General features: G+C 39.6%; 9 protein-coding genes and 2 long non-coding RNA genes across 48 annotated transcripts in view; 6 read left to right on the plus strand and 5 right to left on the minus strand.

The window, feature by feature from the left end:
• The window catches only part of dst (dystonin), a 108,242-nt gene extending 28,768 nt beyond the window's left edge, over positions 1-79,474 (plus strand). For 4 of the 29 annotated variants that reach the window (XM_035992703.1, XM_035992719.1, XM_035992718.1 and 1 more), the window contains 99 exons: positions 1,619-1,726; positions 2,957-3,034; positions 4,321-4,413; positions 10,770-10,936; positions 11,076-11,188; positions 11,372-11,478; positions 11,576-11,695; positions 12,073-12,168; positions 12,263-12,390; positions 13,790-13,883; positions 13,988-14,142; positions 14,231-14,696; positions 14,934-15,062; positions 15,237-15,314; positions 15,422-15,583; positions 15,857-15,961; positions 16,146-16,241; positions 16,328-16,453; positions 16,552-16,704; positions 16,807-16,961; positions 17,088-17,214; positions 17,322-17,505; positions 18,183-18,340; positions 18,433-18,611; positions 18,723-18,861; positions 18,948-19,141; positions 19,266-19,428; positions 19,509-19,592; positions 19,764-19,871; positions 19,958-20,056; positions 26,353-26,499; positions 27,759-27,847; positions 27,934-28,042; positions 28,658-32,851; positions 32,952-33,098; positions 33,202-33,417; positions 33,497-33,640; positions 33,728-33,961; positions 34,989-35,141; positions 35,254-35,487; positions 35,610-35,894; positions 36,512-37,060; positions 37,333-37,509; positions 38,407-38,530; positions 39,144-39,352; positions 39,502-39,819; positions 39,948-40,114; positions 40,243-40,399; positions 40,895-41,021; positions 41,204-41,254; positions 42,198-42,433; positions 42,567-42,696; positions 43,049-43,248; positions 43,363-43,861; positions 44,223-45,691; positions 52,883-53,044; positions 53,248-53,418; positions 53,669-53,835; positions 54,283-54,442; positions 54,670-54,996; positions 55,157-55,241; positions 55,776-56,017; positions 56,177-56,383; positions 56,547-56,666; positions 56,806-56,913; positions 56,999-57,217; positions 57,300-57,503; positions 58,356-58,587; positions 59,123-59,349; positions 59,449-59,571; positions 59,686-59,787; positions 60,461-60,562; positions 60,894-61,067; positions 61,299-61,454; positions 61,676-61,873; positions 62,381-62,509; positions 63,038-63,208; positions 64,385-64,540; positions 64,940-65,146; positions 65,396-65,515; positions 66,275-66,444; positions 66,558-66,717; positions 67,642-67,836; positions 67,927-68,055; positions 68,412-68,555; positions 68,773-68,961; positions 69,066-69,195; positions 69,389-69,552; positions 69,656-69,818; positions 69,911-70,065; positions 70,158-70,232; positions 70,413-70,430; positions 71,281-71,397; positions 72,938-73,055; positions 74,560-74,673; positions 75,991-76,181; positions 76,409-76,519; positions 77,137-77,263; positions 78,416-79,474. In XM_035992703.1, the coding sequence (XP_035848596.1) occupies positions 1,619-1,726; positions 2,957-3,034; positions 4,321-4,413; positions 10,770-10,936; positions 11,076-11,188; positions 11,372-11,478; positions 11,576-11,695; positions 12,073-12,168; positions 12,263-12,390; positions 13,790-13,883; positions 13,988-14,142; positions 14,231-14,696; positions 14,934-15,062; positions 15,237-15,314; positions 15,422-15,583; positions 15,857-15,961; positions 16,146-16,241; positions 16,328-16,453; positions 16,552-16,704; positions 16,807-16,961; positions 17,088-17,214; positions 17,322-17,505; positions 18,183-18,340; positions 18,433-18,611; positions 18,723-18,861; positions 18,948-19,141; positions 19,266-19,428; positions 19,509-19,592; positions 19,764-19,871; positions 19,958-20,056; positions 26,353-26,499; positions 27,759-27,847; positions 27,934-28,042; positions 28,658-32,851; positions 32,952-33,098; positions 33,202-33,417; positions 33,497-33,640; positions 33,728-33,961; positions 34,989-35,141; positions 35,254-35,487; positions 35,610-35,894; positions 36,512-37,060; positions 37,333-37,509; positions 38,407-38,530; positions 39,144-39,352; positions 39,502-39,819; positions 39,948-40,114; positions 40,243-40,399; positions 40,895-41,021; positions 41,204-41,254; positions 42,198-42,433; positions 42,567-42,696; positions 43,049-43,248; positions 43,363-43,861; positions 44,223-45,691; positions 52,883-53,044; positions 53,248-53,418; positions 53,669-53,835; positions 54,283-54,442; positions 54,670-54,996; positions 55,157-55,241; positions 55,776-56,017; positions 56,177-56,383; positions 56,547-56,666; positions 56,806-56,913; positions 56,999-57,217; positions 57,300-57,503; positions 58,356-58,587; positions 59,123-59,349; positions 59,449-59,571; positions 59,686-59,787; positions 60,461-60,562; positions 60,894-61,067; positions 61,299-61,454; positions 61,676-61,873; positions 62,381-62,509; positions 63,038-63,208; positions 64,385-64,540; positions 64,940-65,146; positions 65,396-65,515; positions 66,275-66,444; positions 66,558-66,717; positions 67,642-67,836; positions 67,927-68,055; positions 68,412-68,555; positions 68,773-68,961; positions 69,066-69,195; positions 69,389-69,552; positions 69,656-69,818; positions 69,911-70,065; positions 70,158-70,232; positions 70,413-70,430; positions 71,281-71,397; positions 72,938-73,055; positions 74,560-74,673; positions 75,991-76,181; positions 76,409-76,519; positions 77,137-77,263; positions 78,416-78,672 (21,525 nt within the window). In that variant the 3' untranslated portion in view covers positions 78,673-79,474. The other 25 variants (XM_035992708.1, XM_035992720.1, XM_035992704.1 and 22 more) reach the window with 24 other exon arrangements.
• On the plus strand, positions 20,063-26,299 carry LOC118493266 (desmoplakin-like). The gene is made up of 2 exons (XM_035992732.1): positions 20,063-23,782; positions 23,975-26,299. Exons 1-2 carry the CDS (start codon positions 20,975-20,977, stop codon positions 26,048-26,050), a joined length of 4,884 nt encoding a protein of 1,627 aa, XP_035848625.1. The 5' UTR covers positions 20,063-20,974; the 3' UTR covers positions 26,051-26,299.
• LOC116052652 lies at positions 73,853-74,517 on the minus strand. The gene is made up of 2 exons (XR_004105626.2): positions 74,398-74,517; positions 73,853-73,942 (listed from the first exon to the last, which is right to left on the minus strand). It is a non-coding gene; the product is annotated as an uncharacterized LOC116052652 (long non-coding RNA).
• Positions 79,475-79,716: 242 nt separating the features above from the next.
• On the plus strand, positions 79,717-94,654 carry zmp:0000000760 (collagen alpha-1(IX) chain). The gene is made up of 27 exons (XM_031303474.1): positions 79,717-80,701; positions 81,204-81,315; positions 82,409-82,532; positions 83,669-84,062; positions 84,224-84,301; positions 84,408-84,503; positions 84,586-84,639; positions 88,061-88,114; positions 88,207-88,260; positions 88,342-88,395; positions 88,555-88,608; positions 88,688-88,741; positions 88,822-88,875; positions 89,252-89,305; positions 89,451-89,495; positions 89,583-89,636; positions 89,722-89,775; positions 89,861-89,914; positions 90,043-90,114; positions 90,200-90,235; positions 90,566-90,610; positions 90,714-90,746; positions 91,468-91,614; positions 92,090-92,266; positions 92,925-93,015; positions 93,783-93,860; positions 94,125-94,654. The coding sequence occupies exons 2-27, from the start codon at positions 81,237-81,239 to the stop codon at positions 94,325-94,327; spliced, it is 2,292 nt and encodes a 763-aa protein (XP_031159334.1). The 5' UTR covers positions 79,717-80,701; positions 81,204-81,236; the 3' UTR covers positions 94,328-94,654.
• A 7,098-nt stretch (positions 94,655-101,752) lies between these two features.
• On the plus strand, positions 101,753-131,659 carry col21a1 (collagen, type XXI, alpha 1). 4 transcript variants are annotated; one of them, XM_031303482.2, is made up of 29 exons: positions 101,753-101,984; positions 109,125-109,252; positions 109,457-110,017; positions 110,195-110,360; positions 110,441-110,669; positions 112,319-112,492; positions 113,901-113,978; positions 115,032-115,115; positions 117,236-117,298; positions 117,711-117,764; positions 117,848-117,901; positions 118,012-118,065; positions 123,503-123,556; positions 123,640-123,693; positions 123,774-123,827; positions 124,151-124,204; positions 125,525-125,569; positions 125,683-125,736; positions 125,843-125,896; positions 126,933-126,986; positions 127,186-127,257; positions 127,790-127,825; positions 128,508-128,552; positions 129,509-129,541; positions 129,632-129,778; positions 129,905-129,959; positions 130,040-130,231; positions 130,307-130,384; positions 130,494-131,659. In XM_031303482.2, the coding sequence occupies exons 2-29, from the start codon at positions 109,156-109,158 to the stop codon at positions 130,679-130,681; spliced, it is 2,883 nt and encodes a 960-aa protein (XP_031159342.1). In that variant the 5' UTR covers positions 101,753-101,984; positions 109,125-109,155; the 3' UTR covers positions 130,682-131,659. The 4 variants fall into 4 exon arrangements, 3 of the variants coding, with proteins under 3 accessions (XP_031159342.1, XP_031159347.1, XP_031159353.1); XM_031303487.2 differs by having other exon boundaries at positions 112,322-112,492; XR_004895269.1 differs by lacking the exon at positions 130,494-131,659 and having other exon boundaries at positions 129,636-129,778; positions 130,307-130,386.
• A 1,206-nt stretch (positions 131,660-132,865) lies between these two features.
• bmp5 (bone morphogenetic protein 5) lies at positions 132,866-142,583 on the plus strand. Its single transcript, XM_031303509.2, has 7 exons — positions 132,866-134,129; positions 136,510-136,702; positions 139,945-140,093; positions 140,447-140,644; positions 141,105-141,181; positions 141,292-141,402; positions 141,540-142,583. Exons 1-7 carry the CDS (start codon positions 133,634-133,636, stop codon positions 141,687-141,689), a joined length of 1,374 nt encoding a protein of 457 aa, XP_031159369.1. The 5' UTR covers positions 132,866-133,633; the 3' UTR covers positions 141,690-142,583.
• On the minus strand, positions 136,938-152,033 carry LOC116052735. Its single transcript, XR_004105632.2, has 5 exons — positions 151,726-152,033; positions 148,901-149,007; positions 140,429-140,566; positions 139,939-140,084; positions 136,938-137,410 (listed from the first exon to the last, which is right to left on the minus strand). It is a non-coding gene; the product is annotated as an uncharacterized LOC116052735 (long non-coding RNA).
• On the plus strand, positions 147,409-163,995 carry hmgcll1 (3-hydroxymethyl-3-methylglutaryl-CoA lyase-like 1). 6 transcript variants are annotated; one of them, XM_035992750.1, is made up of 11 exons: positions 147,409-147,531; positions 150,441-150,606; positions 152,722-152,799; positions 153,294-153,401; positions 153,780-153,875; positions 154,060-154,208; positions 155,032-155,145; positions 155,371-155,434; positions 155,660-155,848; positions 162,547-162,672; positions 163,476-163,995. In XM_035992750.1, the coding sequence occupies exons 2-11, from the start codon at positions 150,511-150,513 to the stop codon at positions 163,605-163,607; spliced, it is 1,152 nt and encodes a 383-aa protein (XP_035848643.1). In that variant the 5' UTR covers positions 147,409-147,531; positions 150,441-150,510; the 3' UTR covers positions 163,608-163,995. The 6 variants fall into 6 exon arrangements, with proteins under 6 accessions (XP_035848643.1, XP_031159377.1, XP_031159385.1 ...); XM_031303517.2 differs by lacking the exon at positions 147,409-147,531 and having other exon boundaries at positions 150,288-150,606; XM_035992751.1 differs by lacking the exons at positions 147,409-147,531; positions 150,441-150,606 and adding an exon at positions 151,355-151,734 and having other exon boundaries at positions 153,310-153,401.
• Positions 163,996-169,568: 5,573 nt separating this feature from the next.
• Positions 169,569-175,153, minus strand: gfral (GDNF family receptor alpha like). Its single transcript, XM_031303555.2, has 9 exons — positions 175,061-175,153; positions 174,633-174,764; positions 174,027-174,182; positions 173,793-173,852; positions 173,358-173,673; positions 172,187-172,446; positions 172,017-172,097; positions 171,495-171,576; positions 169,569-171,400 (listed from the first exon to the last, which is right to left on the minus strand). The coding sequence occupies exons 1-9, from the start codon at positions 175,095-175,097 to the stop codon at positions 171,337-171,339; spliced, it is 1,188 nt and encodes a 395-aa protein (XP_031159415.1). The 5' UTR covers positions 175,098-175,153; the 3' UTR covers positions 169,569-171,336.
• A 1,519-nt stretch (positions 175,154-176,672) lies between these two features.
• hcrtr2 (hypocretin (orexin) receptor 2) lies at positions 176,673-194,626 on the minus strand. Of its 2 annotated transcripts, XM_035992748.1 has the most exons (8): positions 194,281-194,626; positions 185,317-185,495; positions 182,420-182,663; positions 179,028-179,143; positions 178,709-178,929; positions 178,340-178,461; positions 177,784-177,988; positions 176,673-177,677 (listed from the first exon to the last, which is right to left on the minus strand). In XM_035992748.1, exons 1-7 carry the CDS (start codon positions 194,489-194,491, stop codon positions 177,822-177,824), a joined length of 1,260 nt encoding a protein of 419 aa, XP_035848641.1. In that variant the 5' UTR covers positions 194,492-194,626; the 3' UTR covers positions 176,673-177,677; positions 177,784-177,821. The 2 variants fall into 2 exon arrangements, with proteins under 2 accessions (XP_035848641.1, XP_031156992.1); XM_031301132.2 differs by having other exon boundaries at positions 176,673-177,988.
• A 22,887-nt stretch (positions 194,627-217,513) lies between these two features.
• fam83b (family with sequence similarity 83 member B) lies at positions 217,514-225,182 on the minus strand. Its single transcript, XM_031303563.2, has 5 exons — positions 225,003-225,182; positions 223,045-223,524; positions 221,646-221,810; positions 220,911-221,035; positions 217,514-220,549 (listed from the first exon to the last, which is right to left on the minus strand). The coding sequence occupies exons 2-5, from the start codon at positions 223,501-223,503 to the stop codon at positions 218,500-218,502; spliced, it is 2,799 nt and encodes a 932-aa protein (XP_031159423.2). The 5' UTR covers positions 223,504-223,524; positions 225,003-225,182; the 3' UTR covers positions 217,514-218,499.
• Between the last annotated feature and the right edge of the window lie 2,927 nt (positions 225,183-228,109).

Raw genomic sequence — 228,109 nt, forward strand, 5'->3', positions numbered from 1 at the left:
ATTAGAATAAGTAACGTAAACTGCAAGCGTGGAATATTCCATCCAGGCTACATGGATACAGTATGTAGAAACGGCACCAATGTATCGGTCTGTACAAGAAATTAAAAGCAAATTACTACAGACATTCCTGTGCTTGTTTCCACAGGTGAAATTTATTTAAATACCACCATTACATGAGCAGTTATTTAAACCTCTGTATGTAAAATCCCTGTGGGATCTCTGCTGGTCGTGACTGTGTCCTGAACTCTTTGTACTCTTGACCTTTTAGGGGACCAACATTGCTGCACTTCTGTGCATAAAAATTCACGTCCGGTCTTATCGAGAATGCCCTTTTGCAAATATTAACGCACAATAACTGCACCTGATAGTAATAAAGTAATATTACAATGAGCAGCGTTTCTTCTGAGTGCAGGAAGCTGTGCAGTTATGGTGATTAAAACACAGCTGGAATGATTGTTCTGTCAAAACTTGAAGTTGATCGTCTCTAGGTGTGGAACACTTTTCAAATGCTAAGTAACCAAAACTTTTCACAAATATGAAAGTGTACTTGTACTGTGTTAATCCAGGTGCCCAATAGGTTACTTTGCATCTGTTATTTAACCAAATGGTTAAAAGGATTGTGGAAATTGTCATCTTATACAATAGTCTAATTATATCTGTAGAAATGTAGAAATAAACTAAATTGAAAGTAAATTTTTTTTTTTTTAAAGATTATTTTTTGGGCACTTTTAGGCCTTTATTGACAGGACAGCTGAAGAAATGAAAGGGAAGAGAGGGGGGAACGACATGCAGCAAAGGGTCGCGGGTCGGAGTTGAACCTGGGCCCGCTGCGTCGAGGAGTAAACCTCTATATATGGGCGCCTGTCCTACCAACTGAGCTATCTGGGCGCCAGAAAGTACATTTTTATAAAAATGAAATACAGCAATAGATTCTTGATGGACCACATTTTTCTTGCAAACTGTAATTCAAAATTGTCAGGTATACACTGTAATATTGTTAGCAAACAATGTCCATATTACATGTAATTTTAACCAAAAATAGGAAACTGTCATGATGTCCAATCTTTGGTTTGTGGCCTTGTTCTAGCAGTATGGGGCCTTTTTTTACTTTGTTCGTGAGAAATCATAAGGGCATAAATTCTATATAGTTCAGTATTATGTATGAGTCTAATCCCTCACATATAGAACACATAGCTGCACAGTGTATGTAGCAGTATTACTCTGGCCTAAGACGGGAGCTACTGCATGTTAACCAGCAGGCTATTTGCAGTATTATTTCATTTCTATGTTAACATGTCATTATTTTATCTTATATTAAAGTATGTTAATACAGTCTTTGTGCAGTCCTGAGCTCCATAATGTTATCATGCTGTGATATCCCTTACTGTATTCCTATGCAAGGAGCCCCAGCAGTTACTCCCTCCTTCAGTGTGACTAACTTTCATCCTCTATAAGCTATCTATTTTCTGTTTACATCCTGTTTCCCTTCTACTTTCCCCCTCTTCTGTTCTCCACTCTATGATTGGTTTCTGTCCATTGTCTAACTTCCTTTTGATTTGGCCGCCGTGTGTGTCCATGTCTTCCTTTCTTTCCCATGTGTTGCCTTTTCGGTGATAAGCCAAGGGAGCGTGATTTTCTGAAGACATTGCGGTTGGTGAGTGGGACAGAAGCATGTGCAGTTGAGCAGCATGGAGACACGGTGGATGATGATGATGATGATAAGGGGGTACGTGTGGCTTGCCCCTCCACCCCCTTTTAACAAACTAATTTAGAGTTGTGTTGTGGCCAGTTAACAGGAGTGTAGAAACAATCCCACTGTATGATTTGTCTTTTTGTAGTTTTGCATAATTGCGCTAGGAGATATTGTAGTTCTTCTTTTTGCTTTCAGAGCATTGTTTCCTTTTTCCCAATTTAGCTAAATTTGTGATTTCTATGTTTCCTAATGCCACTTCTTCTGATCAGGAAATAATGTCCGAATCCTTGTATACATGACCAGATGATACTGATGATGCAGATAAATGTGCACATGATCTAAAGACCCAGGCATCTTCATGCTCAAATTTTCTTTTTGAGCATGCATCAACAATACATTTGGCATACTGACCTTGCAAAGCCATTGAAGAGATGCAATAAATGATTAAGGGAATTGCCCATAATGCTTGGGTCTTTATATCCATCTCACTAGCTTTGCCCATCATTGAGCCATACAATCAAAGCGCTCCAAACCTTCGAGAGCATCAGGACATTTTTCATCTGCATGCTTTTGGGTATCTTAAAGCCTCAAGAGCTCTTCATAAGTGTATGAGATTCACAGAATGAAAGCTATGGGAGATGGGTTTATTAAATATTGTTGCTTTGCTATTGAGATGAGCGGGATTCCTCTCTCAGCTATCATTAACTTAGTAAATATGGCTGAATGCAGCACTAGTCTTTTGCTGCTGCTGTTGCTGCTGCATCCTGGCTTCAACGCATTTTCCATTTCATTACCTCATGCTGTGGCCCTTTACTGTCAGCGTGTATTTGTCACAAGAGATTGGATACTTGTTCGAACAATGCAGCATTCTATCATTTTTAAGATTTACATTTAGTGTCTACAGCACAGCGAACCAAATGTATTACTGTGTTTTTTGTACACTTTAGCTGTGAGAGTGTGTTAACTAGCAGGTTTACTTGGTTTGTTATTACACGTTAAGAGCAAAATTTCTAGAAATGCAAATGGTGGAAAATGTTCTGTACATGCACAGATTTTGAGTGGGACTGCAGAAATGTCTACTCTTTTTTTTGGGTAGAGCTTATTGTGTGTTCTTTGAAGTTTTACCTCACCAGATCAGCGGGTAAGAACCTGGAAGCATGTCCTGTGTCCACCATGTTACTAATCATTGTTTAAATGTGTCCTCTGATATTGAGAAGAAGCTGATTACCATGCATGGCCCCTCATCCCTCTTTATGTCCACAGCCTCGGGAGAGAGGGAGGATGCGCTTCCACAGACTCCAGAATGTACAAATAGCACTGGATTATTTGAAGAGGCGGCAGGTAAGGATCAATCCAAGCACACTCTGAAACTCTTGTTCTGTCACACTTTTGATTGGAATAAATTTGAGCCAACATTTTCATAAACCTTTAAAAGTTTAGACTGCAGGTCAAATAAATGTTTCTGCCTTTCCTGTCCTCTCAACGAATCATAGCAGTATTCAACTGAAAGTCCACATAATTAAATAGGAATTTTCACACTTTGAGGAAGCAATTATACAAAAGGTTACAGCTGAATAGCACACTAAAATAGAATAAAAGTACATGTAGTAGTTCATAGTGTATCTTAGGAGTTGCATCATATTATGAGAGATTTGTTTACACGTTAACCACCAAGGCAGGCAAATGCAAGCAAAGGTACACATAATTGAACTGGGAATGCAAGTGGCACACTGTGTCTGAATATCTGTGTTCAGACACACAGTGCCACATTGTGTGGGACAGCCCCATTCAGTGGTGATTACCTAGACACTGCCTATTCTCCAACACTGTTGGACTCGTGGCATTTTCCATGTTCCTTGATTAAAATTAAAATTCAGTTTCCACAAATAGTAATGGCAGCATTTAAGGAGCGCCGACTACAAATCCCATCAGTGGGGTTTTAAGAGAGCTTTGATTGCCCTCCCCTCCCCCACCACTCAGGATGTCATGAAGAACACAGCCTGGCTGAGCCGTAGCCAGATGTGACGTAAGGCTTGAGACAAAGGAATCATAGATGGTCACAAATGAGTTGTTCTATTGTTTTATCTGCAGTACATATCAGACACATTCATGCACCTTCTGTAATCAGTAAATGTGTAACAATCTAACTGTTTAAACTTCCTTGAATCTCCTCCTGCAGTTTATTGATTGCAATTATTACAGATGATCAGGCTGGCACTGGAGGGATAAATGAACTGCTCCATTAAAACAAGAATGTGTTTAGACGCTGATTTTCTCCATTAAGTTTTTTGCGAATTCATTAAATGCACATACGTTTTCACTCCGACATGATAAAACAGTCCTAGCAGGTTTATAGCATTTAATTAGTAGCAAGCATTCATTCTCTCTGTCATCTCAGACCCACAGTGTTCCCTGACATAATATAATGACTGTTGTGCCACCTTGTGGTGCTTGATAAAAGATATATGAGTCAAAATAGACAAAACACAGTTATACTCATACTTTGTAATAATACACAAATAAATGTAAAGAATTGCCATATTGTAAAAACTCAAGAGCAGGGTTTGCACACTTTGAGATTTTGTAAATATGCGATATGTGAATGATGATGCGTTTCCTGTCATCAGGTCAAACTTGTAAACATCAGGAATGACGACATCACAGACGGCAACCCAAAACTGACCCTGGGATTGATCTGGACCATTATTCTGCACTTTCAGGTCAGCATTGTCATCTCATGGTTTGGTAATTATGATTTTAATAGCCAAGAAAGTAAGATTATTTATTACTCAGATACTGGATAATTACTTACTTTCATTTTCCCTTGTATTATATGTTAGTAAGTGATGAGTTCATACTACTAACAAGGTGTTCATCTTAAACTTGTGTGTATCTTTACTTCCTACTCCATGTTGATATGTTGGAAGTATCTTCATGCACATGAACTTCAAATTAGCAATATTTCTTTCTCTCAAACATCTGATTTGACAGAAACTACCATGCAGATACTTTTGGTTTTACATTAGGGCTATTTTTTACGAAAAAGCCTATCTGAGATACCTTTGTCTTAGAGTTTTACAGATATTTCAGTGCAACATAAATACTGGCATGCTTTGGGATTGAGTTGCATAATATCAAATGCCCTCCAGATTAATGCATTTCAAATGATTCTACTTTTGACCATAAGGTGTCAAAGCTGTGCAGCATAGATTATGCTGAATGGTATTATTGCTGTGTTACTCACTGAGGATTACAGTGTAATATATGATGTTAGTGTTTACCTGGCTTACTTTAATTAATGTTTGATTTAGCTTGAGTTGTAACACGTTTGAATGCAGCGGGAAATGGCTTGGAAATTTAAAACAACAGAGAAGTATTGTACTCTGTGTAGTCCGTTATTTCCCAGAATCAACTTGGTTTACTGTTTTTTTTTTTTACTCTGTGAACATCTGTACACAAATCAGTACAACCAAGCTTTGCAGTTTGGAGAGTTGCGATGGTTTTCAAGATTGTGCTCTAGGCTGAGTTTATATTTCTCCCTCAATGTTCTGAAAAATGTTGAATGCCAAGAGAATCCAGGTGTCCACCGAAGTGTCTATCCAAACTCCAATAGCATGCAGAAACTCCATACTTTAACTACTTCTCACTCACACTCTCGCTTCCCTTCTCTCCCTCTCTCTGACTGTCTTGCATTAGATTACTAATATCTTTGGCACATGCCACATTGACTCAGTGGTTGGTTAGGGACAGGAATATTGTACTAGTCTTTCACACTTGCAGCTTTGATCGAGATGGCGCTGAGTTAGTATATTATATTAGAACAAGAATGCATCTGTCTGACCAACGCCCTCGATGAAATAATGGGGGATAAAGTAGGTAATATAATTTTGCCTGGACTTGCTGACAGGTTGCGTCGGTGATGATGCCAACACCTGCTGCTGTCAGTTTCACGCAAGCCCTTGAGCAGCAATGGGCCTGTTTCTTCTTGATTTAGCAGGGTAGAGAAAATGTTTCACTTCAGTCACAGTATACACCTTTGGCTTTATTATATAATCACAGCTGACAGCAGATTGGCATGTATGAACTGTTTCTATATTACATGTTTTTATATGACTGGCTCTGCTTGAAGTACAGGGTTTGTTTTTGGGACATATTTTATGAGCTTTTCTTAGTGCTGCAGGCTATTTTTTTATACTAACTTATATAAACTAAGAGTACTGACAGGGTGTGTGCCATGTAATGTTTGACCTCAATCCTCTACCTCGTAGCTGGTTCACTGTTTCACTGCTGAAGTTCTGTTAGGGTGTTTCAGACTCTTCAGACTTGTTTGATCATGTCTGTACAGATAAGTTGATTTCATCACACAACGCTGCCACTATTCTTCACAATGGTGACCACGCTGTATTTTGACCTGGACATGGTTTTGAATGAAATGTTTATTTTAGTATAGCTGGTGACATTGCACTGTAGTCAGGTATTTCTATGCTTGTTTATCTCCTTTGTTTGTCACCGTCTCTGTGATGTCTACTGCTCTGTACGCAAATAGAGAGTCATGATTCATTTATTTCATTTATTCACTGATGGGGGGGAAAAGAACCCTGTACTAAGCAAGTATGTAAATAATATTAAATGCTATAAACCATAATATTATTGAAATATAACATTTACAAACATAATCTAATGCTGCAGTAATACCAGTATTTGATGGTTTTGCCATAAGCTGCCCATAAGTAGCAGTGTGAGTAATCAGTACACTGTAGTTTGAACTGGGTTTGCTGTCAGGTGACTTTGACCTTCAGGGTCCAAATATTGTAAGCTGACTGTAGCACCGTGTTATTTTTAGTTGAGCTGTGTGGTGGCATTATATTTTACCCTTTCACACACTACTTATTTCTCTTGTTGCCATGTAATAAAAGTATTGATTGATTCCCCTACAGTGAACCTTTCCCCCATGCTGTCAGGCAATGTTATCTTATAATTGCCGCAATGGTTTTTATGTATTGAATCACTTCCTGGTCAGAGCATTTGCCCCCCTGTGAACTGCGGTGGTGGTGATCTGTTCAGATAATAGTGTTTGTTTAAACCATTGGATTTAAGCCCCACCTCTGGCTCCGCTATTGTACGTAGCTTGATTAATAGACAAAGTGAAAGCACTTTGTTGTCCAGCTCGGATTTGACTCTGCTTCTGCTGCTCTCTATGCTGTTCTGTTTTTCAAAGCCTTTCTGACTGGCTGGAACTCTGTCTGGTTCACGCAGCCAAACTTGCTGAGCCAAATTTTCTCACAGCATAATAGGTGGCCATCAGCTGGCATCCATTTGCAGTTTAAACCTTGTCCCCTCCATCCGTCATTACAGACACAAATATTAGGAAACCTAAGAGGCGTCTGTGACGTGCGCGTTTACTGTGTAGACGAAGCAGACTAGTCGGCACAAAACAGGTCTATCCACAAGTCTTCCGCTCTTGCTCAGCTGAGAACTATAAGCACATGAGCCACGTCTGCGTATGCATTTATGGTGTTTGTGCTGGATTAGTAAAGCCAGATAAATGTTTCAAAGGTCAGAAAGGATTCCAGTGTCAGAGGAGAGACTCAAGAGTGAGCTCGCAGGCAAGATAGAAATGCAGTGAGAGTGAGCGAGAGAGAGAGAGAGAGAGAGAGAGAGAGAGATAGAGAGAGAGTCAGGCTGACCAGTTCTCAGCTGTGAGTCAACGAAAGGAAAAAAGTCAACTCTGCTTTGAGTGAAGGGAACTTTTTGTCTGGCTGCCGGGTTGTTTGTCACTGTTTGTGTGCTAGTTGCACAGTGTGAACATGGCTTTCTGTCAGTGGGATAGTGGCTCTTCAGATTAAGCGGAGCTCACCGGATACTTTGCCTGAAAACAGCTCAGTGTAAATGGGTAAGAGACTGTATGACTTTCAGCCATGGGAAACATCTGTGGCTGTGTTCGAGGCCCTAAAGAGGAATGCTATGTTGATCCCAAGAAAGCTCCACTGAGCTTAGAATCTAAAGAACGCAAAGGGCGCCGCTATTTTCAGAGGAAGAAGAGGAAATCAGAAGACTTTCAGCCTGCTGGATCTCTCAGGAGTCCTGGAAGTGAGGCAACTGAGGCCATCTGCAGTAGTGCAGAGGCTCAAGATGGCCCAGATGGGAATGCAGAGGAGTCCCAAGCAGAGCTGGATAAACCATCAAAGGTGGAGACACATCTATCCAGGCAGGACAGCATCAGTACAGGCATCTATGTTGGAGAGGTACCAGTTTTCATCCTTAGAGATCCCTGTAATCAATCAACTAAGAGGTTAGTTTACAGGTCGGGAAGGTTTTGCACAGAGCAGACAGATGATGACAGAAACAGGTCCATTGTAAAAGGAAAGCTTCGCTGTATTAACACAACGTCCAGAGGCTTCTCAGCTAAGGATGGTCTGCTAGTGAAGAAGCTGCTGCAGCGCCAGTTAAGGAGGGCTGTTAGCTTTGGAGCAGTGGAGCACATGCTACAGACTCTGAGGGGTAATGACAGACCTGGGAGTGAGGAAACGTTTGCCAAGATTATATGGGGCTCTCAAGCACACAGGAGGAGGAGACGGAGGGCCTACACCTGCTCTGGTTACGTAGAACATCTTCCAGCTCCTGCCAAATGTATTTCCACCCAACACGAGGTAAACTTAGAGCGTGTTATTTAAAGCCATTATTGGTGTGATTCATAGTAGATTAATAAGGGGTTTGATTGGGGTATAATGTAATGTGAAAATTGCAAGGTTGGTGTTGACATCATGGGAGTTAAGCACTGCGGTGAAAATATATGCTTAATAAAATCGTATCGCCAGTTCACTATTACACTAATTTTCTCGTCATTACATCATTTTATAAGCCATCAGCATGGTCCATTGTGCAGATAGAGCATTATGTCATCATTGTGGTGTCTTTTCTGTCTGTGTTCCCAGTCATTCTCATGAATCATACGTTATAGAATGTATTTACACCACAGGCACCACCTGTGCAGAAGATTATGCACTTTGGCTGCATCATTTTGCATAATCTACCTGAAACCTGTGTTCAAATATTTATGCTGCGCATCTATATGTAGAGACAGGAAGAGTATGTTGACATAGATTTTTTTTGTTAAAGCCCAACCAGTAGTGTTATACAGCATCAGGAAAAAATAGTAACTTAGATTTTAGACCTCATTGTAAGATCCGTCAATCACCTTTGGAGTGATAGCAGGCTGTGTTTTTCAGTTTTATTGGTGGGGCTTTGATTTTGTTGAGTACATTCAGAACAAAAAATTATGTCATATTGTATTCGTTATCTTAATTAGTGCTCTCACTAGAACAGTTCGTTTTGTATATTAAAGTGATTACTGTGGGTTAATAAGGAGGCTGAAGTGCGGCAACCCTGCTATTTGTCCCCTCTTCTTTATATTTTGTACAATAATGGCTGCCAGAGTTTGTATGAAAATTGGCACATTATAAAATCTGATGATGATGCAGTGATAGTGATTGTCAGTCTTCTGCAGGACAAGGAACAGGGTCATGGTGCTATAGTTTATTAGTTTGTATCATGGTGTTGTTCCTTCATATGTATGTTAACAAAACAAAGGACATTATTGTTGATTTTAGGCAATCTCTCTCCCTCGTTCGACATCAACTGTTATACAGCACTCTGAAATCACCCTGGTAGATAATTACAAATGTCCTGGGACAGTTATTGACAGTAAAATATGTTCTGGGTCTAATGTTAATTTTGTTTGTAAGAGAGAAAGCACAGCAGTGTCTTTATTTTCTTGGAAAAATTAATTATTTTGATGCTTGTGGATCCTTGATGACTCTTGCAGTCTTATTGAATTTGTTTTATCCTTTTGCATCATGGTGTACTATGAAAACCACAGCATGTCCAGTAGAAAGAGACTCAACAGTCAGTAAAATCCAGCTCTTTGATATTTATACTTAACACATTTTTAGGAAGACTGAGGCTATCCTGGCTTGTCCATATCATACTTTGTTCAGGAAGTTTGACTACAGACTAAAAAGACTAGATTAACCTTTGTTTTGGTGGCCATAGGCCTGTTAAACTCCTGTCATACGCTTTCTTAAGTAGACTCTACACATGTTTCAGGCTTTGGAAGTTATAGCATCTGGATAGTCTTGTCTGTGGCGATTCTTCCATGTCTTTTTTTCTTCAGGATGGTGCTATTTTGTCTGTGCTAATCTTGTTTCAGCTGTAGTGTGTCGCTACTGTTTCTGTTTTTCACTGTTGTATCTATGATTGATGTCACCTGGCTACAAATTCCCCCCTTGTGGGACAATTGATGATGATTGATTGATTGATTGATTGATTGATTGATTGAATCTACGTTGTGTTTCTCTGCTTGTTTTTTGTTTAAACCATGTGTTGTGACGTAACATTGTCTAGAAAATAGAAACAAACTTTTCGATATGTATCCCATGTGGCTTTCATAGCAAAATCAATTACAGTATTGCTGACACATGGTGTTTCCATAAGTTGGTTGTTTGGGATGCGTGTTACAGGAAAACAAAGTCTACAAAGGCTTGAATCAACATTACTAAATGTGGTGTGAACTGTAGATAGAAACTCTTGTTCAGATGTCATAAATGTGCTTTAAACCCAGTGCCAACAACACTGTGGAACTCGACCTGTGAAGTGGCGCTGTTTGTTTGAGGTCATCTTAATCTTCAGTACAACACCTTGTAAAACTATTGGGTAATTTATTCATATTTTTAACTCTATTTCACACTGACCTGCTGACATTTTCCATGTTTCAAGTGCAAACAGAAACTATTATCTCATTTACACGTAATTCACACTTGTGCAATAAGTACTATCTTTGTGACGGTAATTTTTTTCAGTGGTATTTTTAAGGCTGTCGCTTGTGTTATCACATTTGATTGCATCATATTTCAAGGTGCTGCTCTGATTGTTGCCACTCAGTAATGGTGAACTAATCTCACAGGGTTATTATTCACAGGTTTGTGGATTAGATTTTGTGTGTGTGTGTGTGTGTGTGTGTGTGTGTGTGTGTGTGTGTGTGTTTTTCTGCACATTTAACGTCATGGCATCTTGACAGATATCGGAGATCCATGTGACAGGAGAGTCCGAGGACATGACCGCCAAGGAAAGGCTACTGTTCTGGTCCAGGCAGATAACAGATGGCTACGTAGGTGTACGATGTGACAACTTCACAACCTCCTGGAGGGATGGGAGACTATTTAACGCCATCATTCATAAATACAGGTACAGTAACACTGAAGAAACTGCAGGCTATATAATGCATTTAGTGGGTTTAGTGGTCTTCTGTCTGCGTCCTCTTTCTTTTACTTGGTATGCCTTGTTTTTTTCTCGCCTTACTGGTCTATCCTTCTCCCTATTGCAGGCCAGACCTGGTTGACATGAGCCGTGTGTCGACACAGGCCAACCGATCAAATTTAGAGCACGCATTTTGTGTAGCTGAACAGCTGGGGGTGGCCAGACTGCTGGACCCCGAGGGTGAGATCCATACCCACTGTCATGTTTGTTTTAATTTAGGAAACACTCTTAAAAACATTTTAACACCTTTTGTGCTATACATCTTGTGAAGTGAAGCTTGGAGATTTTGGCTTGGGGAATAAGTCCAAAGCTCATTGACATGTGTTGCATTTGTGACCTTTTGGTTTTGACTTCCCTCATCAGACGTAGACGTTCAGTCACCCGATGAAAAATCTGTCATCACATACGTCTCAACACTGTATGATGCTTTCCCGAAAGTACCCGATGGTGTTGATGGAATCAGTCCTAATGTAAGTTGATGGCATCAGTCCACAAGTAACTCCACCCAAATCCAAGTGGAAGTGATAAAAAGTGCTTTATTTCTGATGATCCGTTTTCTTTGAACAGGATGTTGATATCAAATGGGTGGAGTACCAGAACATGATCAAATACCTCAGCCAGTGGATCAAACACAATGTGGCCATAATGTCAGATAGATCATTCCCCAACAACCCTGTGGAAATCAAGGTATTCAATATTTTTGAATCTTTATTAGCTTTATTTGCACATGTTGAACTTTAGCTGTCTCATTTTACAGTGTGCTTAGATCCTGCATGTGCAGTAGGTGAAGGATAATTGTCTTCTTCAAATAGCCCACATGCAACGTCTGCCTGCTGTAACTGAGACTTAAAGTGATATTGATGGATATGAGAGAGCAGCAGCATCCATTTGCCGCAAGAAGCCGATACCTTTTAACAGTAAAGGCACTTTTATGCAGTTGTTTTAAAGACAAGGGGAGAGTACGGACAACTGCTTGAGATCTGTCTCCTGGTTAATATCTCTTCTGATGATATGTGGTACAAGTGTATAAACATTTTTAAAGCAATCTTTGCTTTCTTTTACAGGCACTTTATACGCAGTATTTGCAGTTTAAAGAACACGAAATCCCACTGAAAGAGAACGAGAAGACAAAAATCAAGAATCTCTATAAAATGCTTGAGGTATAGGCTACAAATCCAAAATAGAGGAACATGTTGCTTTGATCACACATTGCAGTGTTTGTAGTGATACCAAATCTGTGTCTGTCCCTGACAGATGTGGATCGAGTTTGGACGTATTCAGTTACCCCAGGGACATCACCCAAATGATGTGGAGAAGGAATGGGGTAAATTAATTGTTGCCATGCTAGAAAGGGAGAAGAGCCTGAGGCCTGAGGTGGAAAGGTATGTGCAGGCACTGAGCGTATTAGTACTTAATGTCTCCTGGCTCAACATAATGTGATTTAAGGGTCTAATCTTTATAGTCTTTATAACCTAATATTATGGGTTACTTGTCAGTCAAGTCACCATTTAACTAACACACACAAAATGTGTAACTGTTTTAGGCAAAATACAAGTGTTACAAGCAAGAGATAGATAGATAGATAGATAGATAGATAGATAGATAGATAGATGTGTTTCTAAATGAAAAGCTTTTCGTACACTGTATAGATGAAAGAGCAAATACGCTAAATGAGTCAGCATAACATTTTCTGAGTTCGGTGTATTTGGTGCTATAGCATTATATTACAAGCCATACAAAATATGATTTCTATCAACATATTCATGAGCTGTTATACACAATATATCTAAATCAGATTTACTGCAGCCAAAGTAATAAAGTTTGCATATGATAAGGTTGAGTTTTGTGCTGCTTTAACAGATGATCGAGTGATTTGCAAAATAAGTACCAAACATAATAATCTTGTGTAATAGAATAGTGGTAAAAAAAAATGTCAGTCCAGGAACAAAATCATGACTGATCTAGTATGTAGTTACATTAAAAAAAGCAGAAATGTGCAAATTCTAAGAACACAAAGAGTTACTTCTTCCTTATGGCATGCTCAGTCAGGTTTCTGAGCTCTATCTGGTGCTCTGTTTCCATCAATGTTTTTTTGCAGAGTAGATCTTATTTCTATGGAAACGTAATGCCAAGTCCAAAGACTTGCAAGTTCTCCATTGGCAATAGTTTAAACAAGTTTACATCTCCATCCCTGCCTTCGTTGTCTGTAAACACGACATATTGTATTTACAGCATTCATTTTGGGTGTGGTGAAAACTAGCAGAAACAGTAATCACAGCAGTTTGGCAGGACTTTACAGTCGCAGTTTGAATAAAGGCGTACTGCCTCAACCTGCTCTTTAATATTTATCTCCTGAGGGCTGCACAGTATTTCAGCATGGGAGTCTCTTTACACGCTCAGCACCTGGCTGTGGGACTATAAATATGAGCAAGTTGAAAGCCGCTCCGTCAGTTGGGTATGTCATGGCTAGGTCGAGGCTGGGTTCCTTTCAGAGGGATGATTAGGATGAGAAATGTTACGGTAATTGTTTGATGGGCTGCAGTGGTTTACCATGTAAAGTAAGATGGCCTATTTAAGTGGGCTCTCGTCTGTTAGCAACAGTAGCTTCACCAGTTTCGGCTCTGATGACACCACTCTTACTGAACCACTACAAATTAACAGCTCTGTCTTTCTCAATAACAACATTGTCTATGGATCCAGGTGAGATTACAGTGTGCACTGTGAATGTTTTATTTGTTTGTATTAAAGTGATAATAACTGTTGATCTTTTTGTTTTTGTAGGCTTGAGATGTTGCAGCAGATTGCCAACAGGGTCCAGCGGGACTGTGTTAACGGAGAGGACAAGCTGGCGTTGGCAAGAATTGCCCTGCAGTCTGTAAGTTATGTGCAATCTCTGGTTGAATCTGTTTGTAAGTTGTGATAAAAAAGCACTGTGTGCACAGTCTTGAGTTTTGAGTCTCTTTTTTTTCCTCTGCTCAGGATGCAAAACGCCTTGAGTCTGGTATTCAGTTCCTACATGAAGCTGAGATCGCTGGCTACCTTTTGGAGTGTGAGAATATCCTCAGACAACAAGTGGTGGACATCCAAATTCTTCTGGATGGGAAATTCCCCTTTGCAGATCAACTTGTCCAAAGGTACAATGTATATCCTCCTGCAAAAATAACACACTGAATATTCTTATACATGAATACATCTCATATTGTTGTTCCTTTTTAAATACAGGGTGTCAAAACTCCGGGATGACCTTCTAGCCCTGAGAGCAGAGTGTTCTTCTGTGTACAGCAAAGGTCGCACCCTGACGACAGAACAAACCAAAATGATGATCTCAGGCATCACTCAAAGCCTGAACTCTGGCTACTCTCAGAACTTCAACACAAGCCTGACACCCGCCCTTACTCCTGCACCCCCCCCAGGGGGGTTAGGTACCCCTGGGTCCACATTCACCTCTAGCCTTACACCGTGCCTGACCCCGTCCTTAACCCCTGCCTTGACCCCCGGTCTGCAGCCCGCTTCAGTCCACAGCTACATGGGTGGTGGCGGCATGGACCCAGGCAGCCTCAGGCATTTGAAACACATGCAGATCCGCAAACCCTTACTGAAATCCTCACTGGCAGACCCCAACATGACAGAAGAGGAGGTCAACATGAAATTTGTTCAGGACCTCCTGAGCTGGGTGGAGGAGATGCAGGTGAGTAGTCACCATGTTCAATTCATTTTATTTATGAAAGGGGACAGTGCAAATCAATAAAACGCATGATTTTACATAAAAATGCCAGAATTAGCCAAAAGGCTATTTTTCATCTGTAGTCCCCTGCACTCGATGTTAAAAAAAACATCAAGGTTTTTTTCAGTTTGTTTATAATGTACTGTAGCTTTAATTGTTAAATAAGATACTGATTATTTGATTTTTTTTTCTGTGTTAAAGTTGCAGCTGGATCGGTCGGAGTGGGGATCTGATTTGCCAAGTGTGGAAATGCATTTAGAGAACCACAAAAGTGTACACAGAGCCATTGAAGAATTTCAAATGAGTCTTAAAGATGCCAAACTGAGTGAAGTAAGCGTTTTGGTGTTTCTCTCTGTCTTGCTTATAATCTTAATAGGAACATCAGCACTCCTACATAAGCTGTAACCTAAGTGTTAGTCATAAATGGAGCTGCTGTTGCCTGCCATAACTCTTAGTGTCTGCACAGGAAACTAAAAGAAACCAAAACATGTTTTTCTTTGTCAGATTCAGATGACAATCCCCCTGAAACTAACTTATTCAGACAAACTGAACAAACTAGAAAAGCAGTATGAAACACTATTGGTAAGTGATCTGTTGAGCTCAACAGCCATTATCTAAAATCTGTGCTGCTATAAATTGTGTATGTGCTTTTTTTGTAGTCTGAATTAATGGATGCCTGTTCCTTTCAGAGCTGTTCAAGAGAGAGACAAAGCCATCTGGAAAGCCTGCATGACTTTGTGTCACAGGCAACTCAGGAGCTCATCTGGCTGAATGAGAAGGAGGAGGAGGAAGTGGCCTTTGACTGGAGTGATCGCAATGACAACATCTCCAAGAAAAGAGACTACCATGCTGTAAGTTTTTTTTTGTTTAAATAGTCTTTTTAATTAACTGCAATTTAATCTGTGAAATCGTATATGCAGAGAGAATGACATGGGCTTGTTCAGACAGTTTGTCTACGTTACAGCTGCGTTCATTAAATAGAACAATAATCTCAGTGAAGGGATTTGTGTATTGTGGCCTGAATGGTCTGTGAGACAGGATATGGGATTGTGTAAGAGGATGGAGTGACTGGGTCTTTGCTGCGGCTGGATCCCCGAGATACTCAGCTTAATGTCTTCATACAGGACCTAATGAGGGAGCTGGATGAAAAGGAGGAAGTGATCAAGTCTGTGCAGGACAAGGCAGAACGCCTTATGCTCAAGAACCACCCGGCCAGGCTCACTATTGAAGTAAGTCCTATGTGGTTTTTCTTTTCTGCTTACTCAGCTCTGCGGTCAAGTATGGCAGTAGCGTCTCCACCCTGCATACTGCTCCCACAGTAATTAAAAGATTGTAAAGTATTTGTATCTTGTAATTTTCTACCTATTATATCTGGATATTGTGTATCTTATTTCTAAGTTGTTTTTCTTCCAGGCGTACAGGGCTGCCATGCAGACGCAGTGGAGCTGGATTTTACAGCTCTGCTCATGTGTAGAACAGCATCTCAAGGAGAATGCTGTTTATTTTGAGGTGAGATGCCGCCTGTTTTTTTTTGTCAGTACAGCAAAGTGCATGTTTTTGTCACATCTAATTTCTCCTTCTTTTCCCTCTTGCAGTTTTTCAGTGATGCCAAAGAGTCCATGGACTACCTTAAGAGCCTGCAAGATGCCATTCAAAGAAAATACAGCTGTGATCGAACAAGCAGCCTACACAGAATGGAGGATCTCATTCAGGAGTCCATGGTAAACTGATGAAAGATGCGGGAAGTGTGTGCGCATGTTGAGATAGTTGCAAATAAAAAATAATGTAAACATTTTTTTTTGTTTTGGTGTTTCCATAGGATGAGAAAGAGCAGCTTCTTCAGTACCGCAGCTCTGTAGCTGGGTTAGTGGGCAGGGCCAAGAATATTGTGCAGCTCAGGCCCAGGAACCCTGAAAGCCCCGTGAGATCCTCCATCCCTGTCAAAGCCATCTGTGATTATCGTCAGATTGAGGTATACAGTGGTTCTCTACACCATATTACACCACTTTTAATCTTTATTACAAAGTTTTATAGTAAATATATGTATGCTGTGTCTTTATCACAACTCTTTCAGATTACTATTTATAAAGAGGATGAGTGCGTATTGGCCAGTAACTCTCACCGGGCCAAGTGGAAAGTCATCAACCCAGCAGGGAATGAGGCCATGGTGCCCTCTGTGTGTTTCACTGTGCCTCCACCTAACAAAGAGGCTGTTGATATGGCTACCAGGTGAGATGCTAGGCTTCGTTTTGTGTCTGCATTATGCTATATTTTAAAATAAAGTTTCTGAATGCGTAAATGCTGCTGACCTGACTTTGGTGGGATAAATAATTTGTCTTTTGTTTTTCCCTGCAGAATTGAGCAGTTATACCAGAACGTCCTGGCACTGTGGCACCACTCCCACATCAACATGAAGAGTGTGGTGTCTTGGCATTATCTAATGGCTGATATACGAGCCATCCGCAACTGGAATGTTGCCTCAGTATGTTTGAATTATTATGTTTTATACATCCCAATTTTCAATGATGATCATTCTAGGAAAAATGCAAAGTGCATGTTTGTCTCATTCCCACTTTTATTTCTCTGCAGATAAAGACCATGTTACAAGGTGAGCATCAGCAGGTCTTGAGCAACCTGCAGTCCCACTTCGACGAGTTCCTGGAAGACAGCGAGGAGTCCGAGGTATTCACAGTGGCAGACTGTGCTCAGCTAGAGAGAGACGTTGCGGCCTGCAAGGAGTACTACCAGGAGCTACTCAGATCTGCAGAAAGAGGCGAGGCCCAGATTCCCTTCTTGTCCCTCCCAACAAGGAGTTGCTGGTGTACATTGAACTCAACGCGCAAGGGAAATACGTGGCTCTTTAAGCCTTTTAAGCCTTAAGTTAATGACTGTTTGTTTTTTTACTGAATTAAGAAGAATTTCTAAAGAGATGGTTAGCTTTGCTGTTAATGAAAAGCAAACACTGGTATGTTGGTAATGTGCAGTCATGGTTTTTAAATAGGGTGGAATTTCTGGAGAAATAAAAATGCAAAATAGCAATGTTATGTTGTGATGTTACATAGGAGACAAATATACGTCTATATAAAATTATTTTACATATATTCCCCTTCCCCTTTTAAATAATAAGTTCTCATCTTATTAAAGCCATTTTCCTAATTTGTGTATGACTTCACCTTAGCAGTGCACAAAATGTCATTGATTTAGCTGAATTGCAACAGGTCCTACTCAACCTGGCACTGTGATAATGATGCCACCTAGAGGTGCTTTTGTGTCCTATCACTTGATGTGTGCGAGACCTTATGCAGATTTAACATTAACTTTGTTTTATTGTGGTATTGTGAACTTTTAAAATTACTTTTTTTTATATACATCAAAACTGTCCTGTCACAGTTTGAAACTCAAAACATATTTTATGCTCTTACGTGATTATTTATATTTCCCGGTAAACAGAGGAACACGAGGAGTCGGTGTACAATCATTACATCTCAGAAATACGCAACTTCCGGATGCATCTGGAGGCCCATGAAGAACACCTGATCAGGCAACTCCGCACACCGCTGGAGAGAGACGACCTGGAGCAGAGTCTGCAGCGCATCACAGATCATGAGGTACACGTCTGGGTACCAATAATCATTCAACACATTCAAGAACTTACTGGTGTTGTTATTTGAATCCTGATTTTCTACATGCCACTTTGTAGAAGAAGACAGCGGAGCTGAATAGACTGAAGGAGGACCTTGACGTGATGAAGGAGAAGTGTGAGCTGTTCCTCAGACAGGCTGCAGGTTCTCCTTCTGTGCCAACACTTTCCTCTGAACTCACCGTCATTGTTCAGAGCATGAGCCAAGTGTACTCCATGTCTTCCATTTATATGGACAAGTAAGAGACTCCCTTCATTGTCTAGAAGTAATCATGGTTTCAATATTTTACCCAGATAGATATTTGCCTTAAAAGTAGTTTAATGGAAGGCATGCTCCCTTTGTGTCGCAGACTGAAAACAGTGAGCTTAGTGGTGAGGCACAGCCAGAGTGCAGAGGCGCTAGTTAAGGCCTACGAATCCAAACTCTACGAGGAAGATGCTATGAACTCTGACGTCAAGTCCATTGAGACAGTCATTTCAACACTGAAGGTAATACAATTTTGAAATTTAACATTTCACCAACATTGGCTACATTTTAGTTCATTTTGAGTAACCATTCCTCTTTTTGATTATAGCAATGGCGGACAGAGATTGATGAGAAGCAGGGAGTGTTCCATGACATGGAGGATGAGCTGCAGAAAGCCCGAGCCATCAGCGACCGCATGTTTAAGGCACACAATGAGCGTGACTTTGATCTGGACTGGCACAAGGAGAAAGCTGATCAGCTGAGCGAGAGATGGCAGAACATTCACTCCCAGATTGATAGCAGGTTAGTGTTAATATTTCTTATAGTTTTCTTTTTTGCATTGCATCATAAGAAGTCATTCACAACATTTGTGTGCAAGTATTATAAGTTTAAGTATTGCTCATTCACGTTAACTGTTCAATTTCAGGCTGCGGGACCTGGATGGTATTAGCAAATCTCTCAAACACTACAGAGACTCCTACAGCTGTCTGGATGAATGGGTTAGAGAAATGGAAGCAGCACAGCTAAAGGCCCAAGAAAACAAACCTGAAGATAGCAAGGCACTGGCTGAGCTGTTGAACAAACACAAGGTAGGACAAGAGTTAACTTCTTCTTCACAATAAGATAAAGACAGTATGGATGTATATATTTTAAATGGAATGTCTTTCAGGTCCTTGTTGCTGAAATTGAACAAAAACAGAGCAGAATTGATGAGTGTCAGAAGTACTCAGAGCAGTACTCATCTGCCATTAAGGTCAGCTAATTTATCTTACATGTTCTCATTGTCTCTCTGATATATGAAATTAGCAGTTTGTGACATTCTCATTCCAGCTTTGTTGGGCAACGACCAAGATATGATCCAAACTGAAAATTGTTGTAGTTAAGAAATAAAACATTGTAAACTTACACATAAATCTCTTTTTAGGATTATGAACTTCAGCTGATGACTTTCAGAGCGATGGTTGACTCCCAACACAAATCCCCTCTCAAGAAACGGAGGATGCAGAGCTCTTCTGATGCCATTCAGCAGGAGGTAAAACTATTATTTAACTTTGGTAGGACAGGAACTGTGTAGAGTACATCTCAATGACATACTTGTTTTTTTTAAATTTTGCACAGTTTATGGATCTCCGAACCCGCTACACTGCTCTTGTGACTCTCATGACACAGTATGTGAAGTTTGCCAGTGAAACACTGAAGAGAACTGAAGACGAGGAGGTGAGAGATCCATATTTTCAATACTTCCTGGCTTTCTACATTTGCAGTAGCTTATGCATCACATTTTAGACTTTTTGGGGCTATTTGGACGCTTAAACTTATAATGCCCGTTTAGCTTTACCTTCTTATCATTGCATGATTCCTAGGTCTTCTGTTTTGCATCAACATATTTCACTGCCTCACTAAGAAGTAGTGAACCGTAAAATATTGCAGCAAACTGTATCACCTTCCTCCGAGGGTTGTTGTATTATCATATATATTCAGCTCATCACTAGTGAAGACATTTGCCTCATTGTGCAAAAGAAGCAAAGGAAATGTGGTGCATGTCTGCATGTATAGTAACTCCTTTTTACTGGTGATGGTGACTTGCTGGAAGGAAAGAGCTTTTTCATGTTTTCTCATATTGCCTTTCTGTGGGAAAATAAAGCCTCTCCAGGAGTTTGTGTAGTTTTGTTGCGTAGTTGATTAGTTTTGTAAGTATTGGTACTGACAAAGATGCAGTGATTAAATCAGTGACAAGTGCTAGTAAGAACATCTTAAATAAATCTAACATCTTGTTGTTAAATATGATTTCTAACCCTCCACAATATTTCTGGATAACTAAAAAAACTATGCAAATTGCAAATTCCTGGAGAGAGTGTTTAATATGGCTGCAGCACTGGTAAGAAGAGTTTTTCTACAATTTCTAAACAAACATGAAACAGTGGATGACTTATTTTGTTTGCATTATAGAACAGAAGGGCTTTTGAGAGAGCAGAGAATACAAAAAGGACAGAGAGTGTGGAGCTCCAAAAAGCTGCAGGGGAAATAGAGATTAGTCAACTTAAGCAACGGGTCCAGGAACAGGAGGTTTTGCTGGTTGAAAGACAAGCACAGCTGGAAAAGTTGGAAGGAGAAGTAGCCACACAACAGAAGACAATGGATGATCTAAGCTTTCAGAAATCACAGCTGGAGCATGACGTTAATCAGTATTGCACCAAGTTAGAAATAGCGTTAAAAGACAAAGCTGCCAGTGAGCAAGAATTAAGTAACACAAAACAGTTAATTGAGCAGTCAGAGGCCAAGTGGTCTTTGGCTCAGAAGAACCTAGAGGACCTCTTAAAGAAAAGTAATGATGGCCAAGATCTTAAGAAACAGAGCCCCACACTTCAGAGAAAAATAAACATGGAGGAAAGTACTGAGGAGCAGGTGCAAAGTCAAGTAAAGGCTAAAGAAAATTATCTGGCTCAGCAGCCTTTGTCATCTGACAGTCAGTCGACAGTCGAAAGTGAGCCTGAGTCATCTGCAGTCAGACAAAATAACACCATGATGGCGGATGTTCTGCAGCAGAAAGTAGAGAAACTAGTCCTGATCCAGAAAAGAGCAGAAATAGCTGAGGAGAAAGCACAAAGTTATAAAAAGCTGTTGGATGACAGCAATAACAGACTGAAGAAACTTCAGATGGACATGGAAACTGAAAGGCTCAACATGAGACAAAAATCAGAGGATCTCCAACAGGAAGCACAGAACATGAAGAAATCCATCAATGGACTTCAAGAGGAAATCAGATCTCTCCAAAGAGCAAAATCCTCATTGGAACAAAATATGTTTTTCCAAAGCACTGAAGTTGAAGGCCTTAAAGAGCAGTTGAAGATCACCCAAGCAGAACTGCATAAGAAAGGCTCCATGGAGCAGGAAAATATTCACAAGATTAACAACTTAGAAGAAGAGATAGCTTCCAAGCAGGCAGTAGTAGATCAGCTGAAGTTTAAATGCAATGAGTTGGCACGTATGAATGTCTCATCTGACAGTGATATTAGAGGTCTTCAGATCCAAACAGAGTCATTGGAAAAAGACAGATTATTTTCTGACAAGAAGATCAAGTCTTTAAAGAGTGAGCTAGAGAGCTGGAAACAGCAGCTTCAAACAGCTAAGGAAGAAAACAACTTAATGAAGAGATCTGAGCAGGCGTCACAGCTCAAATGTAAAAACCTCGAATCAGAACTTAAAACAAGTGAATTAGTTGTTTCTCAGTTGCAGCAAAAGGTAGATGAGTTCAAACAGATAAATATGGAGATGGAAAAGAATCTGAAGAACTTAAGAGCTAAACTCGATCAGGTGACAATGGAAATTGAGAGCAAGGATCAGCAAATTAAAATATTCAAGTCTCAGGTGGAGGGCACCAAATCACAGGTTAGAATTATTGAGGAGGAACTAAATAAGAAATCTCAGACCTCCCATGAGCTTCAAATGAAACTTCAAGATTACAGTGAGGAAGTGAAGCAAATGACTGAACTGCAACAGAAAATCCACACACTTAATTCAAAAATTGACAACTGTGAGAAGGAAATAACAACTCTGAAATCAGAGCTGGAGTCAGTGTATGCTGAGAAGAATTCTGCTAATCAAAAGATCCACATGCAAAATGCTGAAATCAATGATTTGGACATGATGCTAAAGAACAGAAATGCAGAACTGCAAAAAGAATCTGCAGAGTGTCAAAAACATCTCAATAAAGTCAAGGCATTAGAACACGAACTTTTCAAACATAAGCACAGTACTAAAGGGTTAACTAGCAGCTCAGAGAAAATGACAGAAAACCTAAAGCAGGAGATATATGCTCTTCAAAACGACAAGAGAGCATCAGACAGAAATGTAGAGAACTTGAATATTAAACTCTTAGAGCTCAGCACTTCCCTACAAAGAACTAAAGATGAGTTGTTGAAAGAGACCAGAGAAAGAAAAGTCAAAGAATCAAAAATATTGCAGATGGAGAGTGAGCTTCAGAAAAATAAAGTGACAATGAAAGAAGTAATGTTGAGTTCTGACAAATCTCAGTTAAATCTACAACATGAAAATACTATCCTTAAGAAGGAGAAAGCTGAGGCGCTAGAGAAAAGCATTTCATTGGGATCTGAAGTCAGAATGCTGAAAGAAAAGCTGCAGCGCACCCAAACAGAAGCTGAACAAAAGCAAAATGAAAACTCTGTCCTTCAGCTGAGGTCACAGAAGATGGAAGAACAACTTGAAAAGTGCAAGAAAATGCTAGATGACTTGAAAAGTAAACTAGAACTTCAGAAAGAGGGCTATGAGAGGCAGTTGTTGCTAGTGCAGACTGAAATAGAGAAAAAACTTATTTTACTTCAATCTGAAATCTCAAGTGGGAGCGGGAGTTCAAAACAGCAGTCACATAGCGCAGATTTAGCAGAGATGCTAAACAAGTATTTCAAACAGGATGTCAAACAGATAAAAACAGTGCATCAAACCATTGCAAAAACAAAGCAACAATCGGACCAACAGCTGCAACTGCAGATCAAAATAGACAAACTGCAGCAAGAAAGAACACAGCTCGGACAAGACCTCTCAAATGCAAAATCACAAATTGCCCAACTTGAGGAAGACAGACTTAAACTGAACTCAAAAGTAAGTGCTTTACAAAGCCTTTGCAATGAACAGTCAAATGAGTCAGCTAAGATAACAGACAGTGAGTGGAAACTGACACGGAAGGAAAATGAAGCGAGATCTCTTCAGGAACAAATGGAGTCGTTGACGCTCGGGGTCTGGATGAAGACTGATAACCAAAGGATAAACAAACAGGAAATCATTGAAGCCAGTTACTATGTGAAAGACAACGAGGCTGCTTTGTTGAAGACAGAACATACAATGAGGCAGAAGATGGTGCCCTCGTCTGAAAGTGCTCAATGCAACCTGGAGGACGAGATTCTCAAAATGAAAGTGTCCTCAGAGGTATGGATGAAGTTAGTTTAGCAATACTGCAGCACAATATGATAGATATAAGAATATTTAAATGTAATACAGTTCCACGAATTATTTATTTTTTGCTATTTATTACAATATTTATTAAGCAATTGTAGTTATCTGTAACAGTGAACTGTAGTCCTCTGTAACTTAAAAGTTCTTCCAATGTCACATCTACAGATGGCAACAATGGAGAAAGAAAATATTCTTGAAGGACTGACACAAGTCAAACAAGATAAAATGGAAGTCACTCACAGCCAAAGCCTTTATGATTCACCAACAAAGAAAACCGTAAATCGCTCTACTTATCAAACTCCGACTCTCCCACAAAAACACAGCACGCAAGATGTGACCTACAAGAGCCAAATCAAGCCTGATGAGCCCATGACTGTGACAACACATGGATACATGGCTCTGTGTGGACTAACAGACAAATGCCCAATTGAAACACCTAGCATCACTAAGACAAGAATGTATCAGATCAAAGAAACATGTGAAAGTGTAAACACATCAGACAGTGAGGAGAAACTGAGTGTGATATATTCAACTTCCCAAAAGCTCCCAGAACTCAAAGGCAGCCCAAGTATTCAAAACTTAATCAAGTTTAAACTCTTGGATGAAGAGGTTTTGCGTAGGTTTGAGATGGGTCTCATCACAATGGAAGAGGTGCAAGCATCGCTCGCTAAGTACACTGTTAAACCAACTACTATTGCTGGAGTTTATGTGGAGTCAAGTAAGAAAAAGATATCCTTCATAGAAGCTGCTGAGAAGGGCTTCTTAGCAAAGACGTACGCTCTTGAGTTCCTGGAGGCTCAGGCTGTAACAGGAAGCCTCACAGATCTGGCCACAGGGCAAACACACTCAGTTGTTGAGGCTTTAGAGAGAGGTATTATAGAGACAGGGCTGAAAGATAAACTGATGGAGGCTCAGAAAGCTGTTAGTGGCTACATCCATGCTGGCAAAAAGCTGTCTGTATTTCAGGCAATGGAGGAAAGGATTCTCGATAGATACAAAGGCAAGAAGATCCTTGAGGTCCAGGTAGCTACTGGAGGACTGATCAACCCAGAGATTGGTGTCAGGGTGCCGGCTAGCATTGCTGTTGATCAGGGTCTTTTAAACAAGGAGACTCTACAGAGTCTGTATGATCCAGTCAGTAACCCCAAAGGTTTCCACAACCCTGACAGTGGACAGAAAGCATACTACTCTGAAATACTGAAGACATGCCTTTATGACACCGATGGTGGTGTGTTTCTCTTCCCATTTGGTGAGAAACATCTAACAAACACCTCTCCCACGAGTTCTCATAGAGTGTCTGTTGTCAGCACCAGCTGCGGCATCGAAATGTCCGCTTACGAAGCATTCAAGGGGAGACACATTGACAAGAGGACGTATCTGTTTCTGTCACAGCAGGAAAGTGAATGGCAGGAAAAGTCCATAGTTGACCAAAATGGAAGCCCACTTCACATCATAACTGATGTCAAAAGTGGCCGACAACTTTGTCTAGAGTCCGCTCTAAGTCAGAGGTTTCTTGAAATATCTGAGATTGAAAACTATCGCATTGGGCTTCTTAGCATCTATGAGATTGCGGATATCATATTTTCAAGAATGGTTGTTGTGGAAGATGTTAACAGCCCCATTGCTGGTCTCTGGGACATCACTCAGAGGAAGAGGCTGTCAGTTCTTCAGGGTTTTCAACAGGGCTTTACTGATAGAGCCACTGCTTTAAGGCTGTTGGAGGCCCAGGCCTGCACTGGAGGTATTTGCGACCCCTCTTCAGGGGAGAAAGTTACTCTCTCGGAGGCTCTCAAAAGAGGTCTTTTAGATGAGGCATTGAATCAGCAGCTCCAACAGTTTGAGCAAGCGTTTAATGGCATTGTTCACCCCAAGACTTTAAAGACTTTGTCCATCACCCAGGCTGTTCAGGAAATTCTCATCCCAAAGGATGCCGGTTTTCGCTGTATTGAATTCCAGCTCCTGACTGGAGGATTGATAAACTCTGACACTCGTGATAGAGTCTCACTTGAAGAAGTCATTCAGAGTGGCCTTATTGACAAAGTTACAGCTGCTGTACTCAAAGATGAGAAGTTCCACACTAAAAGCCTCACCTGTCCAAAGACCAAGAGAAGAATAACGTTCAGGGAGGCACTTGAAAGAAGTGTGTACGACTGCCACACGGGGTTAAGGTTACTGGATGCTACAAAAATTCATGGTTTTGGAGCCAAATCAACATTTCATTATGTTTGGGCGTATAAGTAATAAACATTGGTAAATATATGCTTGTCCATTGCATAAAAGCAGTATGCAAAAGTTGCAAATATGGTTTCCTTTGTGTTTGACTGTGAAGTTAAAATGACTTCACTGATGAATGTTCTTTTTTTGGTTTACACACACATTTAAATACAGTGGTTGATACTACTGACAATGGTTCTTAAGCTTTGGTGTTTTTAGTCTGACTATGCATGTATTTCCCTCCCTTTTAGGATTCCCTCCTCTAGTGTTTTTTGTTTTTTGTAACAAAGTTAACAATCTTGTCAAAAACCAATCTGTTTCAATTGTAGAGATCTGTTGATGAGGAGAAGAGAGAGCATGGCGATAAAGTTAGCAAACTATTGCACTGGATGTCCAATGTGAAACAGACCCCGAACAATGATGGAAATGCCCAGAAAGATAGCAATGCCAACACAGATGCTTCTAGTAAGCCCCAGGTAAATAATGTGTGTTGTTTTCTGGCGTGTCCTTTTTTAATATCCTGCCACATATTTGTTGTACATGAGAGAATGCTTTGGTTTAACGGGGAAGAGTATTTTTCTAATCAAAATGATATTTCAGCCTTTTTTGCTGTCAGTGTATGATTTCAAATAAAAAGACACTGTTTACTTTCTGATTCATGTAATCCATATGTTTTACACTATAGGTAGTGGTTGTAATTACTTTATCATATCCTCTGTACACAAAAGGATGGCTAATATTATGGATTTCCTAATATATTTGATTATTTCAATCACCCCCAACTGATTCAATAACAACAAAAGTTGCACAAGCACTCACATTTCAGAACAACCTCAGTGACTAATAAATGATATCAGTCCAACAGGATATTGAAATATATAAACACCTTTCAGAGTTTTATCCCTGTGTTACAGGAAAAAATGCATTATACACACGATCCAAAGCTGACATTATTCAAGTGAAATTGAAAAAAGAAATTTGAAATTCCCCTTGTGTGTACTTTATTAGTTTGGTGATCCTGAAGCGATGGGTTGTCTTTGATGGTTTGACAGAATTCATTCTATGCATATAATAGAATAGAAATAGAATTGATAGATTCATTATTCGACTAGCATTGCAGTAATGTAAAATGTAGTAATATTAATGAAATGTTTGATTCTTACTATTAATTGTTTTTAGGATTTAGGTACACAAAAATATGTCCGTAAGGTTTATTTAATAAAAATTTTTTTTTTTATTATTTAGGTTTTTTGTACATTATGTACACAAAAATATAAATACAATTACAATGTAATAATGACAGCTTTGGACTTCCTGTTTTATGTTTTATTTTATTTTGTCATAGGATGAAACAATTACTAAGAAACAGTTACTCATATTCTGTCCCACCAAAACAAAATGACCTCGAAAATAAATCTACTCCTTTTTGACACATTCTGAACATTTTAAATTTAACAAAGTTCATATTTATTGCATAGCTGTTCAATTGAATTGCATTATTTTGTGCAGGGGTTAATATTTAATCTAGTCACGGGGGTGTACAGTATGTCTTCATTCATTAATTATTATTATTTTTATATAAGAATTGAAAAATGTAATTCATTGTGTGCTTTGTGTCCCTAGGATCACCATATTGGTGACTACAATATTATTTGAAAAGAGTAGTCATACAAAAGTAAAGAGGAGACATTGTACTGCATATAAATTATTAATACGCCAGTGTTTGATGTTCTAGGTGTCAGTCGAGGAAATGGTCACTAAGAAGGAACAAATTGCAGAAGCACTAAGGGCCACACAGATGATGCTGATCAAACACAGTGACAAGTAGGTCGAGTGACTGTGACCCACATGCACAATACTTAGTCCACTGTTTACAGTCTCAGCCTCACTCTTTGTGTTTTGTTTTACAGAATGACCGAAGAGGAAAGAGAAAAGGCCCAGGAGCAGCTGACGGCGCTCAATCAGGCCTACAGTGAACTCTCCCAACATTGTTCAGATCAGACAACCTCTGCAGAAGAGGTTGGACACAAGGCTGTTTCTTCTATTAAGTGGTTTGGATGTGTGTCTTATAATGGGTTAGAAAACAGTGCCACCTGATGTTCAGCTGCATGACTAACCTTCTTCCTCTTCTCCCTAGTACAGTGTGAGCAGTTGTCTTTTGCATCTTTCTCTCTTTTTTATTCTCTTACATTAGGAACATAAAATAAGATTTCTTCAATTGAAGCCCAAAAAAATCTGAGTATGCTGTGAACATGCTTAGTTGCGCCCGGCTTTGGTCTGACATTTCACCTTTATTAATGTGCTTGACTTAAGAAGTCAACAGGATAACAGATATGACCCTTTACCTACAGTATGTGATGTGACTAACTACCCTCTTTTTGCAAGATGCTGGATACTGCATACCCAGATGCATGATAGCTTTAAATGTATTATCCATCGCTCTCCTGTTGCAACCCTGATGCAGTCTTGCACTTGTGCACATGGTGTTTTAACATGCCCATATTTGTCTGGTGGTGAGTATACATTTTTGTCTTGCTTTTGAATACTTTAATTGCAAATTTGACTCATAATAGATAATACATATTTTGATGCTGAAAGCAGTTCTGTAATTTGTTAAATTTTCAATTTCTTTAGGATTTAAAACCCAGTGATGCAGGGTTTGGGACCAGATCCATGAGTGGCCCGATCAATTGGATAACTGGGGTCACCCTCCCAGAGGCCCAACCGGTAAACTCCAACCTTTTTCAGTCTGAGCCGCATGTCTGTCTAGACCCGGACGATGCTTTCAAACAAGATCTCGTTTATAAATCCACCCTGAACCACTTGCCAAAGTTCAACGAAGCAAGCAAGTGCATACATAGTTCACATGTTTCTTCTGTGTCGCTCTCTGACATAGCAGCAGCTAGGGAAGGGGCCACGTGTGAAGACCCGATCATCAAGATGATAGAGGTGAAGGAAGTCAGTGATGGATTGAAGGTGTGCTACACGGGGGACACACTGACCCTGGAGAGGGCTTTTCAGTGTGGTTTGATACCTGCTTCTGTCTATGTAGAAATTCTGCAGAGGCAAAAGACCTGTCCGGATATAATGAATCCCAGTGCTGCTGAAGATGTGCCACTCTTAGAGCCTGTGCAGGAGGTTGAACCTTGTGAGGTCAATAGACTGATATTGAAGTGCCTCAGCAGAAATAAATCACTGACCTCAGGGAGGGATATTAACACTTTGAGGTATTTTTGTGATGGTGTAAGTGATCAGGAGACCATGTCAGAGGATGGTATGGGTGATGGGCTAAAAGTGGATGCAGCCGTTCAGTGTGATTTGATGAGCTCTAGCAGCACACTCATTGTGCTTGAAAATCAGCAGCGGTTTATGGGACTCGTGTTGCCTTCTTCTGGGGAAATCCAAACCATGTCTACCTCATTCCAGTATGACCGACAAATCACCACTGATGAGTTTACCAGCATACTCTTAAGTAATCGGGAGAAAATAGCAGCTTTTTACATTCCAGAAAATTCAGAGGTGGTCGACATCACCGGCGCCATTCAGAATGGTTTCATTGACATTCATACAGCAGAGGTTTTAAAATCCGTAGGGATTCCTGATGTGTTTCCTGATGTTGATCACCTTAATGAAAAGTTTTCATCTTGGCTTATGTACAGAAAACTCACGGTTGATGGATGCTGTCATGCTGCAGATTGCTTAAAAGTTGATAATATCCCTACTCAAACAGAGGCAAAGCAGCTATTCATCTCCTACCTAATGTTGAACAGTTACATAGATCCCGAATCCGGGCAGCGGGTCCTAATACTCGATAGACAGCTGAGTAAAATGGTAGAAATTTTTCTTGACAATTCAATATTTTCTGAAAACACTGAGAAAAATGTTACTTCTCTGACTTTAAATGTTGGTGATCTTCCAGAACAGGTAGATTTAGAGATACCGCTGCACATAAATGAGGAAACGGAGGAGTTAATTAAAAACACACAACACACATTTGATCCTCGTGATTTTGTTTCCTCAGTCAATGGAAGAATTAGCTTCGATAAAAAAACATACACAGATGAAGAGGCTCTAAAACAGGAATTGTTAGTAGATGATGATGACATTGACATGGATACCATAGAGCCTGGTGTAGCGGAGGAAACCAGAAACACAAATTGGACCAAGTCAGATCAATTTCCAGATTGTGGAAATAGTTTCCAAATTGATGATGGAGGTGCTGACAGTGAATGTCTTGATATTCCAGGGACCTCAGTTCTTCAAACTTTATGCTTTGTAAACAGAACAAATGTTGGCTCACCGTCAATGTTTGACTCTGAGGGTTTAGTAGAATCGTGCCGTCAGACACTACCATACTTAAATGCTGAGTCACTTTGTAGTGAATCAGAAGGTACGGATATTATCCAAGATGAGTTTTTATGCTCTCAGGACGTGTTAGTTGACAAAGAGCAAGACTATGCTACTCATCTCCTGAAAGCACAAATGGAGGAGGGAGACATTTTAGATGTCACCTCTGGGAGGCGTTATGACCTGGAGGCAGCTCTCAGTCAGGGCCCAGTTGACCAGACGACAGTTTTGAAACTGCTTGACCTACAGTCAGATGAAAAAGGAAGTGTTGTAGGAGATGAGAATGACACAATGTTTGTTTTAAAACAGCCAGTGTCAGATGGATCCATATCCTCAAATACTGCTCTTCGTAAAATGGAAGAGCAGAGCCTGTTGAGGTCTGGTTGCACCGTTAGTGCCAGTGAGTCTGGATTAGTTAAAGATGACTGTGTTGACTTATACCTTGAGGAAGACAGCAGTTACGCAGAGGAAAACTGCACTCACTCCATCCCTGATGATCATAATCTGCATTTAAATTATGATAATGAAGCTGGAAACACGCAGACTGAGAGGAAGGTTGCTGTCATGATGCTTGATCTGACTAATTATGAGGCTGATAACAAAGAGCTAGAGAGTGAAAAAGGAGGTGCAGAGGTAGATTGTGAGACAACAGGAAATGTAGGAGAGCTGAGTAATTATCTCCATCATTCCCCTCTCTCAGTTAGTGGTCACGAGTCTCTGATGATCTCACCCGCCTCATGGAGTCAGGTTTCTGCAGAGTGTATTCATCACTTTGACAAATCGCCTTTACCGGCTGAAGACAGTGACTCACAGGGTGTAATCAATAACCAACTGACAGATATGGCTGTTGTGATAGAAAACGCTGCTCCAACTACCCAGTCACGTCCATCTAGTCTGAGTGACAGAACTGAGACTAGCACTGATCCAGAAAGCCAGACTCATTATGCCACTTCTATTGATCACTCTAAATTGGACAGCTCACCCATTGATAATGTTTTTTTCATTGCGGGATATGATGCCCAGGTGGAAAATCAGACAGTTAGTGAGAGTGTATTATACACGTCTTCATCACACTGCAATGTGTTGTCTGAGGAAAGTAGAATGGAGAATGTCACAAGCGCAGTTCAGTCACCTTCGGACGGCGAGCCAACTCCAAGTATAGATTACTCACCGCCCAGAGATTTGGTTGAAAGTGCAGTCATCTCAGAGTCAAGGGGTAATGGTAACTATGACTACAACATCACAGAAGATGGCAACAGAATCACATTACATCAGCAAGCAGCATTTCGTTCAGAAAGCGATTTTAGTGTTGGATCTGAGCCCAGCTGCTCTCAAAATGGTCAGAGTGTGCTTGTCGGGGAGAGCTCTCCACAGTCACCCGTTGTTTCCGATGAAGTCACCGCAGCAAATGCTATCAATCTTAAGTGTTTTGATGCTGAAGATTCAGAGCATTACACTCCAACTGGCACCAGAGTTTCTCTTGAAACAGGACTGGCTGATGAAGATTTGTCAGGTTCACAGCACAGTGATGCAGAAGATGTTGAGTTAAGCACAGGCAGTTTTTCCCCAGAGAGGCAACATGAGGACATTTTCACAGGCATTGATATGGAACAGATCTCTGTGTTGAGAAATGCACAGACAGGAGAGACAAGTGATAAAGAAAACGCAGGTATTAGTGGAAATGCGTCAGAACTTAACTTAGGACAGTCTGAAGCTATAATGGGAGTAGGGTTAGGATTGGATATTCTGACAGAGGAAAAAAGGTTAGATGTGTGTTCTTCTGAGCATCCCCAGGTAGATACAGATTACATGTCAGACAGCTGTGTTACATCTGATGCTTCCTCTTCAGCTCCATCAGTGTTTTCTAATGCTGTATGGGCACATGTAGATGTAGAGGAGGAAATTATTACAAAGGGGACTGATGTCAGTGATTCGCAAAAGGCACAAACTCGAGACACTGAAAGCGCTATCGCTGTAGTTCAGTATGCTCCGCAACCTTTAGACGAAGGTGGTTTTCACAAGAAAGACACACCTCATGGACTTTTAGAGAGCAGTCATCCAGACCTTCTCGTGGATTTGCTGAAACAAAACGCCCTCCGATTTAACAACAAAGAAATAGAAAACTCAGAACAGATACTGCAGGAAGAGAAAGACAGTGAAAAGACACAGCAGTCTGATGCTCCAAATATCCAGCTGCAACTGCTGCAGGTTCTCAAGACTGTTTCCTCAAGCCAAGACCTTTCAGTGCTTCAGGAAGTGATGGACACTCTAAACAGTGCCCTGGGGGGTGACTCTCTGCGGGGTGACTCTCTGGAGGAACGGCGGCACACGCTGGAGAGCATCAAGGAGGAGAGCTCAGAGGGAGAAGATGAGGGCTCAGCAGACTCGGGTGTCTGCCGCTCTGCTGCAGGCAGTCGCCAACCGTCTCCTCAGTCGTGTGGCAGCTCAGACGCCTGCAAAGTCGAGATGGTTAAAAATAAGGTACATTTCATGTTGTTTCAGTGATAAACTAATCTCTGCCGTCGTTTTTTTGGCCTAAGTACATCTGCTTCTCTTTTGTTTTGTGTTTTTTTTTCCTCAGCTGTTCTCCATCCAGGATTATTTGGAGTGTGTTGGGAGACTGCAGGACCACGCTGATGTTTTGGAAGATGTCAGAAAAGACCTTTTAATCCAGGCACCCGTTGGGAACAACATGGAAGAACTGCAGATTCAAATAGAGGATTTTCAGGTTAGAAATGACCAATAGCAAACAATATTATATGTTCATAATTTTTCGCTTGTGTATATAGATTTATGCATTAGCTCCTGACCAAATGTCCCTTTTTATCCAGTCTCTGGAGTCCCAATTTTCTAGGCTGGCTAGTGTTTTAACAGCAGATATGGAAAAAGCCAAACACCTCGTGAATTCTGCTGATGAGGATATTCCCATACAAATCCACCAAGATTTAGCCTCGACATATCAGGATTTAAAGCCAAATTTTACTGCTGTTTCCCAAATGTGTGCAGAAAGGAGTCACTCCCTAATTCAAGCAATGGAAACTGGAAAGGTCAGTGTTCATTGCTAGTGATTAAAATACAGTGATGTAACAGTTGCATCAGCTATTGACTACGTAAATGTGATTTTAGGTACACTTGGAATCAACGTACCAGAAACATCTAGGTGATCTTGATGAACTCACAGGCCTCATCCGAAACAACTCAAAAATGTGTGACGTGGATCTTAACCCATGTGATGTGGACACACTGAAACATTTGATACAACAGAACAGGGTATCTTTAAATATATGTAATTAAAAACATCCAATATTCACAGTAACTACAGAAACTTACTCTGCATATTTCCATCTTTTCTTCCAGGACTTTAGCAGTCTGCTAAAAGAAGCCAGGATCAAGCTAGAGGATGTCACATTTGATATCCAGTGCTTTATTTCTGAGCACGCTCAGTTTCTGAGTCCAACTCAGAGCAGCTTCCTCCTCAAGTTCCTCAGCACCACTCAACGAGCGTTCAGGGATCAGACAGAGAGGCTTGTTACCCAGAGGAGCGCCTTAGATGTCCTACTGGACACCAGGGAGAGGGAGAGCCAGGACAAGGTCTGCCTGTAGATATACTACAAAATATCACAGATGTTTACCTAAAAAACAACAACTGTACATGCTTGGTGTGCTTGATAATGAATGCTTACCTTGCATGTAGAGTGGGCTGTATAAGCCATGTTACTGGTCAGATTTAAGCATAGGAATATATAGGTCAACTCTAACACATTGAATGAGCACATGCAGAACTGTGAGAGCTAACAACAATGACGTGTTATTCAGACAAGTAAGTTACAACAAGGAATTTCACATATGTGGTTTCACATTATTGGTACACAACTTTTTATATTGGAATGAGCTGCCTGAACCTCAGACTTCAGAACAAAAATGATTAATCAGTTCAAAAAACTGTGTACAGATATTGAACTTTTTTTTAAAACTTTTTCCAAGTAATGAGTATATAACAATATCCCAGGGTTTAATGTTTTTACCATAGTATTTCACTGTTTCGTTGATAAATGTATTCTGAAGTGAATTATTGGCTTTTGTTTCCAGAATTCAGATTTGGGTGGTTCTACTGTGAATGCCTTAATTGTTTAAAAAAAAGTAACAACATTGCATGCTCACATGCTTGATCGCTCCTGCAGACTAACTCTTTGTGCTGGTTGTATCCTACAGGCCTTCAAGACACCAGTCAACAATTAACAGTGGACACAATGCACCTTCTCTGTTGGAACACTTTCAACCACAACAAACCCATTAACACACCGGACATAATGTGCTTATTACCCTTACAAGACCAAAGTGGCGAATGGCGAAATAGCATGTTTACAGCATACTAGATTTTTACACTATTATGATGAAGGAAAATATTTGCATGTTAAATTTAAGTGCTTGAATATTTTCTCCTCTCTTGTTTTGCTATTTGTGTTCCCAGACCATAGGAACAAGCTTTTATGTGAACACTGTCGGGTTTTGGGGTTTGTTTTATATGAATGTTTTTGAGTGTGGATATGTTTAATGGCAGCCTTTTGATGTCAAAGTATGATATTTACTTGGTGTTTTTTTTATTCTTGTTTGACAGTCTTTGTTGGAGAAACACAAGGAGTTTACAGAGAAGTTGGAGGAAGTGTGTGATAATCTCACCCTGACAGAAAACCATCTGATTGGTCATCAGCAGCAGGCTGAAAATGCTGAGTGTGTCACAGACCTGCAGCAGTACCAGCAGGAGCACCAGGTTTGAAATAAGTTCTCTTTGATTTTTAAGAAGCACAGTATGTGTTTTATAAGTTTATAAGTTATAATCGGTTCATTCCGTAACCCCACTATTCCTCCTGTCTGATCTCAAGGCCCTGCAAAAAGATGTGTTGACAAACGCCAGTGCCTTGAATGAGGTCATCACAAGTACTAAAAAGTTTCTGGAGGAAAACCGGAGCAAGCTAATGCCAGATCAAATCGCCGTTATTGAGAGCAAGTTGGAAGAGGCCAAAAGCAAGGCCAAGCTCATCAACCAGCGGGCTGAGGAGTCCAGGAAAGATTTGGAGAAGGTTGTTACCACAGCCATAAAACAGGAGAGTGAAAAGGTCAGAGTTCAGATTACCTCCACATGTGTGTGTTAAATTATTGCTTAACTAAATGGCAACATAGTATATTGATTTTTCACTATTCAGTATTTTGTTAATATGTAATCCATGTGTCTTTTCAGGCAGCAGCTGTTGAGCGTCTTGAAGAAAGTAAGAACAAAATCGAAGGTCTCCTGGACTGGATATCCAACATAGGGAATGAAAACGAGAGCCGTCTGGATCAAACTGACCATATAAGTAAAGAGAATGGAAACCTGCCTAAAGAAACCTCAGCCACGGGACTGATAGGAGAGGATGACGATGCCAATGGAAACGCTTTACAGACCACTGAAAAGGATTTTGGCACAGAGACCAGCGGCAAGAACGACGGCTCCTTTGACCTGGATAAGCAGTATGACAGGGTCAAGGTACAATTGGTTTGTTGCAAAAATGTAGAGAATGGATTTTCTAAAGTTTGTTCCACAGCAGTTCATACTTAACACGGGGGAGTGTTTACAGGCACAGACTTTGTTTCTCAACAGTGCACAAGTTAATTAAGATCCCAGTGCATTACTTGAGGCAGATCATCATGCTTATGCATCTAAAGTTGAAAGACACAAGTAGCAAAGACATTTTCAAAGTTCAATGTTATAATCAATTTCTAAGTATGGTGAAATGAGTAAAATGCCAACAATTATAAAAGCTCCAAAATTTTATTTTATTAGAAATTTTAAGAGTTAACTACATCTTGTTATCTGAAAATAGGTTGTAATTAGAATATGATTTGCCATTAGAAAAGAATGAAGGTGATAAGATGTGTTACATGGGTGAAAAAATAGATAACAATTTAGTTTAATAGTATTTAGCAGACTTGAAATTTGAGTTGAAGAGAAACAGATGAAGCCAATAAAGCCAAAAAGTAAGAAATATTAAAGAAAAAAATAGTAGTATAAATCATGTTATAATGTTTAAGAAATGTAAATAAAGATATAATTGCAGCTGTATGTATTGGTATGGTGTCCTCAAGGCTTTATTGTTCTCACAGGCCCGTCATCAGGAGATTCTGTCCCAGCAGCAGGATCTGATCATGGCCACTCAGTCAGCTCAGGCTCTGCTTGACAAGCAGGCCAACGTGTTGTCTCCGGAGGAGAAGGAGAAGCTGCAGAAGAACATCCAGGAGCTGAAGGGGCGCTACGAGGCCTCGCTGACGCAGGCTGAACAGCAGATGAAGCAGGTGCAGTGTGTCCAGGAGGAGCTGAAGAAGTTCCAGGGTGACTGTGAGGAGTTTGAGGGCTGGTTAGACCAGGCAGAGGGAGAGATAGAGGAGTTGGGCTCTCCTGCAAGCTCCCTCAATATCCTCAGTGATAAACACCAGCGACAGAAAAGCTTCTCAGAAGATGTGATTTCCCACAAAGGTGACCTTCGCTTCATCACCATGTCAGGACAGAAAGTGCTGGATGTGGCTAACGCCTGTGGACTGGCTGACTCTGCGGCTAAGAACGCTCTGCTGGACGTGGATACTTCAGGAACCTGTTCTGCTGTCAAGGACAAGTTGGCTTCAGCAGCCAGCAGATACAAAACACTACATTCACAGGTACCAAGTCTGCAGTTGATCAAATGGATCTTGACAGGTTGTAGTTACTTATTCTTGCCACTAGGTGGGAGCATTTCTCTTCATTAAAAACTAAGGTGTCACACTATTTTCTGTAAGCACTGTGAAAAGGTCGGATGGAAAACTGCTACTTTCTCTGACACACACTGAACATTGTTCATTGTTATCTTCATGTTTTGAGCCTGTGTACTTAATTATGTGTTTCCTGAATATCTTATCACACATACAGTATAATTTAATTTCCTTTGTTTCAGTGCAATCAGCTTGGCAACAACCTGAAAGATGTGGTTGACAAATACAAGAAATATGACGACTCGAGCGCTGGTCTTTTGAAGTGGCTGAACAGCTCAGAGGAGGAAGCGAGAAAGCAGCAATCAGAGGCCATAGCAGCTGACCCACAAACACTACAGAAACAGCTGGAGGAGACCAAGGCAAGAAAAAGTGCAAGCCAGGGCTGTCAAGCTTTGACCTCGTCTTGGTATCGAGTCCAAAGCTCAGATTTATCTCAGATTGTGGTCTTTTTTAACTTGTTATACATTTCTTTCATATTTCTGTGAGGCCTCTCTAATTTTTGAGGCTAACACAAGAGTCAGATGAAAAAGAAAACTTTTGATCTTTCCTCCCATGTGATTTCATTTTGGTGAATTGGAATTTTTACAGTTACAGTTAAGAAGGCTGTGAAAAGATGTCTTTAAGATAAGATAAAAGGAATCTAAGTGATCTTTAATGGATATTAGGTTATGAATAATCCAAGTAAAGAAATAAAGAATTGCTTTGTTAAGAAGTAACGTGCAGAACTTGGAGCGTTGGCAGGGTTATAAGGTCATGGCTCAGTAGACCTGCCTTACCATATACAGTGTTTCCACTGACTGTAGTGCAACATAGTTATTTTTAGCTCTGTGTTCAAATTCAAACCCACATGTGAATAGTTTAACTCTGGTTATTCAAAGCCTACATACTCCTACAAGAGGATAAGAAACGATGCTGTCTCTGTCAAAGCTTTTGGCAGCAGTTAGCTTGAACATTTCTCTGTAGGGAGGTAGTGGCTTACAGCATAGATATGCCCAGATAAGAGGCGCCTGCGGGCCAACCAAGGAACACTGTTTGTCTTTGGTTACAAATCACTGCAAAGAATCCTAAGCCTTTCTGTAATTCTAACAGTCGAGGCAGAAGGGTACATCCAACCATATCTGTGGAATGATGGAAAGATATTTATTATCCAGACGTTAAATGCATAATCTGTACAGTATAAAAGCAGGCCGAGGACATTTATTTTATGAGGATACAGTTTTATTTTCTCTGACCTCCTCTTACTTATTGATCCACAGGCCCTACAAGGTCAGATGACAGGACATCAGACTGCTATTGAAACACTACGCAAAGCAGCTGAGTCTTTGATAACATCTGAAGGAGACCTGCTGAGCAACTCGGACGATATCCAGGAGACAGTAGGTGAGGGAAAAATCCAAGTAGAGATCCTAGTTTCGCACCCTCTACAGAATACAGTATATGAGACTTTAAATGATTGTATGTGTCATCATTGACACTTAAATAGTGGAATTAGGATTCCAGCCTTTAAATGTGCAAATTGAAAGATGCCAGATATTGAAATAACTCTGAAATGCTTGGGAAAGGTTAAAAATAAAGTATTTCAAAGTACAGCTTAAAGTTCATAAATCTCAGCCCTGCAAAATGTTACCTTGTAACTTGTAAGTAGGTAGGTTGTTAATCAAACAGACTGTCCAAAAATGTCATCATACCCCAAAGTATCCACCATCCCTTTTCTAAAATGTACAAAAGTTATGAGTTTGAAATATGGCTCTTGGAGTGTCTCATTTGTATTTCTTCTCTCCAGTCATTAGGTTCTTGGCATACACTTAAAAATGCTTTTACTCTACCAAAATCTTAGTGAATGTTATCCCTTGCCACACTTAACGCCTTAAGAAAATCATAAATTCCAAATACGTTCCTGCTCGGGTTTGAAATGTTTATCTCACAATGTGTCCCTAACAATGAGAAACTGTTCAGTTTTAAACATAACCTGATTTGTTTACTTGCATTGTAGATGACATAGTTGAACGCTATGACAACCTGTCCAAGTCTGTGAGTGATCGAAATGAGAAACTGCAGATCACCCTGACTCGCTCCATGAGTGTGCAGGACGGTTTGGATGAGATGATGGGATGGATGGAGGGAGTGGAGGCCAGTGTAAAAGAGAGAGGACAAATTCCCCTGGACTCTGCATCCATTGGAGATATCCTCAGCAAAGAAGTAGTATGTATTCTTGTCATCATTTCAGCAGTCCAATAACTAGATACTGTATTGTGTTGTGCTGACAGCAGTTGATTTTTTTTTTTTTTTTTTTTACCAGTTATATTTACTTTATTTAGCCATTAAAACTGTTCCATCCTGTATTTTTTAAGGCATTAGAGCAGGACATAGCAAGTCGCCAGAGCAGCATCTCAACCATGAAAGCCAAGGTGAAGAAGTTTGTGGAGACAGCAGATCCCCCTGCTGCTGCACTTCTGCAATCTAAGATGGATGCTCTCTCCCAGCGTTTCTCTAACGCCTGTGACAAGCATAAGCAAAAGGTTTCCCAGCTGGAGCAGCTAAAGGAAAAGGTGGAACAGTTTGAGAAGGTCGCAGATAAAGTTCAGCAGTTTGTTGTGAAACGTTCGCAAGATCTACACGACACAGACGGGCCAGGAAAAACCTTCAATGAACTTTCTCAGCTAATGCAGGTAACTATACCACTGACGCTGTTCATGACAATAAATGGATAACTTTTTTGTACACTTTCAGTAATGTTACATCTTCATCAAGAAATTATTTTATACGGCAAAGAATGACATTTATAATTTCACTGTAGAACACCAAAGCTGAGATGGCTGAACATGCCAGTGATTTGGAGAAGCTGCAGACTCTGTCCATGGAGCTGTCTGAAATAAGCCCCGATGGAAACAAAGCCCAGATCCAGAGCAAGATGGACGATCTCTCAAATATTTTCAGCACCTTCAAAGACGCTGTCAAAGAAAAGTAAGATGGGACAGGGGAGGGGAAAAAAGGTCTTTGTCTTTACACTTTTAACAAAAATAACATCCTTTTATAATGTTTGTATAATGTACAGATGGATGCGTGATATGACTGATTCTTGTCTATTACAGGGAAGAGGAGGTATCATCCTGTCAGGACCAGCTGGGAGAGTTTAGATCTGCAGCTAGCGCTCTCACCAAGTGGCTGGAGCAGACAAATGAGAAAGTACCTGCAGTCCAGCTAAGCAGCAGTGTGAACAGTCTAGAGAAGGACCTGCAGATAGTCACTGTGAGTCAGAAGATAAATAAAAAGTCTACTATAGAGACAAGAGTTATTCCCGTATATATTTTGTCTAACTTAACTTTAAGTGCTGTAACAGAAGCAATTCATGTATCACTTTGCATCTGGCACAGTAGAGGAGTGTGTTTTGCAATAGATATACTGTATGTTAAGTGTGTTTTAATAGATTATAGTCCTGTCCTCCCTGTACTCTCCACCATCCTATCCTGCTTTCTCTGCCAACTAATGACAGATGGATGGTATGTGTTTACACAGGATAGATCTGCGAGTGAAACACTATGTTGTCCAGCAGAGAGACTATTTGCTTCACAAGATGTTAGAGAAAAGATCACAAAAGTAGATCCTGAAATAGCACAAAAAATAAAAACCCACAGAGGCGAAATCATCTATTTTTTCTTGTTTATCCCGTTTCTCACTTGCATTTTCAGACATCAGCTTTTGCTTTTATGTGATATGATGACATGTGTCTGTCTGATTAATCAGGGATTGTTAGATGAGTGGACATCCAAAGACCCTGCTGTCCAAGACCTGAACAGTAAAGGATCAGCGCTATGCAGCCTCATGACTTTCCTCACATCTCCCGCCAAGACAAAGGCCCCTAACAAGTCAGGTAATCATCAGCACACCTCACATGTTTGAATCAATCCCTGGAATGGGAAGCATGGTATTTGGGTGCACTTCTGAGTACTGTATACTCCCTAACCATTAGAGACCATGGAAAGATCTTGTGCCAACAATCCTAGATAGTCTGCCTGCCCTTTACACAAGCTTTGTCTTATGTCTTTGCATCAGCTCTTACTAATGGTGGCGGTCCAGCGAGCCATTCCTACCTAACCAATAAAGGTAATCAAGTGTGTACAGTATGTGGATGCTGCTCTGTAAATACATTGTTTGTGGTGTGCTGTGTAGGTATTATGGCTGGTTTTCAAAACACTGCTGTGGCTGTGGGGGCTCTATGCCAAACAAATAGCAACTTTTGAAGATCACTGTAACAGTATGTTCAGATTATGATAAAGTTAAAGCAACTTAGACACTTAGACAGAGGGAGTTTGTTGCTTTTTGAATGTCCCAATTGAGCAATTAAGCCTCAGCCAAACTCCATAGGGATTGAGTTATTTCATTATTTTTCATCATATCATATCAGTTCAGTTCATCAGTTGATAGTAAGTTAATCGACATTTAAAGACCCAAACATTAATTTACACACAGAGGGAGGACAACTGATAAGATAAGAGCTACATTCATTGGTCCTCATGCAATAACATGTTTGTATTCTTATCTATGACTCTCTTACTGTTTTTTGTGAGGGTTGTTGTCAAGCCAAAATACATAGCAATAAAATATAAACAAAAGGAAAAAGCCTTTATACACATCATACTGACACACACAATATTAATTTCACATAATTTTGTATTTATTTTATTTATATATATATATATAACTGTGCATGACTCGTACGACTCGTATTGGTAAATGCACAAGTTCTCTTAAATCACTTGAATGTGCCACTCCAGAACAAACCTGTTCATATTAGTGGTTCTTGCATGGGGCCCAATTTGTAATTGAATTCATCATTTATTGGGATAAGAGCCACTGATTTCCACAAATGCTTCAATTCAATTTGCTGTGAGTGGGTGTTACTTAATTAACTCATATTCTGAACATACTGGACCATAAGGCTACTATATTAATGGTGCCTCACTGTTATCATGACCTCATGATGATGACACTTTGTCTATAAACTCCTGGTAAGGAAACTTGATAGAATTCTTTTTGACTTCCACAGAGCTGATGTTAATTCAGCAGAACATGTCATTCGTCAAAGAGGGATACGCAAGCCTCGGGGAAACGCTGGAGAGTCGGGCAGCAGAGCTGAGTAGTTCGGTGCAGGAGCTGAAAGAGGCCCAAAAGGAGACAGACAACATGATGACATGGCTGAAGGACATGAAAAAGACTGCAGCATCCTGGAACAAAGCAGCTACAGAGAAAGATTCAGTGAAAACACAGCTTGAACAGCAGAAGGTACAGAGAGTCTTGTTGTCGCTCAGCAAATGGTTTAATTATGTTCTCAAACTGCACACAGTCCTCATTGTTTGTTTTGCTTTGAATGAGATCACAGGATTCAAGCAGTTATGCCTTTTTTTTATTATCTTAGGCATTTGAAGATGACATGAAACAAAAGCAGGAGCAGCTCCAGAAGCTAAGAGAGACGCTTCTCAACTTGATTAAGACTCATCCGAACTCCCCCGAGGCAGCAAAATGGAAGCAGATGCTGGCAGATATAGGTATGCACCAAGGTGTTGTCTCCAGATGGCCTTCGGTAATTTATGTCACTGAAACTGTCAGATGTATGTTGGATCCCACTGATCTCATTACAGCACTGGTCTTTGAATAAAGTCTTTAACAAAATGACATATACATGTATGAGATGTTAGACCAGCTATATTACTAGTATTCATCTAGTCACATGCATACAGAAAGCGTCTCACTACCTGCTCTCTGCCACAGCAGTTAATTTAACACATTCGTAGTGCCAAGTCCTGCGCAGTGGGAGCTTTGCTACGAGAACAGTGGGTAGAAAGGTGATGTTATGCTGACTAATGCAGACTGGTGTGAATGTTCTGCCCTCCTGTTCAGATGCTGCTTGGGCAGATATCAGTGGCTCTGTAGAGGAGAGGAAGCAGCACCTGGAGCAATCCAACAAGAACCTGGACATCTTCCAAACAACTGAGCTGCAGCTTGGTCAGTGGCTTTCAGAGAAAGAGCTGATGATGAGTGTCCTCGGACCCCTCTCGATAGACCCGAACATGCTTAAAATGCAGAAGCAACAAGTTCAGGTAAGCATGGTGCATGTTGTTGGGAATAACTTGAGGCTTATGCATCTCTAAAGAACCAGAATGTTATGTGGTTTTCTGAAGGAATGTTCATCTTGACTGATTTTTGTCATCCAGATCCTCCAGAATGAATTTAAGAGCCGAAAACCTCAATATGAGCAACTGGAGGAAGCTGCCTCTGCCATCCTGAGCTCCTTAGGCAACCAGGACCCCTCAAGTGGGAAGCTGGTGAGGGAGCAGCTCGCTGGCGTCACCCAGAAGTGGCAAGGCCTCACAGGAAAGCTGGACCAGCGAGACAGCCTCATCGACCAGGCTGTGGTAAAGACAGGGCAGTTTCAGAATTTACTGAGGAGTGTCAGTCAGACTGCCACTCAGCTGGAGAATCAACTCACCAACCATCAGGGCCACAGCACCCAGCCCGATGCTGTGAAGAAGCAATTGGAGGATGTCCATAACATCTCAGCACAGCTGAGAGACGAGAGGAAGAAACTGAAGGAGGCTGAGGCCATCAACGCAGAGCTAACAGCGATGGTGACTGAGGACTATCTCAAAGCTGACTTGGTCAGGCAGCTGGAGAATGTCAGCAAGCCTTTCAAACAGCTGGAAGAGAAAGCAGGTCCGCCTTTTAACCTAACCTAATAATGTAATGTAATGTTTGGAAAGAAAGAAACATTCTATTTGTGTTGAGTCACACTAAAATATATGTATTCTATGACAACAACTTCCCAACAGGCTAAATTGTAGTAATCACAATCGCTCTTGTAAAGTATTCAAACTCGGGCTTTTTGACAACTGTTTTTATTATTAATTTTATATTTGGCTTGTATCGTTTACCATGACTGCCCACTAAAGTATATCAGAAATGTGGAATAAAAAAGTCATATGCAACAATATTCCTAGCTACGTTTTGGTTCCACTTTTTGCACAAGAGGTGTTGCAGCCTTTAACTCACTAATTGCCACATTTCTCTGTTGTAGCAAAACGGATTGAGCAGCTCAACTCAACCTTTGCCAGCTCTCAGCAGTTCCATCAGACCTCCAAAGACTTCCAGTCATGGCTGGGTGAGAAGCTCCAGGAACAGTCTAAGCCCCAGCCCATCTCTGCCAAAGTGGACATCCTGCAACAAACCCTTGAGGAGCACACTAAACTCCAAAAAGCTCTCAGTGAACATGAGAAAGCTTATAACACAATCACCGGTGAAGGGGAGACGCTTCTGCAGAACACTGATGGTGCAGAAAAGTTGGCACTACAAGGGCAGCTGACTACGCTCTCTTCCAACTGGGAGGAGGTGAAGAAGAGCTGTGTGGAGCAAGCTGACAAACTTCAGACTGCTCTGCAAAAATCTTTGAAGTATCGGGAGCATGCAGAGAAGCTCAGCTCTTGGATCCAAGAGTGTGAAGCTAGTGAGGGCCGAGTTAAACTCACTGTTGATCCGATCGCTGTGGAGAGCTCAATTTCTCAGGTTAAAGCTCTCCAGAAGGATGTCGACAAGCACAGAGGGATGGTGGAGCAGCTCAACACGGTTGCAGATGGCCTTCTTGAGGTGGCCAACACAGACACTGAAGCTGTCAAAGAGGAGAAAGCTAGCATTGGCAAAAGAGTGGACAATATAGTGGAAAGTCTGCAGAGCAAAAGGGAGTCTCTGGAGAAGGTTTCACACACAGTTAAGGAATTTAATGATGCCTATAAAGAAGCAAAGGGTCAGCTTGAGGGGGCTAAGAAGCAGGTGGATGCCTATGAGTCACAGGGAGTGCAGGCACACAGCAACAAGAACCTGACCAACATGAAAGCCCAGCAGAAGAGTTTAGAGGGAGTGCAGAACCAAGTAGAGCACCTAAAGACCTTGGCCAAGGAGCTTGTGGTTGATGTCCCTGATGCTGATGGAGTTACAGACCTCTTACTGCAGGCTGACAGCGTGGAAAAAGACTACAGCACCCTTAACAAGAAACTGGAGGAGACGTGCCAAGTCATGGAGGGTAAACTGCAGGGTATTGGGCAGTTCCAAAACCGTATCCGTGAGATGTTTACCCGATTCACAGACCTGGATGATGAACTGGACAGCATGGCTCCTGTGGATCTTGACTTGGGCACTCTTAAAGAACAGCAGGACAGCATTCAGAGCTTTGTGGTTAAGCTGCAAGAGCTGATGGCCAACACGGCCAATGCTGGAGACAGCTGTAAGAAGATGCTAGAGACTGAAACCTCACCCGACCTGTTAGGCCTGAAGAGGGATCTGGATGCTCTGAGTAAGCAGTGTGGAAAACTGTTGGACAGGGCTAAAGGCCGAGAGCTGCAGGTGCAGAGCACTCTCACCAAACTGGAGGAGTTGTATGGTAAACTCCGCCAAGTGGAAGATAAACTTTGCAGTGCTGTGGGCAAGGAGGCGTCGCAGGAGGCAGTCGGCATGGAGACAGATGTCATCAACCAACAGCTGGAGGCCTTTAAGGTATGGTATCCTCAATTTAACATTTATTTTGTTATTTAGGCCTAAACATGGAATTTCATTGAATTCAATTGGTTAAATAATGATAAGTGATTGTGTTGGATGATAGACTATTTGTAAAATCACAGCAGCAGTTACCCTTGTTTTTGTCTTTTTTGCATAAACTTTATTTCCGATATAGATTAGGGCTGCCACTAATGATTATTTTAAACCAGGTTCTTCAATGTTTTTTAAGCCAAGGACCCCTTAACTGAAAGAAAGACGGAGCAGGGACCCCCTACTACTAATATTGTAAAAAATGAAGTTGCATATTAAACTGGGCCTACAATAAAGTGTAGGGCGGCCTAAAGCCTTTACATACCTTTTTTGTGCATAGTATACTAAGCTATTGAAGTAATAATTGTCAGCATGATTTTATAAATCATCTTTTAATGTTAACCGTACATGTGGCACAGTGAATCCTTGTTAACTGTCATCAATGGGGATTTATATTTGCTAATAATATGTTGGATTCATGTTAAGACTTTTTGATTTTTGAAAAAAATTTCAAATATTAACAATAATTTGGAGGCCCCCCTGTAGTAACTCTGAGGACCCCCTAGGGGTCCCGGACCCCCTGTTGAAGATCTCTATTTTAAACAATTGATTAATCTGCTGATTATTTTCACAATTATCTTATATAACATAAAAAGGGGATGTCATCAAATGTCTTGTTTTGTCCGACCTACAAAATATTCAATTTACTATAATGACAAGACAAGGAAAAGCATCACATTTTCACATTTAAGAAGCTTAAACAAGAGTTTAGATTGTTTTTACTTAAAAATTACTCAAACGATAAATCAGTTATTAAAATAGTTTCTGAATAATGTTCTGTTGATTAATTGACTAATCGTTTTAGCTAACATAGATGTCAACTGAATTACAGCTATGTAACATTGAATCAGAGAGAGGTTTAAAATAATTTGCAGTCTTTTGGGGTTAGTAAGAATAATGAGGGAACAAATTCCGAATTAGACCCAACATATTGCACAAACATTATTATCAACTCATGTGCTCTTACAATTTGTTCACATATAGTTAAACTGAAACTAATTTGAGAAAAGCCTTTCTTTTAAAATCAGATAATAGAAATCTGAACATGCATACATTTGATTGGTTGATGGAATTCAGTATTTAAATGTAATATTATCTTTCCTTTTATCCAACGATTGTGGACACTTAGACAAAAGTCCTTTTTGGTATTCAAACACGCAGTTATTGACAAATGCTCTTTATATTGTTACTTTGAACACAGCATTTGTCAGCCTGTTAAATAATGAATTCATAGTATATGAATTAATCTCTGCTTTCATTTATATATTTGAAAATGTAAATGTTTTAGATGCTGTCTGTCTAGCCACAAAACCTTGCATCGGGGCAGATTACCAGCAGGCTCTTCACTGAGCACACTTGCTATATACATGGCAATCCTCTGGGGCGGCTGGTTCATTAAGGGCATCTGGTGTTAACAAAAGAGCTGCGGCCCATATGCAGTGATGGTGCAGGAGGGATGGACCGTCACAGCCAGGTGGTCACCAGCAGGGCGTCACTTGATTCAATGGTCCCAATAATGAAGCTGGGCCTGCATCCTGATCTCTTAACATCGATATTGTTGTTCTTTGACGCCTGAACCTTCACCGCCTGACATTATCTTGGGCTCTAAACTTGTTATAGCCTGGTGTTAATTTGACTATGTTGACATAGACACCAGCTAGTAAAGTGATGGTTCCAGTATTTACTGCTGGGCTGAGCAACCATCAAGGCTTGTGGTAATATGAAGACACACACTTGTAGTAGATTTTATAGCTGGTGCAAAGCAGCCCAAATGCCAGTGAACAATATAATCCCAGATTATATAGATTATTGTTTAGGCTTTTGTGTATTGTAGTATGAATGTTTGGACTAAACATGTACAGTTACTAAAGGTAATCATATATGCAGTACTACAAGCATACCACACAGCTTCCTAATTGTCGTAATGGTCTGTTTTCAATTCCTCTGACTCTCCATATTGTCTATAAATGGAGGTATTTGTTGTTATCAGTGAGGGATAAAACAAGGGGCCATTAGCAAGATTTACAGACAGATGCAAAATATTTTCAAAGCCTAAAAAATTCCTGTGGAGTTTTCCAAAAGAGGATTAACCTATATTTAGAGGTGACGTTATGACACACTTCTTCATTTATCGTATTAGATAGCCATTACTATGGAACAATGTAAACAGCCGAGTATAGGCAAATGACACAGATCTGTCCTAAAATGTAGGTCAAGGGATTTTTTTTTTAATTACGAGGGGTGCTGCACTTATGCAGGAGGGCTACATCCAAGAGATACATGGATTGAAATATCATGGGGGTAGCGGGGGTGTCAGCTTGTTGTGTGGAGTTTGGTTTAAACGCCTTGCAGGGAAACTATTAAAAGAAGTGATTGATTCAAATAGTTGCTGAGCAGCGTTGTCATGGTGCATGTTTTACCCCCTCTTTGTCAGTCTGGGTTGAGAGGGCATATACGGCCCTTAGTCGCTGGTGGAAAAACCCCTTTGTACTCATTCGTACCAATACATCAGGAGGAGAATTGCCAAAGCCAAGCAGTATCAGGACTTGATTTGTTTCTTTATTCAGTTGCAGCATGAAAACATTAGATGATTGTGTCATATTCTGTTTTATGTTCAGTGGATCAGACTCTTGTTTCTGTAGGTAAGTGGGCTTTATTGGCAGCTGTTGCGAAAGAAATAAACAGAGAAAGACAGCGCTTGGATTGGTCTCTTTTATGTGCTGTTACCATTTTAGGTCAAGTTTTGAAAGAGACATGCCTGACTTCATGTGTTTACTCTTGTTTTTCACTTGAGATTTGCATGAGCTTGGCTGAGGGAGTCCTGGTGTGTGTATATCTTAATGTGTACCTTAAAGGGCAGCTCTAGTGATTCAACACCACTGGGGGTTGGCGTGGGTGTCTTTTCTCTCAGACATTACATCAGTGTCTCTTACAAATTCGGGAAGGAGTTTCTACCATCTGAATCATACTGTAGCTAACCCGGTCCATTGAAGTTAATGAGGGCAAAAAGTGTCATTGTGAGCACGCGGTGTCGCTGACTCACTGCCACATAGAAATGATACACTCTTCAAGTGAAACATGAGACTTCTGTGGGATAGTTGCTATACAGGTCAGGTGATTATGTTTTCCCACGGTTGTTGCTTCTAGCAAAAGTGTATATTTGCTGATTTTCATAGCAAAATATCTTTTGGTCAGACAAAACAAGCTATTTAAATATGTCAACCTGACATATGTCACTTTTTTTCAGATCAAATTATTTACTGATTACTAAAGAAAAAAATTAGCACATTTAATTGATTATGAACATTTTTGTAGTTAACTATTAATGCAAACAAGTCAGTTAACAAGTCAGTTAATAATCCAGGAAGCTCTCCTCCTTGAGTTTTCCTTCATTGTATTGCATTGTAAGAGTTACAGCTTAATACAAATAAAAAGAACAAAAGCAAAAGATCTGATTTAAAGATAATATTAATTATCACTTTTCCATAGAAAGCACGTTTCTCCCTGTGTGACTCAAGTTTGGCTCTTAGCTGCCTTTGCGCTGTTGTGTGCAGTGCTTAAATAAAATGCAGCATTCACAATTTCTGTAAAGTTCACAAAGCATAAAATATATTTATGGTATATAGATATATGGGATAGGGGGGACAAAGGACTTGCAGCAGCCAGGAAAAAGCCTGATTATTTAAAAAGTATGCAGGTTTCAGTGGCTGAACATCCTTTTTAAAATCCCACTAGATCCTAACTGTTTATTTATCTCTGCCAGCGTCCTCTTTCCATCTCCTCATGCATGCAGATCAGGACAAAGAAGTTAGGATTGTTCAGCTCCTTACCGAGCCACTGTGGTGTAGACAATCCAGGAAACAAAAATAAATTCCTTTCATTATCTCCCCTATTCTCCTTTCTTCTCCTACCCCGGTCACTGGACATAAAAAACGCCTTCATGCATTTGGCAGAGCCGTCAGTGTTAAATTACCTGCGACCTATGCCTCCCTCAGCATTCCACAGTAATTAAGAATATCTGCAGGGTCCACAGCAACCGTCCACAAGAAGAAAACAGAGGGCAAAGAGAGAAAAAAGGAAAAGTGTGTATCTATTTCAGAATAGTGTGATGTCATCAGAGTGCGAGCTGCCTGCTGGTCTAGGTTTTTTTTTGTGAAGTATAAAAGCTGGTGCGTATCGCTTCCCCTCTCCATTCCCTGAGTCACTGAAATAAAAGAAGAAAAAAAACGAAAAGTGAGTGATTGTGTCAGGATGCAGAAGATGGCTTAGAAGTGAAGTCATATGGGCCATGCTGACATAAGGGAGAATTAGAAAGGAGGGGGGGGGGGGGTGGGGGGGGGTCATGTGTCCACCAATCAACATGTGCCGGAGCAGCTCTCAGCACAAATGGAGTTGTGGCAGATGTTGTCTGAATAATGAGCGGGGGCGGGGCATGAAACCCTCTGCCAGGAGGGTGTCTGTCATTGCAAGGGAGCGATGAGAGAGAAAGGGCAGGCTTTTTTGTTTATCCAGGAGTACCAGCTCTCCTCAGAACTGCCCACAGCTTTTGGTAGAGCCTGCTGGATTTGCCTGTGGATATTTTCACTTTGCACTGAAGATTTTCCTTTAGCTCGCATGGATGCTGCGAAGATTTCAGGGGAAAAGAAGCACTTTGGACCAGAGGAATAGGGATTAAGTTTTGGCAACGTACAGAGAAGAACCTAGAGGAATATTTTTTGGATAGGTGACTGTATTGAATGACTGGATTTTCATTCCTACTACAGAATATGAAGCTGTTATACAGTCTTAGCATTTGTTTGAGATTTTTATATTGTTTGCCATATCTGTATTTCTAAAGCCTTTATTTTTTTTAACTAGTTCGACTTAATCCATTATATGTCCATCATTTTTAAAAGAACATTTTAAATTGTGGATTTTATTTTTAGTATTTATTTGTTAACTCCTCATTTTAAAGAGGAGAACATTTTTGATTTTAGACACGATTGCTCCTCATGTCAAGGGGTCAAATTGTGCTCCTTTTTAAATTACTCCGCGTGCACTAAAGCAACATATACCTCAAAGGATTTCACTACATCCTTAATGTTTTCTTTGTAGTGAGTATTGACAATTGTTTTAGCATGGGCAAACCGCTGAGCAGACCAGATTGCCTCAGACAAAACCCTTCCTGTGTGGGGAAGGGGGAGGAGGAGGACTTGAACATTGATGACTGCTATGTGCCCCAGAGGTCCATTTATGACACCGTCCGGCTCAACGAGCAGATAGACTCGGGCTCTAAAGGCAGCCTTTCATCCCGGCACTTCACAAGCACCTTACCTTACACTCACCGCACGTTAGACCTCAGCAGCATGTGTGGAAATGGAGCTCTCTCAACTTCCAGTTCATTTGAGCTCCGAACCCGGAAACCTGTCATGCTGGACGGACGTGTCGTCTTTGATAGACTTAAGCTCAATGGGCACATAATCAGGGCTACTGATACAGTGCTGCCCAAGTCACGTCTCCAGGGAGGAGAGAAAAAGGATCATCCACATCATCGTCGTTCATGGCGGACTTTTGCCCCAACTAACATGGGCGAGTATGCGAGCCGCAGTGGTACCTTATGTTCTGGGAGTGTGGAGAGGCCGGGGTTGATCAATGGCAGGAAAGGGCAGAGTATGACTAGCTCACTGACATCTGAAGAGGACTCGGGTCTGTACAGTCCGACTGTGGAGAAGGAGCGACATGCTCATAGATCCCACAAAAGAGTAGGCCCCAGTACAAGGAGCCTCTCGTCTTCAGAGGCGATGCATATGTCCGGGGACCTGAGAACTGGGCGATCGCTCAGCTCAGGGCAGGAGGAGTTCCCCTTCTCACCTGAGAGGGACAACCGCTCTCTTTACCACAGCAGCAGCTTGGTCCAGGAGCTGCGACAAACAGAATCGGGTGTGGTGGATCTAAATGAAAAGGATACCCTCAGCAATGGAGAATACAAATACTCCACAGGGAGGTTATCTTCAGGGTCAGCCTCCAGGTCTCAAAACGAAAAATCGGGGTGGCGTTCCAGGACTTTAACAGACTATGATGAGCTTTCCACTGCTGAGCTGTTAGAGGATGTGTCATCTCAGGACGACTGTGAGTTGGTCAGTGTGGTGGTGACACAGCCTGAGACATATGGAAACTCTGTAACTCTACCCATAGACAGCCGCCAGCAAACAGAAACGTGTACTGTCCAACAAGAGGCGTCCAAATACAACATGGAGGAGCTGGAGGAGTTTCTGCAATCAGTGGAGGCCTGTCTGCCGAAAAGTTTACAGACGTTCCAGCATGCAGGAGAGCAGGAGATAGAGGCCTTACTGAATGCCATCGCTGCATGTCCTGAAATGGACCCTATAGGCTATTTCTCCCCACAGGTGCCCAACAATAGCTTCTTCCTTCATTTCTGAGTTTTGTTCATATATGGTCCAGCACATGTTTCACTATCATACGTCTCTGTGGATGAGTTTTTCCCAGTTGCTGGCTTGGTGTTTTACTTATGTCTGATTACATGATATGATATAGGTTTTGCCCACTAGCTCAGCCTGTGATTGTGCACAGCTGTGTGTTAAATGTTAACTATGCTTTCCTAGAAACTGCTGCCTGGTTAGAGAGTTGTTTATGTCAGCTGGATTTTTAACACCAAACCTGAGGTGATGTCGTGGCAATCGTTTCTCTGGATTCGGGATGACTTCCTGGTATAATTTTGGACTTTCTGTCCTATAAAAACTAGATCTTGATCATTCTATTTCATTTATTCATGTATTATTGTTACATTTTTGATATGTTTCAGATTTCCAGATGTTATGGGTTTGTGTAAAGCTCAGTAACACAAAATTATTTGAAGACAGTCGTGACAGGGAGCAACATTGTAATCAAACTCTTACTGTCAAAGAGGAATTATTCAGAATTAATTACAACTTTAATTTGGTCTAGTTCCGAACAATGTAATAAAAAAATGAATGCATTATGAAATCTCTGGTCTTTACAATTGGAACAGAAATCCAGTCTGTTAAATGAACCTCCAAATAAAACGTATGGCATTGTAATGTGAGCACTTATGAAATATTTATTCTGATTTGTCTTTAGGCTTTCCAGAAAGAGGACATTGATCCGTTGCAGACTCAGCTTCAAGACATCAGCTCCCTTGGCCATGGTCTGATCCAAAACGCTGCCAAAGGTACCAGCACCAAGAAGCTTGAGGATGACGTGGAGGAAGTCAACACAAAGTGGAATACCCTCAATAAAAAGGTTTTGTTTTATACTACCGGTCCGACTGGTTGATCTTTGCTTTTGAATATTGGTCTTTAGTGAAAGTTTAAAGAAATATTGTCAGTGTGATGAGTCATCCGTTCTTACTATCCGATATAGTGTTATCCTTTGATGAGTTACTGGGTGCAGTTTGTAGTTGGCTTTAAAACAGGTGACATCTATATTTACCATGTGGTCTGCAGATTGCTGAGCGTTCAGCCCAGCTGCACGAAGCCCTGTTGCATTGTGGGAGGTTCCAGGATGCTCTGGAGTCACTGCTCAGCTGGTTGACTGACACAGAGGAACTCGTGGCCAATCAAAAACCTCCATCTGCAGAGTTCAAAGTGGTCAAGGCACAGATACAAGAGCAGAAAGTAAGCCGGTTATCACGTATACAAACATATTAAAACACACTAACTGTTTAATCTTTCCACTTCAAAACGCCATTCGTTTTATTTAATTGACATCCATTGTTAAACACGAGTGTGGTACACAAAGCTTTTAGTTTAATGGACACTTTATTTGTGCCTGTTAGATTTACTGTTTTTCACCATCAAGCAATGCTCGCGGTCAGAACATGTTAAAGGCGCCTAATAACTCTCCTCCTTTGTTTGCCTTTGACAGCTCTTACAGAGACTGCTGGATGACAGAAAGCCAACAGTGGAGCTGATAAAAAAAGAGGGAGAGAAGGTTGCAGAACGGGCAGAGTCTGTGGATAAAGAGAAGCTTGCAAAAGAGATCGGATGCCTGGGGCAGAGGTGGGACACTCTGCTCAAGAAGGCTGAAAACAGGTCTGTATAAACCTGCAATGTTAAAAGTCCTTCTAAATGCAGTGCTTCAGTGTGCTTCAGAGTTAAAACTTGCAAATGAAAAGTTTTCCTAAGATATAAAGTGTTTTTTATCCCTTAATTGAATTTGTGTTTTTGCCTGGATTTGGATCTGGGAATATTCAAAACCTATAAAGAATGTCAAACTCCTAAATTCACATTTCCTTCCCTCCTACTGAAGCTTAAAGGAATAGTAATAGCAACAGAAAAATGCACTTATTTGCTTTCTTGCAAAGAGTTAGATGCGAAGATTGTTACCACTCTGAGACATAAGAGTGGTATCGATCTACTCATCTGACTCTCAGAATAACTGTATTTCTAGAAATGTCCATACATTTGTCACTTTGACTATGTCCATTACTGTACTTTGCTCCTAATCCACTGTTGTTACTATCTACATAAATGTGTCAGGCACAAGCAACTGGAGAGCATCTTAGTGATCACTCAGCAGTTCCACGAGACCCTAGAGCCCCTGAGCGAGTGGCTGGCCGCTACAGAGAAACACCTAACCAACTCTGAACCCATCGGCACTGAGACGTCTAAGCTGGAAGATCAGATCTCTCAGCATAAGGTAATATCCATCTTTTTACTTCATTACCATATGTTTTGGTATTTGTATGACCCAATCAGTTATGTCCATCTGAATTGAGTTTCATTTATTTTGCTAGTTACTTTTAAGTTTGTGCATTTCATTATTTCCTATTCCGTTTGTCATTCATTTCAGTTTTTATATTTTTGTTTGTGTGTTTGGTGTTTGTGTCACATTTCCTTGGTTTGTTTCCCATTCCCTGTGGTCAGGCCTTAGAGGAGGAGATTATGAATCACAGTAAAGACCTGTTACATGCCGTCAGTCTGGGTCACATGCTCAAAACTGTGAGCTCAGTTGACGAAAAGGAGTTTGTTCAGTCCAAACTGGACGCCACCCAGGCCAGTTACATAGAGCTCCAGGAGCGATGCAGAAGAAAAGCTGAGATGCTGCAACAGGCTCTGGCAAACGCCCAGGTTTTTGGAGAGGACGAAGTGGCCCTCATGAACTGGCTCAACGAGGTGCACGCGAGGCTGAGCGAAGTGTCTGTGGAGGACTACAAAATAGATGTTCTTGAAAAGCAGCTGGCAGAACAACGGGTATACACTCCTCCTCAGGCCACACATTATGTTGTGCTTTCATTTCAGTTGCATTATTCACGTTTCAGTTGATTTTATTGATTTGTGGGCCATGCATTGTTTACAGTGGGAAGTTTGTTTTCACTCTCAATGACTTTCTAAGGTTGTGGTTTCCTTTTAGGCACTACAAAGTGATATTGAGTTGAGGAAGAAGAATGTTGACCAAGCCATCTCTAATGGGATGGAGCTTCTGAAGCAAACAACAGGCATGTCTGACATCGCAGTTCATACAGTTAAATCTCAGCAAACAATTCTGTCTTTGTAATACAGATCATAAGGTTTCTGTTCTTATTTTAGGAGCAGTTTAACAGTAGACAAAGTGTTTTTGACAAAATTAGTTAAAATCTAATTTTTGGAAAGCACTGGTAGTGTCATCTCTGCCAGCTTATTTTAAGAAATATTTCAACATTTTATGAAGTTATTTGCTTTTTTGCTGAGAATTACAGAGAAGATATCACCACCAGTCTTCTCTTATCCAGCATTCCCAAAATGTCGAACTATTCTTTTACTTATCAGAATTGTGTATGTAATTTCTTTTTAACATGCGTTCTTTCTTTGAAATATGTGGCTTCAAACACCATTTTGTCATTAAAACATCAGAATTTGTGCAGAATGCTGCTTATATGACTCTTGCTTCTGTTCTCTGTGTTCAGCCAAGCTAGCAGCTCACTGTACTTCCTTACACTAAAGCAATAATATGAAACTCCTTCAATATATAATATTTTACTTTCTATTTATAGGTGATGAGGTGGTTGTTATCCAAGGCAAACTGGACGGAATAAAAACAAAGTACGCTGAGATCAACTCTTTGAGTGACAGCAGTTTAAAGACATTGGAGCGGGTTTGGAGTCTCTCTACTAAGCTGCAGCATACCCATGAGGACCTGAGCTCCTGGCTCGAGAAAGTAGAGGCTGAGGTCAGCGCTTTTGCTGATCAGAAGCCAGTGGGTGAGCAGCTCATTCATGCACAAAGCAGGCAGAAGGTAAGAGTTTCTACAATAAAAGTTTGAGAACTAAATTAATACCAAATGTGATCATTAACATGAAATACCTCTAACACTCAGTGAGCCACTTTACAAAAACACATCTGTACATTCACTATGCTTAAGTTGGTGTTCTGTCTGTCATGTAATCTTGTCCAGGCGTTGTTGAAGGAAAGTAAGGACCAAAAACCTGTGATGGACAAGCTGAATGAGTTAAGCAGCTCTCTCTTGGATCTGATCCCCTGGCACGCTCGTGAGGGTCTGGACAAGCTGGTGACTGAGGATAATGAGCGGTACAGAGCCGTCTGCGACACCGTCAGCCAGCAGGTCGACCAGATCAACGCTGATATACTCAAGTCACAGCAGGTAAACCAGAGAAACTGATTAACCGCTTTTTTTATTCGTTTTCTCTTTCAGTTTTTTTGTTTTCATTTAATTGTTCATCTTCTACTTTAATTTCCGTATTTAATTAGGAGTTTAAACATTTTCAGCAATGGAAAATGTCAATGATTTTTTTGTCTGTTTCCAGTTTGAACAGGCAGCAGACGCTGAACTCTCCTGGCTGACTGAAGCTGAGAGGAAGTTGCTGTCGATGGGCGAGATCAGGCTGGAGAAGGACCAAACCACAGCCCAGCTCCAAGCACAGAAGGTCAGCGTGTGTGTGTGTGTGTGTGTGTGTGTGTGTGTGTGTGTGTGTGTTGACACAGGCCTTCCTTTGAACAAAATACAGTAAACACAGCGGTTTTGTTTTGTAAAGTCCAGCCAAACTCACTCTACCGGTTTTCCAGATCTTCTCCATGGACATTATGAGGCACAAAGATGCTGTGGACGATATTGTGAAAACAGGAAAGGCCATCATGAACACCAAAAACCCAGAGGAGAAAGAAATCTTGAAGGTGAAAAGAATTAATTTATAATTTGAAAGAAGTATTCATTAAGATGATGTACATAAGTTAATGCATCTTCTTGGTTTTCAATCAGGCCAGGACCCAGACACTCTTGGATCAGTACGGCATTGTCAGTCAGCTGAACTCGGAGCGCTATCTGCAGCTGGAACGAGCCCAGTCTCTGGCCAGTCAGTTCTGGGAGACATGTGAGGAGATGTGGCCGTGGCTTCAGGAAACCTTGGGCGCCTTCAGCCAGCTGCCTCCACCCTCCATCGAGTATGAAACACTCAGGCAGCAGCAAGAGGAGCTGAGGGTAAGATGCCAACAGAGGCAGATGTTCAGTACAACACTTTTATTTAAGCAATGAAAAACTTAATGTGTCATATCCTCTCCAGCAAATGCGTGAGCTGATTGCCGAGCACAAGCCCCACATCGACAAGATGAATAAGACCGGACCTCAGTTACTTGAAATCAGCCCAGTGGAGGGAGTGCCCATCAGAGAGAAGTACACAGCTACAGACCAACTTTACACCAAACTCAAGGCTGATGTCAAGCAGAGAGCTGCTACTCTGGATGAGGCCATCTCCAAATCCACCCAGGTGAGGAGCAGTTGTTCCCATTTTACATATTCAATTTGATGTCATAACAAAGTTTCAAGAAATTGCTGCTCACAGTGTTTCCATGGGCCCTGTCCAGCCATCCAACAATTTAAAGAAATTCCTTGTTTAAATGTTAACAATCTGCCATTAAGCTAACATTGTCTAATATAATAAAGCCATTTTGCTGTTTGAAAATAAATAACTATACTATTGGGTTCAAATAGAGTCGATAAGTAGTTATAACATAGTAGCTTTTTACATGATGACCATGTTTTACCATCTAAAGCTTTATGAATCATGATCATTTTGTATGAGGGCTGCAACAAATTAATATTTTTAATTAATCTCATTCATTGATTACTAATGACAGTATTTTCTTGAATTATCGATTAATTCTATGAAATTTCAGAAAATAGTGGAACATTTCCATCACAATTTTCCAGAACTCAGGTTGACGTCCTCAAATATCTTGTTTTGTCAATCCAACACTCTACTCGTCACACATTTTTTAGTTTTACAAATAATATCAGTTTTCAATTACAGAGAACTTGTCTTGTTTAGTACATACAGTAAACATACTAAAATGAAATTAACAATAAAGCAAACTACTGCAACAGTCAAGGACATAAATGTATAATACATATTACATTAAATATATAAAAGACTAAGAAATATGTACAATATAACTGATTATATAACTGAATAACAAATAGGTTTTACAGGATTGTTTCTTGTTATAGTGCAGTGTCTTTCTGTAACACGAGTTAAACATGTTCCCAGCTTTCTTTACTGATATTACTATATGAAGTATAAAAACAAACTAAGGTGTTTCCTCTCCTCGTTCTCCACCAGTTCCATGATAAAATTGACCCGATGCTGGAATCCCTGGAACGGATTGCTGAACGCCTGCGGCAGCCTCCGTCCATCTCAGTGGAGGTTGACAAGATCAGGGAGCAGATTACTGAAAATAAATCTGTCTCTGTGGATTTGGAGAAGCTTCAGCCCTCTTATGAGACACTGAGGCAGCGAGGCGAGGAGATGATTGCACGATCTGTAGGAGCAGACAAGGACATGTCTGCCAAAGGTATGGTACATATTATATTATCTTATTTTTTTAAATTTAATTGTATTCCCTTTCTTTTTTATTTAATTGAATCCAGTTAGAATGGTTACACCATAATATGGCTGTGGGATAATTATAAGACCCAATTAGACAAATAACATAACAAAGGTTAACAGTAGGAAAAATATCAGAGGCATACTAAACACAATCACTGGCCAAACCTTTAGTTCTTCCCCTATCAAAACATGTGCAAACATTCTTAAAATTCTTGGCTGAAAATCTAAGTTTGAGTTTTGGATCAGACGTTTTTGTTCGATGGATTCCAAAAGCTTTCCTCCAGGTGTGGCTTTAAAGGGAATGCTATTCTTGTTTTAGGTACAAAGCAAGACCAAGAGACCAAGCAGTTTCTCATTAAAACCTGTGAATGTGTTAGATGTTTTCCCCATCACTCACAGCTGATGAATACATGCTGATATTTGTGGTCTTCTGTTTGTATTTCACATTTTATGTTGTTAATTGATTTATTGTATATTCATGTTTTGTTTACCCCCTCAAGTTGTACAAGACAAACTGGACCAGATGGTGTTCCTCTGGAACGACATCCAGGCCTTACTGGAGGAGCGCGAGGCAAAGCTGCTGGATGTGATGGACCTGGCAGACAAGTTCTGGTGCGACCACTGCGCTCTCATCGTCACCATCAAAGACAGCCAGGACTTGCTAAGAGAGCTGGAGGAGCCCGGAGTTGATCCTTCAGTCGTCAAACAGCAGCAGGAGTTTGTCGAGGTAGACAGATGCCCAAAATTAAATTATGAATTCAACCAATGGGTAATTAAAACTTAAGGAGCCTTTCTTTGTTTTAACAACTGCCTTTTGTTTCTACAGGGATTTAAGGAGGAGATTGATGGGCTGCAGGAAGAGCTGGATGTGGTTCAAACCCAGGGTGCAGAGCTTATGACTGCCTGCGGGGAACCTGATAAACCTGTGATAAAGAAAAGCATTGATGAGGTAATAAATAACATTTAAAACTATCTTTACAGAGACATAGTTTTTCTATTTTAATTGCTGGTACTCTGGAGTTTCCATATGGCTTGTGGTGAAGTACTTGTGTTATTTTTCCAGGTGAATTCAGCATGGGAAAATCTCAATAAGACTTGGAAGGAGAGAGTAGAGAGGCTGGAAGAAGCCATGCAGGCTGCTGTGCAGTTCCAGGATGGCCTGCAGGTACTTTGATCATAGCTTCATTGTATTTGAAAGGAATAATCTGAAGTAATTCTCTGAATGCAGTGTGACACAGTAATATGTTTTCAAAGCTTCTGAAACCTACCCCAAATCCTAATGTTACTGATGCAACAGACTTTTTTCATTAGTTGATTTTTGTTTGTCTTTATTGTATAACTTATTCTAAAATGAAATTGTTCATGGAGACATGTACATGCATTTAAAAGTTAAACACAACTTTTAAGGCCCTCAGATGAAACCACAGATTACAGGGCTTTTTTATTGCACACGATTGAAGTGATACAATATTTTATGAGGGACCTATTCATTTGGAAACAATAAACACCAACCACAGTGCTGCACTAAATTTGGCTCAAACTTGAACTTGTGTATAAAGTTCTTCTAAGATCTTTTCATAGTAGGAAAGTAGGAGTCCTCTTCACGGCTGATTTCATTTGACCAACTTTAAGGATCACACTTCATAAGATGATAGTATTTAAGTTTAAGGCTTATTTTTCATTTTTTTTGTGTGTTTTTATGTGTTTACCTAATATGTCAACTATATAGACCAACCGTGAGATTTGGTGCATAACATGACACTAGATGTGAAACATGACTCCCTGTGCACTAAGCTTTGTTTCCTCTTAGTAACAATGGTTACCCACCTTGTACGCAGGGTATGTTTGACTGGGTGGATATTCTGGAGAACAAACTGGATTCAATGTCACCTGTAGGCACAGACCTGGAAACTGTCAAGCAGCAGATGGTAGAACTCAAGGTAAAGTGTTGTATTTGCATAACAGCAGAATATTCTTATAATTCACTTATGCTCTTATTAATGTACTTCTTTAACTTTACTGCAGTGCTACAAAGGCTCTGTAACATACCAGCTGTGTTTGTGTTCAGTGCTTGATTCATATAACTTGTCCCAGTTGGTACAAAAGCTCTGTAAAAGCAGCTTGATAAAGTAGTCACATTGTCTTGGATGTACAGTAAGACAAATCTTGTGCTGAAAAGGCATAGTCAGTAGGTCCAGATGTATTGTCCACAAAGCTTTGTACTTGTGTTGACTGATTGGGTTGTACCACTGTATGTGCTGTATGTATCAGGAGTTCAAAGGAGAGGCGTACCAGCTGCAGATTGAGATGGAGCGCCTGAACCACCAGGCAGGCCTCTTGCTGAAAAAGGTGACGGAGGAGGCCGATCGCGGCGCCATCCAGGAGCCAATGTCTGAGCTCAAGATGCTCTGGGAAAACCTGGATGAGAAGATCATCAGCCGACAGGTCAGAAAAGGGAAACATGTAGAGGGAAAGCCTCATTCACACTATTCAATGTGGCACTATGCTGTTTAAATACAGTATGTAATAACGCTCTATGAATTTAAATAGTTCCTTATGGACTATAAAAAAGACTCAACAATGGATCAAACAGGCTGTGGAATATTATGTGTGTTATGCATGTCAAGTGCTTTCACACGCTGCAATATCTAATGGTTTAATATGTCCTTAATCCAGCACAAACTGGAGGGAGGCCTTCTGGCACTGGGCCAGTTCCAGCACGCACTGGACGAGGTTCTGGCCTGGATGAGCCACACCGAGGAGCTGCTCAATGACCAGAGGAAGGCTGGAGGAGACCCCAAAGCTGTCGAGATAGAGCTCGCCAAGCATCATGTACGACAAAAGTAGTTTTTTTTCTCCATGCAAATTCAAATAAAAAGGTACCTTTAAATAACCATGGGTTTAGCAAATGAGCTTTAGAAAAAGAACAAGGAGGCAGTAGATTCATCATCCTGAATTGTTGCACTTTTACACATGCAGACTTAGTTTTGTCCTTCGTGCTTCAGATCCATCCGCCCAACATCTCGCCATTTCTGGCTGCTTTAACTCTACAGGTTCTCCAGAATGATGTGTTGGCTCATAAGGCGACAGTTGAGACAGTCAATAAGGCCGGTAATGATCTGGTGGAGAGCAGCGCTGGAGAGGAAGCTTCTGGTCTGCAGAGCAAACTGGAGAACCTGAACCAGCGGTGGAAAGCCATCCTGGAGAAGTCAGGGCAGAGGAAGCAACAGCTAGAGAGCGCTCTGCTTCAGGTACTGTATGAAAAATTATTTTCATCACAATGTAGTAGGCTCTCCTAGGGGAGCAAGTAAGTTATGTCAAAGTCATGAATTGTTTTGGGTGATCTCCATCTCTGCCCCCCCACCTCATTCCTTTTCTATTCATAACTTTGACCTTCTTCCTGGATTTAGATTTTTATTCAAAACAAAATTGAAAAGTTCCTTTAAAACACATAATCCATCCCAGGATGAGAGTATTCACCATAAAAAAATGCCAAAAAAATCCAATCAAAGAAGATTTCATTTGGAACCCAGTTAACTTACAACATTTTAACAGCAACACTTTATTTGTGATCAGCGGCTTTATTTTGTTAAATTTTTTGGCTTTTTAATTTATACTGCTGAATACCAAATATAGACACTTTTGGTTGCTAAATGAATGAATTAATAACTCCGACATCCTCCTCTCTGAGCAATAGGTTGCTAACAATGAGTGTGTATGACACCTTTTGTCCTGACTTAGGTTGTATTGTGTTGTAGGCCCAAGGTTTCCATGGTGAGATAGAAGATATGCAGCAATGGCTGAAAGACACGGAACGTCAGCTGTTGGCATCAAAGGCTGTGGGAGGCTTACCAGACACGGCCCGGGAGCAGCTTAACACCCATCTGGTATGTATTTAACAATATGAAAGGCTGTATACAGATGGCAGGCTGGTAAGGAGACGGCGATGTCTTTTCTGTGTTTTATCTGAAGTGTGAAAATTAAATGACATTGCAAAATACACTACTTGCACCCCCCTGCAGAAGAAGACAAAAAGCCTTTTAAAGCGTTTCAAATTGATTCAGCCATGTCTGACTATAATGAATTTAGGAATGTCTCCCTTTTTTGTTTTCCTTTTCTCTAATGGAGAAACACGAGACATTTTCACAACAAACTCTGCCTGAAGAAGCATTAGTATTGAAATTTTATGGAACCAAAAACAGAGGGATCACTCGTGGGAACATGCCTCTGAGAGTCTAATTCTTCACCATTTTTAGAGTGGATTTAGACTAACATAAAAATAAAGTGCACTAACAAATTCATTACACACACTTCAGACTCTCATATTGTTATCCCAAACTAAAGCAGAGCTGTAATGTAGTCTCTTTGACGAAAGCACCGCTCCCCTCATGTCATTGTGTCTTGTTGTCTTGCAGGAGTTGTGTTCTGCCTTCGAGGTAAAGGAGGAGCTGTACCAGGAGCTGATGAACAAGGGTCAACAACTGCTCGCCATAACACCCGAGGGTCCAGACAGCAACACGGAGCAGGACCTCGCCAACCTGAAGGACAAATGGGAAACCGTGCAGGGGAAGGTTGTGGAGAGAAAGGTATGCAGTTAAGAGTTGTGGTGAGGACGGTAGACTTACACTGCTCTCGGCTTGATGATTCACAACTTTAGCTTTAGGTCCCAGTGAGAGATCGCTGACATACACTTGAGCCATGCCTGTAAGCCTCTAATCCCAGTGCCGATAATGAATGGTGTAAGGACGGCATGCTGGCAGTGACACACAGGATGTGGTTACACTGTAGATCACAGCAGGCGAGTTACTGTCTGAGTCAGCGTGGAACAACTGCGGTCTTCTCTCGTATGTTGCCACAGTGAACACTTGACAAGTGCATAAAATAAATAAATCTAAAAAAAAAAGCTAATATTTGAGCCAAAATAGAGACTCATCAATTACTATGTTGTTCTTTCGGAAATCTTATTTATGTTATTCCTTTGGGACAACATTTTATTCACTTTTGTTGCTACAATAAATAAACATCATCATTTAACATGGCAAAAAAGATCAATCTTCTCTCCCTCATTACTCTCACCCCAGATATGGAGCTTCTCATTCTGGCTGCTTGAGAGTTTGCTGTACCATTTTGCTTTTGCATCCTATTTACTTTGGTCCTGTTCCCAGGAATTCAAAGTCTGGTAAATCTTAGAGCCGCACAGAGTTTCAGCTGCTGGCCAAACTCTCTCAAGCAATGTGACACTTAAGCAATGTCGAGTGAGTCGGGCACATTTTCCAAGCAGAAAAGAGTTTATTCAAATAATACAATAAGTAGTGACTGTTAAATTACAAGTCTTTATTTAACAAGACTCTCAACATGACCCACAGTATATGAGAGGAACACGGTATTACCCATAACTCTCATCAGGTTTGTAATGTCATTAACTATAGCATTGATGATGCTGTAGCAAATGGATGTTTTCCAGCAATGAAGTCACTGTGGATGTTTCGCTCATTCAATTAAAAGCTCATCATTCCATTTCTGCTTCCCCATCAGCCTCTCCAGAGATGTTAACTTCCTCCGTTTAAACGGAGGTCATTTTCGGCACAATTGAAGTGTAATTGTTTTTTTCCCCTTCTCTTTATCTAGTGTTATGGCAACCAAGCGGTTTGTTTTCAGCAGCAGGGTACAGGTCATAATAGTGCTCTGTTTAGAGAGAAAAGACAACAGGATTATTTCCGTCACTATGTATGGTGGAGCCTAATGATGTGTTGTGTCTACAGGTGAAACTAGAAGAAGCCTTGACCCTGGCCACGGATTTCCACAATTCTCTGCAGGACTTCATCAACTGGCTCACCCAAGCAGAGCAGACGCTGAACATGGTTTCCCCTGCCTCCCTCATACTGGACACCATCATGTTTCAGATTGATGAACATAAGGTAATGTTTGTACAGAGAGGAGGGTTACACAGCCTCTGAAGTCAAATAAAAGTGCTAATGACACGATTGCTTTTTTTCCTGAAGCTAAGTTGGAGCGTTTTTAAGCAGTTCTCAGCTTTTATCCAGCTGCTATGATAGTGCGTCATTTCTTTAGCCAGTGAAAAAGTATAAGTTATATCAGTGTCATATATAAAATAGCACTTATGTTAACTTAATCATCATTCAGCTTTGCCATCAAGCCAACATTGACTTAATGACTCCATCTGTTTTATTATCATTCAGAACAAAGCTCATTAGCACACATGAATAACATTACTTCCTCTGTCAATTTAAAAGCCTGTACTCCCTTTTGATATTATAACACCTGACCTAAACCTCTCTCCTCTCTGGGCTGTGCAGATGTTTGTGACAGAGGTGAACTCCCACAGGGAACACATCATTGAACTGGACAAGACAGGAACCCATTTGAAGTACTTCAGCCAGAAACAGGATGTGGTCCTGATCAAGAACCTGCTGCTCAGCGTGCAAGGCCGCTGGGAGAAGCTGGTGCAGCGGTCTGTTGAGCGAGGTCGTCTGCTGGATGATGCCAGGAAGAGGGCCAAACAGGTATGGACTAAATGGACTTTGTTTCACTTCTCTAAGGACTTTTTTTCATTGGAAAGCTCTGGAAATAGTATATCAAGCATGTTTCTTATTCTGTCTTCAGCTTATTACAGCACAGTCATTAGTGTGGGCCTTTTCTGTTCCTTGGGCCTGAAAAGCTAATCATCTGAACATGTAACATGACTCTGCCATAAATCAAGTGAAATCATACCTTTTTCAAAATGCTTTATTTGTTTCTTTATCCTTCATTAGTTCCATGAAACTTGGAATAAACTGATGGAGTGGTTGGACGAATCTGAGAAGACTCTGGATTCAGAAGTGGAAATTGCCAACGATCCAGACAAAATCAAGACGCAGCTGGCGCAGCACAAGGTGACTGAGCATTGTCTTATCACGCTTTACCGGGGAAGAGAATGAAAGTTAAAATAGCCAGGCACCTTTGGCAGCAGAGTTTCATCTATTTAACAGAAACACCATCTGCATCCAAACCATTTTATTTTTTTACAAGTCAGAATAATGAGACTGTTTAAGTACCATGTTTAATGTGCGATATATGAGCGTTGGAAGCAAACGATTCCTACAGCAAAAGCTATTTATGGGATTCACAGGATCTACAGAATGCGTTAGTCGTGCATGTGCTTGCGATACAGACTACCCAATCCCCTCTGTTTGTCTCTGCAGTGTTATGTGGGGATATTGTGCTAATCCTATCATAATCCCGGGAAGGACCAAATGTATCAGGAGTGATCTTGCTTTTGGATCATCTCTGTGGGGCAGTGGCTCTTGAGTTTTAACCCCTTTTTTTGTTTCCCTCAAAGAATACTGTCTTCTTTATCACAAAACACACACACACACACACACACACACACACACACACACACACACACACACACACACACACACACACACACATTGGATTGGACATTAGGATACTATCTGACATGCCAACAGTAGCAGGAAAGAGAAGGTTCACTCTAACCCTGTGCATCTATATCATAAGACTTAAAACAATCCATTAAAATTGACTTTTGTCTGCTTGTTCATTTTCTAAATACAGTAAAAAAAACAGGAAAAAATTACTTAATTGTTTGGAGGTTGGAGCTTTTTGATGACAGTGTTTCTCATACACAGGAGTTCCAAAGAGCTGTGGGCAGCAAACACTCCGTGTACGATACCACCACTCGAACAGGGCGTGCCTTGAAAGACAAGACCTCCCTTCGGGATGATAATCAGAAGTTGGACGACATGCTGAGTGAACTGAGGGATAAATGGGACACCGTTTGTGGCAAATCAGTAGAAAGGTGAGGATACATCTTCCCAAATCGTTTGCTGTATTCGATCCCCATCAACTACTAGTCAAACTATTTGCAGTAAGATTTTTCATTCACTGTTAATGATTCGTGCTCTCACGCAGACAAAACAAGCTTGAGGAGGCCCTGTTGTTCTCCGGCCAGTTTACAGACGCTCTCCAGGCTCTCATTGACTGGCTGTACAGAGTGGAACCTCAGCTGGCTGAGGACCAGCCCGTACACGGAGACATAGACCTGGTTCTCAACCTGATAGACAACCACAAGGTAGGAAACAACACCAGACCACATCTAGAGCTGCTCGGTTATGGAAAAAAACCATAATGACAATTATCTTTGGTCAATATTGAAATCAAGATTATTTAACAAGATTACTCATTGACTATTGGAAAGGTGTTGCATTTATTTAACTTAAAAAACAGTGAAACAAATCAACAGTGAAAACACCTTGAACTGTGAAATTTCCCTTAATACTTTCCCATTTAAACATTTTTTTTTCATTCAGAACACAAGATAAAATAGGAGTTTACTTGCAAAAAGTAATTCGCAAAATATTTTTTTTTTCTCGATTACGTTGTTTTTGTGATCGCTAGGAGCCGAAATCAAAATAGCGTTCAAAGTTTGATTAATTGCACTGCCCTAACCACATCACAGCATGACCCAAAAGCTTGTGTTGATCTGCTGGCTGAACGTCATAAAAAGTCTTCAGTTGCAGCATCGAAACCCAACTTCCGAAGCATAAAGGTTTTCACTGCCGCATTAACACCACCCTTTCCTTTCATCACTGATTGTTTCTCATCACAAAAGACAACAAAGGACACTTAAACCATGCCAGGGTTGGACTTTAAATTCAAACAACAAAAGGGCAGTACCTTTTCATTGAGAGTCCCCATTCTGTAAAGTATTCTGTCTAGCAAAGATGTCTGGAAAACTGATGTTATGTTTGGACACTCCCAATCTTATTATTATTAATAACTGCACTACATCAGCAGCAGAAGTCGTTCTTTTTTTGTTGCACCAGCAGCTGTGACTCTGTTGAAGTGTAATATTGTAATTAACAAGTACAATTTCCCTCTGTACTTTTTCATTTAATTTATAAATGAATTGAATTACGCAAATCTTAAACTAGTCAGTAAGTTGCATGTGAGTTCATGTTGTTTGACTGTGTCCTTCTCTGATTGGTTGCTGCAGGTTTTCCAAAAGGAGTTAGGAAAGAGGACAGTGAGCGTTCAGGCCCTCAAACGTTCAGCCAAGGAGCTGATTGAGAGCAGTCACGATGACTCGTCCTGGGTCAAAGTTCAGATGCAGGAGCTGGGAACTCGCTGGGAGACGGTGTGCAACCTCTCAGTGTCCAAACAGGCCCGTCTGGAGCAGGCCCTGTGTCAGGTTGGTACTGTGGAGCCCCTACTGTACAGTCGTTAGATACAAGGTAAACTGACTCTATGAGCATGACTGATCTGTATCCTCTGGCTGCAGGCTGAGGAGTTTCACTCAACTGTTCATATCCTGCTGGAGTGGTTGGCTGAGGCAGAGCAGAGTTTGCGTTTCCATGGCAGCCTGCCTGATGATGAGGAGGCTCTGCAGGCGCTTATCGAACAACACAAGGCAAGCAATGCAAATATTTACATAATTTTATCTGAAGCAAGACTTTAGGTTTATATTCAAATTTTACATTTGACAATTTTGGTTGTTTTATTAAATAAATGTAACATGCTGGCATAAACATTTTGTCTTTTGCTTGACTAAACAGTTAAGACCCTAATTTTGTAATTGGAGCAAGAAAATGCCATGTCATCTTTCATGCAAAAAATGCTAAGATATTTATCTTAGTTATGATTCCATTGTATTAAAATAGCTCTGCCTTGCTTGAATTTTCAAACAACTTCATGAGCAATTCCCTTTAATGTTTGCTGAAGAGAATCCACTTGTAAATCTTCTCGTTCCCATTTGCTATTTTTAAGGAGTTCATGAAGAAACTGGAGGAAAAGCGAGTGGCTCTAAATAAAGCAACCAGTCTGGGGGAGGCTATTCTGGTCATCTGCCATCCAGACTCTATCACTACCATCAAACACTGGAACACCATCATTAAAGCCCGGCTCGAAGAGGTCAGTTCACAGCTGCATGCATGCCTTTCATACCCGCAGGTATGATGGAGCACAATTACACAATCTGGATGCTTCAAGTAACAATAGACTTCCTCCAGATTTTTTGCAAAAATTACTAAATTCACATTTTGTGGTGGCACGTGTGTGCCTCATCACACAAAAGGAATTGCTCTGTGTCTGTTTAATATGAGTAATGTGTGTAATGTTACTGTCACAGGTGCAGGCTTGGGCGAGGCAGCACCAGCAGCGGCTGGCCACGGCCCTCACTGAGTTGTTAGCCACTCGGGAGCTCCTGGAGAATCTGCTGACCTGGCTACAGTGGGCTGAGACCAACCTCAACGATAAGGACAAAGAGCAGCTGCCGCAGGAGATCGAGGAGGTCAAAAGCCTCATAGCAGAACACCAGGTAAAGTGAAGCTACAGATAAAAATAACTAATTTAAACAGTTAGATTTTTCACAGTACCGTAGTTGACTGCAAGTGTACATGAACCAAACACTTGTCCCTGCAGGCGTTCATGGAGGAAATGACCAGGAAGCAACCAGATGTTGACAAAATCACTAAGACACACAAAAGGAAGCCTGCTGTGGAGCCCCCAGTCCAGTCTCACATCCCTGTGCTCGACAAAGCAAGAAGTGGAAGTATGTATCCCACAAATACCCCCACATAGAGCGTGACCTGAGCCATCTGGCCCAGTGTTTAGTCACTGCAGGGAGATGCGACATCCTCATCATGTCCATTTTAGCACCTGGAATGATGTCATTGCTAATGTATTCCTCCTGTTTCCATTGTGAGAGCACAGTCACTATGAAGGTTTTTGTCTTTCACTTGCAGGAAAACGTTCTCCTACACAAACAATGTATGCGTCAGCAACACAACCTCCCATTGAAACCAAGAACCCGCGGGTTAACCTGCTGGTCACTAAGTGGCAGCACGTGTGGCTGCTGGCTTTGGACAGGAGGAGAAAACTCAATGATGCCTTGGACAGACTGGATGAGGTAATCAAGTTCAGGTTTTACACAGACCTGCTCTCAGTATGATTGAAAGCAGTTTGGTTTCTGCAAAGTTGTGCTCATATCACCCTTTGTTGCTCCTGTGCAGTTGAAGGAATTTGCCAACTTTGACTTTGATGTGTGGCGGAAGCGCTACATGCGCTGGATGAACCATAAAAAGTCCCGTGTCATGGACTTCTTCCGCCGCATTGACAAAGATCAAGATGGGAAGGTGACCCGACAGGAGTTCATAGAGGGCATCCTCTCCTCTAGTAAGTGTCCAACTTACAAACTCACAACTGAACAGCATGTATACCAGCCAGCCAAATGCTCATTTTATACCACTTTAATGGCTCTTCTATAGAATTCCCCACCAGTCGTCTGGAGATGAGTGCTGTGGCAGACATATTTGACAGAGACGGGGACGGATACATTGACTACTATGAGTTTGTGGCAGCTCTTCATCCAAACAAGGACGCTTACAAACCACTGACAGACGCTGACAAAATTGAAGATGAGGTGATACGAACTCTCATGCCCAGAATTTCTAAATGTAAACCTATAGATATGTTTAGGGATGTATGGTTCAATGAAATGTTCTCTGTTTGTAGGTGACACGACAAGTAGCAAAATGCAAATGTACAAAACGATTCCAAGTGGAGCAAATTGGTGCCAACAAATACCGGGTAAGCAGATTTTAACTAAACATTTTATCAAGAGCAAATGTTTCAACAAATGCAAGCAATTATTGTGAAATGTTTACCAGTAGCTTGGTTTCACCGAACGGTAAGTGCTGCATAAAAAGGCCAATGCATGGTAAAAACTCTAACCTTTCTATATTTTTTTATTGTTCCTCACATCACCAGTTCTACCTTGGAAACCAGGTACATATGAAAGTCCTCTTCTGTTTTTTTCCCCCTCTGTTCTGTGCCTTATCAAGCCTTATGTCCTTTTTCATTTACCATGTTTGTTTTCTAATTAATACTCTCTGCCCAAATTCCTGGCTGGTGTTTACAGACTGAAACTCAGAAGTAGAAATAAACATCTATGGCCATAATTTAATCCATAAGGAACACTGGCCTAAAATGTGTTTTCAGTCTAATATAACACTTTTATATTAAATAACTAATGAAAGAAGCAGTAAAGGCCCTATGTGTTTTAAGTTTTCAGATTATTCTGATGACGCAAGTTTTTGTTTTGTTGAAAAATAAGACAAACCAGGTGAAAATTAGGGTAGTAAATATTTATATATCTACTTTTGAGTTTCAGAAAATACAATATTATAAGCCAATACCATTTCAGGCCATATTTTTTATTAGTCCACAGGCATTAATTCATCTGCTGGGCAGTTTGGAAAATAATGCTTTCTGTGTGCTTGCCTTTGGCGCTTCAGTATCATGGGAATGATTTACCTCAACATTGGCTGACATACTTTTGTGCAACTGACACTGTTTATTAATTTATTTTCATAGTTGGGCAACCTTGATGATTTCAATGACTACTTTGCTTTTCATTTTACCTCCTGAGTTAATATGTCTTGACAAATTGCATGTTGCAATTTAGGATTACTGATATGTGATCATGTGCCACATGCTTCCTGTAGATTGTTTGGATTAAGATTAATATTTGGAGGGTGTTAGTAAGAGGGGATAGGGCGGGGCATTAGTGTTGGTTTATGAACTAGTTTGTATTGATGTGTCGCACAACAATGAATTGAAATAATTCTTTTGACAGTTTGGTCTGGTTCACTGCTTACATGACTCCTTAATCGGCGATGAGACAATAGCAAACAGGGAAAATCTAAATCTTACCCCCCACCTACACGTTGCAGTTTTGGAAAGCTGTATTCTGGTAAATAGTTATTCTTAAGATGTTTCTTGTGCCTTTTTTTCCTCCAGATCATCATCACATTTAATGTATTTGATCACTTAAATCACCAGTGGCATTTAATCATTATAATAATCATTCAAGTGGAAGATAGTTTACTGAAGAGACTTGATGAGATAATAGGCACTTAGCCGAGGGTCATCATTGTTTGCTCATGTCTGCGTGTCACACTGTGGTGGATTAGACAGAAATGATTTGAACCATTCCTCATGTCCTAGCTGCATTGGGTCTGCATCAGTGTTAATGCATCCTGAGCATTTGAGTCGTAGTTGTAGAAAGCGCAACAAAGTGCTGGATTGCAGGAGATTGCTGTTTGTCCGCTTGATCATGATGTGGAGTGGTTTTTGACAGAAAGCATGCGGCTGTGATTGTCCTGTGTGAATTATGTCTTTGTGCTAATGCTCATGGTCATATCCAACTGGCAGACTTCTGTCTATCACCTCATAAAGCCTGCACCATCACATCCATAATAACATGCTCAGTGTTCTCATGTTTGTTATTGTGTGGTTGGTATGATGAAGGCACAGTATTTTACACTTGAGTGCCTCCTGGTGGTAGAATAATGTGCCTTCAGTTAATGTGTTTTTTTCACAGGCTCCACATGCAGTAATGGCAGCAAACTGAAGCCAGATGCTGTTGGACTCAATCAGACATTACAACCAGAAACCACACGTTAACTAAAATTATTCAAATTTTATAAATAAATAAAAAGTCCACTGCAGTATGAGTTAAGTGTGTAAAGCTGTAAAGTTTGTTTTACTGCTGTATATAAAATACAGGAGGTCAAATTCAATTAGCTATGAACTGTAACAGATATCTATGTAGAGCCTGACTGATAGTTTTTTGGGCTGATTCGGCTATTTTGGATTTAAACATGATTATGTGATAGTGAAATATCAGCCAGTTTGTCTAAAAATGTCAACTAAAGGCACCGTTTCTAAGATATACACCTATACCAATATACAATATATGTAATAAGCCAGTATTAGCTAATAATTTTACCTCAACAATAAATGAGTCAGGCTCAACATCAAATGATTGTACGTGTGAGGAAATGTTAGGTAACGGAACTTAACAGTTAGGTAAGCATGAACTCATTAAGAATGAATGGACTCCAATAGTAATTTAGGAACTGTACATTTGGATCACACACACCGGCATACACTACCAGAGGAAACCAGTTGGATTGGCCTTTGTGTAATTTGTGTCTTTGAGAATGAAAACTGAAAATGTACTTTTTTACGTCATAGTCCTGTTTGTGTAAATGTGGGCAACATGGAAATCAGTGCTGAAGTGGACAAAAAGCATCTTTGGTGGCTGTTTGATTTTTGCATGGAACATTTTGATTGAAGTTGTCTAATTCCACGCAAAAAAATGAATTGGAATAAATGTGATTATCCGAGCCAGTCTGGTTTCCAGTGTTGCACAGCTTCGCCTGCAGTGAGAGAGTGTTCATACAGAGGTCAGTGTTTTCACACATCCCCTCTCTGTTTAACTTCTGTAGTTTGGAGACTCTCAGCAGCTTCGTCTAGTACGTATTTTACGCAGCACTGTGATGGTGCGGGTGGGCGGAGGCTGGATGGCTCTGGATGAGTTCCTGGTGAAGAACGACCCTTGTCGAGGTGAGTTAAAAAGTTCACGAGAAGTCACAAAGCACAGTTGATTGATTAAATACTGAAACGTGTACACATCCAATTCTGTCTAGAATTGCGAGCATGTTACAGTTTGGGTTATTAATCCATTAAAAAAAATCTTTAGGAAGGTGAACATTGCTGAGGTCTCAAATTGTCCAATTTATGCTTTACAAAAACCATTCTATTGCTGTGCACTACAGCTTTATCGATCGTTACTATTGATTAAGATTATTATTTTAAAGATTATTTTATGACTATTTTAATAGATACAGAGTAGAAATACACACTGTGTGGTAAATGATAATGTCTAGTTACTATTTAATGTGAACTGATTTGAAATCATTACAACCTGATAAGGGTGTGGATTACATACATATACCGTACATTATTTAGGATTAAAGTCAGCTAATCCATTTCTCATTTAGAAACAGTGATATTCCTTTCACCAAAATGACATGGCAAATATTAGTAATGTTTCATTAGTTAATATAATAATTCAGAATAACTGACTGTAAAGGAATTAGTATTTTCTCGGGTTCCAGATCTACCCAAGGCTTTGGAGAGCTTAAGAGTCTAATCCATGGTTTGAATATAAGTGAAAGTAACCACTGTGACTGTCTTTTCTTTTTGCACTGATTTATAATATACTTTGGAATCATGTTAGTAGTTATTAACTTTCTCCTCTTCTCTGTTAACTGAGCTCTAAAAAACTGAGTGAAATAACACAGACTGAAATGATCTCTTAGAAAATGTATTTTTTATTTGTGAGCTGATTTTATTATTTTATTTTCTTAGGCATGAACATTGAAAGTAAGAACAGTTATTTATAGCTGCAAATCATAGGGCCAAGTCGCAATACAATTTCTGATCACCGCCTAATGAATGAATTTATTGGTCGTAGTAACCAAAGGGTAGGGTCAGAAGCTTCAGCTTATATAAAGCCCCCCCCTTCTCAAAATTTTTAAGAGTGACAAACAAGAAAGATAAAACATAAATATACATATACACTTACTCAGATAACCTTCTACATACATACATACATACATACATACAGTGTGTTTGCATGTACATGCATACACTTACCTACATATATACATACATACATACATACATACATACACGCCTACATATACCCATAAGGGTCAGTACTTATATACAGCACATTGCCACCATAAGGTGAATAATATCCTAAATAATGATGATAACCATAATGATAATAATGATCTTCATCATTATCAACATTCTCACAGAATAATACTACTCAATGTCTATACTTATCTACTGTCATGTCTTTGAACCTTTTTGTCATGTCTTTGAACCCTTTAAGAACCCTAAGAGATGTATATCAGTATGAACCCTTCCTCTCTGTGCACACGTCTTGTGCAAAAGCTTTATGTACTCTGCTTGTTTCTGCTATCTTCTGTATTAATGATGAATCTCTGTATTTCCTGCTGAACCTTCCTCCTGCTGAACATGATATCATTTCTTCTAGTTCATCACCACGGGAGCAAAATGTTGCGCTCGGAATCAAACTCTTCAATTACTCAGTCTCCTATAGGTTGGCAAATCTCACAATATCTCACCTTGTTCCATGAACCCACCAGTGGTATGTGTGTCTGCACATCCGAGTGTGTGCCGCTTGTGTTGTCTCGGTGTGTTGGTCTACCATAGCTGTGTGTGAGCGCTCATCGTGAATGGCATTCTCACAAACCGTCTCCACTCACTATCAACTGTCATTCAACTCTGGTTGGTTTTCATGCATGCAGTTGTTTTGTGTGCTGTCACTTTCTCTAAAGGTACTATTTTGGGACTTGTCGCACCAGATGAGCTCTTTTGACTCTCTCAGCATGTAGCGAGCGGTTCTCAGCCGTGCTTCTTTTGCAGTTCTCAGGTTTGCTTGACAATCAAACAAACAAAAACCCTATGAGAGGTTCAAGAGATGCTTAGCTGAATACAGTATATTCCCTGTAACTATAAAACTGAACTAACATTGTCATTGGGGAGAATGACGAAGATGTCTCGATATAACACACACAACAAAACTGAAACAGTATTCACCTCACTGTTTACTTTGTTTGACAGTGTGGCTTAGTGATTAAATCTGCTTGTAAGCCGGTTTGTTTTTCACTCAACTGGTGCACTGTTTGGTTTATTCTGTGTAGTTTATGATTTCTTGGTTTTGTAATTTTTCTCATTTGGGCTGTTTTGGTATGGGAGTGTTTGGGCACACTTTGATTTGTTTGAATCCTTTCACCATTTGTTTAGCAGTCCAAGCAAACAAAGAAGTGTTGCTGGTTGAGAAACAAAACTGCTGTTGCAGCAGTATGGATGAGAAGTGAAACAGCATGAGTCTTGTGTTTTCATTGTTTATTCAGTATTCAAATCCCAACTTTTATTTAAATTCATTTTAAATATTCTGCTTTATTTAAAGTCCCATCCTGGTAACACTTTATGTTATATACAGTATTTCCCTAATCATTTCCCAGTCATTTATTTAGAAGTTTCCTGGAAATAACTATGTGATGTGTTGCTAAATGCGAAAACAGTGACAGTTACATTTTTACATTTACAATTCATTGATAATAATTCTTTTTTAGTGTAGCCTACAAAGACTAGATTAGTTGCCAAAATGGAATTTTGTGAAATTTCTCCACAGACAAGCAAACAATTCAACATGTATGAAGAATAAAGTGTCTAATAATAATAATTGATATTTGCTTGGGTGTAAATGGAGCAGTTCTTTCGAAGAAATGTCTAGTTTACCTAAAATTAGTACCAAACTCCATAGTTATTTCTAGGAAATTAGGGACTTAAAGTGGAAAATAAAGTGTTAACTCACATCATCATCAACACAAAAATTACTAAATAAAATAATCCCAGTTGTATTTATGCAGTATGGCTCATTTGAAGTGTCGTTTCTTAGCTAAAGGCAGGACCAACATGGAGCTGCGAGAGAAGTTCATCCTCCCGGAGGGACCCACTCAGGTGATGGCGAGCTTCCGCTACAGAGGTCGGAGATCTCGGCCGTCATCCAGAGGAGCTTCTCCCAACAGATCCACCTCCAGTCAGAGCTGTGCGGTCCCAACAAACCCAGTAGTGACCAGTACACCCAAGGTGAGAGGCTCCGCTCTGCTGGGAGAGCCAGTTCTCTGGTTGTCTGTCACTGTCGATTGATCACTCCCCACCATGATTTTCCTCTCATTTATCTGCCTTCATTTATTCAGTTTACATTATTTGATCACATTCTTGTTTATTTTTTGTGTGTTTCTTCCATCTAGTGTTTCTGGTAGTTTTTGATTTGTGAATCCATGTCTTTTTTTTTATTTGCCATTGTTCCCCAGACTCCCCAACACATAACCCGCAATTATGATAAGCCCTGGCTTACAAACAGCAAACCCTCCACTCCTCTTAAATCATCAGACTCCTTTGGGAGCCAAGGGTCATCCTCAGAGGTATAGTCATATAGTATAGTCGTATACAGCACATGATGTGGGACGCTTCAGATTTATGACCCAACTGAAATCCACTGCATGATTATCAAAACCGAGACAAATATATATAAATGTATATTATATAGGTTACTAATAAGCCTCGATAGAGCTCCTAGTTGGTGTATTAGTTAGTGGTATATATTTCTGATTTAGCTGATTTCCAGTTTTATTCTGCAGACTTTAGTTGGGTCTATAAACTCTAACTTCTTTGATCACTAATGGGCTATATTTCATTCTTGCTTGTCAAAAATATCTGTCTCTTTAATGCCACTATACTATGAACTACTTTATATGTAATTTATGCATGTGTTTAATGACTTTCTAACAACAGGTGTAACATATAATCCAAATACTAACTGCTTCCAAAATACATTCCCAAGTTGTTGCAAAAATAAGGATTTTGAAAGGATTTTTTTGGTCAAATTTTAAACTAACTCAACAACGACCGTAGTGCTTTCTGGTAAAACTTGTTGTGTACTTCAGTTAATATGGACTGCTTTCTAAAACACTCTCATTGTACTGTGCAGTTAACTCCCATTGATTACAAGTATAAGTAATTCAAGCTCTTTCCTTTGCAGAGTACACCAGTTCAAGGCAGCAAATTACGTCTTCCTGGGTACTTGTCAGGCAAAGGATTTCAGTCTGCTGAAGAGGGAACCTTGATCAGCGCTGCTGTACTGAAAGCTCGAACACAGACAATAGGTGGTGAGTAGAGAGCAACTTCAGTGTCTCTTTTCATCATATTTTAAAGATAATGTTTTTGGCTGTTGTTTGGGGCAGACTCGCAGCTCCTTAAAAGTGTGTGAATTAAAGGAATGAAAACAATGTAGCCACTGATGAAGAACAAACCATTTTTATATGTTTAAATAAAACATGTTGAGTTTGCCAAAAACCTTCTCAGGGGTCTAAGGAGTGATTTCTAGTCAGTACTGTAGAAAATGATGGGTCAGGTATCTGAGATGTCACCCACAAGTCACTGAAGGTGTTGCAAAAATCGCAAAACAGTATTGGATAAAAGACTACAAATTCAATGATAGTGACTGCAAATCAATGTTTTACTTTACCCAGAAGGCAACACGTTAGCCTCAGACAGCTAGCATTTGTTTTGATAACTAGCTCGTTAGCAATAAACTGAAATTACTAACGGCAGTTAGAAATTGAGTATATATTGATAGTCATCCATAAAGGGCGGATTAAAGATGCTAATCTGTACCTGTACTTAGAGCTGTCCACTTGTGATTCGATCACTCAGGTCTTATTTTAACCCGTGTTGTCTTTTTGATTTTCTAAGTCAAAATTGAAACTTTTTTTTCAACGTTTGACACTTTTGTCACTTTTATCCAAGTATTTTTTTTGTCACTTTTTCCGATGTTTTCGTCGGGTTTTTTTCTGCGCGATTTTTCCGACATTTTTTGCTCATGATGCATTTAACCCTTGCGATGTCTTCTCATCGACCGAGCAACTTTTTGTTTTTTTGGGTCAAAATTTTAAATTAAAACTTTTTTCCCAATTGTTTGGGTATCTTTTTCGACATTGTTGTCACTTTTTTCAATGTTCTTTTATAAAAAAAACTCTATAAAATTGCATAAAACACCCTAATTCAAGTAGTGAACTGATCATAAATTTGGTTGAAAGAAAACCAACATTTCTGATATAGAAACTTTTTTAAAATGGGTCAAATTGGACCCGAGGACAACAGGAGGGTTAATACCAGGTCAAACGGAGCTAGCAGTTAAACTGCTACTGTGAAAGTAGCAGTTGCTACTAGCAACAGAATGTTTACACTGACACTGACCCTACTGTTTAGGCTCATCCTTAGTACTTCATTAATCATTGTCCTTGATTTTATCTTTCTAGAGCCGAGAAAGAATTCCAGCCGTCCTGGAAGTAAAGCCGGAAGCAGAGGGAGCAGTCGCAGAGGAAGTGACGCCTCTGACTTTGACATCTCAGACATCCAGTCTGTGTGCTCAGACGCATCTGAGACAGTCGGTGACTCAAGCCGAGCAACGCCGCGCTCTGCGTCCCGTCAACGCGGAGGAAAACCCTCCAAGATCCCCACTCCTCAGAGAAGAACCACTCCCACAAGCAAACTGGCCAAGGGATCCAAGCGATAGTCAGTGGCCTTGAAAACAAACAACCCAGGAGCTAATTGCACCCTAAACACGTAACGGACACTGGAGATATCTAACTTAAAAGACTGTGTTGAGTGTTATTTAAATTGTTGCGAAGATGTAAAATATTCTGTTGAGAGGCAATATGGTTTAATATTATGTGAGAATGGAATGTTAATGGCCTTGTGTATTTGTTTTTAATGTATTTTATTTTTGTGAAACATGTCAAATTGTTTTTATCGTATTTTATTTTATTGATGCAAAAACCTGTAGAGGTTTGACAAACACTAGAAAACCTGGGAATGACTACATTGTAAGGTTAGCTTACATTTCTAAACACTAATGAAGGGCAACACGCGGGATAGCGCTCTGAGAGTTACTGAATGTACTGTAATTTGTTTGCTGATGTTTGGAGTAGATGGTGCATTATGGTACCATTTGAGACTGCAATTATCTATTTAAGTGCTATGATATACTGCCAACATGCATTTAAAGGGCAATGCAATATACTACAATAAACCCCAGTAAGCACTGCAGAAACCTTTGAAAAACACTATTTAAGGCAAGTAGCAAAAACCTCGTAATCATGAAGCTTTTAAGTCCTGTTTGTTTGTGAGCAGCTGCAGTCCCTCTTTTGTTTGACCACTTCACAGCAGTGTGTGCGTTGACCTTAAAGAGGTGCCTCTCCATGTAGACATTCTCTTATGCATCCATGTCAATGTATGGTTAATTTCGGTAGAGCTGAAATTGTCACTGTAACAATACTTTGTAATAAACCTGCTTGCAGAAAGCCACCCACAACTGGTATGGACCACAGAATCCTCTCTGCTTTGCTGGTTGTAGCTCGTTTTATTAGCTGTGCTAGCAGCTAGTCTGTCCGTCGGTCAGTCGGTCCATCACCTTGCTTTAGACTGAAATATCTTAACAACTATTGGATGAATTGCCGTGAAATTTCGTACAGACATTCATGGCTCCGAAATAATTAATCCTACTGACTTTGATGATCCCCTGATGTTTCCTCTAGCACCATGAGGTGATTGGTCTTCAATGACCAAAAGACCAATTAGCAAATGTGATGCATGCATGCTGACTAAGATGGTGAATATAGTAAACATATGCTAAACATCAGCATGTTAGCATTGTTATTGTGAACATGTTAGCATGTCAAACTCTAGTTTTATTCTCTCCTCATCTCTGTCCCTCGCTCTGTCTCTGTCTCCCATGTCTCTTTCTTCCATGCTGCTGAACTGAAGTAATTTAATGGGTTGCCATGGTGCTTCATACAGGTTTAAGAAAGTGCTTGGTTTAATTAAATCAGTAGCTCCTGTTTCTTCTATCCATATATTGAAGCAGTTATCTACTGTATATTTGTGCTATTCAGTAGTCTTTTTTCCCACAGCGTCCCTATAGCCTGGTTGTTAGATGCAGCGTGGAGGTTTAGATCTAAGGTCTACTCTGGGTGGAATGTTTGCAGAGCATCTTGTGTTTAGCTGTGACATACTACATCGTTCTCTCAGTGAGACTCTGCTGAGGGCAAAACACTGTCTTGAATGAACATAAACTAAAGCAATTATAGACTAAGTTTTTTTTCTAACTGCGCCAGTGGATGTGTAAAGAGACGTACAAACGCTCTGCACAGTAAAGTACGCAATACTTGTTTTAGGAGCTGCATTGAACAAAACTTGGCTAAATTGTAGGCGTCTTCTTCAACTTTACTTATTTTCTTATTTCAGTAGCTACATATAGGCCCTGGTATGTTCACCTACATTTCCGTAATGTGATGATGACTCAGTTTACCGGACTTGTAGTGACTGTAGGTGTAACTGGCCTATGAGAAGAGGCAGATCCCCCGGGGACCAAAGGTGGAGTGGAGCTCAGGGGTCAGGCTCCTCTGAGACCCAGAGCTTCTAGTTTGAATGGTCCTCCTGTTCAGCTCAACACTGGGCCTGGGATGGCACTTTAGAGCGGGATATATCCTCAGACCAGGAACTGGAAAAGACCAATCTGCAGGAGCTTTCTTTTTCAGGAATATGTGAGTAATGACAACATTCTCTGTCATTCATTTTTCTTAATTTCTTTAATACATTTTGATATAAACTGGGGTTGTATATGACGATAATCAAAAAGAAGGACAATGTGGTTTGATCAGCTGTGTATGTTATCTAGTGATTAGTGTAATTCTTCTCTAATTTGGTATAACTGGAGAATGCGCATAGGCAAATCAATTCGGTGACACAACTTTTGATATTTATTTTTCTAGGAAGTACAAATAAGTTCAATATTTGATATTTAAAAAGACATGAAACGGACAATTTTGCCAGTTTTGATTTGATATACCATTCATTTAGGCCAAGAAAAGCATTACAGTTTTTTTTTGTTTTTACTCTTTCTATATCTTTAACATTTATGCATTGAAATGTATAGTTTTGGAACTAATTTGAATGCCTGACATCTATTTAAGAGCCTAGTGTACCCTCATATATCAGTTAATCTGATTTATTAAATTACTGATTCATTGAATTGCTCTACTGCAGGCACTTACAGCCCCTGACATCAAACATTTGAAAATGCCATCCTACAAAGAAATGCTGGTGTTTGCAGCACTCTTTGCCTTCCTGGGACTGACCCAATGTCAAAAGTTGCCAAGTAAGTTTTCATTTTTTTCATACATATTTAATGACTACAGCATATGTATGCACTGCAAAAAATAACACTGGATCATAACCCACACAATATGGTTCTGTATAGTTGGACTCATTATACAGTATGTGCTGTTGCTGTCTTTTCTCTCCTGTAACAGAGATTTCTAATCTCAGGGAGGCTATTTCCTGTTAAATAAACTTATTATATAACACATATACAACATATTATTGACAATAATCACATTATCTGATGTGGCTATAGTTTTCCAGGTTGAACAGCTGTACTGCTGCTCCATGACCAGCAGATGTCAGGGTTTGTCAGTTCATAGTCCATTGTTTGCCTTCACAGCAGTCTTTCAGTCCAGTATCTTATTTCCTACTCCCAGTGCCTATGTGGACGCTTAGAGGTCAAGCAGTCATCCTGGGGTTAAGCTGAACCTTTGAAACCCAGAGTCTCCGCTGAGTCTCCCTATTACCATAAATAAATTAGTTAGCACAATGTTTTTTTCTACCTATGGTGTCCTACCCACAGATGCAACAGCCAGTAGTAATCTATTTTCAATGTAAGCTGCTGTCACTTTTAGGTGGACTGTGATACATGGCAGTGAAACTTGTGCAATGATATTAGACAGCAGGTGATTTCAACATCAACGGGGAACTTGTTAACATGCAACAGTAGCAGGTATCAGGTTTTTGTTTTATAGTAGTTTTTTTTCAGTTATTTTCTACATGAGTCATAACATTTGTAATCAGAATCTTTCACCAACTTTCACCCACATGTTTTAACCTCACAGGAGGCACCACAGCCACGCTGATCTCATTCAAACTGCAGTACAAAGCGTCCAGTGTTTAGAATTCAGTAGCCAAATCCACCCATGAAAGAAAATAAACAGCCTTGTCCTTAATGAGTTTCATAAATGACCTCATTGCACCTGTGAAGAGATTGTAGACCATTATTAATGACAATGAGTAATGCAACTATTTAAAAATGAGAAAATCAGTGATATCAGCGCTGATGTAAAATGTAGAAGTTGTCCAGCACCCTTTCATGCTAATTCGTTGTGATGTCAAACTAAGCTCAGTGTTTGTGCTGTGAGGTTTTGATCTGCTCGAGGAGTTTCGTGTGCCTGAGTCGAGAGGAGTGAGGAGAGTGGACGGCTCTCAACCTGAGGTGTTGGCCTACCGCATCAACCCCTCCATCCATCTACGGAGGACCATGAGGTACAGTACTAGGCTGCCTGAGCCCAGTTCATTTCAATGAAGCTGGAAAACTGATTAAAGAGTGATTTAACACCGCCTGAAAATGTAGTTTCTCTCCAGTAGTTTAACTTCTCACCTGGCTGGAGTGATATACAGGTAGACGTGTGGTGTGTCAGTACACCGTGACATCACTGCTGGGTGTGGTTACAGGTGCAACAAAGCACTCCCCACCCTCAGTGTTGCTGCATGTGGTCAGAGGTGAAAAAGGCTTGAAACTTTCAAGCAGAGTAGCAGCAAAACAACATTTTTTTAGCCTGGTGTTAAGTTACTTTATAAAGTTAATATCAACATAGTATTCTGCCGTGCCTCAAAGAGCTGCTGGCATGGCTGTAGACTATTTTCGTTGTTTTTCTTTGAACTTTCACACCCTTACAATAGATGCAGCGGTGTGGGGGTTGTATGAGGTACTTATCCATAGTCAGTGTATTACCTACAGTAGATCGTGGTCGGCACGCCCCCAGTTTGGAGAAACAGGCACGGAAGCTAAGCAATGTACAGCTGTGGATGGGGGCAGCAGCAAAACTAACCAATCGTGGCAGCAGTAGACCAGCAACTCCCGGTTCTGCCAGGTAAAATCAAAGGAGTCTGGTGGCTTTGAAGAAAGCATAGACGGATATAACTGCTTCTATTCCTTGTCGGAAAGGGCTGTTTGATTGCAAATGGTGAATATGTTCTAAATATTGCGTACACTTAAACTATTGCTTTTTTACATTGCTTAACTTCCGTGCCCTCTCATGTCTGCTTCTCCAAACTGGTAATGCAGGTACTACACTGACTATGGATCAGTACCTCATACAACCCCACTTCAAAAAATCCGAACTATCACTTTAAGTGAACATATTGTTCAAATTAAGGAAACAAAGATGCTGTCTGCTAAATATTGCATCATCCAAAACCAATTTCAAACAAAGTTTTCAAAGAAATGTATCATATGCTAAAGTGGAATTTAAATCCCAAAAACTCAGTTTCAACTTATTCATGTTTTTATAAAATGAAACCCTCATGTTCCTACTAAAAAGCCCTTAATTGTTGTTGTATGAGGAAAGTCCCCTCTCCTGATGTTTCCCAGCTCTCTAAACCTCACTCTCTTGCCATAGCGATGTGTATCCAGATGGACTTCCCTCTGACTACTCCGTCATCGCAACGTTTAAGGTGACCAAAGACATGGCCAAGAAATCCTGGGACCTGTGGCAGGTCAGCGACCCCAAGGGACGAGAGCAAGTCGGCCTGCGTTTCCAGGGGGATACACGCTCTTTAGACTTCTTCTACACTAGCCCCCATGGGAGCCAGATGCTGAGGACCTTCCATGGTGTGGAAAAGTTGTTTGATGGAGAGTGGCACAAGTTGGCGCTGAGTGTGAAGGGCAGTCAGGTGAAGCTGCTGATAGACTGTGAAGAGGTCAGTGTGGAGTCCATTGATGAGCCAAGGCCAGTCATCCACCGAGGGTACACCTCCATCGTTAGGCGCGCTGCTGGAGATCGCTCAGTGTCTGTACGTTCACAGCTTGGATTTATATATATATATACTATATCTAAAGTAATATTTCATCTTCCTTTGATTTGGGATACGAGCAGTATCCCACAAAAACAAAAAAGATAAATATGACTTCTCATTTTTCTGAATTTCTCATATTATCCCCTGTCTCTTTCCAGGTGGATCTCCAGCAGATGGAGGTGTCTTGTGACCCAGAGCAGGCTTACTCAGAGGGCTGCTGTGAGCTCTCCAGTGTTGTGAGTCAGCTCTCATTCAACATCCACCCCCCCCGCCCTCTGTTGGAGATGTGTTCAACAAATGTGTTGTTTTAATACCATTGTCTCGCCTTTCTGTCCATGGCAGTGTGGAGGGTACGCAGAGATCGGCCTAACCGCCGGAAGAGCGTCTTGCAAATGTATGCACGGACAACCCGGTATTCAGGGATCTCCAGGGCCAAAGGTTAATGTACCTAAAAATTGAACTGAACATGCTGATAAGACAAGTTGAATCTGTGTTGACATATTTTTTTATTCTTCTGCAGGGTCACAGAGGTCTTCCAGGAGAAGCCGGAGACCAAGGAAGACAAGGAAACTGGGTAAAATATATTTATTATATGTCTCTCAGTCATGCAAATATTGACCCTTGTTTTGGATGAATGGTGTTTATTTGGTGTATTCTTAGCATTAGCAGCATCCTCCTCCTCTAGCTGTACAATAAAGAGTTAAACTAAATTGTGGGTGAGTGACATTGTAAAACTTTTATTCATGAGACAGCAGCGAAGCTGTGGAAAATGGCAATAGAAGTACAACTGAGACTGAAACAGGATGGAAACAGATCTGGAAGCAGAAGCGCTTAGCGATAGTAAACATAGAGGCTCCTTTTATAGTTTTTAAACTCATGTCCGCTTTGCAAAAGATTTAGGAGGAAGCCAAGATAAACACAAACCAATACGGATGTGACAATAAATTAGTTTTTGTCGTTCTGAAATAGTCATTTGCATCTTAAAACACGGGCACTGCCTGTTTAGAATATAGGTTTTAACTCAAACTGGCAAGAGATCACAAGATTTCTAATGGTTTTGCATTTCCATTTGGAAGACACTGAGCCAAATGTAATGAATCCCACACACACACACACACACACACACACACACACACACACACAGAAAAACCTGGCAGTTGAGCAATAACTATACCCTCCAAGTGTCTGGTAATGATGAAAGGCATTAGTGTGCTTAACTATTGTGTGAAATTTGTCTCTTAAATGTTTTTTTCTTGTGGATAAGGCTGATTAATTCACCACAGGAAGACTAGATTTTGAAAGAGGAGAGGTTTGAGAAAATGATAATGAACACACTATTCTGCTGCAGGAGCCAGTTACACATGAATCAATGAATGAGCAAATACACTCACGTTTGTATTCTTCAGGGAGGCGCAGACGTGATTATTTCCACTTCAATCATTTTATGACTTCTTAATCTCTTTCATGCCTAGCAGTCAGTATAATGTTGGAGCAGATCTGAGTCTTTTAAAAACAGTCCAGAGTACATGTGTTTCAAGAAGGAGGATTATTTTTTATACAGTATGTGATCGTTTGGCATTTAACATGCCCGTTGCATTCAAGGAAATCCCCTATGCAGTCTGAGCAAACACATGTACGCCTCCAGACCCACGTACATTCAGAGCACATTTCCAGAGCTGTACATGCAACATATTCATGTCCTGAGTTGCAGCTGTAGCTCATCTGGGAGTAAAACTTCTGACTCTTGTGCAACTCATTAGAGTTTTGACCTCCTGCCAACTTGTGAATCACATAGCCCCAACATGTTTATCTCCTCTCCTGCTGGCATCCAAGGAGGGCATTTCCTGGCACAGCTATATGAACTGTCCATCTCAGGTGGTGGGTGGTCCTTTGCTCGTCTGACCTATACCGCCTTAGAAACTTAGAAAGGTCGTAAAGTTCACGGTTGTGCTTCTCGCCGAACTGTCAGCCATCTCTGAGGTTAACCTTCGCCCAGCTGACTCTGCTTGAAGTTAGGTGAAGTGATCAAATAAACTGACAACACAAAGTCATCCTGAACTTGTTTAATCTGTTTGTTGACTCAGTGAAATACAGCCAATTGGAAAACACTTTTCCTTCTACTGCTGAGGAAGTCAGCATCTGTGCAAACAATACTGCTCCTTCTTGTTGTATTTATGACTGATGTTTCCTAAATCCTGCTGAACATGCTTGTGAATTTTTTCCACAAATGTGAGTGTGCCTGAAACCCATAGCGTGTTCACATTTCAAAGATTCTCTCCACTTAAAAATGGGTTTTTCTTATGTTTATGTTGCCTAAAATGTATTACCTTGACTATACTGACCTGTATCTGTGTAAAGTTTGTCACTAGAGAGGTGTACTCACATTCCTCTACTGAAGGGGGAGATGCATGTGCGCTTCCCTAAATTCTGAGATTCAAACATACAAGCTAGATTTGGTACATTACAGATTTGAAAGCCAATCGCTGTCTAATGTGTCGCAGAGCTCCGGACTGCGTCCTGTCTGAACAGCTAACATTGGTTAACATGGGCGTCGAAAGGAAGCAGGCAGCGCTTGGGAGCGATTCCGCCTCTTTTCTGAACCTGGCGTGAGGTTCAAATATGTATGGCTGAGTCTCTCCGATGTTTCTAGCCATCATGTTGCGCACTGCACGTTAACGGGTCAACCTAGTGCAAGCAGCGTTGGTGGGGAAAAAGAGTAGATATGCTTTCAGACCCTTTTCAGAGTTTTTTTTCATTTTTTAAGTGGGAAAACCATTGTACACAAAATATTAATCATAGTCTAACATGTGAATGATTTTTTTTACAGCTCACGTTAAAAGAAAAGTTTTGGGGAATACACTCGCCTACTGTAACTCTCGGCAGGAAAAGAGATGATCTATACCACTCTCATATCTGTGCTGGCTACAGCCAGAAGATTATTAGCTTAGCTTAGCTTAGCATAAAAACTGGAAGCAGAGAGATACAGATAGCCAGTCATGTTTCACACTCTGGTTTTGTACAGATCAAACAAACACGTTTTAATGACAGCTTTAGAGGTCAGAGCTAAGCTAGCTGTTTCCCCTTTTCCCAGCCTTTGTGCTAAGCTAACTTTTTCCTGGCTAGAGCTTTGCATTTAAAGGAATAATGAAAACATTTTAGAAATTGGCTTTCTCGTTTTTTTGGGTCGAGGATTAAATGAGAAGATTTACACCACTCTCATAACTGTCTGTTGAATATAAAGCTACAGCCAGCAGCTGGTTAGCTTAGCTTAGCACAAAGACTGCCGACAGGGAATCAGCTAGCCTCTGTACAAAGACAAGTGCAGCTCTTTCACCAACTTCACCAACTCTGGCCATGTGGCTATTAAAGTAAATTGAAGTAAAAAATTAAATGAATAAAAGCCTACCAGCAGCTCTAAAGCTTACAAATTAACACATTATATTTCATTTTTTTAGTTCACACAAAAACTGAACTGTATAAACAGGTTTACAAGGGTTATGTGCTGAACTGTTTTGCCCAGGTACAGTGACTTACTGCACTCTTGACATCACTGTCACAATTTTTCTTTTTTTTAAATATTACACTTCAGTTTTTCTAACAAACAAACCATGTTAACTTGTGAGCTTTAGTTCTGGTAGGATAATTTTGTTACCTTTGGATATAAACAGGGCATCTGTTTCCCCCCTACTTCCAGTCTCTATGCTAAGCTAACTTCTCTTGGTCTGAGCTTCATATTTACCATACACGCATGAGAGTGCTTCTCTCATCTCTTTGTTCACAGTCTGTCTTGCCACCGTAACTGCAAAAAGAAGAAGAAAAAAACATTACATTTTCGAGTGTTTAACTAAGAAGCAAATGTTGTCATGCAGTTTCTTTGTCTGATGCATCCAAAGTACAGTATGTAACATTTACATTTACACTCTATTTCTCAAGCTGGTCGATTCATTAACAAATAGCTGCAGACTTGTTGTGATTGAGTCAAACTTGTCTTGTAGGGGATACGGGGAAACACAGGAGACTATGGCAACATTGGCGAGACAGGCCCAAAGGTAGGATCTGCCTTAATATGCTCCTATCAGGGTTACACTTCAGTTTGGCTCGTTCTCTAAACGCATTAATGAAACCTCAAACGTATCCTCAGGGTGAAGAAGGAATCAAAGGCGAGAAAGGAATGAGAGGACTCTGGGGCCAAGTGGTAATTTATCACACTCAGAATTATAATTTTGTCTACCCTGAAATGTTACAAATCTGTATTAATGACATGTTGTGTTAACAGGGAGACAGAGGCCCTAAGGGGCTGAAAGGATTAAGAGGGGCAGCAGGCTTCAAGGTAAACCTCTACGCTGGGTTCAGGCTTTAATTGGTAATATTTAATTAGGCAGCCAGCTAACGAAGTTACATACCTTTCATTAGATTTCTGTGCAGTTTGCTGTTAAAGTTGCACAACTTTATAGATAACCTTTAATGTCGACATTGTGACTAATTAAAGGGAGTACGTGGACCACCTGGAGACATCGGAGAGACTGGGAAATTAGGAGAAGTTGTGAGTTTCAGACACAATGATACTTTAAGCCCTTTTGCAATGTAATTATTGTATTACTAATATTTTGGCCTCCTTGAAGGGTGCTAAAGGCGAAAAAGGATATGAAGGGATTCCCGGATTTCAAGGAGTAAAGGTATTGATATTTCCTTCCTTTTTCTGTCTTTTTTTAATCTAGATATTGCAATTTAATTCCATCATGCTTTTATTTATTAGGGAGAAAAAGGGACCACTGGTGTTGCAGGGCGTGCTGGGCCCAGAGGAAAGCAGGTGGGTTGTTGTGTGGGATTCCATGTTCCCTAATCCATAATGAGACACTCCTAATTCTTTGTCCGCTACCTTCAAAATCCCTTCATGTGAGCGCTGAGAGCCAGAGAATATTTTTTATGTGGCCAAACACTGGAATATAGCTATGTTTTTGGCTTATGTGCCCTCTCCATAAACAACATTAGTTCATGTGGCTGGATTTTGGCTGAGGTCTGAACTGTATCAACATAAACTGGTGAGTCACTGGAAGAAGAGCCTCAACCGCAAAGATAACCTCTTGTTGTATACAAAGGAAGGCTCCCTGGTTCACCATGTTGCTTACTGAAGGAAATCTGTTGCATATGTATAATTTATGTTGCTTCAAATGATGTTTTGACAGGGTATTGTGGGAGATCCTGGAGAGAGGGGAACTCCTGGAGAGAAGGGGAAGCCTGTATGTATCACACATTAATCACAATGACATGAAAATGGTGTGTCCCTTTTGTTCAATAATACAACAGTATACAACCATCACAAATATTTCAAAATGCTTTATTTTGATAGATGTCTCTGATTTTGTCTGAACTTGTGAAAACTAGGGGATCCATGGACCTGTGGGCAGAGCTGGCACCATCGGACCAAAGGTGATTGATTGCTGATACACCTGAGTGCTCACTAACACAATCCCAAAATCATTTGTCTGTTTTATAATAATGATATTGTTTCCCTAGGGCATTATTGGAGATCCGGGCCTTACAGGCAGAGATGGTGATGTCGGAATAGAGGTATTATATTCTGCTGATAATCTTACTGATGATGAGTTCAGAAGCAGTGCGCTGTGTTATTATAAGTGCTATCTAATCCTCACAGGCTTACCAAGGACCACAAGGTCTCAGTGGAAAACTTGGACGAAATGGAGCAAAGGTAACTTGCCGATCTTGTTTGTTTTTGTGAATATATTTACAATTGAGTTGTCGGATTGATTTGTCTTGGTTTGTGTCTTTTACAGGGAGAGAAAGGCACCCTTGGGCCAGCAGGAGAAATGGGTCCCCAAGGCCGAACTGTAAGTCACTTTTTCAGAAGACAAGCACATCATACATTTTGTACGTAAAGTAGTTTGCCATGTTAAAGGAAAAGGACAAAGAATAAAGCAGTCCCTTAGGTCGGTTTAATAAATGTTTTATTCCCGAGGGCCCAAGAGGTTACAAGGGTTCTGCGGGGAAGCCAGGAAGACCTGGATTTATCGGACCACCGGGACCTACTGTAAGTGCTCCAGATGAATTTTCTGAACTCTTCCAAACACTAGTTCATTTTCCTCAAGACATTAAACCATGTCATCTCTTCACAGGGACACGTGGGTGTGCCTGGAAAACCAGGCTCCAAGGTAATACATCCTCATCCATTACCCATTAGAAATTAAAAATGACAGCATAATCACAATTTAATGCCACAATTAGTTACTGAAGGAATATTTACTGGTTCATTAGCTGAATGTAATCGTACACTTCAGGATCTGTAGCTGTTTTCTGGGAAACAAAGAATCACAGACTGTTAAAAAGCAGTATAGTGTCCTGACTGGGACCCTAAAATTACTTCAAGAATCACTGTGTTTATTTGGCAGATGCTCTAGTTTACCAGCGAATGAAAGATCTATCAATCAAGCTTCTAAATACTGTTTTTTTATTTTTATTTATTTTTAATTTGCCGTGTGCAGGGTGACACAGGAATCCAGGGAATCCAAGGAGTTAAAGGTGCACAGGTACTGCCTTTAATATTTTATCCTCTCTGTTCATCATTACATCCACTTTGTGTTTTTTTTGTGGCGACCCCTAACATTAACATAAATGTTTCTTTTCTTTAAGGGGAAAAAAGGCATTAAGGGCCCAAAAGGAAAGGTGAGCTGTGACTCTTTTTATTATATTCTTTTTCTAACACATACGAGCACTTAAAAGTCTTGGTACACCCTGTTTACTTGCCCTGAATGAGAAGGTATTGGCCAAGTAATTTATTCAGTACAATCCAAGAATTTGTAACATAGCTGTGATGAGTTGGGTCACTAAATAGGGCAGTCGAAATGCAGGTGTGTGTTCCCTAATACTAAGATACTACTGCCAGCCTATCACAATGTTATGCTACATTCATCACATTCTCTGTTCGCAAACTGAATAGTCTGAAAAATCTTACATCAATCCATCAAATAACAGTCCAGACATATTTAGCGCATCTGTAGAAGTGATGAGGGCAGTCACACCCATAATTGCACCAAAATGAATATTGCACATTTCTCATGTGTTCTCTACCAAATTGGATTTGTTTTACATGGAAATGTACAGATGCATTTCTGTATTTTTCTTCCATTGCTGGTTTGTATTTTCTTCTTCCTTTCACATTTTTAAAAATAACTTCCATTTTGCATGTCTACATGATATTACTACCACTGAGATTATGTTAATAATTTGCCTAACTGTCTATGTGACTCTGTTGGATCCCATGTTTTATTATTACTATTTACTAACATAATAAGCATTTTAAGCTGTTTTTAAGCTGCTTTCAATAAAGTTTGTGTTCATGCAGAACTGATTTCTCATTGTATTGGGATGGATACACTGGCTCTAGGTTGGAGACAGGGGTGAGCAGGGTCCTCAGGGAGGACGGGGGAAACGCGGTCCGGCCGGCCCACCTGGAAGTTCGGGCCCTGTCGGAGTCAAGGGGGTTCGGGGTGAAGGAGGACCAGATGGTTTTCAGGGGCCCCCGGGTCCACCAGTAAGTAAAATACACGCCTCTGAATTTTTGTTTTTTTGGCTGATATGACAAACATTACAGAGCTACAGTATAGTAGTACTGCTCAGTCTCTACTATAATTGACACTTCATCTATCTGTGAAAGATGGCACAGAAACAGCAGAGTAATCATTTGCAACAGCAGTTACACTGACTGGCGCACACACACACACACACACACACACACACACAATTTGGTAACAGCTTTGCTGTCAAAAACACATTTAAGGAGTTTCACATTAGCCTGTAGTTTTAAGTGACTTACAGCAAGGGTTTCATTTAGTGTGGCTATAAATCCATAATGAGCCTAAGGAAATATTGTTGGCTTCATTTCTTTATTGCATTTCCTCTGATAGGCAGCCATTGCTTCAGCATGCCCCGTCCTGTAATATTCCTTATTACATGTCCCACAGTTGGGTCCCTTCCAGTGATGGATGTGGTAATGATTTGTTACACAGGGCCCGACCCTCCCTGCTCAGCACGTGATCGAGGTTTGTAAGAAAGTGGTCCTGGAGCAGATGTCCACCTTTGCCAACTCAGTGAAGAGGACGTGTGCTGCAGTTTGTCCTTTGTACGGGGACGTGCCCATGGGTGCCCCTGGTCCCCCCGGACCGAAAGGACCCCCCGGACCTCCTGTAAGTTTTACAGTTTGGATGTTCATTATTTATTTAAAGTGAATCAGCCTGCACAGACACAAAAGCATTGCTTTAGGTATCACCTCCTCTTCTTAGGACCTTTAGGTGAGACACACTGCCGGAGGGCAGTACACTCTCCATTCATTGTTCGCGTTTGTCTTCCTGGCTGAGTAAAATGCAAACACATTGCAAGGGTCTGGACTGAAGTATTTGGCAGAAAAGCTTGGAATGAAGACATTACGATTTTCCACGTCTCCATGAGGACAAATAAGGAGTCACAGACTAGACATGTCTGTGTTGAATGGTTTTTGGAGAGTATCAAGGCTGTCGTTGGATTGGAAAGCCTTTTCCACATTATTATACAGTGTAGAACCGGTTGGTGTTCCACAACTTCTTTAATCATGACTCTAAGGCTGATGAATGCTCTTGAGGCCATGAGTATACAAAACATATTCCACTATACTGTTGTGGTGTTTAATGCCAAACCAAGAACAGTGATGTACTAGTAATGTACAATGTTTTCCCAACAAAGTATTATATAATCAGCCAAGTTTTTGAGCTGGTCAGAGGTGAATGGAACCTTCATTTGCGACTTGAAAAGAGCACCTGAAAAACACAAAAGATTAACAATGTATTTTTCTATTGATCATGTTGTCAGGGTGACTCTGGTAATGATGGTGTTGATGGAGAAGTGGGCCTGCCGGGATTCTACGGAGAAGCTGGGGATCTGGGCCGAAAAGGAGAAACAGGTGTGAAAAACAAACCTGACAGATTGTATTTATGAATATGATGAACACCAAAACTATAATTCACCAGTGCTTGTTTTATGAAGAACTAGTGATGGAAAAATAATTGAGATCCTTTACTTTAACCTGCATTCATTGATTTTTTTGGCTACTTAGGGGCAGGACAACAAGCTGTAAACACATCACTAACATATTATGACCTTATCAAGTTAGGCAAACACTTGCTTATTTACACATCCAGCAGACATAACCCAACATTACTATTTATTTGGTTGTTTTCTGGCTACCTGATGAATTTAGGTCCAAAATTCACTCTTCACACACCTCAATTTTTGACAAGAGGGCTAGTCAAGTCAGACTCGAGCCCTTTAAAATTTTACGTTGGCATTGTACATGACTAAATGTACTTCTTCTTTCCACCCCTGGAAAGAACAGACTCAACTTCCTTTCATCATAAACCGCACTGTACGAATCTGCCGAATCAAATACTGTAAAACTGGTGGGCTAACGTGGACATTCTCTGCTCTAATTTATGGTTAGAGGCCTGAGCATGATGTCACACTCATGCCACATTCCCGTGCCAAGCCAATGAAATCTAAGAATATTTACAAGGTGTTTTTAACGTTTATTTAACAATGATCTCAGTAACACATATGGTCTTTAATCAACATGTCGGCCATGTTCTTGAGTGGAGCTCACTCCTGGGGGAATGGCATTTTGGCCTGTCTGCTGTCAAGACCAATGTGTGTGTGTGTGTGTGTGGCTTACAGGTGACAGAGGAGAGCAAGGGGATAAAGGACCCAAGGGTTATGGTCTACCTGGCTACTTTGGAGACCAGGGAACAAAAGGTAAATTCATCTTCCAATACTTAATATTGTTTGATGACTTGAGTATAATGAGTCATTGATATATGTCCACATCTGGGCCTGTGCATCATTTTACAAACTAGATTCAAAAGGGGAGGGGAGAGGAGATGTGTTCTTGTAAGAGAAGTGTGATATTTGCCAAAAAAGAAATACTCTGTAACTGGGAATCTGTGAAAAAGTCTTAGTCAGCTAACTGAGCAGACAGAGAGGCCTGAAGACTAAACAACATTTTTGCCTTGATCGCAGGTCAGCGTGGACGTCTTGGCAGAGCCTTTAATGGCCAGCCAGGGAAGCAGGGTGAGAGGGGACACGTGGGCCGGCCTGGACTCAGGGGCCACGCAGGTCTCAGAGGACCTCCAGGTATTTGTGTCACCTCTGGGTGTGCTCAGCTGAACTCCACCAGCGTGACACCGCGGCCAGCACCGAGGAGGTTGAGGAATCGCCCGTAGAGGGAAAAAAGAGGCTATGTGGACGGTAAATTGAAAATTGAGCTTAAAGGAGGAAAACATGGTACTGGACTGTTTTTGTTAATATGTGTTTGTTCAAATAATTTGAAATTTTCATGTAAATATGCATCCCAACTGAAACGTGAACTGAACTTCTGGGAACATTTTGATCTACAAAGTTACCAAAGACAACATGTGATTTGAAGGAGAGTGGTAACAAAATATTTGTATAAAAAGACCGTCTTCATTTGATAGTTTTATTTAAACTGATTTCACAAGTCTGAGTTGTCTTTAAACATCTGTTCTTTATAATAAAAATCTAAAAATTGATGTCTTTTAGACCATTGTGTGAAAGGATTAGTTTTATCTGTCATGGAATATGAGAGCTATAGTTTTGGAGACAAAGGCAGCAAAAACAACAACAAAAAACATGGTAATGTTTGAACAACATGAATATAATTTATATAATACTCTACATAATGAATAGAGAGAATGTAGCCCTTTTCACACTGCATTCTCTTAACCCAGCTCTTTACGACCCTGGGTTAAAGCTATGGTGCGTATTTTCTGTCTCCCACATGAGGAATTCTAAGTAATGACAACACCACTGTCAGCAAGTCCACATGACACAAGCCTTCCATAATCGCGCACCGCCACCCCTCCTCCTCACAGTTGCCTGTAGCCAAGGAGGACACGGAGGATTAAAAAAACATGATGGACTCTTCAGAAGACAACTCGAGTTTCTGAGCGCGAAAGTCGCTGGATGACACCATTTTCTGAACATAGCCATACTGAGAAATACAGAGAGAGTTTTGTGGAGCTGATAGTCTTAATTAGCTTTGTATCAACTCATTTGACAATGGCTTGAATGTAACGGACGTTCATTAATATAAAAAAGTTACACACTAAAGCTTTACCTGCTAGTTGGACACAAATAATCTTAACATTCTAGAATGTACGTTGTTGCTTGCTGTTAACCATAGCAGTCTATGCTGTTAATGTACATTCCATAAGGCCCGTTTCACATTGGCAACTTCTAGCCCCAGGTTTACTAGTTTTTCTGGGGAAACCCTTCAAACTGGGGGCTAACCCGGCTCCACAGCAGGGCCATTAAGACCTAGGTGAAAATCGGGGTTAGCCCACTTGGAATGTGCCAGGATTGTGCCAGTGTGAACGCTTTCTTAACCTGGGGCTAACAGCTCCCTTAGCCGGGGGCAACGTGCAGTATGAAAAGGGCTTTTGTTTACCCCATAGTCATGAGTGAAGGAAAAACTCAAGAAGCGTGCAGCTCAGAGTTGACTGTTTTTTTTTTTTTATTACAAAATTAATGTGGATGTTACATTGTGCACATGTTGTTTTTTCTTTAGAAACTAACCCTACACTAAAGCCCCCAAATGTAGGATTTTAAAACGTACAACTTTTTAAAATTGCACGTATATCAGACAGCAGTGCATCCTGCTTTTGCACTGTGAGGTGATTTTACTGTATGGTCACATTCTGTATACACTATCACATGATCACGTGATGTTTCCATTCACAATCATCTCCATTGGAATGGCTGTAAAACCCTGAATACATTTTGTCACAACGACCCGAAATGACTCTACATATTATTAGAATTGAACCCATTTGGTGCAATAAAATGTAAAAAGTCTAGAGGAGCTTTGTTGGTACATTTTGTTCATACCATTCATGTGGAAAGCTACATAACTAGTTAGTCAGCTGGCTTGGTCAGAAAAAAGCTTCTAAAGAATAACAAAGCTATAATTTCTCTGCATTTCCACAAGTGAAAGGTTTATCAATCCTACCTGTAATGATTTCTGGTCACAACATAAGTGCTTGCAAATATAAATTATATGTTTCATTGGACTGAAGGATTGTACATGCTGCCAACAGAAAATGTAATGGCCAACAACCTGCGCTTACTCTTTTTTGAGACGTTGGTGTAGCAATGACAACAAACAATGACACAAACAGCAATGTTTCCCACATGGTGGCTCTGCAGACACTGTTGTAGCGCTGTTGCTTCACAGCAACACAGAGCTGGTTTGATTCCTGGCCTGTGTCGACTTTCCAGCTACAAAACCTGCTGGTCAAGTGGAATGGAGACTAAAATGCTTGAGGTGCCGCGTCTGTCTGTCTGTATTAGCCATGCAATGGAATCACGCCCTGTCCTGGCCATTTCCCTGTGTTGTGATCAATGTATGCTGAGAGAAAAAAAACTTCAGGAGAACAATGAGGATTGAGTGTTTTCCACAGCTCCAATCTAACGGAGAAACAATTGTAAAGGGAGAAACTCACAGGGAGCTCTGCATGTGGCTCTTCTGTGTCTTTCCTGGCTCCCATTTGTTTCCTCTGAGAAGTCCATCGACTGCAGATCGTCATCCTCCTCCACTCCCTCTGCGACTGCAGCATCATGTGTGCCATGCTGCTCTGGATGCTATGGCCACCTCTGTCATGGAAACTATTACTAATCCACGATTATCCTCTGATTTTGCTTTCTGGGCTCAACCACTTGCTTCAGACATGCTCACTATTTATCTCTCTGCGGCAAACCATACAAGTGATCAAGATAAATACAGCTTAATGCATGTGAATCAGTTCACATGCATTAAGCTGTATTTATCTTGATAAAAACGACCCAGGACGGCTGAGCTTCAAAGTGATGGAACAGAATCAGAGGTTATTAAAGAGAGAGGTTTTATGTTGGCCTCAGGCAGTTCTTTAAAAAGAACAACTGCCAGACCTGTAAATGTTAGTTGATATAAGCAATAAGCCAAATGTGTTATTGTGTTTTTTAGAAGTGACAGCGAGCAGAGCACTGATGCTATTAGGACCAACTGCAGATTTAATTAAATATCCTGACATGTTTTTAACATATTGGCAGAATAAGATGCTGCTCTGTGGGTGGATGACATAAACCTGTTCTGGTTAATGTAATTCTTCATTATTTTAATGTACAATTTTCTCATTTGCACAAACCAATTGCATATTTGTTTCAAGCATTTGATAAATGTATCTTTTTAGCAGACTTCAAACTGATTTCTCAGTTATAAATGTTAAACGCTGAAGTTTTGTACAAAAATGTTCTCTTATGATCATGTGGGGTAAAATAGTTAAAGGGCAGTGCAGGAATCTGTTAAAGATTATCACGGGAGTAGTTATTAACATCTAATGAATAGCCAAATAGAAAAGAGGCTTTTAACTGGTTTCGAGCCTCTTTGATCTGTCTTTTTCCCACTTTCCCCAGATTCATTTATGCATTCAGGTAATTGTAGTTTCAACAAAGATTAAAATACAAGATGTTTCAGTGTTCATCCAAACACCTTCATCAGTTGTTTAGTGTGCACAGGAAGTAACTCTGGCATTAATACACAAGGAAGTCAAATGATCTCATGGCATGAAGTCACATGACTGCTAAGATGTAGTCCATTTGTGTTTGCCAGAGAAGATGGTGTCCCAGCAGCTTCAGATAATGCCCCTCCCCCTGTTTAAGCGGTGGAGCAGGATGTCCTTTTATAAAATGTCTATATCAGATGTCTATATCCTGGACAGAGCGGATAGGTGGTTTGAAAGAGGCGTCAAGGAGGCCATATTTGTTAAAGTGGAGCGACCCTCTTTAAATAAGGGAGGTGGGTTGAGACATCATTTGTCTTCAGCCTACAACATGGTTCTGAAAACCATTCCCAGGCGCTTTACAGATACACCATCCTGCTCCACCGCTTAAAGAGGGGGAAGAGGCGTTGCAACAATGTTTACAAATATACATTGTAACGCTGGCTGCACAGACGCAGACCGCTACGATTGACTGACACACACACACATTGTTAAAGTGCCCATATTATGAAAAAAACACTTTTTCTGGGATTTGGGGTGTTCTCTTGTGTCTCTGGTGCTTCCACACACATACAAACTTTGAAAAAAATCCATCCATGCTGTTTAGAGTGAGATACAGTTTTTGAATGTGTCCTGCCTTCAGTCTCTGGGTGAGCTGTTCAAAATTGGCACGGCTTGTGACATCACAAGCCGAAACGAGCAGGCTAACCACAACCATTAGCTCATAGTGTTATGCATGCTATCTCGTTCTCAATAGCAAAGCAATGCTACAACAAGCAAAAGTTCACCATAATCTACAAAAGAACTACTTACATGTGCGCCCTCATTTAGAAGTCTCCCAGCTAATCCTGACCAAAGTTGTAGAAACAGCCTCTTTTACTGTCTATGGAGCTAGCTAGCTGACATGATCTACATCTGAGCTACTGCGCATGTGGGAGTGCAATCAAAGATAGTACAGAAGAAGAAGAAGAAAAGAGGTCTCACTCTGTAGCTAAAACAGAGACCAGGTGAAAAGAGGATCTGCAGCAGTGAGAGAGAGCACTGCAGTACAACAAAAATAGGGTGTTTTTTGAGAATTAAACCATGTAAACCTATTCTGGTACAACCTTAAAATACAATTATGAACCTGAAGATGAGCATAATATGGGTGCTTTAAAATCATACGCTGGATGCTTTATTAGTCTTTCTACATGGGTTTAGTTAATGATCGGGCTATAATAAGACCACGTCGGTTATGTAATCGCTGATAACCGGGACAATTTCATAGTGATTGGTGTAAACCGGGATATTTTAGCATCCCAACACAGCTTTTGTCAGGACTCGGGACTGTCCCGGTCAAACCGGGACGTCTGGCCACCCTATATCAGATATTACAAACCTCAAAACGACATACCTTTGATGAAATGATCACTGCACTGACGTGTATCAGTACACGTGTATTCTCCTTATCAGATGGGATCCGGTAAAAACATAACCCTGGCTTCTCTCCTCGGCGGTTAGTGCAACCAATCGTACAGCAACTATCTGGCATATCGTTTTCACCTCAAAACACCAACTTTCGTATGGTAAAACTGGCGAGGTTTTGTTGCTAGGAGAATGATGTTCTTGCGTCACATGCAAAGTGTAAATAAATAAAACGACTAATAAGACTAAGACTATAAAACTTTTTTTTCTCAAAACATGGCATTTCCTTTTGGCGATGATCCCATTGATGAAGAAGCTGTATTAGCCTACTTCGCAGGGTGTTAAACATACGTCAGGAGATGATATTGAGGCCCCGACGCATTTGACTTTCCAGATAACTACCCATTTGAGCGGTATCGTTTTTCTTCCCAGTCTATCAGTTATGTAGCTTACATAACCTTATCCGTCCTCACATCACTAACGTCACCCATCGTGGACATGCTCTACATCCCAGTAGATTATTTGTGTCGCATTACATTTTTTTTGAAAATGGCAGTTTTCTTTACAACATTGGTGATGTGGAGCATATTAGTAAAGCCACTGTATAGCAAAGCACCGTCAGAAGAGTGTGACTCGCTCTGAAACATGTTTTAAATGTTTTTGTAGTGTTCCCTGGACACAAACCAGTAAGAGCAATTAAAAGGAGTTCCACAGTATTGCAGGTAAATGATGTAAACCCTTTGAAATAAAAGATTATGAATTATAATTCTGTTAATGATGGTGCTGCAGCCTCAGAATGGGATTAGTAGGCCCAGGACTTTTTCGCCCGCAGTATTGCACCTAAATGAAATAGATTATAGGTTCAATACCATTTCACCAGTAATATTATACTTATGATTAAATATGATATTATATATAGCAGAAATTTTCTCCCACGCAAATTCCCTCTCTTTTGCAGCAGCTGCTGTGATTGCTTTTTTAGTATTTCCGCCGACCCGTTTGTTTGTGGTTGTTGCCATGGTGAATCGTAGTATCATGGCTCCATTCATGCTGCCTTTTTATTGTGGTGGTGCACGCGCGTGAACCTACTCTGATCTGATTGAACCAACTCATATCAGCTGTTCTGGAACTGAAAACTCAGAGTTTCCCATCTCAGGGTAAATCAACTCAGAGATCAGGGTTACACTCAGAGTTTGTTAATCCTCCTTCCTGAAACGGGCCCCTGTTCTTCTGGCATGGGCCTAATCTATCCAAACAAATGTAGTATTAAATGTTATCACTGTCACATTTCCACATATGGCCACAGTCCACAGTCATATTGATGGATATATAGGCCTCAGAAGACAACTGAAGTGGTTTCTTGTAGGAAAATAAGCTTAGAGACTTTCTGCCCCCGGGGTTTCCTTCATGCTGATTACAAACCAGAAACCAGTACATAGAGACAGAAGATTAGTCAGCATTGGAAAGTCTACTCTCACCAGCAGGTTGGCCACTCCCAGGCTCCAAACACCAACTCAGTATTTGCCTGTGTGATCCACCAGAGTGTGCTGAGGCTCAGGGTCAACAAGGCCGTCATCGGGGAAACTACCGCTGCTCAATCTCAGCATGAGATGACGTCTGTTGACATCTTTGTGTACCCTGTAGGCAGTAGTGGAAAACGATGTTCTCTCTAAGTGAAAGTAGCAATATCCAATTTAAAAACACTCTAAGTAAAATTCCTGCATTTAAAAACAAAAGTATAAACGTATTAGTGACAAAATCTAATTCAAGTATTAAAAGCAAAAGTGCTTTTTATGGAGAATGGCCCCCTTCAGATGTGTTATATTGTTACATTTATAGTATTGGATTATTATTATTATTATGATTATTATTATTAACATGTAAGGAGCATGTTAATGCTGTAGCTGGTCAGTATTTTATATACTTTAACAATGCATGATTTTATAAAATGACCATATGTATTGTGTATAAAATATTAAATGTACAAAATCTCCTCATAATCATATTTATCAATCATCATATGATAGATAATCATATGAGAACATCAATCTTATATACTTACTTGTACAATAGAGAGTTCAGTACAAGATCAGGCGTTTTGGAGCCTTTAAGAGAGCCTGCAAAGACTGAGGCTCCTCTGTGTTGATGCAGAGCAGGCTGACACTGAGTACAAACATGATACGACTTGTTGGATTGGATAAAACCGAGATCTGCCTGCTCTACACATAGCAGATTCACTTCTGCATTTCTAACGACTTCCAGCTGTTTGTGCAGAAAAAGCACTGCAGAAGTTTTTCACACCTTATTCTATGCTGACTTGTAAGAACCTAATGTGCTGTCCATTTGGGTGATGAAGTGGAATTCAAAAAGGAGTAGTATAATGCATTGCTGAGCACTTGAGGTCCTGCTAAAGGCACCATGAACAGTACAGTATACAGTATGTGTCTCAGTATAATAAGACTTGTAGGCTGATCTGGTGCTTGTCCGGCATCCAGAAAACTCCATGTTCTCTGGTTATGCCCCTAGCAACACGCGATCCAAACCCTCAACACTTGGAAGGAGGCTGTGCTCATTACTCTTATTTTCCTTTTGGACTGTCAAAGATGGGCTGTCTGCTTCACTATTTCATGCTCTCCTTATCTGCTTCTCTTTCCACCCATGGTAATTGAGGGTGGCTGTAGGCCAGTAAAAGTCCGGAGTGAGGAGGAGGGGGGGGGGGTAGGGGGGTGGAGAGGAAGAAGGACAGAAACAGAGGAGACAGAGAGAGCTGCTGGAAAGGGCAGGCTTTCATTCAGCAGAGAAACATGTGCACTTCTCTCTAAATCCAGTTTGTGTAAAACCTGGGCTGTGAACAGTATTGATCACTGGCTCTCAATGAGAGGATTAACAGGAATTCACACAAGGGCTTGGACGCTTACCGGTAACTTTTCGCTTACTTTGTGTAATTTTTGTGAGGCAACTTATTGTATTTCTAAATTTTAGAATGTTCTGTTTTGCAGTTAGAAGTGTTTATGCATGAAGATGCAACTGTCATATTCATTTTACCAGTAGAAAGTAGAGTATTAGAATCTATAGATGCAGTTTTGGATCATTAAAGTAAACCTGTTGGGCGGATTTTAGTGTATTTAATTTATTTTTCAGTATGCCGTGTGTTATGATGTGTTCAGAATAGTAACAGTTTTTGCACTGTGTCAACTTTTGCTTTGGTGTACTCAAGTCTGTGCAGCCGCAGTTGCATATTGAAGACATTAAGCTCAGTTATCAGTCCCTTGTTTGTGCTACTGTCATGCAAAGAATGAATGGAATCAGCTCAATATTTTTTTTCCTGGCCATTTCACTTCTCGTAAAAAAGGATTTTTCTTTCATATTCCTTGAATCTGTGCAAGCATAGTGCACGGCGGCATTGCATGTACTGTACAGTTTTTACAGATGGGAGAATTGCATGTATATGAAGAACAATAATATTTATGAGAAGAGTAGAAAATATCTGAAAGCATCTGAGAGTGGACAGTGATAACACCCCTATGGGCTGGCGTTTTACAAGAAAATATTTAACATTTTGGATTAGTTGAACAGATTCTATGGAGAACAACTGATAGGGCTTGGCTTTCCCTTGTTGCTTGAAGAATTTGGCAGCAATAAATCCCCCTGAAGTTGGCAACTGTTCAGTATGAACAGCAGTTGTTGTTTCTGGAATGGAACAACTTCCTTTTGCCAACTTTACAGCAGATAAGAATAACTTCAGCAGTTCAAGTGGAGTTAAAACATGCAGTTACATAAAGTACAGGTACAAAACCTTTGTTTTTCAGCGTTCAATAATTCAAACATTTTATTATGGTTTATGCAAAATGAAAGATGTCACATTTGAAGGGAAGTATAATTTGTTAAGCACACAATCTGTGGTCTCATAGTGTCTTCAAAATCTGTGTGACTCAATGTCGCCCACCCTGAACAAGTGAAATGTTATCTGGTGAGATGGGAGAAATCATTTGTTCAGCAGCTTCCTGAACAGCATTTCCAGCTGGAACTAAACTGCGAATAACCTGCGAATAAGTCTCACATAAATATTTTTTTTTGCAAAGTATTGCAACAAACAACTGGCTCAACCTAGAATGAATTCCATGTGACAGTTTACAGCCATAAAGTTTTTTTTAACTTTTTGATTTGCTTAATATGTATACCAGCATTACAGTTCTGCCGTTCAATCACCAAAACTTGGAGATAGAAAGTGTCTGCACTGCCCCAATAACATCAGAGATCAATGGAGTCTGGTACTAACCTGCAACACAAGTGCACATGGTAATTCTGCTACATTATGCATGCATTACAACTCTTCACATTATAGCATAGCATGCGTAATGGTGCGTTTTTATTCCTGGGTGAAGGTTGCTTCCCTTCATCATGACTACATGTGTTTGGTCACAGTCCACAGCTGGAATTTCACTGTCTGTTGGTGTAAATGAATTCCATGTGGCTCAAGCAGAGGTGTAGAAACACTCCGTTTGGGGAAAGTCAGTCGAGGGGAAAGTCATCCTGGCTGGACCCTGCCAATGAGGGGGTTTTCCAACAACCTCCTCCAGCTCTCTAGCGGGGAAAAATTCTGAAGCAAACGGCTTGCACAACTATGGCAGCTTAACGCCTCCTTCAACTGTATTACTTCAACGCTGAGTTTACATGGTGGAAAAATGCAGTCATGTTAAAGAGTGGGACCCGTCTTTGGCTGGGCAGGAATAAAAGCATTTGGGAGGCCAAGGGTAATGTCCTAGCCACAGTTTTGTTGACCTTTACGTGTCACAATCAGAAATAGCTATGAGTAAGGTGAAGAATCCGGGGCTTCCTATCAAATTCCTTCCACAAGTCCCGCTTCTTCTACAGTATGCAGCATATCTGCTCTTCATTTGCAACTGCCTCCTTTAAGGATATCAGCAGTTTCTTTCTTTCATGTGTTGGAAACTACTGTAAAAGATCATTTGATAGAGCAGCCACAGAAACAACCCATGATAAAATGTCTACCCTCTGCTCACATGCACAATGTAAACAACTCTTTTCATTGTTTCACCGGGTTCTTAATTAATATCCCATTTCATCTCTAATTCCATGAGCATGAACATAACCATCATTATACTGTACTATAATGCTACATGTTTGTTTTCACCTGTTACTGAAATAAACTTGCAAAATACAGTGAATAGCACGTATGTAAAATGCCATCATTTTGTATTTGACATTAACCAATGTGAAAGGACAAACTCTGCATTTTGTCACTTGTTGCACTTGCCTTGACATTGCTTCATTCAAATCTCAGTGAGATGTATTTGCCATTTCTGAGTTGGGGCCAAGGCATAACCAAGAATGTTGTCACCAGAAACATAATAGATTTTTTTTTTTTTTTTAAATGGCTTAAAATGGCCCTCCTGTGGTTATGTGAACAGTAAAATGTTAATGTCAGCATGCTAACATGCTCACAATGACAATATCAACATGCTGATGTTTAGCAGGCATAATGTTTACCATGTTCACCATCGTAGTTTGGCATATTAGCATGCTAACGTTTGCATTAAATCATGCAATCATTAGCATTTATAAACTAAGTACATCTGAGGCTGATGGGAAAAGCTGGCTCTAGAAGAAAAATCAGAGGATCACCAAAGTCATTGGGATACATAGGGCTCTTCTCATGTTTCTATTTTGAGCCTCCTCATCTCCTCTCTCCTTGGGTCACATGAGGGTCTGGTGAGTCCACACAGCAATCCGGGACTGGAGAAAAACATGCTCTTGTTTATTAGCATTTCTTTAAACCAACCATCGTCTTGGGCGGTGCTAAGCGCCAAGCGGAGCCACGGTGCCACTGCAAAATAGCCTCTTGAAGGAACCTTCATCCACCTGCCTGTGACCCAGAAATTGATCTCAGCACGCCATTTTGAAGTACAGTATGTTTCAATTCCTAAAATGCATCTTGAGGAGAGACAAGCAAGGAAAGAGGAGGCTTGCCGGATGAACTATAAGCGAGGATACACAGGTGTCTTTTTGGCACCAGCGACGTACAAAAGAGGCGTGACACACAGCTGGAATATACAAACTGTTCCACACATCATATTCAAAGCATGGATGTCTTATTTTGTTAAATGCCTGTTGCCTCGACTCCTCTCTCCTTGTGCCTCATCTTTGCCTCCTCTGGTCACATTTCAGCTGGAAGGGACCAACAAGGGAGGAGAGAAGGCGAGGGAAGAAATTGAAAATGTACAAAGAACTTCTCATTTCACAGAAAAAAACAATCACAATTACCCCCAATCTTAATCTCTAAAAAAAAACCTGCTAGTGTTGGGTGGTGCAGTGGTTAGCACTGTTGCCTCACAGCAAAAGGGTTTCAGGATTGAACCCGGTGGCCAGCTTGGGTTTTCTCTTTAGAGTTTGCATGTTCTCCCTGTGTTAGCGTGGGAGAAGGCCCAAGCCGTGTTAGTGTGGGACTTCCCGGGGTTCTCCGGCTTCTTCCCACAGTCCAAAGACATGTAGGTTAGATTAATCGTTGACTCTAAATTTCCCTTGGGTATAATTGTGAGCCCTGTGATAGTCTGATAAGTGGTTACAGATAATGGATAATTTTCTACTGTTGGGGGCTCCAGATAAGGAAAACCCTCACATGGGTTATTTTTGAGTGCATTGTTGGGTATAAGAAGTTACTGTTTAGCTATGCTAGATAGATCAGGTACCATCTAGATAGTTTACATGAGGTTCTTTAGAATACCATCATTTTATCTGACAATCACATAACACAGAGGTTATATTGGGACATCAGCTACTATATTTGGACATCTTTGTTTTGAGTCCCTAGTGTGTAGGAGAAGCATTCCAACAGTCAGCTCTCAGCCGTACAACAAGGATGTTACTGTGCAGGTGTAGAGTGGGGAGCCTTTAGGGCTGGGCTAGTCTCTTATTGCCAGACCAGTACTGCAGAGGAGGGTCTGGCGAGTCCACACAGCAATCCGGGATAGCAAAAAAAACATGCTCTTGTTTATTGGCATTTCTTTAAACCAATCACAGTCGCCTTGGGCTATGCTAAGCGCCGAGCGGAGCCACGGTGCCGCTGCAAAATAGCATCGGGAAGGAACCTGTTTTGGTAGAACATGTGTACGTTCAAAGGTTGTTTTAGTCGTGCAACAGAAAATTTAGATTGGACAGATAGTCTAGCTAGCTGTCTGGATTTACCCTGCAGAGATCTGAGGAGCAGTTAACCATAGTCCTCATTAATTGACCAGAGTTTAAAATTACAACACAAAGAAAGCGGAATGTAACGGGACATCCGAAAACGGACATCCGAAAAGAGCGGAATTTCCGGCAGAGAGCAATCCCGGAAGTGGAACTTCGTGGATATTGACTAGGGCTGGGCAAATGCAGCAAGATCATTACAGATTGAGTCAGTAATTTTGACAGTGGCTGTGGCTCAAAGGTAGAGCAGATCTGCCTTGTGGCTGGCCACTGTTCCTAATGCTTAGGATGGATTAAATGCAAAGATTACATTTCACTACGTTGTACTGTATGATTGTATGTGAAGAAAAATAAAGTTACTTCTTCTTCTTATTCAAGTAAAGAATGGTTGTAGGGCAAAACACCAAGGGGAGGAAGGCTGTTTTAGCAGAGCTGACACAGTGGATAAATTAGGAAAATATAGAAGTAGAGCTGGAGGGAGTTGAAAGGTGTTGAAGCAAACCAAAAGAGATTAATCATATGTACAAACTGTTTCACTAATATCCCAACATGTCTTATGTTCAGACTTGCCAATGTTTTTGAAACATTTTGCCTGGGTTTAAAATAATGTTACTCCAAGAATGACACGCCTGGTGACATAGGCTGGTGGTTCAGCTGCACGTGACAGTAACTGGTTAAAATTACTTCATCCACAGATGGGAAGGAAGGTATTACAATTGTTTTTATCCATTAGCGAGGGAATTTCTAGGAGTGAAGCTTTTCTGGGCTGGCGTGTTGTATTTAGGCCAAGGGTGGGCAAGAGCTGGCAAATGGCAGCAGATTTGAGGAAACATCTGATAATCCCACAGGAAACAGTGAGCACTGGTTTAAGGGCAGTTGTGGTCAGAGGTTCAGTGAATTGTTTATTAAGTAAAGCTGACATGTGAGGATGTGGTGGATGAGGCTTGAAAGCAAAATGCTTAGGTGTACTGAGGCTGTGCAGCAGGATTGGAGAGATAAAGTGTGCCGCATGGAGGTTGGATGCAGAGCTCAGAGTACAACTTTGTAGTGCAAGTAAGTGAATTAAGGATTTCTGGGTAGTACATCAGTGTCTGTGGCAGCAGTGGGAGGTAGGAAGTGATTATAACTTAGGAAAAAGCAAACATGGACTGACGGGATTTGCACTTGATAGCCCCAGTGACAGCTGCCTGCAGCTGTTTTCAGCAGAAGCTCTGACAAACCCACTGTACACTACCTGCCCAGCACCAAACAGCAGACAGTTAGCGACTAGCTGGTGAACATATTGGAGCATTTAGCAGCTAAAGAGCTAGATATTTTTCTCAGGCGTTGGTAGAGATAAAAAACAGAGCTAAAAAGAGAGTGAATATTGGACTAACTCTCACCAGGTAGATGGTAACATGACTCCAAGTGAGTACTAATGTTGGATATGTAAATAAGCAACTGTTTGCTAACAAGTTCGCCATATCAACTTTATAAGGTGATAATATGTCAATGTTGTTGCACTGCCCCCAAGTGGCCAACGAATCAAAGAATGCAGTTTTGTGTAATAAGAAATACACATTCTGCTGGACCTGTGGATTAAACCATAAATAGTCAGATTATTTTGTTCTGTCAGATTATTTGTTGAGCATCTTTCTCCATTATTTTGACATTTGACAGCCATTTCTTCCACTCTGTTATTTTCTACCTTTCGTATATAGATTTTAATTACCACAAACAATGAATGGACTGTCCTGTCTGTTGTGTGCTTGACTTGGGCCTTGACCTAAGTGTAATGCATACAGTATTGCTTACACCAAGTCAGCTTGTATGTGCACACTCCTTTGTACTAATGCTTATTCTGCAAAATGCATAGCTCAGTTGATGTGAATAAAGACCTGTCCAATTCCTGCTATAAAACTGTTGAGTCACAAAACCTAACCAATAACAACCAGTAACATTAAAGTAATTGTAGAAAATGTTTGAAAATGACTATAAATTATTACAGTTTGAATGTATCCTGCTGCCGTGCTTGAGTCATACACATTCATACAAGCTTAATCTTCATCTAACCCTTAAAGCTTTAGTGCATAACCTTTTTATATTAATGAGCGTCCATTTCATTCAAGCCATTGCCAAATGAGTTGATACAAAGCTAATTAAGACTATCAGCTCCACACAACTCTCTGTATTTCTCAGTATGGCTATGTTTAGAAAATGGTGTCTTCCGGCGACTTTCGCGCGCAGAAAATCAAGCAAAGATAATTACCTCTTCTGAAGAGTCCATCACATTTTTTTAATCCTCTGTGTCCTTCTTCGTTACAAGCAATTGCGTAGAGGAGGGGTGGGGGTGGTGCGCGATCACGGAAGGCTTGTACCATGTGGATGCACCAACAGTTTTGTTGTCATTACTTGAAATTCCTGATGGGGGAGACATAAACTACGCACTATAGCTTTAATGGATGGTTGATGATGAGGTTGATGCATTATCCAGAGAGATAACATTGCCTCAATGCACAAATACTGCTAATTTGCATGTGTATACAATGCTTGAATCATTTATTGTTTGAATTAATTAATATTTTGCAGGGCCTGGCAACATCCTTGTCATGTAACTCAAAGTATCACACAACCTTTATAATAATTTACTGTGAGTGTGCAACTGCAGGTAGTGGGATAGTTTTTTGTTTAAATATGTGGAGAGGGGATGAGCCAGAATAAATGGCAGCCAAACATCTCAATAATGGAAAAACAATAATCTGAGACATTAACATCTGTCAAGGCAAGAATAACACAAGGACCACATGTCACAAATGCTTGCATTGTCCTTTTTCTTTTCCCTTCAATACAAAGCATGTTTTCCCTTTCCCTGTAGGTGCAAAATTGGAACTTGGTACTGCTGCATAATGGGTTACAAAGCGACATCCATGCATTGTGTCTTAAGATGCCTGTGCTTCATGCTTCTCCATTTGTTTAGTGCAGCTCAAGATGAAGACTTAAGAAGTAAGAGTGCTTCTGTCTTCATTTTCTCACACTTTGTTATGCTTGTTGTCCATACATTTAAAAAAATAAATCAAATGCATACAACTGGCAAAGGTGGTTCCATGTACTGTGATAGATGTTATTTCATGTATTCCATCAAGCTAGATAGGATTTGTTGAAACCATTATTTTACACTGCTGATTGTTCATTTCCTGTCTGCTTCAGGTTGTAGGACCGCACCATGTGATTTGGTCTTTATTCTAGATGGCTCGTGGAGTGTTGAAGATGTCAATTTTGAAATAGTAAAGCGTTGGCTTGTCAACATAACAACAAGCTTCAACATTGGACAAAAGTTTACCCAGGTCGGAGTCGTCCAGTACAGCGATGACCCCGTTTTAGAAATACCTCTGGGGAAGCACTCCTCTACCAAAGACCTCATTAAAGCGATGGAGTCCATTGAGTACATGGGGGGAAACACAAGGACAGGGACAGCCATTAAGTTTGCTACAGACAAACTGTTTGGACTGTCTGAGCGTGGCCCATCAGGCATTTCCAGAATTGCTATTGTCCTCACAGATGGGAAGTCTCAAGATGAGGTTTTGAAAGCGGCAGAGGCAGCAAGGAAAAAAGGAGTAATTCTGTTTGCAATTGGTGTTGGGTCAGAGACAGAAGTGACCCAGTTGAACGACATTGCAAACAAGCCATTTTCAACATACGTCTTCTCTGTTGAGGACTACAAAGGTATTTCCAGGATCATACAGGTCATACGACAGAAACTGTGTGAAGGTAAGCAACCGCTGATCAGTGCTGTTCCACTCAAATATTATCAGGTTACTTTTATGACAGTATTAGTGGTATCTTTACCTCAGACTACTCCATATGTCCCTCTGCCTCATGTCCTTCTGTCCATTATTCTCTACTTGTCCCTATGTTTGTCTATTTTACTGTGTTTGTCTATTGCAGAGACCGTTTGTCCAGCAAGAATTCCCGTAGACTCCCGTGACGAGAAGGGTTTTGATATTCTGTTACATTTAAATTTGGCTAAAAAAGCAAAAAAGACACAAGGGGCATATTACGGCACTAAGGCCTACGAAGTGACACCTCGTGTTGACTTAAGTGAAGCTACACGGTAATCTCCTTGCTTTTATTCCTTCTTCATCACAGCCAGTGTATTCACAAGTTGACTGACTTTTACATTTGGTCATCTAGGAACCTTTTTCCTGATGGCCTGCCTCCATCATATGTTTTTGTGGCCACACTGAGGTATAAAGGATCAGTGGCAATAGAGGAGTGGGACGTGTGGAGAATACAGACACGTGATGGGAAACCTCAGATGGCGGTGACTCTAAATGGTGTGAAGCGCACCGTCATGTTCACCACAACCAGCGAGTCAGCAAGTGGAATTCAAACGGTCACATTTTCACAACATACAGCAGGGGTATGGCAACACTGTATTATTTGTTTAAAATAGTCTTAATTGGGCACTCTACTAGAGAGTACTACACAGTTGCATAATGTCTTCTGTGGCTGTGTGGGTGTTTACCAGGCAGAGAGTTTTCAAACAAAGAGATACAAAGTTGCATTATGGGAAATGTAGGATCTATCATATTTACTAAGACTAAACGTAAGGATATCTCGGCCTGTATTGCTTTGATTTTGTGCATTCTTATTTAATCCGTCTCTTGTGTGTCCCCCAATGTTTTGAAACTGAAATAGCTGGAGTACACCTCTTAAACTGATTCTCAGCATGAAAGCTTTTAGCTCATACTGTATGATACAGTTAATGGTATTGAAATGGTATTATTCTGTTCATTATTATATATTATAAAACAATCTGGCAGAAACCTTTATGAATCAATGGACCTTGAAGGTTTAAACATTTTCTTTCAACCACACACAATACCCGTTATGTAACCAATCAATCCTAATCCTTCTACTGTATTCACACAACCAGATGGCTTGCATAAGCTTGTAGAGCTTCAGAAGCCTATTCAACCTTTACAAAAGTAGAAGCTGTACATGGTTAGCAGATTGTGTCCTTTAGTTGCCCTTGAGGATGTAGGACTAATTGAACTCTTTTGTAGACCAAATAACTGTGACGTCAATCTAACACAACAATCACTTCCACGTAGACAAATAGCACTTGATTTGGTAATAATGTTTTAGATGAATGAGATGAGAGTATATCCAGTTGTTACTCATCCCCATTTACTCAGCGCTGTTAAATTGTTCAAAATGTTCAAAATTTGTTTATTATTAGGATAAACCCCTTGAGATGTATCATCTCGTTTTCGAGGGGGTCCCAACATATAACACAATCATTACATAACAACAGAGAAGTGAAAAAACAAAACAAAACAAAAAAAATCAAAAAAGAACAACAACAACAACAACAACAACAACACATGCATATGTTCATCAATACATTACAACCACCAAATGGCCAATAATAAGTAAATAAGTAAACAGTAGAGTATGAGTGAATTTCTAACTACAGTCAATATAAATATTAGATATGGACAGTAGGCATAAGGATTGCCTGCATCTTTAATAACAATGGCAGTTCATCTTAAAGTGAGCAGACAGGGCATGTTTAAACAAACCAAGTAAAGAAATTGATCTTATTTACACAGATAGATTATTCCAATCTGCTGGAGCCTTAAACTTAAAAGCTCTTTTGCCAATTGTTTTTTTAACTTGTGGGACAGAGAAGTAGAGTTGAGTAGATTTGTATGTCTGTTCTACCCCAAAGTTATTGTAAACAAACATTGACACCCAATTGACTATCTTCACTGTAGTTTATTCAAAAGCTGCAAAAGCACACAGTCTTCACTTTAAGATGCCACAATATTTTTGAATAAAAGCTATAGCCATGACTACTTTGTATTGTTGAGGTTTTAACACATCAAACTGCCCCGTTTAGTGACTGAGCTCCTTCTGCTTCTTGCTCTGGACAACAGTTGTACACACCAATGTACACACTCCCTCCAGGGTGAAGATTGTTTTATCATGTTTTTTAATGTCTTTATCAGCACACTGCCAGCCCTGTATTAATGTCCTTTTCCTCTTCTTTTTCTATGACAAAAGAAGCTGTTTGATGAGAAATGGCACCAGCTGCGGCTGCTGGTTACAGAGGAAGATGTTACTCTTTACGTTGATGACCTGGAAATTGAAACCCTATCCTTGGAGCCCCCTGTTGGTATTTTCATCAATGGAAAAACCCAAGTTGGAAAATATGTCAGGAAGGAAACAACAGTGCCAGTAAGTTTATTAACATCAACAACCTTGTTTGCATGAAATACATGTTTGGTTACCAGAAAAGTAATCCGGCAGTACGTCTACTAAAGAGGAAACAGGTTTCTTAATGAGTAGTTGAGCAAACGCAGCACTGATATATATTTTAAGCATCACACAGTTTATTGGTGCCTCCTGAGAGACATGCTTAACTTTGCGGATAATAAATCTTTGGCAAAATTGAGCCTTTTTCTCTACATGGTCTTAATAATCTGTTTTATTTGTCTCAATTGGCACATTTTGTGCCAAAATGCTGCATTAGTAATAAATCATAATTGTGCTGTGTTGTAATTTACTCAGCAGAAGGCTACATAGTTAGGGCTTTCAATGCAAATACATCCCTGAAAACATAATATAACATTTTAATGTCATGATAACGCTATGGAAAAGAAGGATAACTGCACAATACGTCCTTTTATTCTAAATGTTAATATGATGTAACACTTTTTAATGTGAAACAATACAAATGGACCTTTTCAAATACCTCAGACACATATGTGAGCAATTAAGCAGGTTTGACAATGTTGCATTTGGGTCAATTAGTATTAGTAGTAGTATATAAAGAAAAATATGACTTAATAATAAACAGGATTACATACAGTACCATAAGAAATAATAGGAGAAAGTCTGTGCAGAAAATCCTTTGTTCAAAAAGAAAAAAGGAAAGAACATCATTTATTCATGACTTTTACATTTTCTATGCCAGCCAGTATGTTGACACATAACTGTGGATATTAACATGAGCTACAGCTTGTTGTTGTGTATACTGATCCATTGTTATATGGATCATGCAGTTTTAGGCCATTTAACAGAGTGAATGCACTAATGTGAGTATCATTTCTGGATAAACACACTTGTAATTGGAAACAGATGTTTGTAATTGGACCCTTTAAAAGTAGCCTACCACAATGCAATTTTTAAACAACATTACATTAGCAGGAACCGACAGACCACACAAGACATTATTATCATGTTTAAACCTTTTATCATAAACAAAATGGAAATGAAATAAATCATATGTCAGGATCATCTTTCTGCTCACATGGTAACTCAAGTGAAACTGTCTATGGGACTTTCTGGAGCCATTTTACCACCAACATTAACAAAATACCAAATAATGGAAGAATAGTGTAACGTCGCTGCAGAACGCTTCCAACACTGAGGGAGGTCTGGCAACATGTAGCTGCTCCGTGCCCAATAAGGGCAATTCAACACTTGTACAATAGCAATTTCGATTCATTAGTAGCAAAGCACTGATAAAACCAAAACTAAACGTCGCAAAATTACCCCCATGTTTGTTTTGTTTGCTTGTTTGGAGTCTCCAGCAGTGGAGGTTGTGTTTTTAACAAGAGTTTTTTTCTCTTTTTAAATCTAGTTTGAAATCCAGAAACTTCGCATTTACTGTGACCCCGAGCAGAATAGCCGAGAGACTGCATGTGAAATACCTGGAGTTGTAAGTACAAGAGTCTGCTTGGCTCTGAACTTGTTTTTTAGTCCAAAAGCAACAAAGATAACTTCTTCTCACCTACTTCTCACCTTGTCCAACTACATCTGTTTCTGCTCTGAAACTCACAATTTCCTCATCAGTTAACTCCACACCTCATACTGCATGGCACAAAATGATTTGATTTGCTTTATAAGTCATCAGCACAGTGTATTATAGTGTTGTGTAGTAGTAGTAAGTAGTGTAAACTCAGCATATTCATTTCAAGACACATCTGTTTATGTATGTGGAGTGGGACCCGTAACTCAGCTTCAAACATTTTTTTTTATTGTCTGCTGGCTCTAACTGCGTTTGTGAAGCAGTGGCCCATTGTTATGTTGGCTTCCAAATTGCTATAACCACAAAACCAGAGCCAAATTACAGTTTTTAATGGGAGGATGTGGGTTGAAAACATCAAAAGAGACAGGATGAGTAGCCTAAAATTACAAATTCTTTCCAAGTGTACCACTGCTTTTCTCCCCTTTCTGTGTGCTTTTTATTGGCTTATTTGCAATGGAATCTCAAAGTTCAGTTATCAATTTCCTTTTGATGGATGACATTTGATTAAAAAACAGAAGGATGTCCAATTTGCAGTGTGAATTTTAGTTTATTCAAAGTAAAATGCAGATGGCTTTTGAACACACCAGGTAGGGTAAGCTTTTGTGATGTAAATGGTTAATATACAAAGATTGAATGAATAATGAGTTTTCAGGTTTCAGCATTGGATTCTGTGACTTTTACAACATTAGACCATTAATTAATAGATCACTCATTTTCTAAATATCCAAGCAACAGTCAAAAACTTACAATTGTAAAAGACTAAGGAAACCAACAATTATTCACCTTTAAGAACCAGGAACCAGATAATTGTGGCATTTCTTATTATAAAAATTACCCAAAATGATTGAACTGGTTATTCAAATTGTTGCTTATAATTTTCTGTCTATCGACCACTTAATTGAGTGACTTATCATTGCAGCTCTAATATGTATAATTCTGCATGTTTGGTTTGGTTCATTACAGTGCGCTAACAGTCCTGATTACACTGAACCAACTCAAGAACCTTGTGTTTGTCCTCCTGGACCCCCTGGACTTCCAGGAATAAAGGTTGGTTATTTAAAAAAAGGCCTCTTTATATTACCTTTCATTATTTGTCTTGTGTAATTTTGCTTTTTTAATATACAGCACATACCGTGCCTGCAGAAATGAATGCAAAAAACACGCACATACAGTACTTCTGTATGCTGCAAGATATCAGAGAACAGAGCTCAGCCTTGTCCAGCTCCTCAGTGTTCAGACAGTTGCTTAAATATTTACTTTAAACAGTGGTATTCTGTTGAGATTAAATAAGATAACAATAATTAATCTTTAACAATGTTGGTTTATGTGTAACCTCAGGAGTGACAAAGAGACCTAATGATGGAGCACAAACTTTCTCTTCCTCGCAGCTTAGCCTTTAGGGAATGTTTGTTGAATTCCCAGTTGATGTCTAAATGCTGCTCTCTGTGTCGGATAATTATGTGATGAACACATGAGGTTGCACTTTACCAATAGGTCAAATCCAACTACAGTCGTTACAGCCTGCAAACACAGGTTTCCTTCTTGCCATTAACAGTGCTGTGTGGGAGGTTTACCACTTTTATCCCTTACAGTAAACACACAGTTACCTGCTGAAAACAAATTATGGACGCACCAAATAGCCTCTTTTCTCCAGTTAGGCAAATTGCGGCTTGCCATTGTGAGGAAAGTTATGGTTAGCCTTGTAAGATCCTAATGTGCTGTTTGCTTGAAGCAAACCAGACCGCTGTTTAAGATAAACACAAGTTAGAATGGAAAATTACCAAAATAGGAAATAAAACCTACGTGCTCCCTCTTATTGATCACAGGGTACCAACCAAATAATAGCAGCCATGGTCATAAAAGCCTTTACACACAGACCTCAGAGAGATATTACATTAGCAACAAGACTCTTGGTTAATAAAACCTACTTGGGTTCAGGCATGTTTGTGTTTATAATGTCACAGCAAAGCTTTTACTACATTTACTAATAGATCCAAAATGCTGGGACCATTGCAGGCTTGCAGATGTTCCTTATAACCCCACATAGTGTTCAAGAGCATCTTACATTACATAAACTAACTCAGCATGGTTTAAAAAGATAAATTAAATCAACGCCAGAGAAAGCATATTGTTACCAGAGCTGTTTCCACACGGATTTGTTTATGCTGCTTTGAGGTTACATGATAGATAAAGACATGCAAAGAATTTGCTTTAGTGCTTTACATTAGATTAGATTAGATTCAACTTCATTGTCATTGTGCAGAGTACAAGTACAAAGACAACGAAATGCAGTTTGCGTCTAACCCATAGACGGTATAATATTAATGGACAGCGCATGTGTGACGTCACCCATTGGTTTGTGGAGATCTGCTATCCGTTGTTTGCCGTTACGGGCGCAGCCATCCTGGTTGCGGATGTGACAATTTTATACAAGAGGGAGGAGTGAGGGAGGAGCTGCTTACACTCTACGTTACGTTACACACTTTCACTGGCAATCACATCATAGCCACGCCCTAAAACACCCCCTGCTTTATCGCCGATTTTAAAATCAACGAGACCATAATTCAAAACATGAACATCATTCTGTGTTGCAGAAGACTTAAAACTAGCAATTGAGACCATAAACGCATTATGAAAATGTTTACTGAGTTAATAAATCAAGTGAGAAGTAGACTCATTTTCTCATAGACTTCTACAGAAACCAACCTCCTTTTGCAACCGCACATGTCGCCCCCCTCTGCTGGAATTCAGATAGAATGCAGGTTTAAGGCACTTCCGCATTTGCAGCACTTCGCCGAACCGGATGCTTTGTCCATTAATATTAACAGTCTATGGTCTAACCAGAAGTGCAAAAAAAGCAGAAAAGTGCCATGTGATATACAAAGTATAGACAGGTGGTGCATAGGCAGGACAAGAAATATATTGCAGTGTTATAAGAGCAGAATAAATATGGCTATGTAATATGAACAATGTATGAACAACATGTACAAATATGTGCAAAGTAGTAGCAGTGACATTATAATAGTAGTAAAAATAATATAGATATATGCAGTGTATTAGCAGAATATATAATAAGAAAAACAGAGTAAATACGGATATTCTGTATGAACCACTGTGTCTCTCCAGATTCTGCTTTACATTATTAAATTACCTTATTCTTTCTTTAGGGAGAAGAAGGAAACACTGGCAAACCTGGTCTGCCTGGGCCTGCTGGTGCTGATGGTAAGCCTGTGAGTACTACATAGTTCAATATACAAACATACAGATCATAACCGCCAACAACACTGTCACAGCAGCATCCACGTCTGACAAAATACCAAAACCAATTGAGTTAATGTACCCATTAAGGCATGACAGTTTCTGCTTGTTAGTTCTATGAGGTCAGGACTGCTTCAGTAGTAAATATACTTATTTACTCATTATTCCAATGGATAAATAAAAAAACATCTCTGATTATACCACTGGTTGCAGCACAGTGGTGATTTTGTGTGATGAAAGCCATCCAAAAGTTAACCACATGTTCTACGGCATGATGAAAAACTCATCCCGCAGCCTAGAATCATGCACACAGTTGAGGTGGGTTCAAATGTTAAACCAAATGTGTGCATCTCTCGTCTTTTTTTATTTATTTTTTATTTTAAGGGTATCCCTGGCATTAGAGGAAGTCCAGGGCTGCCAGGTCCAACAGGAGTGGAGGTAAAGCAAATCTCACTTAATATACCGTTAAATCCAGCATCAAGACTAGAGAATTTAAAGCTGCTTTCCTTTGTTTCTGTCAGGGTCCACGTGGGGCAGATGGGTACAAAGGCGAGCAAGGGAGGCCAGGTGTTTCGGTAGGAAAGTCAAAAAGCACATTTGTGGCACAATCGGTTTCATTATCATGCCGTTGCACTAATTTGTGACCACTGAGAACCACTTTTGTAACGCAAGTCTGTTCTTTCAGGGTGAGAGGGGTGTGCCTGGATTACCAGGATCGCCTGGACTACCAGGAGAGAAGGTGGAGATGTTAATTATTCAAATGTGGTGATTTCTGCTTGATAACACGCTATCCAGATGTTGTCCAATATTATTTATCTAAAAGCATGTAAAGTGAGTAAAATTGCTGAGAAAAAAAAAGATTTTCGTAGAAAAAAAGACAAGCGACCGTTAAAAAGTAAAAAACACATACTACATTTTCAAGGTAAATCTTTTTATGAGATCAAATGTAGGATTAACAGGAAATCCCTGCTAGACACATTAACTTGAAACTTTTGAACATCATTGCATCAATCACTCTAGAAACCACATGTTATGAATATAAAGCCAGATCTCCTGGGAGAGTAAAAAGTACAACTTCTATACTGTGGGACAAGAACGCTTTGCAGAGATAGTACGAGCGAGGACCATCATAGACGTTTTAAATGAGTTCATATGTCCTGACTTTTGTTCTGCCCTTACCTTAGAAAGCTCAAACGCTTATTTTTAGAGAGACAGTAGACATGAAGACAAAAAAAATCAATAGAGACTAACAAAACAGAGCACGCCCCCACAGAGCAGGCTATATGTCTTACATGGCTATCAGTTAAAAGTAAAACCTTGTAATTCAGTGCGACCAACTTTGCTTCAGTGCCCACCGCCTTCTACAATATGGCCTTATATTGTACAGGAGAAAGCGTGAATGTGAATGAATCATCTTTTATCAGATAAAACCTGACAGCTAAACCTCTTTAGCATTCAAGGCTTTAGGGTGAGAGTCTCCAAGCCTCAACGCCCCTTCAAAGTATCAGGATATAAAAAAATCAATACACTATCTAAAGGCAGACTAGCCCACAGTGAGTGTTGCCTCAGCTGGATAAGTGCCTCTCCCACTGTTCAGTCACACAGATTACAAAACATACATGCAGTTAATACTGCGTGATACAATAATCCACTCTTCAAGGGAATCTGCTGATAATCCTTGAATAAACACAGCGTCAAACAAAAGCAAGCAGTGCCCAAATGATCCAGCAGTTTGTGTTTACTGGGTGATATGAAGGCCTCAACTACAGTAGACTCAGCAGACTCGAGCACAAGCCTGACAGTCCTGCAGCTTTATCCAGAACTTTTTTATGTGTATCTAAACAACATTTTGCGTTGAGCATTATTTTCAGGGACAATGAGGTAATGCATCCTCTCTAGATTGCATCACCTCTGTCATTTCATCCTACCTTGTAATGACTTGTGTGACCATAGGAGGTTCCTTTTAGTTGGCTGAAGTTAGAGAACAATTCAAGCAGTTAATAATATTTCGAAAACTGTCGCAGCTGTCTGCAGACAGACATGTCTGCACCTGGAATGAATCCTCCCATAACATCTGTCCCATTATTACAGTTTCCCTTCACAGGTCCAGCATGTGTCAAATTAAGTTTGTAAAAGTGCTTGGACTGTCTTCTCAACGTTCTTTGATTAGGTGAAATACTTTGGATTTTGGCCACACACACAAAAAGGAGAACACAATAGGGGACTGCACTGCTTTAGATCAGGTGTATTTACTGTATCTTTTTTTATCCTATTTCCAGCAACGCTTACAGGATGAAAGTATCATGACTTTTACTGGTCTGTCAAAGTGCTCTTTTAAAATCCTATAATAAGACATCTAATTAGTGTAATGGTCTGAGGCATCATGAATGATGAGATGAGCATCTAGAGGGAGTGCACTGCGGGTGATTTTCCATCACTTCTTACAAAGAAAGACAGCTGCAAAATATGTTTAAAGAGCAAGTTCAGAAAAGCTCTTGTCAAATAGATTCTACAAATAGGAAAAAAAAGTACAGTACTGTAGATAAGAAGGTAAATATTTTCTAACACTATATATATGTATAAAACAATATACAAAAAGTTTAGATGCCTATGGCACATACGAATTTCCGTCAGGGCCAAGTAGAAACGCTCCAAAAGTTTTGGTCTACTAAATACCCTTAATGTCTGGGTCAAGAGGTGTTATCTACGGTGGCCGACAGGGGCAAACGCCCTGCAACTTAAGAAAACACACGCAAATAGACAAAACACAAGCAAATTAAGAAAACAACTTCATTAATTTGACAACACATGCGCAGCATTCAGCAAACGCGCTGCAAATACCACAACACAACCAAATACATAAACGCACTGCAAATAAAAAACGATGCAAAAAGAAAAGCACGCAAACCCCGAAAAAAGAAGCGATGCAAAAAGAAAAACAACTTCATTAATTTGACAACACATGCGCAGCATTCAGCGAACGCACTGCAAATATCACAACACAACCAAATACATAAACGCACTGCAAATATCACAACACAACCAAATACATAAACGCGCTGCAAATATGAAACGATGCAAAAAGAAAAGCACACAACCCCGAAAACAAATGCAACAAAAAAACGCTGCATCCAGATTACACAACGGAAGTTCTCCAGACCTCTAGAGGGAGCAGCTAGTGGAACAGCTGGATTTTCGACCGTTATTAACCAATATTAAATTCATATTATTATTATTATTATTAATAACATAATATATTATTAATATACAGTCTATGCTCCCGTCTCATGCCCTCCCGGCTGGTGCCGTCCTCGAGCTTCGGCTTTTCAAAATAAAAGCTCGCGTCTGGTCCACTATGTGTTTGTACTTTGGTGTTTTGGATGTTTGTGAACTAAACAGTACGGCAATCATACTAATGAATACAATAACTTTTTCAGCAGATGTCTTACTTACAACACGTTGGAGTTAGCAAAGCAGTTTTGTGTTTATATGTGCAGGCAGGATTTATTCAGTTTGATAAATCCCATGGTAAATTGGCTGGTTTACTAACAGGGAGGGACTATAAACCCTGTCTGTTTTTGTATTTCAAGAGCGAATTGCTCCACAATATGAATACAGATTGATCACTTATTTTGTTGGTAACCGTGGTTGTATAATCACAATATTACACTTGAGGAGGCCTACACTTCAGTAATTTCGGACCTCGAAATTAAACCCTCTCATGTGGCTTAAACAAACGTCAGCGTTAAACGCTGATGCAGTTTTAAATGTTTTATCACCACGAGTTTACAGACGTCTCTGCTGAGTGAGTATCACCTGTGACCTGAGCCGAGACACACCCACCAAACCAGAGAAAACATATCTCAAACATAGATTTAATATTTACAGTCTATGCAGTCTCTCTCTCTCTCTCTCTCTCTCTCTCTCTCTCTCTCTCTCTCTCTCTCTCTCTCTCTCTCTCTCTCTCTCTCTCTCTCTCTCTCTCTCTCTCTCTCTCCCCCTCTCTCCCCGTGAGGTCGAAAATCCAGCTGCTCCACTAGCTGCTCCCTCTAGAGGCCTGGAGAACTTCCGTTGTGTAATCTGGATGCAGCGTTTTTTTGTTGCATTTGTTTTCTGGGTTTGTGTGCTTTTCTTTTTGCATCATTTCATATTTGCAGCGCGTTTATCTATTTGGTTGTGTTGTGTGTATTTGCAGCGCGTTTATGTATTTGGTTGTGTTGTGTGTATTTGCAGCGCGTTTATGTATTTGGTTGTGTTGTGTGTATTTGCAGTTCGTTTATGTATTTGGTTGTGTTGTGTGCATTTGCAGTGCGTTTATGTATTTGGTTGTGTTGTGTGCATTTGCATATTGAGTGCGTTTGCTGAATGCTGCGCATGTGTTGTCAAATTAATGAAGTTGTTTTTCTTTTTGCATCGCTTCTTTTTTCGGGGTTTGCGTGCTTTTCTTTTTGCATCGTTTCATATTTGCAGTGCGTTTATGTATTTGGTTGTGTTGTGGTATTTGCAGCGCGTTTGCTGAATGCTGCGCATGTGTTGTCAAATTAATGAAGTTGTTTTCTTAATTTGCTTGTGTTTTGTCTATTTGCGTGTGTTTTCTTAAGTTGCAGGGCGTTTGCCCCTGTCGGCCACCGTAGTTATCCACAACAGGAAAGCTAAAGACTCTCCATGCAACACAGAACAACCAAGTCTAACCAAGTTAGAGGGAATCCTCATCTTGTTAAGTAGGCTATAAGATTTCTTTTGGATATAAAATGCATTTACATATACCTTTCCAAATTGTTCCCATATTGTAAGACCACCCAAGGGTGTAGTCTCATTTTCCTGGCATAGGATCTAGAAAACGGAAACCTAAGATGTCTGCTAAATTAAGTCAGAAGTATATAATTCAAGGACACAAGAGGAGGAAGGATTGTTAGCCATTTTGCCAAAAAGTGGCTGTGTTTGTGTATTCACAGTCTTGTTCATGACCACAGTCATTCATCACCTTTGAAGGAACATTTTATTGCTAATTATGTGGCCATCCAGTCTGTGCTAATGATCTCTGTCGTTCATTAACACATTCCTTTGGACATACATCTGTGTTCCTAATAGGAAACCCACAGCTCTGCTTGGGGAGGGAGCGAAAGCTACTTATCGCATCTTTCCTGTACACCTGAGATGCAAACCAGTCACTGTTTACACTACCTATGCTAGCAGCTGCTCATGTTTTATGCTCCATGTTGTCACACAAAGTGGTACTGCCAACACAATCCAACTAAACAGCCAAATGTACTGCCACATAAAGACAAATAAAGCACACACACTACCAGTTGGCTTCCATGATTGTACCTTTACTGCCCCGGCTGCAGCACTCCATAAATACATTTGTCATAGCTTGTTTTGCTTTGACAGAACTGTAGTTATGGCCACAGCTGGAGTGATTTTTGATATTTTTTGATACCAATGGAACATGAACACATGTTCCTGGGACCTGTTAACTGAAAAATTTAATTCAGCTCAAACTGAAAGAAACTGTCAACACTTTTTATATACAAAATATTTGTGCAAATGAAGCAACAATAAAAATGTTCCCTGATCCCGCCAGTGATAACTACGTCTTTTGGTTTTTACGCTGTACAGTAATTTGTTCCCCTGTGAGTTGATTAGCATATTATTGAATGATGGAATGCAAAATCTGAGAAAACAAATAATGTAATGTCCCGCCTTTTCCCCCAAATGCTGTTTTTTGTTTTTATTCAGAAAATATGAAAATGCAGTGACGCATCATTCCAATTTTTGGCACCATTCAACAGATACATAACTAACGTCAAGTTTTAGGTCAGCCAGTGCAATTTTAAAAATGCCAGGCCAAATAGTTGCTAAATTCATTGTCTATCCCAGAAAAACAAGATCCCTGCTGACTAATGTCAAACACTGACTTCATATTTGTGACCATGTAGAATGGGTCTATGAAGAGCTGTTGTCCCACACTGTATAACTTGTGCCTCCTGATCTGACTGATGAAGAGCTGTTAAAGTGTTTTCCCTCTATTACAAACATGGATGATCCTGTTAAACCAGTGGCAGATTTGTCACCGTCTGAAAGTTTAGATAAACCAGGCCAGCTTAGGCTATGGAAGGTTTATTTTTGAATATGTCACGGCTAATGATCATTTCAAGTCTTTTAACTTTCCTCAGGGCTCAATAGGATCCACAGGAATTGCAGGGTTACCCGGAAAAGCTGGTCAAGTGGTAAGGATGCAGACAGTCCTCATGGCTACTGAAAATAACACAGGAAATATAACAATCTTAACTGGATGGCATGATGTTTTCAGGGAGAAAAAGGAAGTGTGGGACCTCCTGGGCAACCGGGTTATCCAGGAGACCCTGTATGTATAAAACAATTCAGAATCAAATCCAGAGCTCATGTGCCATTATCGTGTGTACAAATCCTTTTCTGTGGTTTCAGGGCGTACCTGGGAGAGATGGAAAGGTTGGATTTCCAGGAAGACCTGGTCAAAAGGTCAGTTTGTTTTGACAGGTCAGAACAGTATGTCACAAAGCTCATTCAGGGATTAGAATAATAGAGGCATGAGGTTGGATAAGTGTGCACATTCTTAAAAGACTTTGCTGTTCCCAAGAGTTGTGTTGTTGACGTTTGGCAACCATGGAAATGTAGTCATAGGTGTCTCCCTTCTCTCTTCCTCAACCCCATTTGACAACTTTTGTACACATCAAAGTTAAGATAGATACCTATTTAATAAATCCAACATTACATGTCAAATTATAAGGCAATGTGTATGATGATGTGTCAATGTAATGTTTGTGTTTATCCATTGTATTAAGGGAGAAGCTGGAGAGGGTGGTATTCCTGGTGTTGATGGAAGAGAAGGCCATCCTGTGAGTTGTAAACAAAGACATTACTCATTATGCATATTTGGTATTTTGTAGGTTGTTTGAGCTCTTGCATCTCTACTCGGACTTCTACAAATTGAGGATTTGATGCAAATTGTGCATGAATGAAATTTACAGTCATATTGTGTTAAGATTGGAAGGAAAGAAGAGGGGAGATTTATGTGTGTGTGGTACTTAACATTACAGTTTACAAATTGTAGCTGACATGAAATTATACTGTGAGTAACGGAAGATTAAAATAGGCAAATACTGTACAAGACCTGATTTTATGGATCACACAGATTTGCATGCATAACATGTTTTACTGTAGTAAGACTGCAGTGTGTTAATATAGTGTCAACAGTAGACAGAGTACCCCTGACAACCATTAAATTAGGGGTATTTCCCCTGTAGTTCATCCCAGGATAACCCCTTTATGTAACAAGTGGGCTCAGGCTATAATCTAAGGCAGTGAAAGTTACTGAGTGAAGGAATTCTGTGGTGCTTTGGCAAATCTGTTTTAGGAAGAAAGTGTTTCAACTGGGAAGCCACCCCACTGATCATGATTATAAGTGTTGTCCAAGAGTTTGTGATTGGTCTACAAAAGATGAGTCAGTTGCTCCACAAGGCTGTAGGCCATTTTCCCCCCACCAGAACAATAGTGTTAGCGATGTATCCAAGAAGACAGGATTTGTGCTGTACTTGCTCAAGTTAAAACAAGATGAAATTAGTGCTTCAGTGTCGGCCCCAAGACGGGGATTTCTCCACCTATAGGTAGAGTGTTAGTGCCTGGGTGGCTCTATTTATATTTCTGTCTCTCTGCCTGCCTGTCAAATCTATACACTAAGAACATATGTTACTCAAACTTCAGTCTGAGGCAACCACTAAGCATCTGCAAGCATTTATCTCAGAAGAAAATAACCTTCAAAACAAAAAACTAAAGAGGCATTCCAGGGTAGTTTTGCTGCATGTGTTGAACCACATACACTTTCAATTTATTTATCCATTTACTTATAAAGTTGGATCAGCGTTCCTTCTTTTTCCTACGTGCAATTTAAATAGCAACTACTTTTTCTATTATTGCATTCATCAGCAAATAAAACATTTGCACAGTTCAATTGTAGCACTTAGGATTCATCTAAAGAGTGTACACTTTGTATTAAAACCTCAGACAGTGCTGTGCTACTGCATAGAGCAAGGCAGCTTAAAGAAGAAAATTAAATGAGATATTCTTTCAAAAAGCCCCAAACCATGTTTTTTCCTGTGTACAACTAGCCAACTGTAACTGGGTAGTATATACAGTATAATATGTTTCCTTGCGCCCAGGGTATGCCTGGATTGCCAGGAATTGCAGGCCTGAATGGACAAAAGGTGAGCTCCTGTTCCTAATGTATTTGTATGTGCAAAATAAACAGATCAATGCTTTTGCATCATTCTTTGTGATAATGTTTGACTGACATGACTGACTGACATTTTCATTTCAGGGGGAAGCTGGTTTGCCTGGGTCCAGGGGCTTCACAGGACCCACTGGACCATCTGTAAGTTGACAGCTGTTGTACTATATGTGTGTAGGTGCAGTGCACACCAAAGTGTTCATATTGAAGCTGAAGAATTACCAAAAACACTTTCTTCACTCTCCTGCAGGGTGAGATGGGTTTACCCGGTGCACCTGGTTTAAAAGGACCAATTGGAAACAAGGTAATCATGTATGTCTGGTAAAAAATCCCCTTTGAGCTTCTGCGAACAGCTGTATTGTCATGCAAAGCTACAATGAAGCTAGCAGAAATAATCACTGACTTTTATCTTACCGACAGTAATCAAAAAGATTTAATAAAGTATTTAAAATGGATAAACTGTGCACTAAAAAAAGTGTGAGTTTATCCCCCTCTGCATCCCTGTGGCTGTGAGCGCACTGGCTCAACCTGTGACCCAGAAAAGTCAATACTGCAGATCGACCACGCAAGCTGGCATTAGCAGCCGACAAGCTGCAGGCCAGGCCATGTCGTGATTTAAATTGAGTTCAAGCCCAATAAAGAACAGTTAAACATACATTACAATAACAAGACCTATATTATCAAGCCTATACATCATGCATTGCAGTGCACATAGTTTGGATAAGGTTAAATCATTGAAGCTTTCTAACCAACAAGTTCATTGAAATGCATAGAAAGCTACTTGGGTCAGCAGCATTGCATGTTTTGTTTGGTCACTGTTTTTTTTTTACTACACTTGCACAAGTAATGATCTCTTGGCCACACCGGCAGTGCTAAATTAAGCGATGATCTGGCCCTTCTGCTTTAGTCAGTGGAATTTAAGTGGAAATGTAAGCAGTGTGGGCTTGTCTGGTCTGGACGCTCTGTCTCCTAATCACTTTTCATTAGCTGATCTGCCTTAAACAAGCCAATGTGTATTGGTAAATGGCAAGTGAAAAGCTAGTTTATGGGCAGGCAATACTTTGATTTTATGGCTGAGCTTCAGACTGCAATTGCCGAGGCTTGTTCAACTGGAAAAGAAAGCACACAATTATACATAATTAAACGTCAAGCTGAAAAATGAAACCTTGTTGAAAGTAAGCTATAACTATTGCATGCATCAATGAAAATGAATTATGATTATGATTATGATAAGGAAGTGAAAATACCAACTGCAGTCCAGTCATTGATATGATGTGGTTTGGATGTTTTTTCATTGTATGTTTTCTGTAATATAAGACATGTTTTATTTCTTAATCAAGGGGAATAAGGGTGAAAATGGAAGTCCAGGTATACAAGGAACACGAGGGCCTGTGGTATGTTCCCTTTTAAATAATATAATAGGAACCAGGTGGCTTTATGTCTGATTGAAAATGCTGTAATAATTCAGTGAAGCAATAAAGCTGGGAGTGAATATTCCTGTGTTTATCCACAATAAAAAAGGTTTTACATCCTACAGTTAATAAATAAAGGTGTTCTTTTTTATGATTGGTGTTAAATTGAACACTATTAAAGGGGAGTGCAGGAGAAGCAGGAAGACCAGGTCAGCCGGGGCACCAGGGCATGCCAGGCCTGAAGGGCAGCAAGGTATTGCTACTACATATTTTTCTGCCAGTGTTGTAACACTGTCATTCCTCCCCATTTCATCGAGTTGCAATCTCTTCAGATATATGATTTACGACAATGACAATTCATAATTTGTAGTTGTTTATAGGTCAGGGTTAAAGCTTTGGTGCGTAGTTTCTGCCGCACCCATGAGGAATTCTAAGTAATGACAACAAAACTGTTGGCGCGTCCACATGATACAAGCCTTTCGTGACCGTGCACCCCCCTTGGTCAAACATGAAATGTATTGATTTTTAGTTATAAACATTTGTTTCCCAGATATATCAGATCACATATCCTCAACAGACTTACATCACAATCAGTTTTTTTTTGTTTTTCTCTTTTGGACATTTGTACAAAAATAAGCCAGATGTGAGTCTTCACTGTAAAAGTAGTAAAAAAAAAAAGTATAAGAATGTATTCTGGCAATATATTTTTTTCTGTAAATCATTTGGAATTTACTATTACTAAATGTACCATAAAGTTATAATCCATGTCTTTCTTTTTTCATCAGGGACAAAGAGGAAATCCAGGTGAAAGAGGAGAGACGGTAAGATACAAGACAAAATTACATTAGTCAAGCAGATCGTACTATGATCGTGTTTACCTCTGTAATGCTATGCTAAAATAATAACTCAAATTGAGAGCTTTGAATAAACGTGAGTGTAGCTAATCAGTCAGATTAAGACTGGTCCAAAAGAAATCACTACCATTGATCTGTTATATCAAACTCAGTGTGGGACTTATCCAACAATTGTGTAAGGTTGTTTTCAACACTGTAGGCAGTCTACACTGTAAGTAGTGTACTTCTATTAGTTGAGGAATATATTGTCTTTAATTAATTTCACATATACATATATTTCAAGAATCCAGTGGAAATAAAGCCCCATTCATCACATATCGATTATGGGTTTGGAAAATGTGTCTGGATATTTGCTGTTGTACTGACTTCCAGCATGGTTTTCTCCATTACGCTAAACTGGATCAATTTCATGTCATGACAACAAAATCAACGCTGGAAATGAAACAAGGAAGTGTAATCATAGTGTTGCATTTAAAACAAATTATCACCCACTACACTACAAATATGCATCAATCATCGTGTTTTGAATGGATGTTTTAACATGCAGTACTATCTACAGTACCATGTGTTGCACATACAGTGTTGACGTCTGCTTGGAACAATAATTTCAGATGCTTTCGTGACGTTAATCTAATGATTTTCTCACCAGGGAATGAGGGGTGAAAAAGGAGAGCAGGGTCGGACAGGGGAACACGTGAGTTTCTTTGATCAGCTTTGTGTGACGTTTGACAAATGGACACAAGTAGTGCAAAAAATGCACAATAAAATCACTAAGATATTTTACTGTATGTTTTTGTATTATTGAATTATATATATATATATATATATATATATATATATATATATATATATATATATATATATATATATATATATATATAATGTGCAAATTAATATAAAACTTAACAAACACTTTTTTATTACTTCCCTCAAGAATGGTCCATGTCTGTTTCTCTTTTACATAGCAAGAAAGCTCAGAAACTGTAACTGAGTTTTAAATGTGGATAGCGCCACCATGTGGCCATTTGTTAAGCATTTTAAATCTTTAAAACTCCTGAACTGTGAGGTTCAGCAACATTATTTTTTTTTTATGGAATTAGGAGTAATAAGAAGTTTGTGCAATACATATTTCATCTATCCATATAGGCCATACACTACCACGTTTGTGTACAGTAAGTTTATTTAATTAATTTTTGACCACTCCTTATCCAAACCATGTTTGGTATACATAACATATTTGTATGACCCTGTAAGGCTGATCCTTCCTTGTTAAAATGAAGGCATGGCCTAATTGACATCAATTTCTGAAGGCATGCAGGCAAACTCCAAATTTTAGATGATACATATCAAAATGATACTGCAGAATGTGATGCTATTTAGCCTATAGGTGGTGCTACGACAGCTTGACACCCACTAAGTTATCGTGAGTCTGACTTGCTTCACATTTTCATTTATACTGTATTAAACCATCATATTTAGGCGTTCTCCAAATATCCACAAAGTGATCTGGCCTGTCTCCTGAGCATTTTAATGCCAATAGAAGCAGATTTTCTGTTATTACAGTATAACACACTTTGAGGATTGTGAGGAGATATGTGCTCTCTGAGTGCTTTCTAGTTTTAAATGACTTATCCTGACTTTCACTGACAGGGCTCCACTGGTCCAATGGGACTAAAAGGAGAGGTATGTTAAGCTGAATGCTTCAATGACTGTACCTCTATCCAACCTGAATTGTTGTGTGTATTGCTAACCCTGGGGTGGTATTTTTGCCAGAAAGGGACAGCAGGGGATTCGGGGCAGAGAGGTCAAGAAGGTCAAATGGGACGGCCCGGACAGCCGGGTCAGTCAGGCCCACCTGGCCCCCGAGGGCTGCAGGGGGACAGCGGTCCACCTGGACTACCTGGACCTGAAGGAAGATCTGTATGTGCGCTACACATTGTGCTAACTTTACTGTTTATAATGGTTATTATGATGTTATACTGTGTCTGATATTGACTAACATAATAGATTGCACAGATCTATATCATCCATCCCTTTTTATTCCAGGCAAGTCAAATGTCGGACAATCACATTCGGCAAATCTGCAGAGAGATTCTTCAGTGTGAGTATCAATATAGACGGATGATGTGTTTCTGTATGTTTACACCATGTCTGACACATTTTCATTGTCAATTATCCTAGCTGAGCTGCCTTTATTGTTACTGAGTAACCAGCAGAGTAGCTGTACCAGTTGTCAAAGCCAGCCTGGATCTCCTGGTCCTCCAGGTCCAACTGGGCTCCAGGGACTCAGGGGTCTTCCTGGACTTAGTGGCTCCAGGGGACAGCCAGGCCACCCTGGTCGGCCAGGGCACCCTGGTATTGATGGGATGAAAGGTAAAACCTACAGTCTACAGTATGTTATTAAAGCTGTTTTGCAGAAGGCTCCAACAGGTACACTTGTGTTTGCAGGAGAACCAGGTTTCAAGGGTGAGAAGGGAAGCCCTGGTCGAACCACCATTGGAGATCAAGGGCCACCAGGGCCTCCAGGTAAAAAATGTGGCTAATTTGGAATGGAAGCTAATTTGCTGGGATAATATAAAAATATTTCATCCACTGTGTACCTTTCCTTTGGACCGATCATGGCTTATCTCCACAGGTCCAATGGGTCCCCAGGGGTACAGTAAGCCAGGTCATCCAGGTAAGCCTGGATCCCCTGGTCTTAACGGAGCAGAGGGTAAAAGTGGTAATCCTGGCATCCGTGGTGAGCCTGGGGTGTGTGATCCATCCATGTGCTACGGTAGCATGATGAGGCGGGATCCTTACAGCAAAGGGCCAAACTATTGACGTAATGCAGCGTCACTGCAGGCACCAGTCTGGAGCTGATGTGGAATAAACACCAATTCTCAGGAAGATCTCATCTTTACAGTTTCTCTCTGTCATGGAAACAAAACGGACCTCCTCTTAAACCTTTTATGTGATCTCAGACATTCAGCAGAACTAGATCCTATCACATTTTCTCTGTTGGTATTTTTTATTGTTATTCACGTCTTTAACATGCTTTGAGGTTTTAATGGTGTTATAAAAAATACTATATTAATTAATAATTTTCTCCATTTTATACCTCTCTTCTGAGCAGCTTGAACTTCATGTATGTCTGGATCTCATGTCTCTGGATCAGTGTGGCTGGTGCTTTTTCTCATTTGCCCCCTGGTGTTGCTTCGTTGCATATCGCTCTCTAAATTCTCACTACACATTGGATGGGTGCTAGATCTTCCATTTTAAAAAAACACACAACTTCTAAGATCTATAAATTCCATGTTCAGTTAATTATTTCAGCATAAATTATGTGTGAAATTGGCATGTTTCGGCACAAGACTGCGATTTCCTGTAGCTGATTATAAGCTGCTGTAAGCCTGTGTTCCCCAAAGCATACAGCCTGACTGTTAAGCACTAAACTCTTTATATGAAAATCTTTTACAGCAGCTAATATTGTGTATCACCCAAGATAAAAGAATACTTCCCCCATATCACAATACCCATTAGTTTACATGTCATTTTATTCCAATTATTATTCCAAGTTTCACCATCAAAGAGCATGCTGACATTTTAATTTCAAATTAAATGTTGTTTATGTTCCTGAGGCTTACCTTTCATTACTGTAGCAGGTATTTTATTGTTATTTATAAAAGAGTCATAACTGTGTATTTCAGCAGTGGCGTGTCCTAAACAGCTTTTGTAATTTTATTATTTTGTGTTAAGGTGACTTTTGTATGAATCTTAGTTTTTTTACTAGAATTAAAACATCTTAATGATTTGTGAACTCAGCTTGGTCCGTGCTTTAGCTTTATTCCAGGACTCCATCATATTATGATTATGATTTTTTTTTTTTTTTTTACTTTTGGTGTGTTTAGTGTGCATGTTTATAATTTTACAGCAGCATCACAAAGGATGAGGTGTGGAGTAAAAAAGAGTCATCACCTGGAACCTCCTCTATGGACACACAGGCAATAGGAAACTTGGATACAAGTCCATCTACAAAGCTTCTGACGGTATGTGTGTGTGTGTGTGTGTGTGTGTGTGTGTGTGTGTGTGTGTGTTCTTATTTAACTATATTCGTGGGGTCCAAAAACCGGGAGTCCAGTATACTTGTGGGGTCCCGACAGCTTTGTGGGGCCAAAATGCTGGACCCCACAAGTTTAAAGGGCTGTTTGAGGGTTAAGACTTGGTTTTAGGATTAGGGATACAATTAGGTTATGGTTAGGATTAGGGTAAAGGTTAAGGTTAGGCATTTAGTTGTGATGGTTAAGGTTAGGGTAAGGGGCTAGGGAATGCATTATGTCAATGGCGGGTCCCCACAAAGATAGTGCCACAAACCTGTGTGTGTGTGTGTGTGTGTGTGTGTGTGTGTGTGTGTGTGTGTGTGTGTGTGTGTGTGTGTGTGTGTGTGTGTGTGTGTGTGTGTGTGTTTGTGTTTGATTGCCTGTGTGTGTGGAGAGACTTCAGCACTAGATGGCGCTATGTAGTAACATCCCAGTATGTCCAGGAGTTACTTCACCTAAAAGGGGCGCTTCCTTTTTTCATTTTGGACAGCAGCCACCCATCACATGGAAACCTCGAGTATTTATGTTTTTAATTATCCCCGCAAACTTACTTTAACATGCTGTTTACTTAATGCTCCTCTGAGAACGGAGCTTTCTAGGCTCTTAGCTTTAAATTAACTTTTCTATACTACTCTTTGGGGTAAGATATTTCTTTTCATAATTATGAAGATAGAAATTATGGTAGACTGTAGGACCTGCAGTGAGTCTGAGTTTTTCAATACAGTTTGCAGTATACTTATCAGTCTTTGTGTTATTTTCATCTCTTCCCTGATCTGTTCTATAGACTACAGTACAATCATATTTCCCATAGTCTATAGGAACTATGATTGTACTTTAGTAGAAAGAGAAGGCTACAGCACATTACAAGATGAGCCACTTGTTTGTTCGTGAATTTAATAAAATAATATTTTACAGCATCCCAGTGGATCATGTTTTAGCCAATACCGTATTAAAACAGGATCCTTGTTGGTGGTGGTGCAGCTAGAGCGCTCTCCCATAAACACGCGGACTTCAATAAGTTGAGGTGATTAAAAGGCTCTGTCATTATTCTTTCACTCGTTAACACGGGCTCTCGGATTTCAAGTGTCTCCTTTTACACTCCTGAGCCGCCACATTCATCATGGGACTGGGCTGAAGTTTTATTGCTGCCGCGAGAGGTGGATGCAAAAACAAAAGTTGAGTGTGGGATGGACTCAGAGGGCAACTAGCCCCAATACCCTCTCTCTGAGGGAGGGAAAAAAGAAAAAATGCGAGTCGGGGCATGAGTCGAGCTCTTTTCTATTCATTTTTGACACAGTTCAACACATTTCATCCACTGGAAACTCCGGGTTATACCTAGACGTTATGGGCGTACCTACGTGTTTCTGCATCACAGAGGAGTAAGGTGAGGGACGGGGTCACAGCTCCATAAATACTTGGTGTGGCAGAGGCTTTGGATGGACCCTGGAGGAGTAAATGCTGCTGGAAGAAGCTCGCGCACAGGAGAGGAGCGGCGACTTTTCTGCAAGCTGATACCTCATTTGTAGAAGGGCTGAATGGTAAAAAGCCTCCTCAGTTACCACCGTGAAAGTTGTGGTGCCTCTGCCTAATATGGCAAGTCTATGAGTCCGTATTGGCAGAGATATAAATTGTTTTATATTTCTCACAGAGTGCGATGTAGTTCAACTTCACACCCCAAAGTGAACTAGTTGTCAAGATGACAGCGCTTACACCTCTGAACCGTGCTGTACTTGGACTTGCGTGGAGCTGCTTGAGTTTTCTGTCCTGCGCCCATTGCGGGTTAAGTGACAACCATGTGCACTCCAGTTTTATTTACAGGAGGTTGCGCAATCATGAACGTAGGGAAATCCAGAGAGAGATCCTCTCCATCCTGGGCTTGCCTCACCGTCCGAGGCCCTTCTCTCCCGGAAAGCAGGCGTCCTCGGCGCCGCTGTTCATGCTCGACCTGTACAACGCCATGGCCGTGGAGGAGGAGGAGGGGGTGCAGCCGGGCACAGTGAAGAGCTTCAGTGCCAAGGCTCAAGGGCACTCCAGGAAAGGTTACTACAGCCCCCAGCATGTCGCCGGTTACTCCCGTGTGGCACAGCCTTACCGAGCGGCCCCTCTGTTAGGCCACAGCCCCGCGCTCACCACAGCGCACGACACCAACTTTCTCAATGATGCCGACATGGTTATGAGTTTTGTCAATTTAGGTAAGTGGCATTAAAGTCTTAACTCAATATTAAGTAATTAAACGAAATTAGCTTGCAGGCCAGGTTCTAATATTATTTAGAATAGAGAGATCAACAAGTTTTAAATCATCTCCAACTCACATTTCTCTTCATCTCCATTCCCTCCACTGTTAAGAAACATTAATAATACTGATTTTACCTGGATGCACTTTATCTGTGTACTTGATGAAAAGCCTGATATTTTGTACATTTAGTGCAATTTTTGTCCAATCCATGCAGACAAGGACCTAGGAATTACTGCAGCATTAAAGCCTTCATCCATATAATTCAAGAGTATTTCAATTCATTCATATGATTATTGGCCTGTCTGCTGTGTTGCTATCATCACATGCAGTTTTTGACACGTGTAGATTTGTTTAAATAATCTGAGATGTTGTTGTTAACTCTATAAAACTGTTTTTTTTTTAATCTAAATGTAAATAAGTATATTTTCAGACATCAGTCAGTTCGCTTGCTTTAGCCTTGTGTAAAATAGTCAGCATTTAACAGAATTAGGCCCAACATTTTGACCTTTTACCAATTTGTGCTGCTATGTATTAAAAAGCAGCAGATCTGTATAATGATTGTGTTTGTTCAGTAGCAGCGACCCTTAACCCAGCAGTTCAGAGCACCTTATCAGATGACTGTCTGACATTGAGAAAATTGGTCTAAATGATTTCCTGTTATTAAAAGGGGAGTGATATTGACTGATGCCTTCATTTCTTGAGCTTCTGTCACTAAGAGAAAGCAGTAGCTCTATTCTTCATATTTGTGTTATTTGGATCATTTATTGTTCTCTAATGAGAATTAAAATATTAAGCATGCCGCATAGAAAGTTACTCAAAAATGAAATATGATGCAGCATTGCAGAATCCCAAATGAAAGATTAAAAAAATCACCATAAATAATCTTAAAATAATGTTAAGGATTTTATTTTCTTAAATATAGAGAAAAACATACAAGTGAATTTGTAGAGTTACTTGGAAGTATAATCCCTCACCTTGGCCTGAGCCCATCTGTTTCCACTTACCACTATACCAGGGCATGTACACTGTCAGCCTTGAAAGCTCTGCTCTCGTTCTGGGGACTGTCAGTGAAGTGTTCAATGGGGCTCTGTCTTTATTACAGTACACTCAAATATAGCTACTGACCTCAACTGTTTTAGAAACGTCCATGTGGCATTTCATGCAGTTTAATATGCTTACTGTAACCATTTGAACTTTCAGTGTATGAATAAGAAGTCAGAAAATCCATACACGTACATGAGATTGTATGCAAGCGGAAGATAAAACACACCAGTCATTTATAAATCTTGTTCACAAATTATGGATACTGTCCTGGTAGAACAACCTGAATCCAATTAATATGCGACGCATCAACAATGCGCACGGCTCTAACTTACCAGTGAGTGAAGTCAATATTATTTAATCTTTATTTTAAGGTTAAATGCTCCATGCTCTCAGTGGCACCTCTGCTTCAGATTACTGCCTGTGGCTAATATAATGGAACACGCTCACTGGGTAAAAGTCAGACCTGACCTCTGACCTGTTTGTGCAAAGTAACCGCAGACGTTCTCTTCAGATAAAATATCAGGGAAATGCACTACATGATATCACCAAGGATATCAGAAAATCCACTAACCTCAGCCACATGCCTCTTTTCTGCTACTAGGCAGGGGTGTGAGACATTTAGCAGACACTTTTTTAGTGTTACACTGAGGCTCTTTGATTAACAAAGTAATTGAATATCTTTTTGTATTTCCATGCAGCAAAATATAAAAATATTTTTACATCATATAAGTTTTTAATTTTCAAAAATGACAGGCCTAAAAAGATATCTTATGTTACTCATTATAGTAGAACTATTTAGTTTTAAAGGTAAAGGGTCATTAGACATTGTATGAAACCTACAGGAGGTCAGTATGAGGTCAGAAATGAGGTCAGAGTAAGACGCTCACATGACGTTGAAGAATCCTGTCTGGTCTTTTCTCTCACTTGAGGAGCAGACGAAAGTGTCTTTAATTGAAATCAGCCTGTTTTTCTTAACTGACAGCCCATTCATCATGGCCAGAGAATGCAGTTAGGCACACAGTAGAGGGCCTGTCTGGGAACTGCTACCTGTATTCAGTTGACTGATTTAATGAACTGGAAAGTGCTTTTGTAGGTAGTCAAAATGTTTAGATTGGACCTGGAATGTAAAAGAAGATGTGATAAATTACTCTTTTTCTGTGCGTTACTGCTGGCATATTTTCTCCTTAGAGAAACGCATGTGGTGGTTTACAAGTTAAAGTCATATTTTTTGATCAGTGTGAGCTTTGCTGCCAGTAAAAATGAAATTCATCATAAAATATTTGCTTTTCCAGTGGAAAAAGATAAAGATTTCTCTCACCAACGAAGACACTACAAGGAGTTCCGTTTTGATCTGACTCAGATCCCGGACGGAGAGGCGGTGACTGCTGCAGAGTTTCGGATCTATAAGGACCGCAGTCATGCTCGCTACGACAATGTTACTCTGATGGTTACCATATATCAAGTCATCAAGGAATATCAAAACAAGTAAGTACCTAATCAACCAAACACAAACATTAAAGGCAGTGGTGGAAGTAGATTTACTTCAGTACTGTACAATTTTGAGCTACATGCACTTTACTTAAGTATTTACATAATTTACACTTATACCCCAAACAATTTTATTCATCGTCATATTGTATTTTTTACTACAGTTTATTTAACATTTATGTGACGGTACAGTATATTTTACATACAAAATACATGACCAGCATCCAAATTAAACTACCAACAATATATAAAGTAGTTAAAATTAGCTCTACGTCCACCAGCTAAAACATTAAAAATGCTGCTTTCTAATCAGAGATTTTAGTCCATTAATCCTCTGACAGGGCCCTGAGGAGCACTTTTACCCCATGCAGTTATCTTGATTCACAGTTTAAAAGGGAAATAGTCAAACAGCTATTGTCTTGCACCGTTAAAACTTTCCACTCTCACAGAATGCCCTTCTATCTCCAACTCTGCTCTCTTTCATTCGCACCATGTCTGCCTTACAAATATAGTTCTCGGATAAAGAGAACTCCATTAGCAAGTTGGCCACTTATGAAGCTTGGAAGGTCCATCAGTTATCACTCGTCTTGTGTTGCCTGCCAAGCTGGCCGTGTCCCAGATGAAACCATGAGGGCCCACAATAGGGGGGGGAAGGGGCTCCCTCGGGTGCTCCCGTGGTCACTGTTATGCCCACCACCTGCCTGTCTTAACAATATTCCGGAAGTTTAAACCATGACATAGCTGAATACACAAGGGTGTACTTAAAAGTGGGCCCACATTTGCTTGCCAAAAATGTGTGTGGGTGATTGAAGGGGAGATATGGCCCTCCTGGGCTTTGAAAAGGTCCAAGTCAATGGACTCTGCCATCTTAAAGGGGAAGACTGCTTAGTCTAGGTTTTCACACACGTTTTCATGGGGAATAGTGTGTTTGAGTTAGTTTTCACAAAGAAGAACAATTATTTCTCAGTGCAAGAAATATTAGAAACAATATTAGAGTATGTGATTTTAATGAACATCGGAAGTGATTTATATTACATGTGTACTATCAGTTTGTAAGCCATAATCATTATTTCATGTTTGTTTTCAACATATCAGTCAGAATGTTAATACTGTATACACAAAGTGATCACTGCCAACAGGTTTCGGTTGGTTATTTCTAAAAAAAAAAAAAGTTGTGTACCAACTTATAGTATGGTTACTGTAAGTTAGCAGTTAGTGGTTTTAAGTACCAAATTAAAACCGCTTTGTTGGGGAATCCTAATGGCTTTTTAATAATAAAATAGTGACCATGTACAGTAATAGCAATGTCCCCAGTTTAAATTCAGCCAGGGACCCTCTCCCCTCACTTCCTGTCAACAGTACTTCATCTACTAATCACTTTGTTAGGGTTAAGTAAAGGTTGCAGTAAATGTTAAATACAGTAAACTACTACTCACTACTAGTATGAGATTGAACTTCAGATGATGGGGTTAAAGGTACCCTGTAAAGTTTTTCTTCTAAACAAACAAAGTAATGTGTATATTCACTCTTTCTTGCCTAAACACATGGTGGGGGTCTAATGAACGCGTTGAATGCATTTACTTTCTTTTATAACGTTTGCAAAGTCGATTTTTGTTAGAATTTGAAACAGTTTACATCCATGTTTGCTTGCTAGCAGTTTTCTTCTTCAGTGCCGTTGTTGGCGCATTGCTAAATATTTTGGTACTTTATTGCCACTAACTGTCGATCGGGGGAAACCATCGTCCTTGAGCACATGAACAAAACAAAACTAGGACCTCTTAAAAACATATTGATTCAACTACGCACCGCCCTGACCTCTTTTCACTCCACTATATCAACGTCACTCTGTCTTGCACTAGTACTACTGCTACATTTACTGCACTGAACTTTGCAACTGAACATAAATTGCTGATGGAGAATAGTGGCACATGAACATAATTTGCAGGAGACAGACTTTTCTAAAAAAGAGAAGTTACCTCTATCCCTGATCCACTCACTTTAACTCACTCTCTGTGGAACAGTACATCCAGTAATCACAGATAAAGGGGCAGGATAAGCATTTTCCTCTTGGATATGGCTATGGGAATAGTGAATACTTAGCTACACAAACTAAATTATCACAGGATATGAGCTTAATACTGTACATTTCAAAGAGGAAGTTCACCGGTATGTCACTCATAAAGATTGACCTTGTGGAATTCCACATGAGGTTTAGTTTTATTACACCTGTAATAAACACATGAATAATTTCTGAACTATCGGGGCCACATGGAAAATCTTGGTTCTCTCTGGCCAGCACAGTGTAACCACAAAAAAAATGAACAGGCGCTGCTTTATCCGATCTGCCACTTGAAAGGAATCTAATGCAAATTGGAAGCGGGGCATTTTCAACTTTGGGTTTATGGATGCCTTATGTCAGGCTCATGTTAAAAATAAATGAGGGCTGATATTCATAACTCCTGAAATGTCGTGCCCATCAAATAGCTGAAATCTTGGCACATGTTATACCACACAACTCTGCAGTTTATTACAAGCCATAGCTTCTTCGACAATAGTGGCGCTGCTTTCTTTTTATCTCCAGTACAAAGCTGGTATGCAAAAATGACCAAATTACTCTTACACGCCAAATCTCCAGTTTTTAATATACTGAAAGCCTTTTTTAGAGAAGAATGTTTGGTTTCAAAAGGATGAAGAAATGAAGAAACTAAAAACAGCCACTCCGATTGTTGGCTTCTGCTACAGAGTCTGGGCTAAAGCATCCATTTGTGATCAGTCAGTGATACCTCGTTTATCAGTTTCAGTTTAATAAGACCTCTTGGACCCAGTTTAAATGTTGTCAAAGAAGCATATGGTTTCCTTTTTGTGTGCCATTAAATCTTTGCAACATTAAGGTGCACAGACAATTTTTATTTGTTTGAGAGCTTAACTTACTGTAGCAAGCACTGAGGTTTTGTAATTTGTTTATAATGCAGCAGTAAAGTGACCACATTCTTTTCACTGGCACCTCTCCACAACGCAGGAGTAATAATCTTGAAAACCAACATACCCACAGAGACTAAAAATTAGACAATAAATGATACATTTGAAATAAATAGAAGACATACTGTATGCTGTTTTTGTTGTGTAATAGCAGTTGCTGCTTGCATGCTAGGTATTGTACTGGCTGTTTGTGTGTGCATTATTTTAACTGCTGTTTATTTAATGCAGATGTTCGTTTCATTGTTTTTTATTACCTTCAGAGATGCAGAGACGTTCTTGCTCGACTCCAAAAAGGTCCAGGCATCCGATGGGGGCTGGCTAGTGTTTGACATCACAGCCACCAGTAACCACTGGGTGATGAACCCACAGCAGAACTTGGGCCTGCAGCTCTGTCTGGAGACTATAGATGGCAAGTGAAGTTCAGTTTTTCTTTCTATGGATTTGTTCCTGTACTTTAACACACTCTTGGAAGAAGGTCAGGAAGATAAGGAAGTTTAAGACAATCCACAATGTCTGCATTTGATTTTTTTTTTTCTTTTAACTCATTGACCTCAGGACAAATGTGACTTGTTTATTTGACAATCTGTGGATTATTGTATTATTTACCACCAATAAATGGCCATGAATGCACAAAACAGACCAATGGCTTGACATTTTATTTGTATAGATACTGGATTTACCTTGAAAGCAGTCATAAAATGGTACAAAATCCTATTATTCTTTTATTTTGAAAGTTTTATTTACCTCCTGTTTTTTTTAAAGGCCGAAGTATCAACACAAAATCTGCTGGAATCATTGGGAGGAACGGGCCCCAGTCCAAACAGCCTTTCCTGGTTGCTTTCTTCAAGGCCAGTGGGGTGTTGCTTCGCTCTGTCAGAGCTGCTGGTGGGAAGAAAAAGAACCACAATCGCAATAAATCTACTAATCAACAAGAAGCATCTAGGGCACCAAAAACTGGAGGTGTGTGCACTTTTATTATGTAGTTAAGATGCTACAGTAGTTATTTTATCCTATACACATCTGATCTCTCAATGAGATACATTTAATGACATCCTTTTGCCCTGCTTGCCATTGTTCCATCAGACTGTCCATCCCTTAGTCAGACTAACCAACTTGATTTCCAGCAGCAAGATATCCCTATAATTACTGGGCCAGATTGCACAGTGATAACACCTGGAAGTCAAAACTTAAAGGAACATCCATTTGTTTTTAATAGTATAACATGAATAGGAAACATTTCCAATTTATCACAAGGGACGATCTTGTGTACTTCCAAAAGACTACATTCATGGACTGCATTCTAGTGCATTTGTCCAGAAGCTTTATAGACAGTGTTGTGCTAACCTTCCTACAGTAAGAACACACAAAGATAAAACATGCAATGCTTTCTTTTATGATTAATACCCTTTTATTTTTTCAGATTACAACACAAGTGAACAGAAGCAAGCCTGCAAGAAGCATGAACTTTACGTCAGTTTTCGAGATTTGGGCTGGCAGGTAAGACAAAATGATTTCACATCTCAAAACATTTATAAAACTAACAAGGAACACAATGAGCAATGCATTTTGATTGTCATAAATAAAGGAAGCTCTTTTTTTTGGTCAAGGATTGGATCATTGCACCTGAGGGCTATGCTGCTTTTTACTGTGATGGTGAATGCTCTTTTCCACTCAACGCACACATGAATGCAACAAATCATGCAATTGTGCAAACCCTGGTTAGTATTCTTTAGAGTGCATTGCATGTGTGTATTGCAATAAAAATCCTGTTATAAGCTACCATAATGTTCTCAGCAGATATAATTCATTTGAAACTCACTGCTGTTGCACCTCTACTTTATGCTCTCATTTATAGGTTCATTTAATGTTTCCTGACAATGTGCCAAAGCCATGCTGTGCTCCAACCAAGCTCAACGCAATATCAGTGCTTTACTTTGATGACAGCTCAAACGTAATCCTCAAGAAATACAGAAATATGGTAGTTAGGTCTTGTGGTTGCCATTAGTGGCCGGGCTAACTTTAATTTATGCTATCTGGTATGGGAATCGCTGGAAAACACATCTGCTTCAGGTGTGATGTGATGTACAGTATTATGTATATAGAGTTGTATTATCTAATTTATTTTCTTTTTTTAAAATAGCACTGAATATTGTGATATTTAAATGATTAGGACAAAATGTTGATTTTACTTTATGTCAGTTATCAGTTAACTTTTGTGTCCATTGGCATATACTCCCTCTTTAATAACATCTGTATAACTTTTATGAGTTACCTATTCACTGGAGTCATCATGATACATGAGATCAGTTCCCCTTCTGCTTGTTTTTCCCCTTTTACAATATGCTTGCCTTGTGCTTTAAATGCTCACTGAGCTAGAATTATACATTTACGTTTGTCAGTATATAATGTGTTTTTCTTCAACGCTAATTTTTTCTCTTAGTTTGTCTCCATTATGGACCCACAATTGATGATGCTCTGAGCAATAATATCATAATTCATACAGGCTGTTGGAAATCTTGTTAATCAAATTGGATCACTTGAAGAAGAAAAAATAGTGAGTGTTCTCTAATGTAAATCCAACTGCACAAAGCTATTTTCAAGCTGCCACTGTCTTTCAGCAATGATACTTTTTCACCCTTCCAAGCCAGCTTTTTTTCATAAGAGTCTGTGTTCACAGAATGGGGTTATGTCAGTCTGGAATGAAACTCTTATAATGTTGAGCGTTTACTTCTGAATGTTTTACAAATTAGGTCATTTTTTAAACAATGTTTATGTAAATTTCTTCCATAAACACTGTTTTCTCATTCCTCTGTGGACTAGCTGCAAACATCTTGCTTGGGGAAAGTATATCTTATTGTAGAGTGTTGTGTATTTTAATAAATGTAACACTTGAAAACTCTTATTTTTTGCTTGCCCTTTACTTGACCTTGCAGCTTTTCTTTATCTCCATTTATCACCCTAAACTATATGCAGAAATGCATTTCCCCCCCTCCTCCAGCTGCAAGTCCTCCAGCCTTTTCAAATTCAAGTTGTCCTTTTGTATTTCTGTTTGGAGTTCTCCGGATGTTTTACACACTGTTGCCAGACTACCATCTCAGATTTATAAATGTTTGACAAGTATGATATAAACTAGAGGTCCACCCACAGAGCCTGTTGACATGCTCTTGGGGAGTGGTAATGCTAGGGGTACAGTGCTGTGACCTCCAAAGACAGCCCAAAAGGGTGATTATCATGAGGCTGCCAGCAGAGAAAGGTATATTATTTTGTAAGCAATCCCTTCCTGATTACAGGGAAAGATACCATAAATCACATGACTTATGTGATCTGTATGACACACCTCTGCTTGCTTGCATTTCCTACACTCATGTTTTGGATGTTGCCATCTGCTCAGAGCTAAGATTCATCCCTGAAAAAACAAAGAGGAGACCATAAACTAAACTTAGCAAGTGTTGTGGCATTCACCTCCTCATTCAGGATAAGCATAATTTCCAGAAAAATGCGAGCACACGTGCTATTTTCAGAGAAGTACTCTGGTTAGGCAGGGATTTTCAGTGGTCTTGGAAATCTAGGGATTAGGTTATGGATTAATATTTGTTTACACAACTGTGTTGACCTTCACTGAACACAGGATATGTACTGTTGCACTTTTCTCCCCCTACCCTCCCACTTCTATAAGAAAAAAATTCTCTGACATGGCAGAACATTGAGTGACTGTATTTCACTTAATTAAAAGCAGTGGCTGGCCTGCCCAGATGTTATGTGGGCTCCATCTAAAAGGAGTGTTGACATTCAGTGAATAGAGGAGGCCACCTGCTAACTTAACTCTTGGCTTGAGGGCTGATTTGCATTCCTGCGGCCTGTTGCCTGGCATGATTACTCCTAGCACTTCACAATCCCATCTACTGTTTAATATCATGGATTCTTTCCAATTCAGCTACATTTCTTCCTTTTCTGTAACGCGGGTACGGCTATGAATGAGCTCCTATTTGAGGTCTCCAAAACTGCACAGCCCTCTCGACAGCAAACCTTCTGACCACATGAAAGGAAAGGCTAACAATTGTCATACTCAGTGCAGATTAATACAGTGGCCCCTTCTCCTCTGAGACCCCTGTGGTCCAAAACAGGCTGTAGTGAGTCAGAGGTGCCTTGACATTCATCAGATCAGCACTTCCACTTCTGAAACATGGTGGAAAAAGGTCACAACCCATCACAGTTTACTTTTCATGAAGGGTTACTTGTGAATTTTTCATAAATCATGCTCTCCAGTTTATAGTATTTGTCACAACAAATTGTTGGCTTGACATGAACACATTTACATCATGTGTTTTCAGGTGCTGATATTAATATTTTTTTTCTACCACAAACATGTTTATTCTCTTAACCTGATTGAGAAAACAGACGTGTCTATGTGAGCAGCTGTTAGGAAAATGTTCTTTTATTCAGCAAATTTGAAATATGTATTGAGGAAACATCATCTTGAAGCTCTAAAAAAGGTCAGAATTGGCTGTCTGTCAAAAGTCGCAAATGCTTGATAATTTAGGTAATTTTTTTTTTTATCTAATCCAAACCATCGCAAGGAGGAAATATGTCGACAAATACTGCAGAACAAAAAGCTGATGTTAACAAGCCGCTGATCTTAGACCACCGACAGAGGAGTTTGTGCTAGAGGCATCTCAGAGATGTCCTCACAGATTAAATCACAGAGGCTGCAATATTTTGTAGTCTGTTTTCTTTTTACAATAACGGTTAGAGCCCACTTTTTGTGGAGTCGTCATTCTAAGATTCTAAGAGAAAGGGAAAAGTAACTTTTCCTCATTATGTATGGGAAAACTCAACTTCTTATTTTGAACAGTGCATTTTTCTATGCCAATGGCTCCTAACCCTCTTTAAGGCTTTCCAACCTTGTAAAACACTTCCCATGATGATTTATTTATAGTCTATTTAAAGTGTTTTGAGTAGTTATTCATTTTGTAAACAAGTGTTCTGGATGAGAACATTTGTATTTGAAATGAAAATCAAATGTGGTCAGTAGTCCATGAAAGAAAAGTTGGATTTTACACAAACATACTCATAAACTAAACATTTGTTCACAGTCTTAATAGAGTTTAAGATGCCAGTTACTGTAAAGGCGCACTTCTAGTTAAATGTTATAAATATATGTCATTAATGTGCTTGATTAGTGGTACAGTCGGCTCTAATGCAGGCAGGCCAGATGATTGACATGATGCTTATTTTTATCACATTTTGGTCAATCTAATACAACTACAAAACATAATAGTTATTGTTCATTTGGTTTAGTATATCCATGTTTCTTCAATTTACCCTCTGTTAACCAGAGATATTTTTCTTTCTGAGGCTTAAAGTTTATTTTGAAAGTGTCATCTTGCAGTCCATCCACAAGGCAAGTGAAATTGTATCTAATAAAAATGTTGTGCAGTTTACCTAATTCATCTCCCCACATATGGTTCTCCTTACTTGTGTTCTGTGGGTGGGCTCTGACTTCCATGCAGCTCAATCAGTCGCTCTTGAAAAGAGAGACCATATGGGTCGCATTTTTACATGTTGTTTGGTATGACAAGGCTGCAGAAGGACCAGCGAGGAATGTGTCCCGACAGAGGGCAACACAGAAACACTGCTATGTTTGCTTGTTATTCACATATGCACATTAGCTTCCCCAGCCAGAGAAGAGAGGGGTTTTGGGATCTCAGAGTTACAACAGACTGTTTGTGAGTCAACTGTCACTTTCCATTACCACTAGAGGTGGCACCTGTGCATTTAAACCATTTATATATATTTTGCCGTATATTATATTATGTGTATATATATATATATATATATATATATATATATATATATATATATTATACCGTATATTTTGAAATCTTGTATTTTTAGTCTGGATTTAACACATGCATTAAAATATAAATGTTAATACAGTTTACCAGTGCTTTTCTGATATGATTCCATAAATAAACTAGAATCATGAATTAAAACCCTCTTTCCACTTTGTGTAACTCTATAACATGTTTTTAACCCAGTTTTTAAAGTAAATCTCAGTTGGGCTTTCCATTTTCTTTTTTTCTATTGCATGCAGCATTTACTGTATGAAACATGTTTTCCTTGAGAATCCAGAAAAAAACATGTGAGTCTGTTAAGATTCTTTTGTGGGTTTGTCTCGGTGGAAATAAAAGCTACTGACATGATATGCTAACAATGTCTGCCTTCTTTTTTATGTGCAAGTTAGTTATGTCCTCCTGTCACCCAGCTATTGTAAAATGTATGGCAGAGAACACATACAACAAAAAAGGTTTAAAGGAGAAATACAAACCAAAGCAGATGCACGGGATATTAACCTGTTTCTGAGGCCAAGGATGTCTATCTTGTACTAATCGTGCTGATTTACTGTATCTCAGAGCTTTCAAACTAATGTTTAAAATGCTGCAAAAACAGGGTACATCAGAAGAACCTGGGCATATCTGGGCACAATCATGAACTAAGGAAAGAAAGAAAGAACCAAAGAAAGACAGAAAAAGCATCTATAAATGTAAACCCTTTCTATTAAAATCTGCTGCTCTATAGTTTTCAACAGTAAAAACAATCCAAAAAGCCAATTTTTGACCAAGTCTTTAAAAGCAAGGCACTCATTCTGAGTTAATCAGTGTCCCTGTAGTAGCCAAGCAAATTAAAGGTATCTAGTGTTTGTACTGTAGATTGTTGTACTTTGCTCAGCAGAACTGCACTGTCACTTTGTCTTGGTAACCTCTCAGCAGATGATTAAAGTAAGACAATAGCACATCTTCCACTATTATATCAGCAAACCTATTTATTAAATAGCTCTTGGACAGTACCTGAAAGCCTCTTAAGTTATGCATGTCTAAACATTCATCAAGTTTTCATTCATCAGTATTTTTTTGGCACCAACTAAAATAAATTCATAGCACCAAGTATCGAAAGAGAATATCGAATGTCTGGTCAGATTCAAAATCTTGTTGACTTGTTGACTATCACAATTTTTCCAATCTGACACTATTTTATCTAGACAAATTGTGTTGCTGCTTGTTTACAAGAGAGCAAGATAGAACTTGAAAAAAATGGGTTTTGTAGAAAATATGTTATGCCTCAAAAGAGTAAGGTACAGTGTCTAAAAAATATGTAGGTATCTGTACCGAAAGTATAGGTATCGTATTGACACTAGTATAGAAAAGAATTCTAACGATCCTCAGCCCTACACCAAGATGCTTGTCACTTTACCAGGTTGATGTTTATCTGTCCTGTCATCGTCTCGCACAATGATAAAAATAATGTACAAAATATGCTACTGTGCCAATTTAGAAAGCAAATAGAGATGTCAACAGCCATCACTTAACCCAGTTCATGTGTATTCTGGCTGTTGTAAATTTTGCTGTGAAATTCAATTTCTCCCATCAAGGATACGGATACACTGAAGGAAATCTCTGTACTTTATGATCCAGTCGGAGCAGTAATCCAGCCATGAAGCCCTCTGTGGTACAATATAAAAATCGGCACAATAAATATGTGGCTGCTTAGAAACATCCGCTTGAATGTATCTTTGACAAAATGGTGTGAACTAGAATCTCGACTAACGTTTATCATTCTGAACAGGCGGGTCCCACAGCCTTACTTTCGGCTGTATTTTACACATCAATGCTTGAAAGTCATGATCATATGTGGACACAACACACAGGTCAGTGGCTTTTGTGACTGAAAGCCACAGGGCGCTCTGTGGTGTGATTACTGTGAGGATAATCTTTAACACACATGCTGTCTCTTAGGGGAGCTGTGGAAAGTTGGCTCAGAGTGGCCAGCCTTCCTGAAGAAACTGTAAGGTAGGCTGCTATTTTTATCAAGGCTGTACATTTTATTTAAAAAAAGTGTTTGTGGTCATTTTTTCTCTTGGTACATAGTCGAATATAATGGAAATGAGATGGGGTGGGGATGCCTTTCATTCCACAAGAGCAAGACTTTTTTATATATGTTCATTCTTTGCTCTTTTTGTACATGATTCAGGTTTAATAATACACCATCAAGTGGTCTGTTTCTGTAGGACTGGGTGTAATTATTCTAACTATATATCCAACAAACCCTTCCATCTTCTCTGGGTATGAAAGACATTTCTATAATTTATATGTCATGACTATTGCTTTCAGGATGATCATCGTGTGCTATTCGCTCGGCATCAGGACTCTCTTGTTGTTACAGTTCAGTTAAATCCATGATGTAGAAATTGAAGACGGATGGAGGATGAAAATTGATTTAATCTGGTTCCTGTTTTCCTTTTCCCACTTTGTTTTCAGTATATATCTGAGAGCTTAAAACCTCTTTCATGCCCTGCCGAAACCTGTACTCTATAAAGAACTGTTTTTCACATCTGTTTCTTTCCTAGTACAAAAAAGAGAATAGTCTCTTTCTTTTATAGGCAACTTTTTTCCAGTTCAGAAACACGTTGTGACATTTGCACTGTTTGATTTTTATTTAATATTTTGAGGCATTCATCATGTGGTTGGTCTCCAAAATCCTCATGTGTAAAATATATTGTTCTCAGGAGACAGCTTACAAACTAGCACGGAAACATCCTTTTTCCTGTTAAGGCGTATCTGTTTGCCTAATCTACACAAACGTAAGAGTATTGTACCTTTACAAAGTTTAACCTAGTAGGAAATAACTTTTTAAGTTTGTGCAGTTGTTTGTATTTGTTAGTAGCTTGCTAATTAGACTAAACTGCTATTTTATTTCACTTAATTATTCTACTCTATTTTCTCTGAACAAAGCGAGCATGTGGGCAGGGATTTCTGAGGTCTGGAACTAGACTAATTTGTTAATGCTGTTGTGATACAAAACTCCTCCATTAGATTTGATTGCCAAATCCCAAAATCCTCCATCCTCTGTACACTCTAAAAAATCTAGTGCTACAACTCATAGATGATTTTGTAAGTAAGACCCAGTAATTTTGTAAGTAAGACCCATTATTCTTATACCATATAAATGTATGTATTACAAAAAAAGGTTATAATCGATGTTTCACAAACATATCAGTGTTGAAACTATGCCCAACTTATAAATATTTCTTATAAAAGGGTTATTTTTCCTGTTCACAGATGTCATGTTATATAGTAATATAGTTATATAAGTTTTTTCTTAAAATGTCAAATTTTCCTCCACTTACATACCATCTTTGACTTTAAAGTTTCCACTCACCTGCATTACATTGACTCCTAAAAGCAGGAAAGCCCCTGAAGGCCAGTTCTTTAAAGTGACCCTCTGCAGCTGGTATTTGTCAAGATAAACCGTAGCTGCCGAGTTTCCTTGAAAGTAGAAATGTTAAAAGGCCAGTTAGGGTTAATTGGTTGATGCAGTTATCACTGATTGAAAATGAGCCATTGAGAAAGCTACTTTTCTCTGAAAATTTCTCTGATAATTTTTCTGAATTGTTACATTATATTTAGCCTAGTTCCCCAACATATTCATTTAAAATGCCCTACATACAGTAGACATACTCACCACTGTGAACTATGGTAGCAGATTTATTATAGAAATAATTTGCACTAACTTTACTTAGTTAAAGGCCAACAAACCACTGAAACCATGGAATTATTTCAAACATATTAATAATTATTTTCAGGCAAATATAGCTACAAAAGAAGATTTTTCTTTCAATCATTGTTGGCAGAAATAATGACCAGCATTGATTTGGTTTAACTAATGTAAAAAGCTATACAAATTTTTTTTTTTAAATATTTAAAAGTTCATGTGTGTGACGTTTTGTGTTGTTCAAAATTCAACTATTAATGTCTGCTGCACTGTTTTTCTGTGCCTAAAAGGACCACAAATAAGTGATTAGAGGCATTACAAAAGAAATGTAAGTGGTGGCAACTGATAGACATCAACCCTGAAGTCTGTTACAAAAAAGGCTTTTTCAGGGCTGATCATATGAGTCGCCCCCCCGAGAGAGAGGTAGAGGTCTCTCATCACAGAGTAGTTTAGCGTGGTGAGATGGTTGAATGCTAGGACTTCATTAAGTCCCTCTATTGTTAACATCTGGGTTCGGAAGAATGGCTCTTTCTCTGGTAAATGTTGCCCTGGCTTAACAAGGGATTTTATTACACCATGCAGTTGACATTGGCAGCAGTGGCACGTCTGGCAATGGAAACCCTTCAACTGTTCAGGTCACAGGAGATCAATCAAAGCAGCCTGTTTCCCTGAAGCCTTCAATTCTCACTAGAACAGGTAGTTGAATGTGTATCTAATTTTGTTGAATCAAGATATAAAACAAACTGTAAGACTTTTTAGCAAATACTGGTTAAAAAGCTTTCACTATTAAGAAAGCACTCAGGTCTTAGCCCATTTATACATCATTTGGAGCCATTTTGCAAACTCTTCTTTCCTTGTTGTACATTTTTTATCTGCCCTGCACCTGCCTTCCCCTTTTTGGATGCACACATTCTTTCTTCTTCCAAAATCTTTCCTCAAAATGCTTCCACAAGAATTCCCAGTTTAAAGTGGAGCACTAATCTCATATATCGCTCCATTTGCCCCCCCCCCCCATCCCCCCATCCCTACCAGGGAGGGGATCAAAACAGATCCCCTCCCTGGTAGGGATGTGGCTGCCATGGCAACTGCTGAATCATCCTTCACCCTCTGCAGCCATCCTCTAATTCCATCTCCTAATGCAGCTAGGCCCTCTGTTTTCTAGGCCTGCATTAGTATATTGATCTGACGCTTCGATTTGCAATATTAGTTGCAGCAGTCTGTGAAGGTTAGTCTCGGAAGACACGGCGGTGCAGCAGGGCTGAGCAGCAGCCATTCGGATGGGTAACGTACCCACTACAGTGAAGCACTGCTTGAGCTATGAGCAACTTATCCAGGACTATCCATGGCTGAAACGCTGGCTGCTGGAAGAGAAGGTGGGCGTTGTTTTTTCTTGTTTCAAATCGGCTGCACATGCTCTGCCACATGACTCTATCATGACAAAGAGGATGCACAGCAGCAGCCACTGATGACGTGCAGCATGCTGCTTATGTAACGGTCCTCTTCAATGGAAATTCTGCTCTACTACTCTTTATATATTACTGTATTTTTAAGGATGCATCTCTCTAAATAAGAATGGTGAATTGTCTTCATCTCTCTGAATTGACTGTATGTGACAAAAGATGCAGGCTATGCTTCTGTTTCTTATGTGTTGTGTGCCTCAACATTATTATTTGATAACAAGAATAATATTTGTTTATTTCAAGTAGACAAACAGGCTGCCCATAGTGGTTCTTTACATTCAAATACTACTCACTGATCACATTTTAAGTTTCTATTTAATAATTAATAGATTTCATATTTGCCATTGAAAAGCACTCAATAAACATGTAACACAGTATGTAGTTTTGCTCATTGCTTTGGTTTTATGGCCTGCACATTTATTGAATGTAGGCTGTAGGCTTCGTTTTTAGTTACCTTTAAAAATAAGAGTAATGTTAGAAATCCCACAGTGTAAAAATACTGAAGTAGCCTATTATAGACAGTAGTAAGTACTGTATTAATGAGGCTACAGTAAGCAGCATATACTTTTTTTATATTTAGTGGAGTTAATTCAAAACTGCAGTCTATTGGTAGTTAAATCTATGACAATCTATCATATTTTATAAATACATGATATTGTGGATTAAAAAGTACACAATTTCCCTTTGAAATGAAGTGAAAGTTTAAGTAGCATACATTGGAACTACTCAAGTAACGTTAACAACATCCAAGTAGCCTAACGTTACCTCAATATAGCCAACTTAGTTAAGTAACGTTACAGTAACGTCAGAGTAAGCTTAACTGTAACGTTACTTGTGAACTAGCTTAGCTAGCTAGCTCATCTAACGGCTCAGCACAGGAGCTAACGTTAAGTAAGTTAGTGTCTTACGTTAGCTAGCTAGCTAGTTAGTGAAGACAGTTTAGTGTCTAGCTAAGCTTAAAACACAGATATTTCTCTCAGAAGTTGGCGGACAGTAAAACGGAGGCACATGAACCGTGACTATTGGACTTACAGGTCTCAGGTAGACAGAAAAAAAACTCCAAATGAGTGCTAATGATGCTCCATGTCTGCTCGAATGAACTGTTTGCTAACACGTTAGCCGTTAGCCATAACACCTGAATGAGCTAACTGCCATATCTTAGCTTGTTTTGTTTCTCTGCTCCCTAGTGGACAAAATCCATGACAAAAATCGATTAGATAACGTTAGCTAAGCAGTAAATGGCACTCACTTTAAGAAGATAGCTAAAGCTTTATAAATTCTATAATCTTTAATCTCTGTTAAGGGAACATATATTATATGTTCTATATATATTGTATATAATGTATTATAGTTTACATTTTATATGATATAATATTTAAACTCAGCAAGGGAATTATGAGGTTCAGACTTCTTTTTACAGTCACTGGTTCAGACCAATGGTTCAGACCAGAAAAATACCTAGATCCTCAGGATATCTTTTGTGGTTTGTGTGGAGTTACCCTTACCTTCTTTCCCAGACTTTCTTTTATGAGACATGTCCTGGGTTTGCATATTAATGTCATGACAGGCTTCTGTTTTGGTTCTTAGGTTTCAGACAGTGGTTCATGTTAGAAATAACATGTCCTGGAGCATCCCACGCCAAAAGCATTACTGACTGATTGTGTTCAGTGTACTGTCTCATGTAGGGCTGTGCTCGATTAAAGAAATTCTTAGTCATTCAATTGTATCGACTAATCGATTAGTTGATTTATTAGTTGTATTAAGATCTGTAAATCTGAGTTTCTCTGCAAAGAGTCATGCAAAAGCACCACTTTAATTCTTGTGTTTACCAGAGATGTGCTTGTACGTTTCTTGGAAATAAGTCATTCAGCATGAATAAAGCATAAAACATGACTAATCGACTAAAGAAATCTAAGTTGACTAAGACAAAAACGACCGATTAGTCGACTAATCGACTAAGAGGGAGCAGCCCTAGTCTCATGTACTTCTTCTTTCTTCTCTCTCTGTTTATCTTTGATATTTTTCCAGACCAATACAGGACATGAGTTTCCAGAGTTTGTAAAAATAGTTGAAGTTGGGCCGAGAGATGGACTTCAAAATGAAACGGTATTCACTGTCATTTCAGTAACGAATCTCTTTTATATTTTTAAATAAGCACCGCTGTTTTGTACATGATCACCCCTGGAAACCCCATGTTTTATACATAAAACAATCTATAACATATGGGTTGTGTGCCATAATTGCCAGGAGCATATGTTTCACATTTTCTTTGCAATTGAATAAGAAAGATGACACGGCTTCTGGCTTAGTTTACTGTGCTTAGCATGTCACTGCTTTATCATTTCCTTATTGTTTGCCTGTAGTTTTACAGATTGCCCTGGATGCAGGGATAATTTTATTTACCACAATGTGTTATTATGAGATATTTGTGTATTATGAGAGATCTTAAAATATTCAGCAAGTGCAAGATTCAGCATGTGAATATAGATGCGATTGGCAAGCAGCGTAGCAAAAGAAAAACTCTGCCAGATATCTGCTTGTTGTACCTCCCATATTGAATCATATCCAGAAAGAGCAGTTTCAGTTTCATTGTTCCCCAGGAAATTGTTCCGACAGGGGTGAAAATCCAGCTGATAGACATGCTCTCAGGAACAGGCCTGCCTGTGATCGAGGCCACCAGCTTTGTCTCTTCAAAGTGGGTACCGCAGGTAATAACTCTTCTTTGTGCACAGCAAAAGAGTGCTGAGTGATTTATTAGGCTCTCTTTCTTGTCTGCATACTACTACTGAAGAAAATCTCCTCCTCTAGTATGCTTGTTGGACCCACAGATGCTTTTGGAAAGAATATTTTAAGATATTCTTCATATAGTCACCCTCTCATTCCCTGTCATAAATTGGACCAATATTTACTTCCTGAAAAAGAGCAAACATGAACATGTCCAATTTTATTTACTGTTTAGTCCTTTAAGAGATGTCTGCTGCCTACAAGCATTTGAAAATATTTGTGCAGGATGATGTATTCACAGATGATGTTAAAGGTTTATTTTTCTACATCATTATTCCCCCCCTCCACCCCTTGTCATTTAGATGGCCGACCACACTGATGTACTCAGAGGAATCCAGAGAGCACCTCATGTTCGGTACCCTGTTTTGACACCTAACATGCAAGGCTTCCAGGATGCCGTAAGCATTCATTTTCAATTCAGCGTGTTGATCTATGCTACAAACCATGGCTATTTACCCATGCTTGTCAATTTGAGTTAACTGTTGGCACTACATTCTTTTTTTCCCCAGATAATTCCTGCACTTGCGTAAGTGTGACTGTTCAAAACTGTTTTACAAGTTCATTTTTCTCTCCTGTTTTAAGGTTGCAGCTGGTGCTACTGAAGTGGCGGTGTTTGGGTCAGCGTCTGAAACCTTCAGTAAAAAAAATATTAACTGCTCTATTGATGAAAGCATGCTGAGGTTTAAGGAAGTCATTAACACTGCCAAAGAGCGACAGATCCCAGTCCGTGGGTTAGTATTCTGGATAATAATTGTCCCTTACAATGAGCGAAAACACATACTGTATCTAACCTTTTACTCACTTTGTGATTGTTGAACCTGATGAACCCATCAAAACAACACTGGATTAGTGTAAACACTGTCACTTTCCAAGTGCCAAATAGTGTTTAGTAGTTACCAAATGGCATCAAATCAAGATCTGGATCTGTTCACCACATTTCATGGAACTCTCATCTGTATGCCTTTAAAATATCTCATGGACAAACAGATGAACAGCCAAAATAACAAAAAACATCAGAATCACCTTCTATCCTCTCTTAAAATGAGCTCTTCCTTTTAACAAGAGCAGGCAACAGTGACACAGTGATTCAAAATGTTGGTTTTTATTTCAGTGATAGGCCCTACAATATAATGTTTTTAGGAATACAGAAACCATAATGAAGCTATAGCATAAGTTCAGTCAGGAAGACTATACCTTTGTATGCTTAGGCCTCCTGTAGTTTTATTTCTTATGCATCTGCATTCAATCCTCTCACACATGCTCATTCATTATTCCTTGCTGTCCTGTCTGGGGCTGTCTGTTCTCATCAGCTGATTACATCAGCTGATCTCATCTATCCAATAGTTCAGCGACACACCTACATTGTTAGCCTATCTTCCTACTGCTGCCTCTGTTTAAATATGATTTTCTCTCTGCCTTTAGTACATTCACGCTTTTACGGCTGTTATGCTGTTTAAATCTGTTCTCTCTGTTGCTGTCAGCTGTCATTTCAGTGAAAATCGTCGCAAATGCCAATTCGCCCCTCCACCTCCCCATCACCACCTGTCTTCACAGATTCATCATCTCCATCAGAATCATCAGCTGCCACCACCACCAGTGTCTTGATTCCATGGGGGGATTTATCTTGCTGCTGATCAGGGCAGACGCCCCACAGTTACAAATCTCCCCGTAGAGTCTAAATCAAAAGACTTTCTGCCATGACTTAATTATGACATATCTTCTGTTTTATTATTTGCTTTACTTCATTCACTTGTCTTTCCTGATTAAAATACCAAAGTAATCAGCCGGTTGAAGTTCTCCATGTTACAGTAAATTGCTGCTACATCCGCAGCAGTTAGTTTTTTATAGTTCATTCATCAAACACATCACATTTTTACAAACGTCCTCTTTCAGATATGTTTCTTGTGCTCTTGGATGCCCCCATGAGGGATACATTGAACCTTCCAAAGTCTCTGAGGTGAGATAAACCTTTTACATTATTCTTATACTTTTATCTTTACAACATTCACTTGAGACAATATTAATGAAATGTTATCACATGTCATTGACATCGCAAATTAGCAAACATTTACAAAATACAGGTTCTAGACATATATACTGAAAGAATATATTTGTTAAGGTCAGCTCTTGTACTGATTTCCTGTTAATGAGAGCACTTTGCAATATTTTCACTATTCTTAAGGTGGCAAAGAGTTTATACGAATTGGGCTGCTATGAGATTTCCTTGGGGGATACTATCGGTGTTGGTACTCCAGGTTCCATGTTTAAGATGCTGCAGAGTGTGATGAAGGAGGTGCCCACCAACGCTCTAGCAGTTCACTGCCATGACACTTATGGGCAAGCACTGCCCAACATCCTTACTGCACTTCAGGTAAGAACTCATAATAATGTATAGAATGAAGAGTCATCTCAAAACTACTACTACTACTACTACTACTACTACTACTACTACTACTGACAATAATGCTTTATTTTGTTATGGTGATTATTATTACAATAATTATTATAACCAAATATTTCACTTAAGACTTGCAAACAAGGACTTACTTTTGTTTTGACAACAAAAATAAGACATTAGCCAAACTATATACAATACCTTTTTATTGCATTTTGCAAAGCTGCACAAACTTATTCACCGTTGACCCCTGTACCTTCATAGTTGTTTTATTATGCAACGGATGATTGTAAAAACCAAAATTAACAATTTATTTGAAACTTCAAGGATACACCCCTGAGCGATCTTATTCACAAGAGGGCCCTTAGACACAAAAGACGTAAACATTAACAATGAAAGCAAAAGAGAAAAACACGGGTAAAGATAATAAAATAAAATAAATTACAAACACACACAGCTCAATTCCTAACCCAGATTTATAGCAATCTATCCATCTTTCTAAAAAGAAATTGTGGTAAAAGTTTACAAGGTGCTGCTCTCTCTGGCAAGACTGTCTTGCCTGACTCTGAGTAAGAATTGCTCAAGGCACCTGGCATTTCTGGAAGTTCTTAAAATAAAAGGGGAACGGCTCCAAGACTGTTCCAAAAGTTGGGTGGAGGGACCTGTGAATTCTGGGAAACGCAGAGGAAGGAGCTTGAAAATGCTCAAAACCTGGCAGACATCAAACAGCCGTCTTTGAAAATATAAGTAAAGGAGAGACCTGACATCTCTGCAAATTTGGTGAAGTAATGTCACTGTGGGATCTCTGAAAAAGGAGACAAATTCTCAGGTGACATGAGCTCTGATAATTCTGGGAGGACAAGCATGAGTCCCGCCTCTTTTATGAGAAGAAAAGTATGAAAATATCCGGATCTTTGTGTGAGGGATGTGAAAAGTGTCAGTACTTTCTCTTTCAGAAGTCTGCAGAGGGCTTACAAAAACTGGCATGGTTAGAAGACGAGGCCCATACCTCAGAGTTGTCCACTGTACTGCCCAAGCACAAGACAGTAATACATCCATCCTCTTGATCCACACATCCTCTCATGTTGAATTGTTACTTTCTGCAATGGCTTGACAAGCATTTTCTGGGCACCTTCTCGTTCACATGCACATCTTTCTCCTCATGATGAATATGAACACTCTTGTGGAGAACCGCAGGACGATTATGGATAAATGCCCAGCCTTTGCATAAATCAATGTTCTTACTCATGATGACATGAAGAGGAGCAACCAGATGTGGAAGCAAAGTCAAGGTGGTGATTCTTGTTCCAGGATATATTTCAAGTTCCTTAAGTAACTGCCAACATTGTAGAGATCACAAGTCCTTTCTGAGGCCTTAAATCATTATTCCTGCTGGGGATAATCTTATGTAAAGAGGCTCCCAATCCATCTCTTTTGACAATTTCGGGGCTGGAGTTACAGTACATTCAAAGACAGCATCTTTTCTTAATTTTTACAAAGAGCAAATCATAGAATCATGCAAAAGGAAGTGAAATTTTCATCAAAATGTTTAATTAGGATTCTGTCCATTTAAGGTTGTTTGAAATCATATCAAAATCAAGTATTTAAGAGCTTACATCTTAAACAAATATTGAAATTATGAGTATGAAGTGTAAAACAATGTGTCGATGTCCAAGTCTTTATGAAACTGACTGTAAACTTGAATCTGCCCTGAGCTTTAATGACAATGTGTCAGTTTACAACATTATGAATGTATCCTCTGTTTTGGGGAGTATTGAGACAGCACAAAACAAATGTGTAGGTTACAATGGGACACAGAAAAGCAGGAACCATCAGTCAACAAGGAAGAGGGGCATTAAGAAACATGATCTAAGCCTCCCCACAAAGCAAGATGATTCACAAACTGCCCACTGAAGAAAAAATCCCAGAATCTTAATGAACATAAGATATTTCCAACGGGCCCTTCCATCACAGTGCACATGTTTTGTAGTGAAGAAGAAGAAGAAAAAAAAGTAATTGACTATTACAGTAATATACAGTACTCTGTTTCCATACAGGTCACAAACATGTAATTAGGTTATAAATCCATGTGGAAGAGCTCTCGTGGTGTTTTTTTTCCCAGCGCTTTTGCCCATAGCAAGTTTAAAACTGACATAAATCCAGACATAAAACAAGGTAACCCAGATATGGCTGTATCAGTTCTCTGGAGCACATTGTCATTGCAGAAGAGGAAGCTCATTGGGGGCTGGGTGGGTCAACAGATGTGAGAGGGTCAGCACAAAGGCTCACCTATTCAGTGTCTGTTGGACAAAGCAACTGAGAGCTAGGTGGATAGAAGGGCCCTGGGGGGCTCCTAACTCATCTGTCGCTTGGCTGTTGAACTCTGACAATGCTGTGCTTAAAGGCCAGTGGAAAATGATCCTTTCATTCGCTCACTGCTGAGCACGTGATAAATAGCGCTGCAGCTGCAGTCCCAACTCAACCCAAGAAACTTTGATAGCACTTGTAAATATCTGGCCTGCAGAAGATAATTATTATGCTTTATGACTTTTAGTTTGCGTAAATTACTGCATCATTACTGTGGTAATGTCATAATTTACAGTGTCACCCCAAGAATAACAAATACCTTGTTTTGAGACCTGGAAACTTTTTATTAACAAGAGTTAAACTCCCACCAAAGATAAAACAACTCAATATTAATACTAATAAATACAATAATTACAGTTGTTACCACATATGTAGCTGGTATTTTTCACATATTACACACATTCATTTCATATTATATTTAAAGTAGGCCAGTTATTACTTCTTACTGCATTACTGTCTACTAAATATAATCCTGTATACAGTAGTATAAATTTGTTTGCGTGCTTACTGTATTATATATAAATAAATATTTACTTTAATAGCATTATTGCTGAAAATTATTAAGAATGAATACATGGCAGTTCATAGTATTATAACTTGAGATAGCAGATGCTTGCCTTGTAACTGGTGTGTAAAAAAGATTAACTGAGTTTACAGATGTTAAACAAATATTTACTGCACCAGCACATTTTTTAATATAACCCTAAAAATATGATTCATAGTCAACAATGCCAGCACACAAATCACAGTAAAGCCTTTAGGAAGAAGTGGAAGAATGGAAGAAATAACCTTGATTAACCTTGATTAAGGCCTACTCTAATGTTGATGCTTTTCTCTTGATTATCTATACAGTGCTATTTATAACCCTGCAATATTGTGCTGAAGAAAAGCTCAACAATGTCTGTGTGTAAAGTCGCAAATATTTTTAAAGTAAGCCTTGATTTTGAATGGCAGAGTGAAAAAGCGCAGAGGGACGGTTAAATTCCTCTGCTGATCATATTTAGAATGATTCATCACAGCTGCCCCGTGGCCACAGAAAATAATAGCAGCCAAGGATGGTTTGCCTACCCATAAACAAGATGGAAATGAAAGATTTGATCATAGTTTTTCATTACTGTTTGCCAGAAGTCCACACCACCAACTGGGAAAGAAACGAATTCCCCCAGCGCTGTCAGCCCTGAGTCACCTCTTTTGTTCTTGATAAAGACATTCCTCAGTCTTTGTACCTTTTTTTCTTTCTCAGGAGGTCTGGGGGGGCTTTGTTAGAAACCTACTCCTGGCAGGTCACACAATGACAATGTATGTACTTAGATTTCACAGGCTTGGCAAGGAAAATTATTTATTCTTACCCGCAATTTTGGTGTATTGTGTACAGCTGCAGCTGGGGAGTACAGTATAACCTGTTTGTGCTCACAGTCACACTTGAGCTCTCTGCTAACAATAACATTTATCTTCAGTATTTTCTTTTGTCTCTGGCCATGAGGCACTGTTGGACCATTATGGGCTCTTCGAGGTCAATAACTTTGTTTTAGGAACACTCAAAAATCTACTGGAAGTGTTTGATACTTTCAGTACAACTTTATGTTGTATTTCCCTACATTATCATTGTCAGATGTTGTCCACTTTATTCATTCATATATCTGGGACAACACAAATTAATAAACATTAATATGATGTAGATGTGTCAGAATTGACCTTAAGTCTAATTTTTATCTGCAGCTCCCGGGTAGGTTGATGTAATACATTAAAAGAAAATATGAATTCGACATTCAGGACCTTATAATAACCGACAAGACCAAACATCACAAAGACGAACCAAAGTATAATCTTTAGGGAAATAAAACACTAAAGCAGGTTCACAGTTGTAATATTATTGTTAAATATTATATATAATCTTCTAATGATATCTTTACCACGCCTAAGACTTGGTCAATAAGAATAAGTGCAACAGGTGCATTCAGCATTGTACTATATGTTTTATGGATTGTCTCTGTCAATTTTATTTTTCGGTCTTCGTGGCTGCTCCGACCAAATTAATTTCCTTGTTTTGGGTGTAACAAAGTTAAATATGGTTTGATTTGATAGTGTTCTTTACCTGTTACTGACCACATAGCTTCCACCTGAACATAAAGACATAAAATTGAATCATTTTAAAACACCAGGATCTTAGATTAGGATCAGAATGTGTTCTGTATTATTAAGACTGATTGTCATGGTTAATGGTTGTTCTGCATTCATGGAGCCCAGTAATCCATGAAGAGGTTAATGAGGTGATTATATAGTTCAGAATGTTTTATGCTCAAATAAATCATGAAGCAAAAATGTCATTTATTTATTCTTTATATGTTTGTTTTGTCTATCTCCTAGCTGCCCCTTAATACCCAGTGGCAAGCTTATTTATGCGTTCCTGGAAAGAGGTGATATATGTGTCAACAGTGGATCTGTGATGGTTTCTTTCAGCTTCCCAGTTTATGTAGCAGTGGGTAAAGCATCACTGCTTCATATCCTTCAGTGAATGCATGCTCTCTCTTTCTCTCTCTCTGACGCAGTTATAAAACCAAAATGGGAGCATGTCCATCTTCAGCCTTGTAGTATAGAATAGTATAGAATGTCAACAAGCTTATCCCAAAGCATGCAAGTTTGAAGTTTGAGTTGTGTCTTTACCCAGGAATGTATTGTTTTTATATGGCCACAGCTCACTGATTATGGCTTTTTAACACTGGGTGCACATCTGGTTTCTGGGCAGTGTGAAGCTAACTGAGCATTGGCAAGCTCGAGCTGCTGACCACCAATTCCTGCGCGATTAGTGTCCAGAGGAACAGGGCACGCTGCTGAAGGGTCCGTTTTGTTCCTCTCCGAAACAGTATGCGAAGGACCCCTGGCCTTACACGGTTAGCAGCTGAAAGCGAGAGGATTGGCATGCTAGATTACAACTCTGTGTTTATACTACAAAAAAAATCTGCCTAGTACAATATCCTGCTCTGGCTTTATCCAAGGTCTGGAAATCTTGTGCACTGCACACACCGGAGTAGATCTCCTCCTACTTCTACCCCACCTCCTCCTCTTCCTTTGCCAACACAAACAGCAATTACGGCTGGCTCAGACGGGCCCTGAAAGAAGTAGGTTCTTGTCTGGAGGAAAAGCAGCCAATTAGCAGCATTGTTCAAAAAAAGCCAATAGAGATTCTTTTAATTTAGCTGGCTTGGTTTGGCTCCATGGGGTGAAAGTACTTCATGACCCAATGCCACTGAAAGGATCAGCATGTTCATTTTGCCTCACTGTGGGTTCCTCTGACATCTGGCTCTGCCACGGAAGCTGGAAAACATCTTTAATATTCTCATGACGATCCCAGGGACATGTGGAAAACATCCCGAGACCTTAGTCCGTAATCACTGAAAAACTGAAGGTCTGGCCTTGTAATTTTTTTCGGTGTGAAAACAAAGGTTACACTCGTGGTTAGGTTATATACGTAAATTGCAAGAACTGCAGTTTTGTCTCTTTATGTAATATGTGCATTCAGAGAAATTATATCTATATGAATTAACTCTTGTGGCATTAACATAAAAAAAAAAATCAATACACTATTATTTCCTAAGCCGTTCAACAAAAGTATTTGAAATTCAGAAAAAACAACTGAAAACGCATCATTATTTTTTCATATAGAGGACACTAGGAATTGTTGGCAGTAAGAAAGAACAACAAGCATTTCCCACAAAATATAACAATTAAGTTGATTGTAAGCAGCCAATGAGCCAAACAAAGTAAACAGCCTTAAAAGTAATCTCTTGTAGGCACCATCAATAAAATAATTTATGACATTAATGATTATATGTAGCAACTGCACGTTTGTGTAGTAATGAATTCCTGTATTGTTGGCACTGTGTAAAAGGACACCGTCCAGCCGAGGAAAAAAATGTCTTCTCAATGTGGCAAGAAAGTGAATCCCCATGGTTAAGGGCAGAGTAGTGCTGTAAAACATGAGTAACCCAAAGAATCAGAAACATATGAAATATTCTGTTCAGCATTTATAATGTTCCTCTCGTACGAACAGGGCCATAATTATGTGGTACTAGTGGTTTAAGCTGACAAAGAGGATGACTAAGCCATATGGTGGGACATTCTGTGCCCACCTCAGGACATAAGCCCACAGTTCTCCTAAACAGCTGTAAAACACGACCGCAGCCCTGGCAAGGTGCGCTGCAGCGGGCAGAACAATCCAACAGAACAAGGATCTTTGTTCCTGGATTTTAACCTGAGGTGAAGCTTGTGTGGAGGCGCTGAATGTTTCTGTTGTGTGTCCTTTGCAGATGGGGGTCTGTGTGGTGGATTCTGCAGTAGCTGGCCTGGGAGGTTGCCCATACGCTCAGGGTTCATCTGGCAATGTTTCAACAGAGGATGTTCTCTACATGCTCCATGGCATGGGCATTGAAACTGTAAGTGTGTCTTCACAGTGCACTTTGTATTGTATGTGTCTATAATCCCAACAGATCAACCAAACTCAACAATCTTTTAGAACTCATTTACATAAGCAGATTGCTCTGCAAACATACGGCTCTGTAAATGTTTATTTATAATATCAGTGGTTTTACACAACTTGCACAAGCCCACAGTGTTGCATGCCCAGTCTCAGGGATAATTTATTTAACAATCCTTACCCCTGCTGGAGAGATATGTTTACTGCACTTTAGTTTTCTATCACCTGTTGCACACTTTCCATTAAATTCATGCCTGCCGTTAAGTTGACACTTTTTGTTCATCTTAAAACAAAATCACCTTGTAGACATTGCATTTGAACTAGTCTCACATTAGTCCACACAGCATTCTGGGATGGGAGAAAAACGTGCTCTGGTTTACTGGCATTTCTTTAAACCAATCACAATCGTCTTGGGCGATGCTAAGTGCCGGACGGAGCAACGGTGCCTCTGCAAAATAGCCTCTGGAAGGAACTTGTTTGGGTAGAACGTGTACGTTCAAAGTTGTTTTAGTCGTGCAACAGAAAACTCAGATTAGACAGTCTGGATTTACCCTGCAGAGATCTAAGGAGCAGTTAACCGTAGCCCTCATAAATCGACCGGAGTTTAGAATGCCAACACAAAGAAAGCAGAAGTCGACCGACATCCGGCCTAAAAAGAGGGACATCCGGCGGAATTTTTGGAGGCACCTGAATAATCCTGGAAATTAAACATCGTCGATATAGACCACATTTTACCTGATGCTACAATATTTTTCTTTGCAGGGTGTGAACCTTGCCAAAGTTATAGAGGCTGGTGACTTCATCTGCAATGCTTTACATCGCGAGACAAACTCCAAGGTTGCCAAGGCAAGAGGCAGAACACTGGGATGTGTTTCTGTGAGGGAAAATATTTAAATAATTGACTCTGCTCCCTTTAAAGTGCTTCCCCTTTTGTTGCTGCCGATGCTTTTGTAGTTGATCCTCCTGTCAGAGGTGTCTCATCCAAATACATTATTTGCATTACAAAAGGAGAGTATTAATTTGTGAGAAATGTCAAGATTGATGAATTGATAAGTCATGAATACATAATGGACTTTTTAAAAGCTGAATTATTCACCTCTGTTTCAAAACTTTCTAATATTTATTTGGCTCAGACAAATAAACCTAGTAAAGGTCACTTTGACTTCGTAACTCAGTGACTTATAAAATAAAGTAACAGAATAAGAATTGAGTCTGTTTTGACAACTTGCTGAACTTCAAAACACCACAGATTTTTCATTTTAATAAACGGAGATGACAAACAGCGAAAGGAAGAAGCTCCTTCCTGCTTTTTAAAAATGAATCTCTTTATGCACTTTACTCCTCCTCCTTTTCTTACCAGAGTCAGATCTTGTATGAATAGCAGCTGAAAACACGACTCCTCTCAAACTACCACAAAAAAAACAAGTTAAAAGCTGCCTCCGAAGGATTTTTGCTCTCAGGTTTGCCAAAGATCATTTAAAGGTCCAATGACATGCTGCTTTTTGGATGCTTTTATATAGGCCTTAGTGGTCCCCTAATACTGTATCTGAAGTTTATTTCCCGAAATTCAGCCTTGGTGCAGAATTGCAGCCATTAGAGCCAGTCCCACAATGAGCTTTCCTTAGGATGTTCCATTTCTGTGTCTGTAAAAATTGCCAATTGCCAAATTGCCAAAAAATCTGCCAAATTCTCATAGACTGTATATAAGAATGGACCAACAGATCCCGTTGCTCTGGACGGAGACCAGTGAAGGCCATTAGAAGCACTTTTCTGGTGATGGCTGAGCGTTACTGCGCAGCCTCCAACTGAGAGAGACGACGTAAATGTGCCATGAGCAACCTGTCTGAAAGTTGTAAGTCTTCTGGTAGCTGTGCCAAGAGAAATCTCAATCATTCCGAATATTGCAGAGACGGAGAGCGTAGGTATATGTAAGGAGATAACATAGGCACAGGCTAATTATTGCTAACTAAAATGCTAGTTAACATTAGTAATTACACTTAAACAGCTAATGTGAGACGAAACTGCCTGCGCGCTTCTCCTGTACTATACGGTAATTCCTCTACTATGCGACAGTAAGTCGCGTGGTTATGACACAATCGTTAGCCTATTTTTACAAAAATGTCTGCTACGGAGCCATAACGTGAGGTACAAGGTAATGGAGCCTTTTATACATTGTTGGGTTTCTTTAGACATAAACAATGGACAAATAGAGTCTTTAAACGCTTCAGATGTAAAGTTATTTGCTGTCAAAGTGGCGCCAAAATGAATGGCAGTCAATGGAATGCTAACGGGAGGTGATGGCTTGGTAGCATCAAAATGGCGCCATAGGAGGTTCGCGGTCCGAGGAGAAGCTTACTCCCTTGCAAATTCTCTGTGCAGGCAAAGCAGAGAAAGGGGAGGTAACCTTCCTCCTTATGAGCTCATAAGGAGCAAGATTCCAGATCAGCCCATCTGAGCTTTCATTTTCTCAAAGGCAAAGCAGGATACCCAGGGCTCGGTTTACACCTATCGCCATTTCTAGCCACTGGGGGACCATAGGCAGGCTGGGGGAACTCATATTAATGTTAAAAAACCTCATAAAGTGACATTTTCATGCCACGGGACCTTTAAGAAGTGCTCCTTGATCGCTTTTTTCCATTAAAAAAACCTTTTACCATGACATAAGCTACGCGTCTGTGTGATTGTCAAATGTTTTCTCCTGCCTGTTTACATCTTACTGTGCTATCTGTAAAACATAATACAATTAAAAATGTAATGAGACACTACATTTGAATGAGATTTTATGGCTAAGAATAAATGGCGTAGATATTGTGTTTGAGAAAAATTATCATTATGAGTTAATTGCCCTTTGTCCGGAAAGCAACTTGACTCTAATGAATAGATGTGGGAGAGAACTGGAACATTTGCATAAATGTATTAAAATGTAGTAATTGCCTAGCCAAAATTGTCCATCTTCATCATTTATATGCAAACAATTATGCATTCAAGTGCAGTCACACATGCTCAGTTTTGGGAAAACAGCTGCTTGTAGACGAAGGGAAATCAGGTGGCAACAATCCAATAATGAGCAAGCTTGTGAGTCAAACCAGGGAACAATAAAGTCCCAAAGTCTTACAGGATGAATCATGTGAAAGACAAAATGCAGATTTACTGGTATTGTGTGAAAATTACCATCATTTTATACAAAAACTTCTCAGTTGCTGCTAATGTACTAGTGAGTCAGCATGGTGTCATTTAATCAAAGTGTGTTTACTTTCTTCTGGGAAGGTTGTTTGGGGGGTTTGATTTCGACTTGGAAATGAGGAATCTATTTCCTCTCCACTGTTCTCTAAACACATTACTGCATGTGTGTTGACCCCTTGGCTAAAGCTGATAAAAAAGGAAGGATTTTCATAAATCAACCAACTCAGTGTTGGTTGTCTGACTCATTAAACCTACAGTTGCTATCTTTGCACTTTAGGTATACAGATATGTAACTTTACAATGTATATAAAGCTGAATTTGACTGTCGCCTGTGCTAAACTTAAAGCATATAAAGCAGTATTTATATTTGCACTGAGACTGAGTCACGCTAGCAGCTCAATGAGGCTGTTCTTTGAGCTAAATGCTAGCATCAACAAGCATAACATAGTCACAGTGACAATGCTAACATGCTGATTCAACCAGCATAATGTTTACCATGTTCACCATTTTAGTTTAGCACATTAGCATGCTAACATTTGGTAAGTAGCACTGAGCACAAAGTACAAATGAGCCTGATGGTGATGATGTAGTGTTATCATTTTTGCCGGTTTGGTCATAAACCAAAGTAGCCTACTGGAAAACTTAAAAAATGGACCTAATGATGGTGCAACATAAAAAGTCATTGTAGTGTGTGCACCAAACTTCACTTTGTGTCAATCCACACAATCCATTTTGAAATATTTGAATAAGTGAAAATTTTGACCTGTTGGCAGGGCTACATAAAAAGTCAGGGGATCACCAAAGTCATTAGAATTCATCTTCTGGGAACCATACCACATGTCAATCCATTTAGTAGCTGTTGAGATATGTCATTTTGGACAGATTACAGTACTGACTGAATGTCACTGCCATCCACAGAGCAACTCTGCATTCAGTTGTTTGAATATGGTGAAAGAATTCCCTAACTCTCCAAGTATAACACTTGGTTAAAACAAGTTAGAGTGGGACAAGCCAAACACTACAATATTTCTGCCTTCCAGCCAAAAGCCCAATAAATAGACACACTAGCTGCCAGCAGCAACCATTATACAACTCCAAGTGATGCAGGATCATGGTGAGAGTGCATGCCACACACACAAGCTTGCAGGCACTTAGACAAACTTTTTTTGCAAACAATACCCAACCTCTCAGAACATCATGCTGTGAGAAGAAAATGTGAGGCAAACCAGCAAGGTCTCAGCACCTTCAAAAACCCTCCCAGGAAACCCTTATGTCAGCAGAAGCACAAAGCACTGAATGACTTTAAGAGAGACGGGAATTCCTGAGAGAAGAGCAGGTTCACCTTCTCGGACCAGAGGTCAACCCGAAGAGAGATGGTGAAAAAGATTGTTCATTGATCACCAGGATACCAAAAAAACCTTAAATAAGGTTGTTCAGAACACAACAATTACTCTCACAAAACAAGGAGGGTTTGATGGAGAACAGATGAATAAGATGAAAAAAACTAGAAGAAGGCAAATCCCTGCCCAGCCCCCTTCACGTCAATCTAACATGTCCTCTCCTATATTTACATCCACATCTTCATGGTTGACTCAGTGTTCAGCACTGCGGTTTTACTGCAGGAATGTTCTGGTTTCAAACCAGCGGGGGTCTTTCTGTGTTCAGCTGCATGTGTTTGCATGTGGTTGTGTTTACTTACAGTACAGTCACGATCTCTCCCATGTCCGTGTGGGTTTCCTTCCTTCCTCCCACAGTCCAGACATGTTGAACAGGTGAAACATTGAATCTAAACAGTCTGTTGCTATGAAGCCTGTCCAGCTTCACTTCTCTTCTCCTAAATAGTGTTATAGCTCATTAGTGTAGAAGTCAAAACATTATCACAATATAATTATATTACGCTGTTTATTACTGTGATTTCACCAGTGCCTCTGATTCGGTCCTTTCCCTTCATTTATTTATTATAATAGTTGTGCACAACATATTATCTTGTGCAAACAAGAATAGGCAGGTCCATGTACAGATTTACCTACAGTATGTACCTTTGGAGTCTAATAATTACAGTAAACTAACCAATTATTGTCAACTCCAGGAGCCTGGTTGGCTGAAACATTTTTACAGCAGAATGACAATAAACCCAAAGTTATATTATTTAGTCCAAAGCATAAAAAGCATCTGCTTTATTTTGTCTTGTCAAGTAGTTTAGGCAGTCCTGCATTATTTCCTGACTCTTAACAATTTTCTGTGTTTGACCTGGAGAAAGTTAACAGGCTCTGTCTATTGACTCTCTATTGATCTCTTACTTGTTGGCTTTTGACTGTACCAAACATGTTCTTCTTAAGCCTTACTGTAAGTAATCTGCTGTTTGTGACATGCATACTGTATGTTTTGATTTTGTTTTTGAATAAAATGTTATTAGCAACAAATGATCTCATTCAATTCAATTAAATTTTATTTATAGTATGAAATCATAACAAGAGTTATCTCAAGACACTTTACAGATAGCGTAGGTCTAGACCACACTCTATAATTTACAAAGACCCAACAATTCCAGTTATTCCCCCAAGAGCAAGCATTTAGTGGCGAGGAAAAACTCCCTTTTAGGGAGAAACCTCGGGTGGTGAGGAAAACTTCCTTTTAGGGAGAAACCTTGGACAGACCCAGGCTCTTGGTAGGCGGTGTCTGATGGTGCCGGTTGGGGTGTGATGAACAGTGGCAATAATAGTCACAATAAAGATAATGGAACTGTGACTAGAAATAGTAGTTGTAGTAGTGCATGGCATAGCAGGGCGTTACAGGGTGTAGCAGGGCGTTACAGGGTGTAGCAGGGTGTAGCAGGGCATAGCTGGACATAGCAGGACGTAGCAGGGCACTGCAGGGTGCAGCAGCACGTAGCAGGGCACTGCAGAGCGTAGCAGGGTGTAGCAGGGCATAGCAGGGCACGGAGCAGGACCACGGCGACAGCTGCAAACATGATTTAGGTGCCACCCTAATCCAAGGAAATCTGCTGGGCAAAAAAACATAAGGACTCTGGGGAATCAGCTCCCCAGAGCTAAGTTAGTAACAAGCATTTCTGGGACATGGATGCACAAAGATGGAAAGAGAGAGGAGCTCAGTGTGTCAGAGGAAGTCCCCTGACAGTCTAAAACTATAACAGCATAATTAAGAGCTGGTGCAAGGCAAACCTGAGCCAGTTCTATAAGGGTTGGTAGATGAATCTGACCACTATGAAGAGAAGCAGAGAAGAGAAGAGGTGCTGTGTCTGTAGTTATACACCCTCCCCCACTGGTCTAGTCGAATGCTGCAACTCCTCACTCCCTAACTATAAGCTTTATCGAAGAGGACAGTTTTAAGTTTACTCTTAAATATAGTGACAGTGTCTGCCTCCCGAACCCAGACTGGGAGCTGGTTCCACAGGAGAGGACCCTGATAGCTGAAAGCTCTGGCTCCCCTTCTACTTGTTCTGGTGAGTTTTCTAAAACAAATGCCTGTCGAAGGGGAAAAAAACTGCAAGCTTCTAACTATAGCAAGGACTCTGTCCTGTCTGTCTATCTGTCTGTATGTATGTATGTATGTATGTATGTATGTATGTATATATGTATGTATGTATGTATGTATGTCATTTGCATATATTGGGAACCTTTCATTCAATCTAGTACTTTACTCTTGGTCTATTTATGGAGACCCAAGGATGTGCAGTGTTGAAGTTGGTGCAATTTGGACATGTGACACATTAATAATAATGAACTTTGAGTAAACAAGCGAACAGCTCAGGGCTATGCAGAGTAAGTCGGTCATGTCTTCACCTACATTCGCAGCGGGCCTTTACGGCCGCAGCTCATTGACAGTTTACTTTTGCTGCTGGATATTCTAACGTTTACAACCGATCTCTTCTTCACATCCCTGGAGTCAACAAGCACCAGCAGATTGCCTACAGAAACAGCACCACTCAGCCATTGCAACTCAAATTGTGTAAGTTTACCATACATCCATGCTCTACTTTATAACCACGGTGGTTATTTCAAAACAAGCAACTAATATGTCTATTTGGAAATCAATACTGCCTCTAGCGAATAGCCTACAGGAAAAACGCCACTCTGGCAGAGGGTGCTTTGGTTTTATGCCCACACCTAAAGGAGATGCAACAGATCCCATCTGTGCATTGTATCTGTACTTATCCATAACCATTGCATTGCATGGGGCTCAATTGAGGCCATAAAGTGTTCGTGTGAACTTTTGCACCCAAGTGATGCCTAGACTAGAGCATTACTAGGGGACTCAACTTTGTAGGTGCATTGCTCAGGATCCAAGGAAACACAGTGTTGAGTATGAATCTATGGATGAGCGGTTCTCCAGAATGCTACAAGCAACAATACCGGAGGCCAAGCAATCAGCCTGTTCCAAACAGGCACATTTTAAATTGGCACTGCACTAGTTCCTTTAAAAGCTGCTTTTTAACCGTGGATCAAAACACGGTATGTCACCTCAGAAATGATACAGCATTTTGAACACACTGAGACTTCAAGGTGTTCAGAGTGAAGTTTATTATCAGATATAGTTGAAGCCCAGAGCACCAATAAACTGTCACAAAAAGACAAGTGATGACATAAAGCAATCTGTCAGACGTGTTGATTCTTACAATGATTGACAGCACAAGTCAGTGTAAAACAGATGAAAATGTGAGGATCGATAATTTACTGTGGAGTGAAATGTTTCTTTTGTGATTCAAGAAAAAATCATGTGATCTCTCACATGATCATCTGTCTCCGACATACATTATATCTTGTCACAACAGTATTTTGCTTGTGCAACATTTATAACTGTAAAGGACATAGGTTTTTATCACTTGAAATTAGGGCTGAGATATTCTTGACCAAATACTTCGTTGATATTTCGACGATATTGTAGGGTTAACAAATGGTGCCTTCACAATGAGATTTTGGATAAATAATCATCAGTAATGTTGACATACAGTAATGACTTAGTGGTTAAAGGCAAATAATAAAACAGCTAGAACAGCCTGGTAAGTTCAAAAAATGACATCACTTCAGTGTAATGCAGCCTTTAAAAGCAGAAAGACAACACTTACCATATTACAATTACCAAATCTAAGGTGATATCTAGTCTCCTATCACAATATCCATATATTGCCCAGCTCTACTTCAAATAGATTTTCTTTAATAAAACACTGCAATTCAGACTGATTACTCTAATAGCAGCATTGTCATATGTTACCAAGACCAGTGTATGAAATATATCATTACTTTATCAATGCTGCCATAATGGAGTATATGTGGATAATTCTTGATATATGTTCTTATCAACATTGTGGGAAAAAAGACATTTATGCAACATCTACAATCTTTTTGAGTTAAAAAGGAACAACATTGGAAATTTGAAAAATTATGATTTTCAAGACAAACATTTAACAGATGAATAAACATCAGGGAATAACACAATTGCTCTTCTGCAGATGGTGAAATTTTGTTTTGTCTCTTCTCAACATCCTACAAGACAAAAGAAATAACAGTAAACATTCACATGGTGTATTATCATTACAAATCAGAGACACTTGATATATTTTAATGTTGATGTACTTACCATATTTTACTGACAACAGCCAGAGGCATTAATGTAACAACTCCAACAAGTAGCACAGTTGCAAAAGCATACAGTAGATAATCTGAGAAGACAAAATATTCAACATTCAATTTATTAAGAACTGTCACAGAGAGGAGGAAGAGTCATGACCAAAAAGGTCATAAAAACATATCCAGGCACTTAAGGTTGGTTACAAAAAATAAAAGGCCTTTCATTTATTTGGCAAGACATTGAAAAGTAAAACAATATGTATCAGCTTGAGCCTTCCTCAGTGTAAATATTGAAAACTGTATTGATATCCATCCATCCATTAACTCTATCTGCTTCTCCTTGAGGGAGCCAATTGGGCAAGAAGCCTGGACGTCACCAATTAACCTGCATGTCTTTGGACTGTGGAAGGAAAACTGAACCTTGTTGTTGTAGGGCAACAGTGCAAACCAACGCACCCCTTTGCCTCTCTCTGTATAGATTTATTGGATTTCACAATCAGTTTAAAGTGCTGAATTTCAAATGTGAATTTACCATGTGACCATGCATGACCTTGCTCAGATTCATCGATTTCAGGAGGTTTAGTAGGACCACTGCTGCTTTTCCAAGATTTAACTGAAATACACATGAAAATGCATTAAAACCTCTCCAATTAACAAATGTAACTATAAATTGCCTGTTTCGTAAATCAAAATCCTACTCACTGAAGCGTGATCTATTATGAAACACATCATGAATCATGTTGCACGTCAGTAGATCATTATTGCGCATTCCCTCGCATGCACAAGGATAGTGAAGTGCTGTGCCTAAAGTGGCCAAGAAGGCAATTTTACATTCAGGATCTGTACCAAGGATGAGAGCTGAATCCATCTGTGTAATACAATCATCATTTTGCAGGTCGCTGTTGCTGCATTGTGCTTCTTCAGGGCTCCAGCATTTGGCTCGGAAAGTTTTTAACAGGTCTCTGGTAAATCAGAGAAAAACATGTTTTGGGTGCAGTCTCTGGGACTGGGTTGTTTGCTTTAGTGTTCAGGGAAAATACAAAACAAAGAGTTCAAGTGTATTTAATTTATATAGCACTTTAATACACACACACACACACACACACACACACACACACACACACACACACACACACACACACACACACACATATAGATATACATAGATGTGGTGGAAATAAAACAAGATTTAAATAGATATAAGTTTAAACACAAATAAATTAATACTTAGGAAAGAGCCTCTCCAACTGCACCGGTGATATAAAGATTGTGATGCAACAATTGCCTGTGGACATTTCAGCTTAATTAGATTTATAGCAATTTGGAGATGTACTTAAAAACGTGTCGACTGTGACAACACTGAGCCACTAATGGGATGGATTTACATGAAATATAGCACAGATGTGTGTTTCCCAGATGATAAATCCTAATGAACCTGAATTTTCCTCTAGCACCACCATAAGTTTCACATTTGTTTAGAAATGTGGTACAGACATTAAGGTCTCATAACTGTGGTCAACCCTAGACTTTTCATCTAGCGCCATCATCAGGTCAACATTTTAATCTGTCCAATACTTTGGTTTATGACATTCCCATTAGGTTCAGCTGTACAATGTGTTTATTGCTAATATCAACTATTAAGATGGTGTAGAGCCTATTTGTTAAATATCATCATGTTAACATGGTCATTGGGACCATGTTAGCATGCTGATGTTAGCATTTAGCTCAAAGTACAGCCTCATTTATTTCATAATATAATAAATATAATGGTTTTATGATCATCCTTGGGTGAAGAATACTTCCATGGCATCAAGTCATTTCTTTTTCAGTATTATGCAGTGCCAGACAGAGGTCTGACAGAATAACAACATACCTGCAGTGACTGTCCTCAACACACTGGTTAACTGTATCCTGGCAGATTCTGGTCTGCTGTCCACATGTGCCTCTATGCAGAGCAGTTTTCATATCCAGACAGCTCTGATCTAAAGCCTCACACTCACACATGACCAGCATCTCTGCGACATTGTGCGGCATGCTGCCGTAGAACTGTTGGGTCACTTCCTGACAGCGGTCGCGGTCGCACTGTTGTTCAGTGCATGCAGTAAGGACAGGTGCTAGGTACCTGTTGCAAACTGGATCACTGACACAAACTGTCATTTGGTCCAAGCACGATGCAGAACCATTGTGTACTGGAAAAAAGACATGTAATAGTTGTGTTTTACAGAAACATCCCTTTTATCTTGATTGAATTCAGTAGGACCACATCATTTTATCTTTTAATTGAGGTAAAACATAATTCAATATTTACCATAGCCTATTAAACTGCTTGACTGCCAGTCCATCACTGTGCTCCTCCTCCTCTGAGCTGCTGTAACAAGAATTGGAAACATGATCAGCTGTTCTCCAACAAATGCCTTCTGTCTTTTGTTCATTCAGTAGCACAATAGTGTTCGGTCACACAGTACATCAGATCGCCTTTGGTAAATACAAATGCAATTTCACCTATAAATGCTTATCTCTGAGACTACTGAGAATACTGCACCTGGCTTGTGGTGGCATTGTATGGCCAGCGCTTGTATAGAGTCACAAAGCTCCTCCTCCCAGGCACACACACACCCGTGCAGAGAGGGAAATTGGTCCAGTACAGTCTGGATGGTCAAGTTACAGACCTCTGAGCCTTTTATTTGGCACCCTTCATCTTGATTTACACAAACACAAGAGGGAGGTAAAAAAACAGGATTTTCCATAAGCGAGCGGGTCTTGTTTGTGCAACAGGTGTTTCCTATGTGCCTGCTGCTCTGATTGGCTCTCTTGTGATGGTTGGATGGTTATATGCAGACAACATAAAGTTCACTATCATCATACAGGATTCTAATGTCAAAACAGATTATATTTAAAAGGCATATGATGGCCTATTCATTATAGTCTATTTATTTAGTATTACAAACTTTGCTCTAGGTTATTACCTCGGTTAATACATTTAAGCCATACTCCAAGAAGTGCAATTCAATTAATTAGCCTCATGCCCTGAGCCTTCTGAGGAAATGAAATCATTACTTTTATAATGCCACTAGAAAACATAATGATAACACCATGTTCCAATATATCCTGCAGCAGAAATGGAAAATTTGAAATATGTCATTTTTACCCTCACAGATGCTTCCGTAAAATGCCTCTTCACTCCACTTGCATAGATTTGACATGCAGGTGTCTACAGCAGCCAGACAGTCAGAAGGTGGAGATGAAATGCTGAAGCTGGATATCTGAGGTATCACAGCCCCTATAATATAAGCACATTACAATCATGTATTTATGCATGTGAATTTATTGCATTATATTCATCTATACACCATTTTGATATATTTAGTATTTGTCTTAAGCTGATATAGAGAAGGTATGTTTAATACAAATACATATGCAAGTTTAACATCACTGATTGAAGACACACTTTGGTTGCTTGTACATGCATTACATGCAGCTCTGCTTTAAAGCCTTAGTTTTAGTTAGATTCCCTCTCAACACACAGCAATGTTAAAATGAATTCAATAAGTTATTTTATAGTGATGGTTGACTCACCAAGAATGACTGCAGCTGCCAGATGTATCAGTTGCATGATAGCTGTTGGAAAGCTGTCAGTGGACAACTGAAGCCCTCCTGCATCTGATCTGTGCCACTCGTTGGTACTTAAGCTGGGAAACACCACCCACAGTCAACAGGATGTTAACACGTTTACTGGAAGCTGCACCTTGCACAATGTAATGAAATGACACACGCAAGTCAAGGAACAAAACAGGCTTAAAAGAACATCAGAAAACAAATCTTTCATGATTCTCTTTTCATCTTCTCTAGCATCTGGTCCCCCCCTCCATGAACTAAAATGTTACTTGTGCATTGGTAGTGTTTATTTGTTGTTATGAGTGTTTTTGTGTGAGATTAGACTAAAGGATAAGAGACAGCAGAAGATAAACAATTTAGTTCAATATATACTTTATTGTTAAAAGATGTGCAGGAATACAGATACTGTGAAGAATAAACAACTAATAAATACATGTTAAAAGCTCACTAGAAACATCAAGTCAGGGAACTAAAAAAAAAAAAAAGCTATGTCTAAGCAATGTCATATCATGCCATAAGCACACTGAATTAATTTAGCTTTCATCAACAAATATAAACCCATTCACAGATGTAATCATTTCTAAAGATACAGAAACAGCAAACTAATGTATAGAGTAACTTTTAGAAAAAAAGAGACACAAGGAGGTTCCATTTACATTTACATTTGCTGTTTGCCACAGTGATATCTTTTATGTGCAAAGATCTCACATTCAAGCCAAGAATCAAAACAATCAACAAACAATTAATATGGAATTTTGTAATCAGTAATAGTCATCATTTAAAGTTAATAAAATATCAACTGCTATGAATTTTAAAACTACCAACAGTTACTAATCTGCTGTCTTCAGCAAATGCCCCAAATAAATTTGTAGCAGAGTTTAAAAAGCTGACTTTTGACCAGTCTCACTTATTTTCAGCAACCACAACTACTGAGTCTTAAGGCCAATTGCTTCTGTGTTAAATCGACACCGTGGGGACGTACGTGGTGATACGGCGCTATCTGTTCTCAGCCTGTTAAAATGAACCATTCGTTCACAAAGCTACGAAAAGTTAAGCACTGTAATTAGTAAGCATTCCACGTTCTATTTCATATAGGCTTCATCCTCTAAGAGCTGTTGCTATTGTCAGTTCTTGGGCCAACAGGATTCATTTAGGTGGAGACAGTGAAAGAACATTGCTTTTGACTGCCTCATTACCACCAGTGAGATGCCCTTAAGGGCCCTTTACCCCCAACTGCTCTAGTGGCAGATAAGACTAGTTGTACTGGGCAGCTTTCAGGTGTAATTAAAAAAAAAAAGTGAGACAGTAGAAGTCATTGTACTGCAGTATTGGAGCAACTGTGAAAGTTAATCGTTTATGTTAACCCATTTATATGTTGCCATATTTAGCTATTTTTCTGACCTAATATTGATTTATTTAGATAATCAGTCCAATGTCTCATTAAAAAAATAAATTTAGTTAATCAGGCTAATTGATGAGTAAGCCTCAGCCAAGCTGCAATGCAGGGTTTTACTGTTAATTAGAAACAGTTGATTGATTAATAGCCAATACTGTTGTCAATGTAGGACTGACATTTTGTATTTCTATCACTAAACATATTTCATATCTCACATACTATATACAGTATATCCCGAACTTTTGCACATTCCCTGAACATTTTTGCACATCCTCCACTAAACCATACAGCCTTTTGTCTTATTGTTAAACAGTTATGCTGTATATATTTGTTTAGGTTATCTTTTACATTTATTGTTTATTTTCTTTTAAAATGTTTGCTTATGAATGCACCAACCACCAATGCAACTACCTTGTAAGTTATACTTACTTGGCAATAAATCCTATTCTGATTTTGAAGCACATTTCAGGATTTTTCTTGATTGCACATTTTAAAGTGTAGTTTGGTATTAGTATAAAAATACTTTGTGACATCCACTGTTTTTCCAACAGTGTCTCCTGTGCTCCAAAGCTGTCATTAAAGGTGACTGACAGAAGCATTTCAGTGCATTTCAAAAGGGCCCTTTGAATGGACCATTTTGTTTTGGTCCACCAGGACACATTCCAAGACATTCATGCAAGTATCATGTTGAATATTCAGAAGTCTGATAGATGACTATGATGTTTGACCTGACATCATTTCCATACTGCACAGAATCATACATTCAAGCCCATGTACACTGAAGACTGACTGACTGAAGATGGACATCTGCTCATGAGGGAGACAGACTACACATGTGATGAATTATAAGACTTATTCTCTATAGCACCTACTCTTCTGTAGTTGTATAAACCGTAAACCAATAAATAAATATGAATAAATACTCTGTAATGCATATGCTGGCTTCTGAAAAGTCATACAGTCAAAATATTACAGTCACAATACAATAAAAATATCCATGTGCAATTAAATCAATGTAACTTAACCCATATACACAAAATACATAAGGTATGAGGTATTAAATACTAAACATTTGAAAAGTGTCCTTAGAAAGTTTCAGTGAATTACAAGTGATTGCCATATCCCACTGTGTCCGGGAAGTGAGAAGGTCTTCAGAAATCAGTGGTCAGTTCTCCAAAGCTCCTAATTTGTGTCATCGTGAAACCATGAAACAATAATTTTGAGACATTATCTTCCATTCAAATATCTGTTTGTTTTTATAACCAGGTTTAAACATTTTAATGCCTACCTTAATGATGAGTGTGCCAGAAGAACTCCCCACCTGGATTATAAGACTGACATGATCTGATCTGATATGCGTGACACATTGTCCATGTTGTTGACTTGAGTTGACAGGGACTTCCGGCTGCCTGTGCTCGCTCTGGGCCTCGTGCTCTGTGCTCGATTCTGACCTTGGCAAGAAAAGGCTGCTTTGAACTCCCCGCGGAACTTCCCTGGTGTCAAACAAAAAACAGAAAATCCACCCAGAAACCATTCAGTTTGAACCTTTTATATGCCAAAAACAGCATTTTTTAGTTTCATAGGGGTAACTAACAGCTGAGATGCATGTTTTACTTAAGTCATTATCAGGGCAATACAATACCTAAAACAGTTAATGTAAGATTTATTTTGTGATAAATACAACTTTATCTTAGATTAATATTTGTATATGCACAACATATTATCAGATGAGGAATTTGAACATTTGAACCAGTGAGCTGTATTGTTGTGGCCAAACTGTCCACTGGATGGCAGTAATGAACCCACACAACTGGTCTAAGTGATGAGGCAGGTTACAGACTTACCGCTGAGGAAATTGTAGATGATGGGATTTGCTGCACTGTTAGCATATATGAGCCAATGTGAGAAAGTGAACCATGCATACACTGTCTCTCTGTCATCTGTTTTCTTGAACGTCCCAAAGACTCTGCAGGTAAAGTATGGCATGTATCAGTTAAAGATTCATTTTGGATGATTTTAATGCTATACTATCACATTATTTTAAATCAGGATAACAAGAAACAATTCAGTACTATACTCTATCAGTCATTATTAAACATGAAACTACTAAGGTGGAAAAAAAAGAAATGCAAACTGTGAGCCCTGGTTTATCACAGCATCTGTATTTGAAGGGCTTTTGATCCTTGAAGCAGCAGAGCTCAAGGTAGTTTTACCTTTTCATGACATTGAGCACGCTGATTGGCAGGTAGCACAAGGCGAAAACAAAGAGCACCACCATCAGCATGCGAGCCGCCTTGCGTCGGGCTCGCACTTGTTTGATCTCAGCACAAACTGTGCTGGTCCTGACCCTCACGGGCTCTCCCGGCCCTGGAGTCGGAGCTGAGCACTGGATGGACCACCACTTCCTCTGCATTACTGATGTGCTCCCAGGAAGCTGTTAATAAAATATGTGCATACATCAGGCATCCTAAACTTGGCTTTGTAAGAGCTGATGTATTACTTTAAAAAAACATAAAGCGCTGGAATACAAACCTGTTGACACCACAGCTTGTGACATATCTGGATATACGCCAGGACCATGAGACATAAGGGTGCAAAGTATGTGACAATGAAGAAACAGGTGTGGTACACCTTTGGGTAGATCTCAGCTGTTGAAAGAATAAAAAAACATCATCATAATTTGATTGAAATCTGTCTGGATAGTGACTGATAGCTAAGACTTGTCCCCTCCGTTACTGTTGCTATGTCAATCCTTCCATTCATCTTTTATTTTTGCATTATAAAGTCATTTTTCAAACAATGGGTCTTTGACTTCACATAAAAGTAATCAAGAGCAGGCTTCTCATTTCTAGCCGAAGACTGTGGATTTTGTCTGCAGAAAGACAATATAAAAAACATAATTGCCAAGAAAAAAAATCATCCTGTAGAGCCTACATCCTATTTTATGTCTAATTTTTCTACAGCTGTCTTCATCATTCTGAAACCAGATCACAACAAATGTTGAGGATGATTCATGTTGTACTGCTGCCACCTAAAGAGAGGCAAAAATGAATGTTACTATTTTTAAGTTGCATAACATGCAGTAGGTAGGGTAGAAAATTTGACGTAAACAGCATTGCTAATCTTGAAACCGATTTTTGTGATATTATGCTGGAGTAGAGTTTACAGAATGAATGTTTAGCTGACACATCTGCTATATTTGAATCAATCCCATAATAATATGGACTTATCTAACTGCAATACACTTAAAAAGCCATACATCCTATGAATGCTGTAGGACTCTAGTTTGTGGTTGTAAAGTTTCATGAGGCTGTGATTATCCTAGAGGTCATAACAGGTCATTTTATACAGCAGAGGTCAAGTTTCAACAAATGCCTCACTACAATGAAATAGCTATATATGGGCAATAACATCATCACACATGAATACAATTGTGCACATTAAATCCACAAGATTCTCTCCTGTCCAGTCATACCAAACGTATGCATTTCCAAGACTGTTTAGTGACCCCAGTATACAGAGATAAACAAATACACCATTTTAGGCAAATATGTGAAAATCACACATTAATACTGCATGGGGAAAACTGGAGGGTTTATGTCCCAAACTGCATGGGATTAACATCAAGTGGGCATGTCTGTAAAGGGGAGACCCGTGGGTACCCATAGAAGCCATATGGGGCCTCTTTGACAATAGCCATGCATTTCCTAACCTGGCCTAATTTTGCTAGATGACAAGGTTGGTATCCATTGATTCCTTAGGTCATTTCGTTTAATTTGATACCAGTATCTTCACTCTAGTTTTAAAATGGAGCCTGCTACAGCCTCTAAAAGACATCAGCCTAAAAGCATTCACGGTTTTTGAGAAAATATTCTAGGCTGGAGCACCAGAAATCGATTATTAGACTCAGTAGAAGTAGCATTTCCTTAATATGATTGCTCTGAAATGTCCTTGATTAATATCTCAATATTTCTGAAGGCGAAGTCTTTGGTGTTCTTTCTAGATGTGTTTTTTAAGCATTTCAGACAGGACATGACATGACAGAAAATGAGGCTTTCAAATGCGGAAAAATGAATGTCAAATTCACATTGTCAAAGCCGATAAAATAAAGTATAGGCTGTGCTGTTAACACCATTTCATTCCTATCACAGTTTGATTTTAAGTGTTAAAGGGTGGATGCATTATTTGGTGGAAATGATTGTAGCTACCAGCTGTAATGCATTTCAGATAAGGTCATGGTTGAAATTCACACTGTGAAGCCAAAATGGTTTACATCTGCTAATGTTAACCTCATTTGAGAATGAGAAACTGAAGTGATTGATGCATTATTCTGCAGAGCTAATTGTGTAGCTGCCAAGAATGCATCCAACCATGTTTAACCATGGTTTAGACTAAGAATGTTTTCAGTTAACAAGATATTAAGGTGTCAACAGACAAAAGACACTAAATCCTCTGGGGTTATAATGAAACACCTGAAGACTTTTGCCACATATCCAAGAGGCTTCATCAATGTCGTAGGTGGTAGTTAATGATTTATATCTCTGTGTTTTACATCATTATGTCATGTGTCTTTTTATTTCAGAGGCAGTATTTGATAGTCTTCAGAAGTGCATGACAGAGCTGTGAAGCTGTGTTTAACTAAAAAGGTAAAGATGTCAAAAACCCAGCAAGTCTGACAGTTGGTTCATCTGAGACACCACATAATAAAAACTGTGAGCAGCAAAATTGTCAGTGCTATTATACACAAATTGTAATAGATGTAACACTCTGGTCTGACAAAGGAGGAGATGCGAATAATGCATCCACCCAACTCTTAGTAAGAACACTTACTCATAACAAATAGTGATAGATATTGAATGGTGTTACCAGTATATATTTTTTTGACATATTGTTTTATTTGATTTACTTTGACTTGACAGAGTGAATTTAACACCTGGCATTCTTTTTTTTTCCTCTCTAAAAGCCTCATTCTTGAACACTAAAGAACTAATGAACACTAAAGTGTTCGCCCTCAGAAATAAGCCTATTGAGATATTAATCAAGGAAACCTTGGACGTTTGAGTTAATGAAAACAGCCAATAATGCTACTAATGTTACTCAGGTACAAGATGGCTGGGTATGCTAACATTTTAGATAGACAGATACACAAACTGTTTAATCCATTCCTTACACATATGCTCTTGCATTTTAGGTTTTGGAGAGATGGTAAAAATACTGCTCTTCACACTATTTTGGCACTAAATATCGTTCTTACTGTATGACAGCCCCATTCACACCATTTCAGCATGTGAAGAAGTCCAAAGCATGACAGGCCTGCTCTGCCGAATTTTCTGTTACAATTCTCGGCTATTTTCTCATTAAAAAATACTAAAAAGGACACTAAACTGCTGCTTTGAGGTATTTCTAGAGGGTACAGTTCCAAATAATTTTGTTCCAAAGTATTTCTTTCATTGACCTTTTCCTGTCAGTAAATAAGCAATCAGTGTTTAATAGCTTTCAAATCAATAGCCTGCTCAAATTATTGTAACCTAATGAAGGTGAAGCGATTGAAACGCTGTTTCTCTTTGCAAGATTCTCCTCCTTTGAGGGCTTTAAGAGACTTGCTTATCTTAGCAAAGTCATTCATCCTACTTTATTAGTCCTTGTAAACCCTGTAAACGGTGCTCTGCTCTCAGAATGTTGCCATTTGATAAAAGTATCAAATGGCAGCTAAATGGCATCAGACACAAAACTGATTGTAGCACACCAAATATAATACTCTGCTGAGGGTTGCCCCCTTTGTAAAAAAAACAAAAAAAACAAGAGAAATTGTGACTGAAAGTTGTCCTTTTAGTCTTTTATTTAGGGCTCAGTATAACCTGTGCATCTGGCAGACATTTGGCACAATGTTTTCATGTGTTAAAGAGGAATTTGTGAAAACTAACCTCCCCAATGTTCATCACACACTGTGAACAGGCTGGTCTTGTTTGTTAGTTCAGGCAGCAAGCTGCTGCACTCCATCACAATAGCCTGAGGGATCATGATGATGCACGACACAACCCAGATGACAACAATACTCTTGCGAGCCCTCTTAGCTGTGCTCTTAAACATCAGCGGGTGGCAGATAGCATACCAACGGTCTTGGGCAATACAACTCAGTGTCAAGACTGATACAGAAACAGAGATGGTCTGGAGAAGAAAAGAAAGACCAGTTAGATGGAGACAAAACTATTTATTTTACTATTTAAGGACTTCAAAGTCAGAAACCAGAAAAAAGACCCTTGGCTTCTTACTGTATTTAATGGTTTGCAACTGTGACATATAGTAGGAGACATTCACCTACAATTTGATTGCATAGTTTGGAGTGGTTATGGACAAGTAAACATTAATTTAAACATTATTTCAAAAGTTTTAGTTATTGGGGATTTGCTCTGAATCTTGGTACTTGGCTATAAAGCAAGTATTTAGCCAACAGCCTTCTAATAGAACTGTCAGCTTTTTTCTTTTCCACCGGCACTGTAAAGTCCCAGAGTGAGTCTGCAGGGTTGGTGGGTCACAGACAATGTTCTTTGTCTTCTTCCTGAATCTGAATTACACACCTGCCTCACTCTTAAGGAGGCTTTGGGGAAGGCATAGTTGTACCAGATGAAGCAAGATTTCAATTATGGACCTGTGGAATTAGGCTATGATGCATGAAAAACTATTTTCAAGACGCTCTCATTCCATTTAAGCGTGTTGCAGATGGTTGTCTTCGGTGAGTCCTATTGGTTCACAGCAGCGGCATAATATTATTGTGGGAGATAAACTTGTGGGTTCTGGTGGGTTCATGTCCTGTGGGAAATAAACGCTCAGCTCCCTCACTTTAAAATGTTTAGCTTAAGTATGCCAGCAGCAGAACTAAATCACCTTTGCTGACTAATTTCCTTCATTTAAAAGGTCTAAGAGAAATCCTTGCCTCGTACAACAGAAAGGGACAAATCCTGACATAATTGTCATCTGCCAGAAAATCATTACTGGATTGACAGGTATGTTGAGTGACGTTAAAGGCTGAGTACGCTGAACGTGATGTAAAAATAGAAACCACAGGGAGTGGATCATGTTCTTCCTGCATGAACAATAGTTTGGTATTAAGTTACCCATAGATAGAGATGTTGTGGACAGGGCCATGAGGGGGCTTGTTGGTTGATCTGAACCCCTCTTAGGTAGGAAAGCATACACTCATCCAGGCCAGTTTAGGACTCGCTCTCACGTTAAATGTATCACACAGGGAGAGAAGACAATACCATTAATGTTAGGCGCTAGGTTAGTCTTTAGTAGCTGTGTTTCTTTGCTATACGAGCCCAGGTTAGCTTAGAATTGCGACAGAGATCATAGATGAGTTTAATTCTGTTATAGTTTAAAATATAGGCCCTCTTCTGCATAATGCTTTGTGTATGGCTTTTGTTGAACCGTGCAGTGAACTCATTCAGTGTATTGCAGACCTTCAATACAAGCTAAGCCTAAGCAGCTTTAAGCTTTCATTCAGGGCTTCCAATATGTTTTTCTTGTGCTGCCTTGAGCCAATCCATCTTGTTTACTACAATATTTGATTAACTGTAAATACAAACCGAAGACTTAAACTGTGTTGCTGCAGTTTCAACAAGTCAACATTCATTCATGACACAGTTTCTTCAACCGCTTCTATAATTTCTTTCAGGAATCAATATTGTCATTGGGTGTACAACATTATGTACTGCAGATGGAGATAGCAGAACAGTTTCACTTCTTTGAGATGATCCCCCTGAGGCAATATACCACTGCAGCACGGAAAACCTAGCAAAATGTCATATGAAACGTAGGGAACTGAAGTAATTCCCAAATGGGAATACATCAGGGACAAAAAGATCCTCATTGATTTATAAAACCAGCATGAGATGGCCATTTCCAAATACTGTAGCAGCAGTAGCAAAGCACACAGCAGCATGCACAGTAAATGTGACCATGAAGGGCTTCAGATGGGCCGCTAATTTAGTGCCATGAGGTGTAAGGTGTGAGGTGTGACATGGTAAGCCATTAGCCAGCCCAGCAGACCAATTTGTCCCATGTCTGGAATAAATTCAGTGTCTGTAACCCCTGTGGTTTACAGCTGCATCCATCCAGCATATGCTCATACTTTGGTTGAGGTAATCACTTTGACATCGGTGTGTATTGAATAGAGCAGGATTTGTGCAGGATCGTGTAAAATTTTGGTGCACTCTCTCAATACTGATATACTGTATATGTGGCCTGCACTGTAATATGAAATGGATGGTTCTTTTTGGCAGATGTGTTGACACAGTGGAGGCTGATGCTGCAATGGAATTTAAAAAGCAAAAGACTTGCCCAAGGCATTGAATCACCATGGAATAACATCAAAGGCCTCATGAGATGTGAAAAAGGTATTCTCATAAATACAGACACAGAAAATTTTAAGAATAATAGAAACAGGTCTTTTCTCCTCACCTTTCATAAAGAAGCTAAGCAGAGCATTCAAAGATGGCCAGCATGTCTCTCTCTCTCTCTCTCTCGCTCTCTCTGGTAGTCTACACTTTGTTTGTTTGTTTGCTTTGTTGCTTTGTAACAACTCAGCCATGCACACGTCTACATTACTGATATTCAATAGTGCTTTATTTATGTGAATAGTTATTTTAATACATTATATTCATTTTTGGTTCAGACCACATGTGTGTTCTTCATCCTTCTTTGTCTGAACTGCGAGCCACTTCGTGACACTCATATTCCTAAACATTTCTTTATGGTTCAGATCAGGTCAATATTTCAAATATCCTGTTTGAAAAAGCAGATGCCAAAGTTGATCTCTTACCTGCAGATAAGGCACAATTTTGCAAAGAGTCTTTCCAAAGAACCACGTCTCTGTGATGTCTACAACGAGACTCGCAGGCAGGCAGATGATGGTAACCAAGACATCGGCAAAGGAGAGATTTACTATGAAGTAGTTGGTCACGGTGCGCATGTGACGGTTTTTCAACACTGCAAAGCAAACTGAAAATGATGCACAATCAAAGACCGTCCAATAAAGGCTCATATTTATCATGAGTGCAGGGTATTTAATGTTAATCACCAACTGTCTTGAAGTCATGTTGTCAATAACAGAATGTGAATTAAAAATCAACGTTATTCCTGTTTACATCTTTGTTCCTGTTGGCAAAATATGAATCAATCAGAAATTTGCATAAGGACATTTAAATATGAATGTGTTAGTGTGACATTGCATGCTGAGACTGACATAGTACAGTGTTCTCTCATTTGGCAAGGTGAATTAACAACATTGTTCAGCTGTTTTACATGTCTCATGGTAACTACATCTAATCCAGTGTCCAGAATTGGCAGATAAACATATCGGTTTTAAAGGGGTGATAGAATGCAAAACCGATTTTACCTTGTCATAGTTGAATAACGACAGTTCGGTGGGTAAATAAGACATACATAGAAGCTCAAAATCCCATTGATACCCCTATCCTCAGCAAATCTCACATTTTGAAACTGCCGCTGAAAACGGGCGAATCTCAACAAAGCTGGATGCTGACGTCAGGATCCCAAAACCTAGTCTTTGTCACGCCCCAACATTTGCATAGGCTACACCACTGACCTGAGGTCAGCTTAGTCTTCTGAATCTAGCTAGGTCATGCAGATCTCCAGAGGTATGTTATTTAATTACTAAATTCACTTCTGAGACTTTTTTATGCGAGAAATCAACATGTAGAGGTCAAATATGGCTAATTGATGGCTAATTGCAAATTCTGTCCGACTGTGTGTCGCAGTTCAGCAGGAGCTCAGCAGGCTATGTGACAGCGGCCGGTGCTGCCTCGCCGCTCGGCGTGTCTTCATAGACTTGCTGTGAGCTAGCTGGATCTCCGTCACGAAGGGAAGCCCGCGGCGCAAAGTCACCGGTTCTGGGTTACTGGACTACAAAATGCAGAGGCCCTGATGGAGCTCCAGGGCCTGCAGCTAGCCGCGATCTTTAGCTACCCATAGGATGAGGGGACAGTAGCAGCTAACGAAATCCCTAATGTTCACAAAAATGCATTAAATTGAAATCGGACACCATAGTTAGTTTTATAAGACCTTGGGGTATATATTCTATAAGTGGCGTGACAAAATTCAAACTGTAAATAGACTTTAATTATGCCGAAAGTGAAGCAAACTAGTTAGCCGCGATCTGTACACATACCTAGGATTGAGGGGACAGTAGCAGCTAACGAAATCCCTAATGTTCACAAAAATGCAATAAATTGAAATCGGACACCATAGTTAGCTTTGTAAGACCTTGGGGTATATGTTCTATAGGTGGCGTGACGAAATTCAAACTGTAAATAGACTTTAATTATGCCGAAAGTGAAGCTAACTAGCTAGCCGCGATCTGTACACATAGCTAGGATTGAAGCGAGAAGTAGCAGCTAACGAAATCCCTAATGTTCACAAAAATGCATTAAATTGAAATCGGACACCATAGTTAGCTTTATAAGACCTTGGGTCAGATGTTATATAAGTGGCGTGACAAAATGCAAACTAAATATACTCTAGTTATGCTGGCAGCTGGCAGCCAGCCAGCTCCGCGGAGCTCCAGTAGTCCAGTAGCAGAGAAACGGTGACTTTCACTGGGTATGGAGGTTGCCGTTTTCTCATCAGACTGTGAGGAGCTCCTAAAGTCCGACACGTCTTATCAAATTTGCAATTAGCCATCAATTTTCGTAAAACGGCCAATAGATTTCTCGCATAAAAACGTATCAGAAGTGAATTTAATAACGAAATAGCCCGACAAACAACATTTTATATCTACAGTATCATCAGACCATTGTCTTGATGCAATATATAATGTGCGACAAATGTAATCATTACAAATAAACAAAAAAATACTAAAATAAACTCCATAATGAAATAGCAAAACATAAAGTTAAACCTTTTTGCATTATTGTGTCTTTTAAAGAGACAGTACCTTGAATATTAGCTGCCTAGTTTCTCACTGTTGCTTTGCCTGGTGAAGCACACAGCTTGTTAGTAAATTTAAAAGTTATATACAGTGAATTTAAAAAGATTAAGGGACATTAACATTCATGTAACATTATTCAAGCAATTGAATTTCTCCACATTTTTTAACATTACATGCAGTATAATCTGTATCTACTGCCTTATGGTTTTTACCTTTGCAGCAAATGTAAATAAATGTACTGTGTATCATTTATTAAAAAATAACATATTTGGTATGTGCTTGTCTGCCCATCACACGTTTGTAGTTTGTAGTCTGTAGTTAGCCTGTCCTGTCCAGTTTTGGCCCTTTTACTCAATCAATGTTAATGGGATATTTGCAATGGCAAGGTACCACAGACCTTGCAGCTCACACATCTCGATATTTCCTGACATTTGCCTCCCCATAGTTATGCTTTGGGTTCCACTTTCACATGCTCCCCGGGTCGTCGGGGGCGACCCCGTCATAACTGCTTGCAGTTCTAGTTAATAATTGTTTTCGACCCTCCATGCTCTAAAAAGAGACTACAGAACTACAACAAAGTACGACGGGGCAAGAAACCCAAACAGTCAGACAGATTGTAAGCAAGAGAAACATTTTTTGCCTTCCTTTGTTTGGCAGCGTGTTCTGTAATTTCTTAAGACAGCAAAGTAGCCTACATCACTTTCTTTTAACTGCAAAAACGATATTGTGAACATGAGTACATAATGTGTACTCTTAGTAAACGTAGCGTGCAACTGGGGCACAGCTGTTTTTCCTGTAATTCTTGAGTAATTCATATTAATTCAGACATGGTGTAACCTGTCTGCAATATGAATGTATAAAATGACAGAGAGAATTTGGATGGTGGGTGGGAAAAGTTTCTCTGCACTAAAAAATATGCATGCTTCTGAAAAGTATTTTTATTTGAATTATTTTAGGTGGTTTTGCTATAAAGAGTTGACTCAGAGACCAGTGTGTACTGTCTACTAATAGATGGATAGAAGAGGCCTTCTTTGGGTAAATAAGCCTTCTACCCTTAATTCAGTTTTCTACCACTCCTGTACATGTATGCTGCATGATTTATGCATCAGATAATATCCATTGTCTAATATTAATCTGCTACCTGACTGTCAGTGGACTCTTTAGTCTGCTTCTCTGTGTTTTCTGTGCACTGTAGATTAATTGGTGTTGATTGACTGGTGTCAGATTTACGTGTTTTCTTTTGTTCACTATTTCTTTTTTAAGCCCCATATGTGATATAATCACTTTAAAATGCAGACGTGATACTGCAGCAGATTATATAAGAAAAAATAATAATAATAGACTGTGACTGTGACTGTAACTACGCACAACGTCAAAGATAGATCTGATCAGCTGGGGATATCAGAAGCTGCTACAATAACAATAAAGATCTAAAGTTACTAAAACTAAAAAGAGTAATATTCATAACGTCTACTGCAGTATAAATAAACATCCTGGCTGCATGCTCTTTTTTTGTGCATCAACAGTTACGGTAAGCTACTGAAGTTGGATGGGTTTTTTTTCTGCTGGGAGAAAGACATGAGTAAGCTCCTTTTCATCCACCGTGTCTCGGTTACAGCTCCCCATGCTGCTACAGGAACCAAGCTGCTACAGGCGCTATCACCAAAACACAGACACATCTAGACCACATCTCATCTTTAAAACCGCACATGAAAGAACACATTATCATTAATCTCTGGAGGATGGTTGGATCCACATTAATGCAAGCTAAGGCACTATTGGGACTATTATGTATTTTGTGAAAAACATTGGAATAGAAAGTAGGAAAAAGTAACTTTCATAAATACGCATGTGAATATCTGCAAGAAAAACAAAAAATATGAATGAGACAGTGCTACAACTTGAAAGTTCCTACCTAAAAATGTTTGGTTTACATAGCCATAATTTACTGTCTGTGTCCCTGCTTTTAAGTTTTTAACCACAAAACTGGTGCAATCATGTTTTTATCATCAAGACACAGAGACCATTTGATATGCCTTGATCTCATCATGCCTGGATTATTGCAACAGCCTCTTTACTTGCTTGGACCAAAAATCTATAAATTGACTCCAGACTGTACAAAAGTCAGCTGCCAGGCTTTTAACCAGAACCAAGAGACGTGATTCATGCCACTCCCGTTTTAGCCTCTTTACACTGGCTCCCAGTATGTTTTACAAGATTTTACTGATCACTTTTAAGGCTCTTCATGGCCTCACACCCTTGACCTTGACCTCCTGGTACCATACATGCGAGTACGTACTTTGAGATCCTCAGGCAGAGGTCTTTTGTCTGAAATAGAGCTGGGCAATATCCAAATATGACATATCATATCACAATATCGATATTATATCGATATTGTGATATGAGACTAGATATTAGATTTTGGATATCGTAATATGGCATAAGTATTGTCTTTTCCTGGTTTTAAAGGCTGCATTACAGTAAAGTGATGTCATTTTCTGAACTTACCAGACTGTTGTAACTGTTTTATTATTTGCCTTTACCCACATTCATTATTCATTATATCCACATTACTGATGATGATTATTTATCAAAAATCTCATTGTGTAAATATTTTGTGAAAGCACCAATAGTCAACACTACAATATTTCCACATCTCATTAATAACCTTTGTAGAAGCAACATAAGGGCAAGACTTCTTATACAGCATACACAAGAAAAATACTGTTTTTTTCTTCCTGTAAAGTGCAAAGTGTTTTATCCTGAACTCTGTGTGCACAAAAGGTTTTTTGGTTTGTTTTGTTTTCCCCTATAATCAACTTGCAGGTCTACCAAGCTAGCTACCACTAAATCAGCAGTAAAATGTGTCGATATCTGAGTGTTTTGTATCAACATCACCAACCACTGCTCTTTCTGCTGCCAAACACTCAAACAAAACAGAGCTGAGGCCCGTCAATATCTGTCAAAACACCTCTTCTTTTTAGTCCTCTACCTCTGCCATAATGAATGATTTGAGGATCCTTAATGACTAGTCTTTGTATTTGTCCTGCCTATTGTTGGCCCCTTTAATCAATGCCCTCTCAATTAGGTTAGTTAGGTCCTGACACAGCATCCTGTTTCAAATCAGGTAAAACCATTAAGGAACATTTCAATTTTAAAGTCATTTGATTTCAGGTCAAGGACAAGGAGAGTGCAACGAGTGCACACCCAAAAACCTTTTACAGGAGCTGCTTCAAAAACTATAAGCACATTCTGGTCTGGCTTTGTTGTTTTTTTCATTTGAAAAGCCTAGTAAATATTTCTATCTAAATCTAAATATTCTATTAAAATAATTTACAGCACCTGGTACAGTGATTGGTACAATTGGTACAATTGTCCAGGATCATCATTGAGCAATAAACAGTATATCTTACTGCATATCAATGTAAGTGTAAACAAACTCTGATAAGGTAGTAAAAAAAAGGCCAATACCAAGTCCTGACATAAGTCATTAATCAAAGTTTCTGACAAATGTTTCACCAGTATTAACCAAAACATTTGTCCACAATGCATCTCAACTTTTCTCATCTTGTTTTTCTAAGAAGAGACAATTTTATTTGGAATAAAAATCACTCTCTATCTCTAGTTGGCCTGAGGTTCCTCACGAGGGTTTTGGACAATCAGGCTAACAGTTAAATATGTTAATTTAGGTCAATTTGTGGATAATTATCAATCAAAATGTGGATAATTATCAATTAAAAAGGATAGATTATGCACACCACAGTGCTGCTGCCATTACAGCTCTATTATGCAGTGTTTTTGATGGTCACATTAAATTGAATGACTCCTTGAAACATGAACGGGTTGCTTGTACAGCACATTTAACTGAGGAACTTGGGTTGAACAACTACATATTTGTGTGAAGGTTGATAGTTCTTAAGGCCTTTACAAACCGTGGGTGTGACGAATAAACGAAAAATGCCAAATACTCACTTGTGAATATTGTGCATCAAAACTATTCATTACGCTGATGTGAATTTGCGACAGTTGCAACACTTTGCGGCAGCTTATCACAGCCAGTTCGGGACATATTTTAGGATGTCAGTGGAACAGTTTGAGGTCCTTCTGGGGATAATAGTGCCGCATCCAAGGAGGCAGAGGACCAACCACCGGGATCCTATTGACCCAGAACAGGTTTGTCAAGGTTAAAAGGACAAGGTCTTGGTTCGCACCACGGACGCTGTGTTGTTGTTTTATAATCCTCATGTGTTGATTGGTTGATGTCTTTCTTCGCGGTGCAAGAACTCAAAAAAATCGTTCCAGAAAAGAATTACATCTCTTTTTTGCTGCGTTATTCAAGTCTCGCTGGAGTTTTGACCTCTTAAGGTTTTAACATTCAACAATTACAAAACTGTATGCCAATAACGTTTACTTTACTAGCTAAGACATTTTTTACATTTTTCTGTTGTGTGATTTAGTAAATCAGAAGTTGATATTTCCATGTTGGATGTAATTGGCTGTTTGTTACAAACTCTTTCTTGTTCATGTGAACATGATAATCTGCCTTGTGTGACTGGTTATTCCAAATCATGTTAGGTTTAGTGAAGCCAGATAACTAAGAGAGCTCTCTCTGATAGGCTGATAGTAGCTTGCTTGTGTCGTTACAGGATATAGGAATGACTTTCTTTAGTTATGTTTTACACACCAGGTTTTGCTTTAATCGTAAATACTCAAATTTCTTTCTATACGGACATTTGCCTTTCAAAATAACAAAATAATATATTTACAAAATAATATTAATTATTATACATCAGTCATGTTTACTAGCACACATTAGCATGCAAAAGTAGTTCATTATTATTATTATTTTATTATTTATTTTATTTTAAAATGCTGTTTCATTTCAACACAAGATGAAATCCTCACTAAGCGAGCCAGATCTAAGATGTTGGCACACACACACAAAGAATAAGACTTTTGTAGGTGTGCTGTGGCCCACAGCAACAGTTATGTGCACCTACAACAAAGACATAACCCCTCTTTGAACTCCTGTTATTGTGGTCATAATTAAATGAATGCAGTACTAAACACAAAGGCATGCATCTGATGCTGTGCTGCTGGTTGAATGAGGTGTCCGTCTATAAAACCTGTAGCAAAAGGCAGTGTTAGTGGTATACCATAAACTGAAAAATAAATAATTCACTGTTTCTTTGTTTCTTTGTTTGTCTGTTTGTTTGTTAGAGGCTCACCAGAGGTGCAGATACCAGTAGCTTTTGCTGCCCTGACACAGTCAAGACACTGTGGGTTATTGGCAAAAGCCTCCAACTGGCATTGGCCACCTTTGGTGCCCGCCTACTAGAATCTTAACATATAGGTAATTAGTTTGATAATAAATTAACCTGAATTTAAAATGTTTTGCCACTTTGAGGCAGCACAAACAAGCAGTAGACAAAACATTGACATATTATCACCTTACAACGTTGATATGGTAAACATGTTAGCAATTACCTATTTAAACATCCAACAGACACAGTGATATTAGTATTCATTTGGAGTCATGTTTGTGTCTACCTGATGAATGTAAGTAATAATAATAGTGTGATTTCCTTTCAGTGATAATGCTGCTGCAAACTGATGGTGAGGGAGCATCCCTCCTCCAAAATGCTCTTGAGAAAAGCTATAGTATTCAGAATACAAACTACTCCCATCAGGTAGACACTATAGGGTTCCAAATAATTACAGGAGAATCACACTCAAATTATGCACAAGAAATTACATTTTAGTTAGAATGAATGAGCATTGTTTAATCAACATGTACTCAAATAATACAAATAGTATTACCTTCTTTGTCTCACATGCTGAGGAGAAATACTGCAGCACATCTTGTTAAACTAAAACAGTTAATTAAAAAAGTTAGCACAGCTGTATTCCAGGCTCCTGTTTTTTAAACAAAACTTAAAAATTGGTCCGGTTTGGTTTGCAGGGACAGCAATTATGACCAAAATGTGTTTTTCATTTTAAAAAATGGTTCCAGTGGAGAAAAAATAGCTTCAGATAAACAAAGAGGGAGGATGAATCCTACAGTGAGATGAACAGCACGCATTCACACAAAACGCCATTAGGAGTTGAGATTGAGATGGATCAACTGAGCAGGTTGTGACATTGGAGCTTTTGCTGGGCACCACCAGCGGACTCCCTCACTGGTACAAACAAATCTTGCCAAATATATCACAGCAGTTTCCCAATAAATTGCCCCCATATGAAGCAGTGGCAATACAAGTCAGAGAAGCAGGTGCAAGGTCACTTGAGTCCTCTTTAAGTTAAATTGTAATTGCTCCTGCTCACAACAATTTCCTCATATTCTGAGTCTGAATGTAAGTCAATGGATTTCTCAAATACGCCTGAAAACTATAAACAGCAACGAAACAGCCCTGGATGGATAACAGATGAATGACAGTATTGTGAATTAAGACGTCAGTCTGTATGTGCAAAAGGCTTGTTTACCCCATTCTTGCATTGAGAGCAAAGTATTCCCGCTCACAGTGTAAAACAACGATATAATGTACACAATCTGTATTTTTATACACATCTGTGGGGGTCAAATTCTGAACATTTCGATCTGCACTGAGAGACGTGCTCGGACTTATCCTCCTTCTCCATCAGCAGCTGCGATTCCACTGAACATCAAAAGACAAACTGGAGTATTTTATATTTTGAGTCACTGTAGCAAAGCTTTATTTTCCTTATAGCAATATGCTCATTCACATTCTCAAGAAGTTGCACTACTTTTGCTGGACTAATTAGCCTACGCATGAATGGAAAAAGACAACAAAAAAATGACAATACATCAAAACTTACCCAGCGAGTTTCCAATGAGTGAGACGAAGAACACAATAATGTAAGCCACAATGAGAACCCATTCATACTGCTTGGGGTGTAAGTACTCTCTCCAGATGTATCTCAGAAGTTCGTCCTCATCCATAGGGTGCAGATATGACTCCGTGCTATTGGCCACATGTGCCGAGGATAAACAATCCTCGCAATCCAAATTCCCAGTGATCCCAGACATCCTCCGAGGTGTTTATGTGTCGCTTGTATTCCTGCTGTTAGTCTGCACTGATCTCAGGTTGTAGAGCAGTACACTGCCTCTGTAGTGCGATAACAGCGCGCTTCACAGCAGACCTGTCAGTGTGACGCTGACTTATCCTCTGTCTCCATACACTAACACAGCGGATTGTTGGGAGCAAGGAGCTATGAGCTACGTCAATAACCCACACAGCTCAGCGAAATGAGATGGGAAAGCCTTGATGGAGCAGAGAGATTATAGGGATACAATTCATTTTCCTGCCGGTCCTTGTTATGTGTGCTGATATTTATTTTCTGGTATGAATATTAAACAATTTTCCCCACTGGGGATTTGTCCCCTCTAAAAACTGCATTTATGGCACATTATTATAATTTCAGGCTTTTATGCAAAAGTTCTCTCCAGACTATTATTAGTTTTGATATTAAATTCAACCTTAGATTTTGCTAATAATCACATTTGCCTTTGACGGACATGGTAATGTAAACAAATGCAAGTACCTTGACTGGATCAAACTGTCTTAACTGGATCAAACTTGACTGGAACTTTATTCTGAGCCTTTTAATGAGCAATGGATGCTCTAAGGATGACTTGAGACAATTTCACAAACGTACTTGATCAAATTGCATGAGCTGTCAACCCTGCCTGCCTGAACACAACAGTGCTGTTACGACCTGATGTCTAGGGGTAAACCGGACGCAACATAATGTGTGCCCCCCCCCCACTCTTCCCACTCCCAAACATGGCCAGGACAAAGAATTGCAAAGTAACAGTCTTTTTATTTTGGAGATGAGGCCCCAAAACAACAAACAAAACAATTCTAAAGGCAAACTAAACTTACCTAAGCCAAAACAAAACGTAAATAAAAGACAAAGCTCTAACCTAAGCTTCTAATAACAAAAACAGGAGAAAAAGGGAACCAACAAAAAAAGGACTTCTCACTCCTACCAACTGCTACTAGCAAATAAGTCAAAGAAATATGTATTCACAGATAAAACAAAATGGTTGAAGGATAACAAATCCAAGAACCCAAAACAACCATTTTGACTGAAGGCTGTTAACATTACTCACAACAACTGCAAACACAAGACACAGGTTTACACAGGCACATGTTGGGAATGGCAGAGTGAAGAGAGAGCCAGAGCTCCTGTCCAATGAGGCTTAAAATGGCTGCTGTCCTCCAGACGACCAATCAGGAGACAGCAATCAGCTCTGCTGGACCAATCCGGTGTTCACACCTGTTCTTTATTACCTGTGTACACTCAGGAAAACACTTCCCCACCCAAGATCAAACATTTTCAATAAAAAGTTTGACTCAAGATCTAGACAGAGCATCAGCTATAACGTTTTCCAAACCCTTTTTGTAACGAATCTCAATATTAAAATCTTGCAGTAACAAGGACCACCGCATGAGACGCTGGTTGCTATTTTGCATCCGAGACAGGAACACAAGCGGATTGTGGTCAGAGAAAACAAGGGTTGGCACAGGACTAGACCCGAGGTACACTTCAAAGTGTTGTAATGCTAACAGCAAAGCTAAGGCCTCCTTCTCAGTGGTGCTGTAATGTAGTTGGTGTTTCTTGAACTTTTTGGAAAAACAACAAATGGGGTGATCAATGCCTCGCTCATCCTCCTGCAGGAGCACTGCGCCCGCACCAAGAGCGCTGGCATCTACCTCCAGCTTAAATGGTCGAGTGAAGTTTGGGGCTGCGAGCACAGGTGCACTGCAGAGGAGAACTTTGGCAGCTTCAAAAGCCAACTGACAGTCCTCTGACCACTGGAAAGGAGTTTTGGGACTCACCAAACTAGTCAAAGGAGCTACCACATCTGCAAAGTTTTTGCAGAACGCACGGTAATACCCAGCCATCCCCAAAAAACGGCGGAGCTCACGCCGCGTTTGAGGAGCTGGGAAATCTAAGATTGCCTGCACTTTGGCAGTAACTGGGCACACACGACCTTGCCCCACTTGTTTACCTAGGTAGGTCACAACAGCCTTCCCAAACTCACATTTGGCCAGATTGAGTGTAAGGGAAGCAGCGCACAGACATCCAAAGATTTGACGGAGTGTTCTCATGTGGTCAGACCAGGTTGATGAATAGGCCACTATGCCATCCAAATAAACCTCACAATTTTCCACACCACATAGGACCGTTCATCAACCGTTGGAAAGTAGCAGGGGCATTTCTCAAACCGAAAGGCATGACTGTATATTGGAGAAAATGATCCAGAGTGACAAAAGCACTTACCTCCGAGGCGCGCTGAGTAAGTGGGACCTGCCAATAGCCTTTTAGTAGGTCCAACTTAGTCACATATTTAGCGGACCCTACCCGATCAATACAGTCCTCCATACGGGGGAGTGGAAATTAATCTGGTTTGGTGACTGCATTGACCTTTCGATAATCATTACAGAAATGCGAGGCCTGGTCAGGTTTGGGGACAAGCAGTGAAGGGGAACTCCAGGAACTGCTACTAGGGACAGCGAAACCGTGATCAAGGAGATACTTTACCTCCTGCTGCATTAAAGCACGTTTTGTCGGATTAACGCGATAAGCATGCTGTTTTATTGGTTGATGACCGCCCATATCAACATCATGACTTAACACTTTGGTCTGCATGGAAATGTCCCCAAAAAGGGTCGGATACGCCTCAATGAGCTCAATAACATCAGACTTAGCAGAATTGGATAGATGCACCAAATATGCATCCAAGTCTGTCAAAATTTCAGAGTTTCTAAGGCGCGCACAGAAAACAGAACAATGCCGATCATCCAGCCTGTCATCACTGGGACTGTATGGGGGCGGAACGACTGATACTGAAGCCACAGGTGCAACCACAAGGGGCGATTTAACAAAATGCTCACGGTCAACATAAGTTTTGAGCATGTTGACATGACAAACGCGTGTTTTCTTTCTACGATCAGGGGTCTGGATTACATAATCTGTGTCACTAAGTCTATGATCGACCACATAAGGACCAGAAAACTTTGCTTGCAGACTAGAACCAACAATGGGTAACAGAACTAGCACGCGCTCACCTGACTGAAAGGTACGCGCCACAGACTTCTTGTCATAAGTCACTTTCATTTTTGCCTGAGCGCTCGAGAGAGAGTCTCGGGCAACATCGCACGCATGATGTAGCCTCTCTCGGAACGAACTAACATAGTCCAGAACGTTTTCATCTGGACTAGTTTTGCCTGAGAGCCACTTCTCTCTCAGGAGGCGTAATGGGCCACGCACAGTGTGACCGAAAACTAGATCGGCTGGACTAAACCCTAAGGATTCTTGTGACGTTTCCCGCACCGCAAACAACAACAGCGGCAACCCCTCATCCCACTCCCGAGTTGACGCAGTGCAAAACTTGCGCAGCATACTTTTTAGAGTTTGGTGAAACCTTTCTAATGCGCCCTGACTTTCTGGATGGTATGCACTAGAGACATGGTGTGCCACATTTAACTCTGCCATGACATGGGCAAAGATTTTGGACATGAAGTTTGTTCCCTGGTCACTTTGGATGCGTTTAGGTAGACCAAAAGTAGAGAAAAACTTAACAAGCGCCTTCACAATCACACAGGCTTTTAATGAGCGCAACGGAACGGCTTCGGGGTAACGAGTAACAGAACACATAATAGTGAAAATGTACTGGTTACCGGACTTGGTTTTAGGTAAAGGACCAACACAGTCAACAATAACGTGCTCAAATGGCTCACCGACAGCTGGAATGGGCCTTAACGGAGCAGGAGGAATTACCTGATTTGGTTTACCTGAGACTTGACAAATGTGGCACGATCGACAGAATTTCACAACATCAGATTTAAGCCTAGGCCAAAAAAAATAACGAAGCACACGGTCGTACGTTTTCCTTATTCCCAAGTGGCCGGACATGCAATGATCATGAGCTAAACTCAAGACCTGCAAACGGAAAGGCTGTGGCACTACAATTTGGGACACCGACTCATGTGTAATACCAGAGCTTGGAGACCAGCGCCGCATAAGAACACCATCATCAACAAGGTAGAATACAGGTTTTTCACACGGTAGGTCCTCTGCAAGAGAAAAACAAGAAGTTAAAGTAGCATCAGCTTCCTGTGCTCTAATCAGCTGCTCTTTCTCTACAGCAAGAGTTAAGGTTCTATCGTCAGGCTGAAGCTCTACACAGATAGGTACTTTATCATTACACTCTTCCTTACACTCTTGAGATGGACTTGTTGGATCAGAGCCACTCATGAAAGAGTCGCTAAGATCCACCAAGTCACCAAGCTTTCATGCTCGAGCACGGGTTACAGCACACACAGGAAACAGGGGCAAGTCAAGAACTTCAGTGTCGGGGACACATTCGTCCGCAATCGGATATTCGATCACCTCAGGAAACGGAAAAACTTTACCACCAGCCAAATCATTCCCGAGGATTAAGTCTACACCGGCTATCGGTAACTGAGGACGTTTGGCGACACTAAATTTGCCTGACACAAATCTGGACGACAACTGAACGAAGTGCAACGGCGCCCGCACTGCACACATTTTAACACCCCATGCCAACACATCTGCCCCACAATAGGTCTCAGCTGAGAAAGGCACAATACCATCTCGAATCAGTGTTTGTTTAGCTCCAGTATCCCGCAGGATAGTGATAGGGACTTGTTTTTCCTCACCCACTAGAGAAACAAAACCATGCAAAATAAACGGCCTAAAAGCCTCATCGATTTGGTCCCTTCGAGCATTAAGATTTAGATTAAAATTTTTGCAGGGTGTAGTGTGAATGAGCTGTGGCATTCTTACGGTGCTCTCTCTTTTCAAGAAGATGGCAGGCAACGATAAGATGTCCTTGCTCATGACAGTAAAAACACTCCCTGGCTTCGGTGGCGGCAGGGGCGGCCGTGCGGTTGCGACGATAACTCTTAGGAGAGTTACCCTCACGAACAAAGGGAGAAAAAACACATTTATGAGTTAATGTAAACTCATCCGCCAGTACAGCGGCAGCAGCAAGGAATGAGACTTTTTGTTCATTTAGGTAGATAGCAATCTTATCTGGGAGCCGATTCTTAAATTCCTCCAACAACACAAGTTCACGCAGATCACCCAAAGTTTCCACCTTACTGGCCCGACACCATTTATCAAACAGAGCGCCTTTCTCCCTTGCAAACTCTACGTACGTCTGGGTGGCAGTTTTTTCACAACTTCTGAAGTTTTGCCTATATGCCTCTGGCACTAACTCATAGGCACGGAGGACAGTGGCTTTAACAATGTCATAATTCAAGTTGTCTTCTATGGACAGAGAGGTACAGACTTCCTGAGCTTTGCCCACTAACCTACATTGGAGCAAAAGAGGCCACACACTCTTCGGCCAATTCAGTGTAGCAGCAATACGCTCAAAAGCATTGAAATAGGAATCTACCTCAGTTTCTCTAAATGGTGGAACCAGTGCAATGTGCCTACTCACGTCAAAGCTGTCTTGGGGTCTCGGAGCGGGTGATGAAGTAGGAGAACTGGCAGATATAGCGGCTCCCCGCTCTATCTCCACACTGTAAACCCCAATCCATTCATGACACAAAATTTTAATGTTACGTCCACACAAATGTTCAGGATTGTCAAAACAACATAAAAACTTTATGTTCATTTGACACAAAAAATCATCCCATGTGAGGTTGACATAATTTTTTTATGTTAAGTCAACAATTTTTGACTTTTGAGTTCATTCTACTTAAATGTATAACGTCAACATCACATAATTAGTTCAAGGCCAATTAACAACACATATACTGTGCACTTAGCATATATTTTTATAGTTGCGTAAACCTAAAAAATGGTTGTCAAAATATGTACTCAATGTTTTTATGTTCATATGACAAGCGGTCACTTTGATGTTCAACAAAATGAAAATATTGTGTTCACTTAACACAACAAAAACACATAATTACAACATAAGTTCCAGAGTTATGCTGAACACAAATATTTTGTGCTGTTTCACCATAAAACTGCCACAATGTTTTGTGTTTTTACCAACGTATTATGTTTTAGTACACATAATTAAGTTTTAACTAGTCAAAGCAACGTTAAATTTAAAGGTTGAGAATAACTTCCATTTCTTTGTTTGTCTAATTTAAAATGTTTGAATAGAAAGGATACATACAATTTGTGTTATGTTTGATTTGATCGTACTGCAGTCAGATGCAATTGGTTCATTGGCTGGTCAGTTCCCATGATGCAAGGCGGTAAATAGAGTTGTGTTAAAATTTGCTGAAAAGTTTGCAGTTTGTTCGAAATACAAATGTAACTTCATGAATTCCGTTTATTAAACGTGTCTGCTTAGAATTTTTGTTGCCTGGAAATTGTCATTGTTTTGCTGATTTACATTTGTAACCATGAGTTAAGTGACTGTTACGTTTGATAAGAGCTGGAGTATTGCAGCATTAGACTTTGAGCAGTAATAGGCTTCCTTCAGCCATTAAGCTGCGGTGTGTCACTTCACTAGTGGTCCTTTCGTGTAAAGTGATGCAAGATCAGTGGCTTTAGAGGTGCCCCTATTTCGCATGAGGCCCTTGGGTGGCCACACCCGAACACTCATGCTATCTCCGCTATAGATGTGGTTATGTTGTATTAACTGTTTAATTGTTGTTTGTACATAAAATTAACGTTATGACACATAACTTTTTGTGTTTAATAAGCATAAAAATACACATTAAGCAACCTGATTATTCTATGTTAATATAACATAGAATTATATGTTAAGAAAACACTAATTATTTTTGTTGCATGACTAAAAAAAGTTATGTTAAACTGACATAAATTTCCTTTCAGATAACACTCATGTGACACATTTATTTTATGTTTAGTGTACTCAAAACTTTAATGTTACCATACTGTACTAAATTAAAAGTTTTGAGTGCAAGCCGTTTCCAAAAAATTTTTAGGTTGAGTTAGCGAATTCGGATTTACAGTGCAGAGCCCTTATTTTCAAATGCATGGCTTGCACCTCCAACTCTCGATTTCTCACCTCAGCCTCTCTGATCTGCAGCGTTAGCCTCTGCTCTTCTGTGGTCAAGTTTGCCTGAGCCGCAAGGCCTTGAGGTGGTATTACTTGGAGTGGGGCAACAATACCAGCCTGTTCACCCGGAACTCCCTCTGAAGGAGCCGACTCCCCAAACAAACCCCTTTCAGTTAGCGCTGAGCAAAGGAGCTCTTTCAACTCCTGCTTCTTAAGACTAGAGGGCACATGCACATCATAAAAGTTCCCCACCAAAATTAGGTCCTTCTTCTTACACCTATCCAATTTATCAACTGATGGACTTTATTAAAGTGCACTTTATTAAAATAAATTGGCTAAATTCCCCAAAAATGGGGGCAAAATGTTGTGATATCAACAAACTCGTATAATGACAGTAAAAATGTATACCAGATTATGGGGGAAATATGAGTTTAAAATGAAAAAATTAAACAAACTAAATGATAAATGGTAAACTAATATTGTTTTTTTTTTTTAAATGTCATTAAGAGTCCCATCTTTGGTGTGTTCACTGTCTCAAGCTGAGGGATTCTGCAATGCAATAGGTACAAAGTAGCACCCAATGTATTCCAGGGTCTTGTTTGATGGAGAAAAAAATTGTTTTCCTGGGCTTGTTGAGGCGGCAAATTCTGATGTTAATGATGACAGTGAGAAAAGATGATGAAAGTGGTGGAAACCTGCAGTGAAACAAAAAAGACAAATGTCACAAATGGACGCTGAGAGCTGAGGTCAAAATGGATCAAATCACAAATTTGAAGTATTTGTTCGTCCATGCATGGTGTCATCTTTTGTTGTGCCGATGCGATGTCCACATACTGTGATATTCACTAACAAAGACTACGGCAATAAAGAAATGGATTTAGAAAACGTGATGTAGGAAGGAGGGCTTAAGGGTTCGGAGAGAGGGATGAGTGTTGAAGAGATAAGGGATGGAGAGAGAAATCTGGGTGGTGGACGGAAGGATGATTGATGGTAGACCAGTGTCGCTGAAGGCAGGAAGACAGGAGGGAACTGTGAGTGGAGCTGTCTCTTGGTGCACTTAGATTATAACAGTGCTCCCAGTAGTTCCTGTATACAAAGAGAGAGAGAGGGAAGAAATGAAAGAGAAAAGAGGGTTTTGGGATGCAAAAACTGAGTAACAGGGATCAAGGTAAATTAATATGAAACTAAATGGTACTTAATGTGGCAAGTGGTAGGATGTTAGTTGGGTTGCCACCCAGGGGAATATCACCCCCAGGAAATGTTTCTGAAGATTTAATCACTTTGAAACTCAAAGGTCACACAGGTTCAAAATCACTTGGAATGGATATTTGATTCCAAAAATAGATATACAGTAGATGTATTCACAATATTGTTAAAACAGCAGAACAGTAAGTCAACCTTTAACATACAACACAAGCACAGCAATCAGTTAGCTCAATATATTGCACAATACCCTATAGACACGTAAATTGCCACTGAAAGCCGGAGGACACAAGAACCAGGGCTGGGGGCTTACAGAAATGTCTTGTTGAGGGGAGGTGTGGTGTGGTTGTGGAGGGGGGTACCCTTAGTCTGGATCAACATAAGTAATTTTTCAGGATAAAGCCTGACATCCGGCGTGTGGATCACACCTTCCTCTCTCTGCATATTGCCCTTCTCAAACTCTGTTCGCAACAGGAAACAACAACAAACTTCCAGCTAGCAAGCTATAGGCTGAAAATAGCAAGTTTTGAAGAAAATTTGGATCGTGCAATAAAGTAAAGATTTAAAAAGAATATGTTCATGGCACTGACTATCTAACTGGGACATTTTGGGACCAATTGGCGGGATTGCTGTGGACAAAGTACACGCGGCAATACACTGGTAAGAGGAAATGGCGTTTGACCATGTATCCAGCTAATTTAAATAGCTCACGTTGTGTGAACAGTGAACTTTCTGAGTCTCTCCTGATTGAAACGAAACATGACTGTGATCCTGCAGATCTTTGTTTATTTGGTCCAATTTATACTCACAACAACAACAACAAAAAGCAAAACTGATCAGAAACAATCCTCCAGCAAAACAAATATGTCAACCACAAAGAGACCCACCTCCCTTCAGAGAGCTCCCAGCAGGAGTGGAGACAAAATGATTGCAGTTTGATCTTCAACTAAAAGTGTGAAGATTTGCAATCATGATCACGCACAGCTGTGAAAGCATAATTCTGATATGAATGATACATTCCACTTTATTATTTGTGTGACACACAAAATGAAGGGGCTCTCACAATGACGAGTCGATTTAAAGGCTTATTTCACTTATTTACAGTGCATGGTTGACATTGATACCACAGTCAAGGTTTTTTCTGAATGAGAAGACCAGATCCAATTTTGAGTTCCTATTGATTTCTTTATCTTGGTGTTCATCTTCATTTGAACACCTGACAGTATTGAGTTGTTTTTATAAGTGTTACCATCAATCACAATCAGTCTATTTTCTGTTGTTCTTCATGTCTGACATGAAACAAAATATTTAATATTTATGATTGTTTATGTCAAACTGTAAAGTGCATAGAAAAGCATTGCTTGTCTATGTAGCACTGCTTTGTCAGTAATGAGCACTCCAGTTTGAACCTCTTTCATGCCAAGGTTTTTATTTTTAATTTAGTGTTTCATATGAATATTATCAGGACAAAGTCCTAATTTTCCAGGTTTATTAACCTTCCTAAAGCCCAGCTAATTAATTTCTTTTTGTGCTTTCTGGGGCTTTGTGTTGGCTGTGGCTCATGTAGTGGAAAAAAATATGTTTAAGCATGATTCTTTATATTTTTGTCTTATTTCTGTTTTAATTTGTCTCATAATGCTGAAGGTTTTTTTCTTCTCTTATTCTCACATATTGAAAGTAAGAGTCACCAAGTCTGGGAACGTAATATGTACGCTGAACAGATAGGGACTACAAGGTCACCTTAAACTGTTTGTTATTTCTGCCTGGATAGTTGAGACTTCTTACATAGTTGAGATAAAGGGATGTCTAAACTTTGGGGTTGAAAGTGGTACAGAGGGGAAGAAGTGAGGTGGCTCCTGAATGTCTGACTATGTTTGATTGTAAGAAATGTGTGAGTCATGTTTAGAAAGAGGGGCATGCCTTGTCTATCTCACTGAAGATGCATATATACTGTGTGCTTTCTCTCATTCGTTGAATACACTTTCCCACTGTGCTGTTGTACTTGTGAAACCGTGTTCCCATATTTATAAATATAAATAAATACTCAAAGACTAAACTTTGAATTCATTCTCAGTAACTTAGTTTCATTTCTTGTGTTTCTAATCTACCTTCCTGCTGTTAACAAGAAAAACTTCCACCACACTCATCATCTATCTACAAAGCGGGACGCCTCTGTGTGTGTATTGATGTATGTATGTATGTCTCTGCGTCTCTGCATCTGTCTTTGAAATATCTCATGAACCGTTCATCCAATCTACTTCACACTTGGTTTCCTGGGTACCCAATGAACTTGGATTTTGGAGCAATTTGGACATCATTGGATATTGGTTATTAACATAAATATAAAAACTAAACGGACGAACAATAAAGGTTGAGCAAAATAATTGACGCCTAAAAAATAATAACAACACGTTCAGTGTTGGGCAAGTTACTTCCAAAATGTAATACATTATAGATTACTAGTTACCGTCATTTGAGAGTAATTAGTTATATTACAATATTACTGTCTCTGAATTGTAATGCGTTACACTACTTTTGCATTACTTTTGAGTTACTTTCACCAAAATAACAGGGGAAGTTTGATTTGGCAGCTAGCTTGTGAATTTCACCACCGGATCAATAAAGTCTCCTCTTTATCCACTTTAATACATCATAGATTATTCATATTATGTATAATTAATATAAATATGCAAAGTAACTAAAGCTATACAAAATAGATAAGTAAAACATATAATAGGCAAGTAGGAGAAAATGAAAATACTCAAAAGTATGGCATTGTTGTAAAATGTTTGTTTATAGCACTTCAATAAGAAATTCATGTTGTTTAGGTTAAAACACTCTAAAGGAAATGTTCAATTATAGTGTGATTAAAACTCACTATTAACATTATTTACAGTACTTGATTTACAGCTGATTTGTGATAAGGTAGCCTACACAACCTTATTTAACAGTAATATAGTTTTACTGCGAACCGTCACAGGAAGTGCTTTTTATTTTGAAGTAAGCTACACGGAAGTTGTCTGTTGTGTAGCCTACTCTTGCTAGCTTACTGAGAAGCAACATGTCCGTCAGGCTCAAGTTGTTCATTTTCTTGTTTGTAAAACTGCAACATATTGAACAGTAAATGGTCACAGTAAAAGACAAGTGAATTTTGGTCGTCATTCGAAGCCATTCCACTATAGGCATAGTTACTCTCCACGGCTGATAAAAATGCAACGATATTTACGTGTAGCAAGCCTCAACATTAATTCCTAACAGCCGCTGACGTACCGTCACCTGTTGGGACATACATGCTGTCCGTACTGTCTCTGGTTCTGACCACGGGAACAGAAACAGGACAGCTCACTTCAACGCAGCGTAATAACTCCTGAAAATAATATCCATCTCGCAAATGTATCTGTCTCAGCAGTCATCTCAACCATCGAATACAGCGACAGGAAAATAATACGGCTTTTTTTTTTTCCTGTGAAGAAATGTGTCGCGGTGTTGGTGAATTCTTAAAAAAAAACCAATGCACCAGTAAATGTTGCGTTAAAATGCATTGTAACTCACGTTACTGAGATTGTAACGAGTATAATATTACCGAAATTTAATTAGTAATGCGTTATATTACTGCGTTACAGCAAAAAGGAATACATTACTGTAATTGCGTTACTTTTGTAACGCGTTACTCCCAACACTGAACACGTTACACGCAGTCACCACATGCAGAACGTGGCAGGCTGGACAGCAGCGGGGGGAAGAGAGGGACCTGTACCGGCTTTGACTCCAGTACACTTTTTCCTGCTTCCAACGTTACATGATTGCTGGATTTACCAAACTACCTTTTCTTCACTTTCCTGGAGCAAAGCGGATAGCATACAGGAACATCGCAACTGTCGTGTACGTTTGCCTCTCTAACTTTCACCACTTAGAACTTATTACGTTACTACCTCGGTTTAAAACAACCGAATCATATGCCTATTACCAGGCTACCTGATGTTAATTAACGTTATGCCTATAACGTACATCTCCCTCACACAAACCGAAAACCTGGGCAATATATTTCTTACAGTCAATCGATTACTACAATCACAATAAACTACTCAACAGGGGAACAGACTTCGACACAACACCGAATTCTTTCCCCTAGGTTGACTGCAGCTACTTTTTAACAGCTGTTGACGGCGCTCTGTACAGCAGCGGGGGAAGGTTCACCAGCTTTGACTTTGACTCTTTTGCGTTACAGGATTACTGGATATAAAGTTACCAACCACACTTTTCTTCACTTTCCTGGAGCACGAGCGGATTGCTTGCATGAACACTGCAACTGTTGTGTCAGTTCGCCACTCTAACTTTCACCACTAATTACTTATTACGTTAATACCCCTGTTAAAACATGCAAATTATATGCCTATTACTACCTCATGTTAGGTAACGATATGCCTATAACATATACCTCCCTCACAGAAGCCGAAAACCTGGCCAATGTATTACAAGAAGCCAACTTTACACGTCCCGTACCTTCAAAATAAACTACTCGACGGTGGAACAGACTTGGACACAATACTGGACAGTTTGATGTATTTAACTGTCTTTCCCCTAGTTTGACTGCGGCTATGTTTTTAAGCAAAGTCCAGCGCATTGCTCACTTCACACAACACGCTACATTACATCACTTCCATCAAACTCATGGCAGTATGCAGGTGCAGAATGAATAAAGGGGAACACAATATATATTTGCCAGCACACCAATCTACCTCACACTTGCTTTCCTGGGTACCCAATGAACTTGGGGTTTGGATTTTGGAGCAATTTGGACAGCATTGGATATTGGAAATTAAAAATAAAACTAAATGGCCGAACAATAAACTTCTGGTGCATGAGACACTACAGTTACCCAAGGAGAGAGGAGGAATGGCAGTGCCGAGTTTTAAGGATTATTATTATGCAGCACAGATCAGAGCTGTGGCATGTTGGTGTAATATGGACTATGTAGCCAAGTGGAAAGACATCGAAATGAAGGGGGGAAATCACCAAATTCAACACCTAGTAGGGGATAAAGAATTATATAGGATACAACAAAGTTTAATAGACCCAATTACAAAATTTACCTTAAACATGTGGAACACAGTAGTAAGGAGATACTAATTAGAAAAAGAGACAAAGATCCTGAGATGGTTAATACATGATAATAAATTTCTGCCGGGAAGAGAAAATCAAGGTTTTAAGAGATGGGCCCGAGGGGGTGTCACAGCAATATGTGAGATGGTAGAAAAGGGGGAAATGCAGAGCTTTCAATATTTGAAAGATAGGTTTGTTTTAGAAAGAGAGGACTACTTTAGATACCTACAAGTGAAGGACTACTATATAAGGAAAATAAAAATAGATAAGGCTACTGAGCAAAACGGGGTAATTAAGGTAATGATTGATGTATACAATGGAAAGAAGGGTAGAGTGATCTCAGCCCTTTATCAAGCTCTGTTGAAAAGTAGAGGGAATTCAACAATGTACATAAAAGAAAAGTGGGAAAGGGAGCTCAGGATTGAGTTGACGGAGGAAGAATGGTACAATGTGTGCAGGGTACAGCATTCAACCACTGGTTCAAGGGTATGGAGGGAGTTCGGGTGGAAAAATATTATTAGATACTTCATAACCCCAAAGACAAAAGGAAGGTTCGCCCCGGAACAGAATTTGTGTTGGAGGCAGTGTGGACAGACGGAGGTGGACCACACACATATTTTGTAAGTGCCGAAAGTTGAAAGACTATTGGGAAGAAGTATGGGGAGTATTAAAGGCGATACTAGGTTATGAGATGCCTATGACCAGCTCGGTGCTATATTTGTGGATTCTGGCACAGGAAAACACACGGGGTGGGGACAGATATCTGATCAAGACACTGCTGGTAGCCGGCAAGAAAACCATAACTAGAGCATGGTACAAAACAGACCCACCTACAAAGGAACAATGGGTGAGGGTAGTGGAAGAAATATTTGGCATGGAAAGACTTACACACATATTGAGGCTCCAGGAGGGGAAATTTGAGTCAAAGTGGGAAAAGTGGGTGGAGTATAAAAAAAAGCTGAACGACACCACAAATTAAGAGGGCTGGAATCAGACCATGATGTTGCACTACAATTAAGAGAAGAAGTGTCTCACATGTCACCTTGTAGATTTTTAATATATGTTTTGTTTTGTTTCTTTTACTTTACTGCATAATTGTTCTTTCATTTTATCTTGTCATAAATACCACAATTTGTAAGATTTTTTTCTTATTACAACTTTAGTACATGATGGCCCTATTTCAAGCTTTTCCCTACAGAGATATTCAGCTAAAGTATAAGCCTGTCTATATGTGGATTTGTATGTTTACAAAGTTTTCAATAAAATTTAAGTGAAAAAAAAACAAAAAAAAAAACTGTTGGTGCAGCACGCAGCAGCCTGTTGACACGCTCTGTAGAGCAGCGGGGGTGGGGGAGCTTTACAGGCTTGGGCTGCAGTTCACTTTTTGCAGCTTCTACCATAACATGATTGCTGGATATACCAAGCAAACTTTTCTTCACGTTCCGGGAGCACGAGTGAATAGCTGACAGGAACATCGCAACTGTTGTGTTCACTAAGGTTGGGAAAAAAGCTGCTACGTAACGCTGGCTTTTCTGTGTCTATTAGGCTATTTCGCTAAGAATGAATGAAAAGCCATTTTCCAACACTAAATATCTATCTATAAATTGCAGGAACGTCTGTCTGTCTGTCCATCTGTTATGCGCATATCTCTCGAACCATTATGGATGGATTTCATACTTGGATTAGAAATGCAAAAGATATTGTTAAATATATTGGTAAAAGAAGCACACATTGGATTTGCCGCTCTAGCCGCTGACCACTCCCCCTCTTACCCTGAGGACCAGAGACAGAGAGCAGCAGAGCTTTGGCACCTAAAATGTGACATACACCACAGACCCACAAAAATGTGCAAAGTAGCACTACGTCTTTGACTTTGAATAAAAAAACGACAATTCCCGAATTTAAGGACGTTTCAGAATCCCACACATGCAAAGCACAGCCAGCTACAGACAAGTAGTGTTGACGAACTGAGCAAAGAGCCGGTTAATTAACCCGACTTGTGTCACTGAACCGGGAGACTTGAGTGCCATATGTCAATGAACCGACTCACTCCTGTTTTTTTCTTTTACTTCATTCGTGCCGTTGTGTGAAGCTGGTATTCTTCTGCTGCTGTGTTTGTAGTAATCTAGCTCATTAGCGCCTCCACTGGAGTGGTGGTGGTAGAATCAATCAGGAAATGAGCTACCTAGACCGCGCACTAGGCTACTGAACGAGACCGAATGTAACCGTGCAACCGGCCGGCCCGCTCGAGTCATGTAATCAAGCGGTGTCTGGGTTCTCGGCAAGTTTGAGTTATTAACCAAGCCTGGTTTCTGGTGCATCTTAGATGATTGTGTTCATGGCAATTCACACATTATCGATGGGGAAGTACATCACATACAAATACACGTCATATCTTGTTAGTTATGTTAAGTTAAATGTTAGAGAAGTGAATGTTGCTACATGGTAGGTAGGCTGTCACGACAAGACCGTGCACTAGGCTACTGAACGAGACCGTAAGGACCATAACCGAGGGTACTGCATGAGTCTATTTTCAAACGGGTGTCTAGGTTCTCGGCAAGTTTGAGTTATCAAGCGATCCCAGAAGCCTTTATTTCTCGTGCATCTTAGATGATTGTGTACATACAAATTCATAGACTACATTATCGGTGGATATCACATACAAATGCACGTCATGTTATCTTAGTAGTTATGTTAAGTTAAATGTTTGTTACATGGTAGGTAGGCTGTCACCAGGAGACCGCGCACCAGGCTACTGAACGAGACCGTAACCGTGCCTAATACATGAGTCTATGTAATCAAACGGGTGTCTAGGTTCTCGGCAAGTTTGAGTTATCAACCGATAGCAGAAGCCTTTATGTCTCGTGCATTTTAGAATTGTGTTCATGGAAATTCATAGGCTACATTACCAAGGGTAAAGTATTATATCACCTACAAATACACGTAATGTTATCTTGGTAGTTCTGTTAAGTTAAATGTTAGAAGTGAATGTTGCTACATGGTAGTTAGACTGTCACGAGGAGACCGCCCACCAGGCTACCGAATGTAACCGTGGCCAGTGCGTGAGTCTTGTGTCGGTCAGTAGGAGTGTGTAAATAGTATGTTGAGACCGAATGTAACCGCAACCGCTCGAGTCTTCTGCGGTGTCTTGGTTCCTGGCGGGGGAACGCGATCACCCCCCTCTCTCTGCGTGCACGCACACACACGGTCCGGTTCTGGTGGTTGATGAACGCAGATATGTGCTGATTAGCTCTCATAACGGGCCGGATGGGTAGCCATGAATCCATGAGGCTAATGTCTGATTACTCCACATTTTCATTGTGATATTTTGTGATTACATTCTGAATCTGCCCCGTTCTCTGTTAGGTAAATACAGTAGTATGTCTTCCTCTGATATAGACTTAGGGCGTTTTCACACATACCTCATTTGGTCCAGACTTTCGGACTTTTTTGTTTGATCCGAACCAAAATTACAGGTGTGAAACCTCCCCCGGACCACGGTCCGGATCAAAAGACCAAATTTTGGTCCGACCAAAAGAGGTGGTCTCGGTCCGGACCAAACTGAACCATGGTCCGGTTCGTTTATAGTGTGAAAGCATTTTTTGGATGGTTCGGACTTTCGGACCAAATACAAGAAACTCTGGCAGGCTCTCCTTGTGTTACAAGACCGGGGAAGCTCCTTTAAGGAATAGCTCGGTGCTTAGTGTGTAGGCTACATGAGAGAGTGTGTGACGGTGAATGCGCTCAGAGCAGACAGCTGTCGGCTATCAGAGCAGAGAATACATCAGCAGTTTATTTGTTAAGTGGTAGTAAATGTACAGTGTAGGTTTCCGTTTGTCTCTGAATAAATTCTCCAGAAAGAAAGTTTCCGTGTCTCGCTTGTCAACAACACAACAAAACAAAAAGAGCCGCGGCAGTAGGGGAGAGCAGCAGTCAGCTGAAAAAACTCCAACACAGAGAGAGGAGACGAGAGGACGAGGAAGCCTGTCTACAAACCAATCAATTATAAGTATCTGGAGACGCAGCTCACGTATGTGATGATGGCAGGACGTAGTTTTGTGACGTATAGATCTTTAGTGCGCTTGCATAACTGCATGTGAAACCAAAACTTACCGGATCAAATGTATACAATGTAACAAAAACATGAACCTTGGTCCGGACCTTGGTTCGGACTTTCATGTGTGAAAACACCCTTAGCCTACACTGTAAGTCAGTAGTAGGCTATACATTGGAGGTGCATATTAAGTGGTTTGGGGTCCTTCTTTAAGTAATTTTGGGGTACAATTTGGTTTTGAAGAATTCTACAAGCAGCAATACCACAGACCAAGCAATCGCCCGTCCAAACATTTTCAACGGGCACTGCACTAGTCAAACAAAAGCCAGACACTATATTGTATTGTTGCTGTGAGCTGTACATCCACCACTTCTAAACAAAGGCAGAACACACCTATTCTTGGAGCTTATTCCTCCACCGCGCTGGGCAATGTGAAACTATCTCAGAGCTGACCGAGCAAAGACAGCAGTTTTCATCAAACTCCCTGGGTCTGGTTGATTAAGTGTACTGCTAAATATAATACTAATAACATTACCGTTGGCAAAATCCCCCCGCGAATCAAATCCGTACTTCAACGTTAACCGTCAAGCCACAAGTGTTACATTCGTTAACGATAATACGAGACCAGACAACATGACAGCGATATCAACATGCAATATCGTTGACGAAGAAGACAACACTAAAATGTTTTACACACACACACACACACACACACACACACACACACACACACATAGACAGTGTTGGTTTGGGGTCCTTCTGTAAGTAATTTTGGGGCACAATTTGGTTTTGGAGAATTCTACAAGCAGTAATACCACAGGCCAAGCAATCGGCCCATTCCAAACTATTACATATTTTAAACAGGCACTGTACTAGTATAATGAATATCTGTGATTGATGCTCCTCACATAAAACTTGAAAGACCAAGGATCCACTTCTTCCTGTTTTTGCCATTGCTCAATATGCCCAGCTAAAGTAACATGACTATGATGAGATAACAACAATGACTCAGCACTGAGTTTAAAGCAGCCATATTATGCTCATTTTCAGGTTCATAATTGTATTTTAAGGTTGTACCAGAATAGGTTTACATGGTTTAATTTTCAAAAAACACCATATTTTTGTTGTACTGCAGTGCTCTCTCTCACTGCTGCAGATCCTCTTTTCAGCTGATCTCTGTTTTAGCTACAGAGTGAGACCTCTTTTCTTCTTCTTCTTCTGTACTATCTTTGATTGCACTGCACATGCCCAGTAGCTCAGATGTAGATCATGTCAGCTAGCTAGCTCCATAGACAGTAAAAGAAAGGCTGTTTCTACAACTTTGGTCAGTTACAAGGCAGGATTAGCTGGGAGACTTCTAAATGAGGGCGCACATGTAAGTAGTTCTTTTGTAGATTATGGTGAACTTGTGTGTGTTGTAGCAGTGCTTTGCTATTGAGAACGAGGTAGCATGCTAGCGTTAGCATGCTAGCGTTAGCCATAGCGTTAGCATGCTAACGCTACGAGCTAATGGTTGCGGTTAGCCTGCTCGTTTCGGCTTGTGATGTCACAAGCCGTGCCGATTTTGAACAGCTCACCCAGAGACTGAAGGCAGGACACATTCAGAAACTGTATCTCACTCTAAACAGCATGGATGGATTTTTTTCAAAGTTTGTATGTGTGTGGAAGCACCAAAGACACAACATAACACCCTAAATCCCAGAAAAAGTGATTTTTTCATAATATGGGCACTTTAAAGTCAAGTGTTCTGCCTTTGGGACTCTTCTTCCCGAAGCATAATCATAATGACGCATTGAAAGATGATCACAAATAAGCAGCAATGTATTTCTATTTTCAGTTAGAAAAATGCCTTCCGGCTCTAAATCCTAAATCAGCTCACATGAAGCAAAGACATGAGCCTCTATGAGACTCAATATCAACAATAAAGTAATCCACCAAAGCTTTCCATTTAATGGGAACTGAAGAATATAACTTTACTAACTTTAACTTTACTTAACTTTTGTTATCCTTTTGATTCCTGCTATTATTTCTTCATATTTATTGGAATCTAAAGAGTCTAGAGTGAACAATATTGACATCAATTATCATTGATTGCCAGGACAATTATCAAGATCTCCACACAATAAACAGTGTATTTGCATTTAAAACAACACATATCTGAAAGGAATGACAGGAAATTTGGAGCTGCAGCATTCTGCAGGCATCACACTGTGAAAATTGTGAAATCACATCGCCGTTCGGGTTTTTGATTTCTTTTCTTTATCATGATTACACATTGACTGCATATTTTGTCATTTGGCACTGTCAGGCAGGCAGCACTACCTCCCACACAGGAGTTTATAGAGAAGAGATTATAAAGTGGCTTGCCGTATGTGATTGTTCTGGGATGTAGGTTATAGTCTTTCAGTATTAGTCAGTTGTCTGGTACAACTCTAAGCTCTGTTTGAACTATGCCTCATTGATTTTTCAGCATTATCTGCTGAGCTCATCACAGTAAACTTAATCACACTGCAGGCTCTGACACAAAACTGTATGTGTCTCTGACTAAACTTAAACCTGTGCCTGTAGGACTTTAGTTCCATTATGTTAGTCTTACAGTTGCTCATTTCAGTTTCACATCAGCCTGTTTACCCTTATCAGTATGCAAACCATGCCTATGTGCATATCAGTCCCACATTATGTATCTGTAGAATCTATTAATAATGATAGTATTAATGCCTAATGAAACATAGAGATATCCAGTAACTATACAGTCACATGTAGCCATTAGTTCAGCCATTAGTCATTGTCTGAGATGCCTGTGTGTCTTTACAGCAATCTCATTAATATACAGCACAGCCTATTGTAATCCAACATACGTATGTACTGTGTCTAAAATGGGACAGTTCCCACATAGTTTGTATGCACATTTCTTACCTAACTATGATACTTATACTCATGTCATGTTGGTTATCTTTATCAAACATTTTCTGAACAGCCATGATTCCGGCAGTTGTATCACTATGTGTGTGTTTAAGTCGGTGAGACAGGAACAACTGGATAACATATAAGCAGGAGATAAAGCTATGGAGCACACCCCAATGTAGTCTGACTCACAACTCCAACTGACAGTTTGGCTGTTTGAAAAAAATGATTATGCCACACCTACTGTATGGTTATTGTATGTGCTTCTTTTGTGTGACGTACCATTTTGTAAATTTCCAAGAACTCTGTGGGGCTGCAACTGTAATATAAGATAAATTGTAGTAATGTCAGTAAGTTTAACCCTTGTGTTGACTTCGGGTCACATTGGCCCGTTTTCAATTTTTGTTTTATATCAGAAAACATTGGACTTAGAAATAAACGCTGAAAATGTGTAGAAGAAAAATTTAAAAATGTAAAATGTTGGAAAAAGCAAAAACAAATTGTGAAAAAAGGCGTCACAAATGTCAGAAAAAAAGTGTTTTTTTCAAGGTTGAAAGGAAGACAACACAAGGGTTAAGGAGCACATCAGAAACAGAATATTTTTGCGGAATATGCTTATGTTTATGGAGGGAATTTGTGCTAAGAAACATGGTTTGAGGATAGAAAGCTCAGTATTTATTGGTTAACACCTAAAATTGTCTCACTATTGTTTGTTCTTATGAAATAATCTCCACTGCAGACCGCCTGCTAAATTTCCCAAAATGTATAGTGGTCAGAAGACAGGGACTGTTCCACTCTGTGGTCAGAAGACAGGGACTGTTCCACTCTGTTATCAGGGGACAGCAATGCAATCACATTTATTCACCTCAGCAGAGAATTCAACCACTGGAGGTGAGCTGCATTTCAACGAGGCTAGAATGCCAGTAGCATCAAGTTCGGTAACAGCAGGTGGAGGATGTGCCTTAGGTGTATGCAAAAAGTTCACTCATCCATATACTGAGCTCAAGGCTGCCATCAAAGCGAGAACATCAGTAGCTGACAGAGTGGAGGCGGAGGAGAACGTCTTGTTGCTGCATTGCATCATATATTATTATTGTTGGTGAATATATTGCTAATGTTTTTCTTCTTGCTCTAAGATGGATATGAGAGAAGAGGGATAGCATTCATTATTAGGGTATGTTGTAATATGATGGGATAGGATAAGGTAACAGTGATGGGTTTGCAGAAGCCTGCTGCACATTAAAGCACCACAGCATTCTCCTGTGTATACTCAAATATTATATTATAATTATTATATAATATATAATAATATTATATATTATAATATTATATTTTTGTCACTCAATCCTATTCAGCTGACATTGATACATATTTCATCACTTCCTGTCTGTGCTTCAATGTGTAGTTGTTGTGTTGAATTGTGTTTCACCATCGAACAAGTTTCCTAAAACAGCGCTATTCATGGTTTAGAAGACAGCTAAGGAAGCTAAGTTACTACTACTGACAGCAGATTGATTTAGTTGAAAATAGAATTGGATATTTTTCTGTGCTTTTTGCAAGGAGGAAAGAGATTGAAGTTATATACTGTATCTGATAAAACATAATAGAATAGGATGGGATAGAAGGGATAGGAAAGGTCGGGATGAATATTCCTGTATCCATCCCCAAGCAATACGTAGATAGACAAATCAAATACACAAATCAGTTTAAGTATATAACTATGGATGAAGAACACACAATGTTCTATGTACTGCACAAAAAATAATAGAGATGCAGGTGATTTCCACCGTCATAATTTAGGATATAATGGACTGCAGGTGATGTGCAGTTTGCTGCAAATGACATTTTTATAATCAGAGATTTACCTGGAGTTTGCACTGATCTTTTTTTATTCAATTGTGCAAGATGCATCCAGATAAATTCCAGTTTTCCCTTTTGTACATTAATTTCAAACATAACAAGCCCTTAGAAATAAGTGGCGCTATATTTTTAATTATAATGGAAGGATAATACCATTTTCTATTAATACATTTCAGGCACAAAAGTTAATCTTTAGAAAAAGGAATCTAGAAGTATACAAAATATACTATTTTCAATCTCAAAGTCGTATGATAAAAATGTAATAGAGACACAGGAGAGAAAAACTGGAGAGAAAGTACGGCAAGATATTGTTTTCAGTGTTGGCTGGGCAAAAGTAATTTTATTACATAGCCATTCGACTACCTAAATAGATTGGATGAGTATATATGTTGAATCCTGAATTGTTTTTATGAATCTTTATTTCCTGCTTAATTTCACATTAGTAACTGGTCAATATTTGTCTCTTTCTCTCATTACTTATATGAATAAGGTGAATTTTTGCTTTAATGGATGCTGAACAACTGTCTTTAACCACATATCTGTACACAACTAAACTAATTACAAGGAAATACATTAACTTTAATCACATATTTTAAATCAATAAAATTAATAATAAAATGTGTCCCATTAAGTATGTTTATGGATTTGAGTGTGCAGGTAATCTTTTATTGCATTCACTTTCAACAATCCATAAGTATTTGACAGGCACTCTCTGTATTTTCCAACCTGTTACACAGGAAGGTGCAGTAAAACTGTGATTTGTCTTATAGCTGTACTGGTGGCCATATTGTTTTCATAATTTGGCAAAAGCATCATTTGACAAAACGTACGAGTAAATAAACACATCATATACATGATTCATCAGTAGAAGGCAGACAGAAAGAAACACATGAATCATTATCCATCATTTCATCAGCATTTTATCAGCATCATAAAGAGAAAGTACACTAAAAGAAGATCTGTGTTTAAAAATATCCACTCCATTCCCACAAATATCACCGAGGCAAAACACAGAGAACCAATGTGGGACTGGCTGGGAAGCAACAATTAAAATTTCTATTTTAAAAATATACTCAGTCGTAATACTACGTAACTAACTGTAAAGAATGAATATTTATGAAAAAAAAGATACATTCCTCCATAGATACACAAATCTGTCACCTTGAGTAAAGTATGAAATATGGAATACTTGAATCATCCCTGAGTGGCCACTGAGTATGTGTACTGCATTTTTCATTGGGCTTATAGTGCACATTGAGTATTCCCTTAAAGAACACTGTTCCTATGAACAGTGTTCTTTAAATTTAACAAACCTTGGAAAATTCTTTGGAATCTTTGGAAAATTATTGGTGTCCACCTTATCCTGTTGGGTCCATTGTGCAAAATTATTGCAACCCCCATTCATAAAACCTCTGTCTGACCTTGGTATGCTTTTCATCGTGTAGGTTAGCTTGTATGCTGATGGTAATTGCAACGCTTTTACAATAATCCTCTGAGTATAGTAACAACAGTACTATGTTATGTGCACACGCCTCCAGTTGCAGCAATACAGTCTACCAGTGTCAGACATTTTGACACTACTACAACTTACAATCTGCAACATTTGTTTAAATATATTGCTTCAGTTTGACGTGGATGACAGACATAAAGACAGCTTTTATGATTTTGTTGTATAAAGGTTTGTATTATATAAAACATATTCCCCTGTCAATGGTATTCAGTTTATCTGTACACAATAACATAAGCAGGGGTAAAACAGTTTTTGCAAAAAAACATTTTCAAAAGCAACCAGAAAAAAAAGAAAAACGAAAGAAATATATATATATATACTATTATACTAAAATATGAGTCAAATGTGCATTGATAATAAGTGACCTATGTTGACTCACTACTTGTTCTTGTGGATCAGATTTCCCATTCTTTGAATGAATTTCTCCAGCCTATTGTCATGGTGGCTTCTTGCAGACCGGGTGAGGTTGTGTTCAATAGCTGCCTCACCTTTAGGAAGGCCTTTGGTTTTCTCCTGAGAGTGTGCGTTTCCAAAGCCCTGTGCAGAGTGCATAGAGCGTTTCTTCTCAAATGAGCAGAAAGGCTCAAATCTGCTGTAAAGGCGAGTCTCTGTGCCTCGATCTTTGCTCCAGCTCCCTGAGTCAAGGCCGGGCCTTGTGCTTTTTTCGAAAAAGCTGGGTTTCTTCTGTGTGCTTGGTTTAGGGATAGGGACTTGGGGTGGAGCTTGGGGCTCCTCAGTTCTGAATCGAGGTTTTGAAGATTTTAGATGGTCGTCCTCTATTTGCTTCCTCTGGTACTCTGAGGAGGACCTAACAGAGCTGGTTGTGCTTTGGTGAAGTTTTCCTCCATAGGATATCCTCTTCTCATCCTCAGCTGTTATGGTGTCTGTGCTGCAGTCTGACTTCAGACTCGGTGTTTCCATGGTTCCTATTGATTCCTCTTTTTTCTCTGGTATGTTCAGTAAGGATTTTATTTTCTTGGAACTCTGCTTTAGGAAATGCTGGGAGCCCATGCTGTTGGATTTAGCTGTTAAATTCTTGCTATCTACATCCAGGCCTGCTGCGGACACAGTCCTGGATGGGGGCTCCTGCCAAGTGGGATTAGGTCTACCAGGGCTCCTTGTGCCTGTGCTACTCTTGACATCGTAATGAGAAACAGATCTCTGATCCTCGTTCAGATTTGACCTGTATCCTCCATTGAGTGCATTGATCCCTGCTGTGCTTCTAGTCCCTTGAATCCTTGGGAAAGCTCCATGCATGTGATCTGATGATTCATGCGTGTACTCAGTGTTTGATCTTGGATCTGCAACGCTATGCCTTTTGTGCCAACTGTCTGTTAGCATGTCTGGGTTTGTGATTATGTCTCCACCTTTAGCTCTGCCTAAGCTAGCATATACAGAATGGTTGGAGTTTCTACCTGGGCCGTAGCTTGAATTATTCCAATTGTCATCCAAAAACTGCGAAGTTTGTCTCTTTAACATGAAATCTTCATTACCTATTCTATTTTCAGCTCCTGCTGTTGGATTCCAATGCCTGGATGAGTAGTGAAAAGGAGTGTTTGGTGCTGCTGAGGAGTTAACACCAGTTGAGGAGTTGTTAATGTGTCTGTTTGGGTCCATATGCTCTGGTATGGGGGACCTGAAAACAAGGGAAGACCTCATCCTTCCGTGCATGATTGAGTTAGCTTTGTCCTGTGGTTCAAACTGGTCTAAATAGTCACAAGAGTCTCCGAATGGGACGTCAGGGTTTTTGAGGTAAGACTCAATCCTCCATGTGCGCATGAACGACTTGGACGTATTCTCTAGTGTTGGCATGTTTTGCTGCATGGACAGAATCTGTTTATCCTTGCCATTGTAAGATTGACGCATGTTTTGACCTCTGTGTATCTGTGGCACTTGTAAGTAATTATCCGTGGGGTAATTGTTTGTTCCGTTTCCTGTTTCTCGAGAGATATTCCAGTTGCTCGCTCTGGGCCTGATGTTCTGCGGCATATATCCATCTTCTCTCTCCCCAGCATAGCTGTGCCTTTTCAAGAAGTTTATCATCTCTGTAGACTGATATTGGGGCATCTTGTTCTGAACGCCGATCCCATTCTCAATCAAGGGCACAAACGTGTTAGGTTCCTCTTCAAAGAGTCTCTCCTCAAGGTCTCTCACGCCTAGTTTCCTCTCACAGGTCTTCCGATAGACTGTGTCCAGCGTATGCCTCAACTGGTCCCTGCGCTCAATTTTTTGGGCTGAATGATATTTTGGCAAAATCGTTTTTCCATGTGGCTCGTTGTGTTGGAACAAACCCTCTGGGGGGCAGAGTTCAGCTGGCACAGTCGACCGGGCGTAGAGTGTTCGAAACTCCTCATCGTAGGACTTCACCAGGTGGCCTGTGATGACCTGCACCATGCTCAGATTGATCTTCTCAAATGACCATGCATAGCTGCGTACAAACATGAAAAAAGATTATTTATTAATTTGATGTTGGGGAAAAAAGACTGATGTGTGAACACTCAAAATGCTGCTTTGTGCATTTAACTTCTTATCTAGATGGGGAAAAAAACTACAGACAAAAAACACACACACAATTATATAAAGGTTTCACTTCCAGTCTGGGAAAGATTCTTTTTAAACAGCTGTTTTGTGTTGGCACATTTTCTAGAAAGTTTGGTCATCTTATTCAAAAGGCATCAATAAGAAATGATGACAGCAATTTTGTAGAGAGTGTCAGTAAATGTAGTGCTTTGCTTCATGAAGCATTTAGTTTATGCCTCAGCAGTCTTAACCACTGCAGTTTTATTTACCTGTATGAGCCATAAATCGCTGTCTGGCAGTCGACTAAAAGAAACTTCTGCTTCATTGTCCCATGAAATTTAGCTCCTGATCGACAGAGGTAATCCTGACCCTTCACAGTGCGCACCCTCATGTTCTGCGGTCAGAGCAGTGAAAGGAACATGTTAGAAAAGATTTATATGGTTAAATCTTACAGCAGAAGGTAAGAAGCATGTCAATCATCAAAAAAAAGATCCAAGGTGAACAGATGTACTGTGCAGATTAATCTGACAAATTGAAATGTGCGGCACTGAGTCAGCTGTTGTTGCTGGTATGTGATGTGCACTTAATGGGAACTCAAAAGTTGTAATTAAATCTTATAATCTCTTCCACAGAAAAATAATGATGACTCCACCCAAACAAGCTGGAGAAACCAGTTTTGAAATTAAACTTTTGTCCTAGGCTATTAAAAAAGATTCTAATCAACATTTGCACCTTTCTATGCATGTGAATTTACATTCCCTCAACAGTGTCATCTCTGGTTAACAGAATTGTTAAACATTTTGGTAAATGTTCTTATTTGCTTTCTTGCTGAGAGTTAGATGAGAAGATCATTACCACTCTTAAACATGAGAGTGGTATCAATCTTTCTAGCCAACAACCAAATAAACAAAGAATGTGTAATTACTTTTCAAAATGTAGGCTTACTCTAATAAAGTTAGTTAAAATTCAGAAAATCAAATGGATGTTTTAAATCATATAGTTACTCTGAGTTGTTGAATTTTGACATCTTGATTTTCGGCCATTGTGAGGAAACTTTTCAAATAGAAATCATCCAAAAGCACGTAGACCGGGACTCCTCTTATAGAGGCGTCGACAGCTTCTTTGAATATATCTACATCAGTGAACGTATCCATCACGATGGCAATGACCTGCGTGGACAAAGTGAATCGGGATCAGTTCAATGTCCCAAAGACCAGAGTGCATGAAACCAGTTTACACGCTATACCTGTGAATGAAGAGCACACTCACAGTTGTCATTTATAAACATGAATAATAAATATAATATAACTAAATAAAGTCTGACAGCTATAAACAGATAATACCTCAAAGTGATGCAAAAACAAAACGTTTTTTATCATAAACATAGGCAGACTAAGCATATGCAGTGAAAGTAACCAATATAATTTTACTGAGATCGATACAGGAGGAATGCAGGGAAAACATTTTTCTATCTGTACAGACACAGGAATATTGGAGGACCAGGTTAAAGCTTTTTCTCTCTCATTTCAGTTTGAACAAACTGCAATTACAGTTCATCTAGGACGGTCATCATGATAATGTGCAATTTGAAAATATTGAATATTATGAAGCAACAACATCATGTATTAAGCTCTTTAATTAAGTCATGTCCAACTATATTGTATGCTGTTTGGACTCGTTTCTTTCCCTCGTTTGATTTCCTGTGTCTGAGGTTTCTGTCTCTCAGATGAACCATGAAAAGTGGTAGTCATCATTCGTAATCATGCATGCAACATCCAAAATATGCATACATTTAAATAAATATTATTCAACCTTCAAAAAGAGAGAAACAAGCTGCTGTGTCCCATGATATATTTAATTTGGATTACTTTACACTGCACTGGTTGTAATTATGGGAAAAAGAGAGAAAAGGCTTTCATTAGCTTTTTTTTAGCTGATATGTTGTCCTCTTAACCCATTCCTGTCAGTCTTCTGCTGTGTAAGTTACTTTAATTAAGACCCAGTGCCGCAGTAACACGGTTGGAAAGATGCAGCAGGATACTAAGTGTCTACTAACCACAATATTGAGCTAAAAAACTAGTTTATGATTAACTGAGTAATGAATATGACGCTATAATGTAGTGCTAGTGTTGAATATGGTTGCCTTTCTTTTTATGATTGTGAGTTGCAAAACCAGATATTGAACTTGACAACCCCAGCAGAGCAGCAAAAGTCTGTGGACGCGATGTCCTGAGGGGATAAAGTGCTTACATACTTTAGCACAAACTACACACAGTGGGAAAAAAGTATGTCTGAGACAATTTGCAGCTCTGTGACAAAGCTATATCAGTCTGAACACCACACATCAGTGCTTTTTTGGGGTTCTGTCTTAGCACATTGTTGCAGGTACATAGATTTGATTACCTGTCTTGCATCCTGAATTTGCTTCCGGATCACCTCTTTGATTGTGGGGTTGTTATGTCTGGGTGGATGAAAAAGCAGATCTATATTTGTCTGCAGTATTTCATGCATGACCTCTGGCCACCCCAATTCCAAATTTGGTGTGTCCACATCCGAGTGCACGGGCCAGTACGTCCCTGAGGATGATTGGTTGTCCGGTGGACCATTGATTTCCTCTGTATGGTTTTGAAGTGGGAGCTGTTCTACATTTTCAGTGATAAAGAGGATCTCTTTCTCTGAGAGGAAGCTTCCGATACGTTCTTCCTTGAGGAACTCCTGGTAACTGTCTCTGCCGCTGCTCGCCAGGCGATCAATCGCCAGGCGATATGATTCCCTATAGTGGGGTTGGATGTAATCTGGATGGATCTCTGATTTCAATTCTCCCCTCAGGGAGGACAGCAGGGAAAACTCTGGAGACTCCATCGCTCCAGAATGTTTCAGTACCTGAAAGATAGATAACAGAAATCAATGACAGGATGTCAGAATCAGAGAACAAACATTGCAGCAGTGGAACATGCTGAAAGACTCTTGTTAAGCATAATCAGGCAAAGTAAAGCGTAAAGTAGTAGTACATTGAAAGGTTATACCACAGTGTAAATATTATAATAATAATTCATAAAAGTACAACCTTGGTTATGTTTTTCATTGAGTATGACCTTACAATAAGGTGAACACATTTCTGAGAAACAAAACAGGAGCTGATTAATGAATAGCTAACTAGCACTGAATCACAGACTTTAAAGTAGATAGAGATGGGTAACTTGAGAGCAGAATGCACAAATACTCTGTTAATGAACCATTGTCTCGTGTTCAGATATCTGCACAAACTCTAAATAAACCAATTGATTTCAAGTAATACATACTTGTTAAGGTTGATTAGTTCCTTAATTGTTTCTCAGTAGCTAAACAGGAGCGTATTATAAAGGATACAGTGTTTGTTTACATTGGGATTGTGTGTACCACAGTAGTAAAGAGGCCTATATTTGTTGTTGAATTCAAAAACACAGCAATACATACTCAATATTTCCATCTATTCTTTAACAGTATTACACAAGACATTACTTACCTGTTATTTCTATGGTTTATGGTAAATGAGATTTGCTTCCAACAAGCCACATCATGAAAACTGACTCATCATTTACAGACACTGAACCTGTTCGTTCTTTTAGTACGCCTCCAAGTTAAGTTACCATTTAATAATTAATAAAATCTAGCAATTTAGCAAAAGCTTGCAAAAAAACTTTCTTTTTTTAAAAACCAAATCGGGATACTGTTTTAGGTTAATGTCATTTTATTTAAAACACCTTGAAATGATATGATGATGACGACATAAATCAAACCTCACTGGATGAAAGCACAGAAACAAGTGACATTTTAAAGATGCAAGCATTTCACTTTAGTATGTCATCTGTCATGTCTTATATATCTGAATGTCAAAAGAACAGAGAAGCAAGATAAATCTGTGATTTATAGCTTAGCCTGACATGGGGAAGTTTGTGTTAACTTTTACTTTCAGATGCCGGTATTACGTATGAGTGAAGCCGTCTTTCCTCTGTTTTTTTCATGTTTCTTTTATACCTGCTATACCCTGCTGCGGTGCTTATACAATCATATATCTGTTTTCAGTTTTGCATGTCAAAGATCCTTTGAAGTCAGCGTTAACTCTGTTAATATCTCTGCTGTATCTTATTTAAATAGATATGCCAAACTGTAAAAAAAAAAAAAAAAAAACATTGAGCAGCTGTTATAATTTAATCATTACTTATACTGCACATCACAACTTTGTACAAACAGCATATTCACTTACAAACCTCCCACTGTTCAGTGGAAAACTGAGGTGCTTAATATTCTTACAGAGACGCTGCTTCTTGCTATACGCTAGTCACAACTACATTATCTTATGCTCAACAAAAGCAACTTACATTTGGATTGTGAACTTTGTTAAAATCCTCTTGACTGCTCCGTGAGTATCCCTCTCAGATTTATGTATGTTCAGCTTATGTTCGATATTTGGAGAAACTGCCTGCTGGATGAAACAAAGACAAGGAGGTGTCTCAACATGATAAGCAGTCTGCAGGCGCAGGGTGTGGATTCCAGTTTTGACATGCAAATCGTTTGGTTGGATACTTGCTCACAGGCAGCCATAAACCTGTTTGAGACATTTAGCCACTCCCCTCCTCTCTTCAGGGACAAAGTTCACTCTGACGAAAATCAAGATAATGACAAAGAGGCTTTGATGAATACTTCAGGGTTAGTGGCACTGGACCTCAGCAAAGTGATCTGTCTAGTGCTGTGAAATTTACACATACTGACACAATAATGCATGATTTTGCTTCAACATTTACTTGCTTTGTATTTCTTGACCTGCATCAGGTGACAAAAGTTGCAATTTCTTAATGAAAAGATGCCCACAAACCCAAATAAACTTAACTATACCAGGGATCATTATTCACTTTGATCATACTTCAGATGTGGCTGAAATATCAGGGTGGACCTATCCAAACTGTGGTGGGGACACAGCTGGTCTTGCGCCTGTCAGCAAAAAAACACTTCTGATGTCCTCGTAAATGCAGGAAGGATCCAGACATTTAGCATGAAGCAATATTAGAGATTTTGTGAGCTTTCTTCCTTTTCCTTATTTTGTAAAATCTTGCTTATAGGAGGACTGATTAAGACAATTATAGATTCATATTGGTGACATTTGGCATTCTTCGTCCTGTTTGGTCAGCTTTCACTAAGTCAATTGAGAAACTGGCTCATGATGTAACGTCTGCATTCTTACAGGGAAGAGCTGCAATCACCAACGCCATTTCACAAGAGCATACAACAACAAGTATTCCCTTGAAGGCTAAACAACTTGAATGAATCTTCAAGACATGTTTGTTGTATTTATGAATATCTCTTTTGTATTTATTGTACAAAAATGATGAGTGTTTTTTTAGGAAGGCAAAAATGATTAATTTTGCAAAACACAAGATAAATAATAATACCTTTATTAATAAAGTGCTTTTTAAACCAAGTTACGAAGCGCTTTACATACAATAAAAAAAGAGAATAAGTACACAATTCAGAAAATATGATAAAAACAATGGTTACTTAAAAAAGACGACAATGTGTTATCTTCCCTGATCTCCACCAGCAGGTTATTCCACAACTGAGGGGTTCAAACAGAAAAGGCCCGGTCACCTTTAGTTTTCAGGTTTGACCGAGGAATGGCCAGGAATGACCTGCCAGAGGATCTCAGGTTGCAGTCAGGCTCGTAGTGGGGCAGGAGGTCAGCTATATATCTTGGAGCTAACCGCCTACAAGCCTTAAAAGTGATGATTCAAATTTTAAAAATCTACAGGCGAACTGGGAGCCAATGAAGTGATTTTTAAACCAGTGATGTGTTCTCTCTGTTGGACCTGGATATGAGTCTGGCTACAAAGTTTTGAATTAGCACCTCTAGTTTATTGAGTTTTGTTGTGTGAGGCATGAGAAGAGTTCATTGCAGCTAACTCTGATGAAATGAAAGCATGAATTACTGTTTCTACTGTAAGTTCTTGGCAGATAAAAATTACTTGATTTTTTGGCCTTTATTTTTGACAGGGCAGCTGAAGACATGAAAGGGGAGAGAAGGGGGAATGACATGCAGCAAAGGGCCGGAGGTCGGAGTCGAACCCCGGACCGCTAGGTCAAGGAGTAAACCTCTATATATGGGTGCCCACTCTACCAACTGAGCTATCCGGGCACCCAAATCACTTGATTTAATTGTTTTCTTAATTGGAATAAACATGATTGGACAACAGAATTGATATGCTAGTCGAAGTTGAGGTGGTTTATTTAATGGACATGTAAGTCACAATGTGTCACATTTACACTCTGATCCATGAATATTTACAGTACATACTGTGTGTTCATGGCGTCATGATTATATTCACATTGTAAACACTGCTGACACCCAGACTGCGCACATGCATTGATACCACTGTGTGGAGGCAATAACACCTTTTTATTCTTTTGTGAAAACTCTTTCAGAGAACCCTTCTGAAAAAGCACAATTCAATGGACTGCTTTTCCAGTTCTTTTCATTCAGGAAATACACAAAACTTTGAAAAGTTTACCTTCAACACTAAATGTTGTTCCCATGCTACAATTCATTCAAGCAGGACTCAAATAAGATTAACTGAAAAAATGATATTGAAATGTTTTTAGTTATTTTTTATTGAAAAAATAATTAGATTTTAGTGGGATCCTTTTGCAAGACCATAATGATCTCAGGGTAAAATTGTTCAGATTGAAAAAACTAACATTTGCTATACTGAAAATATAAAATTGAGAACAGCACACACGATAAATTATTCAAGTGATTATTACTGGGTTTTATATTAGCCGTAAGGTTTTTCATTTAAAGTGCCTGTGCGTGAGAGTTTTTCTCAATTCACTCTTAAAATCAAATATTACTGCTTCAAAAGTGCTCAGACATCAACAATGCCCGTAAGGCACCAGTGTGACAGGAATAATGTTTTAACTTTCCAGTGGTGGACAAACTTTAGCTTTTGGATTTCATCCAGCTTCAGAGTATCTCTACTATCAGCCCCAAAGCATTTCTCAGATCAGTCCAGGTTTGAATGTAAAGTATCCTTAAGCTCTAAATAACATTTGGCTGAATGACACCAGTCCTCACACTGGCTGTAGCATGTACACACAGGCACACACTGATGTCACCACTAAATGCCTGGACATGCAAATACACAATACACTGCACAGGAGATTTTCCCAGCATGCAGCTCCAGGTTGAGACAGAACTAAAACATTCAGTTTGACCGTTAACAATACTCAAAGAAATGAATACATCCTCATACATAAATTAATTATTGGTACATTTTCAAATACTCCCATACAACAACAAAAATAGCCTACGTAGGGTTAGTAAAACATCAAGGATTGTCTAAAAATGAGGCTTAAAACTACTAACATGAGGATGTAAAGTGACATCATGGACGTCATTGCGTCACGGACTAAGATCCGTAAAACTTAATTTCAAAAT

This window comes from Sander lucioperca, chromosome 15 (genome assembly GCF_008315115.2).
Source record: "Sander lucioperca isolate FBNREF2018 chromosome 15, SLUC_FBN_1.2, whole genome shotgun sequence".
Lineage (NCBI taxonomy): Eukaryota > Metazoa > Chordata > Actinopteri > Perciformes > Percidae > Sander > Sander lucioperca.

Bases quoted from the DNA above. Each gene is read 5' to 3' on its own strand.
- LOC118493266 (XM_035992732.1), top strand. From the start codon at position 20,975: ATGGATGATCTAAGCTTTCAGAAATCACAGCTGGAGCATGACGTTAAT. The intron at 23,783-23,974 runs GTATGGATGAAG...TCACATCTACAG, and splicing joins AAATGAAAGTGTCCTCAGAG to ATGGCAACAATGGAGAAAGA.
- zmp:0000000760 (XM_031303474.1), top strand. From the start codon at position 81,237: ATGCCATCCTACAAAGAAATGCTGGTGTTTGCAGCACTCTTTGCCTTC. The intron at 88,396-88,554 runs GTAAACCTCTAC...GACTAATTAAAG, and splicing joins GAGGGGCAGCAGGCTTCAAG to GGAGTACGTGGACCACCTGG. The intron at 90,115-90,199 runs GTAAGTGCTCCA...ATCTCTTCACAG, and splicing joins TCGGACCACCGGGACCTACT to GGACACGTGGGTGTGCCTGG.
- col21a1 (XM_031303482.2), top strand. From the start codon at position 109,156: ATGGGTTACAAAGCGACATCCATGCATTGTGTCTTAAGATGCCTGTGC. The intron at 126,987-127,185 runs GTATGTTCCCTT...ACACTATTAAAG, and splicing joins AAGGAACACGAGGGCCTGTG to GGGAGTGCAGGAGAAGCAGG. The intron at 127,258-127,789 runs GTATTGCTACTA...TTTTTTCATCAG, and splicing joins CAGGCCTGAAGGGCAGCAAG to GGACAAAGAGGAAATCCAGG.
- bmp5 (XM_031303509.2), top strand. From the start codon at position 133,634: ATGACAGCGCTTACACCTCTGAACCGTGCTGTACTTGGACTTGCGTGG. The intron at 140,094-140,446 runs GCAAGTGAAGTT...TTTTTTTTAAAG, and splicing joins CTGTCTGGAGACTATAGATG to GCCGAAGTATCAACACAAAA. The intron at 141,403-141,539 runs GTTAGTATTCTT...TCTCATTTATAG, and splicing joins ATGCAATTGTGCAAACCCTG to GTTCATTTAATGTTTCCTGA.
- hmgcll1 (XM_035992750.1), top strand. From the start codon at position 150,511: ATGGGTAACGTACCCACTACAGTGAAGCACTGCTTGAGCTATGAGCAA. The intron at 150,607-152,721 runs GTGGGCGTTGTT...ATATTTTTCCAG, and splicing joins GCTGGCTGCTGGAAGAGAAG to ACCAATACAGGACATGAGTT. The intron at 153,876-154,059 runs GTAAGCATTCAT...TCCTGTTTTAAG, and splicing joins TGCAAGGCTTCCAGGATGCC to GTTGCAGCTGGTGCTACTGA.
- gfral (XM_031303555.2), bottom strand. From the start codon at position 175,097: ATGCAACTGATACATCTGGCAGCTGCAGTCATTCTTG. The intron at 173,853-174,026 runs GTGCAGTATTCT...TTCTTGTTACAG, and splicing joins ACAATGCCACCACAAGCCAG to CAGCTCAGAGGAGGAGGAGC. The intron at 171,401-171,494 runs GTAAGTACATCA...TTTGTCTTGTAG, and splicing joins GCTGTTGTCAGTAAAATATG to GATGTTGAGAAGAGACAAAA.
- hcrtr2 (XM_035992748.1), bottom strand. From the start codon at position 194,491: ATGTCTGGGATCACTGGGAATTTGGATTGCGAGGATTGTTTATCCTCG. The intron at 185,496-194,280 runs GTAAGTTTTGAT...CATCATTTTCAG, and splicing joins ACTCATTGGAAACTCGCTGG to TTTGCTTTGCAGTGTTGAAA. The intron at 178,462-178,708 runs GTAAAACTACCT...CTTTACCTGCAG, and splicing joins GTGCTCAATGTCATGAAAAG to AGTCTTTGGGACGTTCAAGA.
- fam83b (XM_031303563.2), bottom strand. From the start codon at position 223,503: ATGGAGTCTCCAGAGTTTTCCCTGCTGTCCTCCCTGAGGGGAGAATTG. The intron at 221,811-223,044 runs GTAATCAAATCT...TTGTCCACGCAG, and splicing joins AAATTCAGGATGCAAGACAG to GTCATTGCCATCGTGATGGA. The intron at 220,550-220,910 runs GTAAATAAAACT...GTTTGTACGCAG, and splicing joins GCGATTTATGGCTCATACAG to CTATGCATGGTCATTTGAGA.